Genomic DNA, 249,623 nt, shown 5'->3' on the forward strand with positions numbered 1-249,623 from the left:
AAATCTGCAAATTTGATTTCTTCGTAGCCATGGTATAATAACCATATACCACTGCTATGACGTCTAATGCTCCTTTACAGTTCTATTTCAATTATCACTCCGTGGCTAAGTGGTCATTAAAGTCAAAATAAAAAAATGTTACAAGTAAAAATCATCATGAGTTAGAAAATGGAAACTTTTTAAACGGTGTCTGATTTGGATTTTGAGACAAGAGAGATTATGTCCATAAGCAGGCAGAGGTACAGGCTCTCCTAAGAGCTATTGGCGACTGAAACTCAGGGACTGGAGAAGGTGGAGCAGCATCCTCACCACGCCAAGCCGTGCGCCTCTTCCACCTAACACAATCAGTAGACCTATGCAAATTTATCCCACTGATGTTGGACAGTTTTTCAGTGGTTGCACAGTCAATGGGAATGTGCAAATGAACATTAACTCTTTTTACCTCATTAATGCTAGCTAGCTAGTCTTGCAAAACAAAAGAGTGCTTACTAACATTACATAGCAACTGCCTGGCACTATGCGCGGGTAGCCGAGAATTACTTTCTTTTAAATTATTCTTGTAATTAAATTACCGGTTTGATTGTGTCTATGATATATATATATTATCATATTGGGTAAGTTTTTAAAACGCTATAACTCACTTCAGGCTGTGGTATACTGTGATTATATCACAGCTCAGGGGTGTTGCGGCACTACTGCCTGAGTTATTGCTTAAATAACCAGTTTATGGGACAATCGCCAGACAGGAAATACATTTTAAAGATTCACTTGTATCAGAGTAATGGCAAGAGCAAAGTTTGGAGGCCAAAAGTAACTTCCAAGATCAAAAGCAACCTCCCCAGGCACACACACATCTGTGAAACATGGTGGTGGGGGTGTTATGGTCTGGGCATGTACAGTATGGCTGACACAGGTACTGGCTCACTCAACTTCACTGATTATGTAACTGCTGATAGCAGCAGCAGAATACATTCTGAAGGTTAAAGAAGCATCTTAATCTTCTCAAGTTCAAGGAAATGCCTCCAAATTCATTGGATGCAACATCATCCTACAGCAAGACAATGATCCCAAACATACTGCTAAAGCAACAAAGGAGTTTTTCAAAGACAAAAACTGGAAAACTCTTGACTGGCCAAGTCATTTACCCGATGTGAATCTAATTGAACATGCGCTTCATATGCTGAAGAGAACACTTAAGGCAACAAGCCATCGAAATAAGCAGGGGCTGAAGATGGCTGCAGTTCAGGCCTGGCAGAGCATCATCAGAGAAGATATTCAGCACCTGGTGATGTCTGTGGGTCACAGACTTTAAGCAGTCATTGCATGCAAAGGATATGCGACAAAGCACTAAATTTGAATACTTTCATTTGCACAACATTAATATGTCCCAAACATTATGATGCCCTGAAATGGCTATGTATAAAACGTGCTGTCATTTCTACATGGTGAAACCAAAAAGTATAATAATAATAAAATAATTAATAAGACCCTTCAAATAAAGCTGAGAATGTGCTATCGACCTCATGTGAATTGTTTGATAGCAAATCTAAAATTGTGGAGTACGGAGCCAAATCAAGAAAAAATATCTTTGTCCCAAACATTATGGAGCTCACTGTATTTCTGCTTCATGTTTTCTGCCAAACAACCTTCCGTCAATAAGATCTATCAGAGAAAATAGTCATTAGGTCTCTTGGTCATCTCATTTTAGATGGGCCAATCATTTCCAAACTTGTCTATAGCCCACAAAAAATCAATTAGAAAGCAGATCAGAAGGTTTTCCTCCAAACAAAAATGATTACCTTACCATGAGATGATTTGTGCATTTGGGACACCAGGTGGAGCCCATATTGCAATCAGAGACTCTATGCAAACCAATGCTAAGCCTATGAAGGAGTCATACTGACTACAAGTTTTGGGGTTCAAAGCCTTGGCCCAGATTGGTGTGCTGTGGCAATATTTCAGATGAAGAACCTCAGAATCACCCAAATCACCTTTGTCTTGAGCAAATAATGTCAGAACACCATAGTTGTTAATTTCTTCAGTTAAAAAATGAAGAATGGGGTGTTTGTGTAGTGTGATGGTTGTAGTGTGATGGCAACTGGGTTTATACTTAAGATGCAGGATTGAATCCCATGTGGGGCACTGCTGATGTTCTTCAGTTAATGGTATTTAAACTGAATAGTTCCAGCATATATGCAGCTGTACCAATGGATTTTATGTAAAAAATGTAAAAAAGAAAGAAAGAAAAACAAGAAGTAAACTGTTGAAATGACTCTGGATTAGAATGTTTGCTACATGCCTTGCAAAAATAAAATAATGATCATAATAAAGGGAGGTTATTAGCATAAATCCTCATTCAGACACAGTGTTGTCTGAATGCCCCCCGCCCCCCCCCCCCCCTCTTTGGGGCCCGCCTTCTCTGGAGGACGGCAGAGTGCACCCTATAGACTAAGCGGTCATTTTGGCTGCTGAAGCCCTGTCACCTAGACAATGGCAGCAAAGAGATCCGCTTCTTCCTTCCTTCCTGTTGAGTGTTCTGCCTGGCTTCACAAACTGAATGGCTCCCTCTGCCCCCTCGCTCCCCCCTTCCCCCTTACTGAAACCCCCCTAGCTCTCTGTCCCTCTCCCCCTCCCCCAGTCGACACCACCACCACCACCACCCCACACGCACACCAAGTACTCAGTGGACTCAACTTGAGTTGAGAAAAAAAAACAAAACAAAGACTGGGGGGGAGGTTGTGTGTGGAGGGTGTTTGAGGGATTTTGCTGGGGGGGCAAGTTGGGAGTGAGGTTGGGTGGGGGGTGTTGCAGCTGTAGTCGCTGAGCACCAAGTCAACAAGCAGGTTTCGCATTGAAATGCAAATGAGGAAAAACTGTCCACAACAGCACCTACAGTGTTCTAAACTTTTGAACTCCCACCACCACACTCTCCCCAACCCCTTGGCTTTTTACAAGCGTGTTTCACCAGGCTGGTGCCAACCACACACTTTTCAACATCACAGTAAAGACCATCAGGGGTCTGGCCTGTGAGACAGACTGCACAGACTATAGTACCCTGTCCTAACATATCTGATTAGTACAAAGTATACATTATATTTGTATAGCACATTTCATACAGAAGTTGCAATGAAATGCATTTCATGGACAATAACAAAATAGTAAAAGACAAGCCATAAACACAATATCAGTAAAACATAGGCTACATGAAAACGGTGACAGTAATAGAATTTTTAAAAAGTGAAAAGGGAAAAATAGAAGAAGAAAGATTAAACCAAACATACAAAATGTAAAAAAAAACTTAAAAGGCATGTTTTATGTCTTCATTTAAATTACCAACTGTTTTGGCCATCCTTGTTTATTTTGGGTAGGCTGTGTGAGAGACCAAAGGAACTTAAAGCCACCTCGCCATTCAGTATGTCTTGGTTCTAGATCTGGTGAAGACTAAAACTTTACTAAAGACAGTGTACATGCAACATTGCAAAATGATATACATGGGCAAACTATAGTATTTTTTTAACCAAAAATCTTATTGTTGTTGTGTGTCATATGTTACATATGTTCTTGCATGAACAGTTGTTTTTAACAGTTCGGGCTTTAATGAATATTTCCTTACAATGTAATCAGTTTTTTTTTTTAAATTTAATTTCTCCTCTATTTTAATAAATGTTCCACATTGACAAAAAGAAGCTCAAATTGAATGATATTATTTATATATTTGTTAGAGGCTTTTTCAAGGGAGAAAACAAATACTTTCTGAACTGAAAAAATGAATATATTATACACAAGATGTAATTATGATTTATTGCAGCTTACAACAGTATGACAGTAAAATATTCCTCCTCTCAAATACTTACACATGCTTTTCCACAGGTTACTGCAGGCTGACTGTGTGCTGATTGCCGATGGCGTGCCGAACACACTCTTTTGCCTTCTATGGTTAGGAAATGGGAGAATTTTGGCCGAAGAAAGATTTGAAATAGCTCAACCTGAAATGTATTCCTTCAAAGAAATATATACAACATGTGCTGGTCATATTTCTTGTTCATGAAATAGTATTTTTCTCCTCTAGTTCCAGTACAGATAAACTGTTTTTAGGCATCAGCGTCTCAGTAATCTCAGTAAAGGGAGAATAAGGGAGATTTGATTGAGGTTTTAGTTTTTAAACAGAATTTAAAAAGTGGCTTTTTTTTTTACTTCAGAAAGACTTGCTGTCCAACATACACAAATCAATTAACAATTCTCGTAGAAGAAGCAGAATCTTTTGGAATGACAAAAGTGGCACCATGCTGGATGCACTCTGTGCAAGTTTTGCCCTTGGAGAACCCCAGGATCTGCTGGGTGGTTGTTTTCTCCTTACAATTCAGCAACAGAATCAAATGTAAAAAAAGCGAGAAGAGCTGACTGTACAATCAACAGGTTTCATTAATTAATGCAGTGCTTAGTAAAAATAAATACCTGCACACCCTGCAGTAAAGGAAAGAGTGACTGCAACTTCTAGGCAAATTAGTGACTATAGAATTAGCTGTTTTAGTCATTAAATTTTGCCATGATCTGATGTTCCCTAATGTTCTCTGATCCACTATTTGATTATGAAAATATCACTGTTGTCCTGATAAAAACAGAGGTGTTGACAGTTAGGCTCCACACATCAGGAAAAAAAACATTCTGTTCTCCAAGGGCCCAAAACAAGCTCTGAATCTGTTATGAATAATGTGCAACAGGTGATTCACCAGCCACAGCAACTTGGCACCCCCTTTAAGTCCTCAATTGGAATTATAAGCTGCAATTCTACTGACTTGCCATAGGTTCAGAGAAGTTATAACTGTGACAGGCTACAGACAATGAGAATCCAGGACAAGAACAGGTTTGGCCAAACACAACTGCCTAGATGAGGATTGGTTGGGTAGGGGTGTTGATAACATTGTCAAACCTGGAGCAGAATTCATTCCCTATGTGTTTCTCTCACCACAAAGTGGCACACACTCACATACCGCTATTTTCTGCTCTTCAAAATGGTCTTTCTGATATTCATGTTAAAGTAAATGAAGCGTTTGATTGAAGCAAAGAATTTGGACTCATTATTAGCACGTGCTGTAGAAATTTTGTGAAGAAAAGGCATTTCTGTACAGCTGGCTTCACTTTTATGCTCTCTCTCTCTTTCTCTCTCTCTCTCATTCTCTCTCTCTCTCTCTCTCTCTCTTCAAAGTGTTTGAGTTCAGATGATGTCTGAATAATAAGTAATGGTGATTTTAACTGGATGCCAAAGAGCTGATGCAATTTTTTTCTGCATTTTACAAAAAAATCACTGTATCATGCCCACCAAAACTACTACCCCACCCCTCGATTCCAAGGGCCCTGACTGACAGGGGCCCTCAAAGAATATTAGAACACAGGACTTTCTGGGGTGGTTAGGCCCAATGTGAGATCTTTTAATGGGGCTCAAAATCCTTGGTGGCACCCCTGGCAGTAATGTCAGTTGCTACTGACCCACCCCCTCCAAAATAATTCTGTGTAAATCACGTAGGCCTCTTCTGACCCCCCATGGCTCAGTATTGACTGACAGGAGGATATGGCCTTGGCTAGCCAAAGTGAGCCATGGTTGCTATGGAGACGTAAAATAAAAAATAAGAGTCAGAAGTGGTGGCCAGGTTATTGTGGATTACTCCCAACCTCTAAATTGAATCAAAAATCTATTCTGGACACCAGCTGAGTTGGAAATTGAAAAAAATGATACTATAATTTAGTGGAGTGGTGATCGAACATGAGATGATATATTAGAGAATGCATAAACCACGATCGACTCTGGACAGTGAAAAAAAAATCCATGGACATATGAGACATTGTATCTGCGCTCCTCTGATTAACAGCATATCGCAATGTAGTAAAATACTAATAGTGAAATGGCCTTTCGGCAAAATGGTAGATCTCAGATAACACATTCAAATCCCCATCATTATGTGCACTGGCCCTTAATTTGTTTTGAATATGTTATTAAGTATTACAGTCTATGAACTTGGTCCTTTGATAAAGTTGATCATGAAGTGCTGTATTTTCAGTCAAGTTTTATCCACAGTATACATTACACAGAATACATTTTTTCATATAATCTATTTATACAGCTGCAAGCTTACTGAAGCAGTCTTGGTTAAATATCTGCTTCAAGGGTGCAATGGCAGTACCCAAACTGGGAATCAAACCCACAACCTTTCAGTTACCAGCCCAGTTCCTTTACCATTATGTTACACTGCTGCAACACTAGATTGAACAGCTGAGAGTATCAGTTATCATGCCCAACACAACTGAACATTTGGTACCAGTGAAACTGTGAATCCGGGAAGAAAAATATATAGCTATCACGCGATATCTTCCACGTTGCACTTAATGTCATCATGTGATCTTCTCCTTACCATTGCCTCACACAGCTTGATGACTTTGTATTAATCAGGAGCCCTGCCCCAAAATCATGGACTATATGTGGTTTGAATGTTTTTCCTCTAACTGAGGAGTTTTTTTTCAGGACTACACAGAAAAGTGTCTTTGTGACAGCACCTCTACAAAAAGTGCTGCACAAATACCATTAACCAGGTTAGCGCTTTTATATACTTTAAATATGCAGACACTTGCCTGTCTTTCCTTTTTGTCCCTAGCTTGTTGCTACAGATTTATTTGTTTTGTATGAACTGTCATTCTACAAACACATACGATTGAAAGAAGGAAAGAAGTTTATTTTTGTTTGTCTCATATGCATATATTAACTATGTGATTCATAATTTTTTTTAAAAAGATTCAGAAACATTGAGCTGTAGAACCTGTGCTTATTAAAGGGCTTTAACAAATAAGGAAATTTTTTTTAAGCAGCCGGATGAAAAGTCAGAATGTCTCCCTCTGTAATTCCCTCAAGCATTTTTGTAGTGCTTAGCTTTAGCATGATCTCCAAATAAACAGCAGATAAGTCGCCTCTGAGTGTCGCCTTTGATCTCCTGGACCCCTGTAGGCTTCAAAAACAAGGGAACAAGAGCAAGTCCCCCCCCCCCCCCCCTTTAAAAAAAAAAAAAACTCATGGCAGGCCAGAGTACTGTGTTTCCGGCAGAGATTTTTTGGGGATGGGGTGCAGGCCTCTTCACAATACACATTCACCCCATTATTCATCACACTGAGATTTGGGGAACCGGGGTGCTGAACAGCTGAAGAAGGTGTCATTGAAGGTGTTCAAACAAAGTTTTTCCCTTTTTAAAATACTTTTCCCGCATTTTTCTCCCCGACTTGTAATGGCCAATCACGCTCAGGTCGCAAAGTTCTTCATGGCCCCAGCTGTCGACTCCAGAGGGCACACAAACAAGCACGTGCCATCCTGTGAGACAACGCACAATCAGGCTTGCGCTGACATGAGTCAGAGGAAGACTATTTGTGTGCAGCTGAGCAGACAGACTTGCAGGTGCCAGATCGACCAGCAGCAGTGTGAATGTATATGCATCTATGAGTGTGTGTGCATGTGTGTGCTTTTCAATGCGTGAGTTTGTGTGTGCGTGTGTGCTGATCAATGAGTGTGCGTATGTGTGTGATTATGTATCTATGAGTGTGGTTGTGTATGAATGTGTGCATGCAAGTGTGTGTATACCTATGAGTGTGTGTGTGTGTGCATGTATCTATGAATGTATGTGTGTATGTATCTATAAGTGTGTGTGTGTGTGTGTGTGTGTGTGTGTATGAATCTGAGTATGTGTTTGTGTGCACTTATGTGGGTGTGCACGTGTGCGTGTATGTATCTATGAGTGTATGTGTGTATGTATCAGACATGGGTCAAATACAAATACGTATTTGTATTTGAAAATGTAGTTTAATACAAATTTGCAGTATGTTCAAATACATTTACAAATACTTTGTATTTGTTATATTTAAATTATTTTAATGGAAAAACCAAATACTTTCTACTATTTAAAAAATGCATTCCTTTAAATAAATACTTTCCTGGGAAACCAAATACATCTCAAATGGTATTTAGAGCCTTTTTTTAAAATACATTTAAATGCAAATACAATTTTAAAATATTTTGAAATATTTAAGTGATAGACAACAGAAATTACCAGCCAACAATGTAGACTTCATGCTGAAGGGGGTATCCCAGAGTTCTCTGCACAATGTCAGCGAGCTATAATGCTGAGAGGACTCCAGGGGAACTACGAAGGCGCTAGGGGTTGAATTTGGATTTTGGACATGGGTAGCCTACATTGGTAATTTTAAACAACCCATGCGCTGCCTCTAATAGACATTAGCCTAAATTCCCGTACATGTCTTTGCATGGGGGGATGGCAAACTCAGACTTCTTGATAAGCTACTTGCCAGTTTATTTGTACCCATGCAATATTTTTAAAGTTAGTGGCCTTTTTCTGTATTTCCTCTTTTTCTGTTGTCAGAGCATTCAACAGCCATATGTACAGTGCCATCTTTTACATTTTGTAAGGTTAGACACTGATAAAATAGAATTCAGACATGCATATTCGCTACCAATTAACAATGGAAATTGGTACCATTCGACTGGGGCCGTCAATAGTCACTTGATGCGTTCTCATCAAAATATTGTCCTCTAATAAGAAAAAAAGGCTGAACTTTCAGAGCTGCAGAGGTTCCCGTATATCCAGTGCTTTTCAAGTCTTTCAACAGCTTGGTGCAATTGCACATATTACACCACTGGCCTTAAGTTCCATTAAATCAAACACTTTGTATTAGAAAATGAATACTTGAAAGTAATTGAAAATACATGCAAATGCTCCAAAAATGTATTTTCAAATACATTTGGTAATTTAAATACTCTGTATTTAAATGCTGTATTTCAAATAATTTCTAAAACATTTTTTTTTTAAGTATTTCAATGTAATTAAAATATGTTAAATATGTGTTTGACCCAGGTCTGCTATGTATCTATGAGCTTGTGCATGTGCATGTGTGTGAATAATGCTTGTCAGTGTTAATGAAGGCCAGTAAGGAAAGGATGGTTTCAGTGAAGTCTCTCATCAGCTGGAATCAGGCGGGCTGTCCTGTCTATTCTCACATATTCAGGCTCCTGGCCCAGTTCCCCAGCCGTAACCTGAGACCGGCCCCTTTGTTGCCGTTTACAGGACCATAGAAACAGAGGAACAAAAGGATTTCACTGGGCTCAGCACAGCCAGGAGGTCATTCACTGCGACCCAGTCCTCTGAGCTGCACTGTGCTCAGGCTCGCATTCTATATTAGTGTGTGCGTGAGCTGCATGCGTGCATATGTACCTATGTATGTATGTATGTATGTATGTATGTACGTATGTACGTATGTACGTATGTATGTATGTATGTACGTATGTATGTATGTATGCTTTTTTTGAAGACATAAACCAGGAAAGTTTACTTCTGCTCTTTTTATCAAAGCATCCATAGTCTCAGAACTACTTCCAGGGCATTATTACATGCGTAACAATCTTTAACCTGTAGTGATCTAGGATGGGGTTTTACTGTTCCCCATACACACAGCTCACGCTCCTGGCTTAGTAACCTCAGAAGCCAACAAGACGTTTCAATAGTGTGGGCTAGGGTGGCAGCAGCTCCAGTGAAACCTTGGGGCGGTCGGAATCAGTTGGCCATACCTGTGGAAAAGTGATGATGATCTGCTGAAAGCCAACATTACAGGGACTCCCCCCATCCCAGTCACCCGTGCACCCACCCCATTGTAGTGGTCAGGGCACGGTGCAGAGGTGACCCCAGGCCAGGGGACTGCCTCTAACATGACCCCCCCCCCCCCCCCAACCCCTGGCCCCCGCCTCCCCGGCCCCTGGAGCAGGGGCAAAGGGCTGGATACCCCAAAGTCTCCAAAGCCCCCTTTTGTTCTTCCTGTTTTAACACAGGACTGACACACGGCCATGTTCCCAGCCGAGCGATGGGGACTTCGCCCTACCTAATCAAGGCCAAGAGGTCACTTCCCAACAACTGGCCAATAAAAGATTATTTCCAGCCAAGGGGGGGGGGGGGGGGGGGGGTTCTGTTTGTGAGGGAGGGTTAGGGTTAGGCGGGATGAGGGGCGGGGGGGGCAGGGGGGTTTCTGTCTGTGTGGGAGGGTTAGGGTTTGGGGGGGCAGGAGGGTAGGAGGAAGTGAATTGAAAAAAGGCAGCAGACGAGAACCATCTGGCAGGATTGCATGGCCTAATCTTGAAAGGGGGGAGGAAAACATTTTGAAAAGAGAAAGACCCCCTTCCCACACACTGATAAGGGCTGTTGCTTCCCTGGAATGAATTTCAGTCCTTTATGTTTTGGAAGTCTTTAGGTTTCATGGTGAATTTTTTTCCCTGGTCGAGATATCACAGGAGAAGGTGGTGGAGCAAGGAGGGGTGTTTAACAGGGCCTCACTCATAGCCCCCCCCCCCCCCCCCCACACCTCACATGTAGGGCCAAGTAGTAAAACTAAGAACATAATCTCACCATCAAAAGACATCACACAACATTTTTAGATATATTTACCAATTTATTTGACTTTTTAAATAAATTCACAAGCTGGGGGAGGGGGGGGTTGTGTCTATGCACAGAGCCAATTCACAGCCTGATCCCATGTGGAGTTCCTTGATTACTCTTTTTTGTTTCTTTTCGATTAGGAGGTAATGGAATGGTTCAAAACTGTGTGTAATGGGCAAGCGATTGTATAGGTTACGCTGTCCTGGAACCAAAAGTCAAAATTTGGTGTTGCATTTTCCCGCATTTTTGGGATCCCAGCTTCTGCTGTTAATTAGTTATTGAGCCTGATTCAGGACTGTAGCTGAACACTGCCTGTTTTTATATGCTCCTGACTCAGAACAGAAGCTGAACACTGCATGTTTATACATGGTCCAGATTCAGGCCTGAAGCTGAACACTGTGTGTTTATATGTGATCCTGATTCAGGCCTGAAGCTGAACACTGTGTGTTTATATGTGATCCTGATTCAGGCCTGAAGCTGAACACTGTGTGTTTATATGTGGTCCTGATTCAGGCCTGAAGCTGAACACTGTGTTTATATGTGGTCCTGTTTCAGGCCTGAAGCTGAACACTGTGTGTTTATATGTGATCCTGATTCAGGCCTGAAGCTGAACACTGTGTTTATATGTGGTCCTTTTTCAGGCCTGAAGCTGAACACTGTGTGTTTATATGTAGTCCTGTTTCAGGCCTGAAGCTGTCATTAGAAAATGAGAATAAGAATAATTGGTAGTAAAAATAAGCAATGCACACACACACACACACACAGGTTCTTGAACAGATATACCAAAGATCTGGCACTCCAGGCCATAGTGTTGCTGATTTTCATTCTTCCACTTCAAATCAGTCTCTAATTTAGACCTGGGACAATCAGGTAAGTGGGATCTCTGACCAATCAACGGCATTCATCAACCAATTAGCTATTAGGTAGAAAATAAAACCAGCAGTGCTACTGACCTCCAGGAGCATATTTCAGTATCTTGGAAGGAGTGTCCAACTCAAGTTTTGGAGTGTCTGCAGGTTTAACTCCAGTCCTGGAGGGCCGCAGGGTCTGCAGGTTCAACTCCAGCCCTGGAGGGCTACAGTATCTGTAGGTTTAACTCCAGCCCTGGAAGGCCACAGTGTCTGCAGGTTTAACTCCAGCCCTGGAGGGCTGCAGTGTCTGCAGGTTTAACTCCAGTCCTGGAGGGCCGCAGTGTCTGCAGGTTCAACTCCAGCCCAGGACAACCGCAGTGTCTGCAGATTTTTGTGGTTTCCTTTCAGTCAGCAGCCAATTAAGACCTTGTGGACAAGGTGTGTGGAGTCTGTAGCTGGCTAATTACTTAACTCAATCACTGACACTGAAGCACACCAACTACCTCTACTTCTAACTGTAACCTGCCCAACTCATTTTATTGTTTGCTTTGCTAGATCCCTAATTATATTTCTGTTATCATTCTTCTATCTTAACTGTTACACTGGGTCAGCCAGTAGAGAATGGGTTCCCCCTCTATTGCCATGTTCTCCCAGGATTTCTTCCCATTGGGGAGTTTTTTCTCACCACCATTTGAGTGTTCTTCTTCCCTCTGGGAAGTTTTTTTCTCCTCAATTGTTTTCTTTTTGGGAGATCAGACCTAGTTTTTTTCCTAATGTTCTTTATTTCCACTGCAAAGCATCCTTGTGACAGTGTCTCTGTAAAAAGTGTTATAACAATAAAATTTAATTGAACTGTAACCTACAGACACTGCAACCCTCCGGGACTGGATGCAGCACCCTTGCTCTAGTTATTAGAGAGAGAGTGCTCAGGACAAAGGTGGGCAACAAGGGCCATAACAATTTCCTGTTTTCATGCCAACTTCTGGCCTTTATTACTTAATTGGCCCCAACATTTACGCCATCTGACATTTTAGCTACATTTCTTGATAAGTGCATGGATGAAGACAGTTCTCGTGTCCCTATATAAATTTTTAAAGCTAATTTACGAGTGAATCGGTGTTGGTTTATACAGCCAAATAGCTAATTTAACCAGGGTAAATGGTGGAAATAAAAATCAGCGTACACACAGTCCTCCAGGGCCGGAATTCCCCACCCCTGTTTTAGGATGTACATGCAAGTGAAAGCTCCGGTGTCCAAACTTTCTGAGCCCGTAACAAGCGAACATATTTTCAGCCTCCCATATCTTATTAACATACAGCCAAATATGTGTCCAAATATGGAGTTAAATGTAAATGCAGGTAGCCAATCGACAGCGACGTTGTTCTTACTTGCGTTGTTTTTATTTGTCGTGAAATATGCTTGGGCAGTGTGTGTCCCATTCCAAAATTGTGAGACTTGGCAACCCTGTAAATGTAACAGAGGTCACCTAGTATGGGAGATTTACCTGCAATCTCCCTGCACACCAAACCGCACTCCTGAAAAGTGCACAGGCCGTAACTACGGAACCAAAGATCACTTTTCACATCTCACAGAGTGACGTCATCCACAACAGCCTATGCACTACTGCCAAACTGAGTGTGCTGTGCTAAGTAAACATAACATCCGATCAATTCACTGCATAAATAAAATAAACACTGTTACTAGTGCTGCGTTTCATCTAACTGCTTTGAACATAAACCAAAAATGTATAATTTATACAGCATGAAAGTGTATTATACACATTGTTTTTCTTATACTCCCAGACAAACCACGTTGCCCTCTCTCTTACCAAAAAAATCCAGCAGGGTGGCGCACATCCTCACTCGGTCCTTCCAAAACACCAAGGAAGTGCCTTGCTAATAACACCATTGGACAGTTAATTCTGGTGAATCATGACCATAATGCTGGGAAAGATGCTTGGTAGAACCACACTGCAGAACAATAATCTCACAAAATGGACACAGAGCTGTCAGGAGTTCACTAATGCAATGTGAGTCAAAAGAACATTGTTAGTTTACTCTAGACCCAGTGGGATAAAGCTAAATGGGTCCTACTCCTGTGAACTCTTGGTCATCATCATATGTTCGTGACACAGAGGGCAGGTCCAAGCCTGTGACATGTAGGCTACAGGTCCCAGCATGCACTTGTGCAAGTTTTTTATATGTCTTTGTACATTTGTTTACTCAATTTTTTTTTTTTTTGAGTTTGGCAATAATTAAAATCCACATTTTAAAATGGCTGCAATCAAATTTTCCATGAATAGAAGAGCTTGTATGATCACAAGATAAACCTACTGCAGTTTCAAAAATAGCTATTTAAAAGTAGATGATCATGACATTCAGTTTTGTGTACTGTATTGAAAATAAATGCATTCAGTTTAACCTTTGGAGCATAAGACATATTCCATGGGTTATACATGGTGATGTCAAATGAACCATCGTAAAGTTCTCAAACACATTCATGAAAAATTTAAATTAGTTAAGTGCACATCCCTTCTTAAATCATATGTACCAACGATATCTGGTATCCAAAACCTTTAAAACTGTGTATACTTCACGACTAATAACTCACTCCCGAACAACAACAAAAAGCTATTATTATTATTATTATTATTATTATTATTGACCCAATCTCCTGTAACCTACTAACGTCATACTTTTTTTTTTTTTACACTAACGCGGATTTAGGGTAGGAAGACAAAGTCAGTTCTCAGATTTGTGAATCCCTCGAGTGTTTATTAAAAGCAGTCAGACTGTCTCGTTCAGCGCGCACGCGGCGCGTCAGTGTTCGAGATGGAGGTTCTGTGCTGTCTCACTAATAACCGCTGTAAAAAATAAAATTAAAAAATAAAAACCTTTTTTTAAAAGTTTGCGTTTACGGACAAACCTGCGTCACGTTTTAGAAGAGCGAGTCGTTCCACTTGCCCCTGAAATGCCCTCTGCCAGTGTGGGTTTGGGGTAAGTCGCTAAATTTAAACCGATAACTATTGCGAAGGAGGGAACCATACGCGCCTACCTCTGCTGTGGAAACGGCCGAAAACGTAAGCAATCTGCTGAGAGCGGAAACGACGTGCTGACAGGTCTAAACCCGAGCGGCCCTACAGCACAGTGAGACTGGAGGGGAAAATAAATACCTTGCATGATGTAGTTTGGCCAAATATAAACCTTCAACTACCGTAATATCTTGGGTCAAGATGTGATCCACAGACGGAAAAAAAACTGCAAAAGAAAAGCTTTAAACTGACATTCACTAATTGAGCGATGTCATAAAAATAAAATAATAAAAACACAGCAATCCTTGATTACTTTGATGACAAAGTATATGCTAAAATGCATTTATCAGGAAAAAGTCTGTGCAATTTTGGCAGATCCGAATTTGCGTACATTATGCTCTCTTTACCCTCCACCAAGCTTTCAAATTTCCCAGCAAACATTACCTACTGTTAATCAGCAGTAACATTTCACCCCTGCCACTTCCTCTCCATCCCAGGGCTCTGCTGTGAAACCTGAACAGCCCCTCATTGTCTGTGATTGTCCAGGGGCCAGAGGCAAACGGGTCTCGAATGGCAGCCCTGAAAGGCAACAGGAAATTGGCAAACCGCTAATCTGCGCTAAACTATTCATAGTAACAAAAGGTACATTCCTCCCTGAGAGAGGAGGGAGAAAGGGGGGTGAGGAAGAGAATGAAAAGGAGAAGAATAATTCTAGAAAGGCCCATTTAGGGCAGGTTCTGTTACCACAGACTGCTGACCCTCACAAAATGATACACATGCTCACACACACACACACACACACAGACACATAAGCACGCTATACACACACACGCAAATACACATACGTATGCACACACACACACACACACACACCTGGTATTTTTCAGTGCTGCAGAATGGAATGTAATAATGCCCAGGTGCACCTGATAGTCATGAAAATATCATGACACCATTACAGCCAGGTCCCTATTCGCCAACGTGTGAAACAATCACAAGGCTCTGCAGTGCTCTTGTTTCCAATGACTCCAAGCAGCTTATTAAGACAGAAAAAAATACTTGGGGGGGGGGGGGGGGGGGGGGGGGGGTTGGGGGGGTTGAAATGCAATTCTTCCCCTTTGTATTTATGTTTACCTTAAGAAACCAGAGCAGCAATTACACAAAATACCGCAATCGCACAATCCAAGAAACAGCAACCCGTTACAGAGGCCCGAGGGCACTACCATAGCAAATCTAAAAATACCTTGTGGTTAATTACTCGCTCTGGGTTTTCAAAGACAAAAACCCTGTGGTATTTAGGGAGGGTTTGCGCCTTTCTTCTCAGTCAAAACCATAGGAGGCGTCTGTCAGATGTAGTCGGGGACAGACAAGTGCGGCCCCTCCGGGGCGGGTCACCAAGCTTCTCTTGCAATTGACAAAATCCCTTGGAAAAAAGGCAACCAAAGGGAAAGGTTCCTGCCATGTCACTTCCTGCAGCGCAAAAGCTGCACAATAAAAACCCTGCTTCACTAGCGGTTTATTATCTTTAAACAGGTGTCCACCGGCTGATAGAGCAGCCTTTATTTCTTACAGCCATTTAGACTGGGAATGCAGTTTTAGTGTGGCTGTTGGCAACAGAGAACTCCCTAAATAATGCCAGGAAAACCATAGAGATGTCTGGGCCTCTTTTCTCCAGCCTTTGCATTGACCTTTGGAGGTGTTGGTTTAGTCGTCCGGCAGAAGTTTGGCCTAAGCTAAGCAAATCACTTCCGTTCCTCTTGCACGATGCTTAAAGCTCAACTGCAAATTCCTTTGAAAAAACCCTTGAAAAATGTGTGCTGGCTGGTCATGACATCAATCCAGTCTGATTGACAACTAAGCAGCTATGATGCAAAACTATAGTCCTCAAAACTAACCATCAGAAACCTCCTAATTCTCAAAGCTGAATAGTGAATTCTTACACCACGATCTTGGGACTGGACACCTAAGTAAAATAATTGAGGTAACCTTAAACATTCCTGATATTAGAGACCACAGAAAAATGTTTCAAGGGACACAAGGCTAATGGGAACCAGAATTAAAAATCAAGACACAAAGGCAGTATTTTTCATTAGTTAATATATTTTCTGCATTACAGTTAACATAGTTTCTTTGTGCCACCCTTTAATTTTTCAGTATGTATTGATATTTTGTTATATTCAGACATGAGTAAATTTTCAAGACTGTCTTTTGCAATAAATATCATAAAATAATAGCGCTTGACATAATAAATATTCTTTACAACAAAAATGTTTTGACAGACATTTTTCTTTAAAAAATAGCCAGATTTTCATCTTTAAGATTTATACATACAATTTACAACAAAAAATGCCACAGACTGAATGAAAAAGTTGGGAGCGCGATGGGAGGGGGGGGGGGGGGAAAAAAAAAAATTCAGATATTTCTACAAGAAAAATGTACTTCCAAAAATGCCACTAGAGCACGAGAATATCATGGCTTAAATGTGGCAGCCAGTGATGAGGTTAAAGTAGGAAGTGGGGAGGGAGAGGGAGAGAAATCAACCTTGGTTGCTATGGATATCCGGTAACAGTGACATATTTTCCAGATAGTCCTTCACAGATTTGGCAAGAGGCTACTCTGACACAAAGCTGGAAGAAACAAGAGAACTTCCTAGCTGAAAAAAAGTCTTTACAAGGAGACAAGAGTGTTAATAAGTATCTGAGGATGACACGACAAGGCAAACACTGGTTTTTAGAGGGGCCTGTTGCAAAATTTGAAAAAGGGGATAGGGAGGTGAGGGGGTGGGGAAGTGGTTATTTTCCCCCCAAACTCCAAGTTTGGGCCAAAAAGAGTTTTGCAGTGAAGAAAATAGGAGAGGGGGTGAGAGATTGGGATGGGAGGTGCTTAAACATTTTGATAAACATCAATAATTATTATTATTATCATCATTATAATCACACAAACGAATCCACCCCTTTCTTTCTCCAACAGAGAGAATAAGAAAGGCTTCCCTGGGCCTTCATGGGTGACCAGTTGTCCAATCTGCAACAGGGAGAATCAAGAAGGCTTTCCTGGTGCCCTTGGAGGTGACCAGTTCTCCAGCTTGCAGTAGACAGTGTTGGAGTTCTTGCAGCGGCAGCCGGGCCGCTTGACCCGGTCGTAGCAGCGCTGGCAGGCCTTGACACAGCCCTTGGCGGGCGGGTAGCACAGTAAACAGGGGAAGAGGGCCGACATTAATCCCATGCAGAGGAAGCGTGAGCAGCAGTGAGAGCGCGAGAGGGAGCAGGGGCTGTCGGCGCACGAGTCTCCCTCGTCATCATTGGAGCAGTGGTAGAAGAGGCCCTTGACCAGGCACATGCAAGTGCCGTGCTCCAGCAGGGTCTCGGCGGAGCACAGACACTGCCCCCCGCAGGCCAAGCAGGAGGGGAGCGTCCTGGGGGCCGTACACTCCACGCACTTGCACCTCCCGCACTGCTCGCACACAAACCGGTGCCCTGAAGCACAGTCCTCCTCCTCCTTCCACGTAGCGGGGGGCTTCAGCACCTCCTCTGGGGGAGGTGGGGCCCGAGCTTTGGGCTGAGTCCGGACGGCGCGGTCCGGCCGGTGCGGCGAGCTCACGCGGCCAGGCTGGGGGCGGCCCAGGAGGCCCTGTTCCGAAGAGACACTGCTGTTGCTCCCCGAGCTGGCCGCACTCCCCGTGCTTGTGGACCGGCTCAGGACTGGGGCCCTGGGCCCGTACTGGGTCCCAGTGTGGCCGGGGGCCTGGTGCTCGTAGTTGTTGTTGATGTTGATGACCTCGTGAGTTCTTTCCTGCTTGTCAGACCGGGGCGCGGCCCTTGGGGGGATTGCCCTCCGGGGGGCAGTGGGGCCCTCAGTGTAGTTGTTGCAGGAGCGGATGGCCCTGATCTGGTCCAGCGAGAGGATGGCGGTGCGCTGGAGGTCCCTCTCGAACTCGAGCCGGGGCCGCCCCTCTGGCGAGGGTTGCTGTAGGGAAGCTAGCGCACCGCCACCGCGCTGACTCTGGTGCTCCATCTGGGCCGATCACCACTTCCGACGTTCACCGCGGACTTGGCATGCATCTGAAATCCTGCTGAGCGCCAGGAACCATCAGAACAGGAACCAGGAACCACCAAGAGGAATGAGAAGAAAAAAACAAAAAAAAAACAAAAAAAAACAAGGAGAACCAAAATTAAAGCATTGCCTCTCCACAATTACAACAGAGGAAGAACTGGGGCAGGCAGGGCACGCGAGTTATTGTCACAGCCGCACGCTACACATTCAGAATGTTTAATACGCTCTTAAAGATCCTTTATCTTGGGAATTAATTGCACATTTCACCTATTGAGAAGCCCACATAGGCCTCATTTCAGAAAAGCTTGGCCTTTAAAAAAAATTTTATAAACCAACTGATGGCCTGTTTTAATAAACATACTAATAGAATAATAAAACATTACCTGCATCATTCAGGAAGTAAACTGAGTTTAAACTCACGCTTTAAGCAGCAAAGTAGTGCATTTACACATCAAAAAATGACTGGCCGAGCACAATATTGCTCCCCATAAACGATGTGTGCTATTGCACAACTACTCAAACTGCATTAAAAACCTGGAAAGCGAAGTAAAGCTGCAAGAAGGTTGACTATTAACAAGACTTTAAACAAGCTTCCTCAATACGCACACACTGAACTTCAGTACAAACACTTCCCTTCCTCATTTACATTTGTATAGCTAGTTAACATTAAAATGCACCACAGCGGCGAAACGAGGACACATGCAGACTATATGCTCTTCCCCTGAATCTAACAATTAGATGGAATATACTACAGATTAATTTATTGTGTGGAAAAACGTGTGTGTGTGTGTGTGTGTGTGTATAGGCCTATATGAAACGCATGAAATATGATTTAAAAATAACCGAATCATTATGTTCTTTCTGTAGGCTATACATACTGGCTTTCGATAAAAAGCTTTAACTATCACGAACCCACAGCAAACCAATTCCGCGACGCAATTCGGAAAATCGATCCTGGGTATTGTAAACAATAAAGTCATTACACAATACACACGATTCGCTTAATGATTTCGCGTACGCGTATGTACAGAACCTCTCCCCGAAACACAACTTAGTGGGTTACACCGACAACAAAGTATAGTCTTTCAAGATGAGAAATGGCCGGGCTGTGGGGAGAAAAAGACACGACTCTTACCTTGATTTATGAACCCTCGGTAAAACAAAAACTAAACAAAAATTCGGTATAGTCTCGGGGCGGTTTTTAAAGTCCATGGCATTCGTCTCTTACGGCAAAAAGCAAAACGAACACTATTGTCTTGTTGGGGAAAAACGTCAATTCCCCTTGAGTATCTCTCGATAATGTGTAGATGATACCGCATGCTGTAAGCAGCCTACTCTTCTCCACTATATTCGCCTACATGCAGCCGTACTCCAAGTTAAAACGGGAGAGCTGCGCCCTCTGTGAATGCAATTGAAGAAGTGATTGATAAACAGATCCCGGAGACGAGCAGGGCGGAAGGAAAAACTTATGAATGAAAACAACCACCGATGGGGGAGGGGTGTTTGTTGGTTGCCGCAGGAGGGCGAATTCTCCCACTATTAAAGTATGACCGGTCTGTTTTCTTGCCAAGCACAAATGGCGTGTTCTCGGCTCACGCTGAGCGACGCAAAAGAACGGCAACAGTAGCAGAATGCAACAAATGTTATACGACTAACCTCAGGGATTTCTAATCCGCATACTGTAGCGTGAAACCGAAAAGCGAAATTCACAAAACTACCCACGATGTTAAGTGTTTTAATCATCCCGAGGCTGTTTTTTCCCTGATGATACAAAATGATAATAGCGAGCTTTAATGGTAACTATGAAAGCAAGCGGACGTGCAACAGTAATAGGATACTTAAAAAAAGAAAAGAAAAAAAGACGGCACCAGGAGCCAGAATGAAAGCACAAATCTGCACGGCACAAGAGGGAAACACTCACCTATATGCAACCATCCATGTTATCGAATCCATCAAAGAATATACCAAGAAGGACCCGTCCAGTGAACTTGTCCGAAAGTATTAAGGTCCATATCACACATTACAAAACGACTGTAATTCCACAAACAGAAGTTCGGACGTTAACTCGAGCTTCTCGCTTTTGAACACGTACAAAAACATACCAATGCGTTCCAGAAAGGGGGTAAATCCACAGTAAATGCTTGCAGAAACACGCGCCCAGTGCAGCGGAAAGGTTGCCGACGTCAAATCAGCCAGTGCTGTTTTGCCCAACAAAATGAGCAGTAACCAACAAACAGGATACAAAAACGTGTTTTGAATTTACTTCAAAGGAAGAAAAATATATAAAAAACACATCCGATTGTTGGATTTGCACTTGGGAGAGAATGAAGTTATTTCCTCGCGTGCAATTTTCCATCAAAAGCTGAAAACCCACTGAAATGTGACGCGAGCTCATCAGCACTCCTCGAGGCTGTCTTTAACACTGAATGAATGAGAATGTAGAGTTCTGTGTTTGTTCGACTGGCCAACTCCCATTGGTCATTCACCCCACTGAAAAAGGATACATCGCATCCGCTCTTAATTCATTGGACAGCTGTGGGGGGCTGGGCGATGGAGAGATGTGTGCAGCCTTTAAGGTGGACCCGTTTAACAAGCTTCCAATAAACACGAGAAACTTTTTTTTTTTTTTTGCAAAGTTACTAATAAACTTCACATACACCAGCAGGAAATGCAAAAGCTGCAAGCAGTTTTCGTTGTCTAGGCATACGTCTCCAGCCGATCACTAATTTATTTGGGCAAACAAACAAACCGCGTTTTAGGCTTTAACTGACTATCTTACTGTATTGACGACAACAACGAAGTCTAACACAGATCTTGTAAGAAAACATGCGTAACGTAAAACGGACTAATAACGCGACAGAAAGCAACTGAAAGAAGGAGTTGTTGAAAACCGACTTGGATGGATGACTGTTCAAATATAAAAAAGGGGATAGCCCGTTCAATTCGCTTAGGATCTCTCTTTTCGACGAACATTGCACAGCCACCTTAAAAGAGAAGCGTCCCGCGAGGGAGAAAATGAAAAGATAAGATGCCCCGCTCAGTTCTTGACTGTCTGGTTTGATTGGTGTCGAGGATGCCTTACATCCGGACCCATGAGAATAGGAAGTTCAATACAAAGTCAATCTATCCTATTCAAATGGAAAGTCCGCAGATAGCTGACCTTTACGGCAACCTTCCGTGTGCGGAAGTCTGCAAAGTGAATAGCTTTTTAAAAATAGAAGAAACAAGTGCAGCAGTTGCACTACATTTTCGTCTTTGGTTACTTTTTTAAAACATATATATATATATATATATATATATATATATATATATATATATATATATATATTTATTTCCGCCATTTGAAATGCATTATTTAAACACCGCGTTGCAAAGTATTGCACAGCAGGCGCCCTACTGTTCAAAGGAGCGGAAGGAAGTTGTTCATTGATTGCAGCAATTAGCGACTTCAAGAGATAAAAAAAAAAAAAATTATGATTCGTCTACCCCGTATTTCTTCACAGTGAATGCAATCTTACCCGCCGAATGATCAAACGGTGGAAACTTACACGTTTTTTGGGGGTACTGTGGAGTTGTAATTTTATCTAACATACAAGATAGATTTGATGCTTTTTCATGTGCCCGAGGTTAGTTTTGTTTATGTGAAAAGATAAACTTATATTCCTTTTCACATATATACTTTCTGCTTCGTTATTATCTATTAATTTATTAACTATTATCATTGGACTTTGTGTTGTTGGGTTTATTTTTATGATTATTTCAGTTACTATTTACTTGTGACTGCCTGCCCCCCCCCCCCCCACCCCCCCCCTTTATTAAAAAAAAAAAAAAAAGTATTCTTATTGCTTAATTTACTGCTGAAACTCCAGTAACTGTACTGTAGGAACGGCTCTCATGTGAATATTTGATAATAAATACATAACAAAAAATATACGTAATGCACATAATTCTAGCCTATATTCCCCGTATATATATATAGGGGGATATAGATGCGTAATAATTGTAACAGTAAATGAAAACGCCCTATAATGTGCGTTCTTGTTGTTTTCCCCCTGCACATACTAATGTTAATCAAGGAAACACATTTCCAATGGTAACACAACAGCAGCCAAAAGTATCAGATCATCTAGCATGGGGCTTCACTAAAGGACTGTGCTAAGCATTGACACGCAAGCAACTTCGTAATTTACCGCAATGCGAGTTTTGGTACCGTCCAGATCTGAGGAAAGCTGCTTTTGTTTGTTTCTTAACACACAGGTAAGCTTTTACAAAATAAATAGCTTACCATACAGAACGATTTGGTGTGTGCTTATTATAAACGCCTGTGACCAGTCGTCTGTTTCTTTCCCATTAACCATTCGGAACACCCAGAAGATGAGGCTAAGTCAACCCAGCAAGCAAATTAGCGGAACACATTGAACATTAAACTCTGAACTAACTTTAAAAAGTCAAACACGTTGATGAGTAATGATTAATTTCTAAATAAATAAATATTAAACACCATTTAAAATGCGAATTTTGACTAGTTTCCCAAAAAGGACACTACATGTAGATGGTTTTCAACACCATCTAGTGTCCCAAATCCCCAAATCTGAAGCCGTCTCTGTGAACTCCCTGGGTACCAACCCTCTCGTTTTCTCTTTAGATAGCATTCTGTAAACAAATAATAGCAAAGATGCACATTGTTTGTAATAGCGACTATAGAGGCAGCATAACTGTAACAGCCGTTACATTTATACAGCACATCGTGTTTTTTGGTCATCTAACACCCAATTCCCACTAGATTACATTCCGGAAACCATACTAAATTTTCAAGGACAGACACCTGTTTAAATATGTATGATTTGATTTACAGTAAATAAGAGTAAAGCCTTATACCTGAAAATTACTTCCGGAACAGATTTTTACTCCACTCACTCAAAAAGTTATATTTCCTGCAAAGGTCATCACATTGGTCGGTTCCTTTGGGATATGATAGAGCACTGAATTCCACAAATAAACATGAAATAGCTACTGTAGCCGCATTGTACTTTATAAAATGAAACAGCGATCCTACATTAAGATCTCAAGATCATGACTCATCCAGTTGTACTGTTCAAAGAAAACAAACAACTATATGATATTTATTCAGTTTTCTTCAATAGTACATGTTTTTCCTGCAAATGCATTTTCCTGTGTGGTCTGAATGAAAACGCAGACTTCTGTGTTCGGCTGTGCGATTTCCTGGTAGCAATGCAAATACCAGGCGAAAACAGTGAGGTCGTCAGACCCGTCTCCGCGCCGCCGCTTCCGGCCAGCTCTGCGCCCTTGGGATCAGGGGACTCTGTACCCAGAGGAAGAGCGTGCACGTGAGGTGACGCGTGTTCTACTGGTTCCAGTTCTGAAGCCCTACTCTCAGCCATGGACAAGCTCCACCAGGCCGCCTCAGAGAATGTGCAGACCACTTTTCTGCTGGAAGCTGATGTAGGACTGAATTAGGGATTCGGGAATCCTGGGCTGCACCAACTTCAGGGCGCCCTCAAAGTGCCTTCTCACGATGCTTTGGGCTCCGATGTCCTCCTGCAGGGCCAAGAGGGCAGCCTCCCTGCACACAGCGGTTATCTACATGTGGTACAGGGAAAAAAAGGACAAGAGATGAAGAGAGTGAGGCTTTATGAAACCCCATAATGGACAGAGCTAGCTGCACACTGTCAACCATTAACTTGCGTCAATAAATCAAAATGTTCTCAATAGAAACTGGTTTGGTCAGGGGGCTTGAGGTGTGGATTGGCTTGCGACTAGGCTATTACACGCTTGGGACCATTCATGCCTACACTTTAATGGTTGGACTGGTGTGGGAATATGCCCATGCTTGTATGGACATGTATTCTGCGGTGGGCCAGATGATGTGGTGTGCTTCACCAGGGTTAGGAACAGAACATTACTGCAGTGAGAACAACATATGTGGAATGTCAACCTGGGCAATTTCAATGAATAATCTTGGCAGGACTCACCGAAATGTACATTTTGAACACTCCTATAAAAAAGTGTTACTGAATTTAAGCTCCCAATTAGTTACCAAAATTATCTATAAAAAGGAATCTGAATCTGTAATCTGAGAGCAGCACAGTAGCAATGTATGACAGCCACTAAAATGAGACGATGCATCACTCAGATTAGGAACAAAGTCGAGAAGCTGACACTCCAACATAAATCCTCTCGCCTTCTCTCTCTCTCACACACACTTGCTATCAAAAGGCCTACATTACTATATATGTCCAGCACTTAATACTGAAGTTCCCTGTCATCTATTGGCTGATAAGCCAATGGGAGTTTTTGGCGGGGACACGCAGCCCCATATGTGGCGTGTTAAGACAAATACCGCCACAGAGAAGAAACTGCAGGCTTACGTGCATTCATGCGGGCAACACCTAACACCTAAAAATACATCCATTTTATGAGGGTAAGATTGGAAGGCAGATTTTTTTCCCACAAAACAAGATGGCGATGGGGGTTACAGGATACCAGAGTCACACATAAATGAGATTATTGCATTTGGGTCATTTACTGTAAAGTATCTCATTTAAAAAATGTATTTATTCTTGCTTTATAATGTGCAGCATGATTAAACTATCTAATTTCAGGGCATAGCATGAATAAGCACGATTCATTCAGAACCCCTCATTATCTCACTTTCAAAAAAAAAAAAACGAACAAAAAAAAAAACATTAATTTGGATTGATACACCAGCTAGGTGTGCGTGTGCGTGCGCATGCAGCATTTAAAATCGCGAAGACTGAAGTTTTATTCGGGCAATTTCCGAGGCCTGACAACAGGCCTCAGGCAAAGAAAGAACAAGCAGACAAGCTCGGCTCAGCACAAACAGCCACTGCGCGCTTCAGCGGCTTCAATGCGGCAGTGTTCTCGGCTTAACTCCGGGCCCGTTCCTTTGGCTCCCTGTATAGAAAAAAGGGGGTGATATTGCGTAAGCTGTCGTTTGCAATGAGCGTGCGGTTTTTGGAAGCGGCCGGCGTGCTCTGGAAGGCGGTGGCATGGCTCAGCGCGCGCCTGGTGTTCATCACGCTGCTCGCTTCGGAAGTGACTTAGCCACCAGGCGCGTGGGGAATTTCCTTAAAATGGCTGTGGCCAACATTTGATGTTGTGGTTGCATAATAAATTTGAGTATTATAAAACACACACGCAAAAAAAAAAAAATCTCTCACAACCGCCACCCCCCAAAAAAACAAAATCAAAGCAACATAAAAAGAACAGGTGTGTCTCCTCCACCTGCAGGTGTTGCTTTTGGAACTGTCGGGCTTGCGGAAAACAACAGCCACACAGAGACAACTGAACTGACACCAGTGACAACTCCGTCTCATAGACCTGCAGTGGTGTCTGTGACTCCCTCTCATAGACCTGCTGTGAGGTCTGTGACTCCCTCTCATAGACTTGCAGCGAGGTCTGTGACTCCTTCTCATGGGAGGGGGGGGGTGTTGGGTTTCCATTCGTCCAGATGAGATGAAAAGGTGCTGCTCGTGTATGCACATCTGGGCTGGAACCCCCCCCCCCACTCTACTTTTCCAAATGTGACCTTTTTCCAAACCAGTAGATGCAGAACGAACCAGGTCACTGTCAAACAAAGGGTTTAAAAAATAATAATAATTTTAAGGCAGACAGGTGCGGGCCAGATGTCAGGAAGTGGACTTTTTTTTCCTTATTTCTTTCAAGCAGCCAAAGAAGAGCCACTGAAGCAGTAAACAGTGGGGACAGTTTGTTTCCCCTCACAGTTCCCCTCAGTGAGGGAACTGTGCATGTTATCTTTAATATAAGATATTAAACAACATAGGAGCATAATAGGAAAATCACTTCCTTCACTGCCAGATGGATGTGATTTTCCTTGATTTTTTTCTAGATTAATCCATTTTCGGATGCCAAATGTCTCAACCAGAGGCAGGGGGATCTGCCTCTTTATTATGGAAAATATGATGATTTTGGGTGACCTTTAGGTGAACATCAGACCTGTGGTGAACATGTGCCAGACCCAAGTCCCCAGGTTATTGCGAGGCATACAAACCTCTACACTCAGCTGACAGCAGGCTAGGATATTCAGAAGTAAAGGCAAAATATACTTAGGGTGTGAAAATCGGTATAGGCTGATTAATAAGGAAAAATCGCATCCTGACAGCCTGTGTGTGTGTGTGTGTGGGGGTGGTGTTAGAGCTAGGAATGCTGGTTACAGAGCACACACACGCTTTAAGTTTTTTTTTTTTTTTCTGTAGGAGAAAGTGGAATGCTTGCTGTTTATAAACACAGAGAGGAAGGCAGGACTACACTGACCCGGACAGGATGGCCGTATTACCCAGGAGACTGTATTGCTTAATATAGTCCATATTGGAGCCAAGGCATCCTGAGATGAGGCCATCAGAACAGGGCTGGGGAGGGCGGGGGGGTATACATAAGCATATATAAATGTACAGACAGACGCCTGGCAGCTCTGTAAAATTATGGATCTTATTGCAATACTAGCCTTGTTTGTCACACCCTTCATAACTTACATAGGCATTATCTTAACTAAAATCCCAAAACCAAGATATTGCAATTGCCTGGGTGCTGCCAAAGACTGATTAACTTCTAACACCCAAATTTTCTTAGTGACCATTTACTGCAATGGAGGAAAGCTGAAAAGACACACTCCATTTTGCAGTTATCACACTTTAATATGTTAATGAAACATTTAAATAAAAACTATATGATGATGGATGATAAGGCTCATATTTACTTAGGTGTGGGGATACTAATTCAATAATTGTCTGTTAATATTTGTAATAATAATAAATAGAACTGTATGCGGTAATTCACCGGGTTCAAGCAGAATGCGCCAATTATGGTTTTTGCTGTAAGGACACATTGGCTGAATGGTAAAAAATGTTCAGTCTTTGTCCCAAAATTTGACATGGTATTGCCTAGATGGTAAACATACAAACAAGTTTCATTATAATCAGCCATTGCTGGGTCGCCATGCATGCAAGACAACTGACTGATATTTTCATCTTCAACCATCAACTTAGGCACCTGTCTGATGCAACAGTGATTTTAATAAAATTTTGGAATTAAAAAAATATTTTAACCAGTACAACAGCACCATTTGGTTAGATCGGGCTAAGACTTTAGGACTGGAGTCTTACACATACGAAGTTTCATAATACTATGCCAAATGGTTTTGGAAATATTAGCATTTTTGTGAAAAGCCATGCTCACTACAAATTAATTGGTTTGTCATTTGGCCATATTTTGACATAACCACTGGAAAAGTAGGTTTGTGAGATGAGCCAAAATAACACATTTTGTAGAAATCAGTCAATTTTTGTAGAATTTTTGTTTTCATGAAATTAAAAATGGCAGAAAATAAAATATGGTTTTCTTATGGCCTTGAGCAAATTGTTCTTTGTGAGGAGGGACAACTAGACACTGTTTTAAAGTCTCCAGGTAAAACAGTTCAGGAGTTATGATTGTTTAATAACTGCAATTTCAACTGACTATTATAGCACCACCAAGTGGCAAATCGGCTCCAAAAGTACTCTTGAGTATTATCAAATTTGAACAGCACGATCCCAAAAATGAGGAATACATCATGACATGGCATAAGAGCAATTAAGCCCATTTCCAAACAATAAGATTCACTTAGTTTTCCAGCTTGGGCACAGAATTAGCTGTAGTTTAAACATTTTTGAAACGATCGACAACGGTCAAATTTTGTTTTGTACAGTCTGATGAGCCAAAACTGTTTATTGGGAAGTGAAAATGAATGTGAATTATAAATTTGTCAAAATTAAAAATAATTCTGTCTTACTTGACCATAAACTACACTATTCAGCCAACATCCAGCTCTTCGTCTGTGTACTCCGATTCAAAAAAATATAGTCGGCCATCAAAGTGAACATACTTCTAATAGTCTGATGGATAACTAGCGAGTGCAACATGTTCAAGATCTGGTCTTTCAACATTATCTTATAAAAGTAATCCACGTTAAAGGTAAAACGCGTTGACTCTACTTGGACCTTGAGAGGAGCTTATTAGAGAAATGGACTCTTCCGCAGCGACAGTGGCAAATGTCATTCCATCCATCGTTGCACTGATACATCTCCTAAAATGAAGCACTGGCACCAATTATGGTACGAAGCCATCAAAATACATTCTTCTGGAAGCAGTTGAGAAAAGATTCAGCCACACTGAATCAGAGCTCCTTCACTGTATAACAATAATGCTGTTAATAATAATAATAATAATAATAATAATAATAATAATAATAAAGAAAGTATCTGAATGTATTGGTAACCAATGTTTTTTTTTTTTTGTTACCTGTTGCTTTTAAAAATCGTAAATAAACAAAAAAACTTTAAAAATTCAGAATCAGCTGCATTTGGCTTAAAAAATCAGCAACCGGAATCGACCATAAAGGTTCATGATCGGTGCACCTCTAATAATACTGATATTGATAGAGGCAGAACAGACTATAAATAATTCTGTATGAAAAGATTTAAAAAATAGACATGAAATACAGATAAACTGAAACTTGTACATTCTTTTTTTTTTTTTACTGTTATGCCTTTACCTTGGCCAAAAATGTTCTACTTTCTTACACTCAACACTTTCAGCACTTCATGTTTGGACCCCAAAAAATCATAACAAAAATAATAGGGTTCCAGTACTTCTTGCTTGAACTCCAAAATATAGCTGCAAGCAGCAATACACGTCCAAGCAAACAATCAGCACCATGGGTGGCCAAATCCATTCCTGCAAGGCTGTTGTGTCTGCAGGTTTTTGTTTTCAGCAACTATATGAGACATATTAGCTAATTACCTGAATGCATTAAATGCTAGTTTACTGTAGATTAGCCAACAGCAAGATTTTTCATTTGGGACACAGGAACAGTCTTCAACATCTCCTACTTCAACGATTAGGCTATTTACATGAAATTTGCACTAATATGGTCACCGGACTCTTATCTCTAGATTCGGTGAAGAAAGTTTCTATCTGAAAAATTATGACTAGTGTTTTCATCCATAAAAATGCAAATTTTGTTGATTCTAGACTTGTTCTGAACAGCGTCGATTGGTTAACAAAATGAAGAAACCACAGCCAATTTAGTGTCCAAGATGGAATATGTTTGAATCTCGTCGTTTTGAATGGGTTTAACCCCTATTTACTTTGGCCAACTTCAGAGAAATATCATTGGTACTCAACTTCAGGTCCTGCAGGCAGCAGTGTCTACAAGTTTGCTCCAACCATGCACCAGATTTCACAAATGACCTTACTTTCTGACAGTGGATGTTGCTGAGCTGAAAATAGACAGGACAGAAACCCTCCCTTTAAACTGATCATTAGTCTCAACCTGTTTTCATTCATTTTCATTGATTAACAAGTGTGCCAACAATCTGAATAATCCATCTGCAGGTAAACACATAGCTTCATGTTTGGGAGATCAAATGATAAATTAAATTTAGGAAATTTAGGAAAATCAGTTTTACTCACAAGTTCACATAAAGAAAAAAAGATACCCAGTCTGTTAACTACTGTGGTTTGATTACAGCACAACCTTCAACAAAGGCTACAAAACCTGTGCTTCAACTATTGTTGAAATTACAAAAACTGTGCATTTTTCCACAGGGACATTAACTCCATATAAAATGCTGATGCTTGTTAAAATCCAGGCGATGGTAAAGCTACAGTTTCATTTTCTGGAAACGTAAGTTGTAATCTCCCTCAATAAACAGAAAACTGCCTTCCATTTCTCTTTTTTTCCCCTCATTATTTATTACCATTCAGAAATACAGAGAGAGTGAGAGAGAGGCTGCAGAGTTTTACAGCAGCAGAAGAGGCCAGTTGGGTTTTATAGAATGGAGCGGTTTCTCTATTCTGGGAGACTGGTGGGACTGAACGGAATTAGAGACAGGCAGGAAGGGACTGCACCACGGACACCCACATGCACACACACACATGTACGCACACATGCACGTGCACACACACAGACACACACACACACTAACTGAGGTCTTAACTGACTCAAACCACAGGATTCTCTTTTCCAACCTTCTTGGTTGGACATGCTGTGCCTCCAGCACGGCTGAAATGTCGCCCTTCAAGGAAAAAATTAAGATCAGGAGAAACGAAAATTTACAATTTACTGTCCTTCATTGTTCCCACTCGTGAGATGGGAGAAGAGAGAAGAAGCGCTACCCTTCCGCGGCTGTAATGATGCCTTTCAGCAGGTTTGGAGCTCTTGGTTGATAATTTAATTGGTGTACACAGGCAGAGTCATCTGCTCTTCAGCGAAACAGCCGATGGGGCGTGTGTACGTTCCCTTGATTGGCCAGATTCCGGCGATGGTGTTCTGAAATTCCGTCATGTCACGCCTGGCGCCTGTGTGAGGGGGGTGCTGTCAGGGTGTGCGTGGGGGGTGTTCTTTTCAAGGTTTCGACAGTCCCTGTTTTCCCCAGCTGTGACATCGTTAATCACCAAACCCCCACCCCCCCACCCAAGGACACCCCTCAGCCACCCCCTGTCTCAGTGTTTGGCATCACACACACGCTTGTGCCACACCAAGCGGTGACCTGAATACATGTCACTTATGAAGCACAGGAAGTAATTAGTGTGTCGTGTCTGCAGTCAGAGGAGGACACGGATTTGGCCTGTTCAGCACAGACCAGGGCTCCCAAAAACACCACACTATTATACAGTTTACTCCCACCAAACACTTTCCATTCTACCCACATATAGCATTATTATTATTAATAATAATAATAATAATAATAATAATAATAATAAGCGGACTACTTTCTATAAAGTGATTTCCAAATAAAAGAACAAGACATGTACAAACTTAAGTGTTATTATTTTAAGGTATCAAAAAGCATAATCTCTCACCTCCTTGGGAAAAGGCCTGGTTATGAGAACTGACAGCCTTATACAAGAGAATAACCTGTAGCAGCAACAATCTGCTCAACGCGTTTAATGACGAAAGCCCCAGACCGCGTGCTCAACATAACCTTTAAATTCCAACGGCGTTCACAGCCACGTCACAATGGCGGCACAGAAATGGAAACAGGAGGTGTGGGAACGGTCTGAAGCCCGGCCCGGGCTTGGACGTGTCTGTAGAACACAGCCAACGTAAAAGACTAATCGACTGACAGGTTGACGGACAGACTGATTGACAGGTGGAGTGACACCGTGCCGGTCGCACCTGGAACAGACGCGCAGCATTCCATACCTGCCGAGGCGTTTACCTGAGAGTGCGCGAGCCCAGCTCTGTGAAAGCCATGACGGCACGGTGCTGACGACTTGACAGGCTCGACCGCGCCACGGTGTCACACTGCACGCAGCCAATTACAGACTACATTTCCACGCACAACCCACTTATACAGCTGAATATTTATGAAGTAGTTCAGGTTAAGTACCTTGCTCAAGTCACACTATTTCTCTCAGTGTATTTTTAATCAGCAGAAATCAATGTGGGGGCACACCCAAAAATAGGATATATTTTTAAATATATATATATATCACACATACAGTGCCCCACTCAAAACATAGCGCTCCACTCACAAACACAAAGCACCACTCAAAACACAGAGCTCCACTCACAAACAAAAAGCCCCACTCACACACGCAGTGCTCCACTCACAAACACCAAGCCCCACTCAAATATAGAGCCCTATGCACAGACTCCCACTCACAAACATACAGCTCCACTCACAAACACCAAGCCCCACTCAAATATAGAGCCCTATGCACAGACTCCCACTCACAAACATACAGCTCCACTCACAAACACTAAGCCCCACTCAAATATAGAGCCCTATGCACAGACTCCCACTCACAAACATACAGCTCCACTCACAAACACCAAGCCCCACTCAAATATAGAGCCCTATGCACAGACTCCCACTCACAAACATACAGCTCCACTCACAAACACCAAGCCCCACTCAAATATAGAGCCCTATGCACAGAGCCCCACTCACAAACATACAGCTCCACTCATAAACACAGAGCCCCACTCACAAACACAGAGCCCCACTCACAAACACAGAGCTCCACTCATAAACACAGAGCCCCACTCACAAACACAGAGCCCCACTCATAAACACAGAGCCCCACTCACAAACACAGAGCCCCACTCACAAACACAGAGCCCCACTCATAAACACAGAGCCCCACTCACACACACAGAGCCCCACTCATAAACACAGAGCTCCACTCATAAACACAGAGCCCCACTCACAAACACAGAGCCCCACTCATAAACACAGAGCCCCACTCACAAACACAGAGCCCCACTCACAAACATAGAGCCCCACTCATAAACACAGAGCCCCACTCACAAACACAGAGCCCCACTCACACACACAGAGCTCCGCTCACAAACACCAAGCCCCACTCAAATATAGAGCCCTACGCACAGACTCCCACTCAAAAACATACAGCTCCACAGAGCTGCAGTCACAAACACAGCATCCCACTCAGAAACACAGCAATCCCCAACACTCAGTATTATGGAAACTATTCTGTTATTATTTTCACTGCCCCCCACCCCTCACTCACATGCAGGCTAATCAGTGGGACATGCCCCCCATCCCCCACGATTAAACAGGCCCCCTGAAAAGAGTCCTTAAGCAAATTGAAAAATATTGACTCCCAGTTCCTAAAAAACCCTGCTTTCAATTGTCAGGGAGGAAATGAAATAATGTATAAATCAAACAGCAATACTGCCACAGGGGCAGGGGCGCGGGGTGGGGAGGTGGAAGAGAAAAACATTTCATCCTCTGAATAGCAGAGAACAGGAAGGGACTAGCCAAGAGAAATAGGGACTGACCTCAGCCCGTCCCACGCAGAACCCGTTTAGGGTAATCGGGGGCCGACCTGGGGTTACACACCACCAGTAACACACAAGGAAATGGGGGCGGGCTGGGTTTGAGTGGGCGGAGGGTAAAAAAAGGAAGTTGGAGTGGCTTAAAAAAATACATCTTCTCTTCCTATTTGTCCATATCCATCTTGATCGCTCCCTCCCTGTTGCCATATCTTTTTTTTTTTTTGTTAGTAACTGGTTCCACTTTCTGTTTTCTGTCATACTGTTACATATGACACAAAATGCACAATTGGCCCTCCAAAGAAATGTAAAACAAACTAACTAACAATCAATGGCTACGACTAAAGCTATGCACAGTCAGTGTGATATAAAGACTGGCCACTGATCTTCTCATGATGGTCAAGACAGAAGAACTGCCAGCCATCTTCCAACACACACAAAAGATGCCCCCCCCCCTCTTCAGGATGCTTCTGGATCCCTCCCCTCCTCACCCCATTGCACTCTCACCTTCGATACCAAGTCAGGTTATGATAATTATTTTATTTGTCATCTGAGAGGCTGTGGAGGGAATATGTATGTACATATAATTACTATTTTCACACTGAATTGAAATATCAAAAACAAAATGAACCTATAACTCAAATATATCACAAAAAGACATTGTAGATAATGGAAAATATTTTGTAACACTAATATGGGCAAATTAAGAAATTACAGTCAAGTATGAAACTTGAAAATGGAAAACAGTGATGCATCCCCCCGCCCCCCCACCCCCACCCCGACCCCAACCCCTGCTCGAGGCAACACCTGTGGGCCAGGCTCTTGTGTTTTATGAAGGGGGGAGGAGTGTGTGTGTGTGTGTGTGTTGAGGGGGTGGCTGTGTTTGGGGCATGTTTGTTCTCACCCATTAATCTAAGAACTGAAAGCCACACACTCACACTGGCCTGGGGGTACAGATGCCATATTTACCAAACATGCCCACACTGGATCAGCCCCCTCTCTCTCAGCACCTCATCTCCTCCCCTCCCCTCCCCTCCTATGAATACCAGCACCCCCCCTCGGTAGAACAGTCAGTTCTCTCACACAACCCCCCCCCTCCATAAAAGTGATGTTTCTGCACCACTGTGTGTGAAAGAAAACGGCTTCACCTGCTCACCGAGAAATCTCCCTCTTTCTGTCTCCCTCCTCCCTCTCTTTCCCCCTCCTACCTCTCTCTCTCTCTCCCTTCCTTATTCTACTCTCATTCTCTCTCCCTCCTCACCTTCAACCAAAAATCTATCAGCACCTGCATAAACAGACAATATGTTTAAAAATGGTTTTGGAAGTCATGCTGGATAAAGATGTCTATCAGTAAAACAAATAAATGAATAAAACAGAACCCAAATCCTGGTTCTTCGTGGCCATTCAGGGATGCTAGGTGTTCTCTTGGTGGGAGAGGTAAGGGTTTTAAGGCAGACAGGGGAATGGCAGTAGCGTAAACAGCAGTGGCAGAGGCTCAGTTTGTGTTTCAAGCTTATCCCTCTGAAGAGGAGTTTTTTCTCTTCAAAAATCTAAATCTGAGTAATAGAACTCTCCATTGCTTTCAATTACCTGTAGTGATCATTACATCAGCATTTGAATGTTCAGTTAACACACACAGACACACACAAACACATACACATTACTGCAGGGCAGGGAAATCGGTCAAAAATATATGCAACACCTTGTTAAAAAATGTAAAACCAAAGAATTCATTAAAAAAGGTAGTGTATTAGACACGCTCAGTGTGAAAATAACAAACTGGTAACACCACATACATGCACACACTTACAAAGCAAATAAAGTAACTTCAAAATAACTCCAAAATGCATATGAATACACTGTAACACAGCAAAGCGCTTCAGTAAATAAAAGCTGATTAAATGAATCTGTCTGCTGAGTGTGCTAATTCCTATTGTATACAGATGTCAGGACGTGAGGTGTCGGTATGCCCTTCGGAACACACATGCACTACAAATACACATTGGCACAAGAGGAATTTGCTGGGGGGCAGGTGTTTGAGAAGTGGATTCAGACTTGCCTGTTGGTAAGTGAGAGAAAGTTACAGGAGAGGAACTAACGCTTACAAAGACAACAACAAACAACAACAACCCCCCCCCCCACCCCATGGCCACTGATGGGAGGGAAATTGCATTTCCTGTTTGGTGATTGCTTAACAAAAGGTGTTTCACGGAGGCGCAAAGTGCTAAAGGCGGGCCACTAGCACTAGCCAATGGCAGAGCCCCCAAACCCTCCTCCCACCACATCCTGCCTCTCCTGTGGAATCAGGAGCCTTTGGAAGCTGTGCATGCTCACACATAAGCAACCTTTCCAGTGCGTGGAGCCAAAATGGCTGGATGGAAAAACGTAATGGGAGACATTTCATTCATAAAAGGAGGTAGGCTGGTGGGGGGGGGGGGGGGTTTACATGGTAGATGGAGGATGTGTGGAATCCACTTTGGGGGATTTAAAACCGCAATGATCTGGCAACCTTAGCACGGAATCAGGTGTGGAGAGTGCCAGGGGATTCAGGCAAACCCAGCGGTTCGCCTCCGCCTCAAATGGGTGTGTCTAAACTCCCTGTCATTCAAACGGCAACAGCTTTAGCCTGTTCAGCCTTTTCCTGCTTGTGTCTTCTAGAGATAAAAAATGCACCTATTTGGGGCAGCGCAGTAAGACGCCATAAATCAGCGATGAAGAAAGGAACCTAAATTAGGGATTGATCAGCCAGGAGAGGGTGCTGGAAAAGCTGGCTGTTTGTCTTATCATGAAAAAAGAGGAAGAAAGCCAAGGGGAAAAGTCCATTTTAAGTTGGGCACTTAATTACTGTTATTAGAAGAGACCCCCACTTCTTCAAGGTAATGGATCACTCCTGGAGACTCTTTTGTGTTGACTCTCCAACTGAGGTTAGAAATGCTTACCTTTGTCCCTGTGACACTGACACCTGTTTTAAACCGGCCAAGCCAGATTATATCTTAGTTTTTTTTTTATTAAACTATAAATCTCCTGACAGTCATTTTGAAAAAGTCCAAAGATAAACAATCCTCATAAAGATGGTGGCTTCCCTTGCATTCGTGCCTGAAAACCAGAGCCAATGCTTACATTTGTTTAAACAGAAAAAATAAAAAGAGTAAAAACATTGGTGATTGAGGACATTTCCCTGTCATGTCTTTACAGAAAAAAAAAAAACAACCTAGTCTGTCCATGAGAATTCCCTGCTGACTTATCTCAGAAGGTGTTAACAAGTTAAAAGATCGCCTGTTTCCGCTGCCAGGATTTTTTTCCTTCCCTTTCCTCACTCTTGCTCCCTTCATACCAGTTAATCTGAAGACCCTGTTAAATATTCCAGAAGTGGAGGGAAAATACTTTTTTTTAAAATAGAAGAACCAGGGACAGTGTACAGAGAACAGCAGATATTTTACAGCTGACTGGTGAAATGGTCGACTAATGCGCAAAATTTGCACGTCAGCAACATGGAAGCACCATCAGTGGACCAGCAGCCCACTCTATGGTGGGCTGAGCACAGCAAGGCCGAAGACGACATTATATTACCCATAATCCTTTGGGTAAAGAAGCTCCTAATGCTTTTGATTCCTTACCAATATGGTACAAATATAGCACCTCTAGCACAAAGAGAAAAAAAAAAACATTTCAAAACAGTAGCTAAGCAAATTTTAAAACCGTTCATGAGCCAATTAGTATTAAAATATTACAGCTATTCTATGCCAATGCCAATCCTTCTTAGTATAAGAGTATAATTGAGGGAAAACCTCAGTGCTGGATAGACAAAAAGAAAGAGAGCAAGAAAGTAAGAAAGATAAACAGAGCAAGAAAGAAAGAGTGAGAGAGCAAGAGAGAAATAGAATGAGAGAAAAAGAGAGGAAAATAGCAAGACAGAGAGGGAGAGAGAATGGAATGAGCTGAAGAGGGGCAGAAATTAGAGGCAGTGCAGAGTTAAAAGAATCGGTGATTTTTACAGAGACCGGCATTATGCCAAGTGACGCAATACCTGGAAGCAGGTGAAACTCATAAAATTGCGTAATAAACCAAGGAGATTGGTCTCACACAATGGGTCTGGATTCAATCAACATACCCTTAACTGCGAGTCGCAATTAAACACCAGTGCTCACTCTGTTTTCCGTCACTAACACAGTTTGATGAGTTCCGCAAACATCAAAATTAACTCGCCAAATTGTGTTGTGTGAAGAAAGAAAAAAGAATTGCTTGCCTATCATTTGATTAACACAGAAAAAGTGTTCAATTAAATACAGGAATTCAAGGGAAACTTGAAAGATCAAGATCAAGAGGAGTGAAAAAAAAAACAGAGAAAACAGAAAAATATTTTCGGCTGGACTGAGCACTCACTCCAAAAGCAGGGCATCACCCTTCACCCCAAATTCCATCACACAACCACTGGCTTTCCCACTCCACCCACTCAATGTGCCTCTCCGTGCTGCCACCATTTATTTTTTCTTACTGAAACACAGACCGGCTCGGCATTTGGCTTCTCCCTCCAAACTATCGCTCCACGCAGTCCGTGCGTCAGTACAAACACGAGAGGGAAGCATAAATGTCTTCCGTATAAATATTTTCATTAGGGCTGAGGGAGTGCCAAAACCAACTGAAACCACGGCCCTCCAAAATGAGCATGTCTGGAGGGCAATAATCATATCTGCGCATAAAACCAGGATAAAAAAAGGATAAAAGTTGATGAGGTAGAATAAATGCATGATATGTTCCTCAACCACTTCCCTTCATGTCCACTCAAAGCATCCACTTCCCCAGGCATTCACATGTCCATCAGATGTACTGTTTATTATTATTATTATTTACTTTTATAATAATAATAATAATAATAATAATAATAATAATAATAATAATAATAAAAACTATTATAATAATTATTTAACAATCACAACTATTACCACAATGACAACACACACAGCACCTAAGACACAATGACACCAGTCTGTTCATTCCAAATCAGGACAAACAAAAAAAAGTACATCATCTATTGAAAAATCTTTTACATTTACATTTTTAGTGTACATCTGAGCTTATAAGTGTCCAGTTGGAATTAAGTGCCCTAAGAGCACAATATACCAGAGTTGATTTAACACTGAGCACAACATACTATATCCAAGCCAAATTAACACTGAGCACAGCTTAAGCTGGCAGTATACTCAGTAAGAAGAAAGAACTTCAGGATTGAGAACCACCGGCGAACATGTCCACGAACACTGTTGTCGGTATACTCAGTGAGAACACCGCACCGTTTAAAGTCACTCCACGCCGCTGGGGCGTGAATAATTACGAGGCAGTAACCGGGGCTGGAATCCCAACCAGACCTCCGTCTCGCGGCTATGCCATGGTTGTATAAAGAGAAGGGCTACGCGAGATCACAACACAAAACAAAAAGTTTGAAGTGTTTAAAGTGGCTTTAGTTTATCTAGCTATGCAAAAGAAGAAAAAAGGCGAAGGAGATCGTACGTTCGCCCTCTAAATCAGAGTAGGACGGAGAATGGAGAGTTTTGTCTGTACATTCGGCAAATGCGAGTTTAGTTGAGGGGGTCCACTTTCTCTCATTTCTGAATGTGTGCTAGGCGTTTTGATGACTTGCTGAAACGAGTAGCACCATTCATCAAACATGCGGGAACTCACAGAATTCCCATCTCTACAGAAGAGAGATTGGCGTTGACTCTCCGTACATTAGCATGTGAATTCAGCCCTCTGATCTCTCAACCGTGATGTAACCAACTACGTGATATTTGGACCAATAGCTGAGAGGGGGAGGTCGGAGAACAAGAAAGAACTTTTCGAAAAGTTCTCCCTGGAGGCCATCGTACGAACACAAAACACCGCGTCTTTTTGTTCGTCAGTTGTTCTGATTGCTTCGTTTTGCTCAAAAATTCTACTTCGTACGAAGTATACTGCCTACTTTACTCTATCCAAGCCAAATTAACACTGAGCACAGCTTACTCTATCCAAGCCAATTTAACACTGAGCACAGCTTACTCTATCCAAGCCAATTTAACACTGAGCACACAGCTTACTCTATCCAAGCTGATTTAACACTGAGTACAGTTTACCCCCCCTCCCAAAAAAAACCAAAAAAACGAATGCGTCAGGTCCCTCAACATAAAACAGACAACAGCCAGTTATCAAAACACCCCCCCCCCCCCCAACACACACACACACTTCGGCTGAAAAACGTGCTACCTCTTTTTTCAGGTCACTTCTTCTGAAAGCTGTTTTTACTTGGCATAGAATGCGTGATTTGCATTGTGTGCGGTATGTTGCACAGACTGCATAATCACATTTCACACATTTCTTAACGTGTTTTGTATTTATTTAACGATGAAGTATGCCGGTATTGTCAAACCTCTTCGGCTAGCCTCTAATCTGCTCCATATTTGTTGTTTAAAATTCACAACAGGAAGTTAACTAATGTTATACGAGTGAGTTATACCACCTCATATCACCAGTCAACCAATCATCATCTGTCCGGCGCATGCGGGCAGTGGTTACTTCATGGTTACTATGCGGACGTGGTCTGCAGCCTTTGCATATGCCACACAGCACTTATGCAAACCCATTTTTGCGTGCAGTCTGCACAAGAATAAAGCAGCCGAAAGGTGTTTCACTAAAAGCACCACAGACATTGGACAGAGTGCTGAACTACCAATCAGCCCGATTAGAGCTCACTGGATTTCCAGTCATCAAAAATATTAGCTATAAACTGCCGTAGAATATGCACACACGCTTACTTAAAATAATGTTTTGGAGAAAATACTGATAATAGTACAATTCCAATAATGACTTCATAAATATGAATGTAGCATGAGGCAGGGATGCTGACAGAGGAAGAGCAGATGAGCGGAATGTGAATTTTGACTCGTGCCCACAAACAGGAAAAACACAGCAATGTGATACCGCCCTTTCCCCCTCACTCACCCAGACAGGAAAAAACCAGAAAAGCACCTTTCATACAAGTGCAGAAGAACAAGACGCGTTACTTCACACACATAATAAAAAAGAAAATCGTGATATTTCAGGGTTCTCCTGAAGAAACATTTTAAAAAAGCCAGGATATAGCAATGGAAATTAATTGTGTGTGTGTGTGTGTGTGCATGTGGTGTGTGCATGTGCATGCGTGTGTGGTGTGCACGCGTATGCACGTGTGTGTGTGCACGTGTGTGTGTGTGTGTTTGCCGTTATTTACAAAGATGCATAAAGAAAGGTCAATTCAGAATGAAACAGCATCCCATTTGATGAATAACATTATGTTTATGAAGAAATTAGTCTGTGTGTACAGAGTGGTACTGTGCGTAGAGTGGTACTGTGTGTGCAGAGTGGTACTGTGTGTAGAGCGGTACTGTGTGTGTAGAGCGGTACTGTCTGTGTAGAGTGGTACTGTGTACTGTGTGTGCAGAGTGGTACTATGTGTGCAGAGTGGTACTGTGTGTAGAGTGGTACCGTGTGTGTAAAGTGGTACTGTGTGTGCAGAGTGATACTGTGTGTAGAGTGGTACTGTGTGTGCAGAGTGGTTTTGAGTGTGTAGAGTGGTACTGTGTGTAGAGCGGTACTGTGTGTGCAGAACGGTACTGTGTGTGTAGAGTGGTACTGTGTGTGCAGAGTGGTACTGTGTGTGTAGAGTGGTACTGTGTGCTGAGTGGTACTGTAGATTGGTAGAGTGGTACTGTGTGTGCAGAGTGGTACTGTAGATCGGTAGAGTGGTACTGTGTGTGCAGAGCGGTACTGTGTTTGTAGAGTGGTACTGTGTGTGTAGAGTGGTACTGTGTGTGCAGAGCGGTACTGTGTGTGTAGAGTGGTACTGTGTGTGCAGAGAGGCACTGTGTGTAGAGTGGTACTGTGTGTGCAGAGTGGCACTGTAGATTGGTAGAGTGGTACTGTGTGTGCAGAGTGGTACTGTAGATTGGTAGAGTGGTACTGTGTGTGTAGAGTGGTACTGTAGATTGGTAGAGTGGTACTGTGCATACAGAGTGGTACTGTGTGCAGAGTGGTACTGTAGATTGGTAGAGTGGTACTGTGCATACAGAGTGGTACTGTAGATTGGTAGAGTGGTACAGTGCATATAAAGTGGTACTGTGTGTGTAGAGTGGAACTGTGTGTAGAGTGGTACTGTGTGTGCAGAGTGGTTCTGAGTGTGTAGAGTGGTACTGTGTGCAGAGCGGTACTGTGTGTGTAGAGTGGTACTGTGGGTAGAGTGGTACTGTGCGTAAAGTGGTACTGTGTGTGCAGAGTGGTACTGTGTGGGCAGAGCGGTACTGTGTGTGCAGAGCGGTACTGTGTGTGTGTAGAGTGGTACTGTGTGTGTAGAGTGGTACTGTGGGTAGAGTGGTACTGTGCGTAAAGTGGTACTGTGTGTGCAGAGTGATACTGTTTGTAGAGCGGTACTGTGTGTGTAGAGTGGTACTGTCTGTGTAGAGCGGTACTGTGTGTGTAGAGTGGTACTGTCTGTGTAGAGTGGTACTGTGTACTGTGTGTGTAGAGTGGTACTGTGTGTGTTGAGTGGTACTATGTGTGCAGAGTGGTACTGTGTGTAGAGTGGTACTGTGTGTGCAGAGCGGTACTGTGTGTGTAGAGTGGTACTGTGTGTGCAGAGCGGTACTGTGTGTGCAGAGTGGTACTGTGTGTAGAGTGGTACTGTGTGTGCAGAGTGGTATTGTGTGTAGAGTGGTACTGTGTGTGTAGAGTGGTACTGTGTGTAGAGCGGTACTGTGCGTGCAGAGTGGTACTGTGTACTGTGTGTGCAGAGCGGTACTGTGTGTGTTGAGTGGTACTATGTGTGCAGAGTGGTACTGTGTGTAGAGTGGTACTGTGCGTGCAGAGTGGTACTGTGTGTAGAGTGGTACTGTGTGTGCAGAGTGGTTCTGAGTGTGTACAGTGGTACTGTGTGTGCAGAGTGGTACTGCAGATTGGTAGAGTGGTACTGTGCATACAGAGTGGTACTGTAGATTGGTAGAGTGGTACAGTGCATACAAAGTGGTACTGTGTGTGTAGAGTGGTACTGTGTGTGCAGAGTGGTACTGTAGATTGGTAGAGTGGTACTGTGTGTGCAGAGTGGTACTGTGTTTGTAGAGTGGTACTGTGTGTGTAGAGTGGTACTGTGTGTGTAGAGCGGTACTGTGTGTGCAGAGCGGTACTGTGTGTGTAGAGCGGTACTGTGTGTGCAGAGAGGTACTGTGTGTGCAGGGGAGTACTGCAATAACACACAGAAATAGGAGAGGAGCCACTCCAGGCCTCCCTGAGGACATGGCGGTGTTTCACTCCGCTGTTTCTGTGTCAGCTGCAGGGCAGGAAGTGGTTATATACGATAGCAGCTGTCACACAGATATTGACCACGCTGGTTTCCATGCACTTAATACATCAAAAGTGCACTTAATATGTTCTTTCTTTAACCTGTGTAAGGGGATGCGTCTGATCAGCTTTACACTGCAGTAAATATCCAAAACCGGCCCAACGTCTGGATTCTAGTGCATAAAAATCTCAGCAGGAAGTGATAAAATGTGCAGATGCAAAGGTAAGTATATCATTTCGCACGAGTGTCATCACAGTGGAAAGCTGCCGGATCCCAGCAATTAGCTTCTCTGCTGGAAGCCAGAGAGCAAAGGGCCACTCTCATCTCCTCTCTCCGCGCACAGCCTGTAAATCCTGGCGGAGAAACCTGTCAGAACCTGACTGCAGAGCAGCGAGCGAAGAGCAGCGCCCTCCCATCCACCCCGGCGGCCAGCCGCCCCTGTGACAACGCTGCGCAATTGCAGTATCCCATGTTATGTGTTTTGGACAGGTGGGTGGGCAGGTGGGTTTGGGGCAGGCGGCGGGGGGGGGGGTGTCTGCTACCGAGGGGAGCGGATTTTAACAGGCTTTTGGCCCTGAGCTGACAGCAGGCACACCCACCGAGGGGGTCATGTTCTCAGGAATGCAATTAAAGTCTCCCTTCTGCCCCAGGTAGGACCCCGTAAGGACCTACCACGGCTGACCCTGGACATGCCTGTTATCACACTGTCATAGTGAAGTCCAGAACTAAAAACATTTTTTTTAAATGACAAGTAGCCTAACAGATGCCAAGAAAAAAAAATATTATTAAAAATAAAAAAAATAAAAAATGGTTGGTAACACAGTAAATTACCTTGCTTTAACACTGACATGCTATGGGATCCATGAAATGCACTATATAAAATTAGCCTATTATTATTATTATTATTATTATTATTATTATTATTATTATTATTATTAACAATAATAATAATAATATTATAATTAGTATGATTGAGTCTTATTATTGAGTGTGATTGTGACTCCTATCATGTATGGATCAGACCTGGGACAAATGCGTATTTGTTTTGGATTCAAATGCTTTTCTACACTTTACTGATCTTGTCTGGTGTATTGGAACCAATGAAATACTCTCAAAAAGTGCTAACCCTGCTTTCTGATCATATTGGCATGCTCAATTACACCAAGCAAGACCAACAGAGCACAGAGAAGTATTTTAATCCAAAACAAACACGTATTTGACCCAGGTCTGGTATGGACGTATTGAGGGGCATGCTGTAAGTGTGAAAGCCAGCCCTGTTGTTGACTGAAATATGATGGCAGCTCCTGAAGCCTGTGGACAGGCCTCCCATTTCAATAAGAGCACGGAGATTTATGGCAGCCACTCATGGCGTTTGCTTCCTATAAGCACAGCGGGATGATATACGGCTGACGCTGGCGTGTGGCGACAGCCCACTCTCAACGTGCCGCAGGCCACCATCACGGCAGAACTAATACCGCCGTTTAACCACTTCTCCTACGGACGGGCACTGCTCCACCTGACTGCCACAGCATGGACCAGGGATGCCAGCCATCCAGGAAACTGATAAGGGTATGGATTAGAAAAAAATTGCTAGGTATCACAGCCTGACTAAGTATTGCAAATGAACATGTGAGCAATGCTAATAAAACTTTTAACCTTGCAATCCAGAGGTTGCAGGTTTCATTCCCACCAGGTAGGACACTGACGTTGTACGGTTAAGCAGTATAAAAGTTAGGGAACTGGGCTTGTAACCAAAAGGTTACAGGTTCAATTCCCAGGTATGAGATTACCATTGTACCCTCAAGCAAGGTACCTAACCAGCTGTATAACTTGATTGGTGTGTAAAAAAAAAAAAAAAAAAAGTGCACGTTGCAGTGGCTAAAAGCGTAAGCTAAATACCTGAAATGTAAATGGAAACCTGAAATGCGTACAGAGGCCTATACTGTATATAGTTTATACTTTTCTACAGTTTATAAACCCATTAAGATTTATAGACTGTGACATATTTGTGACCTTACACCAAGATCACCAAATATTTGCTAAGAATGTTCTTAATCGCACATTCTAATGCTGATGTATCACTGCTGGTAATTGAAAGCAAAAGAGTTCTGGAACACTGACTTAGAATAAAATAAAAAAACATTCCAAAAATATTTACAACTCAAAAGGTTAAATACTCAGGACATCATTGCAGGTTTTTCCACATTGTTTTCAACTTCCATTTCCAGGCCATAATATACAGCAAGGTGACATAATATGACTGTCACATGAGCAAACAGATTCAAGAACCTGCACTGAGGGAGGACAATGCATGCTTTGTCTCCTTGACAATCATTCCACTCAAATGCCTGTCTGTCAGCCCTTCATATCTGTATCATTGTAAATAATTCAGAAAAAAGTGCCAAAGAATATAGAACACCTCATGAATGATGGTTAAAACTAAAGCAACTTCCGGAGACAAATTCAAAGAGGAATAATAACTGTGTGAACCCTCGGGCTTGAGTGGAAATAAGTCAGCCAGTGCTAAAAAAAGGAATTCTTTTGACAGTCAGTGGATTCCAGTCAGCATTATAAACCTATCAGTCAAGCCAATTTAACCCTGCACCCCCCACCCCTGTCAGATTTCAGAATGACAGAAGATTATTTTAACTGGTTGGAAGGGGACAACATGTAAGAGAATCAGCTGTGTCCAGTTATAACAGAATTAGACGCTCCGCTCGGGGGCGATGATGTGAAACCCAAAACTGGCCCCTCTGCGAAACACAGTGGCAGTAGATTGCTTACCCCTACATACCTGCGCCAGGTGTAAACTTGCTCTAAGCTGCTTTTAGGGGAGGGACAGGGCGGATTTATGTTTTTACACAGGAAGGGGCCTACAGATTTTCACTGCTCACACTGAGACCATATCTCTGAAAGTACAATCTCTACACAGTGAGATACTATTCATCTTAATGTGCTGATCCCTACACTGTGAGAGACTGTTCCTCTTAATGTGCTGATCTCTACACTGTGAGAGACTGTTCCTCTTAATGTGCTGATCTCTACACTGTGAGAGACTGTTCCTCTTAATGTGCTAATCTGTACTGTGAGAGACTGTTCCTCTTAACGTGCTGATCCGTACACTGTGAGAGACTGTTCCTCTTAATGTGCTGATCTCTGCACTGTGAGAGACTGTTCCTCATAATGTACTGACCTCTATACTGTGAGAGACTGTTCCTCTTAATGTGCTGATCCGTACACTGTGAGAGACTGTTCCTCTTAATGTGCTGATCTCTGCACTGTGAGAGACTGTTCCTCGTAATGTACTGACCTCTATACTGTGAGAGACTGTTCCTCTTAATGTGCTGATCTCTACTGTGTGAGAGACTGTGGCTCTAAATGTGCAGATCTCTACAGTGTTTGTCTTAATGTGCTGATCTCTACTGTGTGAGAGACTGTTCATCTTAATGTGCTGATCTCTACACAGTGAGAGATGGGTCCTCTTAATATGCTGATCTCTACAGTGTTTGTCTTAATGTGCTGATCTCTACACTGTGAGAGACTGTTCCTCTTAATGTGCTGATCTCTACACTGTGAGAGACTGTTCCTCTTAATGTGCTAATCTGTACTGTGAGAGACTGTTCCTCTTAACGTGCTGATCCGTACACTGTGAGAGACTGTTCCTCTTAATGTGCTGATCTCTGCACTGTGAGAGACTGTTCCTCGTAATGTACTGACCTCTATACTGTGAGAGACTGTTCCTCTTAATGTGCTGATCCGTACACTGTGAGAGACTGTTCCTCTTAATGTGCTGATCTCTGCACTGTGAGAGACTGTTCCTCGTAATGTACTGACCTCTATACTGTGAGAGACTGTTCCTCTTAATGTGCTGATCTCTACTGTGTGAGAGACTGTGGCTCTAAATGTGCAGATCTCTACAGTGTTTGTCTTAATGTGCTGATTTCTACTGTGTGAGAGACTGTTCCTCTTAATGTGCTGATCTCTACACAGTGAGAGATGGGTCCTCTTAATATGCTGATCTCTACAGTGTTTGTCTTAATGTGGTGATCTCTACACTGTGAGAGACTGTTCCTCTTAATGTGCTGATCTCTACACTGTGAGAGACTGTTCCTCTTAATGTGCTAATCTGTACTGTGAGAGACTGTTCCTCTTAACGTGCTGATCCGTACACTGTGAGAGACTGTTCCTCTTAATGTGCTGATCTCTGCACTGTGAGAGACTGTTCCTCGTAATGTACTGACCTCTATACTGTGAGAGACTGTTCCTCTTAATGTGCTGATCTCTACTGTGTGAGATACTGTAGCTCTAAATGTGCAGATCTCTACAGTGTTTGTCTTAATGTGCTGATCTCTACTGTGTGAGAGACTGTTCCTCTTAATGTGCTGATCTCTACACAGTGAGAGATGGGTCCTCTTAATATGCTGATCTCTACAGTGTTTGTCTTAATGTGGTGATCTCTACACTGTGAGAGACTGTTCCTCTTAATGTGCTAATCTGTACTGTGAGAGACTGTTCCTCTTAACGTGCTGATCCGTACACTGTGAGAGACTGTTCCTCTTAATGTGCTGATCTCTGCACTGTGAGAGACTGTTCCTCTTAATGTGGTGATCTCCACACTGTGAGAGACTGTTCCTCTTAATGTGGTGATCTCCACACTGTGAGAGACTGGCTCTAAATGTGCTGATCTGTACACTGTGAGAGACTGGCTCTAAATGTGCTGACCTCTACATTGTAAGATAGTATTCCTATTATTGTGCTGATCTCTACACTGTGAGAGACTGTTGTCTAAATGTGCTGATCTCTACACTGCTTTCAGTATCTAACAAGTTCTGGGGGGTCTGTCAGAGAGGGGTCACACTCCTGTCCTTAAAGGGGAGGGCGTGTCTGGCCTGAATACACAGGGGCGATACTGAAATGGGGCAGACCCTTCCCAAGGTCCCACACACCTGCAGCAGAAACAATGAGTGCACTCTTTTCCCTGTCCCTCCTTGAGCATGCTCAGACCCACACCCTGTTACCGCCACGCTCGCAGAAGGCTGACCATCTAATTATCACCACCTGCTGATGCGGCTTCCGTTTCCATGGTTATCCGACGCCCCAGCCCCCAATAATGGCGACACTGTGGATTAGTGACCCCCAACCCCAGTCTTGGTCCTGGAGAGCTGGCGGATCAGCCAGCTCTCAGTGGTACCCAGAACTTCACTTGAGACAAATGTCTCTTTTTTAAGGCAGACCTGGTCCAACTGACAATGTGACAAAATTTCTAGCAAACAAAATAATTTAAAAGGCAGGAGATAGAGGTGTGCAATTCAGAATTATCCAACAGGACACCTGCACAACCTCCCCCCTCCTCAGCTCTTTGTATTCATTTAAAATCCCAGGAATCGAAGGGGGCGTCGTCAGCATGCCGAGGCAGATTCTGAAGCGCTATCTGGTGGTTCGATTAAATTGTGAGCATTTGAAATAATGATGCTAATGAGCACTTCGGGCTCATTTATGTAAGCCTGGGAGGGGGGGTTCCTATCTCCTTGTACACAGGAATGGAATGTTGCTGGAGTGAATCTTTCCAGGAAAAGATCACAATGCCCTTTCCTATGCAGGCTTATGGACATTCAAGCCCTTTCCTTAGGGAGTCAGGTCACGGCAGCACTCTTTTTGATTATATTCTTTAGTTATTAACTTATAAGGACTATTATCATTATTAGGCATAGGCCACCACCCAGCCAGAAAAGGAACATTTCCATAACCTGCATTTGAGCAGAGAGTACAGTTCTATGTGTTTACCTGAGAATCATGGTTACCTTTGTGAAGCACCTGGAATTCGCTGAACCACTGGATCAAAGGCGTGGCCGTATGAACACAAATACAAATAGGTATATAACGATGACTGGTGGAGGAGGCAGGATGTGCGGTCATCAGGGTGGTCATTTCTGGCGGACTGGGGACAGATCAATTTTAAGAACCCCTGATTTAGAGGAAGTGGTAAATCTGCAAAAATTTAGGAGGATCTTAAAATGGCTGTGAACTCATGGAAGGATGGTATCCTGTGTACTTCACTCTTCTCAATGGCTGTACATCCCAATGTCCCCATGACAATCACCAAGAGTAACCTAGTAACTCCTGCAGGTATTGAGTTCTGGAGCAAAGTGAACCTTTTGGCACGGTTGGAATCTGCCAACATTCCAGGTTGTCAGGGCATATCCAATGCCAAAACAGCACGGCGAGATTGGCACATTCCAGACTCTGTGTTACATAGGGAAGGACTACGGCACTGTAAGCTGAGAGGTACTGACGCAGCACAGACGCTGTATCAGCTGCCAAGACAAGCACAGGCTCTGCCCGACTCTGTTTCATAACCGTCAAAAGTAAACCATCCACACATAATCCCCAGTATCAATAAAGAAGTATAAGTGGGTAGCACACATGTTTATTTCTCCATGAAACACTGCCTTCCACAGAAAAAAAATCAAAACAAGCTGCCAGAAATATTAAAAACAGTAAAATTCTAAATGTTTTTACTGGACAATGTGCAGCAGATCAGCAGGAAGAGCAGCAACCAGCTTATGTAAATAACAAGATAAACCCAGGGTCAGGCTTTGGTCAGCTATTATAGACAAAATACTCATGAAAGGCAGAAAACCATATTTTCTTTTCAAAAATGAATGGAAAATTACCTGTGATTTTTGCTCGCCTTAAATGTGGTTTTAACTGGTGTTTCCCGAACACCCCATTGGAGAGGACAAAGCCAGGGTCAGTTCCTAATTGGCTGGTTGGCTGGTTGGTCACCATGAGCATGATTTTGGTGGCCAGCCAACCAAAGACTTTTCCCCAGCTTCGGCATATTATAAATACAGTTTTAAGGGGTGTTTTATTCCTCCTAGAAGTCTCAAACATGATGGACTGTGTGCATCGCAGTCAGAGCCAACCTCCGCAACCCCGGCCCCACCCTGCCCCGCCCCGCCCCGCCCCGTCATGCCCGCACGGCAACGCTCACCTCTGCTCCGGAGTACTTCTCTGTCCTGCTCACCAGTTCGTCCAGGCTCACGTCGGGGGCCACGGGCATGCTGCGGAACTGGAGGGCCAGGATCTCCCGCCTGGTGGCGTCGTCTGGCAGAGGCACATACACGATACGGTCCAGCCGACCGGGCCGCATAAGGGCCTGTGGGACAGGGGCACAGACACCGGTCAGTACTGCTATAACAGGAAGGCACGCAGACACGTCAGTACTGCTACCATAATGAGGGCTACAGACACCGAGCAGTACTGCTACTACAGTGAGGGGCACAGACACTGGCCCGTACTGCTACCATGGCAAGGCGTACAGACACCGGCCAGTACTGCTACTACAGTGTGGCGTACAGACATGCTCAGTACCATGTCTAGTCTAAGGAGTAAAAACACCGGCAATCACCATACTCTGAGGGGTACAGACACCGGTAAATACCATATCAACTCCACTAAGTACAGACGGCGGTCAGTACAATACTTACTCTGAGGAGTACTGACACCAGGTCAGTACCATATCTACTCTGAGGGGTACAGACACCAGTCTGTACCATATCTACTCTGAGGAGTACTGACACCGGTCAGTACCATATCTACTCTGAGGGGTACAGACAAGGTCAGTACCATATCTACTCTGAGGGTTACTGACAAGGCCAGGACCATATCCAGCGATTGCCCCAGCCAATGGAATGCTGCGTCTTTGGACCGCAGCACATTTCAAAATCCATGTTTCACACAAATTCCCTTATGATAAAAATAACAATTTTGCCATAATATGCAAACTCTCAATAATGGTGCAATACATGCAGATGAAACTTGTAACAGAAGTGGCATAAAATAATCTAATATTTGGATCAAAAATATTTTTTCCCCACACAGGCTAATAATAATTTCTAAAAACCCTAGAAGCGATTTACGCATTCATTTACTCAAATGAAGCAAGTTACAGTGGCGCTACAGTGGCGTAGGCAGAAATTAATTTTTGGGGAGCCCTGTGAAAAAGCAAGTAGGCCGACTGGGTACGATTTTTAGGAGCGCATTTCACACACGCGCTATTCTTCGCTCCAGCGCTCCGTGGAGCTAATCCTATGACACTACTGAATTCCTAACGGCAATACGGTCATCGTCCTATTCTGCCTTTTGGTGGTACAAAAACACAATTATGTAAATATGTTTTTCTTTTATATATCAATATTATAGCAAGACTAAGTACACAAAAATGAGTGCACAGGTTTCACATAAACCCAAACCAACAATGCAACACCCTCCTTATAAAGTGTGCGTCCGCTCTTGACAGGAACAACTTATTAGCCCTAATTAATAGGAAATAACAGAATTAAATTCGGACTGCTGAGATGTACGCAACAAAGTTGAGGTCAAAACAAAGCCAGCACACTTAAAAACCCATACCCATCAAGCATGCTTTGCATTATAGCATTACATACCTTCACACTGGCAGAAAATCATCAGCTATACAACTTTAAAAGGCCAACAATGTTTCTATACAAACAAGATTTTTTTACTTCGGACATCTCTAGTGACGAACATTAACAACCTGTTAACAAACAAGACAACACCTTCAGTGATCACATTATAGTAACATTGCCTCAGCAGGCATGATGCAGAGGAGGTAACGTATAACTAATTCGGAATGCGCTTCTTTATGGAGGACAACCTTAACATAGTACTACTAGCCATCTTTTTTTATTGCGTGCAGTAACTCTTTTGATGTTCCAGAGTTCTAATGGGCTACAGTACAAGGATGACAAGCACCTAAAACGAATCAAATGCATTATTTAAAAATAAAAAAAATTGTCAAAAGTGTGACACCTACTTTTCTCTGCAATGGTAAAACTGCTGTGGAAATATCGCGATCCATAAACAACACAATTGGCTCAAAGAAACAGGAGTAATTATTTTGTTGTGGTTCAAGTGTGGGTCATCGCCCGTTGTAATCTTCAAAAAGACCTCGGAACATTTGTGTTTATAGAATGCAGTATATGTTTTGGCCAGCGTTTTGGCCATCTCATTCTGCAGAAAAAAAAAATGCAGAATCCTGCATATCTACTCAGAGAAGTACTTACACCGGTCAGTACCATATCTACTCCGAGTGGTACAGACACCGGTAAGTACCATATCTCCTCAGAGGAGTACCGACACTGGTCAGTACTATATCTACTCAGAGGAGTACTGACAGTCAGTAGGATGTTCACTGAACTGAAAATGAAGCCTAAAAAATTCCATATCTACACCACTCCAGACTGACAAAGCTTATGGGGGTTGGGCTCAGCGACTCAACAGATTCACCGGAAGAGCAGAGATCACCGCCAGATAGCTGAGACAGCGGCGGGGGTGGGGGGGGGGGGGGGGGGTGTACCATGGCAACAGAGGAATGGTGATGTAGAACTGGACAACTGACACAGGCGTATATGCTCCGTAACCATGGAACCGAGGGGAGTGGGGGTGAGTGGGTTTCGACATGGCGGCTGCCCTCTGGAATTTGTTTACTGGACTGTCAGTTTTCACACCTTCCGGAAGGCTCCAAGGCCAGCTTAAAAAAAAAAACTGCCAAAACAGAGACCCGCTGCCGTGGGAAAGTGAGGGAGTACATGTTTTTCATACCCCTCCATGCCCACCCCCCCAGCCACTGTATTTGCTACTGTGATGATGTCACTATCGCGCCCCAGTTGGCCAAGTAACATCCTGAGGATCCCAGCAGCGGTGACCACCTCAGGGAAAATGACTCCGTTGATTGAGGAAAACGGTTCTGCAAAAACAGGGCCCAGCGAGGGGCACAAACTCTGAGAACCTGCCCTTTCCCTTGACCTGTCCCCAACAGAGACCAGGCGGGGCAAGCGGGTGTGTGCGCGTGTGACTGTGACTGTGTGTGTACGCATGTGTGTGCATGAGAGAGAACACGTAAGCATGCATTTGTGTGCCAGTGTATGCAAGTGTTGGGTGAGTGTGTGCGCATACGTGTGTGTGTGTGTGTGTGTGCGTGTGCGTTTGTCTGTCTGTCTGTGCCAGTGTTGTTTCCTCTCCCATCCCCAGGATAAACAGCAGGCCATTCAGCTCCGCCCAAAGCTTCCCTGTAAGGATGCAGTCCTGGGCGTGGCCCTACCCAGCTCAGTCAACACTGGAAAACAAAGAGCGCAGTGTCACTGCTCCACACGTCACCAGCTGCCCTGTTCTGGAGTCACCGCCAGCAAACTGCTCTCACTGCGTCAGTCCAAACGCCACCCTGCGCATTTCCCACAAACCTTCTTCTAATGTTTCAGGTCAAGCCGGAGCCAACACTAATGATAAACTTCAATGATGAACAACAAATGATCAGAGTGAAATTTCTTTGGTTCGCAACGATCACATCAGTGCGTATTACTGCAGTGATACACTACTGCTGATGCAGGCCAGGCCTGAGTTAAAGAGCATACAGGGCTCAAGCATCCTCTGGAGGGCAGGCTTACAGATGAAGGAGCACAGGAGCTCAACCTCACAGATTTACATTAAAAATGAGCAAAGATCTGATTACTTTGTTTTAAAATATCTGCAAAGAGCGCCTGCAAGGAAGGTGCTGAATCAGTATAATAATAATAATAATAATAGTAATAATAATAATAATTCTTAAATGTTTAAATCTAATGACCAAATCACACACACATAAGCTTAGAGATAAAGATTAGTGTATGCACGTAAGCACACACAAGCACCACACACATGCGTACACGCACACAGTCACAGACAAGTGCACACCTCTTTCTCTCACTCTCTCACTCTCTTTCTTTCTCTCTCTCTCTCTTCCTCCCTCCCTCCCTCTCTGAACTGCATTAGTCATTCAAGTAGCCTGAGGCTGAGAAAGCCTTTTCTTCCTCTCTGAGAAGCAGGTCATCCATCACTAGAAGAGATACTTCCTGTTTTCAAGCAGTCCAGGAGGCAGGAACTTCCAACTTAAATACTTGGCTTGGCGAGCAAGGCCTTCGATGACAGACGCATTTCTGAGCGGCTCGCTCCACCTGACGTCTTAGTGCGGTGGGGGAGGGGTGGGGATGGGGGAGGGGCAGGGCTGGGGACTGGTCTAAAACTACACCCAGCTTCAGTATCCCAAATAAACAAAATGGATAGCACTTAAAAAAACATTCTTACATGTTGCGCAATTTTGAATGAAGGAGGCATTATAAATAACTATAATACATTTTTTTAAAATTATGATTACAAAAAAACAGTAAGTATATGTTGCTGTGCAAAACTGAACCCTGCCACATTCGTTTTCCGTTGGCAAATGTGCTTTCCAAATACACTCCACACGTGGCCTTTGTGAATGCGCATCTTCAGACTCAACTGGGAATGTTCTTTCTGGTGATTATGTCTTTCAGGTTTCGAGGACAGCATTACGTAAGGACACTTCGCATCATTGAGCTGTATATCCATATCATGGAGAGCAACTGACTCACGTGTGATTTGAAACATTAGTACAGAGATTTCTGTCAGTTTGGTACAGCGCAACTTCTGCGCTGGGAAAAGAGTCAGGACACAAAAAGACTTCACCCCATAAAAGCAGGACCATCCCGGACCAGGATACATCTATCATCTACATCTATGATCCATCATCTAGCCCTACATCTATCATCCATCATCCACCCATCCAATACAAAACTCCTGCTCTCCAACACTCTCCAAGCAGAGGCAAACTGTTTTCAATAACCACAAAAAAAGAAAAACATTTTCCTTTCTAGCGGGCAGCAATCTGGCGGCAGAGGGACAGCAGGAAAAGCCGGATATTTTGGGAATCTCTCTCACATCATCCGATCAGATTAAAAAATTCAACTTGGAGAGGAAATGAGGGATGCCCGTGCTGACCCAAGATAAGCACATGGTATCTGAGCCTGAAGTGTGAGCATATAACCTCTCTCAGGGCAGCAGACCAGTGAGCCATGCTGGGAGTCTGAATAACAGCTGGGCTGGTCCTCGAAGGAGGGGAGGTCGGCGTTGCACTTTATGAAATCTGAAATGCAGATTCCCTCCCCAGGTGGAGAGCAACAAGGTTGCGAACTCACGCTGTTGGCATCAAACACAGGCTTGCGGGCTCATTCTTGCACTCTCACGCCACTTGAATGCATCTCACGCTAAATAAAAAGCTCATTAAGGAAAACAAAGCTGCTCCCGAAAGAAATGATGCATCAGCTCGCGGAACGAAGTACGAGAGGCTCTTAAACATTAGAGACTGTCGATTGGCTACCTATCTCCAGCAGCAGCCCACCCAAGTCCCCGCCCCCCCAGTGAAAACATTTCTGATGACGTATTTATTTATGAAATTATGGTTGAGGAGCCTTCCGCCCAGGACCCAACGGTCCTTCTTTAACAGTCCTCTTCATTCTTACGATCTATTCTGTTCCTGACCACACCCGCCTCTCCAGTTCCCCGCTTTGCGTTCCCTGCTTTGCGAGATTTCATAGCATTTAAATTTGCTTTCAGCATTATTCTCTGTTTTCTGTGTGTGCGTGCCCGTGTCTGTCTGCGTGAGTGTGCATGCATGTGCACGCGCATGGGTATATGTATGGATACGTGTGTGTGCATGTGTGTGTACACGTGTGTGTGAGTGTGGACGAGCAGCCTTAACATTCCCGAATGTGTAAAAATTATCTGGAATAAAAGGTTTTCAGCACCACAGCATGTTCTGCCCCTCCCTGAGTCAGCACCCCTAACAGGGGGGCAGTAAAAGGGAGGCCCAGGTAAGAGAGCTCAGTTACATACATTTATTTAGCAGACACTTTTATCCAAAGCAACGTACAAAAGTGCACATCACGGTCATTGGAACAACTACAAAACACAAGTTCGATAAGGTACAATATTCATTTTGTACAGCTATTTATAGCTAAGACAGAACCCAGGAAAAAGAGCTCAGGTATGAGCGCTCAGGTGAGACAGAACCCAGGTAAGAGAGCTCTGATGTGACACAGGCAAGGTAAGGGAGCTCAGGTGAGAGTTGAGCCTGCCAGGCTCTGTACAGCATGTGTGTCCCACACACAGATGCTGACAGAAAGTCATTCAGTACAGCTGAAAAAAGATATTGGTTATTAGAACAGGCTATTATTAGCTGTTAGAACTTGTGTGGAAAAGCAAGAGAAAATTAGTGATGCTACAATTTTGCAACACAGAAAAGCTCACTTCCAATCAAGAGGCAAAAAGGATATAACGTACACACAAACAATACACATATACACACACATACACAAATAAACACACACACACAGTTTTACAGACTTCCCCTTCCTGCCGAGTGTGTGAGCGTAAACCCTGCATGTCCACTTTCCTTCATCCATCAGGTTTGATTAGCACATGGGGCCTTCAACAGGATGGGCCCCCACGGAGCCGGTGTGGAGAGCTGGGGCCCAAATGCCATGGAAACAAAAGAAATGCCAGGAATTCAGCCACTGCTTCCCTGTCCCTCTCTCATTTTCTCTCCCTCATCTTTCTGCTTATCCGCTTCTCTCTCTCTCCATCTCATTTATTCATAGCAGGGTCTGTACATAACTGTGTGTGTGTGTGTGTGTGTGTTTGTGTATATGTGTGTGTTTGTGTTTATTCACTCTTTCTCCCACTCACTGTTCTCTCCCTAGTTTGTGAACACAGGAAATGATTGCAGTGAAATCCCTCATGGAAAGCCCCCCAACAAATACAAAAAAACACACGCACACACACAATCCCCTGGTCTCTAATGGTAATAGCCATCTTTCCAGGGGGAATAACGGGCCCCACGTTTGATTTAGTGAGCGGAAGTCCTGCGACAACAAACAGAGCTGATCTGGCCGGGGGCAGGAGGGGGGATAGGATAGGGGCAGGAGTGGGTGGAGATGATATGAGCGCACAGCTGTGTGTAGTTACAAGTGCTCCCCCTTCCCATTACCCTGAGACGCCCACAGCCCTCTCTATGACCATCAAATAAAAGGCGCTACAGCAGGATAGGGCCCGTATATGGTGGGATACCGCCCCAAAAAAACCACAATGGCTTAACTGTCAATCTTTACAGTAGGTCAGACTGACAATGGTGGGTGTGTGTGTGTGAGTGTGTGTGTGTATGAGTGTAGGGGTTTGTTTGTATATATGTGTGTGTGTGTGTATGCGCGTGTGCATATATGTACGTGTCTGTGTTTGTGTGTGTGTTTATGTATGTGTTTGTGTGTGTGTGTGTGTGCATGCACATGTGCGTGTGTGTGCGAGCATGTGTGTGTGTAATGAGTGCTCTTTCTGGTTTCCATTGCCATAGATGCTCAAATTAGCATTTGACTGACCTGCAGCCTGAACACCAGAACACAGGCATTTAAGGAAGTGAGGGAAAAAAACTGATTTTTCCAGCTTTCCAAAAAGTAAGAAAATCTATGCTTTGTGGCCATTCATTAAAAATTATACAGAGCAGCAAGGTAAATGTGGGAGGGACTACTGGCAGACCACAGAGAGACCCTGTGATGTCATGTCACATAACTGTGATGAAGCTCCACGGTTCAACATACTAGCAGCCAGTTCACACCCTGGAAAAAAGGCATGTGGACCTCTAGCCAAATAGTGACTACAATCAATGATGAAACACACCGAAAACCAGAGTTGCCATCTCCACCTGCCCCGGGCATGCCCCCTCCCGGCTCTACCCCCCTATGACACCATCCTTCGCTGAATTAATGAGGCACAGGAACCGTAGCTGTGAACAAGATTAATTTACTGCGTACACCACAATGCATCACCAGCATTCAAACTCTTACCTGAACGTGAGATTACAGGTGGTGTGAAAGCTGTTGAGGGGGTTGGACACCCCCCCCCCCCTTATTTAGAACACTGCAGCAATGCTCAATGCCAGGCCCCGCCCCACACCTACTTTGCCAGTGACACTGGGCTGATTTATGGCAGGAGGATGGAAGCAGTGAAAACGCTTCTCTCTAGGTGTACAGAAGCAGCTGTCTCCTAATTGTGTCCTGTCAGTCAGAATGATTTGTACCTGTCTCTCTCTCCCTACCAGTCACTCTTTCTCGTGTATTCCCTAACCTTTATAGTGACTGCGTGCATTTTTTATTCTTTAAAAAAAATAGTTTTAGGTTCTAGGCCTGTGAATCTTGCTTTTCTTTTCTTTTTTGCTATTTTTTGTATGTTGGTGTATTTGGCACCAGCTCAGGCCTGGGGGAGGAATCTCAGGTCAGTGGAAAAGCATATCCACAGAGGTTGGGGGGGTGGGGTCAGACAAAAACCCTCTGGACTTCCGTGGCTAGACCAGCACACTCAGTTTTGTAGGGCAGAACTCCATTCCGGGTCAGATGGGCTGTTGCCATAGCAATGACCCCAGGGAAAGTACTGACAACACATGGATGGGCGGGGGACACTGTGTGTGTGTGTGTGTGTGTGAGTGTCAGTGTGAGAGAGAGTGACAGAGAGAAAGAGAGAGAGCTGGGTAGGCAGAAGGAAAGACAGAGAATGACAGAGAGGGAAAATGAGAGAGATAGAGAGCTCACTGGGTGAATCATGGCCAGTCTAGAGCCAGTTTCCAGAATCGCACAAACGTAAACTCCAGCTACTAGTACTGTTCTTGTCAGCATGGCGTTTGCAGCATTTGCAGCGTCTGCCTTTGACAGATGCTGGGAGTACAAGGGGGAAAAAGGAAGAAAAGAAGACAGAAAAATAGCTAAAAGACACTTAGCAGAGTGGAAGACTGGCCCTTTCACACTCAGTTATGCAGGAGCTGAATCCTGCTCTTGAGCCTGAGAGAGCGAAGAGGAGCAGGGTTCTGCTGTGAGCCCATGTGACCCGGCCCGATGAGAGGGCGATTTGTCAGACCAGCCAGCAAGCCCGCCGGAGGCCGCAAGCCTTTCTAGGAAAAGGAAACAGTTTGTTTATGGCCCGGCAGAGATAAACCCACCAGACCTCCATGGAAACCATGCAGGATCACTGTTACATCAGATGTAGTCACATGACAGCACCACAGAGCTGCACGGGTTGCCTTTTTTTTTTTTTTTTAACAATGCCAATACCATCGGCCTTCAGGAGAAGGGGTCTCGAACTGGGGTCCCGAAAGGAGTCTCAGGGGTCCTCTATAAAAATGGCCTCTCAAAATATATATCCTCTATAAAAATGGCCCCTCAAAGAATAGTTTGCATCCAGTTCCACTTAAGGCATACTTCAGAAGGCAGCAGCAAAGAAAATGGTCGTTACATGAGTAAAAGAACAAATATGCCTCTCATGACTTAAGTTCTTGTTCTTGCATGTATCCATGTAATTCATATTTCTATATTAATACACATTTTATACCTTCACACAAAATAAACCTTGTCTAGCTAGTCTAGTTATTATGTTTGTGTGCAAAGGCACAGGCAGATAAGAACCCTTCGGGAATGAGGGTGCTTCAGAAATGTTAATAACTTTGAAAGACTAGCAGCAAGGTAAAATAGTACTGTTTCAGCTTATTCCATTCACTTGACAAACTAAGTTGAAATAGTCACAAAATATGAGTGGGACAGCACGACAACATTATTTACACTCACTTTCTGATAGACGCAACATAATAAAATTGAGCACATCACTTTGTGATTCACAACAGTCATAAAAATGCTACCTTATTAAAAGCAGCATTTATCATTGTGAGTGTGAGAATGTAACATATTTGTTCATTACCAAGAAGTTGAAAACTACCGTACAAATAAAGAGCTAGAAGAGTACATGTGTATCCGGACTAGACTGAGAGCACAAAGCAAGTGAGGCATGACTGCAGCCATATCGTAAAACACACAGCATCAACAAGGGAGGGAGCGCAGAGGAAACGGCATCAGCTGAAGAGGAGGATGCTTTTAGCCACGCCGCGTAACCAAAATGTCTCATAGCTCTTTGAATTGATAAAACATCCACAAGAATGTACACAGTTGCGCTCGATTCATTACACCACTCCCTTGAAAACTTTTTCCAAACTCGTTGATTTCAGATGGATCTAACATAAGTCAAAGAGGGGATGGCATATTTGCATTTTTAATCAGGAGAAAGTGTGACTCCATTCTATTTAATGCTCATTTTTTTTGCAACAGTAACAAGAATGGAAAGTTTCTATGTGCTGTATAATAACGATCTGTATTCTATATACTGCATATGGAAAGGCAGAATTTCTCCGTCTTCATCCGGGTTCAGACCCTGTTGAGCTGACTGGTCAGTCTGTGAACTGGCATAATTTAGACCGGCTTCCATGTGTACAGGAACTGGGTCTACTGCAAGAGAGGCGTCACCATGGCGCTGTCCTGATTGACAGGCTGCTCACACATTCCCCTCCACAGGGACTCTTCCTGGGGGAGGTCTGTCTACAGTGCTGAGCTAAATCTGCCCTGAGGAGGAAACCCCCCCCCCCCCCTCCTCCCCACCACCACCTCTTTATTTAACTCCTGAGACCATGCTGAGCACAGCCTGGCACTCAGGAAGTCCCCACAGGGAACACACACACACACAGAAACACAGACACACACACACGTGCGCGCACACGCACACACGCGCACACGCTCATGCGCACACACTGATTGCCCCAGAGCAAAGGATGAAAGGATGCAGCCTATCCTTCAGGAACCAACTTCCTGTTTACTGCCCCTGACCACAAACTGCCACCTGGGGGTTAAATGTGAGGGGGCGGGGCTCCCCGGTCTCTCCAGGGCACACCACTGATTGCAGAGGGCAGAAGGGACAGCTCTGAGGGTATTTATAACCCGCAGCCGTTCCTAGCCTGCAATGGCACAGCCCCAAAGCAGCCGCCCAGCAGGCCCAAAGCAGTCGTGCAGCTCCCCTGAGCTCGTCCGCTTTAAATCTGTCGAGAGGAAACATAGGCCTCTTCCAGGAGCTCTGACTGCCCCCAGCACTGGGGATCTGTTAAAAATATCTGGGGTTTAAGTACGCTTTACAAAAAAAAAAGAAAAAGGAAAATTAAAAAAAGAAAAACGTAAACCGTGGTCAAACTGCACAAGAGTTTTTCAGAGTTAAGTGTTGTGAGCTAACAGCAGAACGAATTTGCCCTCTCCGATAAAAGAGGAAACATGTAAAGGAAAAGCTGAGTTAAATAAACCCAAACTGCTGTGGTCTCCCTGTTGCAGCACACGGATGCATGCTCCGCTCGGCGCTAACCTGCAGCAATTGTGGGGCGATTTCTGTTCAGCACAATAAAGAGACGGTAGGGTTAGCGGACAGATGGTCGTCTGTCATCCCGTGGATCACGGACCGGTACAAATCACCCAATAAAGAATGCACAGAACAGCAGACACAGTTTATCTGCACAAAACCGTTTATCTGCACAAACGATATAAACCTGCAATCTCCTTTCATACCTTACTCACAAGCTCCACAGATTTCTCGTTTATACAAGCAAATATGATTCCCCGAGACCTGGGGACATCTTAAAATCTTTAGGAAAGGATACTCAGAGAGGACCATGCGTTTTTGGGAAATTTATCTGATTGCTATCTGCTTCGGGGAAATGAAGTGTGTAATAGTCAGTGGTGTGTGTGTGTGTGTGTGTGAGAAAGAGACAGTGCGTTTATGAGTGTTTTTGTGTGAGTGGTTGTGTACATGTGCATGCGTGTGTATGTGTGTTTGTGTATGTGCGTGAGCATGTGGTTTTGTGTGTGTGTGTGTGTGTGTGATTTTTCTCTGTTCAGTAGATACTCTGTAATGGGGAGCTCTAGCCCCAGTGGTGCACCCTCTCCTAACTCACAAAGCTCCAGACTTCAACACACTCTCATCCATATGGAAAAACACTCTTTCTCTTTTATTCCACAAACACTTTCTCCTCATCAGTTTAAAAAAGATAAACAGGATTTTCTCTCTGGTACTTCAATAAAAATGCAAATACTTTCAGAGGTAGGCGACATTCCCATTTAGGCATTTAGCAGACCTGCGTGAGAGCACACAAAAAGGTTTAGGCAACAACAAGCAGGCACCAAGTCACTAGGGCCACAATGGACAGCAGCCACTAATGTTGCAAATACGCAATTCATTTTCCCCCTGTAGACAAGTATCAGTATCTGCAGACCAGAGTATGGGGTGTGTTGAAAGCAAAAGGGGCATGTCGAAATCATGTTTCCATTGACTGAGAATTCAGTTACACACATTATCCAATCAAAAGCATTCTCCTAAGAAAGAGGAATATCAAAAGTGTTTGGATGTTTAACTGTGGAAATGCACTGCTGTTGTGTTCCTATTGTCGGTCATGCAAGCCAGCAAACATGTCGGTGGGTAAATAATGCTCAAAAGCAAACAAATTTGTGCAAACTGCTGCGTTAGTTATTTGAAAATGGCGTGTGATTGTCAGTAAATGATACAGCATGTGTTTTATTACCCACTGCAGCAAAGTCAAAACTATAATAAAAGTGAGGTGACGAACTTAGGTGAAAAGAACCTAACGGCAGCAGACTAATATGAGCTAGCTGGCTAACAGGGCGGCAGTGTAGCATAGTGGATAAGGAACTGGGCTTGTAACCGAAAGGCAATAGGTTAGATTCCTGGGTAGGACACTGCCATTGTACCCTTGAGCAAGGTACTTAACCTACATTGCTTCAGTATATATCTAGCTATATAAATGGATGCAATGTAAATATTAAGCAAAAAGTTATGCAAGTCGCTCTGGATAAGAGCGTCTCCTAAATGCCTGTAATGTAATGTAACAAGCATTGATACATCAGCACGAGAAAAATGGAGCATGTCATTTAATTTAACTTTAATTATTGAAGGTTGTTTTTGTTCATTAAACATTACTTTTGCTATTTAGCTTAATAGAAACACAGTTTGATGTCAAGGCCTGTTACCTTTGACATAACTCAGCTTTAGTGATACCCTTTGCCCGTTTTATTCAACGACTAGCCTAGCCAGAGCAGAGGAACAAATTGGTGGCACACCTGGAGTAACACATGTTTTTTACTCAATGATGGACCTTCCTGGCTTCTGTTCCATGGACTATCTTTGAACAAAAGTGGCCGTAATTTCTGAGTAGCTACTCGTACAGAATTCATAGCGCTAGGCTGTCACTCGCCCAGCGTGGGAAGAGGCTGAAACCATCAGCGGCCTTTATCACAAAGCAGGATTACTGAGTTAGATAGATAACTGCACCGAGTAAAACCCAAATATAGAACATGGACTGAAGTAAAAAGTATGGAGCCATACTACTGCAAAATTTGTTTTGTTTAGTTTTGATTATTCTTTATAATTTTATATTCCACACATGTTCATTTTCATTAAAATGTGTAAGTGAATCTTTCTTCTAATTCTTCCCCCGAAACATTGATGCTGAAACAGGGCAGTGGTTGGTTGATTAATATACTTGATTTGTACATTTTAGGCTGTACCTTATTATTCAGGTGCAACCTTACTAACACCCTGATGTTTGATAGAAAAAATAAAAGATTACAATATTATTTTATTGACATAGCTTACTTCAATCTACTCTTACTCAGCCTAATCCATCTGCTCAACATGGCAACTACAACACTGGATGATTTGGGAATGCTAGGAAAGGATAGATGGGGTGGACAGAGTCTGAAGGGGTCAGTCATGGTCTTTGTATCATGATGTCAAAACAAAAAGATCTGTTAGGCGTGCCTCTATCCACGAGACAGTGTTTGGCCAGGGAACAAAGTACCCTGTTGGTTCCTCAACAGTCTCATTATATTATGGCCAGTGGGCTCAGACAACACTTGCAATACTTACCATAACTACACTAAGTTATGTAAATGCAAATGAATATGATCAGGTTTGTGGAATAATGCATGATACATACCTAGAGTTAAGATCAACTGAAAATGTAATATACATAAATCTAGAATGAAACAACATTATAAAATCTGTCAAAATGAATGAAATACTGATTTAAAAGTAGTAAGTCAAGAGGACCTGGATTTTCATAAATGGCGAACAAATGGACGGTTTATTTTTACATCTTGCCATGAATAGATGGCCCATCCTATACATACTTTTTTAGTTATTCTTTATATTTCTATTTAGTAGTTCATGCTAGTGAGGCACACTCGAGGGAGTCTGTTCTGCGTGTGCGAGCACCGGTCCGTTTTGCCCCAAGCGCCCAATGTGCCCCTTTAATTTGATTTAAAAAAATAACATTTGGATTATTATTGCTGCCGTTAAATTTCACAAATTCATTTTTGACAAAACATACTCTATACAATAACTGGGTGTCAAAATGTTTTTTCTAGTTTCTGGTGTATCCTTTTCTCACTTTTAGAATCTGCTCTTCAAAAGGATTCCGCATAGCCCTGCAACTAGTAGGTTACGCGTAGTGTGAGCAATAGGTGCAGGCTACAATGCACGCTTTATTCTGAGCAATGAATCATATTATTTTATTAGTACTCACGTTTCAATCATCAATTTGGTTTTATCAGTATCATCAAACCAAAGAAAATCCTAATAAACAGGAAAGACAAGTCCATCAACAGTATAAAGAAAGTATGTCAGAGTCATGACTCTACTAAGAAAGCTCCAGTAATTTCATGTTTGCAATATAATGCTGAACTTAAAATGTTTGCAATGTGTTAACTTTTATATGCTGCTGTGTGGTAATGTGAAATACTGGTAATGTGAATTAGGTAATCAAAAAGTCAGATTATATTATTGATCATATGGTCCAGGGGATATGAATGGGCTCAAAATCAAAGCAACATTGAAAGAAAATGCACTGTACAGTTACTCAAAAGCTAATGAGGCTAATTAGTGTGCGGTCATCATCTGATTCTATTTCTAGGCTTTACAACAACAGTAACCATAAAAATAATGTAAAACATTGCAAACTGAGATCATTTCAGTAAATGGCTACTAATGTTATTTTCCATTAAAATGCAAACAGGAGCATTCAGTTATGATATAACAATAATACAATTTATTATACAACTTGTTATACAAAGCTTGCATCATAATCTCGTATTAATCTAACAACCTAAGCCTGATGTGGTCCAGAACCGACCGGTACACAGTACCATACCAGGTTTTCTACGCTTTGCTCCTGTGAGTACCGGCACTTATTTTCTTCAAGCACTGCAAACAATGAACTGAAGCTACTGGTAGCTGAAGGTTTGTATGTCCAAACAGCTTTTGTTTGGTATGACTGCAGTTCTCTATGACTGCACCGGTTCTAAGACATGAACCTTAAGTATGTCCGCTGGGATGCCAAGAAGCTGGACCAATGAGATCGCCCACTGCAAGATGTAAAGAATGGCATGGCATGAACTCCGTGTCTTGACTTTAGTGGAATACAAAATGCACATGAACCCCCTGAAAACAAAATAAATCTCATGCCCTTACCAAACCTGGCAACTCTGCTTAAACACACTATGATAGATACAGAAAGTTAAATGGCTATATTTACCTGCTACGTTGTTGCTAGTGTCCAACAACTGTTAACAGCAGGGTGAGGTCAGTGATATGTCACAGCTGGTTAACTCAGGTCTCATGAAACTTGCACAAGTTGACCACTGGTAATTACAACTTTGTCAGCCGTTCGAATGCATCTTACTGGTAGTAAACAGAGAAATTTGTGAGTTGACGAGGACTGGCCGAACACACTATAAGACCCGAGAACTCTGCTCAGTGGGAGGTGCCAGGCAGAGAATATGACCTCATTCTGTCACTCACATCACAGGTAAGCATGTTGCCCCCAAACACAAATCCACACCACTCCTACCAAAAGGGACAAGGCTCCCCCACTCAAGGCCTGTACAATGTTCATATCCACGTAATTTCTTTACCAAGAGTATGTTTATCGTGATAAAAAATGATACACACTCAAGAGTTCTGTACGATTTGACAGGAAAAGCTCTACTGTCACAGTCCAAACTATTGATGCTACACTAAAACCACGCTGCCCAGTGGCAGCATAACTGTTTCTGAAAGATGGCCAAAGTTCAGTCCATAAATGCTAAAATATGGCGATGTATGAATAATACCATTTTTATAAAACATAAACACAAATCAACACAAAAACTTCCATGAAAATACAATTTATTCTCTACCAGGCACAGACCAAGCGTGTCTGGTCTGTGTCTGGTACAGACACAACACAAGGACAGGACCCCATTCACTAGCCTCACAGTCTAGTACATGAGACGGGCAGCTATAGGGGACCAGCTGATCTCTGAGGGACTCCCATCTTGTGTTCTGCCCGTTCAAATAATTCATTTATACCTTTATATTGCTATTCTATTGCTCCACAGTGGGCCTGACTTGATGCCAGCTGTGCTTATCTGTAGCAGTAATGCTGGTTTTACAGCCATGTTAAATTTAAAGCCAGTGGCTTTGCCTGAATGGGTGTCTGTCTACTGAAAGGCTTCGGCTATAAACTTTCCTTCTAATTTATTTGTTTGTTTTTTGTTCCTCTTCACACAGATTGCGGAAAAGCTCCCTGCAGTCACGGCTCTGCACGGACACGGTTACCAAAAGGCACTGGTAGCTGCTACACCAACACCCCCTCCAAACGCCCCCCCCCCCCCACCTTCCCCCCACGCAGGCCTTGGATGGGGTGTTACGCTCTAATTGGGCCACTTCCTGAGGCAAAGCCTGCAGAGGGGGGGAGGAATGCGTGGCAAAAGGCCACTCAGACAGGCCAGTGCCCAGGGGGACTGAGGCCGAATAACAGGGCTGACCTCCACTGGAGCCGTCTGTGACATAGCAAATCAGACCCAAATCATGAACAACTACACAAGTCATACCCACCTCATAACTAACACATACTCAACTCAAGACACAATTCATAAACAACACATCACCAACTCATCACCAACTCATAACCAACTCATCACCAACACATTCTCCACTCACATCCAACTCATAACCAACACATATTCAACTCAACACACAATTCATAAACAACTCATCACCAACACATTCTCCACTCACACCCAACTCATAACAAACACATACTCAACTCAAGACAGAATTCATAAACAACTCATCACCAACTCATACCCAACTCATCACCAACACATTCTCCACTCACACCAAACACATAACCAACACATACTCGACTCAGACACAATTCATAAACAACTCATCACCAAATTTTCACCCTTTGGGGGGCCTTTTGAATGGAATCACAAGGAGTGGAGGGTCTCCCCCTCCACCTACCACTAATAAGAGTGTATGTGCAGATCAGAGGACTTGACCACTCTGAAGGTAAGCATGCCGGAGCTGAGCTACGATTGGCCAGTTCCTCCGGCCGAGTGCACGGTTGAGACTGGTACCCACTTAAAAGCGCTTTAAAGGCTGGCTGGTATTGGGTAGCAACCAAAACCTCTATGGCTCCTGGTTTTATAGTGCGAGACAGACAGTGTCCTTATCAGTCACTTAAAATGTGGGCTTTACCTCAGTTCAGTCCCGCCAGGCTGAGAACCTCACGGTATAAGAGAGAGGAGCACTGACACCCCTTAACAGAGACAGGGAGGAGCAGGAGGGGCCTGAGGGGCAGGACCACAGACTGCTCCATGAGTACAGACAACCAATAGTACATGCAAGAGGAGACTGGACGACACACCAGGCCTCTGGTATCTGCAACAGCCCCCCCTCAACACACAGGCTCTCTCTGGTGTTCCTATCTGCCCCCCCCCCCCAGGCACTGTGGAGCCCTGAGCTGAGACAGATGAGATTCCCATCTGCAGGTGCAGAGTGCCGCTCTGAGCCGGCTCCAAAACAGGATGTCTGGAAGATTCCGGACTGTGGGACTTCCTCTCCCTGGAGAGGTACGGATTTGCTATGAGCGTTTGTTTGGGGCCCTTCCTCGTCCCAGAGACAAGGAACTAATTACACATCTGGCACAGGAGACAGCACTGGGCGCTCTGCGCAGAGCACAGCACAGCATGACAGCACAGCTTTAGCAGCAGGAAGAGGAGGAAAAGGAGGAGGAAGAGGAGAAGGATCCCTCACTGGTTTCGTTCCAAGGGGGAAAATTTTTTTTTTCTCCATTTTTTCCTGGCACCGTTTAGCGTCAACAGAGGCAAGGACACTGCACTAGATACACACACACATACACGCACGCACATGCACAAGCACACACACACACACACACCACACACACACACACACACACACACACACACACACACACACATACATACACACACACACACAGACAGACATGCATATGCACAGGCACACACACACACACATACGCAGACGCAGACAGACACAGACACACTCACACACATACTTTTGCAGCACACAACACAGTCTTAGCTCCTTGAACACTGGAAACACCGCACAATATCAGTCAAAAGTAAAAAGATTTGGCACAAGATCAGCAGGCTTTTATCACACTGTCCGCTGGCGAGGGAAACGGTCGAGGAAAATAGGGGAGAACATGCTGACCGTTCGGAGGACTTCAAGAATAAATAACAGACAATGCATCACATTAAATAAAGATTATATAACCATAACATAAACCTAAATACAAGCTGAATGCTTAGCCAGTGAGCTGTGGTAAAAACCTCTCGGTTAGTTTGAAAGCCATCAAGGGGAGCCAATACGGGACATCTTCAAAATAAATGTTTTGACAAGTCTACTTCCTGTCAAAGGTTTGTCAGTCCAGGGGGAAGCAGAAATGATGAGAGACTAATGAACACCAGGAGTCTGCAGGCTGTCTCCCTTATCCTTAAATAGCTGAAGCACTTACATTTCCAAAAGTATGTGAACACCTGAACATCACACCCATATGCACTTGTTGAACATCTCATTCCAAAACCATGGGTAATGTGGAGTTGGACCGCCCTTTGCTGCTGTAGCAACCTCCACTTTTCTGGGAAGGCTTTCGACTAGATTTTGGAACATGGCTGCAGGGAGTTGCTTCCATTCATCCAGAAGAGCATTAGTGAGGTCGGGCAATGATGTTGGGCATAAGGCCTGGCTTGCAGTCCAAAACAACACAGTTTAAACTCAATGTAGTGCCGCACTGCCCCAACATGGGAAAGCAACCCACAACCTCAGAGTTGTGAGCCCAGTTCCTGAACAACTGCCGTACACTGCCCCTTGCAGGACAGGATGTCAGATATGTAACCCCTTTGGGCAGAGAGCCAGCAGATGTGTTCCACAGTGGGCACAGGATGCAGGACCGCAAATCCCATAACCCCCTGCTTTTAAATCATTTTCACTTTGCACATACATACCTTCCTTCTTCCTTTATCCTGCTAAAGCCACAGAAACTGTATTCCAGGTTACAAAACAATCAATGTCACATCTCCTGTACGATGAACATTCATGATGAGAAGTATGATCAGAAGGCATCCACCAATCACCATTGGTGTTGTGCCATTTCTTTATTACCAATACGCAACGTGGTTGGTGCACCTTCTTTCTGATTTCCATGTGAAAGGTGAGGGCACGGATGTCCAATCCCCATTTTTATTATTTTATTGCCCCTAATTTCCTGCCTGTCCAGTCATTTTGTTGGAAGGAACCTTTAATGGCCAGAAGTTCTGGAACCAACTGACAGCTGCTCCAGTGACCACGGGCAATGACATAAAATTACAGCATGGTCATTGCAGGATTCCTAGAACACCCTGCAGGTACCTAACACTCACATACAAAGTGGCCAAATATGGCAGCCGGTGGGTAGACCTGAACTACCTCCTTCATTTAAAGTGCAGCACTCATTGTGGAGTGCAGTAGCTAGGCAGATTAACATATAATGCCTTCTGGGATATTTCACCTAGAATATCACGTGAATGGAGACTGGACAAACAAAAACAAAGACACCTATGGAAAAATTCAGATTTGAAAATGTATTTATGATGTGATGAATTTAGGCTAATCCATAATAATTTCCTCTTTCAAAACTCATTTAAAACAGACGCTCACATTACGTGACATAATGTTTACATTTATGTATTTCAGCAGCTATTCTTTTTGCTAAAAAACACATTTTGCATTTATGATTAATATTACTACTTATTACACATATCCCATGTATAGAGCTGGATATTTACTAAAGCAGTTCAAGTTAAGTAGCTTAAGCTCACAGAAGAGTACAGCAGAACCCCACATGGGAATCACACCTGCAACCTCAGAGTCACAAGCCAAGTTGCATGACCACTGTACCACAAAGTCTCCCCATAATAACAAAGGCAACACACTTCACAGCACTGGCACAGGGAAGTCTGCTCGCCACAGCACTATATTATCACAGCAAACCTCAAGAGAGGCCTGGGGTCACATGACTGCTAGAGTCACATGACCCAGGCCTACAACCACCCAATCAGTAGCGCGGAGGAGCCAAACATATGGTATTATGGTTAGAATTAGCGTCCTTGCTTTGAGAGCGGATGTGGGACACGTCCCAGGCTTGGCGGGTGCCCCAGCCAAGAGGCTGACCGAAAATGAGTGCCTGCCTCCCCCTTTAAAAAAAAAAAAAAAAATGAGTGCTTCTCTCTTCCCCCCTCCGGAAAGCAGATAATACCTCAGTGATTTAACAAACAGGCTCACTGGCTGGATAATACCCACAGGGTTGCAAAAGAAAAGGCAACAAAAAGAAAGAAACTCCAGCAAAATTTGGACTCTCAGGACAAAATTTTCAGGATCTTTCGCTCCCCGGATCTACGCAGAGACACGCGGGAACGTTCGGATGTTCTCTATCTGCTAACTCGTACAAATGTCCCAGTGAGGAGAGCAGAATATTCTATCAATAGTGATAAAGCAAATAACACGATTCTATATAACCTAACCTAAAGTTAATTTTGCAAAGCAACTGAATTTGTGTACAGTCGCTGATGCTCAATACATACCATAGTAACCCCAGACAATGTAGTCTGAAGCCATTCATGGATATAACTTTACAGTCACTTTAAATGTGACAGACATTTAGTTTTTTTTTTTTGCTTGCAGCATTGACATAGCATCATCTTCTGGATGCTCCAAGTGATTAATGGAAAAGAAACATCCACCTGGTCACAGGCATTTATATTAAGCACACACCAGATCGGTCCTGTATAGTAGGCTATTTGCATTGAAAAAGTTTACCTGGGTGTTAAGAAACAACAAAAGCAGCTTTCCTCATTGATTTGGGCATTACCACAACTCACTTCACAGTAAGTTAGGGTTTGAAGTTGCTTGTGCATCAATGTTTACACAGTGTTTTTCGTGAATAAAGCCCCATGCTAATCTGATGATATGGCTGGTCTCATGTTACCACTGGAAATGTTTTAACATTGGCATTAGTAGGCTATGTGCAGAAAAAACCTGCTTGCGCACATTTTCATTTATTATTCCGCACTTCTGTTACAACCATACTGACTTGGTTGTATGAATGTAACATTGGACTGTGTGTACTTTGGTTTTAATTGTAGCCCGGTCAATTAAATTATGAATGTAATTGAAACGGCTAATGACTACTGACATGTCAAAGTTGTTTAAAGTAAAATTTCATAACGTTAGGCTAAGTTACAACCATCCATCCATCCATTATCTATACCCGCTTATCCTGAGCAGGGTCGCGGGGGGTGCTGGAGCCTATCCCAGCGTGCATTGGGCGAGAGATAGGAATACACCCTGGACAAGCCGCTAATCTATCGCAGGGCTCACACACCATTCACTCACACACTCATACCTATGGGCAATTTAGGGTCTCCAATCGGCGGACATGGGGAGAACATGCAAACTCCACACAGAAGGGTCCCAAGCCGAGATTCAAACCCACGACCTTCTTGCTGTGAGGCGACAGTGCTACGCACTGCACTACCATACCGCCCGGCAAAGTTACAACCCCCCCCAATATTACAAAACAGGCCAAATCACCCCCCCCCCCCCAATAATAGCAGGCTAATGAGAAAAATAATTTCATAAAAGCTGTTCAAACTGATTCTGGGCCAAACCCATCAGGGTCTAGGCATTTCAACTGGGGGACGCGATGCCAGTCCCCAGCAAGGGGGTGCTGCTCACTGCTTGTGGATTAGAGTGCTCACATTTGCCACCTGGTGGTGGTTGGGTAAACAACAAGTAGTTACTGTGGAAAAACAAAAAAATATATGCTAATGTGCCTCTGCTGGAAAGATCGCTCAGGAAGGTGGCTCCAAACCGAAAATCACAGTTAGCGCATTCAATTTGTAAAAGGAACCATACAAAAGCCATGAATCATTATTATAACATGTTCTTTCCCATAATAGGAATGATTGCTGTTATGTCCTCGATTCAGGAGAGAGCAGCCCAGTGCATTGAGAAGTTGTGCTCAACTGGGACAGGTGAGATGGTCCCTGTTCCACACTAACCCCTTTCTGATAAACCAATGATCCTTTCCTTCCTTCATTCTCTATTAAACTCCATTGGAGGAGGGAGGATAGGAGGGAGGGGGTTCCCTAATTTCATAGAATACCTTCCTTTGTCCAACAGAACACTTATTCAATCAGTCTTCCAGTGTGCAGCCATCCTTGGGTCAATGCTAAATTCAAAGTCCCTCAAAAAAAAAAAAGTAAAAAGAAGAATAAAGAAATTTGGTAAAAAAAGAACAGTGGAAGAGTCTATGAGAGGTATGAGCCTGGGGTGGGGCCAGGACAATGGGGTCCTGATTAGCCTTTTAACAGCGCGGATCTTTCCAGATGGATCGGGGAGATGACAGCTTTATCTGAGCAGAGTGCCCCCATGCCCTCATAGTGCACAGCCGGAGAGGGAGGGGTACGAAGAGGTTGTTTCTTTCTGTTTCCCTCTCTTTCTCAATCTCTCATCCTCCCTTTCCCTCTATCCACCTCCTCTTTCTCTGCTGTCCCATACGAAGGCCAAGGGAGGTGTCAAACATCTGCAGATGGGAGCCGATAAGATTACTGGTGTGCCCACCCCCCAGTGCAGATTTAACATCTCCCTGCGTGTCATTCCAGGATACTGAGGATCTATTTTACTGAACAGCAGCGGGAGAAAAAGGAGAAAGAGCAGAGAGGACATGCAAACAAATGGGATTTTGAGTCTGAGAGGGGAAAAACCATATTGCATGCCCGTCAGACATTCTGTTTAAGGGGATCGGGCCCCTGCTATGACAGCAGGACTTTGGACACATTCCGAACAGTAATGCAGCCCCAACATATCAGAACCACATAATCCAGAACCCCACAAAAGTGCAAGCCAGTTCAATTCAACAACGCGGAATCTAGCAAACACAGAAAAATCCACAGTGAATTATAAACAGGAAACTAGAGTGAGCTAAAAACGTTATGATGCATCAGATTGTTTTGAACAATGCATCTATGTTAATATGCTTCTGTCTCTAGTAACCACTAAATAAAATAAATTAACCCTCAAGTGAACTGTCCCATTTTTGTTTTTTCAAGCATGTTTTTGAATTCATGATTCAGTAATGACTCAGGTAGGTCCATATGAAACTGCAACAGGCCAGAAGAGTGATTGATGTTTCATTAATGCAGGAATTCAAATATAGATTCAAATACAGGCTCAACCTCTGCACACCTGCTCACGGGAGCCACCATTTCCTCTCTGCTCTCATGATGTAGCTGTTGGTCAAGTGCAGGGTGATGACCTGCCCTGTCAGAGAACCAGGAGGCTGCTGGTTAAAATCCCAGCCACCACACTGTCCCACAGAGAGAGAGAGAGAGAGAGAGAGGAGGGATGGAGTCACTGATCCAGTAAGTCTAATTCAACTTCAAACTCAAATATGGCTTATTTGCAGGACAAAAGAACAATGATTCAGCAAAGCCAAGAACTAAAGTAAAGCTACATGCTCCGCTCCCCCTACCTTCCCAAAGCAGCAAGGTGTACGGAACACGGGATGTGCTTAAATTCACCCCCGATTCATTATCCCCAAAATACTGCCTCCACTACCCCCAGGCTTTGTTACAGAATTGACACATATGCAACTCAAGCAATGGGGTAAACATGAATTTATAAATGAATAAATATGAATCTAATAATTCAGAGCATACAGCAATATTCTCTGTTTTGTGTACTTCCTGTAGACTGCAGACAGGAAACTGCAACTGGAATGTGTGTGTGTCTGTGTGTGTGCGTGTCTGTAGACAGGACTGAAAAAGCCATCAGCCCAGGATGAAAGCAAAGTTACAAGGCCTCTGCCGTCCGCCCCCCCACCCACCCTTCTCCTCCTCCACTATCATCTTTTAATTCATTCTGCAAACCAAGCATTCCATTCTGTCGTGGGGACACAGCACCCCCCCCCCCCCCCCCCCCACCACCACAGTTGTTACGTTGGCAAGGCAGGACACATTGGCATACACTCTACAATAACACACTGTCACACACACTCACATACTGTCGTACAAACTGAAACTGTACAATAACGCACCCTCATACACACTCACACAGGGTCGTACACACTCATTCTACAATAACGTATTGTCACACACTGTTGTACACACTCAAACATTGTACAATAAAACACTGCCATACACACTCTCACACTCGACAATAACACACGGTTGCACACATACATTCTACAATAACACACTGTCATATACACCCCCACACTGTCATATACACATTTTACAATAAAACACTCTTACACACTCACACTACAACACACTGTCGCACACATACATTTTATAATAACACACTGTCGCACATACGCACACTGTAGCACACACTCATGCAGTCTACAAGAACACACTGTTGTACCCACAGACACGCACACACACACACACTCACTCTACAATAACATGGTCATATACACTCAGGCACTCCACAATAATACAATGTTGCACACACTCTACAATACCCACTGTTGTACACACGGTTTTCTCAACTTACAGACTCTTCCACACAGCCTACACAGTCTTCCCTGAGTCTCAATGTCCCCAACAGCACAGACTGCCGTATGTCCCCTATAATGCAGCACAAAACATTGTGCGTCTCAATACTCTTTGGGAAAAGACTGAACAACCAATAAGACATAAATATATTTAGCATATTTGGTGGACAGTGTGAAATATGATTTCTTCAGAAGGTAGGATCATTTACCCATATCTGGCAATACTGAAAACCCATCTATCACATCCAGAACTAAAATGTATTTTATGAGAAATATCATGAGATATTTCTAGCACCACTTCAGGAGTTGCTTGGTTGTTTAGCAAAATCCAGCCCATAATAGCACCATATGATTGTGAGACAAGTTTGATAAACGAAAAATTTCCTGATGTGTTTGTTTGATGTGTGCTTTTGTCCTTGTTGTTAGTCAGTTTTAAAAGCTGTGGCTCTCCTTAGGTGGTTACAGGTCGCTGCAACAAGCTGAAGCTCACATAACCGCAACCAATTACCAGCCTTCCAATCCCACATAATGCTATCTGCTTCCATAAGTATTTAACAACAATACACTGGCACGTATCCACATATACACCAAAGGGTTTCCGCATGGCTCTTCCAATAACAGACCACATTACCAGCACATTTTTCTTCTTGTGCTGGTTGCGTTCTGGACGAGCACAAAAAAACAAAATCTAATTCTCCTGCTGCAGTTTGCAGACAGGAACAGCTGCATAGCACTGCAAAGAGACCAAGATTCAGCAAAACTTCGGCATGCACCACTGCGGGATTTATGCACCCAGGCAAACTATCCTGAGCTTCAGCCAGAAAGCAGAGAAAGGCCCCAAAACCACGCTGAAATTACACCTGGCGCAGTCGCAGAGAAAATAAAACTGATGCAATCTGTCGAGAGCGCAGCTTTTAATTAGCCCCTTCCTTCCTTCCTCCGCTCCCTCACTCCCTCCCTCCCTCCATCCCCTAATTGGTCTCATTCTCCCTCCGCTCTCCAAACGCAGCCTTTCAATCTGCCCCGCTGGAGGGGCTGCTGTTTGTTTTCGGGAGAAACCGTACACCGTAATCAGGCAGCCAAACGCGGGCCTCGGGCTGGAGCCAGCGACAGGCATCTTCCGGCGCGTTCTATAGCCATTATTCAGCCCCAGCAACCTATCGGGTTTCAGGATCCCGCAGAGGAAAACACGGTCCGAGGCTAACCTCCCTGAAGAGAGACAGTTTATAAAAGAGAGACCAGCTGTTTTGTAGGAAAATGTTAAAGGCCAACTAAATCCCAACTCACTCTTTACCGAATTTTACAGATCCCTCCAATTTTGGATGGTAAAAATGATGGGTGTCAAGATATCTTACTAGCCACATCCTATATCTGAAAAAAGAAGCTTCAATAATATCCAGTGGTAAAAATGTGTTATATATTAGAACATTTTATAAAACATAATTTACTCTGGATTACAATTTCTGATAAATGCTGAAATAAATGTGTGTGTGTGTGTGTGTGTGTGTGTGTGCACAGTGAGGTCCATAATGTTTGGGACAAAGACATATCTAGTTCCCCATAATTTTAGATTTGTAATCAAACAATTCTCCTGAGGTTAAAGTGCAGATTCTCAGGTTTTAAATCAAGGCTATTTTTATACTTTGGGTTCAAATGTGCTGTTGTAATAATAACAGATTTTATACATAGCCCCCCATTTCAGGCACCATAATGCTCAAGACAAATGGTTTCACAGATGTATCTAATAGGTGTTTTCAATTGCTTATTTTGTGCAGGTATAAGACTGCTTTTAGTGTGTAGCCTTGATTCTAGATTTTTGATTTTCTTTAGATTATGTTATCTGCATTTGTCAATATAAGGACCAGAGTTGGGCCAATGAAAGTCAAAAAAGTCATATTGAGGCTGAGAAATAAGAAAAAAAAACAGTCAGAGAAATAAATCTTAGACATACCAAAATCAAAATGCTTGGAACATCATTATGAAGAAACAGAGTACCGCTGAGTCCTCGCCTAGTAGGCCAAGGAAGACCTCGACAGTTGATGACCGAACAATTCTCACCAAAATGAAGAAAAACCCCTAAACCCCCCCTCTCAGACAGATCAGAAACACTCCTCAGGAGGCAGGTGTTGATGTGTCAGTGACTACTGTCTGCAAAAGACTATATGAACAGAGCTACAGAGCTGCACTGCAAGATACAAACCACTAGCTAGCAGCAAAAAGGGAGGCCAGCTAAAAGTTTGCTTTAAAAAAAAGCACATAAAAAAGCCTGTAGAGTTCAGGAAAAATGTCTTGTAGACAGACGAGACCAAGATTGACTTGAATCAGAGTGGCAAGAGGTAAGTGTGGAGGGCAAGAGGAACTGCCCAAGATCCAAAGCACCCCCCTCACCTGTGAAAAGAGTCATTGTTTGGGCATGTATAGCTGCCAGAGGTACGGGCTCACTTGTCTTCATTGATGATGTAACTGCTGATAGCAGCAGCAGAATTAATTCTGAAGTGTACAGAAGCATCTTATCTGCTCATTCATTGGATGGCATGTCATACTGCAGCAAGACAATGATCCCAAACATACTGCTAAAATAACAAAGCAGTTTTTCAAAAAGCAAAACTAGAAAATTCTTGACTGGCCAAGTCATTTACCTGATCTGAATCCAACTGAACATCCGTTTCATATTCTGAAGAGAAAACATACTGTAAGGCAACTAGCCCCCTGAAATAAGCAGAAGTTGAAGATGGCTGCAGTAGAGGCCTGGCAGAGCACCACCAGAGAAGATACACGACACCCGGTGATGGCTATGGGTCACAGACTAAAGTGCTGTAATTTCTACATGGTGAAACCAAAGTGTAAAAATACCATTAAATAAAATCTGAGAATGTGAACTTTGCCCATATGTGAATAGTGTGGTTACAAAGTTGCAAAATGAAACCAAATCAAGAAAAAATGACTTTGTCCCAAACATTATGGAGCTCACTGTATATCTAAAATTAGCTGGCTATTGATGGGGTACAAGACCCTCACAGTCACTGACATACATTCCTTATTGATTGAAGAAGTGGCGCAGCTTCTGACTACGCAATGCAGAAAACAAATGCAGAAAAGCAGACAGGGAAAGTTATTTTTTTTAAATACTATTTTGTAATAGTCAGTTTCATTGAATTTATGTAAACAGGCCCCTCAACACATCCTCTGGGAGCATCTCTGATTATCCATGGAGGTAGTAGTACTCTCTAAAGCACGCATTTTCACACCAAGAAAGCGTGGGGGCAGCAGCCTTAAAATGGAAACATTTTAATAAAATAAAAAAAACCTGGTACTATCTGCAGTGAAGGGTAGCGGGAATGGCGATATGCGAGTGCACAAAACAGCACAGCTCAGCGGCAACCTTGCCCAGAGCAGCGCGGTTTGAACTGAGCTTTCTGGTGGCCCGGTCAACACGTAAACACGCCCATATCCTGCTCCCACGTGTCAAAAACACAGGAACGCAAGAATGCTAATGCCTCCCTCCTAATCTCTCACTTCCTGCCAGCGTTATCATCATTGCTTCCCCTCGCCGCCAGATAAAGCGCCTTTCATCTTCCGTCCCTTTTCTTTTCTTTTTGTTCTTCCTTTCTTTTGTTTGGGGACATAGATCGAGTCGGGGCAGAAGAAACGCGATTGGCTGTTAGTCTGCAGGGGAAAGAGCCTTGTTTATCCACAAACAGATCTGATCATCAACAGGGGGAGACCAGCTCCTGGAAAGGAAAGGGAAACGGGGCAGCGGCTCCTCTCGGGGGGGGGGGGGGGGGTGTTCCATTTTCCAGGGCCAGTTTGGGATCTGCGCTCTTGCGTTTCAGGTCTCTGGAGATGAGGCATATTAGAGATGAGTTCTGCCATCCTTCTGTAATCTCTGAAACACCTCTCTCTCTGCCTATGCCTCTTTCTCTCCCTCTATCCCTGTCTGTCTCTCTCTCTCCCTATTCCTCTCTCCCTCACTTCCTATCCCTCCCTCCCTTTCTCCCTCCCCATTGCTCCCCATGTCTCTCTGCTCATTCACTTACTGATTTTCTTCCACTCGAAAGCGTGCACACCCATATGCACGCACACTCATATGCACACACACGTCACACCTCTCCTACACAAAGCACACACATATAAATACATGCACACCTGAAGGCTACAGCATGGAGCAGGAAGCACAGGTGAAGATCTCATTTCCAAACCTCCTCCAGGTGTGCACACAGCTCGGAGGGACACACCCAACCCCCACTCTTCCAAACCCATAACCTCGGGGACCAGGGCTTTGGGGCGATTAAAAAACTGCCTGGAGACAGCGGTACCGGACTCAACTTCTTCTCTTTTTAACTACCCCCAGGAAGTCTTTCAAATGCTTCACACAAAATTTTATGGTCTATTCCATAAATCGTGAATGCTGATAGGTGTATTAGATAACAGTAGCTCATAGGGACATGTAGATTTAACAGCACATTCTACAAGCCCGTTGGGGTGGCAGTGTAGCGTAGCTTGGGAACTGGGCTTTTAACTCTAAGGTCGCAGGTCTGATCCCCAGCTGGAGTGCTGCTGTTGTACCATTAAGCAAGGCACTTAGCCGGAAGCACTTTAGTAAAAATCTAGTTGTATAAGTGGATTGTACATCAAACGGCAATCCGTGTAGGATGTTCTGGAAATGCCTAAAATGTAAATGGAAAGTGCAAACTCAATGAATGAAAAAAATGTTAAACCAAAAACTAATCACTGTGACAATAAAGTATTTCAAATATGCTTTTAAAATTGCAAATACAAACATCCTTAACCTAAATTCTTATTACTGCAACAGTAACTTGCATATATTTAATATCAGTCCTCTTTTGTACCTTTGCGTTTACGAAAGGCTCAGCGGCATTCACAAGGAAAGCAACAGGTTGTCTGGAGTACACACACACACCATGCAATTATAAAGTCAATGCATTACTTAAAATCTAGTGTCAGCTCTGTAGCCGTGAAAGAGTTGGCCATGCGTAGCTCAATGGATTTACAATGCTGTAAACCCATATAAGATACATCTGTAGGACACAGGCATACATGGGGCTCTGTCACTTAGGATGATTTACTCCGGTAGCCAAATGGGGCTCTCAGTGGCTGGGGGGGAGGGGTGGAGGATCCTTTTCATTTCACTCAAAAAAGGGGGGTAACTTAAATCTGGACCGAGATGACTCAGCCGATGGCAGACACACACACACAAGCTCCATTACGGCTCCAGTGTCCCGCTGCTCCCCTGCTATACAATGAGTCGTTTGTGTTTTCTTTTGGAAACAGGATTGGCCTTGTTAGAAAAGGCTTCCTGCCGCGGCCGGGGCGGGGAGACCGCGCAGCGGTACGGCCGCGCCCGTGTAAACCGCAGGACTCAGGTGTAATCCGGCGGTAAGTGGCTCTAATGTGGCACTGCAGGCCTGCTTCTCCGGGGCTCCAGGTGCACACAATGGCCTCATTCTTCCCCGTCCCACAGGCTCCTCCCCGGTGTGCAGTGCAGGTTATCTGGCTACATAGGTGAGCTATGCACAGCATTCGAGTTGTGCAGGTGCAGTGAATGCTGAGTGTGTAGGTGCAGTTAGGCGAGGTGTGCAGGTGTACTAAGGTGTGATGGTATAGGTGTAGTAAGCCGCGCAGGTGTGATTTGAGGTGCGTAGATGTACTAAGGTGTGAAGGTGTAGTAAGGTGTGTAGGTGTAGTAAGGTGAAGTACGTTGTGGTGTTTAGGTGTGGTAAAGTATGCAGGAGTAGTAAGGTGTGCAGGTGCAAGGTGAGGTGTGTAGGCATGCAGGTGTAGTAAAGTGTGCAGGTTCAAATTGAGGTGCGTAGGTATACAGGTGTAATAAGGTGTAGTATGACGCGTAGGAGTAGCAAAGTGTAGTAAGGTACGCAGGTACACCCATAGGTGTAGTAAGGTGAAGTACGCTGTGGTGTTTAGGGGTGGAAGTGTGTAGATGTAGTAAGGTGTAGTGTTCATGAGTGGTATAGTGCATAAGTCTAGTAAGGTGTGTAAGTGTAATAAGGTATGATAAAGTGTGTATGTGTAGTAAGATGTGTAGTTGTTCTAAGGCGCAGGTGTAGTAAGGCATGTAGGTGCAAGGTGTGGTGTGCAAGTGCGGTAAGGTGTGTAAGTTCAGTAAGGTGTGAAGGTACAGTAAAATTTAAGAAGCTGTATAGATGCAGTAAGGAGTAGTAATGTGTGGAGCTCTAGTAAGGTGTGTGGGAGTAGTTTTGTCTCCCAAGTCTCCTGCCTCTCCACTGTTACCACTGGCTGGAGCATGCTGGGAGATTTACAGGCCAGGTGCTTAGAGACGGCTCAGGTTTTAATCCCCCTTCAGCAGAGGGGATGGCAGCCACGGCAACACAGGAAACCCAATCTCAGGACAGGAAGCGCAGCCCAACAACAGAAACAAAACCAGCCAAACAAAAGCAGGCCAGCTTAGCGGCTTCTCCCAACCCTGCTGTAACCTTTCACAGGAAAAAACAGGCTGGGATACTTCCGTCGGAGCAGATCGAGGTTCGCTTTCACCCTACACAGTTCAGATGAGACATGAGCTATAAACCATACGGAAAGGCTGGGGATTAACCTGTTGTGTACAGTAAATCAAGGCTTACGCTCGACTCACTATCCAATCAGATTGAGTGAAACACTGTACCACCTGAGCACAAGCACAAACTGCAGGTTTCTGTCTCTCAGCACAACACTCATTTGAAACAAATGCATCCATTTAAAGAAATGCTTTTTATACACCATATTAATATGATATCATATCATATATCATATTGAAAGCATTTATTGGCAGGAGTGACCTACGGTAGATCACAGCTGCACAAGGAGGAAATTAAATGATGTGTGAGAGAGAGAGAGATACAATACAATACTTCTGGGTAAAATACAACCACACTTTAGACAGTTTCGCTTTCTGCATTTTGACAGTTTAACGTTAGTGAGCTTGTTATCGAGTCAACAGAGCGAGTGTATAACATTAGTAGAGACGGCTCGGAAATTAAGCAGCGAAATCTGTGTTGCAATTCGGTCTGGTAGGAAACAAGATGATCAATTTCACCATTCATGGCCATTTAAATGAGTGTTTATAACTTTATTTCCTCATGCAATGATGATATTCAAATTATAACTCAATGTTCAATTGCCCACATATGTTTAGGAAAAGTCATGAAGGGGAAGCCATAGGCTATGAATTTCTCTGCGGCAGGTATATTGATTTTCTTGAAATGAAATCGGTCAAATTGACTGATGTGCCGTTTCTAGTGTAAACTACTTCTAAATAGGCTGCTGCAGCTACCCTGCAAACGGCATGATTCTAGATCAATGTAATGTTAGCCCTATAGATCCTCTTCAGACACACAAACAATTAGTAGGTTTGTCATGTACAAAATACCACATTAAAAACACTTCCATTTAAAAAAATGACTGAATCCATGTTTATGTGTTTCTCTCAGCTAGAATGTACATGTGTTTGCATGCATATAAATGTAGGCATGTCTCTCTCACAGCCTACATATATGTGCATTACTATTATCACTTATTCATAACAAACACAAATTCGTAACAGTACAAAAAGAAATGATATCTGAAGAAAAACACATTCTCAAGGTACAAAATACTCACACACACAAAGCACTGACTGTAAGTCATGAATTCAGACTTGCAAAATCTAGGCCTGCCATTAAATGTGCTTTTGTACTCGGCCAAAATTAGGCCAAGTTACAAGAAAGAATATTGCCTATTTTAGCTCACACAAATGAAAAAAGGTGTATTCCAAAGCAGTACTACCCAATGTTTCCTAAATTATTTCAAGTAACTTGGCCCTGCGCCTTTTCATTTTACCATCCAAAAAGAATGTGGCCATTCAAACTTTGTGACACATCAAAGTGTCAAATAATAACAATTGCCTCAAGAAAGAAAGCATCATTTAAATGAATGTTTTAAACAGCTGGTTAAAACGTACACTCCAGAAAGAATACATTAATACTTGGATGTCAATTTAACACCTTTGCGCAATGCCCCTAGTGGTCGGCATGCCGGTGTGCCTAGATTGTTCAACTCAGACATTCATTGCTCCTGCAACAATACCATGAGTTGAAAACAGAAACTCTGTGTTCTAGTTTCATTAGCAGACAATACATGACAACTATGCCGAATACAGAGTTTCGCAGCGCCACCATTGTCGCGCTGGTCGTTCATTTAACACGCACCCCCTCCCAGCAGTCTCATCTGCCACTACACCCCCCACCCATGACACACTGGATAATAGTGTCTATCTAGGAATTCATAAAAATATTATTTCCCCACTAAAATTGTCAATCGGCTGGAAATTAGTACTCCGCTGGACAACGGCCCACGCCATACGCCTTAAATGTGGCCTGGGCAGGTGGGTGGCGAATAGTGCAAATGAAAGACTGGAACGACACAAGAATTCCAATGCGTGGCAAAAATTGCACTGCGCCATGCGATACTGACCGACGCAACCCCCAGCAGCAGCTCCCCTTGCACATCAATGGCCAAACCACTCAGGCGCGTCGAGACATACGTCCGGAAGTACCATTTCGCCAATTTCGGCTGCTCACATGCGCTGGCTGGAAAACAGAGCCCTCAAGGTCTTTTGTTTTGCTTTTGAAATAAATAAAATGTGCTTTCCAAGAGCTCAAATAAGCAGTATGGATAAATGAATATGGATTCAGGGAACCTTGGCAGCTTCTGTGTTTTTCATTGGATCAGTTTGTGCCTCCGATGAGATCATCTGGACAGCGTGCGTCTTTGGAGTCAACCTAACCAAAACCCAACTACTACTTGGCTACACAAATCTCTTGCCTTCCCAAACCACTCTGATTCCCCCACTCATCACTGCAAAACAGAACCAAGTTCTCAGTTTAACCACGAGGTCAAAGATACATAAAAAGGTTTTTTTAAAAACTTTTTCACAATTTTGGCTATTCCACCCTGCCCCCTTGCACTATTCAGCTGATAGCCTCAGGATCTTTTGTGTCTGAAGCACAGTCAGTGTATTTGTACTGTGCAGAAGAGACGCATGACCTGCGTTTGAAGTGATTGGGCTCTCTGTGTGCAAGCTGGCAGACCGTGGTTCTGCAGCGAATAACCCAGTCCACAGCATTCATCATTCTTCACCCCCCCGGAAACGTTAGCGTTCACTTCATTCAAACAAACGGGCGCCTGTTTGCAGGAGTGCGTGTGTGTGTGTAAGAAGGAACGAAAGCGTGAGAGAGATAATCAATGAAGTTACACACACCAAGACAACGGTGACACAAAAAACTTTCAAAATATTGAAATTGGTAGAAAAATACACACACCAATACGCACACGCACAGTGCAAGGGTCAGTGAGAGACTGTGAAGCCTAATCCTTTAAGAGGCAGAGAAAGAAAGTTTCTTATGAATACTGTCAAACAAGGGTCCTGATCTGTTTTTCCACATGATTACAAACACAAAAGATAAAACATCCTGTTTTGACTATCTGGCTCATTAGCACACTCCTCCGCCTTTACCCAGACTTCCTGTCTGCTGAGGAGAAGGGCACAAACAAAAAGAGGGAGACCAGAACAAAGGCCTCTGCCTTAAAATACACAGACATCTATTTATATGTGTGTGTGTGTCTGAGAGAGTGAGAGTGAGTGATTGAGAGTATGTGTGTGTGTGTGTGTGTGTGTGTGAGAAAGAGAAAGAGTGTGGGTGCGCGTGTGTGTGAGTGTGTGAGAGAGAGTGTGTGATTGTGAGCACATGAGTGTGTGTGTATATGAGAGACAGAGAGTGCGAGTGCATGTGAGTGTGAGTGAGCGAGAGAGTGTGTGATTGTATGTGTGCGCGTAGGTGAGAGGGAATGTGATTGCATGTGTGTGTGAATGTGAGCTAGACAGAGAGAGAGTGTGTGTGCGTGCATGTTTCTGTCCATCTGTGTTTGTGTTTGTATGTGTATGTGCAAGAGTAAGTGTGTGTGTGAGTGTAAGGGCTCAATTTTCTGATGGGCTCATTGCGTGTTGCACGCTGTTGCACTGATGAAATGGTGTTTTCACCATATATCTTGACGCGCCCAAGCGGTTTAGTTATTAAGTGACTTGTTGTGTGCCGAAGTGGGAGGGAAATTGCTGCTGGGTGTGTGTCGGTCAATATCATATGGCGCAGAGCAATTTTGACATCTCATCAGAATTTTTTCGGTTCAGTCCAATCTGTCATTTTCACAGTTCACCACCCGCCTGCCCAGACCAGGTCAACGGCGTATGGCGCAGTTCATCGTCCAGTGGAATGTTAATTGCGGGGCTTTCTCATGCAATGTGCGCATGTTTCACAGTCTATTCAAAAAGCAATCAACGGTTTTCGTGGATCATGTACTGTCCAATTTGACTTTGATATAAATTCCAGAAGCATAAAAAATGCATATGTTGCATTTGTTGTACATTGTCTTTTTATTTTTTAGAATTTTAATTCCTGTACTTAATTTCTAGTCTTAATTGTTTATGGCTGTTCTTTTATGCATTGTGGTCCTGTATTTTGTTCTTTTTCTTGTGAAGAATGACAATAAATGCAACTTGAACTATTTAATTTTAATTGACTGTAGTTAAAATGATAGCAACATTACTGGCATAAATTGTGGATAGACCGCCTTTATAAACAGTTTGATGATTAATGTAATATTTTGCAACAATCTCTCTTTTTGGCATAATAAATGTCATATGTATATGTAACCTCAGCATAAAAGAAAAATGAAGAAATAATTAGCATTTGAGTGAAACAAGTAATAATCATTACAAATTCCTATATGTATTAGTTCATACCAACATAAGTGAGCAGTAAATCTTATGTATTTCTTGGCCTATATACTTTAAATCACTGATGGTCTTAGAATTTATTACCACTCATAGTCAAAAAGTTATACAGTATAGGGGAAAACTGGCAGAATTGCGTATTTTCGAGGTAACGAAAAATAACTGCATAAATTGTTAATATCTACAATATTTACGGGGCCAAATGCTGTTGGTTCTAAAGAGCCAACCGATTAGAAAGGTCATGGATTCTTAATTTATTGTCCAAAAATACCAACAAATAGCCACGCCCAGTGTGCCACGTGCTGCGCCATTGACTACACCCATTCAGAGCCCTGTGTGTGTGTGTGTGTGTGCGTGTGTGCGTGTGCATGTGCGTGTACGTGTACAGTAGGCAAGACATTAGGGATCTCATCTATCAAAATCAAGTTGGGAAGAGTGGGTTGGAGAGGGATGTCAGAACACAGCAACTTCAACAGCCCGGTTACCCAAACACCAATCGGCCTGTTTTTTTTTTCCACAAAACATTCTGACCCCCTTTTCTCGCCAGCCTAAAGTGGTTAGCACTGAACATTTATTACTGTGGAAGTGCTTTGCACTGTGCTATTAATTCCACTGGGACAGGACACACTCAAATATTCTGTGAATTTTGACCTTAGTTATTTTTGAAGGTAAACATTCTGCACTCCCATTGGTAAGGTCTGAGAGCAGGTGAGACTGCAGGAGAGGTACAGAGACAGGCTGAAGCCATGTGTTTGGCAAACAGGGGATTGCAAGATCAGAGACTCTGTGGACTCTGTTGATCAAAACAAACAAAAAACAGCTTCCTGGTTCTGCAGGAAATGGCCGTACAGAAATCAGTTCTTGAGCCTTCCGTTTCAGGAATGATCCTTTTTCAATGGCTTTTGGCTCTCTTCCTCAAGGTTGGATCAGGAAACGGGGCTAAAATCACACCATGTGCCAAAGTCTAGACTTTCAGTGCAAGAGATTTTTTTTTTCTTTAAATCATAATCCAAACTGGAAATCAATCGTTATTTCCTCATGTTCAGTAATGAAATGCTGCCATAAATCCAAGTGATAGCACCCACAGGCCAATGAAAACTCCTTGATGTACCACAAGGCTGCTAGCAAACCGGAAACATGAGAGATCACATCATACGAAGGGCGAAACGAAAAAGAAAATCATCACACAAGCGACGCAGCACGCTGCCGCTCGGAAGACGCGTGCCTGCTGCTCACAGCCTTTCCAGAAAAAAGGAAAAGTTACGATATTTCATCGCAGATAGGCAATAAATCCCAAGCTGAAATTCTCAGCCTTTACCCCCTCCCCACCTATTCTGGCCCTCAAGTACACTTGATTTACTGTATTTCCATCTAGCCGTTTTTCCCCCATAATTCAACATTCACTTTATCTGTCTGGTTTTCCCATAATTCAGCAGTGAGGCCACCTATTTGGCCACAGTCTCAAAGCACTTCTGATGGGGAAATAAACCACACTGATTAAACGGCAAATATGAGCAGATACACACGTTCACGGTTAGAGAAGAAAAATACATATAATACCTAAACTACATTCATTCAGTAATGCAGCTATGCCAAAGGAATCATCAATTAACAATTCCATGAGAACTGCACATTCATCCAAATAAATTTTCCTTGAAAATAGGGACTAAGCGTTTAGTACCGCAAATTCATGACAGTCTGTTCCCCATAAATCAGCAAACCTACTGTAAAAGCAGTAATAATGTTCTGTATATAAATATATAAATAAAAGAAATGGGTCCAGGAATCTTACAGTGCAGTTTTTCATTCACAAGCCCAGTTCACCGTGAAATTCCCACCCACCAGGGACATAACTCAGAGCTTCTGAGTAGGTGAAAAGTACATTTTAGTTGTTTATTTTTAGCTTCTTACACTCTCTCTCCCAGTCTCCTTTATCCTCTGTTCTTTCCTTCCTTTAATGGCACTGGAAGGTATGCAATTAAAGAGGAACTTTCATTTTTTCCACCCAACAATTATTATGAAAGTTCTAAGAGAAAGGGGTCAGAGAGGTCAGATTCCGTAACTTCTGCAATCATGTGTGGAAAATTAAAAATTACTGGGGAGACTCTTGGAGTGGAGAGAGAGAAAGAGGGGGTGGGAGAGAGAAGGAAAAGGAAAGAAGTAGTCCTTTTCAAGGTTTAAAACATTTCTGCATTTAGGAGGGAACCAGCAGTCATTAGAGGGGAAAAGAAATGCCATTGACCGGCAATGGAATAAATGCAGATAAAAAGATGAATTATCTGGATAAAGCACAGCATTCGGCCTGTGTGCAGACAATGGCTTCCTTCCAACCCAGGATGTTTAAATGGGAACTACACAATCATATTTTCCCGATCTTATTTGCTGCCTCCTGCACCGGAAATGCACCTTTTTGTTTCAGTGATGCATCGAGTGTGCGCGCGTGGTTGCCCGTTAGGAAGGTGAGGATTCAGTCAAATATTTTTCATTTTCAGAATCCATCGGTTTTAACCACCAGCACCCTTTGTTTAATGTCAGTCACTCTGAATACCAAACACAAGTGCATCAAGTTAAAACACCTCATCAAAAATGTTAAATATATTTATTTGAATTAATTTGGTGAATATTATAAATTAAAATAGGCAAATTTGTTGATAGGCAGGACAGTCTCTTGGTTATCAAAACGTACAACTCACAACCAGATTAAAATTAAGGGATTCATTAAGTTACAACAAATATTCATATCTAAAAATGAGGTTCAACTGCCTTAAATATTAACAAATGAAAGAAAATACCAAATCACAGCTGTTTCTCCCACAGTAATCTTAAATTTGTGCCGAAATTAAAAAACCAAAAGACAGCCGAATATTCCAAAAAGACCAGAGATTAAATGTAGAAGTCCAAACCTAGATGCTGGATTCAGATGTTCACTTCCAACTAACTGTTAAAAACTGACTACAAACTTTAAAGAAAGGTGCACATTTTATCTACTGAAGGGGGGGGGGGGCACCCCCTCTTCTCCTGGCCGGTGCACACTTAATGATCAGGGAGGATTTAAGGAGTACTGATTACTTTCCTTTTAATTCTCATTATTGGCTCGCGTCAATCTACAATACAACACATCTTTGTAAGGTTATAGGTAAATACTAACCCACTCTCCTAGTGAGAATTATGATGACACTAAATATGAATATTTTAAAATCTTTCTGGGAGGGACAGCTTTGGCTATTTTGGGAATGCTTGTGGGCTATTAAATGGAGATACTAGATAAGGCAACAACTAAACAAAGTTACAAAGGCAGCAGTAAAATTATTGTTTTCATAGTTCACTGATTCAAGGTGCACTGCTGTAACACCTACACAGTTCTGAAGTGTAGACTCTTCGCAAAAACCTTGTCTTGATCGGTAAAACCACCAGAGATAAAAGAAATAACAAAGCAGTCCCCTTCTCCAAAGCAGGGCTGAAATTGACACCCCAGGTTGATGATTATAATAGTCCAATAACTGTCCAAAAACTGCTAATACTACAGTAATGGTATTGTTAACCCCCCCCACCCCCACTCCCCCACCCCGATCCCTAAGCAATTGATCTGCTCTTTGTATACAAACTGGCAAAAGTCATTATTCATTATGCATTATTTTCCATTGACCTGAAAGTGTTTTCATAAGAATTTGAAACCGAGCATTTCTATGCACATAAATAGAATGTCAAATGCAAAAACAGCGGTTTTTCTAAAGAAGCACCTTCTACCTTTACAAACAGCAAAAATTATCACAATTAGACTTTCTAAACCTGAGTAAATTACCAAAAAGCAAGCTACTATTACAAAGATCCCTCTAAGATCTACCCATCGTGACTTTTTCCCCTGCTTGGAAACCCGTATATGTTACAGTTGAGCTCATTTACATAGCTTTCAAAGTTACTTTCACATTGCGTTTATGCATAGCACATGAGTGGAAGCTTAGCGTATGCTTCATTGGAGCTTTATTTGTTAATGGGCAAAGCTTTGCATGAAAGACACTGACTTTGTGATGAAGGGAATTATATTACTGTAAATAGTTTATGGTTCGACTTTATATTTTTGTCATTTTCCTCCTTGTGAGCTCTCACTCTGTTGTGATCAGGTTTACTGCTGACAAGCCTGATTTACAGCAGCCAGGCAGCTCATTGCAGGTCTGAGCACACAGCAATAGTTTCTAAGTGAATTTAGTTTGTGTATTAACCAAACATTATAAACACATTTTGTACATAGAAGGTCTCCAAAAGGACAGCAATCGACTGAAACAGAGGGCGTAGTGAAAAACAGAGAATGGGTAAATAAAAGGATATTTGTTTTTGGCTCTGAAAAAAATATACAAAATATTCCAATTTGGAGAAGTTTGGTGCCATTTGGAGAGGTTTTTGGGAGATTGGGCCCACCTTTAGGAAAACGCATGCCACATTTTACTGCTTTGTTCAATTTACTCCAAACGTTTCCCCTGGTGTTGAACTGTATACATCCTGGGGTATGATTTGAACAAAAATGGGCTTTGTCCAGTATCAGAAGTAAATATAAAGAAAATACAAAACATTTTTTGGATTCTTTACTGTTTTTCAGCATAAATATGTCCTGTATGTTTACGGAGTGAGATGCTCATAGCATCTGGGGATTTGGTCATTTTTGTGCAAATGCCCTCTTTATTTCAAGCTGTGAACCATGGCTGTACAGTATATAATTTTGAAGATAATGGGATTTCTTTAAGACAATGGGATTCTTATAAACAGCCCCGAATTTTCAGCGAGGTTTAAGGGGTTAACCAATTTTTAATATTTTTTTAAGGTACAGAATCCTGACACGCACACACACACACACATATACACACACGTACCCACCTCGACTCGTCCACATTCACACCTCAAACGGCTACCCGCCCCGTTCCTGCGCTCTGTGTCTTATCTCCAGTCCACACTGGCCGAGCATTTTGAAGTTTCCTAGGGCCAAGAACAGGCCCAATGGTAAAATGTCCGCCATGCCGCTAAAATTATTTATTTGTCAAGACGGCTAGACGGTGATGTGGTTTTACAGCCAAAGGATTGATGTCATAAAAGTGATGCATATTAGGTTTGGCACCCCCTCCTGTTAGGTATTAGGAACCATCAGTGTAGAGCCCATTGAATGGACCCCTCTTGCCTTGAACTGCTATCCTGTGCCACAGTTTTCTCTGCTGTACTTAAAGACCAGCTCTCTCCACACAGCGAAGAATTATTATGAACACAGAATTCATTATAAATAAACTGCATAGAATAAGTTTTATTTAATTTAAATAATAATAATGGTGATAGAAAAGGTGGTATAATGAATTCTGTGTTCATACTAATTCTTCGCTGTGTGGAGAGAATTCATTATAAATAAACTGTATAGAAGCAAGTTTTATTTAATTTAAATAATAATAACGGTGATAGAAAAGGTGGTATAATGTGAGTGTTATTCCAGAAGCAGGAACAACTTTATGGTTTTATTTTTTTCTTTTGGGTATCTGTAAGTTTATAGTTACAGTGAACAATAAAGTGTCACAATATTATAATTAAATAATTATTCAATGTAAATATCCCAGAAAGCTGAAATCACACAAATTCACTCTCCCTGTGCCTCTTTCCCTCTCTCCCTGTCTCGTTGTCCTTTTCCCTCTCCCTCCCCCTGTCTTTCTCTGTCTCTCCATCCCTCTCTCTCTCTTACACTCTCTCTCTGTCTCCGATACTTCAGGAAGTATAATTAACAGGAAGTGAGCCCTTCTGATAAGGACTGGTAAAAAGTTATTTTTTCACCACCCCCCTTCTGTGTAAACAGAGATTCACTCTCCAGCCTGTACTCTCTCCATCACCCTCTCCCTCCCTCCATCCCTCCATCCATCACTCAAATAAACAAGGCACCCAAACAGGGCATTGTGTGCAGGGCATCAATCTGCTCATGAGGGTCACAGCAACATTCCAACATCTCATTATTTACCCCATGACATCATTCCATTCCTACGGACAGGGACTGGATGGACCCCCCCAGTCCATAGACCTAAAATTGCGTGTGCTGACAGGCTGCTTTTTTTTGGGAGTGTGTGTGTGTGTGTGTGGGGGGTGGGTGGGGTGTGTTCCTGCATTTGACATTCAAATGGTGGCCTCAACTGGAGGGGGGAAAGGGTTAATCTCTTTCCTCAGGTAGCAGACCCATTCCCCAAATGTTCTGTGTGTGTGTGTGTGTGAGTGTGCGTGCGCGTGCGTGCGTGTGTGTGTGTGTAGCATTGGCAGAGGGAGTGACATCTGCAATGAGGATGATGGATGAACCCTCCTCACCCCCCTTCCAAGTACCCCTCTTCAGAGGGGATGTTTTCTTAGAGCAGCCGGCCTAAACAACCCCCATGTTCCTAACAGCTGTCAGAGCACCAGCACCCCGAAACACACGGATCCTCACAAATCCCCCCTCTGCCTTATGAAGCCCAGACAGCAAGGTCAATAACTCATGATACTGAGTTTTTTCCAGAGTGCATATGCTGTGTAATGATTACATACGTGTGCAAGCATGTGTGCGTGAGTGGGTGTGCACGCGTGTTGGTGCATGTGTGTCTATGTCTGTATGCACGTGTGTGTGTGTGCGCGCGCGTGTGTGTGTGTGTGCATGTGCCTGCATGCCTGTATGTGTGTAAACCGCAAACACTCTGACAAGAATCATTTGACCTTATAATGTGATCTTCAACTTCAAGACTTGCATTGGGGTGTGTGCACTGGTGCTGCATTCTCATTAGTTGTTTTGACTGAAAGTGAGGGACCATCTCTGATAACCAGCACAGCAAGTGTTGTCAGGGAGCCGGTGGTGGGGTAACGCGGTGGAGCCTTACCTTGTCAATCATGTCGGGCCGGTTGGTGGCGGCCAGTACTGTGACGTCATGCAGTTGCTCCACCCCATCCATCTCCGTTAGCAACTGCGCCAGAACACGGTCCGCTACACTGGCCCCACCTGATCCCGCACTACTGGCAAAAGAACACACTAGAACATCTGAGCATTTACGGTGGAACCACAGGACAAATTAAATTTTTTTGAAATTCAAAACTTAGGGGACAATTTTTATCCTAAAAAAACTGATGCAACCAAGACATAAAAAAGGAGCAAAAATGTTTTATTTTGGAACTAGTTTTTAAAAAACAACAAAAAAAAAAACAATGTATGGCGCGGGGAGCTGGAGGACCCACCTTCCTCTTTCGATGGCCAGTCCGTCGATCTCATCGAAGAACACAATGGAGGGGGACACAGCTCTCGCCTTCCGAAAAACCTGCAGTCACAGACCACATTATTAATATAATTTATTATTATGTTTAGCAATATTGAAAGAAAGAGATCTGCTATTAAGCGTAGGAGTGTGTGTGTGTGTCTGTGTGTGTGTACAGCAGGTATGTGTAATTGTGGTTGTCTGTGTGTGTGTTAGTGTGGTGTGTGTAATTGTGGTTGTCTGTGTGTGTGTTAGTATGGTGTGTGTAATTGTGGTTGTTTGTGTGTGTGTTAGTGTGGTGTGCGTAACTGTGGTTGGTTGTTTGTGTGTGTGTTAGTATGGTGTGTGTGCCTGAGTACATGTGTGTGTGTGTGTGTGTGTGTGTGTGTGTGTTAGTATGGTGTGTGTGCCTGAGTACATGTGTGTGTGTGTGTGTGTGTGTGTGTGTGTGTGTGTTAGTATGGTGTGTGTGCCTGAGTACATGTGTGTGTGTGTGTGTGTGTGTGTGTTAGTATGGTGTGTGTGCCTGAGTACATGTGCGTGTGTGTCCTCACCTCTCTGACAGCCCTCTCAGACTCCCCCACATATTTGCTCAGTAGTTCCGGACCCTGTAGAGGAGGATTGATTAAGGGTTAGGCCGAAGACTGATTTCACTTGCTTTCCATTCACTGCATAGTCGTTCTGGAAAAAACGGCGGCATTGTAGTAAAACGCTAAGGAATTGGTCTTGTAACCTAAAGGTCGCAGGTTCGATTCCCCAGTAGGACACTGCCGTTGTACCCTTGAGCAAGGTACTTAACCTGCATTGCTTCAGTATACTGTATATCCAGCTTTGTAAATGGATACAATGTAAATGCAATGTCAAAAGTTGTGTAAGTCACTCAGGATAAGAGCTAAATGCCTGTAATGTACGGTAATGTAATATTACCTAAAAAACTATTTTTTAGGGAAGAGAGCCAAAGAAAAGGCCATTTAGGACCAGCAGTGGTAACAAAATGGATTCATGTTTTAACACAGAACCAGCGTCACACTGCTACCTCAAAGTGCTTCCTCAAAAAAAGCACCAGAAGCCCTGCTTTCTCATGAACCCACAGGATGACTGATACCTCACCCACCAGGGTGGGGCAGGGGAGGAGAAGAGGGAGGGAGAGAAAGGAGGGACTGAGCCAGAAGCAGAAGGGAGGGAGGGAGAGAGGGATGCAAGTATCCTCAGAGACCCTCCCTTCCTCCACGGGAGAAACACAGCAGCCGCCATGCCCCCTGCCCTGAATCTACACCTTCTTCACAATACCTGGCCAACAGACAATGATGCGGGGGTAACTATCTAAATAACTGGCCCCTCTACCTGTCCCACACACAGCTGCACGTGTAATTATCAGAATAAATCTGTGAAAAGAAGAAAAAACCCAATGACGCTCACAGACTCTGATGAGCAGAGATGGTGCAGGGTGTTTAATTAGGACTATTGAGACTGTGGGGTGGAGTTAATGGGCCCCTGGGGGTGGAGTTAAAGAGCCACTGAGGGTGGAGTTAAGCACACTGGTACTCAGCATTACAGTGAAATGCAAATATTTAAGAACTGAAATTTGCATCCACAAACACGCACAACACACAACCTTGACAGAGAGGAAGTTGAGTCCGCTCTCGTTGGCTAAGGCTTTGGCGATCATGGTTTTGGAGCAGCCGGGGGGGCCATACAGCAGCACCCCTTTAGGGGGCTGGATCCCCATTCGGGTAAAGGATTCGGGGTGCCTCAGAGGCCACTCCACAGCTTGCTTCAGCTTCAGCTTCACCTCCTCCATACCACCCACGTCACTCCAATGCACCTACAAAAAGCAGGAACAGGAAATGACATTACACAAAGTACCCTGATGCCCATAAGTATGCTTTCACCCTCAAACTGACGGGACCTCTGAAAAAACTCTGAATGGGAAGTACATCACAATGAGGGAACTGCCTTCTCAAAACATCACTTTTTCCACAGCCCATAGTTTTTTTTTCTCTGATTAGTCAACATGACACATGAAAGTGTTGGCTGCCACTGTCATTTTTAGCTAGTTGCTAAATTACGCTAGCTTAGCTATCATCAGCAACCAGGAGTGAGATAGCACACCTGTTATAATACCAGTGGTAGCTCAATGCACATTTTAAAGAAAATAAGCCTGACACATGCATACTTCAGAAAACAATATTCGGCTAACGTTAACGTGACCCTCTCAGTGTCATCAGTCACATCCCAGTTTGAACAGCTTTTGGGTGTTAAGACCAACTGCAACTGACATGTTTTTCATATTCTGTAAGCAAAATGTTATTACCAATGTCGAGTGGCATCTTTGATGAAAGGCAGTAGTTATAATCCACTTTTTAGTGCCGTGCAAAGTTTGTGGCTGGCTCTGTTGTCCTATCCACTGAATGAATCGTGTTGTAGTAGCCTAATAAAACTCGCTGTTATGCCATTCTCGGTCGCCTATGCCAGACTTCACCCGCTCATTCTTGCCCGTTTGTTCAGATTAGAACAAACTGACATCAAACCTAACTTGAATTTAACCTCCTGGATTGCATTCAGTTCCATTTCTGTAAGAAATAATTTTAAAATAAAGCCATGTTAAACCCTATGGTTAAATCTAATGGCAATTGACATGCTTCTAAATATGCCAGTTTAATTATCATTTTTGAGTGGCATTTGTAAATGCCATTCATTATATCTATGCCTACGCCAGACATCACCGGCTCATTTTATATCATCAACTGTATTAATGTATCAACTGTAGCGCCGGGCCACGTTTCTCAACCTTTTTCCTTCCGCAGCACACGTTACAAATTTATAGAATTTCATGGCGCACCACTCTCAAAAGTGGTGCGCAGGCTACGGACGTGGATGTGATGTGTCAGTAGGCCTACATTTTTTCGGGGTTTTGATTAAGTAATATGCATTTTAATGACATTCATTTTATCTTTTGTGAATGGAATTTGTTTATTTAAGTTTTTAAAATTCGTTTGAACTTTTAACTTTTTAAAAACATTTTGCACACAGCACACCCATTGGGAAATTCTGGACTAGGGTATCGCTGAAGGTCCCAACCGCTGTCTCGGGCTTTCTGTGAAGCCTTGCATGGCAAATAGACCTAAAAATACCTTAAATGCAATTTTGACAGACACACACGTTTTGCTGGTATAACATTAGCCTAAACCACACATTGCAACAAATGTTTCGATTGAAATTGCCTAAACTTAGCCATTTCACATTGGTTTCTGTTAGCTTATGCCAGGGAGATTATCTGTAACCATGAAAACCCATTTAAATCACAGCACAGAGAATGGTGCAACAGTTTTCAATGTAGCCTTCATTCCAAAAGGCCGTTACGAAACCAGAGAAATCAGCCGTGAATAATTACCAAAATAATTGTTACATTCGCTATTTGGCTAACTTTCAGAGTGAACAGGTGGTTCGGTTATTTAACATTTGAGTACAATGCTCGCCATTACACTGGTAAATGTAAGGCTGTGTAAACAAAGCAGGTTTAAACCCATTTAGCCAACAAGCTAGATGCTGAGCTAGGCCTCATCACATCATGAAGCTGTAAAGCTGCAATGGTTGTCTCATGACCCTGTCACAAATCTCATCAATCTTTTTCTTCACCAATCAGACTATTGAGTGCACATAGTCAACACAATCAGACGATTGAGTTTCTCTCTTCAGTTCAGTCTAGAAAAATTTTTGATCCAGGAAAAATGTAAAATGTTGTTGCCTGCTTCTGTTACCACACTGTGAGCCTTTGGCGCCTAATTCACTCTGGAGCGCGTTTGATGAATTTGCACAACACTCACAGGAAATGCATGGCAGAGCTCATCAGTAATACTATTTCTGGGCCTCAGCAGCTATCTTGTGGTGGTGCCACTTGCAGAAGAACCATATTGAATAGGGTTTGTTGCTACCTTATCTGTACCTGCTCTCTGATCAGTACCGCGTGTGCACACGTGCGAGTACACTGCCCGATCAGTGCCTCCTATATGACCGTGCTTCATTTCTATTCTGTGTACAAAATATTAAAAAAGGGTTTTGGTCGGAACAGGGGAGAAAGACAGAAACGAACAGGATTTTTAAATCTGGAAAAGGACAGTGGACTGCTATAATGCCCATGAACACAAGTGCCCATAAACACTAATGCCCATGAAATAAGTGATTTCTGAAAATACATTTTCAGAAATCACTTATTTCCTTTATTGGAAGGGGGAGGTTTTTATGGGGGGGGGGGGGGGGGGGATGGGTTATCTTTGTGTTTCCTCTGATGGAGCAAAGGGCACAGTATTTCCCCATCTCACTGTCTCGCCCTGAACCCCACCCCCTCGGGAAGAGAGGGAAGGGCCTTGGCTGGCCTGGCTTATTCAGCTCCAGCTCCACTGGAAGCGTCTTATATAAACGGATTAGAAACAAATGTTTCACTCATGTGGACATAACCAAGTGGGCCCCCCCCCCCCTCAACATGCCTAGCCCACCCTCCCCCCCCCCCCCCCATAAAAAAAGCCTCTCTCCCAGCTGTGGCAAGTAACTCAAGACCGCCTTGTTCCCAAGCATCTGGCCGCAAAAAAAAGAAAAAAAAGAAGCCGGAACATTTTTGGGGTGATCTCAGCACAGCACAAGGAAATTTGCCATTACTAGCACAAATCAGCGCTTATCCCCCCAACCCCCTCCCCCCCTCCCCCAACCCGCCCTTGTCCACCCATTCCCAAAACAACGATCTGTTTTCATCTGTTTTCAATTAGCACACAGAGAGAGGATGATGGTGTGATGAGGCTCTTCCTCTCGGGGTGGGGGGGGGGGGAGGGTTGATGTCTGGCATGTGCAAACTCCAAACATCCTGTCATACCCCTGAACACCCCCTCGCCGAGCCATTCGTTACGCTTCACAGAAACAGCCGTCCCAAGCCAGGCTCTCCCGTAAGCACAGCCTGCCCCTCTCTGGAGATTTAGGGAGATTTAGTCTCTCTCTGACGTCATGCTGCAGTCCAGAGAGCAGCACTAAGAGGGACAGGGAAACCTGCAGCTCTCACATTCAGACAGGCAATGAGTGCACAGCTCAAAAACCTTCAGACAGGTTATAAGCGCACAGCCCAGGAACCAACCACTCGAGCACATAAACACACATCATTTACAGCCAAGTTCATGATCCTGACCTTCAGGTCTAAGAAAAGAGCTTCATAAATGCACTTACATCATAACAACAACAACAACAACAACAACAACAACAACAATAATAATAATAATAATAATAGCAGTGCAGAGTAATGGGTAAGGAATTGGGCTTGTAACCCAGAGATTGCAGGTTCCATTCCGAGAAAGGACACCACTGCCCTTGAGCATGGTACTTAACCTGGACTGCTTCAGTAAATAGATCTTGGATACTTTCAGACTTTGATTTAAAAAACACTTTTTACAAGTGAGAGCCAATCAGGACAGGACAAAATGTGAGGTGGGCAGAGTACAAACATCAAAAACAACCCAAAGGATAATATACAATGCACACCATATCTGTTGTTATTGTTCCTTAAAAGACTAGAAATGCCACAGTGGTCCATTTGATGGTTGTCACTTGAAGAAAATCAATAACTGCCAAGACAAAATCCACATGCCTCCCTCTTTGTGACTTCTGCTAAATCTTTTGCTAATGTGTATTGAAAATTCTGATATAATTGGAATATCAACATTGCATATGAAAATAAAAATAAACACTTGCTTAAATGGCCATGAACGATCAAACTGACCACCATTTATCTTGCCTGTATGCTTGACCATTTTGATTGAGGCACGCTGCTGCAAAATGACAAGGCTGCTATACGCACTTGAGCTGCATAGTAAATCTAATCATTATTACTGCATGACTTCTGCTAGCTATACAGTATATTCTGTTATCTAGCTACAAGTCAGTCACATAAAGCTGTACAAGTCAACCAGATTTACAATGATTTACAATGACAAAGCAAAAACAAACTGCGAATGTGTGTTAGCAAGGTTACAAGGAGTGAGCCTGAATCAGATTCCGGCCAGGGAGAGATGTCATGTAAAGGTTATCTATATATAGCTGTTCCAGCTAGAGATATGCCAAATTATACCAAAAACAGAGAGTCCATTATTAAATTATGAATAAATAAACAAATAAATATTACTGTGTTAACTGACATTGAAAACAGAATATTATCATCTTATGACCTGTGCCAACTCAACTAGTATTAAAAGTATTAATTTCACAATCGTTGATATTAAATGCAATGTTTTATACCATTTACATGTCAGTCAAACTGACAGGTCCTGGCTTTTTAAGGTAGTATAGAATCTTGGTGGTTCTAGTGTTAAAAACCATATAAATCAGTCACAGCAATGAGGAAGAGTGTACAAGAGCTTAGTTTGAACTAGTCCAGCAAAGATTAATGTTTTTTGCTGCAACTTGATTCTTTTATATCATGTCAAACTTTACAAATTGAAGCTAAAAAAAGTTAACCCTTGAGATACCAAAATAATTTCTGCAGATTACTGATCACTTTAACAATCCATTTTAAGTAAAATTCAATACAAAATGAGTCTTTCCTATGATTCCTGCATTTTAATTAGCATCGTGTCACAGGGATCTGCATAAGTGTTTACAAAGCTTACAGCATCTCATAAAAAACATGTTTTCAATGTACAAAAATTCCAAGTTACTCACACATACAAAGCACTCTCAAGAATTCATTCATTCAACTGGCAAAATCTAGGCCTGCCATTAAATGTATGGATATCAAAATGACGCCAGGTTACTGTACTACAAACAATAGGCTATCTTGCCTCACCAAAATTAAAGAAGCTGGATTCCAAAGCAATGCTACCCAATGTTTTCTAAATTGTTTCATGTCACTTGGCCCTGTGTGTATAAGCATATAGTACATGAACAGGCCATGGGTTTGTAAGAGTCAAGATTGACTGAATAGGCCTCAACACTGCAAACCTTCATCAACACCCCAAACCTCCACAAACCTTCATCAACACCCCAAACCTCCACAAACCTTCATCAACACCCCAAACCTCCACAAACCTTCATCAACACCCCAAAACTTCATCAAAACCATCTCAAATCTAAGCAGAGCAGTGGAATTCCCCCTCCCCTGAGCAGGACACAAACCTTGGGGACATCCACAGCCACCTCCCGCATGGCGCTGGGTTTAACCTCTGACATGGCCCGCTGGAGGTCCTGCAAGGTGACCGTTACCGTACCCATGGCCTGCTGGTCCAAGAGAGCGGGGTCTCTGGATAGCACCCTCCTCAGCGCATGGAGCCCTGCACAAAAATGCACGGGGACAAATTTTAGCTGTGTTAGTTCATGCAGCACAGGACTCCATGGACTACTCACTAACCCCATCCTGAAAAAAAAACCATATTGTCTGATTGGCTTTCGCTGTGCTGAACATGGCTGTTCCATGTTCTGGGAAGGACCAGCAGAATCCATGCACAGCAAGACACCCGCAAATACAACCACAAACACACAAGGAACCCGAAGAACCACAGAAATATTTTATGACCATGTTTATCAACAATCTCTAGCAAAAACAGCCTTCTCAGGTTAGGTCTTCCCCGCAAGAATTGACAAACAATTTTAATACTAATGAAGGCCTGAGTTAGAAAAGAAATAATGAAGTCGCATTGTTGACTGCAGACTATTTTTAAAATATTTAACTCAGCCTTTGTGGCTTAAAGTACGAAACACCTGAATTATACCTCCGCTGTGTGTGTTTTGGCTCCACAGCCTATAACCTACACAAAGACTGGAACATAGACTGGTGATATGGAAAACTTTGTTTTGTTTGTTGAACAGATTTTACTTCACAGAGGCCAGGTAGATATCTAGGTCTTATTCACAGCCGCTGTGACATTTCAAAGCAGCAAGAAAAACTCTTTATGGCGTAATTCCCATGAGCAACAACAAGAGTTTGTTCCTTTCCTGAGAACTGTACCATGCATGCCTTTCTCCACTGGAATCCAAACGAGACAGAAATCAGAAATCAATCTTTAATACCATTTATTCTGCTTTGATTTATTTATTCTCCATTTATTTCTACAGATGAGACACAGGTGAGATCAGTCAGGAGATAGATAATGACACAGAACGCAGCATTTACATGACTATTAATCAGATTCCGAAGTGTTTTGACCCATTTTGTGCCTCTGATCAGCCAAAGATGAGCTCAGGCAGATGGACAGGTACTATGCACACAGTGAACACAATTATTAATTAGATAGATACCAGTGCATTTCTCACCACTTCTTGTGACTGAGCCATAAATGAGCTACAAACGAGACACTGTTATGCCTGAGACAAACGGAGACACACAGAGACAGGCGGGGGAGGGGCATGAAGGACAAGGAAAACAAAAAAACTGTCCCAAATGAGAGTGAGAACGCTGCTGAGAGGTTGCAAGTTTGATTCCCAGCTGGGGGCAGGGCTGCTGTGCTCCTGAAACTGTGGATTGAAGCGGTAAACAGACACGCAGTGAGGGCGAACAAAACAGTGTGCTGGCTGTGCAATCAAAAACTACGACAGCGTTAAAAAACAGCAGAAAAGAAGAGAAATGTGATCATGGATCTGATTAACTGCTCAAAAATTGTGTCCCAGTCAAATCTGTGTGGAAAAATAATCAAAATTTCCCACAATGCCTGCAAAACACCATCCACATACTGTACAAACACCACCTATACACTATACAACAAAACCCATCCACACAGTATACAAAACAAGTCCACACACTAAACAAAACACCATGCAAAATACAATTTATACACTACACAAAACACCATCTACACACAAAATAAAACACCACTGTGAAGGAGTAGCCCTTCACTAGCTCATTAATTGTTTAACTGATTGTATTTAATTGTTTAATTGATTTAATTTGTTAATTTGAGGTAATTGAAACCCAGGTGCAACTGATTGGCTCAACCTATTTAAGTCTCTGTTAGTAGGGAAGGGAGGAGGGAAGGTGAGCCACTACAATCATTTGTACCGCTGGTGCTTTTAAAATAAATTATTAGTCTTTTCAAGTCTTGTTTTCTCAGTTGTTTTTAAGCCTTTTTACAACCATCCAGATGCTATTATACAAAAATCCATCCACACGTTATACAGATCACCATCCACACACGAGTCACAAATAAAATCAACAGACTACACACAGACAATTTTCTACACCCCCTCCAGCAGTACTCCATTTGGCCAGTTAAAACGAGGGACATTGCCAGAGCACAAGCTTACGAGCAGCTCCTCTCCTCCGGATGAACTGCACTCAACCCACCCCCCACCCCCATGGCTTTCCGCGTGCGACCAGGGCCGTGGCAGATGAGCGGGATTTACCGGCAGACAAGCCTGTATCCTGTTTATACTGTTCAGGATCCGGCCAAATCTCTTTTTTCTCTTCTTCCTCCACCTCTTTTTTTCCCCCAAACACAATTCACTACGACCAACACACAAGGCCAGCATGTTACAGCCCAGGTTTCATAATGCATCCGGGGCCTCACAAAACACACACTTTCATTTATACACATGCACACTTATATATACACACACACACACACACACACATACACTTATACATACTCAAAAGCACACACACTTATATATATACACACGCACACTTCTATAAATGTACATATAGACTTAAACACACACACACCCCTATACGTGCATTTATACTTATACACACATGAAGTTCCATAATGTTTGGGACAAAGAGTTTTTTTTTTGTTTTTTTTCTTAATTTCGCTCTGTACTCCACAATTTTAGATTTATAATCAAACAACTCAAATGAGGTTAAACTTCACATTCCAAACTTTTATTTCCAAACTTTCATACACTGTGTACTTTCATACACTTTGGTTTCAGCATGTACAAATTATGGCATTTTTTATGCACAGCCTACCCATTTCAGGACACCATAATATTTGGGACACATCAATGTTATGTTAAAATAGAAATCAGTCATGTTTAATACTTTGTTGCAAATCATTTGCATGCAATGACTGGCTGTGACCCATAAACATCAACATCAGCAGGTGCTGGGTGTCTACTCTGGTGATGCTTTGCCAGGCCTGTACTGCAGCAATCTTCAGCTCCTGTTTGTTTTGAGGGCTCTCTTCAGCATATGAAACAAATGTTCAATTGGATTCAGATCGGGTGAATGACTTTTCCCATGTTTAGTGAAAAACTCCTTTTTGCATTAGCAGTATGTTTGTCTTGCTGTTAGGATGAAGATGTGCTTCTTAACAAACTAACCAGGCCATTCTGTTTTTGTGGTTAACTAATGGTTTGCGACTTGCAGTGTAACCACTGTAATTCAGTTCTTGAAGTCGTCTGCAGACAGCAGCCACTGACACATCAACACCTGCCTCCCGGAGAGTGGTTCTAATCTGTTGGACAGGTGTTTGGGGGTTTTTGTACATTTATTGTTAGAATTCTTCAGTCATAAACTGTTGAGATCTTCCTTGCCTTAACAGGCCCTTTGGGATTACTGAGCTTACCAGCGCTCTGTTTCTTCTTAATAATGTTTAAAATCAATTGATTTTGGTAAGCTTAAGGTTTGGCCTATGTCTGCATGTGTCTTTTTTCTGATTTCTCAACGTCATAATGCTTTCTTGATTTTCATTGGCACAACACTGGTCCTCATGTTTACAAATTCCATTAACAATTCCAAAGGCAATCAAAAGCCTAGAATCAAGATTAGACTCTGAAATCTCTATTATACCTGGACTAAGAAAGCAAGTGAACATTCCTGACTAATCTGGAGCACCTACGATGCCATTTGTCCCAAACATTATGAACTGGGGGGACTGTGAATAAACAGTGCTGTCATTTCTACATGGTGAACAAAATGTATAAAAATACCCTTAAAATAAAAGCTGAGAATCGCCATTTTTACCACATGAGAATTGTTTGATTATAAAACTAAAATTGAGCCAAGGAAGCAGAAAAAAAAGTCTTTGTCCCAAACATTATGGGGCTCACCGTATACATCTATATAAAGTCAAGTTCATGAAGTTCATGACCTTCAGCAGTGTGCAGAGCCGTGCTCACACACGCGAAACATACCACACTCGACTTCAAGCGTTTGACCACATGACAGAGGGAGAAACGCCTCCACAGAGACTGTGCAGGAGACCGCTACAGGACCTCCACTCATATGAAAATAAGAAAAACAACACTAGGAAACGATCTCAGTCCTACAGCCCTTAAAATTTCATCTTTAGGTACGGAGTGGCTACCACAGGTTTGATTTATGGCGCATTTGACATACTGTGAAGCTTACTGCAGATGTGTCTAACGGGGAGGGGAACACGCCTTTTAGCTTAATTCAACATTCTGCACAACCGCCAATTTCATTCCAATTCTTAGTGTGCACATTACATAAACAACCTGAGAGCACAGGGACCCAAACACAAACTAACCAACCGCTTGCAACTATTCTAATAATTTATTTTCCCAGGTAAGGTGGCCGAGGACGCATTCACTGGCATAACATCAGTCTGATCAAGAAGATCGATTAATACTGTGGTGTGGGGATGGCTGGTTTAAGCAGCCACACCTGCCCTGGGTCAAGCTAATTAGACCTGGCCAATTGGATAGTTGGTTAAGAATTAGATAATTGGCCAGGCTAATTGGACCCGGGAACAGGAGTGGCTGCACCTGTGCATAGTGAGGTAATCAGTGCGCACAGGTTAAATCTGCCATCCCCACTCACAGAAGGGAGCCTCTGTCATGACTGTTTTACATCTGCTCAATTGGCTGTAACATCTTGCCAACCCTTGTAAATAAATGTGGACTGTTGGAACATCATCTCCCTGAGTCTCTGTGCTGGAGGGCCCTGTGGAAAGCCACTTCGGTGGCCTGTGGCAGGCTTGTTTGCCACAGTGGCACCCAACGTGGGGCCACTCCGGCACAGGAGGGCCAGCCAGGAAGCACACTGGAGGAGGGGCAGCTGAGGTGTTCCCGACATGGCTTCAGACAGATCCTCCAGGCCAAAGACAGGGAGCGGGAGATGACCAGGGAGGGGAAGGAAGCGATCCTCAGCTGGGACGCTGAGGAGCTGGACCTGGCCGGGAAGGCAGGTCAGCTACAGGCGGTGCACGAGAGGTGGTCGCGCCGTGAGCTGGACTTGGCCGGGAAGGCGGGTCAGCTACGGGCGGCGCACGAGCGGTGGCCGTGCCGCTTTGCTTCCTTTTTTGTTCCTTTTGTTGTTTTAGTTTGTTGGGAGTGCGGGGGGGTAGGCAGGCTTCGGCCAGGGATTCTCCCTGGCCTCAGTTTGGCGTTGGGGGTATGTGGTGTGGGGATGGCTGGTTTAAGCAGCCACACCTGCCCTGGGTCAAGCTAATTAGACCTGGCCAATTGTCTAATTCTTAACCAACTATCCAATTGGCCAGGTCTAATTAGCTTGACCCAAGGAAATGGGTCTTTTGGGGGGAGGGGGGCTCTTTTTTTTACAAAAAGAATGTATTTGTAAAACAGAACACTGAGCAAAATTTGTGGGTCTTGAACGGACAAAAATGAAATAAATTAAAATATAATAAAGGCAAGGCATTCTTTTAATCATTAGAAAGTTATTTGAGTGGAGCGGTGGGGGTGGAGGGACCTTGGGGTCAGGCCCATTCAGTGGTCACCGTGCCCCGTTCCAAATTTCCCAGCTCCAAAACCGGAACACCACCCTCCCACTTTGAGCCCTTTCCCAACAGTCGCCACTGGTAACCGCTACACTTTGATGGGCAATGAGACCCTTGTGGGATGTCAGTTGACACCAAGAAACCCACCCAACAATAATAAGCACATCCATGGTAGGGCTCAGCTACAAATGTGAGCATCTTGCCCAATCCTGGCTGTGTTTACCTCAGCCTGAACAGCAGCTTTACACTCCACAGCTATCGCCCCACAGAGCAGCTTTACGCTCCCCCCCCCACTGCCCCAAAAAGTAGCCTTATACCCCACCCCTACTACCCCAAATAGCAGCCTTACACCCACCCATACTGCCCCAACAGCAGCCTTATACCCCACCCCTACTGCCCCAACAGCAGCTTACACCCACCCATACTGCCCCAATAGCAGCCTTATACCCCACCCCTACTGCCCCAACAGCAGCCTTACACCCACCCATACTGCCCCAACAGCAGCCTTATACCCCACCCCTACTGCCCCAACAGCAGCCTTATACCCCACCCCTACTGCCCCAACAGCAGCCTTACACTCCACACCTACTGCCCCAAACAGAAGCCTTATACCCCACCCATACTGCCCCAAATAGCAGCCTTACACTCCACACCTACTGCCCCAAACAGCAGCCTTATACCCCACCCCTACAGCCCCAAATAGCAGCCTTACACTCCACACCTACTGCCCCAAACAGCAGCCTTATACCCCACCCCTACAGCCCCAAATAGCAGCCTTACACCCACCCCTACTGTACCAAACAGCAGCTTTATGCTCCACCCCTACTGCCCCAAACAACAGCCTTATGCTCCACACCTACTGCCCCACACAGCAGCCTTATGCTCCACCCCTACTGCCCCACACAGCAGCCTTACACTCCACCCCTACTGCCCCAACAGCAGCCTTATGCTCCACCCCTACTGCCCCACACAGCAGCCTTATGCTCCACCCCTACTGCCCCAAACAGCAGCTTTATCCTTCACCCCCAAAGCCCCACCTCTATAAAGTCGGTGGAAAGAGGAGTTAGCTTGTGAGCAAGTTTTAGCCACACTTAACGGCCAGAAATTAGAGTAGGCCGGCATCTACAAAAGAAATAGCACAATAATAAATACAAGCATGCTGTCCAGCACATATGAGGGTGACAGGACAGCTCATGTCCTGCGATGCCAAGCTCGATGTGTCGTTTGCAGGGATGAGGCTAGAGTAGTTCACAAAACTGAAGCCTATTCAGGGATCTGATGAAGAGTCCTAGATCCATACAAAATCCTCCAGGCTCTGGACACTCTTAAGGTCTGCAGAAGTCCTTCCGGGTGCCTAATTAACTCAAGTACGTTCTGCAGAACACTACTTAATTTTAAGTACAGTCCAAGAGAGGTCATTCCCAAACTCAAAGTTCTCAAAAAATGGGTAGGGCTGGCACTCAAAATAAGGGTGGATCACGATTAGGCCAACACATAATTTGATATCTCCATACAATTATTATCGGAGCATAAAGCCAAAGGTTTCCCTTTTTGGAGCACCAGGCCAGCCCATTTTTGAGTTTGAGTACGTTTAGAAGCATTCATTTGATATTCATTTGATTCACATATCATATTTTCAAACTCTCTAATTTACAAGTAACTCAAAGGGGCCTATCACTACATATAAAAATGAATTTAGTGTTGTGCCTTTTTATTCGATTTTGTGTTATTTAGAAGACATCTTCATAATCATGGTTTAATTTTCCAGACGTACTGAATTGGTGCGAAGATGCGAATATGACAGATGGCAGACACATGGATAACATGTGGTGTGTGAGGTGTACTAACAGTCAGGACAGGAAAAAAGAAAACGTGAAAAAAGAAATGCCCAAGACCACTTACCCGGATATCTGAAAGGTTTGTGCAGCTATGTCCTCAGCTAAATGTGAAATAGTTTTGGCGTTACACCATAAAAAACAGTAATGTTTTCATTACTCGGCAGGCTTCCGGATGACTCTTTGCACCTGTATTTACAATAGCCAACAGCTGTTCCAAGCCGAAACAGCGAAATAATAGCGTCCTCTTAAAACACAAGCCGTCATTATGCGACGGTAAGGATAGAGGTTATGGGGTGCACAGCGAACATTTCCGGACATTATAAACAGAACAGCTAAATAAACTGCACGGACTGATCCGCCAGTATTTATGTTATTTGGACCAAAATGTCACACAGCAGCCTTACAAGGGTACGAGGGAAAGAAGCACCGCTTTATATGGAAGGCTGTCCTTGTAAACATCATCTAGCAATTTAGACCTGTTTATATCGTTCACGTCACTCCTGCCAGAATTTATATCAGACGCAATGCGAGCGCTTAGTAAAGCTTCCGTAAATAGGCTACCTCAGCAGGACACCCTACTGTGATGTGGACTCCAGGTGGTTAATTACCTAAACAACCTGTTGCTGGTTATGACTCTGAAAGTACATTTCCAACGATAGTTTTCCTTTCTTGCTGGTCTGGAATTCAAGAGAAACATTTGGTATATTCAAAATATCAGTTAACTCACTCAAAGGAATAAAAAAATAAAACCCTTTTTATATTTGTCTAAAATGACGTAAACAAAAAACCAAAATATACGAATTTGTTAAGTTTTTTTAATGTTTGGCTTCAAATCTGATCCTGGTTTGGTGCCACCACCATTTTTCCCACGGCGCACAGGCAGGACTGCCGCCGTGGGCTATGCATGGCAAATTGTGGTCACTCACTCACGGACGTTTAGTCGGACGCATGCGCAGGTGGTGCCAGCGAAAACGTGTCTGCGGAAGTGAGCTGCGCCACGGTTCTGGACGGTTCCGTGCTTGTTTCCCAACTACGGGCTGTTTGGAATCCTTTTTAAGGACGTGCGCGGATACGTCATAGCCAACGCACCTTTATACCGTTTAGACTGCCTACAGATTCATTTGCACCGGGAGACTCAGACACGACCCCTGCCTTAACCAGTTCACCAGACTCCTAAACAGGGCCGTGGATCGACCTCAACGGAAAGATACTCTCCCCAAGAGAAACAGCCAGGCCATGAACCTTAGCTGTCACTTGAACCCACAAAATTCACAGAGGCCTAATCAGTCAAAAACATATGCTGCATTCGGTCGGTCTCGTAAACTCGTTGGAAAAAATAACACGGTGACCAAGTCGTATATAGGCTAACGAGGTGTTTGCATTCGGGTGGTCATCAGCAACTGGAAAGTTTATCACTTAGATCGCATAGGCAGGAATTGCATTTTTTGTGATTATAAATTTGTGATCATAAATTTTGCCAGTTTGAATTCATGACTAGCGATTGGTCTTACTGTGAAATCGCTCGATTTAGGTAATTCCGTACAAACCTAACCGACCAACATTCTGGGAAACAGTTCTTTGATCACCGTGAAGGAAAAAAGACAATGGGCAACAGTTTTATGATGTAGCCTAATTCTGAGAATTCAAATCAACGAAGGGAGATATGCACAACCTTAAAAATGTCAAGATTACTTGAGCCTGATCTCCCAATCAAGGTGTAAATACAGGCTATTACGTTTGGGAAATTTTTAAGTTTCATTTGACTAGGTACATCACCATTTAAATTAATTAACAAAAATGATAAAACAAGAGAAGCAAATATTGCCTTGCTTATCAAGCATATTTATGTATTATTGTATTTATTTATTTTTAATTTTTTGGAGTGTGCGAAATATAATGGGCAATGGAAAGGATCAGGTGAGTCTCTGAGTCTCAAAACAAGGTCTACAGCAGGACAGATTACCACGCTAACCACTAACACTAAACCTGCAGAGAGCTAAAGCCGCCACTTGGGCATACGAGGCTGCTGTCCAGGCATGTTGAATAATGAGCACACAGTCTCCTTTTTTGATTGGGCGACTGATAAAACCAATCGCATGTAACGCTGCCCTCAGAAGGCATTCCAATAAATAAACTCCTACATGCGATAAATTGTGAGCTGCTCCGCGGGAAAAGGGTCAATCTGAGAAAATACCACCCTTCTCCGCAAGAGGGCACAGCGTACATTTATCAGGTCATATCCGTTTGCACGCGTCAGAATTTCAACAGCACAAGACCAGTCGCGCTCTGAAAAACAGAGGGGATAAAGCCTCTTTTCAATTTCCACATTCCACCCTCGAAACACGAGCAATGATATTTACAACAGCCTCCCCCGGAACAAGTATAAGAATGAAGTAATCGGAGGTGGAGAGTGGTTTTCACCCACTCTGTACTCCTGTTAACCCCATCTGAACTCAAGAAACCCCCTCCATCTTCCTCCATCTTCCTCCATCCCAACTCCCATAGTAAGTTATAATAAACGGCTGAAGGTTTAAAAAGGTTTAAACAAAGCCACACAAAATGCTTTCACAAACAAAATTTCCCAAAAATATTCTGGAAATTCCAGGACATTGTTTGTTCGATAGACGCACACAACAGCAGAACAAACTTGCATGTGGTTTTGCCAGCATGCTGTGTCATTTTGAATAATTCTTTTCTGGAGTGAACATTCCCTGTCAGGGGAAAACATAGCTGGAAATAACACACTTTCAAAAAGCCTGGGTCACTGTTGGTGTCACATGATCACTGAGAGAGTCTCCTCTGGAGACATATAAAAAACTGGCATATAAGCAACTCAGTCCCAGTAGCTAATTGGGATGTGCTCTGCAGTGCAAACTTGCATTCTATATACATGGCAAACAGTTGCTACGCTAGTTGTCCATCATAAGCGCGTTCCATACCACAAGTATGCAATCCCAAATACTTGCATACTTGACAGGACCTTAGGTTACAATCAGGCACGCATCGATACTGGCCAGGGGTTCGGCTCCCTGCCATGTCTCACTCTGTACTGTGATTCCTCCAGTCATTGCTATGGGGCCTTTAGTGACCACAGTGAATCAGCACTTCAGATTAACGTCTCAGCCACAATGCAGCATAGTGGGGAACTGAGTAACTCTGAGGTTTCAGGTTCTCAATTGAGGCACTGCTGCTGTACCCCAAGACAAATGCTTAATCTGAACCGCTTCAGTAAATATAAGCTGCATACAATAACTAAAAGCAGGCTATAAATACAAGAGCATCTGCAAAATACCTAAGTGTAAACGTAATTTAAAATACATATTTCTATTTTTTTTTTTTCTCCAAGTGCCCCAGCAGCTTTGGGACACTGAACAAGCTCCATCTTGGAGGGATGATATTTTGGCTCTGGCACAGACAGGAATCTTGTGTTTGTCTTGGTAAAAGCTTTAAAAGGGAGACAGCGCTTCCACAAACATCGCAAGTCATATCCTCCTCCGCACCCTCCCCCTGCCCCCTTCAGGGCTGTAAATCAGGGTCCCCACCGGAACGCGTCCACAGGAACACAGCTGGTAATGCGATATGCTGCGTCCCCCATCCCCCCTAAGACCACCCAGGAGTCCTCCTACGCTCTGCGACACACTGTGCTGAACTGTGCCACACTGCACCAAACTGCAGCACACTGCATCAAACGGCACCAAACTCCAGCACACTGCATTAAACTGCACCAAACTGCACCAAACTGCAGCACACCGCACAAAACTGCACCAAACTGCAGCACACCGCACAAAACTGCACCAAAATGCAGCACACCGCACAAAACTGCACCAAACTGCAGCACACTGCACAAAACTGCACCAAAATGCAGCACACCGCACAAAACTGCACCAAACTGCAGCACACTGCACAAAACTGCACCAAACTGCAGCACACCACACCAAACTGCACCAAAGTGCAGCACACCGCACAAAACTACAGCACACACCACCAAACTGCACCACACCGCACCAAACTGCAGCACACTGCATCAAATTGCACAAAACTGCAGCACACTGTGCCGCACTGTACCAAACTGCACCAAGCTGCACCACACTGCACCAAACTGCACCAAGCTGCATTACATTGGGCCAAGCTGCATCACATTGGGCCAAACTCCATCACACTGTGCAGGACTACACCATACTGCGCTAATCTAAGTCACACTGCACCAAGCTGCAGCAAACCAGGCCACTGTGGCTCCTCCTTCCTGCCCACATCCCAAATTTTCCCACGGCTACATGCACTGAAAAGCAAAAATAAAACAAAAAACATGCAGGGCGACAAGCGCATGATTGATAATTAGGCCTACTTATTTTTTAAAAGACGTTCCAAGGGACAGCAGATCCTCCCAATATTTCAGCTTGGGGCTGAGACAATCCCTGAGATAAAAAATCTCTACACACCCTTGGAAGAGATTCTGTTTCCCCCAAGTGGGGGAAACAAACTTAAGTTAAATAAAAAATAAAACAAAAAACACGAGAGATACACTAAGAAAAGTTAGGCCAGCCCTAATTCTGCAGAAGATCATGAACAAAATTAAATTTTCCTCCAAAGCACAATCCCCCTTCCTGCTCATTGACTGGTAACATTTCTCAAAGTCAGGGTCACCCGTGGATCAGGCGAGGTACAGGTGACACTCACCTGCCTCCTTGCAGATGGCGGCCAGGTCCGCACCCACATAGCCGTGCGCGGCGTCGGCGAGTGCCATCAGCTGTTCTGGGGTCACCTCACAGGGCATGGCGCTCAGCTGCTTGCGTAGGATGTCGGCTCGGCCCTCTGCACTGGGAACGCCCACCTCCAGCTCCTTGTCAAAGCGGCCAGGCCGCCGCAGGGCGGGGTCCAGGGCATGGGGCCGGTTGGTGGCCCCCAGCACTATCAGCTGCCCACTGTGGCCCTCCTGAAGAAGACCAGAGGGATAAAAGCTCAAGCCCAGCGGAATGTTATCACAACTCACACAATGACATCATAGCCCTCCATCATGGCATCATGACCCAGCACAATGACATCATGACACAGCACAATGAAATCATGGCACAGGACAATGACATTATAGCCCTCCATCATGGCATCATGACCCAGCACAATGACATCATGACACAGCACAATGAAATCATGACACAGCACAATAAAATCATGGCACAGGACAATGACATTGTAGCCCTCCACCATGAATTCACAACCTAAACTATTGAGTTGAATACACTGAGAGTGCTTTCAGATCACAGATCCCTGGATTTCTGCCTTTCCTCTCTGTTCCACCACAAGCCCCTCTGTGCTGTTACCCATGCTTGGGCTAAAGAGTCCCACTCTTACACAGTACACCCAATCCACAGTCATGGTGAGAGGGGAACCATGGAGGCTGCAGGAGTTTTGGGGAACGGGATATTGCTCTATCAATAAGCGTGTGACAGGCCTTTTTCAGTGCACTGGGGCACCAGCTTTTCCTGTGTGGTCCATACAGCAGCAACCTGCTTTTCCCAGATGAGACAGCCCGGAGCAGCTCTGTTAGGACCAGCAGGAAATGGCTGCTCTCTAAGCTCTTAAGCTGATGTGGATGGCACAGCAACCATGGGGAATACCAAAGGAATGCACTTCCATGCTGGAATTCCAAGATTTCCATTCTGAGCAAACCCCTCATTTCCCACGCTCTTCCAGTTCAGGGAAAAATGGAACTTGGAAGGTGGCACAGCCAGAGGTCAGTCACCCAAACACACACACATGCATACACGTAAACACACACACACGCCCACGCACGCACACACACACACACACACACACGCATACACACACACGTAAACACACACACACACGCACACACACACACGCACACACGCATACACACACACACACGCACAGACGTACACACACACACGCACGCATACATGCACACACACGCGCACGCATACACGCACACACACACACACACACACGCATACACACACGTACACGCACGCATACACACACATACGCACGCATACACACACACATACGCACACACACACACACGTACGCACACACGCACACACACGCACACATGCATATACACACACGTACACACACGTACACACACACGTAAACGCACACACACACGCACACACACACACGCACGCACGCACGCACGCACACACGCACACACACGTACACAGACACACGTACACACACACACACACACACACACGTACACACACACGCATACACACACACGTACACACACACGCGCGCACAGACACGCACACACACAGGCACACACACACACACACACACGCGTGCGCGCACACACACACACACACACACACACAAAGCACACACACAGGCACGTGCAGAAGGGGTGGCTCCGGGTGCCCAAAACACCTGTCCCTTTTGCCCCAAGTGCCCAATATGCCCCTTTGTATTTATTGAAAACAATATTTGCAGTGTTTCGCATTAACCAACTAAACTGTGGCAGCCCGCCCCACAGTTTAATTTGTCCCGCCAGTTTCAGAATGAAGCCAAAACATTTTTTTTACTCTCATTATAAACATAAAAGATCGCTATGTGCCTTGCACCGCCGATTCAGCAAAGCTCTTCTCACTCGCAGCCAGTCAGCTCCCTCCTCCCCTCGCCTCTCTACATGTGCACACGAGATGAGAGCAGGCCTTTGTCACAGACTGTAGACTCTTCTGAATCTCAACCTCCGCAAGCCATCGGTCCAGAACTCAGTTTGAGGAAACAACACTGTTTGAGTTAATTATCTATTTGCTAGCTACATCGACATGTATGCGGTTAAAACGGTTTAAAACATTATTTTCAGCATCAATAGAGCAAAGAGATCTGTATCCAACTCTGATATGTAATGTTATGTCAGAATGTCAGAAAAGTTATGTCAGAAAACTGGCCAATTGGAGTGCAGCAACTCAGCAAGGTTTTCTGTCGGCGGTGCAGTGGCCTGGAGGTTCATAAGGAAGCCATTACCCATTTAGGGTCCAGAAGTTACACAAAGGATTCCGGCCTGGCGTGGATTTCTACTTGCAGTGAAACACCCCAATTTGGTGGCCAACAGTACCGGGTGGCTTCCCATTTATGCTACGCCATGCTACACTACAGCATCCTATCACACTGAGCCTGAGGGAAATCGGGCACGCCCTCTCCACACCAGACCTGGGGCCGATAATTATTTCAAAGAATATAACCATTTAGACACCAGTAAACCTTCTAGCAGATTACTGATAATTACATGAGAAAACAAAAAGAACTATTACCACCAAACATGTTTTCTCCAGTCCACCTACACGCCTACATGTCTCTCAAAACCTCATGCTGTCATACCTTATTCAGTTATAACCCACTGCTAATGATCATGATTTTGGAAAAGTTTAGTATTCTGGAGTCTTTATATTTAAAGTTACCTCCTTCAGACGATAATTTCATTTTTCGTCCAACTGAAAGGTTTAAAATATTTCTGTTCAATTCATTCATTTTCTCTGCATCTGTATGTAGCCCTTTAGCCACAGTTTTCTGTCACTCTCAGCATATCTCTTTAGTGATGTACAAAGAATCTAATGTGCAGTGACGCTCTTAGCCCCTATGGGCAAACCTCCTAATGGCCCCAAAAATGCTAGCATCCAAAGATTGCTCTACTCCAGGGGTAGGAAGGCATAATCATCAATCACGTGCAAAACCACACTTGCTGTATAATTATAACTCTTTTCTGTTCTTTTACAATTCTGTAAAAAAGTATTGTGAGAAGCTTCAAGTTAAGCAATTAAAAGGCAATGCGACTAAATACTAACAAAGTGTATGTAAACTTTTGAAAAACGTGACTGGCCTGCACAGAGCCCTGACCTCAACCCCATCCAACACCTTTGGGACCAATTGGAAAGCCAACTGCGAGCCAGGCCCAATCGCCCAATCATTTCCCAACCTCACTAATGCTCGTCTGGATAAATAGAAGCAAATCCCTGCAGCAATGCTCCAACATCTAGTATAAAACCTTCCCAGAAGGTTGTTAGAAGGTTGTTATATCAGCAAAGGGTGGACTAACTCCGTATTAATGCCCATTACTTTGAATGTAATGCTGGATGTCAGGCATCCACATACTTTTGGCCATGTAGCGTATGTGTACCACAGTGTGTCACAATGTGTTTGCATTATTTATAAATTTGATATCAATGTTTCATCTTAAACCATCATAAGGGGAAAGTTTACATGCTATAATAGACAAAAACCATTGTATTCATTTTTAGAGATAATATAAGATAAGATATAAGATATACTTTTTATTGAACCCCGTGGGGTAATTTGTCCTCTGCATTTGACCCATCCTAGTTACTTAGGAGCAGTGGGCAGCCACAGTGCAGCGCCCAGGGACCAACTCCAGTTCTGAGGCCAGTGCCTTGGTCAAGGGCAACTGCAGGAGCGCACCTAACATGCATGTCTTCGAGTGTGGGAGGAAACCGGAGTACCTTGAGTAAACCCACGCGAACACGGGGAGAACATGCAAACTCCACGCAGAGAGGATCCGGTCGGACCCGGATTCAAACTCGGAACCTCCTTCTTGCTAGGCAACAGTGCTAACCACTATGCCACCGTGCCCGCCCTAGAAGGTTTTGGATTGGTATTTGGATGCCGATATATCATAGACTCCTGTACTAATGAGAAGATAGCCATTCCCACTTGAAAATTGGCCGAATAAGTAAATGTAAATGTGCACATTTACATCGCATATTTTGATTATTTAGTTTATATCTTTTTCCCAACATTCTTTGCTTAGTGTGTGCGAACATGTTCATTGTAGTGATGCCCAAAATTTGTTAAAAAAAGGGCTAATTTTATTTGTTGTAAGAATGGTAACCAGCCATAGGCGTACTGTTTGTAGTTCCCACGGAAGAAGTCTGCATGCATTTAAAGACCCAGGGACACCCCAATATCTCTGCATGGGGCAATGTATTCAGTATATACTAGGCTCATTGTTAAAATGTATTTATCAAAGTGCAATAATCTGCTTATAGGTTAAGGTATTGTGGAAAACCTGTTTTTTCCTTAATTTTACAATGGAACTGGGTGGTTCTGTAGATTTTTTTTTTTTTCCATTTCTGCAGCAGGCTTCGCCTCTGATATAATTTAAGGTAATATTTCCTTATTGGTGAGGTGGATGGGGAGGAGGCTATTTTAGGCCAGTCGTTCAAGCCACAGAAAGTGCATGTTTTAAGAAAGTTGGCTGCTGTGAGCTAGCTGCGCTATGGCTATTGTAGCATCTAGACAGAATAGTGTCTTTACAGTTGTTGTATACATCTTTTCTTTTTTTGACTGTTGTTGTCCAGCCTATTGATGATTTTTGTTGAACTTTTTCCTGCACCTTTTGTAAATAAACAAATGCCTTTCTCACTACGTTGTGGACTGTGTGCCACTACCATCCCCTGTTGGCTGTTGGGTCACTTCAGCGAATGACACCAGTGCTCGGCGTGTGATCTACCGGAGGCGGGGCTTCCACTCAGGAGTACTCACTGAGCCAATCCCGTCCATGAGGGTGAGGAGGGAGGCAACCACACGCTTCTCCACCTCGTTCTGCGCCCCCTCCCGTTTTGGACATAGCGCATCCAGCTCGTCGATGAAGATTACCGCTGGCTGCCTGTCAGAGGAAACACATCCCCCAAAAACTGTCAGTGGGCACAGAAACACAGCTCCCCAAATGCACCCCCTTCCCTGTCTGCCTACAGTTACAGAAAAATACCACTTCATAAAAAGTCCTTGTTCAGTTCCTACCTTTGAGCCGCTTCTGCAAAAATCTGCCTCAGCCGGGCCTCCGTCTCTCCGTAAAACCTGAAAAAAGGCACACCGTGGGGTGACTCTTTACCTTACACCGAGTCTACTTTGTAGTCTGGGAATGTTACATATTTCTCCATTTATATTTTGAGTAAACAAATTTTGTCTCTACTTTCTTCATATCTTTGCATAAACACACCTAACTGGACATGCAGTCAGTAATCCAGTGATAAAATAATATACGCTGGGCATTGTTATTGTAATGTGTATGATGTACAGTATATAACACAATACAGTGCAGGCAATACAGTAATGTAAATGTTGGGTAATGTAGATACTTCCTCACTTGCTCATGATCTCAGGGCCGTTGATCACGATCATGTGAGCTCCAACCTCATTGGCTATAGCTCGGCCAATCATGGTCTTCCCTGTCCCAGGAGGGCCATACAGGAGGACTCCCCTGGGGGGTGGAATTCCTGAGGAAGAGACCAGTGCAGACAAAGTCTTTACCTGCTGAATTCAAGCACTGGCCCGGAGTCAGGGTCACTCTTTTGTAATGATTTACTAAGACTGGTTATGTAAATGAGTACAGCCGCAGCAAGTTCATTTAAATGCACAGCTGGTATGTAAGATGCGTCTCCAACGTCTACAAGCAACATTGTTGTACCGCTTCCTGGTGAAGTCGGGTTTTGGACAGGTGTCAGGATCCATGAATACAATGAATAGGCACTGGCAGCTTTAAATGTTATGTATCATTAGTAAAATCTTCAGAACAAAAACTTCTTTGAGTGAGCAAAGTAAAAAAAACTGTTCCAGAACTAATTTTCTATTTTTTTAATTTGCAATAAACAAAATTACACATATTTTTTAAAAAGTTAGCATGGTTTTTGGAGTATAGAAATTGGATGCTGGGTGACCAAAAAAAACATGTTGTCCTGGTCTGTATAAATGTTACAGCTGTTACAGTTATGCCGCCTCTGAGTTGCTATAACAACATGCTTTATTTGCTGTTATGTTTGCAGAATGCCATTTAAAGATAAAAAGGGACAGTTCGCACCCAGCGAGGTCATGGAGGGGGCTTCAGATTTGGAGATTTGGGACATTACATGGTGTAGAAAACCATCTACATTGAGCGTCTTTTAAAAAATATTTATTTTAATATTTATTCAATAAATAGATTTTACTAGATAGATTTTTCAACGTGTTTGACTTTGTAAGTTAGCTCAGTGTTTAATGTTAAATGTGTCCAGTTAATTTGCTCGCTGAGTTGACATGGCCACATCTTCTGGATGTTCCAAGTGATTAATGAAAAAGAAACAGCTACCCGGTCACAGGCATTTATAATAAGCATGCACCCGATAGGTCTGTACGATCAGATATTTACTTTGTTTACCTGGGCATTAAGAAACAAACAAAAGCAGCTTTCCTCACCAATCGGGACATTACCACAACTCACTTCATGGTAGGTTATGCAGTTGCTGGGTGCCGTTTTTTTAAAAGCTATGGGTACACAGGCACGTTCTGACCACACCCATACCCGAGGTTTTACTCACTGCAGATTTTAAGTCTGACTTGTGTGTTATGACAGTTATCAACATTACTCTGAATACGTATTTGGTGGATGTGTAATTGTTTTCAGCCCCTTTACACTCACTTTAAATCTGCTCTTCTGTTCAGTATCTGCTTTTTCTCTATTAGCAGGAATGTTGTGCGTAGATCCACCCACCCCCATCAATTGTGTTGTCTCTCACACACACACACACACACACACACACACCGCAGATCCGCCACAGAGCTCATACCATAGCTCCTGAAGATTTCGGGGTGCTTAAGGGGCAGTTCAATGGTCTCCCGGATTGCCCCCAGCTGGGCGCTGAGGCCACCTATCATGGCGTACGTGACCCTGGATTCCCCGCCCACCTCCTCTCCCCCTCTTTCCTTGCCCCCCTTCTCCACCATTGTGACCTTGGTCCGAGAGCAAACGCTGTAGAATGTGCCATTGCTCGAGGCGCCACCAGGGGGTGCTGTAAGAGCCTGCTCGGAGTCAGCTATCTGCTTTTCACCCCCAGTGCTCAGGTAGCCCAGGCAACCAGGATCTGGTTGCTCGGCGGGCAGGTGGGGGTGGGGTTGAGGAGGGAGGGCAGGCACAGGGGCAGGGCTGCAGGGTCTGCAGGGGGTGCTGGCTGCAGGGAGGGGCTCTTTATCATCAATGTCGAGTGCACCAAGCCGCAGGGAGAGGGACAGGTCCACGGGCGTGGTGTCCAGGGCAGACACATCCAACGGCTCCGGTTCCGCCTCATTAGCGGGGGGGTCCCGCCTCTCCAGGTTCACCCCGTCCACCCCCTTCAACCCCTCCACCCTCAGTGTGCAGGGACGCCCGTAAAAGGTCAGGAAGAGGACATTCCCAGGGAGAACCACTTTTCCATCTGAAACACAGTGCGGTTGCGATCAGATATCAGTGTGTTTATATAGGGAGTGCCTGCTCTGTATAGTGTGAAAGTCACCTGCATTACACCACACTTCAGGAGCTGAATTCCACTTCAGTTCAATCGCTTTAGAAAATCAATAGAAATTCACAGAAAATTACATCCTGAAATCAATTAAATTAATGTATCAAATGTTCTGATTTTTCAAATAATTAACTGAACTTCAATTTTCCTGAATTGACTAAAGTAGAACTGACACTGACTATAGACACATTTTTCATTAGAACTGGTTATCAGGGAAAAAATTTTAAGTTTTGCAGGAGAAAAAAATAATCTTTCCACATACGGAAAAGCATACTGCATCGGTTGAAAATGTGAGGAAATCTTAGTACGTGCAACATACAAACTCACCCAGAGATCGGATAATAAAATCAGTGAACTCTTCCATGTTGAGTGTGTCATCCTTCTCTCTATAATCAGAAATAAATATACATGCTCTCAGCAGAGGTGGAAAAGTCCAGGTTCAGATAGTGAAAGCACCCCACCCCCCACCCCCAGTAATTTGTTCCAATCAATTCTTCAGCCAGGAGGTAGAACTAATTAGTGAAATCAGCAGGCTGAGTTAACAGATGGACGAAACAAATTCCAGGACCTTTACTTTCTAACTCCTGGAATTTCTACTTCTGGCTTTCAGTGTAAAAACCTACCATTAATTGGGCAACTTTGTAAAATCGCACAATGAAGCAACAAGTGAAGTGTAGTTACACAAAAAAATCGACAGATGGCAGCATATACATGCTTAACCGAACAGCAAAACCTAAGATAAGTTTAGATCACGCTGCTCCTGATGTTGTAAAACCCTGATATATGACACTGCAAGAATGTCACCTTATGATCTCTTCATTTCATTGCTAATTTCAGGAGCCTTGGTTTCTTGTATCAACTTACCGGATCAGATTAAATAACTAAAACAGAGAAACTGTTTGGAACACAAAAGATAAAACTTGAACACAGAGCTCTGCTTCAAAGCATTATTGGGCCTATCATATGAGCCATCTTCAGAGTTCACACAGCTCATAATGGCCAGACCCAGTTAAACTGGATATCCTAAGCAAAAAAGCAATTGTGTACAATGTGCTGATATATCAAATCATCTGATAGTTCACCCAATAAATTGATTTAAAAATGCTAATTCTGAATGCTGCTATCTCTGTCAGTGTTCTTGCCTGGAAGCTGAAATTCACTTCTAGATGTTATTTTCTCTTGGCCAGGACATTAAATTCAATTTTCTATTTTATTTTATTTGTATAGCGCATTTTAGAGAACTATCACAAAGACACTTTACAGAGTAACAAGGCACGGGCCAAAAAGAGACCAAACACTAGGCGTGAACTCCCAAAAAGTACAGGTTAAAAAAAAAACTCCCAAACGGTGGCAAGAAAAAACTACTCAATGGGAAGAAATCTTGAGAGGAACCCGGCTATAGAGGTGGAGTCCATCCTCCACCGGCCAGCCTGGTGTAAAGTAGCAGTAGAACGGAATGTAGAAGAAATGCTACAAGACATCACTGCTTTGTAATGTGATAACATTACAGCATGGTGTGCGCTTCCAGGCTTGACGCCATGCTGAATACTCTATTGTCTGAAGGTAAATGATGATTCTCATTCTCATGACTCATTATGTATTCTTATGCTCTTATGGAAATGCATTAAATGGTAACAAGAGTTTTTTCAACTTCTAACTGCCTGCAGCCACCTTTTTAGTAATTTGGATAATAGAATATTAAACAGGAAAGCATTAAATTCCATACTACCAACCAGGAGGTTTACATTTCTCTGTAACTACTGCAGACTGTAACACAGGACATTACTATTATAATCTGTTTCCTTTTAATTGAATGCTTTTCTTCATTTTTTGAATGGAAAATAATTTAATAATAGCACTATTGCCTATTAATAGAAGTTTAAAAATGGTATTTATATTTCCTGTGATGTATTATATATCATAACTGTTGGTAGTAAGACATTTATTATTATTATTGATCATATCATTATGACTGCAACACCAGAAAAGAACAGTGGAAAAGGATGCAACAGAACTTTGAGTGGGAAAGAGATCAACCCACTCGCCCCTTCCCTCCCTGCAACTGGAACACTGCGCTTTGGGCAGGGCCTACCTGAGGGACAAGTGCAGTTCCTCCACTTGCAGCACAGGTCCTGTCAGCAGCCGAACCATGATCCTATCCCCCGACTTCACCCTCAGGCTGCGCTGAGTTTCACCCTGTAGGCCCACTCGCCCTCCTGGAAAAGCAGCCACGGGCCAGGCCAAGCACACCTGCCATATAGGTACACAGACAATCACAATAACTCCATTCCTCTCCACCTCAGCTGCTCTGACACAACATGGCTGTATTATATCACTCACGTGGGGGCTGCACCATTAGTACCAGCTGAAACAAGTTTCCCCCCCTATCAGTATTTAGGGCTTTAAAGTCATAAGATGAAAGATGCTTGGTAAATGCTATAATTTATAGGTGCTTAATCAATAAGTCTGGCACATCCTCACACCCAACAGAAAGATCACTTGGTTGAATAATAATGTAGGATTTATAGTCACATTCTAAAGCAACCATGGATTAAAAAAAGACCATAGACTGTTTTCCTTTATTCTTTTTTTGCTATAAAATGTGATTATTAAAACCTACACTACATTGTTACTTAGACAAGTGAGTACTTGCACTCTTCCAACTAACGGATTAATAATAATTTATACATAAGAGAATACGTTTTAAGGTGTTTAAGTTAAATACTGTTTTGTCACACATCAAGTGACGAAGTAAATGCACTACATAGTCTCTGGACAAACCTCCTGCTGGCCTGCAGGACTAGAGAGCAGGATGGGTCGTCCGATGCAAATATCTGCAGCCTTCATGGAGTTCAGACTCAACTGGGCAAGAAATCTCCTGCACCTCTTCGGAACCTTATCGTCGGCTGTGATTTAGAAGAAATCAGTAAATAATTAAGCAATCCATAAAATAATTCAACCGGGCTCTTATATAGATTCGCTGTATGCATAAATTTCAAAAACCCATTGGAGCGTGTGTCAGTGCAGTGTTAAGAGATGCAGACTGCATGTTGCCTATTGTCGTCATTATATATCTATATTTCATATGCAGTAGCATAATCGTGAGAAGCGGTCTTGAAACTGCGAGGTTTCTGGATTTGATTCCCAGGCGAGGGGCTGCATGAATGTCAGCTGTTTAAGGTGCTCTGGAAATGTCTGCATTATATTATCAAATATATATTATCAACGTCTATTGTTATCCCACCCAAATGGCTGAACAGTAGGCTATACAGAATCGAAAAGGATACCAAATACATCAGTTAGATGGAGTGTTGCGGCGACCAATTAACGTACAATATGCAAAAACAAAACATAAGTATATTTTAATGCTATTCAAGCATGGACTGCTTGTCAGTGGTAATGTACAGCCATTATTCAAAGTCGTGTATTTATTAAGTAGTCTACCTTTATCAATAAAGTCAATTACTGTGAATGCATCATTGGAAGTACTTGGTCGATCTCCATGGGCGAGTGGGGAAGAGTCAAAGGAACAGTCAATGTTACTGTTGCTGTTCTCAACTTCATTCGGTCTTCCGGATTTTCCCTTATTTTTCTTTTTCGATGACATTGTGGCAGGATTAACTCTACAACCTCATCCCGAAAAACAGATTTGCCTGCTGCAAAACTTCACATGCAGCACGAGTCTTTCCCATGCAGTATTTACTTAAACTTCCGGGTTAAAGTTCACTAGATCCCACTCCTTTACCGTAATGACTGAAGGAGAATGTTAACCTAAAGTCTTCCGTTTTGAACTTTGTTTATAATTTTTATTCAAATGTACACACTGCATGAAAATACAATTAACCGATGTCAAACAGCAAGACAGTAATTATTATAAGCAATTATACACCTGCACACGATTTAAACTAGAAATAAATTAATATTGTTCACTGCGAACATTACGGTTTTTATGCACCTACAAATCCTTACTGTTTATGCAAGACGCGGGTTGTTTTGTGCTTCGTGCTGTGAATGAAAGGCGACATACGGCCTACTTTTTATAATTGACGGATGATTATGGCGGCACTAAATTGCAGAATGTCGCTTATCCTGAATAAAATACTCACGAAGCCGAGTGCTGTATTTGTGCATTCTGTGTGGTTAACAAAGAGGACAGATAGATTTTTATCCTGTTTTGGAACTAACAATCAGCTCCACCGTGAGAAGGGTAACGTTTCGTACAGAAATGTAATGACCGGGAAAGTGGACAGGTTCGGTGGAATCACTGTGCACCTCGACGAACGAGACTTTTCACCGGACGTCAGTGAACGTACCTTCAGTTTTCAACTGCGAGGCAAGTTGGCCCGCTATTGTTTGGTGCCGGGCGATTTAAACAAATCCCAGTTATATGTCATGTTGGAAACACTTTACTTGACATAAATAAGAATGACAACCCTTGTCAACCAGCCGTGACAGTGTCATAATAGCTGATGACCAATGTCACAACTCTGGCATAATGTCTGAAGCGGTAATTTTGAATCAGTTGTTTTGAATGTGTTTTGTTGATGTGTTGCATACATGACAGCGTTAAGGCATTGGACTGTCATATGTTGGCAAGACTCAATATAGTTATGAAAAGTGTTACCGGCATGTGTTAGTGAAGAAAGTAATTTCATTTTCTACTACTAGTTTGTTAAACAGTAGCAGTCTTGTAAATTGTAAACTACAATAGCAGTGTCAGAGTTGGGCCTGTTTGAATTAAATATCCTCGCATCATATAATAATGATCTTTCTGCGTTTGTAAAGCCATGACATTCTAAATGGTCGTTTTGAGGGTATGTAGACCTATTTTGCTGTTGTATGTGTCAGACTCTCTCAGCCAATGGAGGGCGGAGGGTCGTGTCGCGGTGTGGCTGCACGTGCCCATCGCCCAGAGCCGCTACATCGCCATGGCTGCTGAGCACGGCTTCACCTTCCACCATGCGCGGCAGGACCGGTCCACCCTCTGCCTGTGGCTCTCGGAGGGCAAGAGCAGACTGCCCGCGTTCGCCACACACCAGGTCGGAGTCGCAGGTAAGACTTTGGAAGCCACTTGCATGCTCCCCTATTAATACACACATTAAATGGTCTTTAAATAGACTACCCCTTCTTGTGTTTGTTTGCTTATTAAGTAGGTTGTGGGCTCAGAAAATTTTGTACAGGTTTCTGCGAAGTGTCCTATTGCCTGCATCAGATTAATACCACGAGCGGCACGGTGGTGCAGAGGTTTGCACTGTTGCCTCACAGCAAGGGGGTCGTCAGTTCGAATCTCAGCTTGGAGCCTTTCTGTGTGGAGTTTGCATGTTTCGTGTCTGAGTGGGTTTCATCCGGGTGCTCCGGTTTCCTCGCACAGTTCAAATACATGCAGGTAGGATACAGTTGAGGCAAAAAGTTTACATACACCTAGGCTAAAGACATTAAAACTCATTTTTCACAACTCCACACATTTCATGTTACCATACATTTCCTGTGTTAAGTCAATTAGGGTATCTACTTTATTTACATAATTTCAAAATAATAGCGAAGAGACATATTTATTTCAGCTTTTATGTACTATATCAGATTTTCAGTGGGTCAAAAGGTTACATACACTTTGTTAGTATTTGGTGGTATTGCCTTTTAATTGCTTAACTTGATCAAATGCTTGGGGTGGCCTTCCACAAGCTTCTCACAATACTTTGCCGGAATTTTTGCCCATTCCTCCTGACTCAACTGGTGTAACTCAGTCAGGTTTGTGGGCCTCCTTGCTCAGACATGCTTTTTCAGTTCAGTCCACAAATTTTCTATGGGATTCAGGTCAGGGCTTTGTGATGGCCACTCAAATACTTTCAGTTTGTTGTCTTTAAAGCCACTTTTGACAGGGGTACTACCTGCATTGGAAAACGAAGTAGCCTACCTGGTACCAAAAGCGAGTCGAGTTGAGCCAGTACCATGCGGTGGAAAAGCGGCTTAAATCATTTTGTTACAACTTTGGAGGTATGCTTAGGATCATTGTCCTGCTGGAAGACCCAGTGGCAACCAAGGTTTTACTTTCTAGCTGATGTCTTGAAGTGTTGTTTCAGTATTTCTAGATAATCCTTCTTCATGATGCCATATATTTTCTGAAGTGCACCAGTCCCTTTTCCAGCAGAATACCCCCACAACATGATGCTGCCACCCCCATGCTTCACAGTTGGGATGGTGTTCTTCGAACTAAAAGCTTCACCCTTTTTCCTCCATACATAGCACTGATCATTATGGCCAAACAGTTCAATTTTGTTTTCATCTGACCAGAGAAGTCTCCTCCAAAAGCCTAGGTCTTCATCCTGGTGATCACCTGCAAACTTCATCTGGCTTTTTTATGCCGGTCTTGGAGTAGGGGGTTTCTTCCTTGCGCGACAGCCTTTAAGCCCATGGCGATGTAGGATACTCTTAATGGTGGATGTAGATACTTTGGTACCTGATGCCTCCAACTCCTTCACCAGTTCCTTTGTTGTTGTCTTGAGGTTCACTTGAACCTTTCAAACCAAAGTCTGCTCAACCCTGGGAGTTAATTTGTGCCTTCTTCCTGAACAATGCATTGTCTGTGAGGTCCCAAGATTTTTATATTTGCATACAATTGTTTGTATAGATGCTCGTGGCACCTTCAGTTGTTTGGAAATTGCTTCTAAGGAGGAACTGGACTTGTGGAGGTCCTCAATTTTTTTTTTCTGAGGTCTTGGCTGAGTTACTTGGATTTTCCCATGGTATCAAGGGCAAAAAGGCAGTGGCTCTAAAGGTCGGCCCTTAAATACAGCCACAGGTGCCAATGAACTCCAAATTAACTCCTAATTATGACAATTAGTCAATTAGAAGGAAAAGTAATTAAAGAGACAGTCAACTTGGTGAATGTAAACTTTTGACCCACCGGAATTCTGATATAGTGAATTAAAGCTGAAATAAATTTGTGTCTAATCAATTGTTTTAAAATGACCTCTGATGTGAACAAATTGCCCTAATTGACTTGGCAAAAGAAATGTATGGTAACATGAAATGTGCAGAGTTGTGAAAAACTGAGGTTGAATATCTTTAGCCTAGGTCTATGTAAACTTTTGGCCTCAACTGTTATTGGAGACTCTAAATTGACTGCCTCTTGCCCCAATGCATGCTGGGATAGTCTCCAGAACCTTCCGCGACCCTGCTCAGGATAAGCTGGTATAGATAATGGATGGATGGAAATTCATACCACAACTCCAAACAGAAGCATTAATTACCCACAAAGTTTCAATGACCACGTTCTCTTCAGATGGTAGGATGAAAAAAACACAGGGCTGAGTTACTTGAAATAATTTTGGAAACATTGGGTAGCATTGCTTTGGAATACAGCTTGTTTAATTTGTGTGAGCTAAGATAGCCGCAGTCAAATACGTATTTGTTTTGGATTCAAATACTTTTCTATGCTTTACTGGTCTTGTCTGGTGCATTGGAACCGATGAAATACTCTCAAAAAGTACAAACCCCACCTTCTGATCATATTGGCAGGTTAAATTACACCAGGCAAGATCAATAGGGCACAGAAAAGTATTTTAATCCACAACAAACACGTATTTGACCCAGGTCTGGATAACCAATATTGTTTCATGTAACTGGGCGCAATTTTGATATAAATCATTTTTGGCAGGCTTAGATTTGAATTAATGACTTACTTGGCATTTTTGTACATTGAGAACATTTTCATCAGATATCATTTCTTTTTGTACTGTGTTTGTTATGAGTTTGTGATAATAGTAATTCATATAAATGTAGGCTGAGAGACATGCATACACATACATGCATGCAAACACACATTCTAGGTGAATGACACACATAGGCATGGATTTAATCATTTTTCCTTTACCATTCATGACAAATAAATGAAAGTTTATGTCATATTTTTAAATGGAAGTGTTTTTAATGGGCTATTGTACACGGCAGACCTACTAATTGTTTGCATGTTGGTAGAGGATCTATAGGGCTAGACAACATTAGAAATGAAACGTTGCAGGGTAGCTACAGTAGCTTAGTTAAGAAGTAATTATTAGTGCAGGCACAGCAGTGAATGTGCCCGTTTTATATATATACCTGCTATGAAGAAGTCATTGTCTTGCGCCCATTTCTATACGACCAGCAATGTTATCTACTGGACCGATCACAATGCACATTTTGGTGCTTAATTTCAGAGCTGTCTGTACTAATGTTATACACTTGGTCTGTTGTCTCTTCAGCAAGGGAGCTACGTTAAACTCAGTCAAAATGCCAAAAGCGGAACTGTTTAAAGTGTGGGTTTATTTTATTTGTATTTCAGAAATATAAATGAGTTTTCCACAAAGATTATACTGATGCAAAAGCGATAGTTTAAATATTTTGATTTCAGTTAGCCAGCAAGCCAGCATAATGAGTGAGGTTTGCTTGAGTATCAAGTAATATGATTACTTAAACTCTTATGAAATTCAAGACTGAGGCATAACATAATCTCCTATATGAACTGAAGGTATGCTTCCAAAGTGCTATTGATATGCAGATGTGCTTTACTCAGGTCTGCCCCAGAGTATTACAGTGGGATAAAGCAGTGGTTCCCAACCTCAGTCTCTAATCTTGGAAATTCGGCTTGGCTAACACGTAATAGACTACTATCCTCTGTCTATGAGTTGGTCTCTAAGGTAATAGATTAAACTCTGAATTACAGCCCAATTAAATGTTTTTAGTTGTATGTTGTATGGTTAAAATGAGCTGGAATTCACGCAAAACCATAAGTCAATCAAATTAATCTCCCTAGCCTTGTCTTGCTTTTTAAAATGGTGCGATCACGCAGTGTAGACATAGGGTTTTTCCAAGACTCTTATTTCTGACATAATGTGGCTTTAGAGGGCAAATAATCCCTCTAGACTTGAGAAGTACCTCATTAAGAAAAACTAACAGCTTTTTTAAATTCTAGGATTGCAACTGGTTGGAACAAAAAGTAGCACACACAGGCAGTCTCCAGGACCGAGGTTGGGAACCACTGGAATAGAGGATTAGTGGAATTTAAAGTCAAGCCCTATCAGCAAAGGGCAACATCATAAGTGAAGCTGGTGTAACCAACAAGTTAGAGATGTGCCTGAGTCCAAGGTGGGATTTCAATCCGGGCCTCTCACTCGTCCATAGATTTCAGAGGCAAGCACGTTACCAGTCAGCTAAAGGGGAAATCGCCCCAAACATCGTTGTTTTTTAATCTGAGGGTTGCATCTTCCGAGACTGTTGTCACCGTAACCTGCTACGAGATCTTCACTTTACGGCCAGGTTCTGCCCCTTTTACCTCAACATTTGTCTTTCATTCTTCATTTAAAATGGAGGAATAACAGGTTCAAAAATTGCTTTGAATAACTGTTTTGAGTTTCATATGGATAAAAACTTGTGTCCCTGTCATGTGTCTGTCAACCGTTCACTTCCTCATCTTTAGTTTTTTGTTCAACAGTCACCTCGTGTGTACTGGAGCTACTCAAACTTTTCATCATTCTCACTCTGACTGTTCAGGCTCTGCTTCAACCCTTTATCCTTTTAAGGTGTAAGATCACAAATATGTGATTAGAATGTTCTTAACTGGATGTTCTAATGCTGATGTAACGATCACTCCTGGTAATTGAAAGCAAAGGAGTTCTATAACACTGAATTTTGAATAAACATTCCAAAAAACCTACTGTTCAAAGTTTTAATTATCCATCAGCCCAAAATCAAGTTCAATTGGAACAAAAACCAGAAAGAACTCTTGCTTTTCCCTGTACCTAGCCTATATAATCACTTCATTTGTGGCTTCTGGTAGTTGGATAAAGGTATCAGGCAACCTTTTTTTGAAGGAGTAGAGTCCTCTGCGATATTGTGGTCATTTCTGAATAGGTTTTGGAAATTTAAGTTTAAATTTCTTTATATGGATAAAAACTTCTGTCCCTGTCATGTGTCTGTCAATCATTAATTTCCTCATTAGTTTTTTGTTGAATTCTGGTTCAAATGACCAATTTTAATTGGAATTTTACTTATTTATTTACGTTATTTTTTTTTTTAAATCTTGAGTTTTTTATATTAGTTTGACTAAGGAGCGTGTGCAAATCAGTTGTACCAAAGTTAGCCACTGAACTCATTCACATCTGCGGTCCCCAGATGTGAATGAGTTCAGTGGCGAACTTTGAAATGGATAAAATACTGATGATTAATAACATATTTCACATTTTTGTTTGTATTTACTTAGAAATGACTCAAAATGGTTGGATAATGGTTAATGGAAAATGGTTGGACACAATGTGAGCTACTTGCCGAATGACATCACGTTTTTGGAATACTCTGGAAGCAACCTTTACTCTGGGAATGGGATGAGGTGAAGGTCAGCTGGCCCCTTCTGAGATAATTAAGAGGAGAGAAGAAAAACAGCAGTCATCCAAACATGAAACAAAACAAAAAAAACAAATGCGTACTGGAGTATTTGATCGAAGCAGACATCACTCTGGAACAGAGGAAAAACTCATGAATGAAAAGCCCACAAAAAGTTTATGCACAAGTCGTGGGTTTGTTCAGCTTTCCTGAGTTACAGGGTACTGGTGAATACTGGATAGTTGACAAAAACAGCAACAAAAATTAAACTAGGCAGTGCACAAAGGTCTAAAGGACATAACAGTTCATGAGGAGAGCAGGCCATTTAGACCTTCTAGACTCATCAAACTGTCTGTGTATGGTGTGTGTGCGTGCATGTGTGCATGAATATGTGAATGATTGAAGTGTGTGAGAGAGCAAACATGAGTGTGCACTGTGTGGGATGAGCCTGAGTGCAGGTTTTAATGAACAGAGAATGTATGTATGTGTGTGAGAAAGAGAATATTTGACCACCAGAGGGCAGCCTTGCACCCTGTGCCATCATTACCTGGACACATGGGCATGTTAGAACATGTCTGGCTAATCAAACACTTATTTGCTGTCCTGCTGCACGTCTGCAGAGTGCTCTGAGGACATCTGTCATTCCTTCAGAGACTTGATGGCAGCCACAATTACACTTTCTGTCCGCCCACCTTCATCTCCTAGCTTCCTCTTCCTCCTCTGTAAAAACAGGTTTCACCATGTGGGTATTTCCCCTTTTAGAGCTCCTGACCAGAGGAACAGATGCATTTATTTTTGTATCACAGCCATTTGGAACAGGCCTCTCATGCCATTTTAAGATCCAAAATACAAACAGGGAAAATTACAAGTAAATGCTGATTTGCATTCTGCATTTTAAGTACCCCTTTTTCATGAGAAAATTGAGCAGTGAAGAACAGGGGTGGGTGTGAAAGAGGAAACAATTAGCGCTCACTTCGTCCTCTCAAGGGACCGGAGGGAACAGGTTGTCTCCGGTGGCCCGCTTGTAGCCTCTCCAAAGGCATGATGGGATTGCATCACCTGCAAGGGAGGACCTCACATGACTGAGTACTGGAGCCACACAGCACTTCATCATTCACATGCTGACTGTTCTGGCTCTGAGCTTCAACCCTTTAAGGTGCAGGATCACATTTATGTGATTAGAATGTTCTTAACTGAATGTTTTAATGCTGATGTAATGATCACTGCTGGTAATTGAAAGCAAAGGAGTTGTAGAACACTGAATTAGAATAAACATTCCAAAAAACCTACTGTTCGAAGGGTTAATTACCCATCAGCCCAAAATCAAGTTCAGATGGAACAACAACCAGAAAGAACTCTTGCTTTTCCCTGTACCTATATAACCACTTCATTTGTGGCTTATGGTAGTTGGATAAAGGTATCAGGCAACCTTTTTTTTTTTTTTGAAGTAGAGTCCTCTGTGATACGATGGTCATTTTTGAATAAGTTTGGGAACTCCTGCTCTCTGATTTGCAAATGCTTAAAAAATCCAAAGCAACTACCCACACCAACACATGATATCCTCAGTGTGGTGTGGCATAGCCTGCTAAAGCATTATTACTAGAAGTTTATCAGGATGTCATATTAGATTCTTTAGAATGACCACGTACTCAGCTCCATCCTTGCTGCTTCTTGATTACAGGAGGTTCAGGTTGGTAACAGGAGTTGCTGGTGTTATATTAAAGCACAGAATGTCCATATTCTATTTGGTCATGCCCCTGAATGAATTTTTAATAAGGTGCACAATGCTTTGGCTTCAAGAGTAGGGAAGCAAAACTTTCAATGGAAAGAGTGTACCTAGTCGTTGTGCGGTCATAGATTGTGTTTGCTTTGCGCCTTGCTGGGGTAGTTGGATGCAATGGAAGTGAGGAGGCTTTTTTTTTCTGCCTTTTTACTAGCCTAAATATGGTCTGATTGATTGCTGTGACACAATTGATTTAAGATGCTCACAATTTTCAAGGAACTTTTAGTGCTTGTTGAGAAGAGAGAGGTGAAAAGCTTCTTCCACTTTATCGAGAAGCCACATGTTACCCTGTGGGAATGGGCTGCAGGTCTGTCTTTGTGCTCAGGTCTGCAGCTGTAGCACAGCTGTCGTATCGCTAAAGGCCGGAGTATAACGTGCCTTTGTACAGCCACGTCGGTCTGCAATTTCTTGTGTTTTCATTTCCATTTTAATTACTAATGATTAACAGCAGACGATGCTCAGCCGGGTCTCGGATTTTTCACCCACACCAGTTACTCAGCCCTGTATTCGTAACACTGAAAATCTCATCTCCCTGTCGTTCAAGTCAAAACATTCCAATCTAATGCATCGCCTAAAAGTTTATGAAGGGATGTGACCAAGGATAATACATTAGATGCTGTGTACTGTAATACAGCACTGCAAACTCCCTTTTGCAGCCACAACCTCCTGCAGTTAAGAAACACAGAGCATGAAAAGAACTGGAGCCCAGTATCCAATTGGTCTGTGAAATCTGCAACATCGCTTTTCATTGGTTTTCACTGATTGAGGTCAAGTTTACACTGATGGTTTTATATTAAATGGTGTATTAATATAGCATATTAATATAATCAGAAATACAGTGAAGAAAACCTGTGGTAGCCTGTAGTAGCTGTCACTACATGTAGGGCCTTGAACAGGAGAGGACCTTTCTAACGGTTTTCAGCTTGTGTTTGCAGTTGTTCAGCGCTGTGGGACACCCTGGTCCACAGCATAGAAATCCATTTTAATGTACCTGAAGTCAAGTCAGTGATTTGCAGCTCACTGTAGTCCCTCCCTGTGCTGTATCTGTGGCTGTCCGGTGAGCCCCTGCAATGGCCAAATGGTAAGCCTTGCCAAGCAGTGAGTGGAGCCGAGGCGGTCGACCTGCAGGTGACCTGTAACTGCCTTCCTTTGATCAGGCGCTGCCTTACCTCAGGCCGCGGCACCCCGCTTTCTGGCAAACCACTTTCCCCACGCAGCTGCCGTCTAATGACAGCCTCTGAGAGCGTGGCCCTGCCGGAAAGGGGAGCAGAGGGCTCAGAGAGCCGGAATGATGTCACTTTCCACACGGAAAGGCCAAAGCAGGTGGGGGTTAAGTGTCCTGCTCCCCTCCCCTCCTGTGTCTTTGTGAGGCAGCCTGTGTAGGAGGCGCACTGTAGACAAGCAGATGGATTAAGGGAAAAAAAAGAAAAGCTTTACTTCCTCTCTGCATAGTTCATCCACTTAGTCACACCCTCCCCAAAATTATACCCACTCCAATTACATTGTGTGTGCATGTGTGTGAGATCTGACTCACCAGACCAACACTTCCAAAATGTGGTTCACACACACACACACACGCCTCATACGACGTGAGTGATACTAACAGTAACAACCTCACCTGGTCTCTTGGGTCAGAATTAATTCCACATATTTGAGTGAGAACAAAAACCAGGACCAAACCCTGCGGCTCTCCAGGACCAGGGTTGGGGACACCTTATTCTACTTATCAAGGTCTCGCTTGAAGGCCATAATTAGTTGGTTTTGTTGCTTGAATGTACAGGTACGTTCTTGTGTAAGTCTGTCTTTATAAGAGCATCTGTACATGCCTGCATCTAAATGTGAATTTGGCTGGGATTCCAACTTTTTGCTCAATTTTGACTAACAATGAAGAGCAAGAAATGTTTTTTCCATCACAGAGTTTGGCAAATTTAACTATCACTAAAACCAACTGGAATGCCGGCCAAAACCTCTTGGGCAGCATAAAGTGAGTGAGCTGAAGAGGCTGTTTCAGTGAAGGTTTTGTAGTCACTTTGCTCTGTTTCTCACTTTAGGCGCGGTCCTCGATGAGTCAAGCAGAAAAGTTCTCGTCGTACAAGACAGAAACAAGGTCTGTCTATCTGTCTGCATGTCCCACATTCATCTGTGAAAATATTCAGGAATAATTTAATGGCTTTTGCATCCGTTTCAGTGTCAGTGGCATTTCGCCAGTCTGCTGAATTCCTTCATCCCTGCAATATCACAAAAGTGTACAAGGAGGACAAGAGATTGTGGAATGCCTTGAGACACAATGATATCAACTTACGTGCATGACCCATGACCCAAAACCCTTCACATACCCTTTACTGCATTGCCCTTCAGAGCACCACTGCTGCCCATTTTCTAGCTTACAGTCTATCCATGCTGGGATCAGAAGGTTTTTGGGTGCATGCCAACACACGGATAGTAAGAAGATTAGGGGGACTTCGCAGGAAAACAATTTTTTGCGCTGTTTTGATTCTGTGTTTAGGTTTTTTTTTTTTAATGAAAAATCGGTCAATAAAGGGGATTGTATTACTTTCTAAAAAATCATCACAAAGAATTACATCAAAGGCATGCAATGTTTCTGAGCCTGACCAAAACAATTTTGTCATGGTGAAAAAGTAATCGGTTTTGTTGAGATAAAAAATAGAAGAGCAGATATGCAGGGTTATGATGGAACGTTAAACGCTTGTAGTCAGAGATATTGGGGTTTTTGGGCCGCACATTCCCCTCTGAACAGCCCTGGTACTGTCTGAGCCTTTGTACTGGATCACCCCACTGAGGCCTCAGAGGTGAACTGCTGCTCTGTCCTCTCCCGCTGCTAAAAACAAACAATGCTTTATTTAAGAGCCCTTTCCTGGAAACCGTCGACATCCCGGATCCCTCTCCTAATATCAGGACCATCTCTCTCTGTCGCTCTCTTTCTCTGTCTCACACACACAAACACACACTCTCACCCTGCCATTCATACACACACACACACCCTCTCTTTCATTCTTAGGGTTTCTTTTTCTTTCCCTTTTATTTTTTCACTCTTGTTATCTCTTGTCTTTCTCCCTCTCCCTCGCTCTTTCTGTTCATATTCATAAGACGCAGTTTGCGTGCCTGCAGTATCCCTGGAAACGTACCCAGCTCTTGCAGGGAGGCTCCTTCCCATCAGTGCTTCCCAAGTGTTCCTTTCACACTGTTACAGCATCAGCAGCTCCAGTAACTGCTGTAGCATTCCGGAATTGTGCAACGCCTGTACGGGAGGCTGGCGGAGGCTGCTCAGACTGTTAAGGAGTGTGCTCATTTCTGTTTGAGGGCATTTGTGATTACGTTTATATATGTAAGGTTATTTGTCAGTCAGTAAGTGTGAGAAATGGGACTGTTTTCTTATCAGGAAGGACTGTAACCTAGTGATCCATTTGTTGATCTATAAGAACTTATTACTAAACCTAAAAAGCAACATTTACCTAAAAAGTTAACTTTTTTTTAGTTGGTGGTTACAGTGATTCAGTCCTCAAGAGATTTATACCCATTCCACCAAAATGAAGGAGGCAAGAATAGTCCTTCATATAGCTGTCGCAGAGAAGTATGTATTCCTAGAGTCAAATCTGGCACGTTTATTTTATTTTTGCTATTATTTATGTCAGTTCTACTTAATTTTATAATGTTGCATATACAGTGTTTAATTGCTCCACTTGAATTCATATGCATGTATACGTGCGTGCATAGGAAGGTATGCACGTATTTTAGTACGTATATAATTGTATACAAATGGAATTATATGCAGATACCTTGGGTGGGAGGAGGGGGGTTTGTTATCTTATAAGGTGGAATGTCATTGTTTTTTTGTCTATTGAAAAAAGTAATAAAAAGTCATAAAGAATTTGATTAAAAACAGGAAAAACATTTCTTTATTTTCCTCCACATTCTGCTCAGTTAATACGGATAGCTGCCACCACTCCCAGAAGTCAGCAGAGACTTATCTCTGAAAGAAAAGCTAGGCTGTTTGGCCAGATGTGTGGAAACCACTGCACCGCCCCATGCCACCCTATTCTGGTGTCCCAAACCAAGCCCAATTAGGAGAGGAGACTGTGGGTCACTGTTTGTGTGTGTTTATTTTTGTTGTCTTTTTTGGGGGGGGGGGGGCGGTCGGGGGTGGGGGATGTAGTTAATGAGAGTCTTTAGGTGATGTGGGTGAGGCTGGGTGAGGGGAGGGGAGTATTTGGGGCCCCTCCCCCTGCCTCATGTCTGTAAAGAGGCCCTCGTTTGTGCAGCTTTGGCCCTGTGCCAGTTTGGCAGGGCCACACTGTTGGCCTGCACTGTTCTTGTTTTTAATGTTCTGACGAAACGCAAGGGCCCCTCAGCACCCAGCCTCTCTCTGAAGGAGATGGCAACAGTGAAAGAGAGAGGGACAGGATTTGTACAGTAATTTGGGGAGGGGAGGTGGAATTGTTTTATAGATGGTTTAATTCCCCTTTTTGGTGAGACAGAAGTATATTCCTTTTGTTAGATAGTAATAATAATAAATTTGTGTGTGATGTGAACTAAATATTTGGTACTGACTCCTCCCTGTGCTGATAGTTTGGTTCTCAGCATTCAGTATGAGCCAGCGAATCAGTGGAGCTCTTTTCACTCTGTAGGGGTCAGCTAATTACATTGTAGCCCTGTGAATGCTGTGGAGGTCATCTTATGCAGTGCCATGAAAAAGTATTATCTCCCTTCCTGAATTTACTATTTTTGCATATTACTGACACTGAATGGTTTCAGATCAGTAAGAAAAATGTTACATTAGACCTGCGTAAACACAATATTTCATTTATTTCATGAAAAAAGTTGTCAAACACCCATTTGAAAAAGTAATTTCCCCCTTGAACGTAATAACTTGTTGCACCACCTTTAGCAGAAATAATGACAACCAAATGTTTCTTGTAATTTGATATATCATTTCAGGTTTTGCCACAGCATCTCTATTGGGTTCAAGTCAAGCACTGGGCCACTCCAAAACTTGAACTTTGTTTCTTTTCAGTCATTCAGATGCGGACTTGCTTCTGTGTTTTGGATCATTGTTTTTCTGCATAACCCAGTTACGCTTCAGCTTCAGCTCACGGACAGATGACTGGACATTCACTTTAAGAATTTTCTGGTACAGAGCAGAATTCATGGTTCCTTCAATAATGGCAAGTCATCCAAGTTCTGTGGCAGCAAAGCATCCTCAACCATCACACTACCACCACCATGTTTGACTGTTGGTATTATGTTCTACGTATTTGCTTTATGTATTTTCATTTTACACTGAAGAAAGCTAACGCTGAAAAGTTTGTTGTTTTCATCTTCTATTAAAATGTAATGCTTCAATTTGAGGCATATTTTGGTGTGCTGAGCCTTCTTTATTTGTTGATTCTCTGCTTTACGCCAGACATAATGGTACCTATAGCCGCGTTTCCACCGCAGGAACTATACCCCGGAACTAGGAACCTTTTGAGGAACTCAGTGCGTTTCCACCGCAGGAACTAGGGTCTAAATTTAGTTCTGGGGGCTTTGTTTTACCCCCCAAAACGTTCCTGCTCGGGGGGTAGTACTTTCCGAAAGTACAGGAACCTTTTGGGTGGAGCTTGCAGCGCTGAACATTTCTGATTGGTCGAGTACTCGAAGCATTTGTGTTGTATTTATTTTCCGCCATTACCCGCCATGTTTGAAAATATGCAGCGGCAAACCAATTTATTTTCATAATAACTTCAAATCAAACTTGTATGTTATGCGGCGCAGTAGCCTACTTTTGGTTATAGCCTGTCAACGTCTTGGAATTATAACGTGTGCTCTTCTGTTCTTTTCTTGCTTTAGTATTCGTTTTATAAAATGCTAAGCATTCGTGCTGGGACAGCATATTACGTAGGCTACCAAAACATTCAAACGGATTAATTCGGTTGCTGAATATTTTCTTCCGGATTTTCTTTGTTAGCCCGTTGTAATTGACTCAAAACGTTTGATACAGTTATGTGAGGTATGCGGTAGTTCTGCATAATTAACATTGGTGATACAGTACAAGCAAACTGGAAATCACCTTCCGCACTTTTTATCCGGGTAAAATAACAGGTTAATTCTAGTAATCTTCCCTTTAGCTTTTTCAGACTGCCGTAATTTTACTCAATTTTACTGCCATTTTTCAATTCCACGAAAAGACCAGGAAGACTGTGGACTCATTTATGGTGCATGGTTCGCATCTGGAGGGCACACTTCGCTGCTCGGCTAGCAGTAACTTCGAAGGAAAGCAAACGGTGGCTGTACCACTACTAATTTACATTTTCACGCAAGTCCGAGTTTTCGTTCTATTCTTGTCATTTTGCGATTAGCCTATATGGAATTGACGACGAGAAAGTAATAAAACAGCAAATTGTTTACAACGTGTGCATGTTTTCTGCTGTTAATGAATGTGTTTGAGAGGATATATGAAAATCAATAAATACAAAAGTAACCATATATAGTCATTGTTGGTAACCCGTTGTATATATGTGGAATAAACCCCTCCGGGCTGTCCCGGTTATTAGAAAATAATGTAGGCTACTTCGGTGGTAGTATGGGGTTACAGAAGAAATCATATGACAGATGGACCGACGACAACGTCAGTGGGCTAATTTGCCTAATCTTCGCGGTACTTTAGACCCTGGTGGAAACGCAGACAACCATTGGCTGAAGGAACCTTTTAGTTCCTGGTAAAGTAGTTCCTGGGACTGAAAGTTCCGGGTAATTTTGGTGGAAACGCGGCTTATGTCATCCAGAAAGTTCCACTTTTCACTCCTCTGTCCATTGAATATTATTCCAAAAGATTTAGGGATATTCCTGGTGCTTTTTTTGCTGATGTGGGATGAGCATTGATGTTCCTCTTGGTTAGCAGGGCTTTTCACACTGTTACTGTCCCAGGAATCCCATTTTTGCCCAGTATCTTTATTGTGGAGTCATGAACACTGACCTTAGCTGAGGCTAGAGAGGCCTGCAGCTCTTTGGATGTTCTGAGATCTTTGTGATTTCCTGGATGAGTTGTTGCTGTGCCCTTGGAGAAATTTGGGCAGGCTGCCAACTCCTGGGAAGATTCACCACTGTTCCAAGTGTTCTCCATTTGGAGATAATGGCTCTCACTGTGGTACAGTAGAGTCCCAGTGCCTTAGAAACGGCTTTGTCACCCTTTCCAAACTGATATATTTCAACAAGTTTTTTCCCCATCTGTTCTGGAATTTCTTTTGAATTTTCTTCTTAATCAACTGAATATAATTATCAATTAAACTTGGTTAATTGATTGATTGTGTTACTAAGGGGGGAATTATTTTTTCACATGGGTGATATGAGTGTTTGATAACTTTTTTCATTAAATACTTGAAATAATAATTTTAAAAAATGTGTTTTGTGTTTACCTGGTCTCCCTTTTGTCTAATGTTTCATGTCTGATGATACTATTCCGTGACAAATATGCAATAATCGAGGAAATCATGGCACTGTAAGTGTAGCGCTGTGCACTCTGATAGGAAAAATCAATCACATTGTAACAATGTCACCACATTTTAACTAGGTATTTAAAAGTGAATTGCTGCTTTATTATTTTATTATGCTGGTCTATGTGCTATTTACTTGCAGTTAATGATTCCAGCCATCACTGAAAAAGGTCCAATGTGTGGATGTAAATAAAAACAAACATGTTTATCTTTCTGAAAATGTTTTTTCACTTTATTGATACTACTTTATATAGGTGTAAGTGTAAGTGTAAGAGACAGGAACACATCTATACCCAGTGCAATGGCTGACAGTACTACAAAGTGTGCAATTCTTAATATGAAGGAAAGCAATAGGCTAGGACATACAATACACCATTCATTAGTACAACTGGACATTAAAACAATTAACACATTATCATCTCTCCAGCAGCATTTTTATGAGTGGGTATTTATTTATTTCATTTACGTATTTTTTTTTATTTTGTATTGAAAAAAGTGAAATGTAAATATCCAGATATCTGTAATACCGAAACGTGGATCTTAAGCTCAGATGACATTGAGAATAAAGATGTAGTGTAATCCTTTATCACATTTTTAAAAATAATAATTTACACAGCAAAAACATGGATTGGAATGTAATGCATAGTTCCTTCTATGCACAACCACAGAAACACATTCAGAAAGTAAGGCAAAAAATGTTGTTTAATCAGAATCCTTTCTGTTGCTTTTTCAGACAAAAAATGCATGGAAGTTCCCTGGCGGTCTCTCAGACCCAGGAGAAAATATTGGTAAGTGAAAAATATTGTTTTGCAGGATTCAGCCAAGTATCTGCACTCGTTCCTTCACTGATAGTGAATAGTTAACACTGTACCACCGATGTTTCTTTAATTTGCAGTATGTTGCATCTTAGGTATTTCACAATTTGCTGTGCCCACACCCAAGTTAAACATTCTATTCCAAGGACTCTTTTTTTTAAGCATTTCATATACTGGCCTGATAAATTACATACACATCTGAGAGATTACGTAACAAAAAAATATAGGCCACCCAAAAATCATTCTAATTCGATTATTAAATTATTGTTTTACAAGGGCAGCTTTTTATGTCTCCACACACATTAAGATAACGTTCAGATAACGAGATTAGTGCTGAGGGAAGCAGCTCTGGACATTTGATTGAAAAACTATACAACCAAACGAGAAATGTTCAACAACTCTTTTTTAAACAAAACACTTTATGTACAATATTAAGATGAAATCATTACTTTTTACAAAATGCTCTCATACTATGGAGCATTTTGTCTTAAAATTTCAGACAAATTCTTAATATGAACCATGCCAAAAAAAATACTAATTTATATAATTTTTAATTTCCTGTTATGAAAAGTGAGTGCTAAATCTAGGTAAATAAGCAAGCACTGTGAGGTGAAGATAGTTTCTCTTATATGTATTAATAAGCAAAATAAATACCTGTTAAATAAAAACCATTCCCTCAGAATTAAAATAGTGTGAAAGTTTAAAGAGATTATTTTTATCCTCCATATTCTCTATAATCACACTGATGGAAATTTTTGAAGAGAATTTATATTCACACTCCCATAAGGATCAAACTAGAGAATTTAGCAATGCTTTACAATACATTTTGTTACAATTTTGTCTCAATAAACATATTTTTTTTAAATTGCAACATAAATACAGCATTCTTCTGTTTATTGTTATGTCTCTCAAAAGGTCTGGCATAAAAGTGGTGGGCACATTATCATATTTGCTCCTGTGATTTCCCTATGAAAACAATATATCAAATGGCTACATTAAGCTCAATTTTAACATTGTTGCACTTCTTGGTTTAGCAGCATTCTTGAAATGGGTGGTTACAATCTGGAGAATACCTAACATGTACAGTGTACTTCAATGGCAACCGAGGGCTGAAAATAAATTAAACACACAAAAATAGTTCCCTACTAAGTGATAGTGAGCCACGCCAGCCATGTTAGGGACCATCTGCAAATATACAGTAAATAATGTCTTCTGCTAATGCCCCATTACTGCTAACATCTTGTTTGTGCTAACATCCGTTTAATGCTAACATACTGTTAGTGGTAACGTTTTGTTAGTTCAAAGTCAAGCTCCTGTCAAATATTCAAAAGCCTTTTTATTTTATTTTTATAAACCTTCTCAAGTTTGGTGCACTTCAGTATAACAATTTAAATAGGCCAGCGTAATATAAAAAAATGAAATCTGCTGCTTAGAAACTTAACCTTCACAGAGACTTCCTGTGTCCTATGAAGCATCAGTTAAAGAAGCATGGGTGAAGCCATCGGATGTCATCAGTGGCTCGCTGGTTTGAGTGAATCACCTAAATATGGGCAGAGCCATTATTTGCATTAGGTAGTCAGGCAGGGAGCAGGAAACGGCAAGTGGAGAGGAGGGAACAGGGCATTTTCTGCTAGTACCCAGGTATCACCTCAGGTCAGCTGGATGGAGATCCTTCCCTGTCCCTGATCCCTGATGGGGGATCTGTCTTCCAGCTAAGAGCAGAAATGCTGAAGCGGCAGCTTTATTTAAAAACCAAATTAAGTCATTTCTAGGGCTGTCAAATTAACGCATTAATGTGTCCTACTAAACGAAGCACCACCTGCGCATGCATCCCACAAAACGTCCAGTTCCTGCACGCCTGGGAAAAAGACTGTTATGGCCACATTGGTGATTAAGTGATAAGCTTATGTTAAATAATTTTTTTTTTAAACTGTTATGGCCACATTTTAGGTTAAGTGATAGGCTTGTGTTCAATGATAAAAAGACTGATAAAAAGATGATTGCAAATAAAACAATATTGATTTCTAATGCCCTTTTGATATTTATATTAAATGTTTTACTCATGTGCCACAATAATGTAATGTTTTTGAGTTGAAATATATTCATTTGGAGGCTTTTCCAAGCAAATATTGATATATGTGATTAATTGTGATTAATCTGATTAATTAATCAGCATATCATGTAATTAATTCGATAGAAAAATTTCATTTTAAGCTTTAAGTGCAGTCTGTATGTAATTCCCAACTTACCCTGTCTTTGCCATTTGGATTTTGCTCATTATTTGTTATTGTTCACTGTCCTGGGACAGTCTATGTGTGAAGAGTGCTACTGTATACAAAAATAAAATTATCCATTGATTATTATAATTGCCTTCCTGACCCACCTGGGTAGAGGAGGGAGACTTTCTAAATGTTTCTAAAAGCGTCAAATTGAAATGAAATTGATTTGTTTTGTTTGGGACCAAATTCAAATCAACAACGAAATGGTACCCTCCCATCCCCCCAATTTTTCTCCCCTTTGTCCCGGACTGGGCAGGTGACACAGCAGTCCGCGAGGTGTTGGAGGAGACAGGGGTGCAGGCGGAATTTCAGTCCCTCCTGAGCATCAGGCAACAGCACAACCACCCCGGAGCGTTCGGAATGTCCGACATGTACTTGATCTGCCGCCTGAGGCCACTGACGTTCCACATAGACTTCTGCACCCAGGAGTGCCTGCGCTGTGAGTGGCTCCCCTTGGAGGAGCTGGCACACACCGACGCCACCACGCCCATCACCAGCCGTGTCGCCAGGCTCCTCCTCTACGGCTTGCACCACGGCTTCCACCACATCGACCTGCCTGTGGAGCAGCTACCCGCTGTCTACTCTGGAATGTTCTACCAGCTCTACCACAGGGCACTGCCCGTGACTGCGGCCTGACTCAGGGCCGTGCGATGAGAGCTTTCTCAGGATTTCACGCCCCACTTCTTCATTTTTTACTTAGCCCCAATTGTTTATTTGGCCTTCTGTAATTTTTCCATAAACTTGTGAGCCAATGTATATCCTCAGGTAAAAACAGTTTTACTGTGTAATCCTGTTTAGGAATTTAAGACAGGATAATTGATCTGAAGAAAAAGCGGTATGGACACACTCTCAACTCTAAAACGGGTCGAGATGTGCCCCCCTCCCCTCAGCTCTCTAATGCGCTGTGGTGGCCTCATCCCCACACAAAACTCCCCAACTCAATAGTGACAGAAATATCTTTCTCTACCACCATGGCAATGCATTAATTAAACATATTGTTAGCTATGTGGAGGCCGGATGGTGGTGGGGGGAGAGCAGGCGATGATCATCTCTGTGAGGAGTGTTTGCCTGATTAAGGCGATATCACAAACCCCTTTCCCCGTTTCCCACACCAGCCCTTTCTGTTCCCTGCAGGCTTAAAGGGGCTGGTCTGTAGGGGTCTGGCTGCTGGAAGCTTGCAGTCTCAGACCTGTTAATATACTGTGCTGTACATCAGTGTCTTGGGGGTATTTATGAGTGCTGTGCTCCTCTACAGCTGTGTGAGAGCACCGGACGCCATGATGCCATTCATGGAGATGGTTTCTCGAGTAGAGATGCATACAGGAAATGATAATCTTTTAATGTGAATGGTTGGACTTTTAAATTACGACAGCACAAGTTAGAAGGACTTCAGTAGAGGTGCAGATGGTATAAGTATCATGGAGTTGGGTTTGAGCATATAACCTGTGTTTGGACTGTAACGAAACGCTGGCAATTAAATAAAGACGTTGGATCAACCAGCCAACAACTAAATGCTTGCGTTTGTGCGTCTTTCACTGCTCATGGGAGGGGCCTTTGTTTCTGCTGGCTGTCACACATTATGTGTAACTGTGTTTCCTCCTGATAGGTATATGTGTATTCCTTTAATTTCCCATTTATGCTGTTTCAGTTCACATTATGCTGGTGTGTTTGAAATGCTTTTAGAGGAAGATTCCAGAAGGAGCACAAAGGCAGAAGGGTGCAGGGTGGCTGGTTAGCCCTGCGCCGTACCGTATGGTAACCTAAAACCCAGATCCCAGATGCTGTTGGCATTCCCATTACCAACATTACCACATCTTAGTTCGAGTTCTGTCAGTAACTCCTTCCATCTTCACAGTTCTCTAAATTCAGAGGAAAATAACCAGAGAGGCATTCGAAGAGCCAACAAAGTTCCTGGTTACTTTTCCCGATCTGGATGGTTCCCAGAAAGTTTGTGGGATTGAGAAAGGTGATGGGGGGTGGAGGGTGGGGGGTGTTGGCGGTTGGCTAGACACACAGTGTATTCATATCTCCTTAGGCTATCCTCATGTGTCCGGAGCAGGATCAGCTCTTGGCTGACATGGGGAGGAAGAGGATAGCCTTCTGGCCTGTACTGGTCTTCGGCCCCAGTTTGTGCTGCCCGTTCCGCTTCAGTGCCACATACCAGTCCGGAAACTTCCGTGAGCGATATGTGTTGTAGTTGTTGGCCTCCAGCCTCTCCAGAAAGAAGCATTCATCCGTCACACGTCTCTGAATAGGGGTTTTAAAAAAGAACCACATTAATATAACTTATTTTTGTTTTTTTATCCATATTTTTTACGCAAGGCCATGACTTCAGCAAGATAAGCACACACTCTCCTCCAAAATACGTGTGACGCACACTGCTTCTTCTCACTCCGTAGTCGACCAGTTAAACTTGCAAGGACACTGGGTCAGAAGAGCAGCTTTATATACTGTACAGCTTGTGTAGGCTGTCTGTATGCCATGATTCCTGCAGAATCCTGTTCAACAACAAGGTTCCCAGAGGCAAACAGCTTCTCTACTCAGTAGCTAGCTGTCCAAGCTTGTTAAGCACAGACCTGCAAACTCATCAGGGCACAAGGGGATACTTTCATTTTGTTGGTTCAATGAATATCAACTGAAAAAAGCTTTACTCTAAAAATACTTTGACTGAAAACACCTTTCAATAAGTCAATTTTATTTATGTACATCATATATAGGTATTTACATTTGGCTATTGTAACAAACGACTAATGGATTTGGGATAACTGGAGAGAAGGAAAAAGCACAGAGGGTTGAACCAGGGGGAGGGTTGGTGAGGTTTTTTTCCTCGCCTGGAAAAGAATTTGCATTGCTCTCCAAGGGAATAAACATATTTAGTGGGAAATAAATGCTACACAATATCAGTTAAATTCTATAATGTAATAAAATATAAGATTATGGTCAGCTTTGATCAAGGTTTACATCAATTACATTGCACATTTATTTTTGTATCTTGTGTACGATCAAATGCATTTTCAGCAGCACTGTTCCTAATAATCCTAATCTAGAAATGGCTAATAAGTGCTTATTTCAGTGGAGAAGTACACTACATGATCAAACGTATCTGGACATCCCTTGGTCTGGGGCAGTTTTTTATGGTTTAGGCCAGGCTTCGTAGTTCCAGTGAAGGCGAATCTTAATGCTACTGCATACAATCGCATTATAGAAGATTATGTGCTTTCCCAAAAATTTGGGGAAGGCCCCTTCCTGTTTCAGCATGAAAATGCCCCCCAGTTACATCCATCCATCCATCCATTATCTGTACCCGCTTATCCTGAGCAGGGTCGCGGGGGGTCGCTGGAGCCTGTCCCAGCGTGCATTGGGCCAGAGGCAGGAATACACCCTGGACAGCCAGGGTGGGGGATAAACTGGAAAGCCAACTGCAAACTAGGCCTAATCGCCCAATCAGTGCCCGGGGCCTCACTAATGCTCTCCTGGTCAAACTCCATGGTAATTTGCTCCAAAGTGACTCAATTAGTTGATTATGCAGAAGTTTGTATTTCCTACTGAACTGAATAGTATTTCCCCCATTTCTGAGACAGACATGCCCTACCCCATTTGTCATCTTTAGATTTTCATCAGATCTACACAATTCCCGTTTGGGGTTACCCATTTTGGGACCGAAACAGTAACATGAAACTGAATTGGCACCCAATTAGCCAGAGGGAATCATCATTGCATGGTGAGGCACATACGTCCTGTCGACTGAAACCCCTCCCTGGATGAACTGTACATTGCCGTGTAGGGCTGTCAGCCACAGTCACCATTGGAACTGTCTATTCAACATTGGAATATGGGGCGCATCCAAGCACTAGAACTGTGCCTCAACATATACCAGACCCTGGGGCCCATACACACACAGGCACAGTGCTTTAACCCTATCGACCCAATTGTTTAAAGCAGCGCTACTTAACTCCAGGTCCTGTAAACTGATAATATGCTCCAACCATCCACTACACCACCAGATTTCACTACTGAGCTTACTTCCTGACAGTGCCATTTGCTGAGCTGAAAACAGACAGCATAGAAACCTTTATACTGATTATTGTCAGTCAGAACCTTTATTTAATTCTCGGAGGTACAATTGAGGGCCAGGCCCTCATTTTCAATGTAGCCAAGATTACAAAAACATTTAAGACACAATAAGTAGGCTATAATAAGAGATCACAGAATATAGCAACAGTAACCAACATAGTATACAATAAAATACCTAGAATAAAATAAAATAAAATAAAATATAATAAAAAATAAAATAAATAAAATCAAGCACAGATAAGATCAAAAACAGATACAATCAGAGACAGGGATGTTCAAAACCAGCAATCTAAACTGCCCATAAGTTGGTAGAGAACTGACTTTCAGCAATTGTTGAAGCTCATTCCAGGAGGATGGGCACTAAAATGGAATGCTGACTTTCCAATTTCTGATCGAGCCCGAAGGACCTTAATTGGTCTCAACCTGTTCTTTTTCATTGATTACAAGTGTGCCAACAATCTGAATAATCCATTGGCAGGTACATACAGCTTCTTTCTCCACATCATGTTAGGGAGATTAAATGATAAATTCAGTTTAGGAAAATCATTTTTAATGACTAAGTGCATGTAACGAAAAAAGATACCCACTCTTAACTACCACATTTGCATTCAGCACAACCTTCAATAAAGGCTAAAAGCCAACGTTTTAGAGATTGTTTAAATTAGGAAACCTCCAAATTGCTGATCTTTGTCATGAATATTCTCTGACTGTGGGTGCAGAGAACGAAGAGTACATGTATGCACAATTTTACATATTGTAGATAGAATTTGCCCAATTTTTGCCATGCAAAAAAGAGTTTTATTACTCGCCTAATAGCCTAATTCAGGAGAACTTGGTTTATGATGGTATTGGTATGAGTATTTTGTGAATTAATCGTTTTATTGTTAACCAAGGAAAATCATTGAAAACAGATTGAGACAAATAATCAGTGTAAGAGAAAGTTTTCCACCCCGTTGGTTTTCAGCTCAGCCACTGCTTCCTGAACCAAGGTAGTAAAATAATTAGTGAAGTCAGTTGGTGTAGTAGCTGGAGCAAATACTACAGACATGGCAGCCCGCAGGACCTGGAGTTCAGTATTGTTTTATAGTATTCATATTTCAGATACCAGACCTTGGGGCCCATCCACACACTGGAACACTACATTAACAGGACAAACCACTCAGCTGCCCAAATAATTACTTTTTAAGAAATGACAGTTTATTTACATGTTATGGAATTAAACCACTTGTAAAACACAAAAGAACTAAACAGTCACTACAACAGAAAATTACAAATGTTGAAAAGTTAAAAAGTGGCTCCCGAACTGTTATATGCTGCTCATTCATACTGCAATCTGTCTGACCTCCCGCGTGTAGCCACAGGAAATGGTTTACTCATCTATAATTTCCTAAAGTGGAATGTCCAAGTGTTCATTTAGCACAGAAGGTGGCTGAATACCAAAATAACTTTGAGGTTAAAATTTATTTTGTGGTAAGTTAATGTCATAATTTATCCCCATAGATGTTGTCACTGCACAAGGTTATAAATTCTTGCTACGTTCTACATTCTTTCTATTAAAAAGAAAACACTTCAAACCACTCTTTTCAGATGGAGAAAAGGGGGAAACTGCCAACAGAGATGGTTAAAGTCAGAGTTCTGACCACTGGCAAACTATTCAAATTTCAAAAACATTTAAAAAGTAAGGATGCAAACATTAAAATGCCTTTCTTACGGTGAGATAATGCTGTTTCTTTAGCGCTGAAATCCAGCTCTCTGTCAGGTTTGACATTTAACCCTGCTCTTCAGACAATATCACAATTGTTTCAGCTGTGGAGCTGGAGCCAGGTTAGCTCTCAGTGAAACACATTTAATTAATATACAAACTTTTTTCCCTTTCAAATAAGCACAAGATGTGAAGAAACACCATCGCTCATAGATCAGAAACAAAACACCACACTGTTTGCAAGCCAGCCATCAGCACAGATTCCCTACATTTACCAGATACTCATATCACACATTCCTTCATCTCCTCTCTGCTTCTCAACTATAGGAGAACTGTTGGGAACAGGAATTTCCAGAGCTCAAAACAACACTGAACTTCCATTGCCACATCTCAATACATTTTTAGATTATGTGTCAAATTGTAATGTTTTCACTTCAGCGGTAGAGCGTAGAACATTTCAATTTTGAAAATGCAGAGTGGAGCTATCTGGTGAGTGGGTCTAGGGGTGGTTTACAGAAGCCATTTCAGTACACTTACATTTTGCACCATTGTATGTTGTGATTACTGAACTTACAGTACCGTGAAAGAGTATTTTCCACCTTCCTGATTTCCTCTATTATTGCCTTTGTCTCACTGAATGCTCTTCTCACTGAATGGTTCCAGATATTTAAGAAATAATGTCATATGAGACAAAGGGAACTTGAGCAAACTCAAAACACATTTGTTAAATTATTATTTCATTTATTTAATGAAAAAAATTATCAAACACCCATATCACCCATGTGAAAAATTACCCTCTTAAACTTAATAACTGGGAGCAGCAAAAACTGCAATCAAACACTTCCCATAATTTGATATCAGTCTTTCACATCTGAATTTTAGCCCACTCTTCTTTGCAGAACTGCTTTAATTCAAACAACTGGTAGGTTTTTGAGCATGAACTGCTCATTTCTGGTCCTACCACAGCAGTAGTCAAATAACTGAGATAACATCAAATGAATCCCATTTCGGTAGAACCAGGTAAGACTACATGCATTCCTATGCCACTAAGATACAGTATTTCCACCATCTGGTGTGTCTGAGGGGATTCTAATGGGGGTATGAGCTAAGTACAGGCAAGAGGCAGGTGGTGAAAAGCTGGTGCTTCACAGCTATTATCAGAGAGAACTATGTTGTGCAGGCATCAAACGTTTGGCTATGTCACTACGAGCCTTCTATCTTCCTAGAGAGTACCCACAGTTATTTTAAATCCTAGTTTACATTCAATCCCAAGCCAATGCAAACTACTAATATGCAAATGAGAATATTATAAAAACCTTAAATAGATTGGAACTTATTTCAACAGATACCCCCAAAGTCTTTCAGGGGCAGAACTGGTGAAATAAGTTCAAATCTATTTAAATACTAAAGGACTGACCTAGGGTCAAACTGCAGGGCAGCGACTGACAACAAATTAAAGCTGCTGGAAACCTATTGTAGTTGTTCTGTATTTGTCTTTTTTTTCCTCCACGGAAAACACTTATATCTCCCAGATGGTATGGTGAAAACTCTTTAAACTTGGTAGGCTTGTTAGGGATGTGTAATATTGAAATCTACTAGAACACAGCAGTAACTGACCAAGTGGTGGGGGTATAGAGCATGTTCAACTTTGAAAATTCATAATATTTTGAACCGTTTGACATACAGACACGCAACCAAGATGGCTAGATGCCCCTGCTTGCAAGGAACAAACAACATAGGGCCGATTAAAATCGCCTACTAAATTTTCTGCTGTTTTGAATTTTCTGAAAAACATGAAAAAATCTTCTCATGAATCGAACGTATTGTTGATGTCAGAATCTATGTGAACCATCTTTGTACTAGTCCCTAACTAAATTGTTGATGGATCAAAAAATGACTGAATGACATGGCAATCAAATTGACCGATTTGGGCATGCCCATTAAAATCACTAATTAATTCCTTGAACCATGTTCTGAAGTGAAGGGTATTTATTTCTCAACAAGATAAAACTTGAACAGTGTTGATAGCTTGAAAAATATGGTCACTATAAAAAACTGGATATTTAGCATATTGTTGGCCATTGTTCCGTCTGAAAAAAATACTTTAGAATCTTCTCATGAAGCATACATCTGATCAATATTTGAAATAAGGAAAAGTTGTCAATGATGGCAAAAAGACAGCCCACCATATTTCATTATATTAAAATCAGCATATGATGCTAAGTCACAGCACTAATTCTTGGTCTGTTTAATTCCAGGCTTGGTCTTTGGCCTTTAAACATGTTCTGAATTTAAGGGCACATTGTTCTGAACAAGAAAAAACGTGAATGCTGTCAACAGCATGAACAATATATGGGGGGGGGGGGGGGGGGGGGCTATATATAAAAAATTCTGTCATTTTTACATGATGAATCCACAGTGTGAATAATACCCTTAAATAGAATCTGAGAATGGCCACATTAACTGCATGCAAATTGTTTCATTACAAATCTAAAATTGTGGAGTGCAGAGCCAGAAGAAAAAATATGTCTTCGTCCCAAACATTGTGGAGCTCACTATCATACCCAGATGTAAAGGTATGTCATCTCGCAACATTACATCTTTTATAATAATTTACATAATTTTATATAATGAAAACCATTACAGCATGGCCTTGCATAGTCAATTATGTTAATGCACAATACCATATTACCAGTGCACTGTATTAAATTGGGGTTCAGCATGTAAACTGACTATTTATGTATAGCACTTTTTTTTTCTTTTTTTTTTTAAATAAAGTTTCCCTGCTGTACAGTTTCCTTAAAATGAAAGTGAAAACAGAAGAGGGCTTTCCGACCACAAGGGGTCTTCATCTGGTCTTCATTTCAGTTCTACCTCAAGGTCTCTGAGCAGCAAGGAATGAGACAGGAGTTTTCTACTTCACGTTGTTTACTTTAACAGGGGCCTTGCACATCCTCTCCACTGCCCACAGCCAGCTATAAAACAGTCTACAGTACTTCGTAACACTGCAGACAAAATTCACTTCTGAACAAAACTTATCTGAATACATATTGAGCTAGGAACATGTTAATAAGAATATGGATAATTTTGTAGGTGTGGACATGGTAATGAATTCAGTTAGAAATGGTCAGTTATAACATTTATAACTGTTCCATTTCATAAGTACACTGCCTACTGCAATGTACAGTAGCCAACAGTTGCTTACACACATGCGCAAATACACACATGCACACACACACAAACAATGTCATTGGCAGTCTTATAACTGGCCATGCAGTCGTAGGGAGTAAAGAGAACGCAAGTGACTGTGTGAATGAATGGGGGAGAGACAAAACCACAACCGGATCCTGTAGCTAAAGTCGCGCGTGGCGGATTTAATAACACAACTTGCACTGATCTCTGTTGCCAGGGGTAAAGAGGTTTAAGAAACCCAACATAACTCCACGAGGGTCTTAGTCTACGAGGTGGCAGTGTAGCCTACACTGCTTGTACCCTTGCCTACACTGCTGCCAACAGGACAGCCCCCATCTACTTGCAGGACATGACTCAATTCTATGTGCCTGCTCGACCACTCCGCTCTGCGGCAGCAGGGCGTCTTGCAACCCCTCCCACCCGCCCAAAGGGATCACAGAGCTTCTCCACCCTAGCTCCCCAGTGGTGGAACGAACTCCCCGTCCCTCTCCGAACCTCCCCCTCACTATCCATCTTCCGCCGTGGCCTGAAGACTCATCTCTTCAGACTATACCTAGAATAACCACCACCACGCTGTGTATATATATATTAAAAAAAAAAAAAAAAAAAAAAAAAAACCCTTTTTTCTGTCACTTGTTACATGTTGCCCCATCCCTGCACTTCTTGGTAAATTGTATTTGTCCTAATACTCTAGCTTATTCTTCTGCCTAGTTTGGCTTTGCAGATGTTAGACCAGGATAGTGTTCTTTGTTCTCGGCTAGAAATAGCTTTACAAAATAAGTAATTGTACCTTACTGAACCCGTGTTCAGCAGTTGTCTACGATCATGAAAATGCACTTTTTGTACGTCGCTTTGGATAAAAGCGTCTGCTAAATGAATGTAATGTAATGTAATGTAATGTAATGTGTAATGGGTAAGGTGCTGGCTTTGTAACCTGAAGGTTGTAGGTTCAATTCTTAGCTAGGACACTGCCGTTCTGCCCTACTTAACCTGCATTGCTTCAGTATATATCCAGCTGTATAAATGGATGCAATGTAATGTAAAGAGTTCTGTAAGTCCCTCTGGATAAGAGCATCTGCTAAATGTCTGTAATGTCTTGTTAGGCTTGTTCTGCCCACGCCAGAACCGAACAGAGAAAACGCCACCACACCGTCTTTTAGGAACTGACGATCAGGTACCCTGAATTGCTCCACAGAACCAAAGCAGCAGTTAAAAAAAATACCAGAAAGGAAATGTGGATAAAAATGGAACTTTACGGAGCTCCATCACTTGCTGCTCGAGTTTAATCCCTCGCTGCACTGCTGAGCAACTGAATGACTGACACATTGATATTTCTTGATCAAGCACTATCTATTTTACACATATAATCGTACAAACCTCATTCATTGCAATAGTGTGAAGAAGTTGCTTAAGTTGAGGGGATGAATAATTGTGGGCATGGTAGTTATAAAATGACAGTTAACACCGCCAACACGTTTTCAGTTCAGACTTTGAATAAACTGAACAGACAACATGACAACTGCGTGAAATGTAACCAAATTGTGTGTGGTCCCTGTCTGATTAAATTACTAACTGAAAGCACTGCAGTTTGTATTTCTTTAATTACTCTTTCAATTTTGTGTTTTGCACATTTTAGCGCTTTTCTCATTGTGCCTGTAATATGCCTTCATACATTTCCCCCTTTATGACAAAGGCTAAATATAAATATGAATATAATAAATAAAATGGAAATGAATATATACAAAAATGAATGAATCAAGAAATAAATATGGAAATAAATAAATGCAGATTCTGTGTACAATAATGAATTTTTGTTGTATTGTTCTTGTATTTATATTTATTTATTTATTATTCATTTGAGCCATTTATATATATATTCTGAACAATTAAAAAAAAATTAGTGCCTGCTTCTATTGATTACCACAATGTGAGCTTTTGGCACATAATTTGCGCTGGAGCAAGTTCAATGAATTTCTACAACAATCATATGATATACATGGCAGACTCATCAATAATTATATTTCCCAGCCATGGCAACCACCTTGTGGCGGTGCCACATGCGAAAGTATCAAATTGAATAGTATTGAATGGAACCACGTGACCACATTTCCCTTCTGGATCTTATGTAGTTCAGTGGTCCTACCCTCTCCAGTTCTTATGCACCCTCAATAGTTTTGGCAGGGCAGGCTCCATACGTAATATTCGGCTCAGCTAATAACTGCATCCTCCCAGCGGCCTGGACTGACATAAAACAAAGTGCACAGTGTCCGTTTTAAGCATATTGAACACGGTTTTTGCAGACGTGCTCTCCAATGGTTTGTTTTCAAAAAGTTTGCATGTTATTGGGAGTATACTGACTACTGAAGGGTACAAATAGACAAATTGTTGTGAACAAATTGCTAAAACATATCAATTTTTAAAAATGAATAAATAAATAAAGATTGCGCAAAATTATTCCTGGCACATCCAAAACCAACAGCAAGCAAAAAGAAAAGTCAAATGTAGCCACCACCTGGGAAGACAGCAATGTCAAAATAAACTACATTTAAACAAACAAAAAAAGAAAAGAAAACATGTTCGCCACGAACATTCGCCTCTGTTCGCTGAAATTTAACGCACCACTGCAGCGATTCCGCGCCGCAATTAAAAAAGGCATGAAACCAGAGACTGTAAAAAATAGTGTTGTCACGAATCACGATATTAAACAGGGTTTCCCCCAGAAAAGTTGTTAGGCCCGGTGGCAAGTATCTTTTTACGGGGGCTGGCGGCCCGGCGTGGGCCGGCGGCCAAGTGTCTTTTTTGAAGGGGGCCCGGCGCGGGCCAGCGACAGACTGATGGCAGCATGGTAGGGCCCTGGCTATAGTTTCTGTGATAACAGAATCACGGATGGAATCGCGGAATTGAGAATTTAAAAAAGCTATAACACAGATTCCATAGGGCCCTACATTAAGTCAATGCTAAAAGCTGACTGGAGATTTGAAAATATGACTACGTAATGGGAATGTTGTTATAAATAAGTCATTTATTCAACACACATTTTAAAAAATCAACAACTATTTACAGCATAGCAGAGTCTTACAAAGAATCTGACAACAACGTAGTCTTGGAATGCTGTGTTTTCAACAACAACAAAATTAATTAAATTAAATAAATAATATCAAAGTTTTTGCACTCTACAAAAAACTTGTATTCAAGTCCTGATTGGCTACTGAATCTTACAACAAGCCTTGGAATGCTGGGCACATTTAAACTTTTAAAAACTGTCTAAGGTTTTTTGGCTTTTACCTTTCCTCCTTGACATTATCCCCAAATGTCACAAAGGAAGTATATGGGTTACTGGCTGTTTGGCTAGCTACCTAAGTTAGCTAAATCACCACGTTGTCATAAAAAACTTTCCCGACCGTGAAAACTGCCTGACTTGTTTACATTTTGGACAGATGTGGCTCGAGAGTAAATCTATCGTTGTTTCCGTCGCAACACTTTCGACACAAGCAATAGCCTATCGAAAAGATCCTGGGTGGTGGTTATGGCACCCTAAAAAGTTTTTGTGTAACATGAGAGGTCTTATTATTTGTTGATGTAGATTTCGTATTACATTTTATGACAATGTAACGTTACTAAATTACATAGCTATTTGCACAGCTAACGCTAGCTACCGGACCATGTCAAGAAAGACAACATTAGTTTAGACAACGTTACGCACAGTATCCATCTCTCATATCAGGTAACGTTGCGTTAGCTAGCTAGCTAATGTAATTAACACAATCTAATGTCAGCTAACGCTACCGACCGGTACCGACCTCGCAAACCGTCTCTCGAATGCAATGCTACCTTGCTGCAACGTTGCAGTGCAGCTAACTAAAGGCCAGTTCAGATCAATGATTCGCAACGAGACTGGATGCAACTTGCAAAATTCCAAGACGTCTGATTGTAAATGTTCTAGAACTGCACTTGGCAATTTGACAAGGTGAGTCTTCTGAGACCCCAGGACAGGCAACGGCTCTGCTACTAACCAGTTCACACTGCTGCAATTTTCTCTGCAACATTCTAAAACCGTCTCGTTGCGAATCATTGATCTGAACTGGCCTTAACGTTACCGTTATTTACATTGCCATCGAGTTCATCAATATATTATAATGATCGGAATAAAGCCGGGGTATGTGGAGCAGAGCCGGGTCTGATTTATGTGTAAAGATGTCAAGCCGGAGAAAACTAAATAAAAGAATACGGCAGTACGGATTAGCGTTGTTATTATTTTATTACGCTTCCTCATATGCTCCTTCAGCCTTGGTGCCCTTTTTGATGAAATCTCCTTTGTTTTTGTTCTTGTTCTGATTGCTAATTTAACACCCAGCTTTATTCTCGAACAGTTTAACTAGCAATACCAGAAATACCAGGGCAGTTGTTGCAAGGCAGTTGTTTCAAAAATATCACACAACAATCATTCACGAAAAAGACTGTTTATTGTGCACGAGATACATAATTGCACGAGCCACAGCGAATCCCGCGAATTCTTCTCTGCAGTGTAAAGATGTTCATACCGGGCGAAAGGATAAAGAACGTTTGTGGAAATCACTAATTCTACCCCAGGTCTGCTACAGCATTTTAACCCGGCTCGGCAGTGTAAAGACAGTTTAAGTTAGCCTAATGTTAGACAACGAATGAGTATGTACATAACGTTACTTTTATAACAACCATTTTTTATTCAGTAAATAGTGTTATAGTTGGCGTAGCCCTGGTGCCAACCGACTGACGTCACACAGGCGACACTGGTTGGATCCGGTTGGATCTATGGGAAGTGAGGTCCAATAACACACCTGCAAATACCGCTTCTCGCCATTGGTACCGCCGAAGAGAACGAAATGGAAATCTTGGAGATAGGCCTATTTCACATTTCCAGGTATGTAAACCGAATGTAGGGGTCTCTCATTTCCGGTTATCTTAACAGCCACCAAAACAATGGCAGCCACGAAGAGCTTTTTTGTTTTGTAGCGTTCCCCTGTGTACCAGTTCGAAAAAGAATTTATTTGCCCTTTCACAGCTTTCCCACAGATTTACTCCAAAATAAGAAAAAAACTTGCTAGGTAGCATGCAAACTAACATAAACTAACTCATTCATTACGATAGCTAGCTAGTTAGGTACTGCTTTGTGAATAAGATTACACTCGATATTAAACTTTTCTCCTCACATACATTTGAGTCTAAATGTCTGAGTCCCCTACCAACTCGTTTTTTTTTTTTTATCATTCATTGAGAACTAACGCGGTGTCAGCCACGTGGTACTTGTTACTCAAGAATGTCATAAAATCAGTTAGCTAGCTATATTTTATGTTATGATTAGCAAATTACGTTTTAGCCGGCTAGCTTGTTAGCAAGCACATATTTGGATATTCAATGTTGAAACTGCAGATGCACGTTTATTTTAGTTGTTAATTGTAATTACAAAATGTATTGACGGACATTGACAAGCCTACTTAAGATATATCAGCTGATTTAAAAATGTGTGGGTAGTTTTTATCAGCGATGAAAACAAACAGCTCGGTAGTGAACTGAACATTACACAGGCGATTTGACAAGCAATATAAATCTTTATTAGAACAAGTACAGCACAAACAACATGTCACAAAATAGTAACGGTAGTAGGCTACAAAACTTAGTTCAGAGATATTTCACTTCGGTATAACATAAGTAATTGTATGGAGCCTAACACATTGTACTTACATAGCGCCTCCCCTGCTGACCGTCAACGTTAACAGAATCGCTTTTCCTCACAGTTGTCAGGCTCCCTAATAATTCATTTTCGGGACAACCGAGAGGAACAGAGACCCTGTTAACGGACAGCAGATGTTGCTTCACGCTACGAAAACACAATGGAGTCGCCTCCAGAAAATAATTTATGTTATGTCGAAGTGAAATATCTCTTTAATCGGCTAACTTGCGGTGGTTAGCAAGCTAGCTATTTAGCCTTCTGGCAAACCAGAGCTAACGTTATACTTACCTTCATAACCGAATATAAACTTCTCAAAAAATAATTTATAGCCCTTTTCTAGTTTAGACCGCTTAACATTCACTGGCAATGCTTCGACAATGCGGATAACATCGGACATAGTGAACTTTGGCAGACTGTGAGAACACGTCGCTGTTTAGGCGAAATTTTTCGCTGTCAGAAATGGACTTGCATCCGTAGCAACGGTAACCGGAAACAAAGTATCCCTACATCCGGTTTTGGTCGCCATATTGTGAAATAGGCCTATTGTAACTTTAAGGCACAGTGGTGGCTGCTGAGCTGAAAATCGAGAGGAGGCAGAAAACTTCCCCTGATTATTAGTCTCTACTTTCAGTCATTTTCCTTGATTAACAAGTCTGCCCACAATATGAATAATTCAATTGTAGATAAACAGTTTCCTTCGTCACGCCATGCTATGAAGATCAAATAAATTAAAAATAAATGATAAACTCAAAAATGCCGTCTAACCTGTGCTCGTTCAAATGACAAAATCTGCGTATTCCAGATCTTTGCATTGAACATTTTCAGAGTCTGTACATTTATTCAGTTTTTAATATGCTAAATATTTAAGGGATTTTCTGCCTGCTCATTTTTCAGCTCAGCACCCGTCACTAGGCCACCCAGTGGTTTTCTTTCAAACAAGACCAGGTCAAAACCTGGTATATGGTTTTGAGGACTGCCCCGCTATTGAGGTCCAGCCAAAAATAACTAGCACTTTGCTGTAAGCGGTGGGTACAGACAATTTGACAATTAGGACGTTGGCTGTTCTCCAATTTGTTAATCACCGCTGATGGCGTTAATTTCTACTTGTTTAATGTGACTTTCGAAAGGTTAGCTAGCGTTGTCGTAAAATTTAGTGTTAACACATTACTACGGTTGCGGGTCAGGCACTCTTCACGGTAAGAAGAAATTTTAGGAAAGTGCTGCGACGGAAACAGTGATAGATTTACCCACGAGCCACATCTGTCCAAAATGTAAACAAGTAAGGCAGTCTGACTTCACTGTCGGGGAAAATTTATGACAGCGTCACCCAGCGAGCGAACACCACAAACGGCGGTGGTGTAACAGTTATTGGCTCATTACTAACTGATTGTACCGAAAACCTGCGGTGAAAACTTGCTAGGTTAAACCCCCCCTATATTTTCTGAAACGTTACATTCTGCTTGGCCACATTGAGTGAAACTAGGCGATTTGAACATATAGTTGCTATGTAAATTGCGTCAGAAGGATTTAGCCTTGTTGTTTGCTACCTAAACTTCACAGCACACTCATTTCCGTTACCATGATTGTAGCATGAAGTGTCTACTTTCAAAATCCATTTAAACCATTCACAAATGATGTGGGACTTTGAAGTTATAAAGCGGGATGTATCAAGTGTCCAGTGAAAATACTGACCTGGGCTATCAGTCAGAATTCTGAGAGAACCAACTGCCAGAAATGACCGCGTAAAATCAACCAGTAAGAGTTATTATGATGTCACTGGTTCAGAACCCCATAAATGTAAACAGTCGAATGTTCAGTGAAATCTATCGGTTTTCGGTGCCGTTGGAGTCCCGATCTTATCATTGATGGAATTTTGGGAAAACGCAAACAGCTCTCAGTTTAGCAGAGAATGCACATTTCACAGCGCCCCAGAGACAGATAGAATAATAATACATATTTCAAATAATAAATACAACATTGAAAAAAAACGAAACAAAAAACGAAATATCAACTCGCCATCCCTGCTACCTACATGCTGCGCGCAGAGTACCTTATTTATTTTGAAGTTGGCAGACTACAGCATAAATTGTGTCTTTTGTTTAATATTCAATATTAGTAATTGCAGCGAGAAACTGCAGCTGTAGACACAAGAAAGTTTGTTATATTATGGTAGCAACGGAACGAACTGAAATATTTTGAGCAGTAATACTTAGGCTACATAGCAATGATGAAATTTTATGTGTTCAGTGGATAGAGACAGAGACAGTAAAGCAATGATACAGTCCTATCCGCTTCTGTTTTGCTCCACAAAACAATGTCAGATACGTCTTTCAGCAAAGATATGGCTTAGCTATGCCCCGAAGCCCTCAATAATAATAGTACTTACCAAGAAATTATGGCCATTTCTGCCTTCGGTTACCCAACTTGAAAAAGCCGTCATTTGCTACCACCCTATTTTTGCTTGATTCCGATTCCTGTCTAGTCCTTTGGTTTGTTCGCTGATTAGATCTCATGTATGACCTCTGACTCATTCCGTTCCATTCCGATTATTGTGTGCCTCATGATTTTTTGTTTCTGACCATTTGCTCCTTCTCGACTCTCGTTTTGTCCTCTGCTCGCCGTGTTGTGCTCCAGTTAGTTAATGTGTTCCCAGCTGGACTACAAATCCTTCCATCGGGACACAAATTTGTTATTTTGCTTTGTTATTTTTCCTTCATTACGGAAGAGGATTAGGGTCACATGTGAAAGATTTTTTTGAGTTCTGACTTTAAAGTCAGAATTCTGAGATGAAAGTCAGAATTCTGAGAATAAAGTCAGAATTCTGACTTTAATCTTAGAATTCTGACTTTAAAGTCAGAACTCAAAAAAAAATTGCACGTGGCCCTAATCCTCTTCCGTACTTCATTATTTTTGCGGGCACCCTGGGTGGAGATTTAACATTCTGTTGGGGGCACGCAATATAGACTTTTGGTTTCAGACTATCTAATTTCCCTTATCATTTACCCTGTTACGGTCTGACCCTAGACCAGGTCATATAGACCTCCAGGCCACAGTGTTTAGGAACTGCTGATCTTACCACTCCAAGCAGTCTCCCGTCTTTGTTCATGGAAAGATAGCGGTTGGATGAGACTCCTTTAATGACCACTTCCCCCAGTGAGGTGGCCTGCAACTGCAGCCTGACTGGAAAAAAACATAAAAAATTCAATCAAATACCAGTATAGTAAACTAGTGCACTATATACATGTACTTGTATGTCTCCCTCTTGTACAATTGCTTATTAAACGATTACGAAGAAAACTGTTCATTCTGTGCCCAAAATAAACAGTTAAATTCTAAAACTAAATAATAATACACAATATTGAAAAGCCATTTATTTTTACACTTATGAATGCCTGACAGACAGTACAGAGAGGACAGGCTTAATGGCAGGACGCCTGTTTTGTTTCAGATGTGATGGGCCACAGAGAAGGGTGAGAACATGGTGTGGCCGGAGAAGAAGACACACCACCTGCACATCTTTGTTTTCCCTTACATACTGCCGCTACATGTCCATATTTTTTTGAACATTTATAACATCTAAGAGGTGGGGGAATATAAGGTCTAACATCTTAGCTCATACACACCCAATGTATATTTTGCTGGCAGTGTTTCCTCATCAAAGTTTATCATTATGGACAAGCTATCACATTTCTCTCCATTTTTGACGTTCAGGCATCAGACATTTAACCTCTGTTAACCTTTTGTATTGGATTTTCTTTAATTTTATCCATTGTTATATGTACTGGTATTCCTGCAATAACTCCTCAAACCCACTTTCTTTCACCCAACTTTGAACACGTTAAGTTCTTGCCATTTATTCTATTCATTCTTGGTGCTTGTTGTCTTTTATCCCTACATATAATCAGCAAAGATCCATTTCTTAGTTCTAGCGCTCTTTACCTCCCCTATTACTTGAATGAAGTACCCTCCTGCATCAATTTAACAATTACCTTGCATTCCTCTCTTTTCTTTCTCACTACAACTGTTCTTTCTTCATCTTCCGAAGTAGTATTTTGATTCTTTTTACTTTTATTCTTTCTAGTTATACTCCATTCCTCTTTTTTCCCACCACTGTCACTGCAAAACCTTGCCTGCTGCAATAACAGTTGTCTTCCACTTCTGGTCAGTTCCGGTCAACACCTTATTGGATAATAAATAAAAAAAATTCCTCAGCAATATTGAATCTAAAACAGAGGTTTAAGCCAAATATGCTTCACTTTGATGAGAACCAGGTAAATGAATCAGAAATTTGTATTAATCTGTTCTTTTAAAGCTTATCTTTTAACAATCTCTTTAATCTTGTTATATCTAAATGTAAAACAGTCTGTAACCTTGCTTTTGAAAATCGCAATACAAAATAAGTTATTTCTTATAAATTCTTTAAATATGCGAATTTGGCAAATCGTTATCACTGATTCCCAATAGAATGCTGAGGTGAGTTGAACGTGGACTACCTCTTTGATGTAATACTTAAAGAGGTGAGATGTGAGTGCTGAGTTCTAATTGATATTGGTTACATGATAAACAATAATTGATGTGTAAAGGGGACTAGTGACTTGTGTTTTCTGTTTTAAAGGTCATCATCAGAATCCTGGAAAGGAATGAAAGTTTCAGCCAGAAGACGTTTTGCCATTAGAAGCTTCAGAAACCAAGCAATTGATTGTCTTGATTATTTATTTATTTATTGTTTGTTTTTTATGCTTGAATAAAGAACTTACTGAGGAAATGTAATTCTTTGAGTACAGCTACATTTTGGATGTAAGTGTCCCCGGTATGACTCGAAGTTTGAATGTGGAAAATATCCTGTGGTTAAGTGTAATCTGCCTTTTGACAACAGAGGGTTATATTCAATAAGCATGAATGCAACTGAAAAATATTAGAAATACATTAAAACCCACTGAGCCAGCATTACGACCTGCTATTATTGGCCTAGTACAGCGCACTAGGCTTTTCTTAACCTAAGTGCTACTTTGTAACCTGACAATTATTGACTGTTAATTAAAATTGGTATACAATCATAAATTACATGGCATACAAGTGACAACATCTTATAATCAGTGGTTATTGCATCAATCCTTTGTTTTCTTAAAGAACTGTTTTATGAGCTAGCCAAAGTGGTTAGCCACTTCCATTCCTGATGTAGAGGTCATGTGCTTCCAGAACCTTCATGCAAAATATACAAGCAAAAGTTGTAAACATGTTTTGGTTTTCATATTTCATATACAAAGTATGAGGTATTTGTGTATAAGGGAAAATATGTATTCACAAATATGTAGCCAGTGTTTTTGTACATTTTGCATTTCACATTCATTTAAATGTCAATTTACACAAGTTGAAATATTTGTTTGTGGATAGTAAAACATAATCATTTGTCAATAATATTGAGACGATTCTGTCTCTATACTGCAGTAGGCGAGTCAAAAGAGAACTCATGGCCATCCTTACAAAAGAGCAGCAAGGACAAATTATGTTAATACATACATATGTCCTTGCCATGATGTACCGGGCCTCCCCTTTCCCTGGCAACTTGGGATAATTGCCTGTCTGTTGCTAAACTAGAGTAATTCGAAGATGAGGGTCTGTGGGTCTGGAATAAACTGAAAAATATAGACATAGTCACTGTGACGTCACCCAATGTCTCTCCATGGACTTGGGAAAAAGGGTTTTGAAACCTGGGAAGTGTAGTTTGTGGGCGCCGCCATGTTGTACAAATTGGAGTCAAAGGCTGCGCAGTAGGGACATGAAGTGAGGTCATCCACTAAGTGCGTGAGATACAGTGACTTGGCAGTGATGCAAACCGTCCCTGATTCATCCACAAAATATTACAGTCTTGTCCAAATGACACAATAACTTTAAAAAATCAGCACATAAGGAGGCATCAGACGAAGGAAAAAATTATTGACTGATTTAAGCAAACAGGCCCTTCAGCTCCAGTGCTCAGCCCAGTAATTCGTGGGTTGGACCAGCGACTCTGGTCCTCCAAACAAGAAAGGTTAACCTCCATACCAGACATACTGTCAATGAGTTTTTGCAGTCATCTCTCTGCACCATTTGGATTAAGGGATGTTGCGTATTGAGGGATGTTGTAGTCTCTACCAGTTGTCGCCCTTGTTCTTCCAAAAGCAAAATCTTGCTCTTTATCTCTTTCAGGCCAAGTCTCACCCCTCTAACTTCAGTTAGAATTTTGGCCATCATGTCCTTTAGAGCCAACTGCGTAGCAGAATCTAGGACAATTTTATTAGCAAGGCCTGTTCCAGAGCTAATATTCAGGCAAGCTAAATGCTTCAGTCAGAGATTTCCCTTTCATTTTTATTGCTCAGGGAGAAGTATTTGCGATTGGATGCGGGTGACCTCTTTTACTGGGTGTAGCCATCAATTAGTGCAAGTCAATATACTTATAAAAACAATCAGGAGAATCTTACAAGGATGAATTTAGATCTCTTTCAAAGGAGCAGAGAGCTTATAGCATCATCTGGCCTATCTGCTCGCCAGCAGTTAATTTCCTCCTTTCTTTTAGTTAATTTGTAATAATCAAACAGGTATGACAATAAACAGGATTGCTATCAAGGAACTTTGAAAGAAAATGACAAGACACATTGCTTAAAGGCATGTTTCTCTCACTCTCTCTCTCCTGTATAGTACCAGCTTTCAGGCAGAAATAAATGATTGGAGTCATGTTTTAGAAATATTACCAAAGCGTTCTTCATGTCACCAGGATGGTTGCCACAGTAGGAATCCCTCTGTTTTTTTGGGTATACCCCCTCCCCCCCTTTCCCCACACACACACACCTAAAATTCCACCCTAGTCTTTGACTCCAAGTTTATTTCACAGCCTGAAGACTGAGCCCCTTCACTTTAACCCATTGGTCGATTACAGCCATGTAAGTGGCTCATGGCAGGATTCCGAGACATCAGGGAACGCCAAACCATCCTCACTTCCCGGGTGTTGACAATGACTGAACACTGATTACCCGTTCCACAGGAAGCCTGTGCTCACATCTGTGTCTGCTGAGCTTTTCATGTGGTTCCGCAGTGGTGGAAAGGGTATGTCTGATCTACCACTGACTTAGTTCACCAAACAATCAGGTGGTTTTGTGGCCTGCAACAAGTTTGTTTTTGGGCAAGTAACTTTGCAACACTAGTAGTTGCCGGTTTGGGTTCGTGGTCCTAGGTGATGCAGGCCGAAGTTGCAAACCAAGCCCTGGAGCGTATTTCTGGTCATCCAAACATGGCTAATGCTGCACAGACAGCTCGCAGTTACCAGAATGTAACTGCAGTGTACATTTTATTCTAAACTGAAACACGTTTCCTCACACTGGTTTAAGTCAAAGTAAAAACATACATTTTATATCAGTGTGTACAGAATTCATATTTGTTTACTTTATTTGATTTCTGTGCAATTCCACTGATGCCATTAAGAGTTTCACAAAAATAAAGAGTGGAACCTGTTACAGAAAAATGTCAACAGAGCAAACAGAATAAAGACTATTGGTTATTAAACATTTAATGGAATTGTTCCCTTCAGCACTACAGTATGAAACCTACACCCATATACAGATCACCAAAACAAAACATAAACACAACATGGAGCACACAATACAGGGCATGTATCTGCTGGTGTCCATGCTCATTTTTTGGCAAGGCTGCCAGACCCATATTTAAAATTTAAATTAAAGGCAGAGGAGAGCCGTGAAATGTCTGCAAGGACCCTAGCAGTAGACAGCAGGAGGCAAGCATGCCTGCTGGAACATGGCCGCTAAGGCAGTTAAAGGTTTGTGCTCTGACCAATCAGAGGGAACCAACCCTTGTTTTACCCCAGAATGAATGTGTAAATAGCTGCTTCATGTTAATAAGACACTACTCGGAAGCCGAACATCCAGTCACACTTAATAACGAGCCATTACATCCCTTTTCTGGATTACCAATTTGTTTCCTGAAGCCATGCATTTGGTTTAATCTCTCCTTGCCTGAAACATAAATAATGTGTTGGTCTAATTCTTCGCTAGCCATTTGGCATGTCATTTACACCCTTAAAGAGTAGGTTTTTTGGAATGTTTTTTTTGTTCTTCAAAATTCTAAGTCTGTGTTCTAGAACATTGCTTTCAGTTATCAATAGTAATTGTTACATCAGAATTAGAGCGTTCAGTTAAGAACATTCTAATCACATATATGTGATTTTACACCTTAAAAGGTTAAGTATCTTCCAAACTGTGCAAAGGTAAACAATATGTAATATAAGTTGCTGCAACAAACACTGATTTTTATATGACTGGTCATTCATAACTGGAGCGAAAAGTGAGAAATAGCACTAAAAATGTGAAGTGTAACAATGTAAAAAATGTATTGAAAAAAACCCTAATCTTGACTGTGCTATGGTCAATATTATTGTTTGTCATAGTAAGAATTTAGCATGATTCCAAAGAATAAAAATATGATTGTGTCCCTGTTGAGTGTAAAGTAGTAGTAGTTTTTATCACAAGTGCTTTGGTTCAAAAAGAATAAAAAATAGAAGTACAATTTTTCCCATTTAGCAGCAGGGACACCTGCACAAAAACGAACCTGAATTAGAAAAATATGCAGTTATTTGCTCGTAATGCATGGTGCTCGAGTGCAAATAAAAAGGTGGGGGTCAACAGCGATGTTAATTTTACTAGAATTTTACTAGAGTTTGTAAATGTGAGTAAATGTACTATATTAGAATTAAATGTACTCTACGTCGACAGCCATTGGAGGTTTTAGTTCAGGCCATGAAAAATTGTTGGGGAAACTCAGACAGTGTTGAAATCTGAGAGCCCTCTGACCCTGATCATTTGCACACAGTACACCTCTCTCACACCCCCCTGTCTTGCTCTATTTCTGACAAACCGCATGCGTGCAGAAACACAGACCCCCACACACACAAAATCAGTCGCTTGCTTACACACAGCCACACATGCATGCATGCAACATGCACACACACACACACACCTTTTAGCTTTGCTGTCCCTGAGAGCGAATTGACACTGTATCAATGCTGGGGAGTAGGAGTAATGGGGGTTTGAGGGGGGCAGATTCAACAGTTGCTTTGAAAAATACTCACAGAACATTTTGTTTGGCATATGCTTTTAGTCGGTGTATAGATGGTAAGCTAACTGAATTTAGCCAAGACTTCGGCCAGATTGGCTTTACTGTTTTGTGATGTTAATTAATATCTTCCTTCTGACTTTCTTATCTTTGATTGTGACTCACTCAAATATTCTTAAGCCTCCCAGCATTTTGTTCTGAAATGAACAGATCTGTCACTGTATGTATGTACTATTTAATAGTTTTATTTTTAAGTTTAAATGTTCTCCACTGGTTACGTGTTTAACATGAAAACTGTGGTATAGATAGCAACCAGGATGTGAATCACTGCTACACAGCTATTCCTCTCACAGTAAATGTCGGCTATGATGAGCTTCCTGAACCCTGCAGATGTGCTTGATATTAGCAAATCTTTCTCTAGTGTTGCAAGCCTGTAAGGTATATACAGGCCACAAAGCAAAATGTTCAGGTGGTAAATGAACTCTGGGAGAAAACTAAATTAACACTGAGCTTTTAATTGTGTAAACAACCAGATTAATACATTACTGGCTATAATGGCTATGAGCAGGACAAGAAAATGAAAGACCAGGTTCATACAACAACATAATACCAAGCTGCAAAATGACAAGTTTGTTTTGATTACTGGTTTTCTCTGATGCATTCCTAAAGCAGCAAGTTACCAGCCAGGGTGTAACAGAGCAGGAGTGTGCAGGCAGGTGTAATGGCAAGATCTGAATTAAAATAACGAAAAAATAAAAATAGTTGTGCCACCATGTTTTTGTTTAGTCTGTTCTCCTCTTCCCAAAGACAGCTTAGTGGGGGGGGAAGGGACTCAAAAGCCCAATATGCGAATGCATTGTGGGAGTTAGTGTACAAACAGCACAGGCTGCCCGTGTCACAGTTTCTCACAGCTCCTGGCATCTCCTGGCCATGACTGATTGTGACGTCTGTCCACAACACGGCCATGACCACGGCAGAAACACAGCGCGAATGAGCCCACATGCAAGGGGTCACTAAAGGACAAGAAAAGAACTCAGATCTGCTCTCCGCTTATTTCTTCTCCATTTATTTCTGTTTACTGATTACATGTGCTTATGAAAACATTCTCTCTCTCTCTCTCTCTCTCTGTTTAAAAATGTCTAACCTAGGTAACGCACTTGCAAACACACACTTCTAATGAAAAACCATGTTGCATTAATGTTGCAGTAACATATACATATATATAGATATATATATATATTTTTGCAGGGGGGAGTTTACCCACAATGGTAAAAAAAAAAAGTAAGGTCCGCCCCCCCACCATGTGCATTAACTCGACTCTTAAGCACAGAGTGCTTTGCTTCCCTGGAAAAGAAGATGATGAAGGCAGAGGACGAAGCATATGGAAGCACTTACTGAGGGGGTCGTTTTTATCACGAATGCCGTCCACATGCCCGTCGGCCAAGATCCTCAGGAAATATCCCCCGTTTTTGCAGTACAGTCTCTTGGGGTCCTTGAAGTTTCCCGGGGGGAAGGTGGCACTGGCCCCATCCTCGGGCATTGGGGGTAGTGTGGTGATCTCCCCTGTAGCCATCGCCTGCCGCGGGTTCCTTATTACCACTCCCAGCTCCTCTGTTCTCCCAGCTGAGAGATGCACGAGGATCCCTGCTTCCCACTGAGCAAGTGCCCCAAGGAGATGCTGCTTCCCAATGAACAAGTGCCCCAATGGCAATTTCCCAAGAGCGAGGAGCCCTACGGATGCACGGGGCTGTGGTGTGAAAGCAAATGAAGAGCAGCTGGTTGTGGCTCTGGACTGCCCTCCAGAGCACGGAGACACCCACTGCTCCCCACACGGACTCAGCTCTTCATTCCTCAGTGCTACTCCTCCCAGCGCTACAGACGGCTGCTGCGCCAGAGGAGTCCGGATCTTATGTTTTGCCAACCGCCGACCTGCATCAGGGGCTTATCCCTCCTTCACTCTCGCTCTCTTACTCTCAGTCGCTTTCTGATGCTCTCTTTCTCTCTCACTCTATTGGCGCAGTAATGGAGTGTTTACAGCAGGGTAGCTGGCAGGAGACCAGACCCTGTGTAATCTTACCTCCCCCTGGCCCCCCTGCACATGCGCTGAACCCCACCACTCCCCCAAACACACACACACACACACACACCTCCCTCTCAGTAAGCCAGCCCACCTAATGTTAATGCAGTACTGGTCTTAGAAAAAGGCTGGGGGTTGGGAGGGGGCTTTTCAAAAAAAACAGGTCATGTGACTGGCCCATACCTCCCAACCACTTGAATCAGCATATCTGCCCCACCCCTCCCCCATTAGGGGGGGCCTTTAATGAACAGAAACAGCCCCCCCCCCCCCCATGCAGACTGCAGTGACCAGTATATGTTTGCATTCTTGTTTCAGATAAAATATGTTATTTGATCCCAGGGAAGGGGGGGTGGGGGTGGGGAGGAGTGTATAGCCACCTTAAAGTAACTTTGAAGTGTGCAAATTCTCTGAGTTACATAAACTCTGAAGGAGTAAATTTTACTCTTGACTTGACACTAGATTTTTAAATACTGAACCTTTCACTGAGGCAAGGAGAGTCCGCATTCCTCCAATAAAGCCACAATGTCCTTTAATCTTCTTAAAGATTCTTTTTTTCATACCGATATCTTTAGCATTGTATGTATGTTTCTGTGCACCTGCCAAGGGCCTACAGACGGATATAAACTGTTTAGCTAACTATGGATATCTATATATGTATAGGTACAAGTACTGACAACTGTGCACTTCTCCTTTAAATAAAACCTGTGGGATGAACAACTTGGGAAGCTGGGGAAATATTAGATGCATCTCACTGAGTGGAAAAAAGCAAGCTAACAATGAAAGCAGTACAGCATCAAAATAAGCATTTTAAAGATGAGATTGTGTCTCTTTAGTTTCTCATTTGTGCAAACTGAATCTCTTAATGAGATTACTTTGGTTAAAGTCCCAACTGACACCTGAGCCACACTGAGATCCAAGATCAAGATCTCACTTCTAAGCCATGTGTATGTCCTGTGTGTGTGTGTGTGCGTTGAGTCAGTACTGATGGTTTACCTCACAGGAGAAAATCAGAGCCCTGGAGAGCAGCTGTCTCACTCCAAGTTTTCCAGGCTGTGTAAAATACCAGAGTTACTCTGTTGAGTAGTGAGGGAGTTGGGATGCAGGCAGGATGACTAGGTAGAAGCTGCCATGTCCTCATCCTGCCCTCTCAGTTCTGTCACCTCCCACATCCACCCTTCTTCCTCCATCAACCCCTTCTTTCATTCCCTCCTCCCTCCAGCATTTCTTTTACTCCCTTCTTATCTGTGGGTGGCTATCTGTAAACATTAAAAACATTCAAAGAATTCCTCATGTGACATTCCAGTTGTTTATAAGGCATTTATTTGGAAACCGCACCTTTAATTTTATGCTTTTAAAATTGTTTTTTTTTTACAGAATTCTGTGATGCCTATTTTGTGTGTGTCTGTGTATGAGTCTTTTCAAACCTGAAGCAAGTTTGTTACAACCCAAAATCCACCTGCGTTACAATATCCAGGTGTACACTACTAATCGACGTAACACGAGGCCACCTCAAAAATAACCACAACCCAAAAGAAGACCCAGGTAAGCACAGTGATACATAAAAATCAAGCAGGCATTTATTGTACAGCAAAGCAGGGATCTAGATACTTCTATCCCAAAAATGTTAGGAAAATCACTGGGCAGTCAGTGAATAGATGTGATCTACGCCAGAGTGATAAATCCAACCTCCTATTTCTCTTGGATATCCGAAGTAGAAATTGATATAACCGCTGATTAACTTGACAAGCTGCACTCTTCTTTCAAATGGGCTTTCTATAACTGAAAGGTAATACAAGGGCTACATGTGGCAATTTAATATACATGTTATAGAAAAGGTTGTAAACAAAGATAGTGTTGCCAAGATAAGCAGGCTGCAGACAGTAGGCAATAGACTGCAAAATTCAGAACTGACAGAAAAGATGCACATTCTCAAAATATAGTCCGGCATCTTTCTCATAACGCTTTTCCACGATGGTCCGGGCGTCTTCAACAGGCATCCCTCAGTCTGGTTGCCAGGCGCTGGCAAGCATCCTGTCTCAGGCATATCTTTGGATTGGCATCTCCACAACAGGACCGTGACGTCATTATCTCTCTCTATAGCGGAGACAGAAACAAACACGGCAGCAACAAAATACAAAGCACAAAAAACACTGGGACATAACAGAGTTACAGTACTGTAATATGTTGGTGGAACTCCCTGACAGCTAAGAACAGGAATGCCAAAATATGGCTGTTGTATAACAACTGAAAGTACTTCTCTTTGATTCTGCTTTCATTTGCAGGCAATTGACCAGACTGTATCAATTGTAGATTGATTTTACCTGCTAATTGCCCTGGGATACACTGGTGTGAAACTTTCTATATTGAAATAAAACTTAACTGAACAGAAACTGAATGAAACTGAGTTTAATCATGACATAGTCTAGTGCTCCGCGTGTATAAGTGTTTCCTTGGCACAGCACACCTGCATCTGGGCAGCTTCATTCATTAAGCACAGCCTCACTGACCTGCTCAAACATTCTACTATGTCACCCATTGTTTTTTTTTTATTTACTGCGTGCACACACACACACACACACACACACACACAAACCCAGACACACTCACCCAGACAAATACACACTTTCATGCACCCAGACACACCCAAACACACACTCACCGAGACTCAGCCAGACACACACACACAGTCTCACACCCAGACACCCTCTCACCCAGACTCACACACACACAGTGAGTGCTAGTTCCTTTGCCCCTTTACACTCTGCTCACAAAATATGTCTGTCCCACCAAACAGGAGGCATAAATAATTGCATTTCATTGCTGAATATCTGGAGTAGCAATAGGACATAAAGCAGTCTTCACATGAGGCTGCAGACACGGTGACAGAGAGAGAGAGAGAGAGAGAGAGAGAAAGAGCAAGCGAGAGAATGAGAAATTGAGGGAACAAGAGAGCAAAAGAGAAAAAAAATTACAGGGAAAAAGAAAAAAAGGGTGGAGAGCATGTGCGTCTCCGGTCCAGCAGAACATCATGTCTGGATCTTTGAGAGGAAGCTGTGGTCAGGGACGGTCGACCCAACTCCTGAACTTTATGTAGGTATACTGGTCAGAGGTGAAACTGGGTGAAAACTTAGTTTCTGATGACAGGCAAACGTTTTCTGATAGCTATGAGGCCGAGCACAAAAAACCTGTCTGTTACGCCACTGTAAAGCTACCTTTTTCAAATGCCCGCCCCCCATTTCTCCCAATCTGGAATGCCCAGTTGTATATATCAATACTTGCTACAATATCCCCTGAAAACAAGCACATTCTGTCCTCCAAAACACACAATGCCAAGTTCTCTTCGCACCGCTGCTCACACATCAGGTTCACACAGACAGCAGTCAGAGGAAGATGCTTCATGTGCAGCTTTACAGACAGACTTGTGGGTGCCTGATCAGTCAGCAAGGGTTGCTGGTGTGCAATGAATCAGAAATGCTTGCTCTCTACATACAGCCAACCTGAAGGTGCTGTATGTATGGAACAGAACTTTTTTGAACCAAACAGTAAGTGTTGAACAAGAGACAAATACATGTGGTGCCCCCAGCGCAAACTGTTTGCAAGCAGTTCACAAACAGTCCACCAATTCACAGACCTCCCCCAGTCTGCATTTGGTCCATCAAATATCACATGTTTGGTTGCATCACAGTTCACTGATCAGGGGACAGAGTTCATTTTTTTTCAGTTCATCTCATCATTGTACTGTCTTATGGGAGCATTGTCTCGGTTAGTTGATCGAATGTGTCACTCTCTCCTCCGCCACATGACTGGAGTACTTATGAGATGAATGCTTTTGAAAGAGTTGCTGAACTCTTGCTAGGATTTCGTCATTTTTATGATTGATCGTGCATTTTATGCGTTGTAAAGACAAAGAAATGCGCTCAAATTCCTGGCACAAAATTTTGATGAAATTGTGTGTCAATGATCCCGAGTTGTGCCAAGCAACTTAGAAACATCTGAACAAGGTTGTCTGCCTCCCAGCAGCATGGAGTGACATAAAATGAAGAACACATAGTGTGTATTGAATATACTGGCAATGGTGTTCACCGGTGGTTCTTTTTCAGAAAGTGTGTATGTCATATGGTGTACATTACATTTATTTGGCAGACGCTTTTATCATGCCTACTTAATTATCCCCTACTTCTGAGAGTCTACATGAATCCCTTGCATTCCTTACCCACTTTGATTCCCAGTTGAATTTAATTCACAGGTCAACTGCATTCTGTTAACCTATGAATTACAGTAACCTGCCTGTTCACCTTCATTGTTAAATAAAGTTTAAATAAAACAAAGACTCTTTAGTCTTTTCTAGCAGGCTAAGATTCTTGGTGCCAGGCTTGTTCTGCATGGCTATTTTAATCACAAAACCTGAGGCTCACCTATGCCACCGAGAACTCTGTTATGCGTACCCATATTGGTGTTGACCAAGCTGCATAAATTTGGAGTGAGGTGCAAAAAAAAGCCTCAAACAAACAGAACCACTGTTTGTGGCTTAGTTCTGGACTCATCACAGGAAACGGGGCTCTCGTTTCGGAGATCCGGCCAGTTCCAGACCTCTTCATTAAGGGCCCATGTAAGCCGGTAAGCTGCATTTGGGACAGGAAACCAAACAAACATCTCTCAAAAAGACTGTGTCTGTTCTGTGTTTGGGAGGGGACTGTTGGTGGGGGAAACCAAATATCCTTACCTTCAGACCAAGCTTTTAATTGGAATAACCTTGCACCAAAGTGTGAAAATAGAAAGCTATACTCAATTCACATAATGGTTACAATAGTTATAAGTTGCCTAGCAGAGTTGTAAATTATATTGTTGTCCTATTGTGTAGTAATCATTTTGTACTGTCATAGATAGGCTACGGTCTTGTAATACGGTTTGATTTGTTTATTTAATGTTATATTTTGCAATGCTGATTTATTTAGCCTACTTTTGTTAGGTCTGTATCATGGAAATTAAATATAAGCAATTTATTACCCAAGTTAAATCATTAAAAAAGAAACATTATCAAAGTTAAATGATTAAAATGTGTGTATTAAACTCCAGCCTCGTCTCATGAGCGAATCTATCAGCCCCCCCCCCCTCCCCCCCCAGTGGCAAAGGTTGATAATACCAGTATCAATGGTGTTTTACAGGGAAATAACACTGTGACAAGCCAATTGAACAGTATGTTTCACCTGTATGTAGCCTAAGCCACATTTAAGAATTAAGAACTCACAGGCGATCTGAGAGCCAAGCACTGATGACAGCAAGAGCTACTTTCAAACAGAGTGCCTTTTCCACCTTTCACGTTTGTATTTCTGTACAAATGAGGACATTTGCAAGTTGTCTGATCTGTGTTTTTAGCAGTGCTGAGACCGCATTCTTTGTCTTGACAAATAACTAGTAACATATCTCGACTAGTAACACATCTATAGTAAAAATCTGTGGTGTTATACAAATGTTATTAGCACAGACTAAACACGACTGTGACGTCAGCGTAAGCAAAATGCACTGCAAGTCAAATCAACTATCTTTTTTCCAGATTCATTGTTAGCAAACATTATGCTAAGCTAACAATGTAGTGCTTCCCAACATGTAACCTGACCTCACTGGTCAAATTTGGCTTTGTATGCCACTGGTGGATCAGCAATTAAAGAGAGCTAGGAAAGGCATTAGCAAACAGAGGAGGGTTCAGCTGGCAGACTGAATTGTAGCCTCTGTGTTGGCACTATCAAACAGAAACAGTGCACTGTGAAGAGTAAGTGGAATTTAAGAACATTTATGCCAAGTTACACCATCATAGTTAATATCTAATGAAACAGATAAACATAACACTGTGGTTAAGGACAGGTACCACAGGTGAATAGGGGGAAAAAATCCTTTCCTCTAATCAAAAGGACATTTTCTATTTTGAATGTGGACACAAATACATTTTCTCTATTATGACTTTCATTTATTTTTAGGAATATATGCAAATCAGCTCATTAATTGTTAAAAGCTCAAATTTTCATATTAGTTAAAGCACTTTTTTCTTCAGTGGATTAAGTCAGAGTTCATTTTTATGTTTCAATTGGATGAACAACTCAATAGCTGGTAATTCATAGAGGGGTTTTTCAAATTTTTGTTTTATTCATGAATTATTTTTAAAATCCTATGTATATGCCCAAAAATTCATTTATTTATTGCTATTTTTCCTCATAAAATACCCCATACAATAGAAATTACAAAATATAGTTTAAAAAGCTTATGTAAATTACCAACTATTTTGGTTAAGAAGCACCATATTTCATAGGCATATCTAAGTCAAGTTGGAAAAGAATACAGGGAATATGTGATTTAGAGAAAATGGCTATTAAATCAAATTTATTGTTTGGTATACATGAAGCTGCTGGTATAAAAACATTTTAATTAACTATTTAAAGTAGTTTCTGAAATTATTTTCAGATATTTTATGAAACTACAGTAGTCGTAGAAGCTAAATATGATAATATCTCAAAATCACCCTTTTCACCTGTGGTGCCTCTACTTAACTTACAACAACATCACAGATTTTATTTTTGCAAGAGACAAGGACAATGAATGATTTGAGGCCTTAGGGCAAAGCTTTGAAGAAGGTTATTAATGCCTGCTCCATTATAAAATGAGTAAGCTATCAAACCAATGTGCACAGCCAGACTGTCTATTCACTGAGTTGAATGGAAATGGTGAATGCTGTACTCAAATCTATCTAAGGGTAATATTTGTTAAGCGGACGTTATAATTACTAATGACAGTAATTTTAACAGCCACTTAATAAACATTACCCTTAAATAGATTCGAGTACGCATTCACCATTTCCACTTAACTCAGTGAATAGGCAGTCTGGCTGTGCACAGTTGTTTGATAGCTTACTCCTTTTGCTTCTTTGATTAACTTTATGTGCTGTTTGTAAGTTCATCAAAGAAATATTTCAGTTTACAGTATTTACAGGAAACACAAAACTTAATAAATTGGAAGAGGAAGGTAACGCTCTATGCCTTTTTGATGAGTGATCGTGAGCAAGCTAATGAATGCTGTATGTTTTTACATCACTCAGCATTCTGTCACCTGACGGGAAGGGCACAGGCACTTTAAAGCCAAAGCTGACGTGCAAATTTAAATGTCGCCCCTTCTTCAAACTTCATGTTTGTGTTTAAGTGAAGAGACAGCACATTGGCTAAGAGAATACAGTTTGTTTGACAAGTGTACTTATGTGCAGGAGTGAATAAATCCTTTAAAAAGAACAGAAATTGCACAAACATTCATAAAGGAGGTAAATAATGATACTAATGTCACCCACAGGTTTTGCCACCCATGTATTAATGAGCACCACAAACGATCCGAAGTGTGAACAATGGATCTTACAACTTAGTGGATGAAAGACCGTTTGTTGCGTCATGTAAGGTTGTTTATATCCTTAACAAATTTCCCTCTTCCTCTGACTAACTGCACTTCTTCAGACAATTTCCCTTCAGTGGGATGTCAAACAGAACATCTATTTACTGGGTAAGAGGTTGTGCAACACTAGTGTGCACAAACTTTTGTCTCCATCTTGTGGTGGCACCAGTACTTACAGACAGTGCACTCCGCTTGGTGCAGTAAAAGAGCTAGAAAAATATAAATCTTGGAAATATTAAAAAATTTTCTAAATTCTTTTTAGACTACACTATCATCTATAAACTACACAAAAAGCTCTAGGCCCAGTGGTCTGCAGTTGTGTTGCCGTTTTCAAATGTGTTTTTATGTTAAGTATGGGCAAGCAAGACTCAATGTATTAAAAACAAGCTCCCAACAAAAGACAAACTATATTCATTCATAAGCATTTTTGAAAAATATTCTTAAAGCAACATGAGATGGGATTCCTGCTTGGCATCTTTGGTGCTGAAGCCAGTGATGATCTCGGTGTCAGTTTGAAGCACCAGAAGGACCAGATCTAAGGCCTTCCTCCAGGCTTCCAACTTTGCCTCCACGTTGTCGTAGACGACTGCAAGATGTCCTCCATCACCGTGGAGATGCTCCGAGAGGCGGGTCCATGGTAATGTCCCAGCCCCCAAGCCCTTCAGAGACTGGTCAATAACCGTCCAGGCTTCCAGCTTTGAGGGAACCGCTGCGGAGTTCCACATCACTGTAGCCACATACTCCACCCACCCTTCCGCCATGCACTGGAGCACCACACCCCTATACGGGTTTGAGTCTCCCAGTGGGTGTGTCCGGTTGCCATCAGGTTTTGAGAGTTCTCTAAGATGGTGGGCGCAGAGAATTTCGGTGCCCCCCGCACCAGGCAGGACGTGGCCATCCTCCATTGCGTGATAAAGGCGGTGGGCACAGCCCCAGAATCGGTCCTCCAACATCTGTAGCTTACTGCTAACACAGCTAGTGATTACCGCCGTCACAAGCCGGGTTGCATTTGCCTGAATGTTAACAGCCACAGCTTTTCCACATTCCCGCCACATGAATGCCCTTGCCCCTTTGCCTATGCAGTCCTCATCCAGCTGAGACAGATAGGTGACCGGCATGACTCCTGTAGTTTCAGCGAAGTCACGCAAGACGCCACGCATCACCCTCTCGATCACTAGGAGGCCTTGCTCAACACAACTCTGGCGTAGACCCTCTGCAACCATTCCACCAACCAGGAGCACATCCACCTTCAGCCGCTGCAGAGTCGTCAATGCTTTCCGGGCCCAATCGCTCTCTGAATGGAACCCCAGACAATCTAGTTTTCCGGTCATGTGCCGAACATCAGTCGGCCTGCTGAAGCCCAGGTGGTGGTAACTCTTGGTAAGGTCACCATTGATGACAGCCACACGCAGACTTTGGCCCTCTAGGCCTTTAGCGGTTGGAGCCTGCTCCTCGGAGACGAGAGTGAGGAACCCGTGGAGGGTGCAGGAACAGCCCTCAGGCAGCCCAGGCAGGACACACGTTACCAGTTTGTCGAGGTCAAACATCCCACGGCCGCCGTCTACCCTGCTACTCTCTGTCTGAATTCTGTAGGCTTCAACAACCAGACTCATCCCATCCTCGCAACCGTGACTCACAGAGACAGCAAGGCGGGTAACATCCAGGGGTTCAGGCTTCCCTGAAAGTGATGATGATGATGATGACATCATCCCTGGTACAAAGCTTCCTGTCTCTGTCCTTTCACCCAAGCCGAAATGCCTGCTGTGCGTCAGTTTTATGTTCGCTTTTCCCCTCAAGTCAGCTTGTGGCTCGCAAGTCTCGCCCTTCTGCGCTTTTTCAATGCTCTTGGGATCTCTGTGCTTGTCCAGTCGTTTATCCCCTCCAGAGCCAAAATGGCGGACAGCCTCCTTGATTGGCAGGCGGATTCCCCTGCTTGCTTCCAAGCATGAGTCCAGCCCCTCCAACATAGCCGACACTATGTGCTGAACAGGTACCCCCTCCTGGAGGCACTCCACAGCCGTCGTGCTCCAGACTCCCGCCATGAACAGCAGGCAGCCAGTTCCTGTGCCAAACGCCTTCTGGTGTGCCTGTGTAGTCTCATTGAGCAGTTGTCCAGCTGCGCAGCTCAGATCCAACTGCACCAGTAGACGGAAGGAGGAGCACACCAGGCTGGACTCCCCGCTCTCCTGGCCATCCACGATTTTGCACTTTTTATTGGGACCCAAGAAGGCATTTGCCGCTGCAGCTAACGCCGCCAGCTGCTGCAGTCCAATATGCGGACCCTGGTTTACTGCTGTGCAACCCAACATTGACATCTTAAATCAGAGATACGTGTAAAATTTAGTATGATTGTTGCTTTTATACATCATTCATTTTATAGGTGTTTTTGCAGTACATTCATGTTCTGTGGTGGTTTCTTGAAGCAACTTTTCCAAGGAGAAATGGTAAAATTTTCCACCTTCAAAGTTTAAACAAACTAAAAGAATAATTAAAATAAAATAAACTACATAGGAAGATAAACGTTCACAGAAATAGACACTACATCCACAGTCTGTATTATCAAAATTCTATAGCTATACTATCATAACAAGAGTGAAGGTATCAGGTGTTCACATCTATGCCGCAGAGATCATTCCTCACCTTAGACAGCTAGGAGACTGTAAACAGCCAGTTAGCTCATTGTAATTCGCCAACGAGTTAACGCATGAAATCAAAACGTGTTAACAGATCTAGCTATTTACACGTTTTTGCAACAGAACATAACAAAATAACTGGAAGCAAAAATAACGATATATAACACCCGATATCGCTAATAAATTACGATTCGTCTCGCAAGCACTTCAACGATACAACTAAGACATCCCTTTTAGTTTTGGCACAACTGATTTCACTGGGCATGCGCACCTTTTTTTTTTTGTTCGGCGCCAATGAATCCGCCTGTTTGTTACTAGGAGACGGAAAAAGCCACTTCATGTTCGTTTAATCCCGCCTACGCGTGTTTACAATTGGCCAAAAGGTTAATATTCTTTCGTACAAGACAAAATCGTTTTCCGATTGGTCAAATATATTGTCATTTAAACCTTCTGGACGACGGTTGTTAGCTACAGTTTGTTTACATCTGAGCAACACATTTATCTGCATAAAGCGTTAGCAAGCCTGCTTCTCCCCAGCCTGTGTATTTGGAAATGGTAAGTACCAGAAATACAGCCAACTTATAAAACTGTATAATAAGATTGGATATATAAAGTATTTTTGTTTCAGACTGTTTTGTGGAACTTCACGCTTAACGTGAACCAGCAAACGTTAACGTTAGTTGCTGTCAATCTCTCGGAAAGTTGGTTGCACGTCAGTCAGTCCTGTTTTATTCTAGCTAACGTTACGTGTTAGCTAGCTACCTTTATTAGCCGTACTGTACCTAGTATTAAAAATCTAATCTAGCTTGCTATCGATAGCTATCTATAGCTTCCCCGAGCGTTGGTTGTGGCTAGCTAGCTAGCTAGTTAACCTTCCACCGTTTGCTGCCCATCTAGGAGGTCTTGTTACACAAAGCAGTTTCCACACAACAATTTGTGTTGCTTGCAATGCTTGCCTCTGATGTCATTTCAAGCAATGACACTGTTACACGAGGCAATGCGTCTGCAACCATACAGAATAAAATGTTATTTACGATTTAAATTTACGGTTGATATTACAGTATACTGCTCACCACGTGTTTGTCCTTAATATCACCGGCAGTCCTTTTAACAAGGTAAGATTTATGTGCATTTCCTATTTTGGATCTCCTAGTGAGACCCAGACATATGTATTTTTTAATTTTTTGTTTACTCTTAAATGGATAGACTAGTTCGCATTTTTAGACCCAGGTCCGCTGAGTTTCTTACCACGAATTATGTAATAAATTGGGGACGGGCATGAAGCACTCCGACTACATCGAGTAGTGTAGCTCACACCCTGTTAGACATTAGCTCAGGGGTGGCCAACCCAGGTCCTGGAGAGCCGCAGGGTCTGCTGGCTTTTGTTTTTACTCGGCGCTTAATTGATCAATTAAAGCAGTTGATTACACAGTTAACTCACCTCACCTGGTTTATTTTGTGTAAGTGGTTGTTGTATTTAAGGTCAAAACAAAAACCCGCAGACCCTGCGGCTCCCCAGGACCGGGGTTGGCCACCCCTGCATTAGCTTTATTAACCAAACAGCATTGTCTGTGTCCCAAACCGGATACTTCCACGCGCCGAGTATGCATGGCGAGCACGCATCCATCTTGGAGTGTGAGTCCAAACTGAAGTACGGTAGTGTAGAGCACGGATAAAGTACCCGGATGCGCACTCCGTTTGATCAAAATTTTAAATGTGCATCCGTGCATGCTCTGACCGGGAAAAATCCCATCATTTTATTTGAAAAAAACTGTAAGAACAACGTAATGGCGGATGACCGTAGTGCGGTCGCTGCCTCTCTCAGATTAAAAAAAAACTTCAGTTATGCCACAGGAAAATGGTACATGATGAGTATAATAATAATAATAATAATATGTAAAACATGAGTTGTTTGTTTTTAGTTTAAGGGCATTTAATGTCAACCATTGAGTACCTGCATTGCTGCTGACAAGCTCAATTGCTCTTTGAAGTTTTGCCCTCCACCTCGAGGCTCCACCTCTGGATAGCCTGCCATCGATGGGTCCCGTTTTGAACAATAAAGCCACGTTTCCACCCAAAGTACCCGGAACTTTTAGTCCCAGTAACTGCTTTTCAAGGAACTAAAAGGTTCTTTCAGCTTGTTGTCTGCGTTTCCAGCGCGGTCTAAAGACCCGCGAAGATTAAGCCTGGTGCACACTAGAGGATTTTCAAATCTTAACCGATTTTAAAAACGTGGGAGACCACAGACATAACGACAGATTTAACCGATTTTTAATATTTTAATCGTAAGAAGGCACACACCAGATGATTCAGTCCAGACGCAGGACCACACACTTGGCGTTTATACTAAACGATTTCTGAGTGGCGATTCCAGGGACTTTTTTTTATTTGCGCAAGCTGATTCCCCGTCTCCATGGAGACCACAACCTTACAATAATTACATATATACATAATACAATAATATTGATACTTGTGTTGCTATGTGCAGTTACCTAACCGCATCGAGTATAAAACAATATCGTCCGCAGAGAACTTCTTCGGTTTTGGCAAGCCGAAATAAATTTGGTTGGTGAGGCTTCCCAGTCAGATCGCTCTCATTGGCTGTTGCGGGTTTCTGCTCAATATTCCAACGCTGTTCCTTTCACACTACAGGATTTCAAATCGTAAATATCAAACATGTTTGATATTTACGATTCGAGATCGGGGAGACTCCGATCCAGTCGGTAACATTCAGATTATGTCTGTAAACCCCTCACACTACAGGATCATTTGGTCAGATAATCGGTTCACATTAACCTCGGATCGGAAACGCCCCCGCGATTGTCGGGAAAAACGAATCAGGCACAAAATCGGCCCAATTATCCTCTAGTGTGGGGCCAGCATTAGGCAAATTAGTCCGCTGACGTATGAAAAATCGTCAGCTATTTTACACGTCATTTTTGCGCGCGTCTATAGAACAATGATGACGCCATATAAAGCGACGGACAGGCATCATTATTTGTGTGACACTGCAACAACAGTAAGCATGGAGGAGACTGAAGTTGTGCTGCTGTTGATCGTGATTTACTGCTTTGTAAATGGAGTCATTGAGTCAACGCTGGAAAAGATATGAGCGGTAGTAGCAAAGTGGATTCAAAACGCCCGAAATGCTAGCCTTAAAGCAAGTAAACAGATTTTACGAGCTATTGCGGAGATTGACCGCGAGATGACTGAAACAGACTCGCTTTAAGGCTAGCACTTCGGGCGTTTTGAATCCGCTTTGCTTGTCTCTTTTCCAGCGTTGACTCAATGACCTCTACACGAGAGTTATTATTATTAATAATTAATAACTCTCGTGTCAAGGACAGTACAAGCATTTAACAGTATATGGAATGTTTCCTTTGAATTTTATTACAAAGACTATTTTTGCCAACTCATCAGCATGGCTAAAGCAAATTCTCTGCGGAGTGGTCAGAAGAACAGGAACTATGAAGTCTAGCTAGGATATACAGTGCCTTTGGAAAGTACTCAGACCCATTCACTTTTTCCACATTTTGTTATGTTACAGCCTTACTATAAAATTGATTAAATTCATTTTTATTCTCATCAATCTACACACAATACCCCATAATAACAAATCGAAAACTGGTTTCAAAATTTTTGCAAATTTATTAAAAATAAAAAACTGATCACATTGACATAAGTATTCAGACCCTTTACTCAGAACTTTGTTGAGGCACCTTTGCCAGTGATTGCAGTTTATGATGCTACAAGCTTGGCACACTTGTATTTGGGGTATTTCTCTGCAGATCCTCTCAAGGTCTGTCAGGTCGGATGGGGAGTGTTGCTGCACAGCTATTTTCAGGTCTCTCCAGAGATGTTTGATCGAGTTCAAATCCAGGCTCTGGCTGGGCCACTCAAGGACATTCACAGACTTGTCCCGAGGCCACTCCTGCGTGGCCTTGGCTGTGTGTTTAGGGTCTTTGTCCTGTTGGAAGGTGAACCTTCGTCCCAGTCTGAAGTCCTGAGCACTCTGGTTTTCATCAAGGACCTCTCTGTACTTTGTGGCCAAAGAGTTAAATCTTGGTTTCATCAGACCAGAGAATCTTGTTTCTCATGGTCTGAAAGTCCTTTAAGTACCTTTTGGCAAACTCCAAGTGGGCTGTCAGGTGCCTTTTACTGAGGAGTGGCTTCCGTCTGGCGGCTCTACCTTAAAGGCCTGATTGGTTGAGTGTTGCAGAGATGGTTGTCCTTCTGGAAGGTTCTCCCACCTCCACAGAGGAACTCTGGAGGTCTGTCAGAGTGGCCATCGGGTTCTTAGTCACCTTTCCTGACCAAGGACTTTCTTCTCTGATTGCTCAGTTTGGTCAGGCGGCCGGCTCTAGGAAGAGTCCTGGTGGTTTCAGACTTCTTCCCTTTAAGAATGATGGAGGCCACTGTGTTCTTCGGGACCTTCAATGCTGCAGAATTTTTTTATACCCTTCCCCAGATCTGTATCTCAACACAATTCTGTCTTGGGGGTCTAGACAATTTCTTTGACTTCATTGCATGTCAGAGCAAAAACCAAGCCCTGTCAACTTTTGGACCTTATATAGACAGGTGTGTGCCTTTCCAAATCATGTCCAATCAATTGAATTTAGCACAGGTGGACTCCAGTCAAGTTGTAGAAACATCTCAAGTATGATCAATGGAAACAGGATGCACCTGAGCTCAATTTTGAGTGTCATAGCAGAGGGTCAGAATACTTATGTAAATGTGATATTTCAGTTATTTATTTTTAATAAATTTCTAAAATTTCTAAAAATTTGTTTTTGTTTTGTCATTGTGGGGTATTGTCATTGTGAGTGCTTTTAGATAGGTTTTAGGATCCCAATATGTCTTAGACCCCTACACTGATTAAACAATAGTAACTCTCACTTGAAAATGATGCAAAAGTGAGTTTTATGAGTCAAAACAGTTGATTTGTTGTGAAATATACTATTATGTTATGATTTACAGCAATGCACAATTTTGATATTTTAGATAGATTTGGAGACACTGCTTACTGCTTACATCATAGATCTTTAGTAGTTTTGTGTATCACCCTTAGATTTTGCATACTTGAGGTCCAGGAGCTTATGATTCAGGACATGCATAGTTTTACCTCCTATAAGTACAGATGGGCGAAACCAATCTGGCCAATTGGGTACCAGTAGTGTTCCAGAATGTAATATTGAGCATATTATGGAAGCTGGCTAGGCTAAAACCATGTTTTTTTCCCCCTTCCAAGGCATCTAGCTACAGAAAGCCCAGTTCTTCAAATCTGCGGAAGAAAGCCGGACCCAAACCTGACCTAACAGAGGAACAGAAACAGGAGATCCGTGAAGCATTTGATCTCTTCGACACGGACGGCTCGGGGACCATCGACGTTAAAGAGCTGAAGGTGTGATCAAAGCCAGCAGAGAAAAAGTCATTCCACTTCCAATGACGGCAGTGAGATGAAAAAAATTGTAGAGTGTGTCTTTTGACCATCAGGTGGTAGTGCTGACACGTGACATAACATAACATAATGATGGGAGCAGGCCATTTAGCCCAACAATTCTCGCCATTTCCTGACTAAATTAGTGCTCAGACATGCGTTCAAGATGATGAAGTTTTTGGCGAACAGTTAATGCTGAACGATTTTAAATGAACATTCCATTTAGTTCACCACCAATGCGTTTTTAATAAAAATGGATGCGACTAAATGGAGGGTTGTTTTCGCAGTGACCTTTGTGATATTACAGGACTTCATTGATAGTGGTCCTGACATGACAGATATTATACGAGTATGCTCTGTATTGTCATGTAGTGCAATAATGAAGAGGTCTGCAGAATTGAGTGATATGCTGAGGAAGTCATCCCTCGATATGATGACTGTTCTCTTGGCGTCTATCCTATCAGCCTTCATTTTTGTTTGCGGCGCACTACCTTTTCAGACTGTTTGGTAATGTTAGCTAACGTTTGTGGCGAACAGAAAAAAGTTTGAATATGTTTGAATATGTTCGTGAACGTTAACTAATGCTTGCCGTCGTGAATGCACGTCTGATTTCCTACAGACTAGATATTATCAAGCCTAGTCTTGAAAATCCCCAGAGTTTCTGCCTCTACTATGTGACTTGGCAGGCTATTCCACACATTGACTACTCTCTGCATGAAAAATTCTAATGTCTGTATGGAATTTACCTTTTGCTAATTTCCATTTATGTCCCCTCGTTCTACTAACAGAACTCAACCTGAAGAATCTCTTGTAGTTCACTTTGCTCATCCCCTTTATGAATTCAAAAGCCTCAATCAAATCACCCCTAAGTCTCCTTTTACTAAGCTTGAAGAGGTTAAGCATCTTAAGTCTTTCCTCATTGCTTTTATCTTTCATACCTGGAATCAATTTTGTTGCTCTTCTTTGAACTTTTTCCAGAGCCCCTATATCTTTCTTGTAGTACGGTCCCCAGAACTGCAAACAATACTCCTGATGCACCTGATATCCTCTTTGAATTTCCATTTCCTAATAAAGTACTATAGTTCTTTTTTAACCTTAGCACGCATATTACAATATTCAGCCTTTTTACTCTCAGTACTGTCATTTTTATCTGAAAAAAAAAAACACATTTTCAACGTACAAAAATACCAAGTTACTCACACATACAAAGCATTATGAGTCATTGAGACTTGCAAAATATAGGCCATTAAAAGTACTGATATAAAAATTAGGCCAAGTTACTGTACACAATATTGGATATCTTAGCTAACACTAATTACACATTCTGTATTCCAATGCAGTGCTGCTATCCAAAGTTTCCTGAATTATTTAAAGTAACTTGGCCCTGTGTTTTTTCACTGCTTTCACTTGCATCCTTGTCCTATGGCTCCTTCGAAGCTCATTACAATCATCGAGGATTTGTAGGCATAGACCGCAGGTTGTCGGGGGTCGGAGGGAGAGCAGGTGTTCGCGCAGATAGGTCGCGCGGTTTTGCAGTATTACTCAGCCCAAGAGTTTTGTAAATTAGAACTGCCACAAGGAACAAAAGTGTCCATGCTTTTAAAAAATCCATATTTGCTTAGCTTTAGTTAACTTAAAAGACATCTGAATGAAACAGACCAACAAACTAACAAAAAGCCACAAGCGCACAGGGTCAAGTAGCAGTGCTGTGCCCTCGATAGTCTAAAGGTTACAAATTCATTTTTATGGCCTATCCTGTAGCCATGTAGCTGTCTGAGCCATGAAATGATATTATGTGGGTTTTGCATATGAAATTATTGAGAATGCGTTTAACTTAAATAAGTTAAGTTAAGTTTCCCCACAAAGATTATACAGCTGTAAAAGCTATTTACATTTTTTTGCCAATTATAAGTTAGCAAGTAAGCTAGCTTCCACACAAAACCAAGATGACAAGCCCAAAGTTTTTACAACGTGTATCCAAGTGTCCTGCTTCCAACTGGCTACTTTCAAGATGAAATGTTATTGGTAGATGTAGCTGAATGTCCAATGGGGTGAATTATTGATTGTGGTACTAATTGGGAGCAATAAGAGTAAGAAGAAGGAAACAAGCGCAAATCCGCAATAGCTGCGACTGCACACGTGCATGCATCCACACACACACCCTCCCACAAACACGTGACCTCTTCTTTGGCTCATGATCAACCTTTCCACAAAATCTTGTGCAAATTTGTAAATCCATTCGGGAGTTATGCGCCTTTTTGTGATAGGCCACGCCCATCGCCACGCCCCCTATTGGTCATTCGGCCTGAACGTTACTCAGCTCTACCTTCGGTCATGACAAACCATTTTTGTAGAATCCCTGAAAAGTGCCAAACTCTCGGCGCGGTATAGATATGGGGCAGGCTGCCCCACCAACTTGTAATGACATGACAATATATCAGGTTTTGTATTGAGAACATATAGATGTTGTTTTTACCTGCACATACAATTGTGTTCTTTCTTACTTGTGCATTTGGAAAGCCAACTTTCAGTGAATATCAGTTACCAGTGCTCACAGACATGGGCACCATATAGGGGGGGATTAGGACATTTCCAAAGGTTGTAATTACGCAAGGAGAAGGCTGCCTGGGGTGGAGGGGCCCAGTGTGAGGTCTTTTCATGTAGCCCAAAATCCCTGATGGTGTCCCTGCTCATGGGTGATGCAATTTGTGCTGCAGGTGGCCATGAGAGCCTTGGGCTTTGAACCCAAGAAAGAGGAGATAAAGAAGATGATTGCAGACATTGATAAGGAGGGCTCTGGCACTATTGATTTCAACGACTTTCTGTCCATGATGACGGTGAAAATGGTGAGTTCATTCCCCTTAAAAATTTGAATAAATAAAAAATTTAAATACAGTAAATATATTTATTTATTTATTTATGTGTATATATGCACATATGGTACTTGGATGGTCTGGCCGATATATTGCAGTGTGCTCCATGGACTGTCCAATCATAGCAGGCAGCCTACAGGGTGGCGCTTGATTGGCTACAGCATTATCCAGGGAGGGTGGTTTTCATTCACTGGGACTATCACAGTGTCACCACACAAGAGCTTCTACCATTATCAATCAGGCTGTTGAAGTTGCCCACAACCGTCATGCATAAAGTATACCCCTCCAGCTTAACAGTGGCGGCAGCTGGCAGGACCATGGAGGAGAGCGTGTGATTTTCCTTTTCCTGCTGAGATGGTGAATGAAAATGTCATGGTTAAAAATACAATCTTAAAAAATTGCAACAGCTGTCAGGCCTGTGTCAAATACATATTTAAAATATTGTAATTCTTGCGGCAAGTAAAATTTGAAAACATTCCTGTGCAGATCCCTGAAATGTATTTATATGAAAGAAAGAACAGTGAATATTAGTGAAGATAGATCATTCTTAAAAATTTTCAGCATTTTGCCAGCCTTACTGGTGTCTAAAAGGTTAGTACTTCACATAATTCATTATACTCAGGTTTGATTGGAATCCACAGTGATTCATAATGGTTGCGTTTTTGTTTTTGTTTTGTGATTTCAGAGTGAAAAGGATTCTAAGGAGGAAATTCTGAAGGCTTTCCGGTTGTTTGATGATGACGGCACAGGGAAAATTTCTTTTAAAAATCTCAAAAGAGTGGCCAAAGAGCTCGGAGAAAACCTGACAGACGAGGAGCTGCAGGTAACTATTGTGGAGCTGCAGGTGGTTACGTATTGTGTGACATCATCACGCAATCTAGCGGCTTATAGCGACATTTCAGAGAGCCAGTAGCGACTTCTGGTGAGATTTTTTTGGCAACACTGCTTCTGGTGGCTGCATTAAATGTGATTTGTTCGATCAGGCACCCAGTCAGAATAGAAGCGTGCTCATCATTCAACATGCCTGGACAGCAGCCTCGTTTACCCAAGTACTTACCATTCATTAAAATTAGTGTGGTGGTTAGCGTGACAGTCTTTTGCTGGCGACCTTGGTTCGAGGCTCACCAGATCCTTTCCATTACTCTTTATTTTGCTTAATTAAAAAAAAAAAAAAAAAAAAAATGTATACAATAACACATCAAGTGGCTCGGCATCATTCAGTTCAGTCCAAGAGAAGGGGCATTGGGGAAATCAATGTGAATTTCTCTTGTTTTGTCATTGTTGTTAATTTAAATTGAATGTAATAAATTTTAATGCCATTGCCCGGTCAGCGATGAGGATTAAGTGAAATATGTTCAATTTTCCAAACCCAGCTGTTTTAACCGAGAACACCCTTTAATGTCCGGTATTTATTTGATTTAATTTGGTGGGGAAAGATATCGCTTATCAATTAAATTGCCAAATAAAATGAAGAAATGTATTTCTTAAGTTACAACAAATACTCTAATCTAAAAACGAGGTTCAACTACCGTATGAAAGAATATAACCAAACCACAGCGTGTTTGGCCCAAAATAATCCAAGGATGTGCCTAGACATTCAAAAATGTAATGTTATGAAATTCAAAAACTAAAAGACAGCAGGACATTTCAAAAGACCAGAGATGAATTTAGAATGCCAGGCCCAGATGCAGGATACCCACTTCCAACTAGCTGTTAAAAACCAACATGCTCAATAGAGGGTATGCATTGACGTCACTTTCCCACCTGAACACACCCCCTCAGTCGAGACTGAGTGGCAAAACATGCTAAAGACATGGCTGTCTTTAGTATAGGAAACAGCAAAACCGGGAGTAAAACAAACGATTATCTGCTTAAATTAAAGGCAGTTGGACTCGACAGTGTTCCTTACAACTTACCAAAGAACCAGTGGTCCGTGGACATTCAACAAGAAATCGGAGCTATCTTTTTACAGACTGCCAAAAGCTAAAGAAAAGAGACGCAAATGCATCGCTGCTGTTCGCAGAAACAACTTGAATCCAGGCACCGAAACATGGATTTTTGGTTATTTTGTGTCAGGTATGTTGGATTTTTGGGTAAAATCATACCTTAATTATTTATATGCTTGGCTAGCTAATACGATCTAACCATCCCCCCTTTGTTTGTAGGACACAAGGCTCATCATCATGGATGTTTTTTAATAAATTCTGACACAAACTTTACAGTTACACAGAATATAAATGAAAGGTACTAAATATGTAATTGATGAGTAGTCAATACAGTACATAACTTAAGGCATGATTTTACCCAAAAATCCAACATAGCCTACCCGACACAAAATGACAACCGCAAATCCATGTTTCGGTGCCTGGATTCCAGTTGTTTCTGCGAATTGCAGCAATCCATTTGCTTCTCTTTTCTTTAGCTTTCGGCAGTCTGTAAAAGGACAGCTCCGATTTCTTGTTGAATCTATTTGTACAGTCAATCGCACAACAGCTCTTTCCCATTTTAGATGTGTTTTTAGTGTTTTCGCGGCATTCAAGCTGAACGCTAACGCTGCCACTCAGTAGTCTTTCTGCCACTCAGTGGGTGTAACTGCAGTGACTTCTACTTACTGTAACGTCATGTGCATACCCTCTATAAATAAAAAATCCTGCATGTTGTGATTCCCCAGGTGTTTCCATGGCAGTTGCTGACAGACCTGGGTCAAATAATTATTTGAAACACTTAAATCCTTTTGAACCCTTTAGTATATTAGTGACAAATTTTCAATAAATATTTATTTTTAACCACTGTTGACAGAAACATTTTTGTTTCACATTGCACACTGATTAGTAACATGTCTTAAAGAGTTTTCAGCATCTAAAGAGTGGCATCTTTTGAAATGGTATGTATTTAACTTAGCCGAGTGCCAAGTGACTAGTCAAATGTTTCTGTTGTGCTTAATCTAAAAGCTCCAAAAAGCAGAACATAATCCAAACGCTTGTCATTAATTCATTTTAAAATCAACTAAGATAGCTTGAGCCTAACAGAGACGATATATGTTCTCTGTTAGTCAAAAGCACTCGATCAGAGGTGATTTAACAATGGACATTTTGCTGTGTATTTGTTCAGGAGATCAGGTTATGTGGAAAACTGTAGGAGAGTTATTTATTTGCCATTCTGATCCTACAGGAAATGATAGATGAGGCAGACCGGGATGGAGATGGAGAGATAAATGAACAGGAGTTCCTGAGGATAATGAAGAAGACGAGTCTGTATTAGAGTGCTGCATTCAGAGCATCAAGCTCGCTCACAAACTCTCCACGAAACTTGTGCTTTGTACTCGTTTATGGAACTGGAAGTTGCGTTTCAAGGTTTACCACAAAAGTACATTTTTGTTTCTTCTTTTTGAAAAAAATTAAAATGTATGTTTATATTTTGTAAAATTTTCAAGACAATAAAAAGTTTGCTCATAATCTGTGAGAATGTAATTAATGATTAGGAAGGGAAAAAAATCTGGATTTTTAACTATTACAATTCTTGGATAATCAAAGCAGAACCTCTGCATATTATTAGGTTGTTTCTCTGAATGCTCAGCAATAGGGGGCAGTAATGCAGTGCTAACGGGCTCGAGTTTGCCCTATTCAATTCTGAAAAGCTTTTAGCACTCAGTTACTAAAGTATTAATTTAACGTTGTGTAAGTGTGGTAATGAGCTCTACTGTGTGCTCAAAAATGGGAAAATTCAATATTTTTATAGTAATACAATTGCCCAGAGAAAATGTTAAGTAATAGTTTTCTTTCCCAAGAAGATTTCTGGCCCACTTTGTGTGCCCCCTCATGTGCATGTGGGTTTCCACTGAGTACTCTCATTTATTCCCACAGTTCAAAAGACATGTTAGGCTACTTGGTCAAAGGTATGCATGTGTGAGTGAATATTGTGTATACCCTGCAATGGATTGATTGGTGTTTTGGAAAATGAATGAATGGATGGATGGGTGGACTTTGTGTTTGTGAGTGTTATAACACCCAGTTCCAGTCAAAGTTACAATGCTGAACTTTGACTGGAACTGTGGATGCTATGGTCAGATGAGGCCAAACTGATCTTCTTGGCCTGGTGCATCAGCAGTGGGGAAGGACAGGGCCAGGCTCACATACCTCTATGATGCATCTTCCATTTAGCATCATAATTGCATTAATCATCAATTGTCATTTAAAGCATTAACATAGGTTTCCATTTGTAACTTGGATTCCTGTTCACTCTTTCCAAACTAAAATGAAATTCCACCTCTATCTGAAAGTTTTGCTCCTTTGTTTCTGCACAGAACACTGTTTTTATCTCCCTACCCTGGAAAGAATGTTTTTTAAAAACTTACCAAACCCTGACTTCACAGGGAACTCACAGCCCTTCCCACGGACAGCTACAATATCTTACCCCCATTCTTATCTAGGTACACGCACTGTACAAAGTCAGTTCACTAAATGACTCCTCTAAAACATTTCTTCACGCAGTAAGACAACAGTAGAATTCATTGTTATTTTATTTATTCATGATTTTTATTGGTGATGTTTTCCTGAAGTGTTACTGAATTCAAGCTGATGATATATGTGATCAAACATTACAGAATAAAAAACTAAAATAATTCAGTTAAAAATGTAATTGAGTCCATGATGTGATCTTTTATTGGGGCCAGTATCTTTCATTGTGAAGTACATTAACCATTATATTCCTCACAATTTTTTTTAAGTGGCCATCTTCCCCTTCATCTTGATACAGTAGCACTGCCAATTCTCTTGTAAGTCCAGTTGTACTGCAAATGTGAATAACAGCAGACCACCTTTCCCTGTCTCAGTCTAAGACTATGTCCAGGGAAGTCATCAAATATGTTTCTCACACACAAATCAAAAGCTTCTCCCTAAATTTAGTAATTGGCTTACCTCATCTCTGCAGTGCGATTAATATGTATGAAGCACTCTATGATGCATTAATGATGTACATCTCAGTACAGTTATAATCACTGGATGAAACTGTGACAGCCTACCGTCCCACCTGTCGAACCGATGTCAGCCATCAGTGGCGGGACTATTTCAACGACTATTTTGGACTCTTAAAAGCTGATCCTCACCTCAGCTCTCTGGAAGCAGACCACTATAAACTTAAGCAATAAACTTTTAGAGCACTCACACGTTCATCTCATTTCGCACTCATCAGAAACGGGCTGTAGCTTTTATGTTTGCAAAACGCTGGTCTTGGAAGTAGTTACCTGGTTTTACCCTGCCACGTCCAGCCACACCAAACTGCTTTCACATAATGTGCAACATATTTATTTATACCAGATGTTTCGTGTGAATTTCTGTTAGTTTTCAGTCCTTCAATCAATGGACATGTGTCACATGTCTGAGACATTGCTTCTATTCATATTCTTCAAAGAAATGCTTCAAGATATGATTTTATCTTTAACCAACTTGAAATTTTATTTAAAGGTGCACTGTTAAATAAAGCACATCTATAAAAAGATGCTAATTTTAAGTCAAAACATCCACACCATCTTACTTGACAGACCATAAAGTTAACTTGGAGGCAGAATCTGGCCTTCCAATGCTGGCAGTGTAATTTAATGGGTAGGGAACTGGGCTTGTAACCTAAAGGTTGTAGGTTTGATTCCAAGGTAGAACACTGCTGTTGTACCCTTGAGCAAGAATTTAACCTGAATTTCTTCAGTATATATCCGGCTGTATAAATTGATACTATGTAATAATATGAAAGCTGCATCCAGTGTCTTTCTAGATAACATTGTTCATAAAACGCCTGTAATGTAATGTAATCCATCTGAAGAGCTTATGATAGCTAGATCGGGGACCTGTATCACAAAGTGGGATTGTTGAGTTAACTGGATAAGTGCACTGAGTAAAACCCAGAACAGCACATTTTACTCCAGTCCATGTTCCAGACTTGAGAGGGTTCTGGGTTTTATTCAGTGCAATTATCCAGTTAACCCAGAAATCATGCTTCATGAAACAGGCTCAACTGGTTGAGCAGGAACAAATTAAGCATCCACTGTAGTCGGGCCCCCAACTGAAAGCCCTGAAAGCAACAAGCTCTGCTTGCATCACTCCCTCTTTATCATCTTGTGGGCTTCTCTATGCCCCTCTTTGCAAACATATTTATAGGTCAAAACCTTTTTCTGAAGCAGAGCATAAACACCTGCAGTTTTACAATAATAAACAAAAGTTTGCCAAAGGTAACTCACAAAAAATTTCACTTAACATAGTAAGCAATCAGCACTAGAGCCACAAAACTTAAAATTAAATTAGTGCCACCATCAAGATGCACTAGAACAGTGGTTCTCAAAATTGGTCCTAGGAGATCCCTGTGTATGCTGGATTTTGTTCTAACCACAACTAAATTTCCAGATTTTTAACAAGATGTAAATTTTTCTTAATTGCACTTTTTATTTAAGTCCCATATTCACATTTTGCTTATTTTGTGCAAACGATTACATGAAAAGCTAAAAAAAATGAAATCAAATTAAAGACTAAAGTGAACCAATTGGCTCCTACTTCGTGAAATTGTGTATACTTCGCCTGTAAAACTAACCCTTTGGTATTAAGAATTCAAAGACAAAGTAAATGATAATAAGCTAAACCTGAATTGTATTAATATGTTTAAGGAAAAAATGATTAAAGAAGTTAAACACATGTTCAGCAAAAAGAGATTTAGAGGAGGTGAGGAGCTCTGGGACCAGTGGATAGGCCCAGGATCTTTCCAGCCAAAGACTGTGATCGCAATCATTAACCGCGCCATTGGGTCAGTGCTGAGATTTCACTGAAGTTGAAGTTGAGAGTGACTGAGCTATCATTGGCTTTCAGTGAGTCTGCGTGTGGGTGTCTCATTACCAGAAATGTCTGATAATGTCTGGTGTCTCAGCACCCAGAGAAGCATTTTCTGCTGCCCACAGCCAGAAATGAGTGGACCAGACTGTAATAGAGAAAACTGGCAGTAAAAGTGTTTTTCAGATGTGGCTTTGACATACAGTAGGTCTGAATAGCAGAGGTCTACCTTTTGCCCCTTTTGGTTTAGTACAGCAAAGGGACACTTCTGCTTCCGCGTTTGCGAGAGCGAGACATAGAAGATTGTTTATGAAAACGATGAGATTACGAGGCCGGAAAATGTGAAATGACAGAGAGGTACATGCGTCAGAGTCTGGAAAATTCTGTAGCAGCAGACTTCACACTGTATATACGCAAACAATAATCTTACATTCCACTGGTGGACAGCAAATTTCAAAATAAACATCACCTTTGTAGATGTACATTCAGTTGTACAATGTTTTATTTGAACAAGCGATAATCTTTGGTCTTTGATCAGTTGAATCAAGTGTGGAATGAATACACTTTGATAGCATGCAGCATCTGTTAATACTTGCCGTGAGATTTTGGAAAGGTGAATTTTGCATCCTTGCACAATCCTGGAGGCCAATCTTTGACCTATAAAGCACCAGTGTATTACAGATTACCCCGGGCTTCCAATGGTTCGTAAAAGTTAATGAAAACATTTGGACATTTAATATGAGAGCAAGTGCAAAAAGTTAATTGACATATTAGGTATGGATGAATTTATTCAGGTTAACTCAGGATGCAATAAGCGCACCTTGTAAGGGTAACAAGGCAGAGGGAAAAGGTGCAGAACAGCAAGAAACTCTTTATTGACATCTTGGAAGTGATGGGAAACTGTTTGTGGAGAAAAATCCTTGGAATTAATCTCGAGTCAAAGTTATGGAGAAATGTAGATTGAATCAAGCTTGAATCATAGTTTAATTGTAATCTACAAGAGAAGCATTAGATGAACCATCATTCACGGTTATGTTAAGGCACTTGACATAACATTAGGTAGGCACTCAGCTTTGAAAAATAGAAAAATATGGACATTGACTTTCCGTGGGCTTGTGAAAAGCATTTTGAAACTGCTGAAAGTCAGTTTTTTTCCTGCCATGTTGTTCAAATTGGAGCCAAAGACTATGCAGTTGGGAAAAGGTACCTGGCTGGGTCCAGGTGGTCCACTAAGCTTATGTGATACCATGACACAAAGTGACTGGCCAGTGACACAAGCTGTCCCTCATTCATCCACAAAATATTAAAATATTGTCAAAATGACACATTAACTTAAAATTGGCACACAGGGAGACAGAGAAAAAAAAACACATATTGTGACATGTGCTTGTGGGAAAAAATGATCGACTTCGTATTTTGACCTTATCGGTACCATTAGTTACATTTAAATAGATGGCTAAAAGATCTATACTGGAGCCTATCATAATGGCGCTAGCTATTGAGTAACATCTCTCAACAAGACCAGGAAGTGAACTTCAAAAACAAAGCCCATTTTGGCCACTTGGTTTCGACACATAACTGTCTGTTGGTTTCATTGCAGATTGTCAAGGCAGATATTCCCATCTGAGGGAGCAATCGCTGTCCCCTGTGATGTCATAATCTCCCACGGAATATTGTGTGTACAGGGTTCCACCTTCACTGTGAAAAGGAGAAATATAGCTAAAGCTGGCTGGCTGTGTGCTTAGCTTTGTGATTCTGACTAATTATGGTAAAGTGACATGCAATGGTGACTAATATTGCTTAAATGTACTTGTGGTTGTGCTGCTACAGATCACTGTCACTGCATCTATGTGCTCGACCACACACTTTAAAACTCTGTGAAACCAAAAATGTTTAAATAGTTACAATGTGCATAAAGCAAATACTCTGACATTAAGCCTATTTATTTACATTGAGATTATATTAATTTTTTATTCTAAAAGATTTCATACTGCCAACTTTGGTATTGGTAATTTAGACCCCATGTTTATTGCAGAATCAACATGGCATTACATTTTAAACAATCAGTGGTTTTGGTTGGCATCATGTGCAGGAGTAGGAGTAGATTTTATATGTAAGATATTCCTCCAGTTTGCCGGATCGGGTCAGGACCTAGCAAGATTTACATACATTTTCTTTACATAAATCACAAAAGACTCAGAGGGTGACATTACATTCTGCAAATTGATCATGACAGGCATTTATTTGTAGCAGAAAATGATTGATCGATTCTAAACCAACAAAAAATTGAATTTCTAGAAAAAGGTCTGGAAATTGAAAGAAAACTGTTAAAGGTAAATGCTATTTTTCTGTTTAAATATTTGGACAAAAGCTAATCCAAAGGCTTAATGGACACTTTTATTGCAATAAAAAGGTGACTGCAAAAAAATAATAATAATAAAGCCAGGGAAATATTAGCTCAGAAATGATGCTGCTCAAAGTAAGTGCATCAGATTCACTTTTCTTTTAGTGCTTTGGTTATCAAACTTTTCACTTGGTTTACAACAAATAAAAATTAAACATAACATTCATATCACATAAACACCATGTTATAAAATCCAAAGCAAGGGTTTTTGTACAAAATGCTGTTAGTAGACCCTTAAAGCCCAATGGTCATAAAATTAGACACAGGTGTCTAAAAATAACATTGTCTTAAATTTTCATCAATGATTGAAAGTGCAGCGCTATAACCCACATACCATTCTACAGAATCCAGCAGGTTTTGGTGAATGGATATATGTCCAACACCAAGGTCTCAAATACGGGCTCACCCCAGTGTTGTGTCCTGTTCCCCCTGCTTTTTATTATGTATACAGACAGTTGCAGGAATTCTCAAGAGGGCAGCTATCTTGTGGAATTCTCTGATGACACCGCCCTATTGTCTCTTCTTCAGGGCTCGGAGTCAAATCATGGTTGTGGCCTACCTGCCTTTGATAAATGGTGTGATGATAACTTCCTCGACCTTAACGTATTAAAAACTAAGGAATTAATCATTGATTTCAGGCAGAATAGTGACAAACCAAAAGCTAGCATTATACATGGCGAGGATGTTCAAATTGTCGGCACATATAAGTATCTAGGAACAGTGTTCGACTCTCAACTCAAGTTCGATGTAAATACAGAGTCTGTTGTCAAGTGTGGACAACAAAGAATTCACTTAATGCGGAAGCTTAACTCTTTTCGTGTCTGTGATACTACTTTATGTAATTTTTATCAATCGTTCATTGAAAGTCTTCTAACTTTCTAATTTATTTGATGGTTTAATGGGTTGTCTGTGAAGGACAAGAATGGTATTGTAAAAGTCTGCTCCAAGATAATTGGAGCCCAGCAAAGAGACTTGTGCTCCCTCTGGGAGAAACAGGTGGCCCAGATAGCAAAAGGAATTATCAGCCAATCTGACCATGTTCTGTCCAGCGAATTCACTGTAATGCCCTCAGGCCGGCGTTATAATGTGCCCCTTAAAAGAACAAACCGCTACTCTAAGCCCTTCATTCCTTCCGCTATCAGGCTACTAAACACCGACAGTAGTCATTCTAAATGACTGTTAAATTTTTAAACTCTGTTATTTATATCAGTGTGTGGCAAACACGCCTGCCACAGGCCACCGAAGTGGCTTTCCTTGGGGCCCTCCAGCACAGAGACACAGGGAGATGATGTTCCAACAGTCCAGATTTATTTTACGAGGGTTTGGCAAGGTGGTACAGCCAAATGAGCAGATCTTAAACCCTGTCATGACAGAGAGCTCTCCTGTGTGGGTGGGGATGGCAGATTTAACCTGTGCGCAGTGATTACCTCACTACGCACAGGTGCAGCCACTCCTGTTCCTGGGTCCAATTATCTAATTCTTAACCAATTATCCAATTGGCCAGGTCTAATTAGCTTGACCCAGGGCAGGTGTGGCTGCTTAAACCAGCCATCCCCACACCACATACCCCCAACGCCAAACTGAGGCCAGGGAGAATCCCTGGCCGAAGCCTACTCCCCCCCCCCCAGCACTCCAACAAAGCAAAAAAAAAAAAAAAAAAAAAAAACACAAAAAAAAAAAAATCCAAGCGCCCTTAACACTTTAAGGGCCCCGGAACAGTCCAGTACAGTCGTGACCCTCCCCCGGACGATGAGGCAGCCCTCCCCCCTCCTCCCTCTCGGAGCGCGGGGAGTCCTGGGCTGCTCGGCTGGCTGGTGGGGGTGTCACCGGCTTGGGCTGTTCCAGGGGCTGTGGTGGGGTGGCTGGGCTGGTGGGCTGGCCTTCTTGTGGCGCTGGGGACCAGGAACACTCGTGGCTGTGGTGGCCGCCAGTCGGCTCTGCTGGCGGGCTGCTGCAGGCTTACCCCCTCATGGGCTCCGGGCAAACCAACCAGGCCAAAACAACAAACTAAAACAACAAACGGACAAAAAAAGGAAGCAAAACGGCGCGGCCACCGCTCGTGCGCCGCCCGTAGCTGACCCGCCTTCCCGGCCAAGTCCAGCTCACGGCGCGACCACTTCTTGTGCACCGCCCGTAGCGGACCTGCCTTCCTGGCCAGGTCCAGCTCCCCAGCATCCCAGCTGAGGATCGCTTCCTTCCCCTCCGTTGTCATTTCCCGCTCCCTGTTTTTGGCCTGGAGGATCTGCCCGAAGCCCTGCCCCACCTCCAGTGTGCTTCCTGGCTGGCCCTCCTGTGCCTCTTTCCTGTGCCGGAGCAGCCCCACGTTGGGCGCCACTGTGGCAAACACGCCTGCCACAGGCCACCGAAGTGGCTTTCCTTGGGGCCCTCCAGCACAGAGACACAGGGAGAAGATGTTCCAACAGTCCAGATTTATTTTACGAGGGTTTGGCAAGATGGTACAGCCAAATGAGCAGATGTAAAACCCTGTCATGACAGAGAGCTCCCCTGTGTGGGTGGGGATGGCAGATTTAACCTGTGCAGCCACTCCTGTTCCTGGGTCCAATTAGCCTGGCCAATTATCTAATTCTTAACCAATTATCCAATTGGCCAGGTCTAATTAGCTTGACCCAGGGCAGGTGTGGCTGCTTAAACCAGCCATCCCCACACCACACAGTGGTTCTCAAACTCAGTCCTGTGTATGCTGGTTTTCATTCCAACCTCAACAGCAATCCCAGAATTCTAACAAGTTGTTAAGTTTTCTTAATTAGGTTAAGAACCGAGTTTGAGAACCACTGATTTATATGAACTATAACAAAATGTTTAATTGTATTTACTGCTGCTGGTTGTTTCCTTGTATTGACCCATTTATGTTGATCTGTTGCCTCTGACATATAACTACCTTGTCTGTGAGTTTTGGAGTTGTGTGCATGGACTGCGTAAGCTGCAAATGAATTGCCCTTCTTGGGATCAATAAAGTTGTCTGAATCTGAATCTGAATCTAAAGCTTAGACTCACACTTTGATGCGAAACACCCTGTGATCAGTAAAACCACTAGAGATAAAAATGAAATAACAAGGCAGTCCCCTTCCCCAAAGAAGGGCTGATACTTGATACTTATGATATTTTATAATCCAATAACTGTCTGCAACAAGTCTACTTTTTACTAGTAATAGAAATGATGTCGCCAAAATCCCTTTCTGAGCCATAAACAATCAATCCACTCTTTGTACATAGGCTAGGAAAGGTCAAAGCATTATTTGTGTGTATTGTTCTCAGGAGCACTTGAAAACAAGCATTTCTATGTACATAAATAGATTTAGAATGCGAAAGTGATGCTTTTCTAAAACAGCCACTTCTTACCCTACAAACGGTGAAAAAAGTCTCTGACATTCCAGTCAGGGTTTCCGCCAGTGTATTGTAAGCCCAGCAGCCCGCCGGGCCTAAATTGACCTGCCGCCGGGCCAATCGGGGATTTTTTTATTTTTTTTTAAATGTATTTTTAAGATGTTTTTTAAACTACAGTTACTGTATTTAACTGTGTTATCACTTCATCTCGTCGGTAAGCACATTCTTTTTATATTAACTTAAGCAGTGTGTAGGTAACGTTAAACTAGTAGCATCAATGTAACGTTCGATACATTGTAACATTACATGATTTATTAATCGCCATCTAAATAACGACTTCACTTGTTTATTAATAACGTTAGCTTGGTGACATTGATGTGCACGACAACATGGTCATTTAGCTAACTTAGCTAGCTAGCCAAACAGTCAGTAAGATCCATAGACATTTTTGTTGTTGAAATGTGCCCAGTGTTCCAAGGCTGTACATTGTTGTACAGTAGCCAATAAGTAGGCAGTGTTGCGCATATCCCGCTCTTACAGCTCGTTTCCAGCCCAAACCGCTGCAAAGAGAGCAAACTTTTTTTGTCAGTGACATTTCCTTCTGACATCTACGACGGTAATCGCAAACACGACATTTATTTTGCCTTTTTGTATAGCTATTTCCATGGATAAAATCGCATTTATTATTATTATTTATTGGTAAAAACATTTATTTCACATCCAGGGAGATCGCCAACTACTTGCACGTTACATGACATGTGTAGCCATTTAGTAATATGATCGCATTTCAGGCTAGAAAATAACCCGTTAATCCAGAGAAATTGCTGAGTTGTCTTAAAATCTTTACCGCAACAGAATGTATCAAGGCTGGCAGCCCGGATCAAATTTGTTGTGACAGCTGCAGTCCAAAACAAACATCTGAGAGAGGCTGCCTGCCTCCCCCAAGGCGTTACGTCATTGTTTTGCAATGCTCAGCTGTCGTAAAAACATGCTGGCTTCGATAAGCGGTATCGATAAGTTCGGAGCCATATGATTCCAATGAATAGGACAACTTGGAACCGGTTTGCGATTCCCATCCTTACATGTGCCCAGCATTCCAAGGCTTGTTGTAAGATTCAGTAGCCAATCAGGACTTGAATACAAGTTTTTTGTAGAGTGCAAAAACCTATTTATTTTCATTTCTTTTGTTATTGGTGAAAACACAGCATTCCAAGTCTGTACATTGTTGTCAGATTCTTTGTAAGACTATGCTATGCTGTAAATAGTTGTTGTTTTAAATGTGTGTTGAATAAATGACTTATTTATAACAACATTCACATTACGTAGTTATATTTTCAAATCTCCAGTCAGCTTTTAGCACTGACTTGCAGGGCCCTATGGAATCTGTGTTATAGCTTTTTTAAATTCTCAATTCCGCGATTCCGTCTGTGATTCTGTTATCACAGAAACTATAGGGCCCTACCTTTATGCCGCCATCAGTTCGTTGCTGGCCCGCGCCGGGCCCCCATCAAAAAAGACACTTGGCCGCCGGCCCCCGTCAAAAGATACTTGCCACCGGGCCTAAAAACTTTTTTGGGGGAAACCCTGTATACTATTGATGCAAGCTTTTACATATTATATTTCAAGTTTATTGTCATTAATGCTGAGAATTTTTTTTACCCACGAAAATAATCGGTCATCCTCCTCTTGTCCTCACTTTTTCCTCCTTTATCCATCTTTCTTAAACTGGTGAGGCGCAAAACTTTCCTTTAAACTAATCATTGATCTCAAACTGTTTTAATTAATTTTCAGTGATTAACAAGCACGCAAACATCTGACTAATAAAATGGAAAGGGACACAGCTTCTTTGCATTGTGTTAGGGAGATTAAATGATAAATGCGATTTAGGAAAATCAGTTTTAATCGCTAAGCAGTGGTGGAATCTTCCCCTGATTTTCCTTGAGTAGGGCCTATCAATACAATTAGTCCACAAAATAGGCTACTCAATACTATCATATATAGCCAGCTCTCCTCAAATAGGCAGTTTTAGCGAGTAGCCTAGGCCGTATACATTTATACGCCTACATTTATTTTCAATTGCAGTTCGAAATTGTGCACATTTTTAATCAACATTATTTGCGGATACACTTCTTTCTCCGCACTCGTATTCATGGTAAATATCTGCAATGCGTAGGCTAGATTGTAAACGCGACTGAAGTGCAGGTTTTGTTTTTGCTGGTTATTCTGAGAGCTAACAGTAGATAACAGACTGGTGTATCTTATTTGTTAAGTGTAGACTACTTGGTGATTAAAACGGATTTTTAACGGATAAATTGAATTTATGATTTAATCCCCCTAACAGGGTATGAAGCCGCTGTGTGTTAGGCTACTTGTCATTTGATTAATCCGATCGTTCGTGCTTGATTATAAAGGAAAATTACTAATGAAAACAATTTGAAATCAATGATTAGTTTAAAGTAAAGTTTTGCGCCCCACCAATTTTCAGCTCACCATTTGCCACTGAATAAAATGTCATGTAGGCTATGTGGGAAATATTCAATCCTATCTTAGCTGCTGACCAGCAACCTGCTGATTTTGCTTAAGCAATCAAAGTTGCCGTTAATAATAGCCGACGTTTGTGGGGGCTATTATTTACCCAATTTAACCCCTGATGGTAGATAGCATTGCCTGAAATGTGAAACAGTCAATCTGACCAATCCTAGCATAAAAACTGCAATCACTACAAGCTCAGACAACTTCATAATTAGCAAACGGGCTACCGTTAGCTAACTTTTACATACCTCGACATGCCTTTTCAGGTTGGTCGCCATAATTACCGCCGCCAAATTCAAATTGAACTGTTCAACCACTGGTGCAACAAGCAAGCACTTTGAATTTGACCGACAGCGTATTAGGAGTAGGCTACTGTGATTGTTTTTTCTCCTGTGAGGAACACAGCGTGTGGCCAATCGCATTTTAGAAAATAAAAAAAAAATATTCAACTGTTCACTTAAAAGCTATGCTTGAAAGTAACGAGTAACGACAACATTCATAGAAATGTAGTGGAGTCAAAAGTACAATATTTATCTTTCAAATATAGTGGAGTAAAAGTCAGAAGTTTCCAAACAAATAAATACTCAAGTAAAGTACAGATACTCGAAAAATGTACTTAAGTACTGTACTCAAGTAAATGTACTTCGTTACTGTCCACCCCTGCTCAAACCCCACTTGCTTTTTAATGCCGCCGTAACTGTTTTCAGTTTATTGTGCTTTGATTGATAACTTTTATCATGTAGATGACATTATAAGAAAGTGGCGAAGATGTGTGTATTACTGCTTGTAACATTTCAATTATTTATGATGTGTCATATTTTTTGATACTGTTATATTTGCATTGGTTGTAAGAGACAACTGTTAACCTCTGCTAATGATGTTCAGTATATTCGTATTGGGGGCTAACTTACTGTATAAGCCTAGCTATTAGTATAGGGGCATTTTTAGCATACCCTGAGCAGTGTTAGCATAGTGGCTCGTAGTGGCCTGCTTTGATAGAATTCATACCACTCATAATGAAATTGAGTGTCTTTCAAGTGTTTTGTGCTATTCTGTAATGCAAGCATTTCAGATTCTGTTGTGTAAGTATTCATAGGTGGCGCAGTCATGTTTGATGCACTAGTTTACTGTGAAGCTAGAACATTTTTCTTATGGTAAAATATTATTTTATTGGAATCTTATTGTTACATTATATTACATTACAGGCAATTGGCAGATGTCTTATCCAGAGCGACGTACAACAAAGTGTATAACCAAAACCAGGAACAAGTGTGTTGAAAACCCTAGAGGGAAGTACAGTTCCAAGTGCAGGGAATCACCGCGTAGTTTAACTTGGACCCTGTAAGCCAAACAAACAGTAACAAAGCAGTCTATGCAAATAAAACAAGCAATAGTTGAGTAGGCACAAGTGCAATAACTAAGTCAACTAGGATAAATAGCTTACCTAGCTACTACCCTAAGATTATATAGTCAATTAGAGACTACAGGGAGGTAGGGAGGGATGGGGAGAGGTGCAGCCTGAAGTGGTGAGTCTTCTGTTGTCATTTGAAGATGGTCAGGGTCTCAGCTGTTCTGACTTCCACGGGAAGGTCATTCCACCATCGTGGAGCCAAAACAAACAGGAGACGTGACCGGGAAGCGCAAGTGCGAAGAGAGGGAGGTGCCAGGCATCCTGAGGTAGCGGAACAGAGGGGTCTAGCTGGCATGTTATTGTACATTATGTGGGTTATTTGTATCTCCATGCTTGTCACTTTGGACATGGAAAATACTCATTCAAATTTACTGTATGCTGATATGTGCTAGATGAAAGTAAAATTTCCCTTGGAGTGATCATAAATAGTGACATTTGTAAAATGTAGTCCCATCCCCATGCAAGAAAAGATGCATACTGTAGAGTACAGACAAACATATAAGAGTGAATGATTACATATTTAGAAATGTGTACCACAGTGTATTTGCATGATTTTTGCACGATATTTCAATGTGATATCAATGTGTAATCTTAAACCATCATACGGGAGTGTTGAGAGTCAAAACAGTTGATCTGTAGTGAAATATATGATTATTTTATGATTTACAGCAATGCATATTTTGGACATCTTGGATATATTTGAAAACACTAAGGGACAATAGGGTACACCGTATACTTTTTAAATCATAGATCTTCAGTAGTTCTGCATATCACCCTCAGATTTTTCACACTTGTGGTCAAAAATGTGACATTAGAAAAAAAAATTCAAGGTCTCTGTGCATACACAGCAACAAGGCCATAGTACACCCATGCCCCATACTTCTCAAGGTGGCTACAAGACCTTTCCACTCTTGACGTTCTAATGTAACAATCTTCAGCAAAGGATTTTGGATCCATGTCTTCTTCTTTGTGACCCATACTTTCTTCCGTTTTCTAAACACAAACTCATGTCTCCCATATTGTTGGAGACTTCAGACCCCTTAGCAAGTCAAGGCAACACTTTTTGCAAACAAGTTTCATTTTACATTATTACTATCTTTCTGAATGTACGGTGCATGATTTTTTCATTGGTTCTGTGTTTTCTGTCATTCCCCCTGGGCCTTTCGTGACATTCAGTTGAGGTCAGCTAAGAACAAGACTTCCACAGTTGCAGAATGTTCTGAGCCATTTTCTATAAATCTGCAAGTGTGCTAGTTTTTTTTTTTTTTTCATTTTCGTTTCATTTTCATTTTTGTCATCTTCAGAGAAGCAAGCACAACAGTGTTTACTTGGAAGTGTTGCTCGCTGACTAAATGCTTTTGCAGGCCACTCTTAGCAAAGAGCAATGCTGTCCTAAAGACACATTCATAAACTACAAATGCGCTGGAGTTTTAGACATGGGTCTCAACATAATGGTATGTATGCATTTTTTGTAACTGTATTTGTTCACTCACAGGATAAATGATTTAGAAAAACACCACAAAACCTGCCATTTTAAAATGTACATACATTTCCAATTTCTTATATGATGTGATTTCTTATATGATATGATGAGTTCTGGCAGGGCACCAAGCTGATGTGAAATTGAATGTGATTCCTCTGTTAAGCATCTGTCGAACTTATGCTCAGCTCCAGTACAGCATTCATCCTGAAAATCATACTGATTTGATTTTAACCCTTTGAAGAGTAGTTTTTTGTTGTATATTTTATCTAATAAAAAACACGTTTTCAACGTACAAAAATGCCAAGTTACTCACACATACAAGACACCGTCTATAACTCATTCATTCAGACTGACAAAATCCAGGCCTGCCATTAAAAGTATTGATATCAAAATGACGCCAAGTTACTTTACTACAAACAATATAGGCTATCTTGCCTCACCGAAATTAAATAAGATGTATTCCAAAGCAATGCTACCCAATATTTCCTCAATTCTTTCAAGTTTCAAGTGACTTGAAAGAATTGGGGAAATATTGGGTAGCATAGCTTTGGAATACATCTTATTTAATTTTGGTGAGGCAAGATAGCCTATATTGTTTGTAGTACCGTAACTTGGCGTCATTTGGATATCAATACTTTTAATGGCAGGCCTGGATTTTGTCAGTCTGAATGAATGAGTTATAGACGGTGTATGTCTTGTATGTGTGAGTAACTTGGCATTTTTGTACGTTGAAAATGTGTTTTTTATGAGATATTTCTTTTTGATAAGCGTTTTATTATGAGAGTGAGAAATGCGAAGTGACCCTGTAAGAGACGGTTGTGGATTATGGCTATCCTTGTGTGAAGTTGTACAGTCTGATGAGCGTGTACCATTTAGCAGTTTCGGTTTGCTATATATGTAAAACAGTGGCGGTGACAAAGGGTTCGGTGGCATAAGCGTAAACGCATGAGAAACAAAGGTAAAATATGGCCAGTGTATGTACTCATGGCCATCCAACGAGCCTTGATTGACAAAAGAATCAGCAAGCTCGTAAAATTAGAGCTCCCTAGGTCGCAACTTGTGTAGCCTTCTGTCCTGCTCCGTTGTCTGTTATTTCATGGAGATGCACTTTTAGTGTTTGTAAGGTTTATAAGGCATTTTGATAGGCTTATCTGCAGGTAGGAATCCTCTTTGCTGTTTTGCTAAGCTAGAACCGGAAAACTTGATAGTGGAGAATAAGAGCAGACGCATATGTCCCAGCAGGCTTTGCATATGAGAAAATAACAACAGTGTGAGATAAATTAGGAGAAATTATGAAATTGCGTAGTTGAAACAATATGTTTTTAGCAGAATGGGCATGTAGGTGAAGGTTGACATGATCACAGACTATAGTGCGAAGTAAATGAAGTGACCATGAGCGAGCTTAGTTTCCTTATCGAACGGTATATATAACAGTCTGTATAAAACATTAACCATTGAACTGGAGGGTTAAGTAACATGTGTAATCTGTTGCACTGATGTGCTTATGTCATGTTCAGTAGTAGTTATAATTATGAGTGAGTCATGATTTTAAATGTAATGTTTTAATGCAGAGTTGCAGAACGTACGTACGTAGTAATTGTTTGTATGTGGCTAGATAGAGAACAGGGCGAGGTAACATGAATGTAGAAATGTGGCGTTTGCTGATAAGAAGGTTTTGTACGGTAGCCAAGTGAAGAAATATAGTTAGTAGAAATGGCACAGTGGTGAACTGGTGTAACTTTTTAATAAAAGGAATACATTTGCCGCCATGAAATGCATATGGGTGGCCATGAGTGAGTTTTGGTAAAGCAAATATAAGTGTAAGAAAACGTTAGTGTAAAAGAGGAAACTGCCTGAGGGCGAGGTGGGATTCAGTCCTTCAACCGGACGTTTACCAGTCTGTGACTTTGTTAGTGCAGCACCGTGACATAGCTATGCAATGCGTGAAATATCATTAGCAAACCTGTCTGTGGTTTTAAAGAAGAACACAGGCCAGTAAGCACAGAAGAGCTCCCGTTGAATCCATATGGCTTTGCAATATTGTAGCCGGTTAATAACTGAACGTGCAGACGGTACATCATAATTCAGTGCAGGTGAAGATTTGGCTGGTGTCGGTAAAATGTCCAATGGGGAGACATTTTGTTTGTGGGATAGGCGGCAGGAAAAATAAGAATGAGAAGAAGAAGAAGAAGAAGAAAATGCAAAACCCCCTGAGTTTGGGGCTTTATTGTGTGGACATGTGAAGTTGTTTATGAATTCTGTCTGTTGAAATGGGGTGAGAATGTACAGAATTTAATGTTTTTAAGGGCTGAGTGTCTGTGGCTGTTGTGGTTGTTTCTGTGGGGAACCCTGAAAAGTGCCAAACTCTTGGTGCTGTATAGGTATGGAGCATGCCCCCGCCAAGGCGTAACTTGGCGGGATGGCATACCTGCCATCCCAAAAATTTCTGTGTTGCAGAACTCCATTGCTTTCAATTTCCAGTGTGATTTTTACATCAGCATTAGAATGTTCAGTTAAGAATGTTCTAATCACATATTTGTGATCTCACACCCGAGAGGCTAAGTGGCTATAAATGGTGGTTGTACTGTACAGTACTTTGTGTATTATAAAAAGCCATTTGTACTCTAGGAATAAAACTAAGCACTTAGATTAAAGTAAGAAAGAGCTCATAAATAAAGGGGTAACTAAAGTGTACAACACACACACCTAATATAAGTGATCATGTCTGACTCTAATAAAACAAACATGGTGCACGTGAGCAGACAGTTTACAACCTGTTGAAAGTGCCTGTCAGATAAGTTATCAGTACACTTGTTACATTATTTTTTCTGTAAAGCTATCTTAAGATTCAGATCTAAATCAAAACAGATTATGAAAGACTATTCTTGCCAGGATATTTGCATTGTAAATCACAATTGAAAACACTGTAGTGAAGTCAAAAGCCATGCAGATGTGACTGAAACCAAAGTGCTCAGAAATGACTGAGTCACTGCTATCTTGTGCAGTGATCTCAGCCATTCATAATGGGCACAGTTCGGAGAAACCTGATTAAGAATGGCTGCTTTTTTATTTCTTTGAAAAGGTCAAGGCAATGTTTGATCATAAAAAAAACATCTAAATATGGATCCAGGCTTTTAACAGAATTTGTACATCCATGACGCTTTAAGCAACAACCAGTGCCAGTGCCAAGTCTTCAATAGCACAATAATGCATAAATACAAGCAGCTTCAACATGATCCCACAGCTGGTGCAAAAGGGAGACTGAGAATGTAGTGCTTTATGTAGCAAATGGGTTTAAGGGCACAGAATTGTGAAGGCTAATAAAACCATGAAAGATGTTCAGAGTTCACTGTTAATTGAGCAAGGATGTAAACAAGTGTCTTCTGTCTGCAGCAGGAACACATCCCCAATAACAGTTTAAGTGAATATACCCAGGAAAGGTAATCGTGTTGGCATAGCCATTACATTAATTTTATCATATGTATTCAGGATTTACTGCAACTGACCTCTGCTAAATACAGAAGAATATCCGTGCTCGTTTAGTAGTTAGTAACTGCTGATTTATCAAATACTGATTACCATTTAAGCACAGTAAAGCAGACCTGACTAATTACGATCTCTGTGGTTACAAGCAATTCATGCTGGAAAACATCTTCCATTATTGATCAGAAAATTGAGGACAGGGTGCGCGGTGGTTAGCCATGGTTTCCCATTCTGAGACAAACACAGAGGAAGGCGGTCAAGTAGCCGGCGCGTGGAAGCTCTGTCATCTACATATCCCATTTGCTGTAATAGAAAACAATGGCCGTCCCCCACCTACGGAGTCTTACCGTAACCAGGGTAACCAACTGTACCGTACCGTAAGCAACTGTTCCATTTTATTTCTTTCCTGTTTCGATTAATCCAGAGAACAGCTACAGCTGGTCATCATTGTGCAAGCAAAATGTAATTTTGAATTAATTTTTTTACCACATTAAATCTCATGAATTTTTCTTAAAGTTCATGTATAGTAGTAGTTCATGGATATCACATTAAAAGGGCTGAAAGCAATTCAACCACCTACACACACGTGACAAGGTTACTGAGAACCCACAAAATGAGTAGGTTACTATCCCATTCAAATCTAGTATGAGACATGATGAAGTAGGCCTATAACCCACAAACGCATCTAATAAACAACTGCAAACCATGACTGTGTTTCCTGTTAGCTGTGCAAAACAGCTGTGTATTGTGGCAGTGGTTGAGATCAGAATCCCCACTCCTGGAGGGTTACAATGAATGGCTGCTGGTGTGTTTCTGCTCAGTGCTTTAAGGCAAGTCAGTGACTCAGTGAAGAGTCCACGAGGAGCTTGCAATATAAGTTCCTGACTGAAAGAAAACCTTGAAATTATGCAGGCAATGTAGCCTTCTAGGACTGGAGATAAACCTGCAGACACTGCAGGCATCCAGGACTGGAGTTAAACCTGCAGACACTGCAGCCCTTCAGGACTGCAGCTTGAGATCAATGCTCCAGACTGCAGATGGGAGAGATGCGTGCAGTCAAAAAATATTCTAAACAGTGACAAACTACTTAGACATTTTTTTTTCTAGCATAGCACATTGAAACACCAAAAGACTCTGAGATATTGAGAACATTGAAACTCACCAAAAAATCTAATTGGGACTGCAACAATAGGTGGAAGTTTAATGGAAAGTTACCTTTACTCGTCGTTCCCCCGACTCCATCTACTGGATCTTTGTGGTTTTCTTCCCCCTGTCTTGTATGTTGGCAGGTAGAGTCAGGGGAATCGTTAGTGCTATTTGGACCTGGCCCCGGTGCATCCTGGTGCAAAAAAGCATGAGTTTCAACTGGGCTCTCACTCTCTCCCCCTCCCAGCCGACATGGTGTTTCATTTCTTTTGTATTTGTTTTGCTATGCACCTTACAACACTTTTGCTCAATACATTTCATGGCACCCACTCACTCACATTACTGGTTCACTGATGTACACACCCCATAATTTGTGTTTTGGACTTTTCTGTTTCTTATTTCTTTAAATTGTTTTGATAATTGAATCCTTCATTTCTGGTGTCTCCTGACTCCATTAAACTGTAATGTGGATGTTTGTGCGAGTACAGGTTTGCGCATACGTGTATTCATTGTGCTGTGTATTCATTGTGCTGAAATAGCATAGCATTTTCTTTCATTTTCTCAGTGCACACAAAAGATACATGTCATCATAAGCACTGTGAACGGGCTCATAAACAGATCAAGAGAAGGGAAACCGAGAGGGGGTTGCTGGGTAGCCTTTCACCACCAGAAAAGTGAATAACAGTGTGTCCATCCTCTCTCGTAATATAAATGCCGGTAAGCCAGGTTTAAGCAAAAACATCATTGTGCAAACTACAGATCAATCCTGCTTGATATGATTATCCATTTGAATTCATTTTTAGCCTACCTTTACACTATTCACTTCCTCTTTACAATTTTCACTCTTCACAACTCATCCTCTTCCTCAAGGTGGTCGCACTCTTGTCCTGTAACTCAGGAAAGAAAGTGCCTGAATGATGTGACACATAGCTGACCCAAAGAAAGCAAGCATGCATGTGTTTGAGAGCTGAGTTGGAAGCCCTGTAAGCTTCACAACTCTCATTAAACGCTATACAAGACAACTCAGTGGTGTTATCCTCTTGAAGGGAAATATTTTGGTAGTTAGAATGCTATTTTTTCTTGTTTATTACAAATGCTGAAAGCAGCTAGGTACAGTTTTTCTTCTTTTTTAAATGAAGTTGAATTTCAAGAAAATGGTGACTAATATTTCTATTCTGTCACCCACTCTTTATAGTCCTTTTTTGCCTTCAGTCACGATGTGTGAAATGTTGCTTTTCTGGAGTACATGTCACCTTATCTGAGTGTGATACAAATAGTTAAGTTCAGATTAGCTCAACACTGAAAGTGTATTTTGAAAGACCATTGTAACCTAGTTCCTTTCTTATAAGTCAAGGAAAAGGAAAATATAATGTTTAGTAAAATTTGTGAGCTCCCAATGACACAAAATATTGTGGTGGTCATGAGTACATTTGAATAAAATAAAATGTTTAAACCTGTAGCAGACATAAATGGTAAGTATTATTATTTTAGCTATGAATCATTTCCTTTATCAAATGTTTGCATTTAAAATAAAAATGTCCAATTAAGTAGCCATTGTGTATTTCAATCATTATACTTGACATTCACCTGCATCCAAATGTGAGAACTATTCCAATATGGAAATTAAACCTGGCTTCCTGGTGGTTATATTACGAGAGAGGAAGAATAAATTGTTTTCCACTTGCCTAGTGAGCGATGTCCTTTCAATTAAACCTCTCTTGGTGGAAGCTGAATTTCAAGATCAAACCCCAGAAAGATGCTAGATTTCAATACCCCAGTGGTGAAATGGCTGCAAAAGCAGCAATACCCTCTCGGTTTCCTTCATCTTGATCTTGTATGTGATCCTGTTCATGGTGCCTTCCTGGCTAGCTATTCAGTTTTATGTCACCAACAGTCTGGTTTTATGTCTGGACATAGCACCATCACTGCTACCTCCTTAGTCGTATATGATATTGTATCAGCTTTGGGCAGTCATCAATTCTGTGCAGCTCTTTTAGTAGATTTGATATGGTTGATCATCCCATTATTTTACACAAACTCTCCTTAATTGGCCCCGATACCACAGCTCACAAGTGGTTTCAGAACTACCTATCAGGTAGATCACAGGTGATTGTGAGGTGTGTGTGTGTGTGACACAGAGATGGAATTCACTTCGAGTACCGCCTTGAGGGAAGTCTATTTAACATCCGATGGCTCCAGGCCCATACAAATACAAAGACCTGCCAAATCTGTGAGCTTCAGTACACAGATGACTGCGCTGTCTTGGCACATAGCCCAGAGTCCATGCAGCATGCCCTAAATACAATTTCTGGCCTATACCAGTCCTTTGGTCTCCAGGTCAACATTCAAAAACTGAAGTCATGACACAATTCACTATCCAACCTCCTTCACCCCAAATCAGCTTCCAAATCAATGGTGTTCCACTCAAAGTAGTGGGCCAGTTCACCACACTCTCCTCAGACTGCTCCCTTGACACTGAAATAAGCAGCCACATCAACAAAGCCTTTGGGCGCCTCCACAGAAGGGTTTTTGAGAACAAAAACCTGAAGATCAGCACCAAGGTTGCCACATACAATGCGGTTTGGCCTCCACTCTGCTCTATGGGGCAGAAACGTGAACATCACAAACTTGGAGGCCTTCCACATCCGATGCCTTCGGCCTGTCTTGGGAAGATCGAATCCCCCATACTGAGATTCTTTCCATGACCAACTCCATCTGCATGGAAGCAGCAGTGGCAAAAAAATATCTTTGCTGGATAGGCATACCGTCCGCATACCTGACCACCGCCTACCCCACCAAGCCCTCTATGGGCAACTCAACGCCGCAAAACGGGCTGCTGGCGGACAAAAGAGGCGCTACAAGGACTACACGAAAGACCTGAAGCGCTGCAACATAAACCCCACCCATCTGGAACCTCTGGCACTTGATAGATCGGCCTGGCAGGTCACCTGTGCCAGGTTGACTGAACAATTACATCACAGCATCCAACAGAGGAAGACCGAAAGACATGACCAACAACCCCAGAGGGCTGCCGGCATTACCCCAACATCTGGGCTCCCTTGCCCCACCTGTGGACGAGTGTGTGGCTCACGCATTGGCCTCCACAGCCTCAACGGCGCTTGCACTTTATAACACTTCTGCTTCTCATGACTGATATTGTCCTTCTAATGAATATGTCGCCCTTCATTTTTCTATAAGTTATTTCATTTTAAATGTCTAAACAAAGACCTATTTTTTTAGCGCAAGTCCACATAGTAGTATGGTTTCCAGTTTTTTCTTCTTCTTCGAGAAGCAAAACATTCCGTTAACTCGTTAAGTGTTGAAATCGAATAATAATTTATTCGATTATTCGAATAAATAGTTTTGAATAATCATTTATTAGTAACAGAACCATTAATCACAGACAGTATAAACCTGGTGATGAAAGTTTTTTTATCCTGACAAAAATAGGAAAACATGCAGTAAAAGGCTCAGTTACTTTAAATAATTTAGGAAATACAGGGTAGCAATCTCTGTGGCAGAAGTCACTGGGGTGGTTGGAGAGGTGGTTGGAGAACTCCTCAGTGGCAGAGCACCAGGGGTGGATGAGATTCATCCAGAAATGTTGAAGGTAGTGTTGCATTAACACTGGACATTTTACTGTGACGTTTTATTTAAACAATGGTGTTAAATATGTTTTTTTTTTTTTTTTTTAAATAGATTGCTTTGAATTATTTGTTCAAATATGAGTATTTCAGTGCAAACACAATGGACTAACATGAATTTCCGTAGAGAAATTCATCATTCATCATTAGTCTAAATAGCTTTACATAATAATAATTAATTTAACCAGCAAATCCCATTCGGATATAGAATCTCTTTTACAAAGGACCACCACAGCAGGCAGAGGGTTTCACAATAGACATCCAGACAGGCAAGCTGTTTGCTTTTTGCTTACAGAGACCATGTGCTATATTTTAATGATCTAAGCGCACGGTCTAAAGTGGATATGAAATTACTTACTATTTCGGTGTGGGTACATGCTTAAAGTGTGAATGGCAATGGATGTCTAGCATCGCACTCGGCACTGAAAATTAACATAAATAAACGTAATTTTCTAATTGAATTTCACTCAGATAAGCAATTCTTGACTATAACTGTAGGAGCCGCATCAGAATACCCGCCTGCCGGAATGAGACCGACAAATTCCATGCGCAAGGCGCGCTGCACGTCGTGGAGTTCCGTGTCTGATTCACGCTAAACTGATCGCGTCACACAACAGTCGCTACTGAGAAATGGATCATCTTCACCACTGCGGGTGCAAAGCCACACGAAGATATTGGCCACATCCACTCCGGCGCTGTTCGTAAGCCACTGAGTCAGATGAAAGACAGCGTGCTCCTCCTCATAAGGTGCTGGAGCAGATGCTACGTAACGCGTCTGACGTCATTAGGTAATTTCCTTAGTAGACAAGTCTCCCTTCTGAGGGATGGTTTCATTCTTTATCAATGCTGTTTTTTTTTATACTAATAAACCACAATCTGTTGTAGAAAGCAGAAATCTCATTTCAAGTCCTTCTTGATTGAATGGGAAGGATTTCACATCTTGTCATTTTCATTTTTTGTTTTCTTCTTTTGTATTTATATAGTGTTGTGAATAAATTAACAATTTCTAACAATACACTCTTAATCTTAATAAAGAATCTTTCAAAGAAATCTGTGGTATAAAAAGCATAAAAAGGGAGGACTAATACTGGGGAGGACTTTTACTTTCTGAACCAGAATTTTCCTTCTCTGTTGTTTCTTCTTTTTTATTTTACTGTTTATTGTCTTTTTTATACAATTGGGCTTATTTACATTACATTATGTAAGCAAGTAAGTCAAATGAATGCAATGACAACCTGGGGAATCCATTTCTGAAGGTGTTGCACCTGAAGGCTGAAAAGTAAGGGGTCACCAAGTAGTACTGCAGTAGTGGGGTGTCAGGGGTGGCAGGGTTCTCTCACATGCGTGGTTCTCATGCCCCCCCAAGAAAAAGGGTCTTCCCTAAGAGTGGAATGTCCAAAAATGGCATGACGAAATTCCCGTTTCCACATTATGGTCACATAGGTAGCCCCACCCCCTCCACCCTGATTCTGTAGCACTGAAAGCTGAGTGACATCCCCGAGTGACCCAGCCCTCATACACTCAGCCACTTCCTGCACTGCAATTGGCTGGCTTCCTTCCATGCAGCAGCAGACTGGCTCCCAGGGCTGCTGTGCTTCCAAGTCAGGTGGTGAAACAGTCAAGCGTGTCTTTCACCGAATGCTTGGTATTCACTACCAGTGGAATTCTGCTGTCAAAAAATAAATAAATAAAAATATGCCCATGTGAGCCTGGAGTTCATCTGCCAACAAAACTGGACCAAAAATCTGCTCTCTGTATGACTGGCCACCCTACACATTCAATTAAGTTTTAATGTTTATTGTGAGGTTGGGGATAATTGGTCAATTAACATCATAAGTAAAAAATAAATAAAAAACCCTGAAAAGAATCTGACACATTTCCCTGCTACCTGTCATTAAGATCACGACACCAAAAGCATTTTATGAGAAATGCTCATCTTTAGGCAAAGCAAAATGTATTTTAAACAAAAATGAAATATGAACCTTTTATTCTATAGATTATATTAAAACAATAAACAATTCCGTTTTTATTTCAATATTTCTGTGTTTTATTATTGCCTGTTAACATTTTTTTTATAACAATACACTATAAATGACCATGACTTAAACATCTATGATACTCAATATATACAGCTTTACAATAGTAAAAAATGTTAAATCTGATTGCATTCCACCGATATATTCAATCAGATCCATGAGTAACTGCATTTTAATAGACTTCAGAAGCATAGTTCAAGGTTATGAGCTGCTATTACATAATCTGAATTACTGTATCTCAGTGGATATAGTTCTACTCCCAGGTGAGGTATAGCCTACCACTCGGGAAGGAGCTTCAGTAAATATCTGGCAGCATAAATGGATTGTGTGGAAAAATGTCTGTCCGCACGAGTTATAAACCGGCTCTGTATGCAAGAACTCTACTTGTGGACATCGGAATGATAGTGCTGTTGCGTTTCGCGTCACTGCGTCCAGTTTATTTTTGCAACCAAGAGAATATCGTAGGGATAAGGCGAACGATCACGAGCTAGTAACAACCCATTAAAAAAACTACAGACCTTACACAGCACACGTAATGAATGAATAAACCAATGATGTGCATGCTTCTTTTTCTTCTTGCAGCTCCTGCTTGCATGATGGTTCTGCCTCCTCGTGCCACCTGACTGCCTTTACGTGTGAGCGAGAAAACCGAATGATGCAGAAAATAAGGTCAAAAGTTAAAATAGCTCTCAACTGCAGCTATATCTGAACCACAAGCGTTACTAGTGCAGAGCAGTAAAAGGCATGGCTGTGGTTATTTTCAGAGGAAATAAGCGCCAGCTTTGAATGTAATGCACGGTTACTCTTTTGTCTCTTACCGTGTCTGTACTTTTGTTGAGAGTCACTGAGACTCTCATGGTTTCTTACGCAGAAGAGATCCGCGCATATTTTAAATGATAGCACATCGAAAGCTACCGCTTATTACGGTGACAGGACTTGTATTAAATACTATAATAAAACAGATTCTTATTTGTATCGCTTAAAGTATGACTTTCATTAATTTCAATTTGAATAGCAGGTGTTACACAAATAAATCTGATGGTGCATTTTCTTAGTCATTGCTGTAATCCTCAAATGACAGGTTGTTGTTACAGGTAGGCTAACCTACGTTCGAGTGGGAGGCCGCAAAAAAATTACCTCAATTTTGTTTAGAAAGAGTGAGCTAGCATACCTTGTTCTCTGATTCATTCTGAAAATCGGAATTCACAAGTGTTTCTACTTTCCTGTTGGTTTTGCAGAAAGTTGCCTGTTTTCGTTCATATAGCCGCATCCGCGCGCCCCCGCGCACGCTCGGCCAGGTTCACGTCGACCTGGCCAGTGGAAAAGAAAATATAATTACTCACTTATTCTTTTTTGCAGTTTTCCAATCTTGAAGGAGTGGCTTTCTTGTGTCCTGTTGGATAAATATATAAAGGTAGGTCATACCTGTACATAGCATAGTAAAAACAAAAAAATCTTTTTGCAAAGCAATTTCGAAAAATCACTTTAGTTGTCAGATCGAAAATGACTAAACAGATAGTATGTTGCCTTCTAGCAATTGCATCGAGTATAATGATGTGCGCAGCAATGGACCAGAACGTGCTTATGCTGAAAGAAGTTGCGATGGATCTGGATCGCCTGGAGAAAAGTTTGCAGGTAGGTTGTATTACTGGACACTTTTATTTCTGAATTTTCCCTCACCCAAAAATGAGCTGTATAGACCAGACATTTAACATTGTATTCTTTCTTGTAACAGAAGGGGGTGATGCTGCACACGCCTACGAACGATATAGATGTAAGTACGAACATTCCTGAAGTGATCTGAATAATCTGTTGGAATTGTAATGATTGGCAAATTTAATTTCCAAATTACACATAGTATTGAGTTGTTGTAATTCATCATTTAATTGGGAAACTGTTTAATATGTGTATGTGCGAGATAAAATGGCTTGATAATTTTACTGGTAACATTTCGCATGTTCACCAATCAAGTGTAGTTCACATGGAGTGCTAGTCATTTTCATATGCATATCCAAATTTTTTTACACAATTTTAAAAAGAAAATAAATGCACAATACAAATGCTATTCACAAATGTGTGAACAGCACACGAATAGCATGATGACTCAAAAGCAGCACTATTCAACAAATTACATTCATTCTGGCTCGAAGAAAATAGGTTCACTGGCCTGATTCAGCTATGACAGTGTGACATTTCATATTGACCAATAAATGGATACACAGACAGGAAGTGGCACTATTTCTGAAGATTATGTACTAACATGTCAAACTGAAAACATACACCATGTTGACTCTTAATGTGTCATTAACATAGCATGTCTGTGAATTAATATGAGCGATCATTTCACAGATTACATAAAACCAATTTATTTTTTATAAGCTATGATTTAATCAATTGCATCTGTCTTTTAATAATAATACTTTTATGTTGCTTTGTACTGTCTTAATTATTGGTATCTGTTAAAATGAGCTAATATGGTTCTCTGAAAAACTGAAAATCATAGCGTCCATGTACATCCGTTGACGTCCGCTTCCTTGTTTGAACAATTCTCACGGGTAATTTCACTGGTTTCAGTGAAAGTCAAGTCACAAACACACTTTAAGACATCACACATCATGCAGAATTGATTGATGGACACTAAAGCTTTTTTGAAGTATGTTGGTGTGATTGGCAAGAACTGAATATCCCTCTACCTATGTAATGCAAACTGAGAAATAGTTTATTTTTTCCTTTGGAAAATGTGTGTTTGTGTGATAGCAGACATCTTCCAGTGAGTTCTGTGAAGTGTGTTGTCACAGCTGGGAAGATGAGAAAAACAAAGACACAAACAGGAGCTCTCTGTGAGAGACATTCAGACAGTGAAGATTTCATGACCTTGGAAATAATTGTTTTAATTCTCATTAGACAAAACCTGGAACAGTTTTGCAGAAGATATCAAAGCAGCTAAATCTTTCATTTAAAACACAATTTTTACATGATTGATTTTGATTGTCACACAATTCTTATTATGTTTAAAGACAGAGTTGCTATTTTATTTATCTTTTTTATATTATTTTTTAAAAATGATTTATAATCCCAATTTATGACACTTTAATGCTTTTGTCTCATGTATGGTACATTCTTATTTTACTATACACTCAATTTTACATTTGTTTTTGTAATTAAATGCTCTCACACCGGCTTATGGGAACAAATAGACAAGAAAAGTATTGCTGTACTGCTTCTCAGTTATTAGACAGGACAGGTAAATTCGTCACATTATCTCTAGCACCATGCAGTGAAACAATTATAATACAATAGAATAGAATAGCCCCATGACCTGACCAGGATAAGCGGGTATAGATAATGGATGGATGAGAAATAGTAGTCCCTTAGATATTGACAGTGGTAGGTAGAAAATGTAATGTTAGTTCACAATTTAAAAATACAGCAACCCCACCTGGGAGAGCTGAGAATTGCTATGATTAGGAAAATTATTTTCACCCCATACAATGGATTATTATCATTTTATTTTTTCGTAATGCTCCCTTTGAACGCATGCACACAGGTCATATTTTCATTTATTGTTATTGGTTGGTTTACGTTTTTCTCTCATCACTAGGAGTGCTGTTCTTTGTCCGTACTGGAGTGCTTCAGGGGGAACGTGAATCTACTCCAGGCTACCCAGAAGAAACTTCAGCACAAACTCTTCAAGAAACTCATGAATCCGATGATTGTGAGTGATTCAGAATCTGAACTCAGTCATTATATAATGAATCATTTGGCATGTTAGGCTGTGGAGGGGAGTCTGCATTTGGCATGTTAGGCTATAAAAGAGTCCTGATCATGTATGTACAGTGCTGGTATGTCTACACATGAACTGCACGTATGTTACTTACCTGTGATTTTATTCATGTTGTTTTCCTAGGTGAGCAACATGAACTTCTGCACTCTGGAGGAGACACAGGTTAGTTTCTACATGTGAAATACCTCTGGAATCTGGAAGAGCCCCCTGCAGCTGTGAGACCAATGAACCCATTGTTAGAAAGGGGCTGGTGTTTTTCTTTGTCTTGCTTTGTTTTTACAACAATTGTGAAGATTTAAGTCAAATTTACAGATAAATTTTGATTTGATCCAAATAAAATAAACAGTTAACACTGTTCCTTCTGTAGTTACCCATGCATATGAGGGTTTTATTTGGCTACAACAGAAATAATGTTCTGTTGCTGTGATGTGGTTAATGTTTGTGTCTTTACAATCTGCAGAAAGCCATCTGCCCACCCTGTAACTCCTATCCAAAGAGAAACAGCGAGCAGTTTGTGAAAGAACTGCGGCTGCTGCTTCAGAAAGTGAGTTTCATTGACTTTCTTACAGTTGCTTAAGTAGGATTAGTTCTCTTTAGCTCAGCGGGCTAACTGTATCTTCTGTGCAGAGTATTTCTCAAGGGCCATTGTTTGAATCCCACAGAAGACTTTCTCCTCCCACACGCAGACAGACATGCATGCACACACGTAAGCACACACGCACGCACACACCAATTACATTTCAATTCTGTCAATTCAGGTAATGAAATGAGCTTTGGTACACAAATGGAAAAATGCCATAATGTTCTATGAGGAATTTTCAATGAATTCTTGAACCCATTCATTTCATGAATTCAAATGGAATTGAACTCAAAGAGTGGGTCTAAAATATTTGCCCATTTTACATGTGTGTATAATCAAAACAATATATATACATAGTTCACAACAGTTAAAACTGTTATAAAATCATTTACAGGCGACAGCCAGACTGACGTGGAAGCAGACCAGAAGATAAAGGATGCAGGATACTTCACAAGACACTACTGAAAATGGGAGATTATGAGATTGTTGCTCTGCATAATCAATGTTCAAGCTGTGTTATTTATTTAATATTTATTTATCAAATAGATTTTATGAAGTATTTTCAAAGTTAAAACAAATTTTTACTGTTTGCTTTTCTTCTGCTAACGTTACTATGTAACAGAGTTATACTGTACAAACGCCTATCAGCTGCACATTGTTGAGCTGCTGTTGGCACAGCTGTCAGTCCATCAGAGTTTTTACAAATCAGCGCTATGGCAATCCGCTATCGGGCAGTTGAGCTGGAGCACCGGCCACCAGTATGAACTAGTTGGCAAATGGTCCTGCCGCTATTGCACCGCTATCTTGCATATTTGCAAAGCAGCTGGTGCAAAGAACGGTTATGTACTTGCTTTCTGGGTATTGACAATTTCAGTAAATCTAAAGCTGTCTGAGCTGACAGACCTGTTCAGGGCACCTGTTCTGTTTATTTGGGTAAATATTCAGATATTGCCCTTGCAGTAACACCCAGCCAAGGACTGGATTTTAGAGTAATCTAGATGGAGGAAGAGTTTGTTTTCCATGCTTAAATAGAACATTCTGAAACATTATAAACTATTAGTTTTTCCCAGATTGCATGTATAGACTGCATGCCTTTTTACATCTCTTTCACAGTGTGTATGAAACCCAGCCGACAGTCTTAAGTGTCTCTTGTCAAAATGTTATTTAGCACCACCTACAGGAATACCTGCAGTAGAGCAGGTAATTCATTCATTTGTTCATCTTTCTGTGTGTACAATATTGCTGAAATTGGTTTTGCAAAGAAACACAATGCTGTGTCATTGAAATGCTGATCATAAACAAAGCCATTACAAAGCTTTGTTTCTCAGAATGATAAAGATCTCATATGGAGATAAAATGCAGTTTTGTATCATTATACAAAAATATTAAGGATCATTATGTCTATGTTCATATTCCTGTATTGTGTGACATAATTATTTATCAATAAAAATATTTTTAAATAATGTAATTCGTGCTAATTTTGATTTTACAATTGCAAAATTATTTGTATAAGTGCAATTAAAATGAAGAAGTTTAATATGTGTTTGTTTGAGGTCAGGGCTCTGTGCAGACCAGTCAAGTTTTTCACATCATTCGCGACAAAACCATTTCTATATGAACCTCACTGTGTGCCCGGGGGCACTGTCATGGAAAGGGTCTTCCCCAAACTGTCGGGGAAGCACAGAATTGTCTAGAATGTGATTGTATGTGGGAGCATTAAAATTTGCCTTCACTGGAACTCAGGGGCCTAGCCCAAACCATGAAAAACAGTCCCAGACCAAGGGGTGTCCAGATACTTTCAGTCATATAGTATGCTTATCAATTCCTCAACCTCTCTACCTGTTTTTAATCGCGCTTCCAGATTTATACATATCACTGCATAATCTGATGTAACACCAAATGTATATCTGCTGTCTGTATAGAAATGGACATTTTTCCTTTTGTGTTTATATGCTGCTTTAAGAGAGCTACAAGCTCTTTTACTGTCCTGTATGAAGGAGAAGCCATCCGTATACAGGTCTAAATCTACATTGATTATTTTAACAACGTGGCTCAAACAGTCTTCTACTGTACATTGGCGTGGTTTACTTGATTCACAGGATCCCTAACTATGGGCTCTAAAGCTGTTTTTGCTCGGGAAATTTCACCAGCCAATTGCATTACTTTTGTATTTTAATTCTTATAGGGTTCCCACAAAGAGCTGACCAGGTGTGGCATTTAATACAACTTGCATTTGATATAATTCCCGTGTATTTTATATTTGCAGTCATTTAAAAAAATTAACCCCAGTCTATGCTGTTAGCTTTACAAAATACAGATTTTGGCTTTATGGTGGTTAGAGTACTGTCTCTTCTTACTCTCGATAAATACTTTTTTTAAAGTTAGAAACAAGGTTTTGTCAGTAATAGAAACAGAAACACCTAAATCAGTCAAAAGTTGTGGCCCCTTACACCTGCGGTTAAATACATTTGGCTGGTATCTGAATCCACTCCATTTTAGAACCTCTACAGCAGTCTAACACAACCTACTAAGTAGGTTGTGTTCTGCCAATCTGATTGAACTGGCTGTCACAGGCAGACTCTAGATAAGCGATGTAATCTTTCTTATAAACCTTGATATCCAGAAATCCCAGAAAAGTTTTGTCAACCAACAAAATGAAATGCAAATTTTCAGTCCTTGAGTTCAAGTAATCCTGAAACACTGTTAGTTCTTGGGTGTGGAAGTGACCATGTGACCATGATAAAGTCATTGATAAACCTTTTGTACAACAAAAACATTGTTAACTGCGTTAACAGGATTCAAAACAGAATTCTTCTCAAATAAATCTATTGTAAGGCAAGCAAGTTAGGATCTATTGTACTACCCATTGCGGTACCCTTAGATTATAGGAAGTAATCATTTAACAAATGTAGTTGTTGGTTAGGACTGAGTTTACTAGGTCATGTATAGAGTCAGAACTTCAAGTCGCAGGTCTTTGGCATAAGAAGCGATGAAGGGCTTCCAGACCACTCTCATGTGGGATGTTAGTGTGTGAACTTTGAACATCAATGGTGGCCAGTAACACGTCCTCAGAGACTTTAATCTAAAACTTTCAATGATTCAATAAAATCCATGGAATCCCAAATATAAGAGGGCAACATGGCGACCCAAGGTTTTAAAAAATGGTCGACATAGGATGAGAATGCTTTCAGTGAGACTTCCTATGCTGCTAGCAATGGGTCTACCTATAAGAGGCATGCTGAGACTCTTAGAGTACGTACCTTTGGCAACTGCATATTCAATCTTGGGGTAACTGGATACTCTTGAGAAACTTGAGAAAATACTTGTCACTTTATCTAAACTCAGCATTTTCATAGTGGCTCTGTAATTTAGAATGGACTGTAGACCTTTGAGTAAGGTCTGAGGGTAGGTTTTGTAGAAAACTGTATCATCAAGTTGCCTCCTAATTTCTGACTCGTAGTCTGCTGCCCTCTGGAGAACAACAGTGCCTCCCTTTGTCTGCAGGGCACTCCACCACAGTATTGTCCTTGCTGAAATCCAATAAGGGCATTCTCTCAGCTTTGGACAAATTATTATACACCTTGTACTCTTCTTCTTTTTAATAAACATTTCACATAATTTCCCACCAATCGACAACATGTGTTTAAACAGGCATTTCTGTTTCTAGGTGGGATGAACGTACATTTTTTATTACTGTGTATTCATTGTGTTGATGGGTTAATGGGGCCTGTATTACGCTATGTAAGCTGTGCTCCTGCCATTCAAGCATTGATACCTGATGAAGGTCTTTTTCACCAAAGCATTAAAGTTGTTAATTAAATAAATTCTTTGGAGCTTTTAATTTCAGTGTGCGAACATTTTTTTGCCTTTTTGGAGTTAAACTTTTTCTCCTACACCTGAACCCAACGTGGAATGGTTGTGCACTCTAATCTTTTAACACAAATCTTTTATTTGCTAATTCCTTTAACCAATATCAGTGCAATTGTAGGTTTGATTCTTTATGGGTTACTGTTATTGTAGCCTGTGAGGGGTGGCGTGGTTAGGGCACCATCTGCGGGCGGAGAGGGAGTGGTTTTGCTGGCGTTGCAACCCAGGTGTGGGTGATGACAATTAATTGCTAATTGTTTATATGCTCTGCCTGCAGTGAGACCGGGGCGCTGGAATGGGAGACGCACAGGAGAGCGATGGGTGTGCGAATTCCCCTTCCTTATTGTGTGTCGGGTTTTTTTTGGTTTGTTTGGTTTGTGTATGTGCGGACTGGAGGCGCAATAAAACCTGTGTGCGTCCGAGAACGTATAATTGTGTGATTTGTGGGGAGAAGGACTGCAAACTTATTACATACCCTTAAGCAAGTCCATAAGGTAAATAATTTCTATAAATGTTAACTTAGTTTTTTTGTAACAATTCATAAAATGTACATGTAACTAGAGCCCGACCGATATATGGGTTTGGCCGATATATCGGCCATTATTTGACTTTTTTGACGACATCTGGATCGGCAGTTATGCAGCCGATGTGTCCCGATTTTTAAATAAGTATAATAAACAACAAAAAACATTGATTATTTATCTGTACTTGTCTGTTCGAAAGTTGTAATTGCTATTTACTATAATTATCCAGTAGAGGGAGCTCTACTACAAGTGTGAACTGCAGCAGCTGACGCGCTACTTCTGTAATAAGACGTTCGTCACTCGTGCCTCATCCAATATTCTCCACTGCAAGACTTGCCTGCACAGATTCGATTGCCGCAGTAAAGGTATGTATATTTAGTGAAAGTTTTTAATTAAATGCGTTTATACGTCCACTATGGTTATGAATCCTCATTATCAAGCGAGCGATCTAGCTAACATATTTGGTTCACTTTAGCAAGCTAGCTGGCTAGCAAGCCTTTATGACGTGGCAGTGAGCACATAAGCAGCGTAGAATCTACATTTCCAGAGGACATCGCTGTATTCTCAAATAAATAACCAGCCAAAATAAAATGGTGATTGAATGCATCACACATTTGTTTTTTTATCTGAGATAATGATATTAGCTACTATATGATGCTGTGTCAATAGCCAAAACGCCGATAAAACACTTCTAACGTGGATCATTTTAAGCCATGTTATCTAGCTTTGTCGTGATAACATGAGAGAAGGATTGCTGTTGGAGAAGTTAATGAACCAACAGTTAGCGCGGGTAACCTGCACGAAAGCGCATTGTAGTTTTTTTTTTCACGTATTTCATCCAGTCAATTTAATTTCATCTAACGTTACACTTAATTCCGCTAGATAATGTCTTACTCTTTGAGATCATGTAGTAGAAATAAAATAAGAAAATATAATTCATTTAATTTACTGAGAATATATAATAAGAAATAATGAGGCTGTGTCAATAGCTAATGCGTTATTGCGAGCGAGTGTGTCATCTAGTCACGCGTCAGAGCGCATTGTAGTTATTTTCCCCACCGAATTATTATGGACAGGGAAGCTCGCTAGATAATGTCTTACTCTTTGAGAGCATGTCGTAAGAATAAAATAAGGAAATATAATTAATTTACTGAGAATAGATACTAAGAAATGACAACAAATTAATAACAACAACAATAATATTCATAAAAATACATGTTTGAAACTGGAAAACTGAATTCATTTTTTTATAAATGGCTGGAAAAGAAAGGAGTAAAAGCAAGGTGTGGAGTTATTTTGTTTTCACACACTTAAAGATGGTGTTAATATATATATATATTTAATTTAATATCATCTTTTAGATCTAAAACGTTCTTTGTGTGTTTATTTTTATTTGTTTGCTTGTAAGTTAAATGTTCTTAAATATAGAAACTTTAATAAAATATAAGTTTTTCAAATTGATTTGAAAATGTTGCACTTTTTGACAAAATATCGGTCAAAACATCGGTAATCGGTGGGCTAGGACTCCAAAATCGGGATCGGCATCGGACCCAAAAATCTGGCATTGGTTGGGCTCTACATGTGACCATGTAGGTCACATCAAAAGGGATTGGGAAGTTGCACTGTGCAACAGTCAACCTCACCTCTCAGAACACAGTTGGGAGGCAGCTCAACAGCGCACATGTCATGTATGACAGTGGTTCTCAAACTCAGTCCTGGGGGACCCCTGTGTATGCTGGTTTTCATTCCAACCTCAACAGCAATCCCAGAATTTTAACAAGCTGTTAATTTTTCTTAATTAGGTGCTTTCCGTGTTTTGAGCTGGGGTCCCCAGTCTTATCCAGAAAGGGTAACACACACCTGATCCTGATTCTACTAATCAAGGTGCTTAGCAATGACTCTAGTGATTGATTGGTAGAATCAGGTGTGTGCACCCACACTGGCCCTTTCTGGATAAGACTGGGGACCCCTGCTTTAAAACATGAAAAGAACATAATTAAGAAAGATTAACAGCTTGTTAAAATTCTGGGATTGCTGTTGAGGTTGGAATGAAAACCAGCATACACAGGGGTCCCCCAGGATCGAGTTTGAGAACCACTGATGTATGACACCTGTTCTTTGTACACGACTTCCATCTAGTGGTCGTATGATTTACTACAAGTATTATTACTGACCTGCACTGATGCTGCTGGTGATTGCCTTATTGTGCTCCTATGTTGGGACCAGTTTTGGCTTTGAGCAACTAACTTACTGATTACGGCTTTGTATTAAGTGAAGTAAGTGATCACTTAGATTAATAAATGCAATGAACCAATTTATTTGTGTTAATTATTCAGCCACTCCACTCTTCTCAATTTACATTCAAATGAAGATTCCAAATCTATGTAGCTCAAACAGTGTTGTTTGTATTACTGTATTTTCAATAATAATGTTACAAACTGTAAAGTCAATGCACCTCTATTTAAATCTGCACCAATGTCCTGTAACTTCAGTATCCAGGAAAATTTTGTTGAAAAAGAAATTACAATTTTTTTATAACACCCTACTTACCAGTGTTGCAAGCGCTTATGACAAACACAGGGAAAGTTTCCCTGGAATAGACTTTGTAAGGACCCCTCAGATACACCAAACAGCGTTGAGGTCACCAACTGTAAGAAACCAGAACTTATCACATCAAGAGAACCAGTTGTAAACCCCTCCACTAAACAGAGGAAGTATCTAAGTAGTGAAGGAATGCGTGTAATCTTTCCCACTGCCGCTGGAACAGGGTGAATTTAATATTGCGATTATCTGACTCCAAAATAGTATTTTAACCTTTCCTATATGTTAACAGTCATGCATAGACAAGGAGACTGCTTTCCTCCAGTAGTGAGGCTCTATACAGCTTTCTATCTATTTTGAAATTTTAGACATGCCTCTGGCTTGGGTAGCCTGCATAAATACAATTGTCTATACTGTTACAACACTAGTGTGTAAGTGAGTGACTATGGGATGAAAATATCCTCTGTTCTATCTGTATGTTAGGACCTGAAAACTGCTAGGTGTACAGTGGTTTCAGTCAAAGAGGAATACCAGGTTTAATTGCATACAGTTTATTGTACAGTATGTTAATAATGGCAATATTACAAATAGTGGAAAATGTGTCTGTAGTGAAATGGCCATACGTATATGATGTGCAGGAGACTGTTGATGAGTCTACCCAAATCACTGCTTGTTTCCCCTTATATACAAAAAGATGGAAGAAAAACACCAAATGAAGGCACAAACATAACACAACAGTACATTAATTATTCCACTTGTGCTATCTCTGTAAGCATACCACTCCAGGGTAACCTTTGTTTCTGGCTGGGCACTGACCCATAGGTATCAAGATCTTTACATGACATTTATTTTGCATATGCTTTATCCAAAGCGACATACAATAAGTACATACCAAAGGTCATAAACTACGAAACACGGGTCCGATAAGGTACAATACTGCCGGCTGCAGTGTAGGCCAGGGTCAGGACTTTGAACCTGCTTGACTTTGAATAGCTGTAATTAAAGCAATTCCTATTGGCCTTATTAAGCTAATGAAAAAAGTACATCAGGTTTAGGGATATCTGTCATGCTCCTGCTGTCATAGTTTTGGGTGGCTTGAGCATTCTGCTCTATTCCTTTCCACCCCTGCTTCTCTAATTAGAGTTTGTCACGTTGTTTGGATTAATGGTCCGTACGCGTGCAGAATTCACTCTGCCTACAGACCCCTTCCGCGCTGATTGGTTCAGAGCTCGGCAGGCGTGTTGATTGCATTCGCTGCGGCACCTGTCTAATGTTACTTAAGGTGTGGGTTCACAGAGACAGCGCTGTAGTGTCATCTATACACAAGAGCCGGTACTCGTAACCAAACTTGCTTTGAAGTGCTTTTCAGCACTTCATACTATATATAAAGCTCACGTCCAAGAATTATGCCCATAGGTGTTAATAATCTCTTGCATGAAAATTATATAAGGGAGGTATCTGGTTTAGCATGTCTGTGACTCCTTTAGTCAGGATTGTCACAGGGTAGAGAGTTAGGAGGAGATCAGTTCTGTGAGTTGTGCAGTTAGTCCTCTCTCTCTCTGAGCTACAGAGGTTTTTGAGTGCAGTGCCCAGAGGTCGGGTCTGCATCAGCATGCTCCGTTGGGCTATTGTTTATTTTATTTTCTGAGTTTTGGAGAACCTATCTACTCCTCCCCCTTGGTTCGGAGTCCTCCTTTTGAGGTTCCCTTATTTAGTTGGGATATTCCCGTAGAGTAGTAGTCGTTTCTGTTTGGTTATCTTTACCCTTCCACAATCTCGGAAGAGATTTTGTGGCGTGCTCAGCTTTTAGTGAGACGCTTTATTAAGATCCCTGTTCGGTTGCGTTTGGTCTCCGTCCCCCAACCCTTACACCTGCCGTGACTTCTCTCTCGTTTATTTTCATGAGTGATGTAGATAATTAGCGAAGATGACAGAAGTGGGACAAGCCTATATAAGGTAGTCCCTCCAGGATTTCGCAGAATTTTTTTGTGATTGTTCCGACCAAAAATGCTTGATTTTTGCAGCGGCTTTTCTCAAAATTGCAATGCAATTTGCAAAGTTTTTTTTTTTTTTTTGCGGTAAAATTGCGGGAATTGGTAAAAATTGCAAGTCGAGAAAAAAATACGTCATTGCATCGCACATTCAGGTGAGTCTTCTTCTTTGGTTTTAATAACTAAAATTAGTGCATTACCGCCACCTATTGTATGCATTGCTGTCTGGTTTAGTTCTCTCAAAAAATTAATAAAACAACAGCTCAACCCTCTCATATCTGACTCGCGATTCTTCACTATTTCCCTATATCCCTGGCGTCTGACTACCTCCAAACCCTTTCTCCAAAATTCCCTGTATTTCGTCCCCCTTTACATCCGTTATTCCCAAAATCTCTTTCGCTGTGTCCACCACCATCTTGATACTCTCTGATTTTGTCTATTTCACTAGCACAATTGATCACTATCGCTATAAATGCCAAGAACCTTCTTCTATCCATATACAGTGGGCTCCAGAATTATTGGCACCCTTGATAAATATGCACAAAAAATGCTAAACTAAAAAATAATAGTTATTGACACAAGCCTTATTTTCCAACATGCGTAAACTAGTGTGCTTAATTAATGATTCATTGGAATCAACCAAAGTCTTACATTTTTTAAATTAAAGAAAATATTTCCCCAAAAAATAGGTTCCACAATTATTGGCACCCCTGATTTAATACTTTGTGAAAACACCCTTGGCAAAGATGACAGCCGTGAGTCTTTTCCTATAATTTGTGAGAACACAATTGGAGGGGTTTTTGACCATTGCTCCATGTAGAACCTTTCAGAAACACTGATATCTTCGGGTTTGCGCTTATGGACCCCCCTTCAGTTCAGACCACAGGTTTTTGATGGAATTTAAGTCTGGAGACTGAGATGGCCATTGGAAAACATGGATGTTGATTTCACTTAAGCATTTCTGTTTAGATTTTGATGTATGCTTGGAGTCATTGTCCTGCTGGACAATCTACTTTTGACCAAGTCCTAGCTTCTTAGCAAAGACAACCAAATTTTCTGCCAGAATTTCCTGGTACTTTGTTGAATTCATTGTGCCATTGATCTAAAATAGTACCCCGGGACCACTGCCAGCAAAACATCTCCAAAATATCAATGACCCACCTCCATATTTGACAGTAGGTATGAGGTGCTTCTCCTGTATGCATTCTAGTGTTGTAGTCGAGACCACCAAGTCGGAGACCGAGTCAAGACCAAGACTGAGGGGGGGGGCGAGACCGAGACCAAGACCGAGGGGGAGCGAGACCGAGACCAAGACCAAGACTGAGGGGGGGCGAGACCGAGACCAAGACCAAGACCGAGGGGGAGCGAGGAACCCTGGACCTGTATGTGAGAGTATGCTGTTAATAAACAGAAACATTAATTCACAGTAGTTATATTAAACATATATATTTATTTGAAATTTAAATTTTCAACAAAATGTTGGCCTGCAGTAAAAAATTAAAAATAATTTAACAACAGAACAGAATATAACAACAATTTATCAAAAATATTTTAGCACAATGTCTGTAATGGTGCTTGCTTAAGTGAAAAGTTGAGATTTAGTTTAACTATTTTTCCATTGAGAAGTAGCACTTAGTTTGGTAAACTAGTTTTAGAGTAGTTTCCTCAACACTGTTGAAAGGTGAGTCTCTAATCAACCAAAATACAGATTTTACTGGATTACATTTTTTTCAGTTGGCTGTGTGACATCTGTCCATTGTCCTGCCTTGTACTCCAAGAACCTGAAATACAGGCAGGAAGAATCTATATGATTGTTGGTAATATGAACATCAATCACATCAAAAGAGCAATCTTAATCATAATGTATAACAGGATACTCAACTTTATTGGCAGGAAGGCCACTTTGAAAAATGTATTTTATGTCGGGGGCCAGAGTATAGTGACACAGGTCTGCATGCGCGCTTGTTTTTGTGCTGCATATTTGTAGACCCAAATTGTGACTTTATGGTGATTCTGTGGTTCAGTATATAAATGACGATATTTAAATTGCAGCTTACCGATTTTTTCCCCTCGTTGCTTCTTTCATATTTTTTATTGTGGGGACAAATGCACAAGTTCTAAAAATTGAGGGGGACATATCCCCTGCGTCCACCCGAAATCTACACCACTATATCAATACATATAATATGTATTGATATAGTGGTGTAGCTAAGTAGACTTTTTACAGTTGTACGATTGCTATGACCAATTTATCCATTCTGTAGTCACATTTTCAAAACTCTTAACACACCAACTAACCTACAACACACAATTGGCAAAACAGTTAATTTTATGCTCAAAATCACTCATTGTAAACTAAACACCAACACTAATTTTCAAAATGCAAGAATACACTAACACACACACACACATACACACAAAATATACTAACTCTCCCAAAACACTGCAAACGTGTCTCCAAATCAAATAATTCTGTCAAAACACTAGCACATGTTCTCTTCCCACAGGCACATTTACTCAATCACAGCATAATGACATACAAAATACTAACAGCAGATGGTATTACAGAAACTGCATTATTTTACATGTGTGTCAATGTATATATATGAAAAAAGAAATAAGTGACAGAATTGCTGCAGTAAAGGCTTTATTTGCAATAGTAAATTACTGCAAGAGATCAACAAAAATCTGCAATATAGCTGCTGGTTACAATGTGTAAAAGTAGTGTAAAATATACAAACAGAATAAGGCACAGGAAAAAGAAAAAAACAGTCCTTTTCTAATCTACACGGTCTTCTGCATTTGGCCACATGTTCACGTCCACATCACTCCTGATATTTTCTCTGGCTAGGCACCTTCGATGAGGGTCATTTGGTCGTGTGGGCGATGATCATAGACTTTCCATCTCCAGGCTGAAAAGAACTCTTCGATGGGGTTAAGGAAAGGGGAGGTTGGAGCAAGGAAAAGGGACACCATCCTGTGATGGGTGGCAAACCAGTCCGTGATTACACGGGAACGGTGGAATGCCACATTGTCCCATGTAATCACAAATGTGGCAAAGTTGTCTCCCACTTGTCCTCTTTCTGCCTACGGCACCAGTCTTCTGTGCAGGTCCTCTAAAAATAAGAGAAGGCGCTCTGTGTTGTAGGGGCCAATTTCACATCTGTGCAGGACCGCTCCATTGCTGGATATTGCTGCACACGTGGTGATGTTTGCCCCTCTCTGGCCAGGCACGTCAACTGTGGCCCTTTTCCCAATGATGTTCCGTCCCCGCCCGACGCATTTTGTGAGATTGAACCCAGCCTCGTCGACATAAATTATCTCATGTCGGCGCTGATTAGCTTCCAACTCCATGACTCTCTGAAAGAAATCAAACAGTGTGTGTAAATGCTTTACTGTATACCTACTGTATGTGCTACTCTGTACTCTGTACTGTAAGTTTAGGTTACTGTAATGTAAAACTCACTATAGTACAGTAATTGCTGTATTGGATAACCTTACCTGGACATATTGGTGCCAGAGTTCCTTGATGTGCTCACTGTTGCTTTCAAATGGAACTTTGTACAATTGCTTCATTCGAACTCTGTGTTTAGCCAGAGTCTGAGTAATTGTTGTCAGGCTGATGCTTGCAATATTGCCAAAGACAAGGTTGTCATCTATAACTCTGGCCTTGATTTCTTTGAGCTTGATCCATTGTCAGCGACGACCATGTTCACAATAGTATGCTCTTGTTCTTCAGTCAGAAGCCTTCCTCTTCGCCCTGATGGAGGTAGACGTTGGATCTTTAGATCCAGTGGGGCTGGAGGCCTACACTTACTGAAATACATGGTAACATTATTTTACTGTATACAGTAATAGAAGAAGCCCTTGTACAATATCCTACCTGTTGGTTTGTCGGAAAGTCCGGACAATGGATGCCACTGTGTCCCGTCTGAGATTTGGCTGAACTCTTTCACCAGCCTCTCTCAGTGATAGCCCATGGTTAATGACATGGTCTATGATGGTGGCTCTAATTTCATCTGTGACCCTAGCTCTTTCCCTTCTGTGACCGTCACCACGCATTCTCACTCCTCTCCGTCTACCTTGTCCTCGTCCAGCTATTCCTCTCCCTCGTCCGTCTCCAACCATTCCTCTCCCTTGTCCATCTCCAACTATTCCTCTCCCCCGTCCTCATCTTACCCTTCCTCTCTCTCGTCCAGGCATTTTTCTTTCTCTCTCTTTTTGCTGCTCTATTGTTCTGTGTCCACACTGAGCAAGATCATTCGAAGATCATTCTCCCCTTTTTATATGGTTATGCAACTGAAAGAACCTCAACACCTGTGTGTGTCTCCAACTTAGACGGGAATCAGCTGTGATTGGTCTATTTGCATAACTTCAATCAGCTGTTTCTCAATAGCAATGAAAAATATACAGGACATATATTTGTGTTTATATACAATGTGAATTGCTGTTCACTTCAACTTTAGCCTGTAACTTTGGTTTAGAACATGAGGTTATCTGTTCTGACATACAGTGTGCAAGCATTTGTAAAATTGGCAGTAAAAATCCATAGTTTTGGTCTTGGTTGAGCTTGTGTGTAAAAGAAGTTCAAGCATTTTTAAAATGTGTTCACTGAATGCATTTTGTGTCAAAGGAACAAGAAATGGGATAATGGTATAGCCCACACTGACAGATGTTGTGGTAACTGTGTTAAGAGTTTTGAAAATGTGACTACAGAATGGATAAAAAGGTCATAGCAATCGTACAAAACTGTAACAATTAGCTAGCTTCTAGCACTAGCCAGCGCTACGCTACCATCAACACCACGCACACAGCACTCATACACCTGGGTGCATTTATAGCTAGCCACCTCTACAGCATTTTCAGTAATACGGGAGTATGCAGCTGAAATCCTCTATGGAAAGCAACCTCACAGCGATCTTATCTACGATCAGTAGGTGATGTTGTGCGTCACTTCGGGGTGTTTATTCCGCTGGAAAAGAGAGAGCGCCAACTTTTTTTTTTTTTGTCAGTGACATTTACTTCTGACGTCTACAACGCCAATCGCGACCACAACATTTATTTAGCCTTTTTTGTATAGCTATTTCCGTGGATGAAATTGCATTTATTATTATTATTTATTGGTAAAAACATTTACTTCATATCCAGGGAGGTAGCCAACTACTTGAAAGTTAGATCACATGTGTAGCCGTTTACTAATACGATTGCATTTCAGGCTGGAAAATAACCTGTTAAACAAGAGAAATTGCTGAGTTGTCTTAGAATCTTAGAATCGCAAAAGAAACGGATGCTGTAACGAAACGTTAACTATGTCACAATGGATATAACAGCTGTTTTAGAATGTCATTGCGTCACCTGGACCATTTTTGCAGCCCAGATAAAAATTGGCATGACACAGCCACAACAGCAAAAATAAAATTATTATTAGTATTATTATTATTATTTTCCTGTTGCTCGGGCAACTTTAGCCCGGCCTTGTGCACGTCCTTGGATGGTAACACTCACAGCTCTCGCTGTCTCCTGCGTGCAGGGAGGAGGGGTGGGTGCCTGCGGTACTTAAAATAAGCCAAGTTATTGGTTTCAACTGAACAGGGAAGTTTTACATCCAATCACAGAAAAAAAACAAACAAAAAACAAAGCCCAGGCACGTAATGATGTGTCACTGTAGTTGTGGTCTCGAGACCAAGACCAGTCTCGAGTACTACAACACTAATGCATTCCTCTTTTGCCGCCAAACATGTTGATGGTGTGTATGGCCAAAATGTTCAATTTTGGTCTTATCTGACAATAGCACTCTCTTCCAGTCATAATTCCAATGAGGTTTGGCAAGCTCCAGATTCATGGTTTTGTTTATTGTGCTCAGTAAGGGCTGTCTTCGTGCCACCCTTCCAAAGAGTTCATTGGTATGGAGGTGCCATTTTATGTTTTTTTTTACTTGTTGACCGCAAGAAACAAACCAATCTCTGCAATTCTTAAACAGTGATCCTTGGGTTATTAATGGCCTTCCTCACCATCTTCCTCATCGTCCGTGGGAACACCATGCATCACTTGCTTCCTCTTCCTTGCAAATATGCAACCATTCCATATGTTTTACACCTTTTGATTATTGCCGTTACAGTGCTAAGTGGTATGTTTAACCGTTTATGTCTTTTTTTGTACCCATTACCAGACTTGTGACGGTAAATTACCATTGGTCTCTTCTGAATTGACAGTTTTTTGGCTTTTCCCATGCTGATGGATGACAAAGGGATTTTGTATGCTTGTTACCTCATTTTTATTCTCTAGTGAAACTGGAATTGATGGAATGACACAATATAGTTCCTTTAGACTGAGATTAACTAAATTAAGTAAAAATGTATTGCCATTTTGTTTGATTTTACTGAATACTGAAATACTGAATCGTCTCTTATTTGGACGGTAGAATAGGCGTTCTGTATTTAACTCATGGCTACGGGACGCATTTTCTTCTCTATCTTTGTTAATGACTGCGTTTATAGTAACTGCTGTTTTTAATATAATTCAGTAGTTAGTTAGTTAGTTAGCTAACCGGGATAAAAAGCATGCCGTGAGACCATTTTGAGCTAAAACCCAGCTGAATTTTAATATTGGCTAGGTTACAAGTGACAGCGAACCTATCATAAAAACTAGCTGGCATTCAAACCCAGTTTCAGGAGATCTTGGAAAAACGCTGTACCGTGCATGACCGCACCATTTTAAAAAGCAAGACAGAGCTAGGGAGATGAATTTGATTGAGTTATGGTATGGGTCCAGTACTCTTATTTCCGAATGTGTGCTAGGCGTTTTGATGCCTTGAGATGAGTAGCACCATTCATCAAACATGCGGGAACTCACAGAAATCCCATCTGTACAGAAGATTACATCTTAACATGTTAGCGTTTCGCCTACTTTAGTTAGTTAGCGCGTACGGATGCTGTCCTGCACGCATGAGAAGCTACGGACACAGCTACAGCGTTGAGGCTTGAGGCCAATGCCAGTTCGAATTTGAAGCAAGCCCACACAATTCCTTCAGGAATTGTAACCTTTCTAGTTTCCCGTCGTGGTTTATTCCTTACGTATTCCATGCATTCAACATCAAATAGGTAGAATATACCACCACAATGCATTATGTGTAATTTGGTATCTATTTAAACTCTAGTAGCTACATTTCCCAGTAGTTCGTGGTAGCTTAATTACTTTCAGAATGATGTAAAGTACTATTCTTTTCACTGGTGAGTAGTAGGACAGCAGCTATTGACAGCTTGTCAAAGGCATCATTGTTTTTCAAGGGAGGGGCGTGACTAAGGCTGAATAAATTAATTCAAAGTCTGAGTGGGTGTGAACAAGAGGCAGTGAGGATCCCAACTTCTGCTTTCAACCTACATTAAAGTTGATTTCTAAGCAGTTTAAATATTTTATTCCATGTTCCAAGTTTATACCACGTGCCACTGAAAATCCCAAAAACGCCGATTCAGTGAAGTAACGCTAAACATGTGGTGACATGTTAGCTAATTTGATTCATATCAGCCACGATGTGTTAGACAGAGCTAACGTTGACGTTATAGTCTGGCACTTTCGTTTCAAATCTGGACAGGAACAATTCCAAAAGACCAGCGATGTAAAATATCAATTTCAACGTGAAAATGCCAACAAAATAATTGCCACAGATTCAAACATTAACGTACCCCATTAGATGGCGGATTATTTTGTTGGCATTTTAAAGTAATAATCTCGAAGATTTTCATTAAAATAAATGTCTGTTAAGTCACTATCTATCGCTGAATTAGGTAACACAATGGTGATTGAGCATATTATTATATTAATTTATATTATTATTATTATTATAATTTATGATTAAAGAACTGGGTGTCTGTGGCGACATTCCCAGGAAAAAATCACAAGCGGCGCATAGATAGTGACGCGTTTTCCATCACCCATCAGTGGTTGGTCCGCCAGAGAGGGTAGGCGGAACTAACGCAACAGGCTTGCTCTTCAACTCACTTGTGTGTGAGCGTCGTACTGTTTTTTCCGGTGTCTGCTAGCGTTAAAGGTGGGGGGGGGTTATGGAACCCTAATAAGTTTTTGTGTAACATGAGAGGCCATATTATTTGTTGATGTAGATTTCGTATTACATTTGATGACAATGTAACGTTACTAAATTACATAGCTATTTGCACAGCTAACGCTAGCTACCGGACCATGTCAATAAAGGCAACATTAGACAACGTTGCGCACAGTATCCATCTCTCATATCAGGTAATTTTCCGTTAGCTAGCTAGCTAATGTAATTAACACGATCTAATGTCAGCTAACAATTAGAACAAAACGCTAGCTAACGCTACCGACCGGTACCGACCTCGCAAACCGTCTCTCGAATGCAATGCTACCTTGTTGCAGTGTTGCAATGTAGCTAACTAAAGCCAGTTCAATGATTCGCAACGAGACTGCAACTTGCAAAATTCCAAGACGTCTGATTGTAAACGTTCTAAAACTGCACTTGGCGATTTGACAAGGTGGGTCTTTTGAGACCCTAGGCAACGGCTTCAGAGGCTCTGCAACTAACCAGTTCACATCGCTGCAATTTTCTCTGCAACATTCTAAAACCGTTTCGTCTCGTTGCGAATCATTGATCTGAACTGGCCTTAACATTACCGTTATTTACATTGCCATCAAGTTCATTAATATATTATAATGATCGGAATAAAGCCGGGGTATAGGTGGAGCAGAGCCGGGTCTGATTTATGTGTAAAGATGTCAAGCTGGAGAAAACTAAATAAAAGAATACGGCAGTATGGATTAGCGTTGTTATTTTATTACGCTTCCTCATATGTTCCTTCAGCCTTGATGCCCATTTTTGATGAAATCTCCTTTGTTTTTGTTTTATTCTTCTTATTCTGATTGCTAATTTAACCAGCTCAGCTTTATTCTCGAACAGTTTAACTAGCAAAACCAGAAACAAGGCAGTTGTTTCAAAAATATCACACAACAATTATTCACGATGATGATGCACGAGATACATAATTGCACGAGCCACAGCGAATCCCGCTGTGTAAAGATGTTCATACCGAGCAAAAGGTGGATAAAGAACGTTTGTAGAAATTGATCATCACTAATTCTACCCCAGGTCTGCTACAGCATTTTAACCCGGCTCGGCAGTGTAAAGACAGTTTAAGTTAGCCTAATGTTAGACAACGAATGAGTATGTACATAACGTTACTTTCATAACAACCATTTTTTATTCAGTAAATAGTACTATAGTTGGCGTGGCCCAGGTGCCAAATGACTGACGTCACACAGGCGACACTGGTTGGATCCGGTTGGATCTATGGGAAGTGAGGTCCAAAAACACACCTGCAATTACCGCTTCTCGCCATTGGTACCGCCAAAGAGAACGAAACTGAAATCTTCGAGAATGTAACTTTAACGTTGAAATTGACATTTTACATCGCTGGTCTTTCATTCCAAACGGAAGCAGTTGTTGATCACTGGCGGCCCCTACCGGCCGGATAGGCTCTCGCCTGGCGGAGATAATTACATCATACAAATGTTCTTTGTTAAAATATTCCCTTATGATTTCAATCTCCTCTTCCATCCTTTCAAACTCGGTTTAAAATTTGTGCAAGGACACTGCTGAGAGTAGTACGCAATAGAAACAGGAAATTACATTGAATTGACTTGGGTTCTGTCCAATCACGAACAAGAAGTGTTTTCCCACCTTTTCCGTAACCTGAAATGTCGTTGTGTTTTGTGAAATGTCATTGTGTTTTTGAAATGTTGTTGTGTTTTGTGAAATGTCGTTGTGTTTTGCGAACTGTCGTTGTGTTTTGTGAAATGTCCTTGTGTTTTGTGAAATGTCCTTGTGTTTTGCGAAATGTTGTTGTGTTTTGTGAAATGTCCTTGTGTTTTGTGAAATGTTGTTGTGTTTTGTGAAATGTTGTTGTGTTTTCTGAAATGTTGTTGTGTTTTGACCCTCAGGGCCACCGTAGAAAAGGTCCACATTGAAGAGCATTACATTACATTACATTACAGGCATTTGGCAGACGCTCTTATCCAGAGCCACGTACAACAAAGTGTATAACCATAACCAGGAACAAGTATGACGAAACCCCTAGAGAGAAGTACCGGTCCAAGTGCAGGGAACAACCGCATAGTTCAACTTGGACCCTGAAGGTTAAACTGATTAACACTAACACAACGAGAACGGCAACAACGCAATCTATGGAAAAAATACAAGCAGTAAAGACAGTTAATGCACCTAAGTCACCTACGAAACAGCTGCCTAGTTACAACCCTAAGCTTACAGTCATTTACAGGGGGGTAGGGAGGGATGGGGAGAGGTGCAGCCTGAAGAGGTGAGTCTTCAGTCGTCGTTGAAATGGGTCAGTGTCTCAGCTGTTCTGACCTCCACAGGGAGGTCATTCCACCATCGTGGGGCCAGAACAGACAGGAGACGTGTTCTGGAAGTGCAGGTGCGAAGAGGGGGAGGTGCTAGGCGTCCTGAGGTAGCAGAACGGAGGGATCTGGCTGGCATGTAGGGTTTGAATATCTTGTGGAGGTATGCTGGGGCTGATCCCTTGACTGCCTGGTATGCTAGGACCAATGTTTTAAATTTGATGCGAGCTATAACAGGCAGCCAGTGGAGGGTAGTGAGCAGGGGAGTGACGTGGGAGTGTCTGGGGAGGTTGAAGACCAGACGAGCCGCAGCATTCTGAATGAGTTGCAGGGGTCTGGTGGCAGATGCCGGTAGTCCAGCCAGAAGAGAGTTGCAGTAGTCCAGGCAGGATAGAACCATTGCTTGGACCAGGAGCTGGGTTGAGTAGGTGGTGAGAAAGGGGCGGATTCTGCGGATGTTATATAGGAAAAATCTGCATGCCCGGCTTACTGCTGCGATGTTCTTGGAGAGGGACAGCCTGTTGTCCATCACCACTCCGAGATTCTTGGCACAGGGTGATGATGTCACTAAGGTGTCTCCTAGGGAAATGGAAAAGTCGAGGAGGGGAGAGGATAGAGCAGGAATAAAGATTAGCTCCGTCTTTCCCGGGTTGAGCTTCAGGTGGTGATTGTCCATCCAGCTCTGTATGTCCCTCAGGCAAGTGGAGATGCGGGCAGGGACCTGTGTGTCCGATGGGGAGAAGGAGAGAAAGAGTCGTCGGCATAAGAGTGATAGGACAAGCCATGGGCAGATATTACAGGGCCAAGGGATCTGGTGTACAAGGAGAAGAGAAGGGGACCGAGGACTCAGCCCTGGGGAACTCCGGTGGCGAGGGGACGGGGTGGTGATACCTTACCCGCCCAGGCAACCTGGAAGGAACGGTCAGAGAGGTAAGACTCAATCCAGTCAAGGACTGTGCCGCAGATCCCTGTTGCTGCCAGGGAGGACAGTAGGATAGAGTGCTCCACAGTGTCAAATGCAGCGGAGAGGGAGGCTGCTCGTGCGGCATGGAGTGACTCACTGACCGAGAGGAGTGCAGTCTCGGTCGAGTGGCCAGGCGATACACCAAGGGGAAAATTCTGTTGGAACTCTATTCCCAACCTCTAATGTTCACATTAATTACAAAAGAACATGCCTTCTACCAAATATGATCTGCATTTCAAGCAAGGCGAAGGATCATGTTAAAAATTTGACTTCCATAAAGCATTATACTGTATAAGCAATTATATAAAATGCAATGACTTGATAAATATAGTTCACCAAGGGCTGAATGTTTACACTTAATAGCCAATGTATCTAATTGTACACTGTTTCACCCCATACAATGTATCAGTTTGAATGTAAGAAAGAGGGTATAGACACCAGCTGCAGTAACCAAGTGCATTAAGGAATTAACCTCTTAGCGCACAGCCCCTAGTGGAGGTGCCTAGATTACTAAAGTCAAACATTCGGTGCTACTGCAACCAACGTGTGAGATGAAAACAGAAACGCGTTGTTTCAGTTTCATTAGTAGACGATACATGACAACTATGCCGAAAACGGAGTTTCGCAGCCCCACCATTGTCGCTCCAGTCGTTAATTTAACACGCACCCCCTCCCTGCAGTCTCATCTAAAAAACACCCCCCACCCTTGACATAATGGACAATATTGTCTATCTTGGTATTCATAAAAATATTCTTTCACCACTAAAAAATCGTATTCCGTCATAGCAACAAGATAAACCCGGCAATAGCCCTAAGATATGCCTATACAGCAGTGAAAACGCTGCTCACTGAATAACGAAATAAACGAGAAATGATACCATGTCATTCTACAGTCAATATCTGGGACTAAATATTGAATAAATATAAAACCTTACTGTTGGTTTTACGTGTAGAGATGTCCCTTTTGAGACTGCGTGGTCATATATTGTCTTGGACAATCTGTTCGGGAAATATACGCGCATCTGTGACGCCTGGGTATCTTCCAAAATAGCTGTGCGTAACACCACACCTGTTGTTTACGGCGTCGTCGCCCTTTTTAGTACAGTCTGACTTGATTGACAATTCATTTATTCAGTAGGCGAGAGTATAAGCTTTCTAACGATGTATAACATGTCTAATTCTGCTTTGGAATAGCGTTTTATAGGTCAGCGTAACAGAAAATATTATTAGCATCGCATTCACTTACGCGTTCACTCTGTTAGCAGACAAATACGATGCACCTAACGAAACGTGTTCAAGGATATTTCGTAGTTTCTTGGAAAATACAATTATTATTGAGGACTTCTGAACATAGCTAAGCCATATGTTTGCTGATAGACCTAGCTGACATCGTTTTCTGGAGCAAAACAGAAGCGAATAGAACAATATCATTGATACTGTCTCTGTCTCCATCTACTGAACATAGAGGAGATTTCATCATTGCTATGTAAGTATTACCACTCAAAATATTTCGGTTATATACGTTATTTTTGAAATTGAGTATCTTTAAATAGGTTAGTGGTGTTATATAATGTAAATATTTCACACTGTAATGTAAGCGTTAGATGGAAGTGTAATAGTTTTTGTGAAGCATGCAATAGTGATGACGTCAGAGCTGGAACATTGCCAAAACGTGGTGGACGGGTGAAAATTGTTTTCATGTTGTCTCATCCCCATACAAGAAAACATACGAGAGTACAGAGTATAGAAATACACACGAGTTAATTATTACACATTTAGGTACTGTACCGCATTGTGTGACAATATTTTTGCATTATCTTTTTAATCTGATAGCAATGTTTCATCTTAAACCCTCATAAGGGGCTCATTTATATGCTTTATAATGGACAAAAAGCATTTTATTCAATTTTGGAGAGATTTTGGATATGTTTCTGGACACCTAGCTATTTTAGACCACTGTACTGACTGAAAGCTTGTAATTCCCATTTGAAAATTATGCAACAGTGATTTTCTTGAGTCAAAACAGTTGAATTGTAGTGAAATACGTGGATATGTTATGATTTACAGCAATGCATAATTTAGACATTTTGGATAAATTTGGAGATGCTGGGTACACTGCTTAGTTTTTGCTTCATACATCTATAGTAGTTCTACATATCCACCCTTAGATTTTATGAACTTGTGGTCAAGAAGTTTTTGACCAAGCACATGTATGGTTTAACCTCCTGTATATATGCAATCTCTCAGTATTTCATTGCAAACTTAAAAAGTGCAAATTTATTTTTGTTTTTTTGTCAAAACAATTGCATTTGTGGCACTTTATTTCTTCCAAAATTATGAATATAAACTAATCTGCGTTAGTATTGTAAATTGTACAAATGTCCTGCTTCTTTCAAGCCATTTTTCAAGTCTTTGTGGTGTTCACATCTGGAGTTATAAAGCTTTAAATAGGGTACCCCCTAAATGGGCAAGGATTGGCAAGATTTGGCTTGTGCCTTAAGAGGTTAAAGGACCTCTATTTCTGTGTGACTGGCCCCCACAGTCAGTTTTGGAATGGACTCCCTAACCTACACTTGGCTATAATTGGAAGTTTTTCATATGATGACTGAATGAATCTCATAGGCTGTCCCAACAGCTCTTTGACTCTGAGAACTATATAAACTCATGTGTTAGAGTTAATATTTTTGAAGACTGCACTTGTACCTCTTCCCAACCAGTCTTTTTATTAAAGTATAAAAAGGAGCTCCTGACTCTATCGTTTGTATCTTTATCTTCAACGCCATCATTTTTCTTAAGAAATTCCTGCAAAGGCAAGAGAGATCGACTGTTCTACTGAGCTACTGACACTGTCAATGTGAAATTATTCAGCAACATTATTCCCACTATAATTGATTGCCATTTCACGCTTCGATATGACACATATGCTTTAAATGACCTAATTCTCTTCACACGGTCAGATTAAAAAACACAGGGCCAAGTTACGTGTAAGAATTTAGTTAGCATTGGGTAGCAGCATTGCTTTAGAATACAGCATGTTTAATGTGTGTTAGGTAAGAGCCAATATTGTTATTGTAACTTGGCATAATTTAGTTATCAGTACTTTTAATGGCAGGCCTAGATTTTGCTTAGTGTTATAGTGCTTTGACTTATAGTGATTTGTATGTGTGAGTAACTTTTGTACATTTTTGTACATTGAAAATGTGTTTTTGTTCAGATAAACTTTACAAGTAACAAGAAATTACACAAGAAAGTACACTGACTGTGAAGTACTTTGAGGAGATCATGTCAACTTTGCACTTCTAATATTGCAGTATAATATTTTAATTCTTCTCTGTGTGTATACTGATTCCTGTTTTTGTCATCTAATCTTGTATATTTTTTTTCTCTTAGTAGTGAAAAACATTTAAGGTCTAGTAGGATGGAGCACTACCAAATAAAAATTTTCATTTTTGCCAAAAATTCAATCAGTTTTGCAGCAGGTGAATAAAAGCTGTGTTGTGGTTTTGCCTCTGCCTCAAACCACACATGGGAATGCGTGTGAAGTGGCGATCATAAAAGAACGCTGAGACGGCATTTTCAAAGTGATGCACTGAACTGGTTCACCGCTGTAACCCCACTGTAATTGCGATCCTTTGCAGGTGCACGTTTTTAAAAAACTTTTCAGAGACCTGTAAACATTCTCTCTTTCTCTCATCATGCTTAACCACACCTGCATCTGTACATTCCAACACCGCTGGGGATTTCAGATCACTGCCTTTTCATTTTTGTCCTAGGCCTATGTTGTGTTGCTTAAAAACCACCCCATAGTAAGGTCAAAGGCATGCCTGCTAACTGTAATGTCCATTTTGTATGCTGAATTAATTTGTTTATAAATTTGTTACGGAGTTCAAAAAAGGCATTTTTTTAAAGGACCTCCACTGGAAAAACATGAACTCAGAATGAAGAGAACTAAATAAAAAGTAAATAGTATGGGATTGCTGGCTCCAAAGTCTCCCATTTTGAAGGGCGGTCACCTGTTCTCCATATCCAGGACTGAGAACTCCAGCAACTAGGAATGGGAACCCCTGCAACTAGGACTGGGAAACCCCATACAACTAGATCTATCAGCCTAACAGCATGGAGTTGATTCCTCACATCCTCAGTGCCACCTGTAACTGGTGGTCCCTCAGTCTTGCATGTAATTCATCTCACTTTTGGCCGGGCTAGGACAGTTTCAGTCCACCATTGAAACAGTTGTGACCCATGTTGCCTGTGATCCACCTCCACCAGCTGTGCATTCCTGCAGCTCCACAGCTGACCTGACGGAGGGAAAGAGGAGAGAGGGGGCAAATCCCAGCTGGGATTAAAGAGGAAAAAATGGGGAATAAAAACTAATTTAAATAAACTTCAAAGTTTTTGCATTCCCCCACCATGCCAGCATCCACCTGTGGGCTCTGCTTCTCATCCCCATAAGGGTGTTTGCAGTGGTGACTCCCTGTTACCATTTTGGCTAGCTTATAAACAGGGAGTGATAAGTGGCAGAGTCTTGAAGCCAAAGTTGCATTGATATTAAACTCAACTCAGTCAATATTGCTTAGTTATTCGCGAGTCGTCTGAGTAAAATGCACTAACAACATACAGGACACCAACCCTGGAACCCCTGGTACACCGCCATTTCACAAACATGTCTGGACATGTTTTATATTCTAGGTACAAAGCATATCTTTGGCAGCAGCACACACATACGTACACACACAAGAGGCCATGCTCAGAGGACTGAAGTGCATGAGCCAGGTTTGTACAGAGGCACTGAAGGTTCTTAATGTGGTGAAGAATGTGGTCTAGGCAATGGAGCTGAGCACAGCTGTTCTGACAGAGGGAGTTCCCTCTCCGTTTTGCACGAGAATTCCCATTGTGGTTAAAGATGCTGCTTGTTTGGCAAATTTTAGCATAAGTAGCCTCTAAGATTACTCCTTTAGCCTTTCATCCAAATAGTTATTACTCACTGGCATATCTTTGCTCTATTGGTATATTTAAAGACTGTAAAAGTTGTGTGTGCCTACAGTGATTATACAAGCTTGTTATAAAATATACACTGATGAATTTACATGATTAACATTAAATGCCATGACTCATATGAGCAAAATCTCATAGTCCTAGTATGGCAGCCTAGCCCATTCCCATTATCAAACCAAATTATATATATCGGTCGGGCAGTGGGTAGCAGTGTTGCCTCACAGCAAGCAGGTCCTTGGTTCGAATCTGACCTGGGCCTTTCTGTGTGGAGTTTGCATGTTCTCCCTGTGTCCGCCTGGGTCACCTAATTTCTACTTGCAATGGTAAAGCTAAAAGAGGTGTATCATGACTCAGAACTAACATTAGCCTACATTATATCCATAACATCTTTTTGGTATGGAAGTATAGGCACACCTATGTGGCATGTATACCTGATAAAGTGGCCAATTAGTGTAAAAACATTGCTTTTTAAATATGCCTTAAACTGCATGCTTGAACTTATTGTTGTGTTCTCTGACTACAATCAATGTCTGGCGATTTGGATAACAATAACAATACTGATAAAATGAAGTGGTTTCATGTAATACACTTGAAATAAGGTTGATTAACATAACAAATGGAATAAAAGGTTACAAAATACCACAATGATGATGAAAAACACGCAATTAAAAACCTTTGGTCAAGAAAACAGGTAGCATAAATTTATGGACATGCTGGTAAACACGAGAAAAATTACATAATTGTGATGCGTGCGTGCGCAATACACCTTGGTAGGACAACTCAACAGGTAGGATGAAATGTCAGAACACCGGTTCTACTTCAAGCACTGAGTTTGGTAGCCTACATACACAGCTAAAGTTACAATCTCGAAGATTTCCATTTCGTTCTCTTTGGCGGTACCAATGGCGAGAAGCTGTAATTGCAGGTATGTTTTTGGACCTCACTTCCCATAGATGCAACCGGATCCAACCAGTGTCGCCTGTGTGACGTCAGTCAGTTGGCACCTGGGCCACGCCAACTATAGTACTATTTAATGAATAAAAAATGGTTGTTATGAAAGTAACGTTATGTACATACTCATTCGTTGTCTAACATTAGGCTAACTTAAACTGTCTTTACACTGCCGAGCCGGGTTAAAATGCTGTAGCAGACCTGGGGTAGAATTAGAGATGATCAATTTCCACAAACATTCTTTATCCACCTTTTGCCCGGTGTGAACATCTTTACACTGCAGAGAAGAATTCGCGGGATTCGCTGTGGCTCGTGCAATTATGCATCTCGTGCACAATAAACAGTCTTTTTCGTGAATGATTGTTGCGTGATATTTTTGAAAAAACTGCCTTGCAAAATGTTACCCCTGGTGTTTCTGGTTTTGCTAGCTAAACTGTTCAAAAATAAAGCTGAGTTGGGTGTTAAATTAGCAATCAGAACAAGGAGATTTCGTCAAAAAAGGGAATCAAGGCTGAAGGAACATGTGAGGAAGCGTAATAAAATAATAACAACGCTAATCTATACTGCTGTATTCTTTTATTTAGTTATCTCCGGCTTGACATCTTTACACAGAAACCAGACCTGGCTCTGCTCCACCTATACCCCTGGTTAATGCTCTGAGTAAAGACGGCTTTATTCCGATCATTATAATATATTGATGAACTTGATGGCAATGTAAATAACGGTAACGTTAAGGCCAATTCAGATCAATGATTCGCAACGAGACGAAACGGTTTTAGAATGTTGCAGAGAAAATTGCAGCGATGTGAACTGGTTAGTTGCAGAGCGTCTGAAGCCGTTGCCTGGGGTCTCAAAAGACCCACCTTGTCAAATCGCCAAGTGCAGTTAGAACGTTTACAATCAGACGTCTTGGAATTTTGCAAATTGCATCCAGTCTCGTTGCGAATCATTGATCTGAACTTTAGTTAGCTACACTGCAACGTTGCAGCAAGGTAGCATTGCATTCGAGAGACGGTTTGCGAGATCGGTACCGGTCGGTAACGTTAGCTAGTGTTTTTTCTAATTGTTAGCTGACATTAGATTGTGTTAATTACATTAGCTAGCTAGCTAGCTAACGCAACATTACCTGATATGAGAGATGGATACTGTGCGCAACGTTGTCTAAACTAATGATGTCTTTTCTTGACATGGTCCGGTAGCTAGCGTTAGCTGTGCAAATAGCTATGTAATTTAGTAACGTTATATTGTCATCAAATGTAATACGAAATCTACATCAACAAATAATATGACCTCTCATGTTACACAAAAACTTTTTAGGGTTCCATAAATATTAATTAATATATAAATATTAAATAAATATTCTCTTCTAGTCAGCAGCAACTTGTATGAAACTAGACTTCCTTTTTGCCTGATAAAGGTTATGTTAGGAGGTGTCCTTAAGAGGAGCATTCCAGACATTATTTCGGCCTGTGTCACATTTCAGGGGGGACCTGGGTGGGTCATTAATTACTGTAAACACAATGCACAGGCTGGCCCGCAGGGCAGTGTACAGGCAGTCTGATTTTAAGTCCTCTTTGGTTCAGTACCGTCAACATGCTGGAATCACAGAACCGAAGCAGTTAATCAATCTAACATTACTCATCAACAGTGAAGGAAGTCAAATGTAAACTATAGTTTCACTGCCCATAAGGTCTCAACAGATGTCAGTAAAATCAATGGAAAGTGTTACACAGATTTTCACCCAAATGTATGCAAATCAAATGTATAACATTCTTATTTTTTTAAGTGCCACTTTTAACCTCCCACTCTTGCAGGAAAACCCACTGAAGAACTGTGGCCCTGAAACCTGAGATGAATATTTTCCCCTGGTTTCCTCTAGTGTCATTTGTTTGGCACAATAGGCTCCATGGTCCCAGCAGGGGCATAAGTTAGGTAAAGCAGTTTGTTGTCCCAAATTCTGTTTCTACGTGTCTAATTGCACTGGTTGTATGCTGCCAGTTCTTCACTATTTTGCTACTGATGGCTAAACATGGATAAATAGCAATACCTAAGTGGGTAGCTACAGTAACATCACTTCCATTAAACCTCATAGCTATAACAAGAGATACCTAACAAATGTAAGACAGAACAAGCTAGATATTTTGGCAATATTGCTACCAGCAACCAGCTAACCAATGGGTAGTACAATTTGCAGACAAAACCAATTTGCAGTACAATTGAATGCACAATTATTAGCAAGACAGTGCCCTAGGCTACCTGATTTAGCCATACATACAGGTAAATTGTCTGCATTAGGTCATAAAATAGTCAATAAAATATTATTGCTTATTTTGTGATAAGTTCACATGAATCACATCTGTTTCCACCACCATGTTTCCCAGTTGAATATTACAAATATGCTCAGGTTTTGCAAATCAACACAAACAATCGTTTTTTAAAAAATCCATTTCAGTGTCTACAATTTATGTAAAATCACTTTGGCAATGAAATAACCAAGTCACTGGGTCACAGTATCACATGAACACCTCCAACCAGCTGCCCCCCCCTCCCTTGAGGCCTTCTGATTCCAGAACATTTTAAACACAAGCAGGCTGGTTGCTGCAAAATTACAAAATAATTTATTAATGGTTTTCAAAATCCACAATGGTCAACCACAGTGTGCTCAGCATTTACCATCTTCTGTTAAACATTGTAAAAATGTGTTTTTTTCTGACTCTTTTTTACTGCACATTTTGCATTATTACTGAGATCAGTCATAATACATATGCATGTATATGTGTGTGGTGTTATGTGTGTATGTAATTGGTATAATACACAAATACTAAAGTTATCCTTTCATATATCTGTATATGATTGTCAAAATGAGTTCAAGACATTTTCTTTTCTTTTTTTGAAGATCTGTGCACATTCAACTGTGTGTGTCTATAAACAAGTGTGTGTATCTATAAAGTTTTAGCTTTAATTTAATTCAGCTTTAACCATGAACCCCACCCCCCTCAAGCGGAACCATTCAGGTGAACAGAAACTACTCTCCTTTTTTGGGCTGAACCACCAAAAGCTGCTGATAGTGTGGGAACCGAGGGATGCTTGCAAGGTGCAGGGGGTGAACAACTTTTTATTCAGTCGTTTATTCAGAGATTTAACTTGAGTGATTGGCCACTTGATCCGGAGCTGAGAGAGCAGTGGAGATTGGAAAAAGAGATAGAGGAAGTTGCAGGGGAAGGCTCCAAGCGCGTGGGTGCGAGGCAGAGTTTACTCAGCACCACCATCTCACAGCCTGATGCACTAGGATTGGAAAAGTTTCAAAGTCTACTTGCTTTTATTGGTTAAGTGGTCATGAGAGTTGGTGCGATCTATATTTAGATTACACTTTCACAGGGGGTTATGGCTTATACTAATAAACTTGATGCGATGGCATATTTTGCTTAAATAAAATGAATTTGTTGAAAGTATTTTCACACAGATTATATGGATGTATAATAACTCTTTGAAGAGTAGGTTTTTTGCAATGTCTTTTCAAAGTCGTTGTAGAACTCGACTGCTTTCAATTACCAGTAGTGACTATTACATCACATGATTTCTGATCTTACACCATAGAGGGTTAATACTGACTTATATTTCAAAATATGAGCAAAACTTTTTTGGACTGGAGAATGCAGCTTTGTCTTCATTATTTTCTTTCTGAAAGACTGGGTGGAGCTTCATCAGCCCAGCATGAAATCATGCTGAACAAAAACATAAATTCGTACAGAAAAACTGCCACAGGTCCAAATGCAAATGCCATTTGGCAGGAAGCAATTTTCAGATCATACCTCAGATTTCTGAAAGGATTTAAGCATGGGCTCAGTCTGGGTCTCTTACACTGGATTAAGAGTGCCTGCTAAAAAGCAACAGAATTGTAAAAACATTTGATTTCAAGCATATGAAAATAAATCCTGATATGTGTATGAGTGACACAATAAACACAAGGAAGAAAATTAGTATATAATGAAATAGGGTGGTTCCATTAATACTTGTGGTGGCAAGTTACAAGCTTGTCAGGTTGAGCACTGTCAAAAGCTGATTGGTTCACACGATGCATCATGTGACCTCACAGTGGATGGATGGGAAGATTTTTATGTACAGGGGACCCACCCTTACCCATAGATGTATGTAAATACATAACCTGAGTATTATTACATGATGAAATGATTTTCCAGTCATTTGGACACAAATGTAACTGAGAGGTTCTCACTTTATAATTGATCTTTCCTACTTTACAATGATTAATCATCCTCTGATTAACAATTTCATGGTGGGATGAGTAGGCTGTTTAAGACAATATGTTTGATATGTTGATTGTAGTACTGACCATCATACTGCCTGTTTTATGGTGTGTATGTGCGTTTGTATGTGTTTGTTCTATGTGTTGGGTATCCATTATTATTATTATTATTATTATTATTATTATTATTATTATTATTATCATTAGAATTATTATTGAGAAAAAAAATAACTTGTCTCCATCTTGTCATTTAATTGATTCCTGAATTTCCCCTGAGATTTTCCCCCACACTTTGATTGCCCTTTAGTGTGGCTGACACATGCACAGCGGAAAGGTGTTATGCATGACCAAGGCTGACCAACGGCTG

General features: G+C 41.7%; 7 protein-coding genes and 1 long non-coding RNA gene across 22 annotated transcripts; 4 read left to right on the forward strand and 4 right to left on the reverse strand.

Annotated features, from left to right (window-relative positions):
* Positions 1-16,433: 16,433 nt before the first annotated feature.
* Positions 16,434-21,670, reverse strand: spry1 (sprouty homolog 1, antagonist of FGF signaling (Drosophila)). 4 transcript variants are annotated; one of them, XM_035427532.1, is made up of 2 exons: positions 20,326-21,670; positions 16,434-18,420 (listed from the first exon to the last, which is right to left on the reverse strand). In XM_035427532.1, the coding sequence occupies exon 2, from the start codon at positions 18,363-18,365 to the stop codon at positions 17,391-17,393; it is 975 nt and encodes a 324-aa protein (XP_035283423.1). In that variant the 5' UTR covers positions 18,366-18,420; positions 20,326-21,670; the 3' UTR covers positions 16,434-17,390. The 4 variants fall into 4 exon arrangements, with proteins under 4 accessions (XP_035283423.1, XP_035283424.1, XP_035283426.1 ...); XM_035427533.1 differs by having other exon boundaries at positions 16,434-18,423; XM_035427535.1 differs by lacking the exon at positions 20,326-21,670 and adding an exon at positions 19,540-20,312 and having other exon boundaries at positions 16,434-18,423.
* Positions 21,671-23,289: 1,619 nt separating this feature from the next.
* Positions 23,290-122,865, reverse strand: spata5 (spermatogenesis associated 5). 4 transcript variants are annotated; one of them, XM_035425294.1, is made up of 17 exons: positions 122,607-122,865; positions 121,944-122,068; positions 121,255-121,412; positions 119,490-119,548; positions 118,455-119,078; positions 116,999-117,128; positions 116,653-116,709; positions 116,395-116,518; positions 111,553-111,808; positions 99,522-99,676; positions 93,985-94,194; positions 92,924-92,977; positions 92,353-92,432; positions 92,001-92,133; positions 49,581-49,745; positions 48,388-48,524; positions 28,742-29,722 (listed from the first exon to the last, which is right to left on the reverse strand). In XM_035425294.1, the coding sequence occupies exons 1-17, from the start codon at positions 122,767-122,769 to the stop codon at positions 29,695-29,697; spliced, it is 2,658 nt and encodes an 885-aa protein (XP_035281185.1). In that variant the 5' UTR covers positions 122,770-122,865; the 3' UTR covers positions 28,742-29,694. The 4 variants fall into 4 exon arrangements, with proteins under 4 accessions (XP_035281184.1, XP_035281183.1, XP_035281185.1 ...); XM_035425293.1 differs by lacking the exons at positions 28,742-29,722; positions 48,388-48,524 and adding an exon at positions 23,290-24,005 and having other exon boundaries at positions 92,001-92,130; XM_035425292.1 differs by lacking the exons at positions 28,742-29,722; positions 48,388-48,524 and adding an exon at positions 23,290-24,005.
* A 70-nt stretch (positions 122,866-122,935) lies between these two features.
* Positions 122,936-143,397, forward strand: nudt6 (nudix (nucleoside diphosphate linked moiety X)-type motif 6). 2 transcript variants are annotated; one of them, XM_035425296.1, is made up of 5 exons: positions 122,940-123,495; positions 124,011-124,214; positions 133,353-133,408; positions 139,525-139,579; positions 142,142-143,397. In XM_035425296.1, the coding sequence occupies exons 1-5, from the start codon at positions 123,213-123,215 to the stop codon at positions 142,519-142,521; spliced, it is 978 nt and encodes a 325-aa protein (XP_035281187.1). In that variant the 5' UTR covers positions 122,940-123,212; the 3' UTR covers positions 142,522-143,397. The 2 variants fall into 2 exon arrangements, with proteins under 2 accessions (XP_035281189.1, XP_035281187.1); XM_035425298.1 differs by lacking the exon at positions 133,353-133,408 and having other exon boundaries at positions 122,936-123,495.
* Positions 143,373-167,767, reverse strand: fgf2 (fibroblast growth factor 2). Its single transcript, XM_035425299.1, has 3 exons — positions 167,061-167,767; positions 159,640-159,743; positions 143,373-144,132 (listed from the first exon to the last, which is right to left on the reverse strand). Exons 1-3 carry the CDS (start codon positions 167,236-167,238, stop codon positions 143,947-143,949), a joined length of 468 nt encoding a protein of 155 aa, XP_035281190.1. The 5' UTR covers positions 167,239-167,767; the 3' UTR covers positions 143,373-143,946.
* Positions 155,589-161,330, forward strand: LOC118231484. Of its 2 annotated transcripts, XR_004766077.1 has the most exons (3): positions 155,589-155,753; positions 160,012-160,146; positions 161,179-161,330. It is a non-coding gene; the product is annotated as an uncharacterized LOC118231484 (long non-coding RNA). The 2 variants fall into 2 exon arrangements; XR_004766076.1 differs by having other exon boundaries at positions 160,012-161,330.
* A 6,836-nt stretch (positions 167,768-174,603) lies between the features above and the next one.
* bbs12 (Bardet-Biedl syndrome 12) lies at positions 174,604-179,177 on the reverse strand. 2 transcript variants are annotated; one of them, XM_035427294.1, is made up of 2 exons: positions 179,052-179,177; positions 174,604-177,485 (listed from the first exon to the last, which is right to left on the reverse strand). In XM_035427294.1, the coding sequence occupies exon 2, from the start codon at positions 177,483-177,485 to the stop codon at positions 175,611-175,613; it is 1,875 nt and encodes a 624-aa protein (XP_035283185.1). In that variant the 5' UTR covers positions 179,052-179,177; the 3' UTR covers positions 174,604-175,610. The 2 variants fall into 2 exon arrangements, with proteins under 2 accessions (XP_035283185.1, XP_035283184.1); XM_035427293.1 differs by lacking the exon at positions 179,052-179,177 and adding an exon at positions 177,811-178,152.
* On the forward strand, positions 178,227-190,384 carry cetn4 (centrin 4). 2 transcript variants are annotated; one of them, XM_035427295.1, is made up of 6 exons: positions 178,267-178,358; positions 178,865-178,918; positions 183,052-183,204; positions 185,958-186,086; positions 186,799-186,936; positions 189,285-190,384. In XM_035427295.1, exons 1-6 carry the CDS (start codon positions 178,356-178,358, stop codon positions 189,372-189,374), a joined length of 567 nt encoding a protein of 188 aa, XP_035283186.1. In that variant the 5' UTR covers positions 178,267-178,355; the 3' UTR covers positions 189,375-190,384. The 2 variants fall into 2 exon arrangements, with proteins under 2 accessions (XP_035283187.1, XP_035283186.1); XM_035427296.1 differs by lacking the exon at positions 178,865-178,918 and having other exon boundaries at positions 178,227-178,358.
* A 24,091-nt stretch (positions 190,385-214,475) lies between these two features.
* Positions 214,476-220,233, forward strand: il21 (interleukin 21). Of its 5 annotated transcripts, none has more exons than XM_035427197.1 (8): positions 214,476-215,500; positions 215,766-215,820; positions 215,941-216,041; positions 216,142-216,180; positions 218,008-218,121; positions 218,314-218,352; positions 218,651-218,734; positions 219,165-220,233. In XM_035427197.1, exons 3-8 carry the CDS (start codon positions 215,958-215,960, stop codon positions 219,201-219,203), a joined length of 399 nt encoding a protein of 132 aa, XP_035283088.1. In that variant the 5' UTR covers positions 214,476-215,500; positions 215,766-215,820; positions 215,941-215,957; the 3' UTR covers positions 219,204-220,233. The 5 variants fall into 5 exon arrangements, with proteins under 5 accessions (XP_035283088.1, XP_035283090.1, XP_035283087.1 ...); XM_035427199.1 differs by having other exon boundaries at positions 214,476-215,194; XM_035427198.1 differs by having other exon boundaries at positions 214,477-215,075.
* The last annotated feature ends 29,390 nt before the right edge of the window (positions 220,234-249,623 follow it).

This window comes from Anguilla anguilla, chromosome 7, assembly GCF_013347855.1.
Source record: "Anguilla anguilla isolate fAngAng1 chromosome 7, fAngAng1.pri, whole genome shotgun sequence".
NCBI classification, from domain to species: domain Eukaryota; kingdom Metazoa; phylum Chordata; class Actinopteri; order Anguilliformes; family Anguillidae; genus Anguilla; species Anguilla anguilla.

Excerpts from the sequence above, each read along its gene's own strand:
- spry1 (XM_035427532.1), bottom strand. The coding sequence starts at position 18,365 with ATGGAGCACCAGAGTCAGCGCGGTGGCGGTGCGCTAGCTTCCCTACAG.
- spata5 (XM_035425292.1), bottom strand. The coding sequence starts at position 122,769 with ATGTCATCGAAAAAGAAAAATAAGGGAAAATCCGGAAGACCGAATGAA. Across the intron at positions 121,413-121,943 it reads GTCCTGCAGGCCAGCAGGAG|GTGTGCTTGGCCTGGCCCGT; the intron begins GTTTGTCCAGAG and ends CCTATATGGCAG. Across the intron at positions 92,433-92,923 it reads CTGAGAGGGCTGTCAGAGAG|GTTTTTCGGAAGGCGAGAGC; the intron begins GTGAGGACACAC and ends CTGTGACTGCAG.
- nudt6 (XM_035425296.1), top strand. The coding sequence starts at position 123,213 with ATGATTATGGCGGCACTAAATTGCAGAATGTCGCTTATCCTGAATAAA. Across the intron at positions 123,496-124,010 it reads CTTCAGTTTTCAACTGCGAG|ACTCTCTCAGCCAATGGAGG; the intron begins GCAAGTTGGCCC and ends TGTATGTGTCAG. Across the intron at positions 139,580-142,141 it reads AGACCCAGGAGAAAATATTG|GTGACACAGCAGTCCGCGAG; the intron begins GTAAGTGAAAAA and ends CGGACTGGGCAG.
- bbs12 (XM_035427294.1), bottom strand. The coding sequence starts at position 177,485 with ATGTCAATGTTGGGTTGCACAGCAGTAAACCAGGGTCCGCATATTGGA.
- il21 (XM_035427195.1), top strand. The coding sequence starts at position 215,910 with ATGACTAAACAGATAGTATGTTGCCTTCTAGCAATTGCATCGAGTATA. Across the intron at positions 218,122-218,313 it reads AACTCATGAATCCGATGATT|GTGAGCAACATGAACTTCTG; the intron begins GTGAGTGATTCA and ends TTGTTTTCCTAG. Across the intron at positions 218,735-219,164 it reads TGCGGCTGCTGCTTCAGAAA|GCGACAGCCAGACTGACGTG; the intron begins GTGAGTTTCATT and ends AATCATTTACAG.
- fgf2 (XM_035425299.1), bottom strand. The coding sequence starts at position 167,238 with ATGGCTACAGGGGAGATCACCACACTACCCCCAATGCCCGAGGATGGG. Across the intron at positions 159,744-167,060 it reads TGATAAAAACGACCCCCTCA|TCAGGCTGCAGTTGCAGGCC; the intron begins GTAAGTGCTTCC and ends GTTTTTTTCCAG. Across the intron at positions 144,133-159,639 it reads ACGGGAGACTGCTTGGAGTG|AGACGTGTGACGGATGAATG; the intron begins GTAAGATCAGCA and ends ACCCCTATTCAG.
- cetn4 (XM_035427295.1), top strand. Across the intron at positions 178,919-183,051 it reads CCGGCAGTCCTTTTAACAAG|GCATCTAGCTACAGAAAGCC; the intron begins GTAAGATTTATG and ends CCCCCTTCCAAG. Across the intron at positions 183,205-185,957 it reads TCGACGTTAAAGAGCTGAAG|GTGGCCATGAGAGCCTTGGG; the intron begins GTGTGATCAAAG and ends TTTGTGCTGCAG.